At 44.3% G+C, this 272,255-nt stretch overlaps 1 protein-coding gene across 4 annotated transcripts; it reads left to right on the top strand.

Moving 5' to 3' along the window:
* The first annotated feature begins 28,823 nt into the window (after positions 1 to 28,823).
* Positions 28,824 to 156,194, top strand: SNX13 (sorting nexin 13). Of its 4 annotated transcripts, none has more exons than XM_021000127.2 (26): positions 28,824 to 28,944; positions 61,828 to 61,940; positions 71,393 to 71,495; positions 74,647 to 74,736; positions 77,293 to 77,414; positions 84,750 to 84,871; positions 84,967 to 85,068; positions 88,185 to 88,273; positions 95,005 to 95,088; positions 98,156 to 98,294; positions 104,334 to 104,422; positions 107,432 to 107,531; positions 108,371 to 108,564; positions 110,555 to 110,659; positions 112,213 to 112,345; positions 119,926 to 119,963; positions 124,262 to 124,331; positions 131,245 to 131,417; positions 136,141 to 136,248; positions 137,667 to 137,777; positions 143,951 to 144,112; positions 145,419 to 145,490; positions 147,725 to 147,870; positions 148,063 to 148,131; positions 150,641 to 150,753; positions 152,589 to 156,194. In XM_021000127.2, the coding sequence occupies exons 1-26, from the start codon at positions 28,933 to 28,935 to the stop codon at positions 152,834 to 152,836; spliced, it is 2,907 nt and encodes a 968-aa protein (XP_020855786.1). In that variant the 5' UTR covers positions 28,824 to 28,932; the 3' UTR covers positions 152,837 to 156,194. The 4 variants fall into 4 exon arrangements, with proteins under 4 accessions (XP_020855786.1, XP_078006853.1, XP_020855784.2 ...); XM_021000125.2 differs by lacking the exon at positions 28,824 to 28,944 and adding an exon at positions 52,219 to 52,239; XM_078150716.1 differs by lacking the exon at positions 28,824 to 28,944 and adding an exon at positions 52,220 to 52,239 and having other exon boundaries at positions 131,278 to 131,417.
* The last annotated feature ends 116,061 nt before the right edge of the window (positions 156,195 to 272,255 follow it).

The following is a 272,255-nucleotide window of genomic DNA, read 5'->3' as shown; positions in this document are numbered from 1 at the left end:
TTCCCCAATTGATAAATGGTCACCAGGATATGAACAGACAGTTCTCAGATGAAGAAATTAAAGCCATCTATAGTCATCTGAAAAAATGCTGTAAATCATTACTGATTAGAGAAATGCAAATCAAAACAACTCTGAGGTACCACATCACACCTATCAGATTGGCCAACATGGCAAAACAGGAAAATGATAAATGTTGGAGAAGATGTGGGGAAATTGGAATGCTAATACATTGTTGGTGGAGTTGTGAAATGATCCAACCATTTTGGAGAACAATTTGGAACTATGCCCAAAGGGCTACAAAAATGTGCATACCCTTTGATCCAGCAATAGCACTTCTAGGGCTATATCCCAAAGAGATCAAACAAATGGGAAAAGGATGCACATGTACAAAAATATTCATAGCTGCTCTTTTTGTGGTGGCCAAGAATTGGAAATTGAGAGGATGCCCCTCAATTGGGGAATGGCTGAGCAAGTTGTGGTATGTGAATGTAATGGAATACTATTGTGCTATAAGAAATGATGAACAGGCTGACTTCAGAAAAACCTGGAAAGACTTGTATGGACTGATGCTGAGTGAAGTGAGCAGAACCAAGAGGACTTTGTACACAGTAACAGCCACGTTATGCAATGACTAAGATTGTTAAACTGAACCCTTCTCAGCATTATGAGGATCTAAGACATCTCCAGAGGCCTCGGGACAGAAAATGCTGTCCACATCCAAAGAAAGAACTGTGGAAGTCGAATCGCTATCACTTATTTTTACCTTCTGTTGAGTTTTATTTCATCTTGGTGATGGTTCCTCCTATTGGTTTTAATTTTTACTTACAACTTCACTAATGTGAAAATATGTTTAATGGGAATGTAAATGTAAAGCCTGTATCAGATTGTGCCGCATCTTGGGGAGGGTAGGGGAGAGGAAGGGGGAGAAAAATTTTCAACTCAAAAGCATATGGAAATGGTTGTTGACAAATCAAAATAAATTAATTTAAAAAAAGAAGACACCCTATGTAAAACACTTTGGAAACGTCAAAGCCCAACATGAATGTAAGCTATTACTGTTCTTGTTGTTGTTGTCATTATCGTTTTAATTGTATGTTCTTATGCCTCTTTCCCAAGCTTCTTGAAGGAGTGGCATGTCAGAGATCTGTCCTAATGCGGATTCTGTCACTGTGTGGCCTTGGACACCTTACTTGTCTCCTGTAAGCCTCAGTTTACTCATTTCTGAGATGAAAGTTAAGGAGATAACATCTCCCATTTTTAAAGCCCTGGGAAGTTTACAAAGCACTTCAGTTACGTTCCCTATAGCACATGTACTATGAATACCATTGTCCTTATTTTACAGATGAAGAAACTGAGGCTTAGAGAGGTGACCAGTTTTGCTCTTGGTCTCATGGCCAAGTATGCAGTGAAACAAGGATTTAAGGGCAGATCTAACTCCAAGTCCAGTATCCTCTCTTCTCCTCTGGCTCTTCAAGGTGTTGCCCAGATCTGAATGTCTATGAGCCCATGATGCTTACCTCTTTACCCTGCCTCTCCCATTTTGCCCACATACTAGTTTCTTCTGTCTCCTCCTTGTTTCTTGAAACCTACTGACTCAGTCCCCTAAACCCACTGGTGTCTTCTTCCTGTTCTTCACTCAGCAATGGACCACTTGTTTCTGTAAGGGTGAGGATTCCTTTCTTGTACTCTGGGACTCAATCCCCCAGCCCCACTGCCACTGAAGGGTCAGGTACCCTGAGTGTAATAGCAACATCTTCCCTCAGGGATCCTAATGCTATATAGCTCACAAGCCCCTACTGGTGTGTTTCCTCCTGTGATGAACAGTTAACATAAATTACTCAGAGTGAGAGTTAGTTTTTAGAAAGAAATATTTACTAAGGTGGGAAAGTAAATATAGTTCATAGAAAGCATCCTCCCTAGAGTGACACCGTCTCCCCTCAGAACATGTAGAGTCCAGGGCAAAGCTGGTTCAAATGTAGAGAGGACATGTGACAAAGTAAGAGCATGGGTCCTTTTCTCCCCTTCATGAAGTAGCCATAAAGTTCCCCCTTGGAATGTTCTGGCTTGATGCTAAGCTCCTTGGAGAGTTTCAGTGTTTCTGCTTTGTCCTCAGCTACCTATTGAGACATTGCAACAGCGCTTTGGAGGACGCTGCTAGATGAGTATACAACATGATTCCTTCTTAAGGGCTGGGCCAGAATGGCTCCCACCACTGAGCTGCCAAAGCCTCCAATCTCAGCTTCTGCACTAGTCTGCTATTTTCTAAAAGACACACAGGGCATGATCAAGCCTCCTTGGTTAATACCAATGCGCTTCCTATGGAGTATCACTCCATTGCATCCACTAGTGGGCTTTCAAGAACTTCTCACATCTAGCCTAAAGCCTTCACTTGATTGATTGACTCAGTAATGTTGTTCTGGCCTTGTTCACACCTAGTTCGTTTAAATAAGGTGAGGGGGACTGAGTGATTCAGTGGAGATTTCTTCACCTGATTAAGGTACAAGAGTTAAATGGGATGGGGCAAATGAACGACTCAATCAACTTCCATATTTATATGGGTTGGACTAGGGTCCAATGAGGCCCCTGCGCCCTCTCAAATTCTGTGATTCTTTCATTGTAATGCCTCTTCCTGAAACCTTAGACCCACCAAGACCCTTCCCCCTCCTCCCATTTTCTCCCGTTACTATCTCTCCCACTGGGGCTCAGTGGAGTCTGTATTCTACTCATTCCTCCTGAGGGAAAGCTTATTTTTAGCCTAATTCTGTTTTTCACCTCTTCCTCCCATCTCCCCACCTTAGCTGAAATCTGACATTTCTTGGATGTTACCACACTCTCAGAGCTTTCACAGAATTGCAGAATCCCAGAGCCAGAAGAAATCTCAGAGACTACCTAGTACAACCAAAGCCTGAACAAGAATCTTCTCTGTGATCTATATGAAAGCGATTATTCCAGTCTTCAATGATGTGACTCCCCCCCCCCACCAAGGCAGCCCATTCATGTTTTCTTCCCAACAGTCCTAATGTTGTCTCTTTGCAACTTAGAGCCATTGCTCCTCTAGGGACAAGCAAACAAATCCATTTCCTCTTCCTGGTAACTTCAGTCCTCCCTCATTGGGCCCTTCTTCTTCAAACTCAGTGGTACAGGTAAAGCTCCCCCCCAAAATCTCCTTAACTCCTTAATACCCTTTCTGGTTCACAAATTAAACTTTCACTTGCCCTTCTTCATTTGAAATTTGTACCAAAACCACAGGCTTGTATCAGGTTTTGGCTGAGCATAAGGGCACACTTAGTTCTTTCTTCTCTCCCTCAGATGCCAGTGATAATGCTCCCCCAAGGGTATGAGGTGAAACTCAGACCCAGGGCTCCTCATGCCTGCCCACCAAACACATTATCTTTCCCATTACTCCTACATTCTGTGGCTCCATGGTTGCTCCATGGAGCCCATCAGCACCTCGGTCAGCTCTTATTTCCACTGCATTTGCCACCATGGACTCAGGGAAGTTCCAAATCAATATTAGATACATCAGGAACCTTGGTTTTATGGTACATTAACTGTGTGCCACCATAGTCCCATCACAGACCACATTAACACTGATACTGCTTCTTCCTGCTCAGAGATCAACAACTCAGAGCTTCCTCTTTTAGGCTACTGACGTATGCTATGAAGTGTCCTAGAGGCAGTGGTCTCTCCTGTTTGACGCTGCTCTTTATAACTTTGTATATCTTATGTTGGAGAAGGAAATGGCAAAGAAAACTCCAAATGGGGTCACGGAGAGCTGTACATGACTGAAATCACTCAACAACAACGTATATTTTATATAGACTTAGGATGACAGAATCATTGGCCTAAAACCGGAAGCGTTCCCACAGACTCTCTAGGCCATCGTCTTCATTTATAGATGAGAACCTTGCGGCCCTGAAAGGCACATGACTCAGCTGTGAAGCAGCATCGCCTGGCAAATGGCAGACTCCTACTAAACGCTTACTAATTGATGGATTGCAAGTGAATCATTGTTACACATTTGCATCAATACCTATATGGGAGTCCACAAATAGATTCAATCAGGGCCAATAAGATGCAAAACGTGGAAGAGGCATGATAGATTCTGAGGGTCTTGAACCCTTTTTCTTGGCCCTCCCTTTTTGCTCATGGTGCCCTACTCCACTCAGAAGCGCCCAGGGCCTTCATCGTGCCACACTAGGATTGTCCAGTGTCCCATGCTACATCTCTTCCATTGTAACTTAAGGCTACTTCTCCCTACAAAATGACTCCATTGGACGTCCTGTCTTCTCCCCTTCCTATTCAATAACTCTGGATCTCTTAGGCAACAGGCAGTAGTGCTCCTGAATAACTGAATACAAAAAAAAGAATATTTTTATTTGAGAGAGAGGAAAAAATTAAGGAGCCCTTCCAAGCACTTGAAATTTCAGGTAAATGACAATCTCTGTAAAAATATACACACTCATCAAAAATCACTTCTGGAAATTGAAGTCAGAGATTTAATTGCCTAGGTCACTGAGAAGTAAAGTGATTTGCCCAGGATCACACAGCTAGGATGGGAGAGAGGAAAGGCTTGAACCCAGGTCTATCTATCTCTGAAGCCGGCTGTCTCCTCCATTACCCCACACTGCCTCTCTAAGAATAGAGGTCACAGAGAAAGGGCTGACCTGTCTTGGTAATAAAATTTCTCATAAGGATCTCCCTACCCTGAGAAATCACAGATCTTTTTTTTTAATGAGGATTTGATTCTTAATAGTACTCATAAATGAGTATTCCTGCAAAGAGCATGGAAACAGATCGCTCAATGATACCATTCCTAGACTCAAAGGAGTCTGCCATGTAGCCACAGGAAGAGATGCAAAAAGAGGAAGAACAGAGCTGTGGCATACTGAGCTCCAGGAAAGAGATAAAAGGAGACAAGAGGGTTACTCAGAAGACCTGGGCCTCTTTTAAGTCCTGCCCACAGCTTCTGCTCTAGTCAGGCCATATGCAATTAACCTCCCTCTCGCTAAAGCCCCGGTAGCTAGAGCCTCAATGTCCCTCAAGGGCTGGAGACAGCCTCAAAGGGATCTGCATCCCAAGCTTTGAGCCAGATCTGAGAGCCAATGGCTCCCTCTGAGGAGGGAGAAGTCAGTTCTAAACTAAGGAGGTCCAACTTTACTGAAAGCAGAAAGCTGCCCCCTTGATCCAGCTCTAGGACTCATTGTCCTTTCCAGAGCCCAAGGATTCAAGCAGTAGCATCAGTGAAGTGGGAGAAGGGTGAGTTATAATGCCCCTCCCTGGTTCCAAACTGAAGAAAACTCTGTGACCATAGATAATGACAATATAGCCACTGATGACTAAGAAGGCACTTACCTATCCAGTTGCTCCCTGTCCCTGGCGCTTTAAAAGTAGCTTGCCAGCTATTCCAATAAACTAATTAGGAAGGCTATTATTCCTTAATGTGTAACGAAGAAAACATGCACATGTTAGCAGTGCTCTTCCATTTTCAACCTCAAAACATGAATAACATGAGAACTTCAGGCACCTTGGCAGATTCAATGCAGAGAGAGTTCAGGGGCAAAGGGTCACCCCAAGTAGCAAGTAGCAAGAGGATGCAGTAGAGAGATCATTGACCCTGCAGATGGAAGACCTCAGTTGTCCAAATCTGGACTCTACCCTTTAAGCCCTTGTGACTCAGGGTCAATAGTCTCTCTGAGTCTGACTCCTAATTTGTAAAACAAGTGGTTAAGACTAGGTGAAAATAATAGCTAAGGCTGACTTCAAACTTTCAAGTTTTCAAGTAACTGAATTTATTGCCCTAATTTCACAGATGAAGAAACTAAGTCCAACTCGTACCTTAAAGGAATCCCCACCGTGGCATCGTTAACAAGTGTCATCTACTCTCTGCTTAAAACCCTCCAAGAAGGTGGAACCCATTGCCTCTCTGGCAGTCTATTTGCTTTAGGACAAATCTAATCATTTGGATGTTTTTCCTGATATCAACCCTAAATTTGACTCTAAATTTGATTTCCATCCACTGCTCTAGTTCTGCCCTCTAGGCCCAAATAGCATGCATCCACTATAATGCGTCCCCTTGGTTTTGCCTACTCTAGGGTAACCGTCCATGGTTCTTTTGGCCAACACTCTGGGCATTCACTAGTTTATCAATGTCCTTCCTAAAACCTGGTTCTCAAAAATGAACACAAAACTCCAGATGAGGTCTGATTCTCACCTCCCTATTCCTGCAGCCTGAGATGATAGGAGCTTTTTTTGTACTCTCCATTACACTAATGACTCAGTGAGCCTTCAGTCCCCTAATACCCCAAATTTTGTCCATAACGGCCACTATCTCTCCATGTGCCCCTCATCTTACACTTGTGATATTGACTTGTTGAGCCTATGGCAAGCACTCTCTGACCTCAGTCTCCCAGGCAAAGATGGCTACATCTCCCCAAAAGGATTTTAGGATGCCCTCGAGGGATTGTTCAAGCCACCATTCTGGTGCAGTCTTCTCTCTGTTAACCACCAGTAGCTAGCCAACATTTCATTCAACACTAATTTTATAAAGAATATTTAAAGACATAACAAAAACAGGAATACAAATGCCCCCAACATCCCTGAGACACACTCCTCCCTACTACTTCAACCTCTGGGTAGGGTGGGCTCACACTGTATGCAGCGGCTATATAGCACAACCTCAGTTCCCAGCTAGGTTCTGAACATCTGGACCACACATCTCTCTCTGCTCAGGCAACCAATTCTGGGCTGGCTACAAAATCTGGCATGGACTTAACTCCTGGACTCCTGGACCTCAGGGTCGGGACCTCCTGACCATTTGAAATTCAAGTATGCCCTAGCCTCCACATTAATCTCCATTTAAGATGAAAGAACAAGGGGCAGCTAGGTGGCGCAGTGGATAGAGCACCAGCCCTGGATTCAGGAGGACCTGAGTTCAAATCCGGCCTCAGACACATAATACTTCCTAGCTGTGTGACTCTGGGCAAGTCACTTAACCCCAATTGCCTCACTAGGAAAAAAGAAAGATGAAAGAACAAATGGAGAGAGAAAGAACCAAGAGCAGAATTCACCAGCCACATGTTGGTCTCAGAGGCAGAGAGCCCAAGGGCTCTCCTCTTACCACCTGGCCTCTCAGTGGACAAAGAGGCCAAGACTAGCCTTCTGAATGCATCCCCAATCAAAAACATTTCTCCACACCACTTGGGTAGTGGCTCCAGAATGCCTATATGGGTTCCAAAGTCTTTCCAAGACATTTCCATTCTTTATCATAATGATTCTTCCACAGGCAGGCTCCCCATCCTCTTCCATGTGAGGAACTGCCTCAGTGGCCCTCGGCATATGCTCATGTGGCCTGGGCTTGGTGGCCAGTGAGCTGGTTCACATCCAAGCACAAGTCTTGGCATTTATGCAGACCTTGCTCCAACCTAGACGATTCAGGCCACCGTCCTGACCTGTCAAGATACTTTTGGACGTGTGCTAACAACTCCTCTGGTCCTCGAGCAATCTGCAAATCTGACCAAATCCTGACTTTGATGCTAACTTGGAGCATGACAGCAGGCAAGTCATTTACTTCTCTGAGACTCAGTTTCCTCATCTGTCAAATGAGGACAATAACATCTGCAGAGCCTACCTAGAAGGGGTCTTGGGAGGCCCAAATGAGATTACAAAAGGAAAGGCCTTCGAAAATTTTGAGAAATGTTCCACCAATGCTAGTTGTTGAGGGTCTTTCCCCTCCCTTGGTGCTCCTACCTAGGACTGCGTGTTTATATTATTCTATAGAATTAGTTCCATGTGGCTTGTTGGAGTTGTGATACTAAGGTTGAAGACAGTGACAGAAAGAAAAGGTTCCTGAGCACCTATGAATGGCATCAGAATGCCCTGAGTCACAGGAAAGCAGAATGTTTCATGTTGGGCAAAACTTTAAAGGGTGAAATGGGCCATGTGAATTTCAATTCAGCTACCAGTTATTAAACACCTGCTGTATGCAAGGCCTTGTGATGAATGTTGGGGATACAAAGACAAAATCAAGGCATAGTTGCTGCCTATGTCACTTAATCCTTTTGCCTCAGTTTCCTCATCTGTAAAATGAGCTGGAGAAAGAAATGGCAAACCACCCCTGTATCTCTGCCAAAAAAAACCCAAACCCAATACAATCACAGAAAATCAGACGTGACTGAAGTGACTGAGAAGCGACAATGAAATTAAGGAGCTTCTCTTCTACTAGAGAATGCAACTGGAAAAGAGAGAGATAAATACAGAATCATCTGAGGAGGGAGTCGTGACACCTGGAGGAAATCAGGGAGAGCTTCCTACAGGAGGTGTCACTTGAGAGGAGCCTCGAAGGAGCCAACAGTCTAATACATAAGATAAGAAGAACTGATATTTATAAGGAACATTAAGGCTTGCAAAAGTGTTTTCTCCATATTATTTCATATCAATGATGCCTGCTAGCAAAAGTAACCCTGCAAGGCAGGTGGCATTATTAGCTTTGATTTTACAAACAAGGAAACTGAGGTTGAGGAGTGTTAAGTACCTACTCATTAAGTGAGAGTTAACAGGTAGCATTGCGGCCATGTCTTCCTGATCTGTGTTCATTGCCCTGGCCTTTGCAGTACACTAACTTCTTCTCTAAGGGGCAGAAGGGAGGCAAGAGTGCACGCCACAGACGTAGAGGCCAGGCTGGACAAAGACGAGGATGGGGGAAATGGACTGCTGAGTCAAGGCATACCTGCTAGTCCAGTAGGGCTGAAATGGGGAGTGTGTGAAGGGAATGATGTGACATACAGCTAAAAGGAAGGCGGGGCACAGATTGTCAAGGACTTTAAATGCCAAGATAAAGAGCTGGCCTTCTACCATCTGGCCCGTAGGGAGTCCTGGCAGGATTTTGAGGAGGTCAATGACATGGTCAGTCCTGTGCTTTATTTAGGAGGGTTATCTGGCAGCTGTGTGGAGAATAGGTTGCCTCCCTGTCCCAGGAAGGCCTATCTTCGGTCCCCACCTGCTCTGAGAAGGCAATCTAACCTGATCCTGTATCTCCCATGTGGTAGCTGAATAATGCCAAGCATAGAATTTTGCCATTTTCTTTGGATGAGAATCATCACAATAAGAGAGATGAAAATTGGGCAAAGTGTCATAACACCAGGATACCTCAAACCCAGCTAACTGCAGTATGGGGATGACTTTTGGGCTAGGTGCTCCTATAATTATTCCAACCCAATGATTAAAAATTGGGGCTGCCTATAGCTAAACTTCCAAGGAGCTTATAATAACAACCCTTCCCACTGGACGAGTGCTTGGTATTTCCAAAGGACTTTCAAATTACTAATTAACTTAACCCAGCCCACATTCCTAGGACCCAAGCTGGTGACTTTGTTTTTAAGACCACAAGATGAGAAATTATAATTCGTTGAAGGCCCTACTGCAACATCATCTAAATTAACTTCCTAACCATTGCTAGTCTGTCTTTAGTCAAAGAGGCCAAGCTAATTTCATTAAAGCATCAAATTAGAAGATTATATAGTCAGTTAAGATGTTGTATACTTAACACAAGGCTGAAAATAATGAGTTGAAACTGACATCTCTGAATACATTTGCCATCATCTATTCTAAACAAAAAGTTTGCTGCTTTTAAAAAAAAATAAATATTTAAAAACTTCCACTAGAGATAAAAGGGTAGTTTATCAATCTGGGACCAATATTACGCACACCAGCCTGGCAGGGTTCCATTAGAAAACACTGACTCTATTCTTCTCTACAAAAGTTCCTTTTTAAAAAACTCCAAATTGACCTTCATTCAAAGGTTACACACTGAAAGTCTTTCTTTCCTGCAGAAGCTTTTAGTTTCCTGCTTTCAGCTCCAGTATCTTACAGATAAAAAGGCCTTGAATTGCAAATAAATTCTTGCCACTATACAGATATTGGCAGGCAATTTACCTCAGCCTATAATCTTTGTTAGGGTTCCCCCCCCCTCACTCATTCTTATACCACTAACCATATATCACAGAGATGTCAGATAAAGCTGTATAAGAAATGTTTCTAAATCTCAAAGCAGTTTGCTGAAGTATTACCAAAAAGTGTCCAGGGTCACAAAATCCCAAGAACAGACTTATTGACTCTCAGACTGGATATGGACCTCAGAGACCATAACTCGGTAAGATTATTCTGTGCGAGGTCCTCCTGTCTTTACTCTAAGGCCCACAGGGAGAGGCAATCCATTTTCTTTTTCTTCTCCATTTTTGTATGTTCTTCTAGCTAGAAGGTTGGCCTTCGCATCAGACCTGCCTCTGTAACTTCTACCCATGAGCAGCAGCTCCTAGGTCTGCCCTCTGGGCCTTCTCAGAGCAAGGCTGATTCCTCTCTTCTGTGAAGGTCCATCCCCTACTTGAAGAAACATTAGCAGGTCTCCATCCAAGGATTCTCCTCTTTAAACTAACCATCCCCCATTTCTTTAGCTTGAGGACCCTCAAATGGGATAGTACATGTCTTGTTTCCCTGCCTTTGCCTAGGCCATCCCTCATGTCTGGGGGCATTTGCTCCTCACCTCTGATTCTCAGAGTCCTTAGCTTCTTTGAGGTCCTTCTCAAAGGAAGGCCTTCTCTGCTTTCCCCTATTGGCAGTACCTCCGCTCTAGAAATTACTAAACTGCATTAACTCTATATACATTTTGTGTTGACTTCTACAGCTTCTGACACTCATGGAATACAAGCTCCTTGAGAGCAGAGACTGTTTGACTTTTGTCTCTGTCACCCCAGCCGTTGCTAACGCAGCGTTTGGCACATGGGAGTTACTTAATTCTGTAAATGCTTTCTTAGCTTGGTTTGAAGAAAAAGCCATGAACTCCCCTCTGGGTGGCCTTGGGCAAGGGCTTTGACTCTCTGGCTAGTTTCCTTCTACATAAAAAGAGGGAGTAGGAACTGGAAGAACTCCCTGGTCCCTTCCAGCCCCAGACTGATGATTCCGTTTCCATGTCCAGGAAAATAAACCAGAATCCTTTTTCTCAATAAGCATCCACTAGGCACCAGGAACAGGAAGGGAAGCCGAAATATTACCCTGCCCTCAGGGAGTTTAGGATAAATTGAGTCCTGATTCTGGCAGCCAGTAGGCAGAAACCTCTAATATGCTGTGACCTACATTCTCCTTTTGTGAAGTGGGAATGCTTGCTGAGACTGTCCTAAGAGCATCGTAAAAAATAGTGCATCAAACATCCTTAGAGTGCTGCAGATGGAAGGCCACCTAAGTTTGGAGCACCTGGTATAGAGTACCTGAAGTCCCTGCCTGTACCTTTTTGGAAGTACCTTATTTATATTATCTCATATTATCCCTTCAACAACGCAGTTTAGTTGGTGAATGTGGTTGTTGGCCAAGAGAAGGCCTGGAGATGTCTTGAATTAGTAAAGCCTCTACACAGTGGATCTTTGCCTGTTTTGTGGACCGGACCTGGGATTTTGTGAGTGTAAGGAGCTGTAGGAGAAATCAGTCAATCAAATGTTTGAGAGGCGCCTGGGACAATGAGAAAGCAGGTTACTTGCTCAGGGGCGCAGAGCCAGCACAGGTGAGGGGCAGTTCTGGGACTCCACGGCCCACTCTCTACCCACAATGCCAAATGACCCCTCATCTTCCCAATGATATCTGAGTTTCCCTTTCCTCAGCCAAGTTTTATAATGCTGCCATGACAACCCTTCCTTGGGTACCAGTTATTAAAAGTCCATTCAATATAGTGGTACTGTCAGTGGTGGGCATCCCAGCCGATCACAGATGGAAGAACTTGCAGGGGAGGAAGGACTCTCTTGTCAGTGTGGTGGACAGCATCTGCCCAGCCTTCAGTGACAAGCCCAGCCAAGCAAGAAATTGTTTTCTTTGGCAGAATTCACCCTCCCGAAATTGCTAGAATCTCTTTCGAAATCATGATATGGAAAATCTACTGCTGGAAAAAGCATTTCATCATTTATTTTTAACCAACTACAATTATTTCTCACTAACTGACATTAAAAAGAACAAGTCAATAGTTTGTTGCATTTTGCTGCTTTGTCAGTTATATGTTCCAGCTTTTATTTATTCATAAAGGTCTCCTTTTCTATGAATCTGTACCACTTAATTTAGTACCCAGCTTAACCCAGGGGTAGCTTTGGAAAGGGGTCAACAGGTAGTCATGAATTCTCAGAAAAACATTCGTTAATTTACAATGTTTATGCTTGAAGAAAAAAAAACTTGATAAAATGACAGAAGTAAAAAAAAAAGATTTCTTTTTACTTCTTAATTAGTAAACTTAAAGAATATTCTGGTTTTTACCAGATTTCTCATCTTGGGGATCTTACCTTTAGTTAAATAAATAACAGGTATCTTATACTTCATTCTCTCTCCTGTGAAACTTGCTAACAATGTCACACCCATCCAAATAGTTGAGTGTGTGAGTGCATGTGAGGAAAAAACCCTCAGGAAGAAAAGGAACCAAGTGAGTTCATACCTCTGGAATGTGAATTCTCAGGCAACCTGGAGATCTGCTTAAAACCTTAGGGCAAGGAGGGTCAGAGCCAGACTCAGTGGCATGAAACATTTGGAGCTATGTCCTTCACAAACAGATTTCTCAGGACTGAATGCCCATGCACTCTCCTCATTCCTTTACCCCGTGTAACCCACATTTAGAGGTTTCCATATTAGCAGTTCTGAAACTCTCAGTTTCCTCTGGAATAAGACTCCCCAATTTAACATGTAAGCCCTTTATAACTAACTTATTAATCAGGAGGTAATTTTAAGTGCCGACAGTGGGTCAGGCACTATGCTGGGCACTGCTGTTGTTTCTCCTTCATTTCTGAAGAGGACCAATGACGACACAGGGCCTTCAAGACACAATTCTAATGAACTGGATTTAAGTGAGGCAGATTTACAAAAAATCATCAGCCTCACTCTCCTTCCCAGAGTCACTGAAGTCCAGTGGCAGGACAAAAGTCAAGACAATTGGCACTGGCTGAGTGCAGAGATGGCATTGGTGTCTTCGATGTCTGACCAAGCTCTAAGCGCCTGCTTCATGAAGCCGCCTTCGTGACTGTTGAAACGAGTTCTTATCTGCCCATTCTGCCAGGAGAAGTCTTCACATGTTCCGGGTAGACACCCCCCCCCCCCGACCTCCGTGATGGGTTTGTGGCCTGTGGGTTACATCAATCTGGTTTAGCCTGTTGCAGAGACAGTTTACTGGGATGTAGCTGCTGTGCAGGCTACAGTTTCTTGGAGCCACAGTTGAGAGCTGGGTGACAGGTGGACCCCAAAGGTGGGTGAGCAGCCCTGACAAGGGCTTGTCAAGCCCTCTAACCAGAGGCGCTGGTCTTCCGTGAACACCCATACACCCCACTGTGCTAGGCACTGGAGATACAAAGACAAAGTAAAACAAACAGCCCTTACCCTCAAAGAGCTTACATTCTATTGGGAGAGATAACAGATACAAATATACGTATGTACAAAATGTCTTCAAGAAGCTTATATTGAGGGAAGGGTGGATTGGTTTTTGTCCTTCTATTCCCAGCGTACAGTGCAGTGTCTGACACATGGTAGGTACTTAAAAATACGTGTTGTATGGATAAATCTAGAACCCACAGCAGCAGCAGCCCATGAAATAGTCAGGGAAGCTCATATCCCAATCTTTATCTTAAACCCCCAACAAGTCACATCCCACATCATTCAGTGTGAGAATGAGCAAAGAAATCAAGCTAACCAAAAGATGTGTGATATGATGCCAAGGAGGGGATTGTCCGAGAAGGAACATGGAGGCTGGCGTAATGAAAAAAGAAATAGGTAGGGTAAATACCCCCAGTCACAGAAATTGGAGGCAATGACTAATGAACTTTCATGAGGAATTCCTGTTGTGAGGGAGCATTGGACGCAGCTGTAACTCAAGCTGAAACACACTCAACGAGTCATCTTGTTCAGCCCAGAAAGATTATGTGACTGGCAACGAGGTAACTTGATAGCAGGGCTGAAGTTGAAGCCCAGGTATGCTGACCTGGAACTCGGGGCTCTTTCCACCATACCACACTCACTGCCTTTGAGAAGTGTGTGTGTGTGTGTGTGTGTGTGTGTGTGTGTGTGTGTGTGTGTGTGTGTGTGTGTGAGAGAGAGAGAGAGAGAGAGAGAGACAGAGACAGAGAGAGACAGAGAGACAGAGAGAGACAGAGAGAGACAGAGAGACAGAGACAGAGACAGAGAGACAGAGACAGAGACAGAGACAGACAGACAGACAGAGAATGGGTTGGGCAAGGAATCTTCACGAGCCTTCTCTGGTAGCTCCCTGGTTGTGGGAGTTTGGGGATTCAAACATGACTGCCACATTTCTATAGTACAAACACCATTAGAAGCTATTTCACACTCCAGTGACTTTCTAAAGAAGAAAGAGCAAAACAGACATTTATTCAACAAAGTCAGATGGTGAATACTTGGCACGTGTGATCTCCAGTGTGTCCATTTCTTTTCATGGGCATTAAATGTCTCTGAGACCAGTAGAACTTGAACATTGGAGGGCACGGGGAGAAGACAAGAGGGAACCCAAAGAATCAACAGGAAGAAGTGCTTTCTACAGATGCTTATTTTGGTACTTTCATTGTGACTTAAACCTTTAAGTGATAAAAGGAATGCGTAAGCGTGGATAATTGCTGAGTTAAATTAAGGTGGAAACTGGATAATAATCGGGTCATTCAGTAATTATTTTGTCTCTGACTGATGCTATGTTGAGCGCAGACTTTTTGCTGCTTTAAAATACTGCACAGTTGTACCACCTTTCACAGCATGTTTTTTGTCTTTGTGCGTCTTTAGTTCTTACGCAAGCAAAGCAAAGAACCTCTATGCCATCAGAGGTGATTGCGCATATCAGACATATTTCACGGAATTTTTTGGTTAAAAAGAATGGAGATGATACAACTGAAAAAGACGTGACAAGAGAGGGAAATGATCGGAAAATGCCTGATGCTTTTATACTAATGATGAAGACCGTGTCGCCTCTGCACGTGGAGGCTCTGATCAAACAGCTTCCATATGAAGGCTATACTTATCCCCTCAGATTCTGCAGCCTGTCCTCCAAAGCTACCACGTACTTATCTTGTGTGTACCTGTGTACCTTCCTGTCCTTATGTCCCAGGCCACCCATGGCACATTTGGTTGGTGAAGGTAGCCATGGACTTTTCTCTTCTTCAACCAGCCATCCTGTTCAGTTCCCACCAGACACAGAATACCAAATCTCAGCTGGGTGCGAAGCTCCCATCTCTGGAGGGATGTCACAGCCCCATTCCACCCTAACCCTGGACTCATTATCCTCTTGGTAGGGGACCATCCAATGGTCTTGCCATCTACCTTGCTGCTTCCCTGTATAAGTACAACCCACCTTTACATCTGCCAAGGAGGGAACTTGAATGTCAGCCTTCCTTTATATGGTGATTCCCCTGACTGGAGTGTGAGTTCCTTGAGAGCCCAGACTGTATCGAATTTCTATTTTTATCTCCAGTTCTTGGCACAGAGTGTGTATACTACCTCTTCCTATTAGAATGTAAGCTTCTTCAAAGAAAGGGACTGCTCCTGCTTTTCCTTTCTGTCTTCAGCACTCAAAGTAATGCCTAGTGCAGAGCAAAGGCTTGTTAATTCATTGACTGGTTAACTACTTGCGTATGGTCTGCTTTGCATCACCCGAAGTGCCTCATGCTTTCCCACTCCCACAGTTTGTTTGTTTGTTTCCCCCACTGCTTCCTATGCCCTTTCTCCTTTTCATCTGGGATTCCTGCCCATCCTTTAAAGCCCAATTTATAGAATCACGTATTTGAGAGTTAGGCTGGGGCCTTAAAGACTATCTTGTCCAATTCCCCCACATTTGATATATGAGAAAACCAAGGCATGGTTTTAAGTTAAGTGTCATCGTCCAGGCTCACATGGCTAGTATGTGTCTAAAGTAGGATTTGGATTCAGATTTTTCTGACTGCAAATCCAGTGCCCTATCCAACTAGCTTCCTCCCAAATGTCATTTCCTATAGAAAGTCTTCCCTGAATGCTCACCCCTCTCAGGAATAACTCTCCCTTCTGTCCACCTCATAGGGTGCTTTATTTTGTACCTCTCCAACATACTTGTGTCATATTGAGTATTGTGGTCATCTCCAGGAGTTTCTGAGCCCCTGCTGATCTGCGTGCCTCACAAGAGGAAGGACTTTGTACTTATCCGAACTTCATTTATCATCAAGGCCCTCAGACAGTACTTTATACAGAGTGAAGACTTCATGTTTGCTGAACTATGTCCTTAAGTTGATATTAAGATGCTATCAACACTGTATCAGTCGACATGTGCTTTGAGCTGATAAGGTATTATTGGTGATTCTAGGTCAACCAGACCCTCTGGTCCAAAGGGCTGGGGATGTAGTCAGTTACCATGGAACAGATTCCCCAATGATTGGAGGGAAACTGGACCTGAAAAACAAATCACAACTTACTTTTGAAAGCATGCCGTTTGGAACAGGACAAATATCTGGGGGAAAAGATTAGTCTAGCTCCATTTTTTAAAAAGAGTTTCACAGTAACCAAAATCCCCAGGCATAAAAGTATAAGCATGGAATATAAACACAGCATCTCAGAACTGACTTTTATTTGCATTTCCCAGAGGATTGGACACTGCTTCAACCAAATGAAGGCATCAGCATCAAAAATTCAAAGTCAGTGAGGTTGTGCCTCAGCCCAGCCATTAGTTATGATGATATTGATACACTACTCAGTTTCTTCTCAAATTTTTCATTAATCCCGTGATTCCTGTCCCAAGACTAATGATATCATAACAGGCACAATGTTTATCATATCCACTGTTTTATGGTGAGTTTTTTTAAGTTTCAGTATTAGATGTAAATAGCTCATTAGCTATTTATATTATGTAGTGCACAGAAAAGGGCCATGGTAGCAAAAAAAAAAATGCACATACCTAAAGCATGCCACCATCTCTGCCACAAAACTATATATAGATCTTTTGTGGAAATCCTTCCAGAAGAACTTGCTGTCCGGTGTCATTTTCCTAATCCCCCGGTGCTACATGGAGTCCATAGTGAGATGATGGTGATGGTGGTAAGGAGAACTTTGAGGTCTGTAAAGCACTTTACAAATATTAGCTCATTTAATCCTCACAACAACCCTGGGAGATAGGTGTCATTATGATTACCTGCATTTTACAGATGAGGAGACTGAGGCAGACATAAGTTAAGGGCCTTGCTCAAAGCCGCACAACCAGCAAGCATCTGGGGCTGGATTGGAACCCAGGTTTTCCTGACTCTGAGGCCAACATTGCATCTGCTGGGTCACCAAGTCAGTGGCATGGCCCACACTTTCTTGGATGGAAGAATGAACAGGAGCACAAGATGGTAGCTGTCTCCATCACAAAACTAGGGCCTTTGAGGTCCTAGTTCTCCATCATGTTTGACCTCCTTATGTTACAGGTAAGGAAACTAAGTCAAAGGGAAGTAAAGGGACTTGCCCAGGGTCACACAGCTAGTAAGCCTCAGAAGTGGACTTTGAAAGGACTAGCCATTCTCCTCCTTTCTTCCAGGCAGGAATGTAACAAGAAATTTCAGGCAGAACAGTAAGTATCTAATAAGAGATTTTCTGCCATTCTGGCCATTTGAACACCAATGGCTGTCTTTCACACAAGTCTTCATTCAGTTATTTAGCCAGCACTTTCTAAGCCCCAGCTGGATCCGTGGCACTGTGCTAGGCACTGGGGACACAAAGACTGGGCCAATAAGACATCTCCACGGAGAATTCAGTACAAAGCCTGGGCAAAGCCAAATGCCTGGCTGGGTTGGGGGACAGTATGTTGAGCATTCTCCTTATCAATAGATGCTCTGTTTGGGAACAAAGCTCCACTGGGCTGAGGAAATCCTCTCTCCTCGGTTCTGGGCCCCACTCCTGCTGCTCAAAGCCCACCTTTGGGAACAGTTGGGCCCCTTCATTCATTGCTTTGCCACACCCACAAAAACAAAAATGCTTCTAGTTCAAAGAGGAACATTTAGCTTTCTGTTACTAACCGAAAGAACACTTCCCCAGCAACAGGAAAAGCTGAAAAGGACATCTATTTTTAAAAACAAAACATGAAACGCTCAGCGTTTTGCTGCTTTGGTGACTCTGAAGGTGCATAAATCACAGCTGTCAACACAGGTGCCCACCCCACCTCAAACCATAGGTTTCAAGAATGCACAGCATGATTTCATTCTACTTTTTCATGGGGGTTCTTTGCCGTGACTGAAGTCAGAATCTTTTCTTGGGACTTTACTGCCTTTTAGGAGGCTCTGGACACCAGGAAGGGAGGGAGTGAGGAGGACAGAAGAATTCCTCTCCACAATGGGACATTCATTTGCAGAACCAGTCCCAGGTCAGAGGAAGAGCTTTTGATGACTACAATGAAATATGAGCATGATGGATGTGGGGAAGTGATTCAAGGACAAACAGCTATGGACATTTGAGTTTGCCTGGACCAGGGATTCTCAACCTTTTCTGGGTCATGGATCCCTTTGGCAGTCTGGGAAAGACAATGAACCTCCTCTCAGAATCCTGTTTCTGAGCGCACAAAATAAAATAAGTTACATTACAAAGGAAACCAATGATGAGTGAAAATAGAGATGTAATTTGTATTTATTCATTTATCTATCCATTTGTTCATTTACTAATTCATGAGGGAATGAATGTTTATTTATTGCCATCTGAGTTTGCAAAACCCCTAAATCTCTCCAGGTTATGAATCTGCTGTTTAATCCCATGTCCTGATTTAAAAGATTAAGAAACTGAGGTCCAGAGAAGTTAAGACATTTACTCACGGTTATGACATAATTGCCAATTAACCAGTCATCAGACAACTGTTGAAGGAATTGAAGCAATCCAGGATTAGCCGGGCAGGCCTTTGGATGGCAGGTTCAATGTGTTTCCCACTGGCCCTGCCAGAACCGCATTCCTGCCATCTTGCCTGTGTTACAGAGGGCTAACAATTTTCAAGCCCTGCCGGTTTCTGGGATTCCTCCCCACCCCCAACATCATCAGCTGAGGCAGATGAGTAGGCCAAGTTAATTTTGCCGGTGGCTACAACTCCCATTGGCTCAGCTCAGGAAAACAGGCTTTCCCAAGGCATTCTGCTTTATCTCAGGACGTGAGCAGGTCAGACAGGGACCAGGCAAGGGCAGCCTGGATCTCAAACTTCTCCTGGAAAAAAGGAGGAAACGATTTGAACGGGCCACTCACTTCCCTGTCTCCTAAGGAAGGTCTATAATGGGGAGAGTGCTTTTCAGTCCTGAAGCACCAGGCAAGCAGGCGGCATTCTGGTGGTGGCCAAGAAGACCCCATGCCAGAAGAAGGGGCCCAGCAGGCCCATCCAGTACTGTCTGGGCTTCCAGACCTCGCTCCTTCCTCCCGGCGAGAAGGAACTCCTCTAAAAAACCATCGAAGAGTGTCTAGCCTGGATTCCTCAATAGTTCATGCCCCTGGTTAAAACACCGAAAACAATTATTCCCAAATACTCACATTTGAGATCCGGGAGCTCACGGAGTGAGGATTCTTTCCAACAAGGCAGATCGCAGTCTCTCGCTGCCCATCCTGGGACTCCTGTCCCATATGGTCCCTGAAAGGGTCCACCCAACATGCTGGTTTTTAAAACAATAAATGATGGTGACAAAGAATGTCCTTAAGTAATGGACCGAAGGCCTATTGATGCATTATTACTTTTGCATTTAAAATCTGAAACTGAATCTGATGGTGCAGACGTAACAAACCAAGCCAAGTGAAGACAGTCCTTGGGGAGGGGTGTTTGGCTTCAGCAGTAGCTCACCCTGGCCCCTACTTCTCTTGCTCCTGCCTCTTCCAAGCTTCAGGCAGCCTGAGATCTTGGCCCAAAGAGTCATCCTACATCTGGGGGCTGTAAACCACTCGGTGCATCTGCTGCTGTGGTCTTCAGCAGCCCTGTTACCTGGGTTAGGGGAATTGGCTTTTCCTGCATACAGGAGTTAGCTGAGCCTCCCTGACTGTGGCCATGTGATGTGGTATCTAGTCTGGGCACAAGCCTCACTGACTACACCTGTATTACTTCCTGGTGGTCTCTGGGTCTCATTGGTGATCCAGTCTCATGCTGTCAGAGTCGCGTTGTTAAGAAATTAGAGGTGATGGGATGGTCCACTTAAGGAGCCATAATCAAAGACTGGATGACACGGCACTCCTTTGAGGACATTCAGTTTTGTTCGAAGGTGAAGGCATCTCTTTGAGTACCTGGTTTCCTTCAAAGCTCACCTCTGGCACCCCCTTCTACACTCAGCCTTTCCTAAATGCCCAGATATTTGCTCTCTTTGTCCCCCAAACAACCTGTGTTCACTCTACATAGAACAAGAGCTAGAGGTGATCTATTACTGTAAAGTTCTCGAAGCACTTTTACATATGGTATCTCATTTGGTCCTCACAATAACCCTTTGCAGTAGGTGTTATTATTATCCTCATTTTGCAGATTTGGAAACCTCAGGCCGATTTAACCAGGGTCACAATGCCAAGTAGAAGCCTGAGGCAGAATTCAAATTCGGGTCTTTTTAACTTCAAGGCCAAGCCTCTGTAGGTTGCACCGTTCAGCTGCCTCTATATATTCCACAGATACTTACTAATATATACATATAAGTCATTTCCTCATCAAAAGGTGAACTCCTTTACAGCAGAGCCTGTTTCTTTTCTGTACGTATGTAGCATGTAGCACAGAGCATGGCACACACTAAGTGCTTATTAAATGCTTCTTGATTGAGCTGATGGTTCTGTTTCTTTGTCCACTTAGTGGCATCCATCAAGCCAGAGCACCATGAGAGCTGGTAACTCTCTTCTCTTTATTTTCCACCCCCTCCATCCCACTCTAGGGCATGAGCAGCAGTCCTAGGTAGGAGGTACCTTCCCCTCCCTCCTGCGTTCTGGAGGCAAGGAAATACTCACGCTGCTCAGCTTATCCCTTTATGTTTGCCTCTTTTTTCCCCTTTTTCTGGAGACCTTTTTCAATGGCTCTGATGTAGGGTCCTAATACACCAGTTGTTAATGCCTCCTCTGCACTCTTAAATGACTTTGTATTGACTCTCTCTAAGATGGAGTTCCATTGATTATTCCATCCATTCTGGTCAGTCAATAAGCATTTATTAAGTACCTACTCCATGCGAGGCACGTGCTAAGAAAATTTTAAAGTAATTACCTTTCTGTCAAAGAATTGGAAACTGAGGGGATGCCCATCGATTGGGGAATGACCAAACAACTTGTAACCTATGATTATGATTGAATACTATTATACTATAATAAATGACAAAGGAAATTCTTTCAACTGATGCAGAGTGAAGTGAGCAGAACCAGGAAAACATTGGACGCAGTAACAGCAATACTGTGGTGACTGACTGTGAGGGACTTAGCTACTCTCATCAATATGATGATCCAAGACAGTTTCAAAGGACTCATGGTGAAAAGTGCTATCTACCCCTAGAGAGAGAACTGATGAATTCTGAATGCAGACTGAAGCAGATTTTTTTTTCACTTTCTTGTTTTGTTTTGTTTTGTTTTTCCTCAATGTGGCTAATGTGGAAGTATGTTTTACATGACTTCATATGTATAATGGGTACTGTATTTCTTGCCTTCTCAATGGGCGGGGGCAAGGGATGGAAGGAGTGAGAGAATTTGGAATTGAAAATAAGAACAAAAATAAAAGTAATTTCTTTTCTCAGTTGAGACAACTTTTTGACTGAATGGATCAGAAGAACCCAGTGTGAATAGGGGCCTTCACACCTCCTTGTGTCAAACAGAGCCATTGGGTGAGAGACTGGCCATGCCCTGAGGAATCTCTATAAAAGGGAGGAGCTATCTCAGAGATTGCTAGGGATTCTAAAGGTTGGAAGTGGAAAAGAAGTAGGTCCTACCTAGCAAAGCCAAGAACCAGCAGCCCTGACAAAGTCAGTGAAGACTGGAGAGGCGAGAGATAAAGGTGCAGAGGCAGAGAAACGTGCTCTCCAGGTACATCAAAGCAGAAGACCCAGGCTGATGCCGCCAGGTGTACCCACCTACTCATGCACAGGGGAAAAATCCAAGACAAAGCCTTCTGTTTCCCCAGCTTCCCCTTCCAGTGCCTGTCTAGCCACACATCCTATGAAATAATCTGTTATTTCATCCTCCAAATGTGTCTAGTAACCTGGACCACAAAGAGGCCAGGAATTAACTAGAGAAGATTAGGTAGAGAGCTCAGCTTCTGCCTAAATGTTAGATATTCTCCTGAGAGCTTGAAGCAATTGTGGTTGAACTCATAATTTTTTCTCTAAACTAAACTCCCTGAAGTTGCAAAGGAGAGACCCACGTATCTCTTAGGGAGTTATTATATTACCTACAGTCTTGAAGCAAACTAATGAGTGTAAGAGAGTGTTGCAAGGAAGGCCCTTCAAGCTTCAAGGGGTCCAGAGGATGTTCAATTTCCCATCATCCTGTGGGTGGCTTCAAGGTATCATCCGGGAGATCCTTCTATCAGCTGATGACAATGTCTCCACTGAGAGCCAAGGACAGACTGGGGAAACATTGACGGCTTCACCAGGAGCCCAGGAAAGAACCTACATCTTCTTTGAGGGGATCTTCTTGAGTATTTCACAAAAGAGAATGTCTGGCCACCTGGAGGTGTGAGTTACGGCTTTGCCATCTGCTCCTAAAGGTTTGAGCCCACCTTTCCCTGGGCTCTGTGTACCCTGGGAGAGCGTATTATAAACTTTTGGGCAGATGTTTTATACCAACCATTCTGTGTCACATTAGTAAATACCCCTTGACAAAAGCTGCTCAAGGCTAATTGATAAAGTGATGGCATCAGCAGCTCTCCCCCATCCCTTACCCCACCTTTGTTGGCTCGGGGGCTCCCTGAGCACCAAGGGGGGAAGAGATAGTCTGTTCTAGGGCCCAAGCTCACCCGCCAGATTGGGATTTGGGGTAAGGATACTCAGAGCTTTTATGGGTTACATTTATGTTTAATTATCTGTTTTCATGACATCTCCCTCTGATAGAATTCAAGCTTGGGAACAGGGAAGAGACTCTTAATTTTTTGTTTTTGTAGTACATGGTAGGCCTGAGTAAATGATTTGAATTGAACTGAATTGGTGGCCAGTTTGTAATTGAAGCTATTTGAACTACAGACTTTTCCCCAGATCTCCCTATGCCTCCTTTGAATCTCTTCACATTGTTTACTTGGCTTATGGTAACGATAAGCCTGACACACCCAGGCCTTACTGATCACCTGCTCTCCCAGAGTGCCTAGCACCTGAGCAACCAGGGCTGATTAGATGTTTGTCAGTTTCATGCCATGATCAGTCTTGGGATAACCTCAATGTCAGAGGCACGATGGTGCTCCTTCTTGGGCTCTGCCCATTTCTGGTCACTCTCCCTTGGGTCCACATTTGAGATATAAGAAAATCCTGAATAGGGAAAAACCCAGGAATTAAAGGCTCAAGCTAGACTCCCAGATGGCACAGCTTCAAGTCACTAGCCTGGCCTGTTAAATATTCATGCACCTCCTTCTCTGTTTTCTTTGTTTCTAGGTTGGAACAGTATCTTTTTCCAGGCTCCTGGTTGTCTCCAGTAACTCTTGCTTTTTTTTTTTTCCCCTTCCTATTCCAGTACTATTTCTGAAACTTCTCTCCTGAACATTACCTGGAAATGCATCCACATAGCTGGCCATCTTTGAGAACTTATCATTTGGCTCTGAGGAAACCTCCACAAACATCCTACAGTGGGGCTGAGGCAACACACTGAAATGGGAGGCAGAAGCAGGCCCGGGGTTGGAATCCTGCCTCTGCCATTCCTCTCTTCCGGATTGTGAGTTTGGGAAAGTCACTTAACCTCTCAGGGCCTAAGCTCCCTTCTCTGGAAAATGAGAGGGTGGTGCTAGGTGGCCTGGAAGAGACCACACCCTCGTTTTACAGGCTGGGGCTCAGGGAGACAGTGGCCTTTGGCACAGTGCTGGGCACTTAATAAATGCTAACTGACCAACTTGACCAAAGCGACCCAGGGTGCCAGCCCCAGAGACAGGACTGGGACCCAGATCCTTCGACTCCACTGGCAGGGTATCTTCCACTTTACCACACTGCTTCCTGTGTGTAGAGATGGGCTTGACCATCTCCTCAGCTTAGGGAGTCTTACCATGATATTTGTTGTAGATTTACTTGGACTTGATCTGAGGCCCATGGAAGGAATCAGAGCCATGAAAAGGGACATAATATGTACATAATGAGCCTAGTAGCTGTTAGATCATTGTTACTTTCTAACAGCAGGATAGAACCGGACCCAGGGAGGTTAAACAGCTGCCAGCTGCCTGAGGTGAAAAGCAGAGCTGGGAGTCGATCTTAGCCCTCCCGGCTTCAAACCCCGGGCTGGTTAAGCTTTGATAATGTCCTGTTTAATTTGGGTACTTACAAGGACTTCTGGCCAATTCTGCCCCTTTGGGCACAAAGAGTGCACGGCAGACATTTTATGCAGCACTGAGGAGGCTGCCTGTATATCAATACACAGAGAAAAATGGCTAAGAAAGACAGAGAGAGAAAGAGAAACAGGGAGAGAGAGAGACAGAGAAAGAGAGAAAAGAGAGAAGAGAAGAGAAGAGAAAGAAAAAGAGAGAGAGAGAGAGAAGAGAGAGAGAGAGAGAGAGAGAGAGAGAGAGAGAGAGAGAGAAGGAAGAAGAGAGTGAAGGGGAGGAGATGGAGAAAAGAGAGAGAAGGCTTTTGCTGGGAGCACAACAGACCCTCATTGTTTTACATTTGCTGAGTCCAAGGATCAAAGAAGCCAGTTTTGAGGAGAACCATTTCTGAGGGGATATGCATCTCAGTCTACACACTCTCTGTGGCCTGCTCACCTTGAGCCCTCAGGATGACAAACAGGGAAAGAAATGCCTGAGGGGATGTTCAGAGACCGCCTGGAACATCAGGGCTCCTAAGACGTCATCCTGTTCAGGCCTTGCACTTTTCAGGGGAATGTCCCTAGGCCCAGAGATGTTTTCTGAAGCCCCAGGTGAATGTGAAACCTCTCCCTCTTTGATAGCATAGAGCAGAGGCGGGGAGCCTGCAGCCTTGGGGCCACGTATGGCCTTCTAGGCCCTTGGGTGTGACCTCCTAACTGAGTCCAAGTTTTACAGAACAAACCCTTTGGTGAAGGGGATTTGTTCTGTGCAGTTTGGGTTTGGTCAAAGGGACACACTTGAGCACCTAGAGGGCCACATGTGGCCTTGGGGCCTCAGGTTCCCCACCCCTGGGCCACAGACCAGTGGGAAATGTTGGAAATGGAATCAGGAGAGACCAGCATTGAAATCCACTATTAAGCCTAACTAACTTGGGGGCCTTGGACAAATATTGGTTCCTTTTGGAGGTTCCATTTCCTCCTCTGCAAAAGGTGAGACAGGTGGGCTTCTTATCGCGCCCCCCCCTTCCCGTCCCCCACCCCCGGGGGTCCTACATCTAGCACTGGGAGGAGCCTCAGAGGCAACCATATCCAAATTCTGGAGTTCTGGGGTTGGCTAGTCTAGAAGGTCCTCCTAAATCTGGATGCCTTAAAGCAAACCTCCTCATTTGTCTACTGGCTGTGTCTAGCATACCCCGCTAATTTTGTAGATGAGGAAATGGAGGTCCAGTGACATGCCCGAGGTCACAGAGGCAGCAAGCTTCAGATGTAGTATTTGAACCCAGAGCCTGGGATCCATAGCCAGTGATCTTTTCATTAGGTCACGCTGTCTCCCTTTGTGCTGTCTGCTTGGCTCCTGGGAAGCTTTCTTTGCTTTCTTCCTTTTCCCAGGAGTTCTTTGAATTATTGAAGTTATCAGACCAGTGAGTTGTAGGTGACTCAGAGGTTGCTGTGGAATGCTATGGGAACACTTTTTGTAAACCTTAAAGCATTAATACGTTGACGCTAATATGTTTACTCCTTCATGGGACCAGATGATTGTCCATGGGATAAGTCAATGGTTACCTCTGTAGCCGTTCCCCATAACCTGGGCACCACACATTCTTCCTCTTCGAATGACAGCCGGGTGGTGGAGTGGATAGAGTAGAGCCGGGAAGATCTGAGTTCAAATCCCAATGCCAACACTTACTATGACCCTGCACAAACCAGCCTCAGTTCCCTCATCTCTAAAATGGGATGAATAATAACACCTACCTTACAGGTTCCTGTGAGGACAAGATGTCATAGAAAGGATTTTGCAAACCTTAAACTGTCAAATGCCAGTTGTTATTATTGCTTGCCTAGTCTTCATTCATTTGTCTATCCATCCATCCATCCATTCATTTATTTATTTATCTATGTATTCATTCATTCATTTATTTATTTAAGGCACCCTGGATCTCATGGAGGTCGTCTGAGCACATCAACACTCCCTGCATCGAGGAAGATCCATTGCCTTGAGGCTGTGTCTAATAAAACCAAACTCCTGTTTGGCATTCAAAGCCTTTCACAATACGGCACCCTTTTTACTTTTCTGCTTCTCTTCCCCCTCCCCCTCCCCCTCCCCCCAATCACTCCTCTCCTACTTTGATTTTAGCGAATTGGATTCCTTGCTCCCTGCGATATATGACATGTACGGATGACACGTTCTCCTCCCTGTGCATGGTCTGCTCTGCCTCCGTGGCTGGAAAGTGCCCTCTCATTTCTCCCTCTGTTCCAGGCTCCTCAGTTTAGGTCTCCACCCTCCCTGAAGCGTTGTCTGACCCCCCCCCCCCCACCCCGACTCTTCCCTCCCACCCTCCAGATTACTTGTTTTCCACTTCCTTATTTTTACACATGCCACTAGCACGATGTGAAGTCCTTGAGACACCGTTGTCTTTGGGTCCTGGTGCCTTCTGCTTGGACAGACTGTGCTATTTGAGGCAGGTCTTGTGCGTTTATTGGCATAAGGGAAGTCTTAAAGAAGGAGCTTTCTCTGCCTATGAAGACTGGCAAATTGAAACTGCAGTTTGTAGCTCTGGAGAGCAGTAGGGGGCTTTTAGGGGAGAAGTGACTTCCCGAGGCCCAGACAGTCAGCATGTGCCTGGGATAAGATCTGAACACAGACCACCTGGATTTCCGTTTCTTACCTAGACCAAACGCTCAGTGTGTGTTGAGATGAATTGAAGTAACCTAGTCATGGGAGATACGTTGCTGAATGATCATCTCTGTTAAAATGGTTGGTGTCTCATTATTGCAGTTTTTTGTAGTTAAACAAAATTCACAGTAGGATTTTGCGGTCTCTGTCTCTCTAATAACTGAGGGAGTGGTGAAGCTATGCTTGTCTCCATCAGGGGGTCTGTGAAGGCCGCCTGCCTTCTTTTTGTCATCCCTATGTGCACAGCTTCCTCTCAAAGATTTGAAAGTGGGGACCGCAGGCCCATGGGGGGTGCCATGACTCTATTTATTGAGGAGGGTGGGAGCAATGATTGGCCACGCCCCCACCGATGCCCCCGACAGTACGGAGGTGGAGCTGGCCTCCAGAGTCTCCACCGGGGAGCCCAAGCTTCTTCCACCCGGGACAGGCCGAGAGGGGTTTATCGCTGACGGGCCGCAGAGGCTCTCAGCCTGAGCTGTGGGCTGCGGGGATACGAGGAGAACCACGGGCCGACATCGCGGGGTTCTGGCTCCCACTGGAATGCGAGCATCTCGCTCGGTCCCTCTAGGGAAGCTGGGTGCGCTCCTCAGCCGGTCAACGCTCATCATGTGCCTGCCGTGTGCCGGGCATTGGGCAAGCCCTGAGGCTGCCGAAGAGGAAGAAGGAAGCCCTGCCCGGGGGAGCTCACGGTCTGCGGAGGAGCTCTCAGCGTCATCTTTCTGGGCCGTCCAGAACTTTCCTTCCGTATCATCTTTCTAAGGTTCTAAGGCCCTATTTCAGGCCCAGTTAATAACGGACCTTTCCGGGCCTCAGCTTCCTCAGTCAGAAGCTCCCCTCTCGGATCCCTCTTCTAGCCGTAATGAAGACGCCACCAGAAAACTGTTGCATGTGTGAAGGTTACATATGATTATAAAGTTATTTACCTATAATTACTGTATAGTGAAGGCTGAAGACGAGCTCAAATGTGGCCTCGGACATGTACTAGCTGTGTGACCCTGGGCAGGTCACTTCACCATGTTTGCCTCAGTCGTTTCCTTTTACACACCTGGCATCCCAGTAGCACCTACCTCCCAGGGTTGTTGTATCAAATGAGAGAATCATTCTGAAGTGCTTAGCCTAGTGCCTGGTACATAGTGGGTGCTACACAAATGTTAGCTATTATTATTACTATTGTTACTAGTCAGGGATAGAGCAGAGATTTATGCCCAGTTCTTTTTTTTTTTGGCGAGGCCATCAGGGTTAAGTGACTTGCCCAGGGTCACACAACTAGTGTGTCAAGTGTCTGAGGTCACATTTGAACTCAGGTCTTCCTGAATCCAGAGCCCGAGCTCTAGCCACTGCTCCACCTAGCTGCCCCTATGCCCAATTGTAAGACTCTGGTTTGGGCTTGTCCCTGGGCCCGGCTCTCCTCTCTCCCTCCCTCCCTCCGCCCCATCCTTCTGCATACCTCTCTCCTCCTCTGCCTCTCCACCCCCTTTCCCCATCTCCCTCCCCTCCCTTCTCCCTCTTTCCTCCGCCCCTTCCTTCCCCTCCCCCTCCCCCCTCTCCTCGCCCCGCCCCTCTCCCCGCCCCTCTCAGCGCCGGCGCCATGGCGACCTGTCCCACGTGACGGCGGCGCCCCGGCCGGCCAATGGGCGCGCACGCCGCGCGGGGCCGCGGACGTCGCTCCCCAAGATGGCGGCGCGGCCGTGCCGAGGAGCCGGAGCGGGGGCCGCCCGCGGAGCCGAGTGAAGCCGCCGCCCGGGCCCGGGGCGCAGCGGGACGAGCGGCGGCGGCGGCGGCGGCGGCTCCGGCCGTGGCCATGCGGCGGGGCTAGGGGCGAGCGCGCTTCCCGGGGTTTAGTAATGTTAGCAGAGGTAAGCGGCGGCGGGGCCCGGCCCGCCCCTGCCCGCGGCCTCCACGGCCCCGCAGGGCCCCCGGCCGCCGGAGCTCCGGGGCCCGCAGCTGCCTCGCCGGCCCCGGGGCGCCCGGGCCCTGCCCTGGGCCCCTCCCGGGGGAGGAGGGCTCATCGCCGCCGCCGGCCGGCCCAGACCCCGCAGGGGGAGCCAGGGGAAACTGAGGCCCGCCTGGCCGGAGCGGGGGAGGGGACGCGACCGGCCCAAGGTCACGGAGGGGATTGGAACCCAGGCCCCGCGGGTCCCGCCCCGCTTCTCGGCACCCAGATATGGGGAGTGACCGGCCCAAGGTCACCCAGGTGACGGGCGTCCCTGGTAGAATTCGAACCCGGTCCCCTGGCCCGTCGCGCTGCTCAGCCTTTGCAGAGAGAGGCTGGGTTCGGACTGGGACCCAGCTCCGCGATCGCTGCCCGAGGCTGGTCATGCGGTCGGTGTCCGAGGTGGGAGAGCCACCTGTTACAGGCTGGTAAACTGAGGCTGGGGCCCCCCACCTCACTGTTGTCCCCCTTCCTAGCCCCGGGCCCTGCACAGAGATCTTTAATAAAGGCTTGAGCCTCTCTCTAGGTCTCGTGAGGAGGGGCGGGAGCCGCCTTGTTGCTGCCCCAGGGGCGTCCCGAGATTGTTTTGGGGGTGACATGTGCCCGGGTCACCCCTGGGCTGGGACCTGCGACCCTTCCGAGCCCCCCCCCCCGAGTCCGAGTCAGGGTCGGAGTTGAGGCATGTCAAGGTGGAGGGATGCACCTGGGTAAACTGAGGCCGGCCCCAAGGAGTCAGAATTCAAACCCAGGTCTGCGGCCCCAAAGTCAGCGCCCCGTGGTCCAGCGCAGTGCCTGGCGCCCAGCCCTTCCTTGGGAGGACTTTTCAGCCCTTGGCCAGTGTGTGTGTTTAGCCAAGCTTGCCCGGCCACTTTGGGATCTGCTTGGCCTGTCGTGTCATCCCCTCCCCCGCTCCCTGGGGGAAAAGAAGCCCGGGATTCGGGCACGGCGAAGGCCTTCGGGAGGCCGGGTCTTGGGGAGCAGGGGCTCCCTGCGGGGTTTAGGGTTGTCATGTCCGGGGGATGGGGACCCCGAGGCCCCAGCTGGAGCTGAGCTTCAACCGTTACCCATTTACCCCAGGTGTCCCATCAGAGGGCAGGGGACTGGTCGGTTGTGCAGGCTTGACTTTTCTAATCCTGACAGTCACCCCGAAGGGGAATGGGTTTTACACGCAAACACACAGGACAGACAGTGAGAGACCCCCTTCTAGGCTGGATAGAGCACACAGCTAGAGACGGGAACACCTGAATTCGAATTCCAAGGGGGAAGCGCTGGGCCCCTCTCTAATGTGTAAGTAATAGCATCAGTTGCTGATCTCCCAGGATTGTTCCAGTGAAGCGACATCTGTAAAGAAGTCTGCCGCCCCGAGTTAGGATTTTTCACTGGCGGGGCGGTCACAGGGTCCTTCCCATAGCAGATTCTGTGAGTGTACATGGATTGTGAAAAGAAGTGTGGTTTGCTAAATTGTGCAGAGGACTAGTCTGTCCCCAGCAGTGGCTTGAGCCAAGGGCCACCCCTATTCCTATGATAAGGGCAGCCGGTGGTGTTGCCTTTGCCACAGCAGGAAGCCTGTTGGTAGAAGCAGTTCAGCACAGGAGCCTTGAGAGGAAGGAGAAGGATGGTGGAGGCCGTGTTTGTTACTAGCTAAACTGAGTGTGGATGGAAAGTATGTTTTGTGGAACTGCACACAGTGATATTGATGTTTCTAGGTTACTTTGAAGTTTGCAAAGAGGGTTCAGCTCCTTTTCTTGTCCCATGCCAGAGCCCTAAGAGCCATGTGTATTACAGGCGTTATTATCCCCATTTTACAGAAAGCATGGCTCAGGGAGGTTAAGGGGCTAGTTCAAAGTCATACAGCTGGCTGCACTTGGAGGCCCGTATGTGGAAATGTTTGTAGGTTGTTGTTTGGCATTGTGTGAAAAGACATGTTGAAGAACTTGGCTGGCATCTTTTCCTCTGGATTTTAAGTCTTTCTGGGCAATGACATTACCTCTGTGTGTCTGTCTCTCTCTCTGTCATTAACATCCTAGACACATCTCTTTGGACTCTTCCTTTCTTTGACTTCTCCATGACTGACGAGATGACCAGTCTTCTTTGATGATAAAAGCCTCTTGGACTTTTTTCAGCTTGTCAGCCTTTCTCAGTGTGTAGATAGACCCTCATTGGGCCCACAGAGGAAGCTTTCATGCTGCCTGTCCTTGGGAGGATGATGGGAAGAAAAGCCTCAGCTTATGTTGTGAATAGAAAGCTGTTTGCTGTTGACCGCTTGTGAAGCTTTGGAATAAGTGGGCTTTTAGCAGCAGATGTGCAAGGTGTAGCGTTTAATGAAATTAATTTGAGTGTGACAGTGCTTGTTTCAGGCTAGTACTTCCATATTATAGAGTTAACACATGCATATAATAATATATGACTATCTGCCAGTGAAGCTTGGAATCCCCAACATTTCTAACTATCTAGCAACCTCTTGCTGTTTGATTACTTGGCAGCATTCTTCTTTTGAGCTTTTCAAAGGTTGCCTTCACTTTACTTGGTTCTGTTTTGAAGCCTGCTATTCCATCATTACTTTCTAAAAATGTAACTGCATTATAATTGTTATAATGAAATTTCAGTTCAAGTGAGTTGCCACTTGTGTTGCATTGGCCAGAAAGACCTTTGATACAATCTGGAAAAATCCTCATCACATTTAAAAACGTAATTTATGGGCAGATTTTCCCAAATTGTCAACTGGGAATGAATTTTAGGGTAGATGATAGCTATCATTGATTGCATAGGTTCCCTTCTCCACTTTATGTTAGGCTTTGGACAGGAAGGATTTGACCTGTGATGCTTGAAAATATGTAGTAATGAGACTGGTATCACAAGGCTCCGCTCTTTTTTACATCAGACATATTGTTCTATGTATGTCTCTTTCTTGCCCTTGCTTATCACTGGTACAGGATGTTTGTTATTTGTGGTTGCTTTTGTGCCAAGGTGAGGAGGCCAGGAGCATTGATGCATTATATTATCTGTAGTGAGAGAATTAGATAAAGCTGCCTTGTCCTTGGTCGCCACAAATGTAGAAGCTCCAGCCTTGGGCAGACATGAACAAAGCTTAATAGGGACTATGTGAAGTCAGACTGAAAGGGGAAATTTCTTAGCTAAGGAAACCAATATACTGAACTTAGCAACTATGAAAATGAGATAGGAACGTGAGACTCTTTCAGATATGTCATTTATAGGATTAAAAAAAAAGGCTTTTTATTGACATTTTCATTTCTTATTGTTTTCTTACAGAAATGACATGTGCATGTATGTATCCTTAGATTAGGTTTTCTGGCTTCAATCCTTAGAATTATTTTTATTCCGACTAGTTGATATTTAGATATTTTAAAAAATATATTCCTTTGGTAGTTAATGCATTTTTATATCTTTCTCTTCGCAAGGGTAAGAGAGAACTTTACCTTCAGCTTTTATTTCATCTCTATTAATTTTCCTTTTTTTTCCCCTTCTTGTAATGTTGGGTAAATTTTTTTGGGGGGGAAACATTGTTAATAGGTTACTTGAAAATACTCTGTAAAATGCCCTTTTTAGTAAGCTTATATTTTATGCAGAGTGATTCAGGAATGGGATAGTCTGGTCAATTTAGTATTCTTATAGACTTGTGGATCTTTAGAGCTAGAGAAAATCCTAGAAATCATATTCTTACCCTTTTTCAGGTGAAGAATCATGGTTCTCAGAGGTTAAGAGATGTGTTCAGGACGACACAGCTATATTGAAAAAATAATAGCTAGCATTTCTGTAGTACTTTAAGCTATGCAAAGAACTTTATAAATATTATTCCATTTGGTCCTCACAACAATCCTGGCAGGTGGGTGGTGTTTTTGCCCCCATTTTACATTTTACAGATGAGGAAACTGAGACAGAGAGAGGTTAAGTGATTTGCCCAGGGTCACAAGCTAGAAAGTATCAGAGGTTTAATTTGAGCTCTGACCTTTGTGACTCCAAGTCCATCACTCTGTCTACTTTACTACCTAACTGCCATATTAAGAGAACGATAAATAGACTTCAGGTCTGTTGGTTTCTAAATCAAGCAGCAGGTATTGATTAAGCACCTACTACATGTGAGGCACTGTAATGAGTCCTAGAGCTATAAATACCAAGAATGAAACCGTTCCTTCTGCTTTGCAAAAATTGCCAGCTAGCCCCCGTCTTCAAGATCGCTCATGTGCCACCCATTGCATGAACATGCGGGTAGCTTACCTGTGCTCCTGGGCCAAGATCTTATTGAATCCCTTTTTACAAATACTATTTAAAAATGTTTTATTTGTACTTCCTTTTTATAACTATCTTGTTGCCCAGTATCTTTCCTTTCCCAGTAGAAGCATTCCTTGTAACAAAGTATAGTGAAGCCCAGCAGACTGACCCATGCTTGCTCTGGGGGATGATGTGGGCCTTTGCACCTGGAGCCTGCCACGCCTTGGGAAAGTGGAGGAAGCTAGGCTTCCCTTTGAACTCAGGGCTGGCTGTTGTGTTAAGAAGCCGTGCCGTGTCTTCTTTCTGTTACCTTTTCCTGATTCTGTAGGGTACATCGCTCTCTTGGTTCTTCTTCCTTTGCCCAGAATCCGTTTGTCTAAAGTCTTCCCAAGTTTCTTTAAATTTTTAATATTTGTTTTCTCCTGTGGCAGAAGACTGTCGTGCTGCCCCTTCACCACAGTTTGTTGGGTGCTTCCCTAAGGAGGGCCACCAGCTTTGGTTCTAGTTCTTCCCCGATAGGAAAAGTCCTTCTAGGAAGAGTTTCAATTAGCTGGCACTTGGCCTACTGTGTTGGGCCTCTTCAGAAGTGTACACAGCAGCAGTGTGGCGGACCTTGAGTCAAGCCAACAGTTGTCCTGTGCTGAATGCTGAAGGGCAGGGCCAGTTTCATGCCTTCTCTGGAGAATTGTCAGTGGCTTCTCAGCTCAGTTGGACTGATCCAGGGACTTAGGTCATTAGCATTCTTCTCTCCTCAAAGTTCACCCCAAAGTTTGTAAGGGGGTCTGTATAGATTCTCCTATTAGAAACTAATCAGAACTAAATCAGAAAATTTCTAGGTAAATCCACCAGTGAACCTGCTTAATTTATGTTATTGTAATGTAATACTCAAAATACTCTTCTTGTAAAATAAAACAAACTATACTGATTGCTAGTAAATAAAACAAAAAAAGCAAGAGTTTACCAGGTATTTTCCATGAAGGTGCTTGTCAAAAGGCAGGTCCGATAAGAAGGAGAATGAGGAAGTAGACTTGGTACGGATTTAAGGAGGGCATTTCTGCCTCCTGTCAAGTGGTTTAGGTTCTTATCTTGAATTTCACCTAACATTTTTTCCTTGTTACTGGTACTTTTCTCTTCAAGTTTCCTATGGTAGCGATCATCTTGGTTAATTTTGGATCAAATGTGTAATAGAGAAGGAGGACTTTTTCAGAGGCACTTCTGGGCACAAGTTGGAAGGGAAGGGGACCGCAAAGGGACAGATGAGAAAGTATGAGAGTGAGTAAGGTCGGAGAGCTGGGAGAGCTGACCTGTAGCCCTAGACTCTCTCCAGAGCCTTCATTTCCACGTCACCAGTCTCTTCTTGGGCATTGAGAACTAAGTACCTCAGAGACATCGCAAACTCAGCATGTCCAAAAGGGAGCTTCTCATCTCCCTCTTCCTTCCAGTGGCTCCCAGTGCTTCCACATTATTCTTCTGATCTTCCAGGCTCACCTAGGAGTCATCCTTGACTCCTCACTTGCCCTCGTATTCCCACACATGCATTTGGCCATCGATTCTACCTCTACAACATCTCTCTCAGTGGACCCTTCTCTCCACTCACGCAGCCTCCATCTTAGGTCAGGTGCTTACGAATCCTGATATTGCAGTAGCTTCTGATTGGTCTTCCTGCCTCAGATCTCTCCCTACCCCAAACCATGCTCCATAGAGCTGCTAAAAGGATTTCCATGAGTGTAGACCTAAGCGTGTCAAGCCCATGTTGAGAGATATTACGAAGATGAAAATGACAGGCATTGACAGCTGATTGGATGTAGGGGAGGAGAGGCCCCCTCAACAGTCATCAGGAAGTCAGGAAGAGAGAAGATTTGGCCTTCTTTTAGTTTCTTTTATAAAATTTTGGAAATAGAAAAAGATTAAAAAATGATTTATGTACACATATCTCCTGAGGGGATTTGTTTGCATTGTGTTCAGCTCATTTGCAGCAGGCTAATGGCACTTGGCCTCAAAGTCACGTGCTTCATGTATAGAACATAAGAGATCTGTGACTGAGATGGAGGGATTGGGTTTTGTGGAGCCCAGCGAGGCTGCCATTCGAAGCTCTGGGGCTTTTTGACCCTGAAGAAACAATGTGGGGAGAGGTCAGAAGCTTAATAAGAATTCAGATCAAGTCACCAAAGGCTGGTTCTTCTCTCTTTAAGACCGGTAGTTAGACTTGTGAAACATTAGGTTGCAAGGAGAAGGAAGAGCAAATGAGCAGGAAGCCTTGGTCATTTCAGAGAGAGGCCCACACCTTGACCTCGACTTTCTGTGCTTTGGATTCAGATGTGCAGTGACAGCTAGAGAGGGCTGCAGAATGGTCATGTCGCATGGGCTCCTCAAAAGTTGTCTAGTGGGCCCGAGTCTCCAGAGATGTCTCCTCAATGATTGCTGCCAAAACATTAAAGAGGAGTGTGGTCTGAATGCCAAGGATGCCGTCCCTAGGCTCAGGACGGTGTGGGGGGTGGGGCCTTCTGTTCCCTGAACCTTCTTTTCTTCATCTGTAACATGGGGAGAATGGTTCTGATACCACCTGCCTTAATGGGCTTTTGTAAGCCTGGAAGCCAGATTTGGAAGTGCCAGATTACCCCCTGCCTCCCACAGGGCAGGTGCTTATCGGTTGTTGAACTGAATTCATTTGAAGGTAGGCCTTACAGACATGATAACTTGGGAATTGTAGACTGATACCTGCGTTAGACTAAATACACGTGGATGATTTGGTTTCTGGGTTGCCTTGTTTGAGAAGGCTTATTACTATTCCTATGTGGAATGAAGTCTGTGCCCACACACGCAGCGCATACGTACGTGGAGCCGGCTGTCGTGTCCTCCGTAGCCCTGCTTGTTGAAGCCTTTCCTGATCGCCCAGCTCCTGGTGCCTTGTCCATTTTTGTACGTACTTAAACGTCCGCGCTATCTCACCCGATAGAAGAGAAGCTGCTTGGGGGCAGGGACTGTTTATGTTTTGTCTTTATGCCCTAGTGCTTAGCATAGCCCCGGGTTTGCAGTAGGTGCATAATGAGTGCTTTCTGGCTGGGCGAGCTTTTCGCATCTACCAGGAGGGGATGACAAGACCCAAGGAGCCCTTGGGCTGCAGGTACCCCTCCTTTGTTAGGTCTCCCAATTGGATTGTAGTTTCTCCCAGTAAATATTCACTTTTTAGAAATCAAGTTTTATTGAAAATTTAATATTAAATATCAATACAACCACCTCAGTTTGTTAAGGAATCTTTTACAGTTAAAATGATTAATTTTGATGAATACAGTATTGACTTTTTTTCCACATCTAGATCTATCAGCTTACCTCTTCCTTCTAGAAACATCCTCATATTACAAATATGTACAGTCAGGCAAAACAAATCAACAGCTTGTCTAGTCTGGTTCTGTACGTCCAGTGCAGTGCTTCTCTGCAAGAGATGAAAGATGTTTTATTCACAGTGTTTTTGAAATCACGATTGGGTACTGCTTCAGAGTGCCCGGTCCTTCAGAGTTGTTGCCCCTTGCATTATTACAGTCATTGTATAAATTTCTCCCGCCTGCTGACTTTGCTCCATGTCATTTCAGCTAAGTCTCTCCATTTTTCTTAAATTCTCATGTTTTTATGGCACAATAAAATCTTGTTACATCCATATATCACAATTTGTTCAGCTGTTCTCCCTTTGATGGATCTCCCTTCTTTTCTCACTCTTGGCCACTGACACTGACCAAACCCACTTCTGCACCATGCTGTCCCCCCATCAGGTGTGGCCTCGTTTCCACCCTCGCCGGCTCCAGCCCTGTTACTGGGATCCCAGCTGGCGTGTCTCATCCGCCTTCTTCTGTTTGCCTCAGCCGTTCCAGCGAGCGCATCCAAGGGGAGTGTTAGCTTGGAGAAAAGAGGACTTGGTGGTGAGGGTGAGGAGAGCCTTTTGAGCTGTCTTCAGGGGTCTGATTGTCTAACCCCAGGGGGCTTGTGTCTAGAGACACTGGTTTAGGCCGGATTTCAGGGAAAAACAAACGAACCCAAAACCAAAAGCAACTTAACAGCAACGAGAGCTATCCCGCAGTGGACGCTGTGGACGCTGCGCTCACGAGAAGTCAGAAATCAAAGGTTGGTTGAACGCAGGCGTTCTTGTTTAGGCTTGTGCAGGCTTGCCTAGATGTTTTAGCATTGAGCTTCTCTGAGGCTGAAATTCCGTCTTTGGTCAGAGGTCATAGTTTTCTTCTCTCCCCCCCCCCCAGTTCAGAGTGAGTGAGTGGTTTATATTTTTATAAAGTACATTATATACTTGAGATGTAATTACTATAGGCCTGTGCTCAGGCCAAATACATTTAAAAAGAAAGTCCTTTTCTGCCCAGACCCTTAGTGAAATTCAGCTGTGCTCTTTGGTTTGGTCCAGGGCTGCTGGAAAACCCGTAAGGATTGTGCACTGTGAGCCTTGGTCAGAGTGATGTTGCCGAAGCATAGATCTGGCCACATCATGCCTCTGCCCAGTGACTCCAGTTTTTCTTGTTCAGCCATTCCCCAGTGGATAGGCATCCCCTCAATTTCCAATGCCTTGCCATCACAAAAAGAGCTGTTATAAGTATTTTTGTATACATAGGTCCTTTTTCTTTTATCTCTTTGGGGTACAGACCTAGTGTTGTTGGGTCAAAGGGTAATGCGCCGTTTTACCATCCTTTGGGCATAGTTCCTAATTGTCCTGTAGAATAGTTGGATTAGTTCACAACTCCACCAACAGTGCTTTAATGTCCCAGTTGCTCCCCATCCCCTTCAGCATTTGTCCTTTTCTTTTTCTGTCACCTTAGGCAATCTGATGGGTGTAATTTGCATTTCTCTAATCAGTAGTGATTTAGAACATTTTTTTCAGGCGACTGTAGATAGCTTTGCTTTCTTCTGAAAACTGGGTGTTCATGTCCTTTGAACCATTTATCCATGGGAAGATGGCTCATATTTGTATACATTTGACTCAGTTTCCTATATATTGGAGAAATCAGAGAAACTTGCTGTAAAGTTTTTCCCCCCCAGTTTCCTGCTTTCCTTCAAATTTTGACCTCATTGGTTTTGTTTGTGCTAGCTCTTTTTAATTTTATATACTGAAAATTACCCATTTTATTTCACCTGATCCTTTCTGTCTCTTCTTTGGTCATAAACTTTTCCCTCATTTGTACATCTGACAGGTAATTTTTTATAGGTTCCCCTCACTTGTCTATGGTATAGCCCTTTGTGTCTAAATCATTTAGGCAACCTACGCTCTGAGAGGTTGCACAGATGATGAGCCCCAGCTCCCCACCCAGCCGGCATCAGATGGGGACTGAACCTAGCTCAACCTTCCTCTAAGGCTTGCTTTCTGTCTGCAGGACTGAGCTGCCCAGCTCATGGCAGTGTTTGTTGACTGATTTATCTGGCCTGGCTTCTGAGATGGCAGATCAGCTGTGAGCTTGGCTCTGGTTTGTCACATGACCTGGAGTCACATCATTTTTGTTGTGTGCAGTTTTAAGTTCAGGGATGGAGTTGTATGAAGAAACCTTTACTCTGCAGGCTGTCTTCCTGTTAGAGTAGATCAGAAGCCTTTCCTTGTTTCCTCCATCTTAGTGCAGTTCCTGGAGTATAGTAAGGACTTAAAGGGGGGAAAAAGCCCTTTGCCTAATTGTGTAGAATGGCTTTGGCCATAATTCTAAACTCTAATGTGGCAAATTAAATCTTCTATTAAATTAAATAGATTAACATTAAATAGTTAAATGACTTAACCTTATGGTTTTTTAATGATAGTTAAGGATGCCACATCATTTCACTCAAGTGTGGTGTGTCTAGTAAATTCTGCTGATAGCTTGGGAGATGTGATTTTATGGCTTGACCTGGCAGTATTCTGTGTTTTTATGTAGTACCATGTTGGTAGTATGTGTTTTTGATCATTTTGTCATTGAGGTAGTGTATCGTTTCTCAGCAGCAGTCACTAAAAACTCTCACCTGCGTTTGCTACGAGGGTGGTACTCTTCACCTGCTGAAAGTATTCAGGAGAGGCATAATGAGGAGGTTAGGGGCAAGGCAGAGACAGAGGGGCAAGGAAAGGAAATTGTCCATTAAGGAAAAGCACGCCCAGTAACCTTTCTCTGCAGATAGTGTGCTGGTCAAGCACAGATAGCAGCACCGCCTGAGAAATAGCTAGAAGCTGAGGAGAGTCCCAGATGTGCTTTTCCTGACTCCAAAGGGCTGTAGAGGTTGCCTTTCTTAATATCCAAGTCTTCAAGTCTAATAAACAACATCGATGCAGTAAAAGTAATCTTTATATTTACATGCCATCTCTGTCCTGTCATATTTCATCAGATACCTTTATGAGCTGGAGAGTGCTTTTATTTGTATAACTTTTCTTTGTTATAAAGAATAAATTATTTTCAAAATTCAAACATTTTTGAGATTATTTTCCATGTCTGTTTCCTTGAATGAGTTTAAAACATGTTGTAGCCCTAGTTCATGCATGTGATACTCTCTTCTTTTCTTCTTTCTCACTCTGAATCTTGACTGCTTTACATACATGTTTGCCTTCAAAGGGATTTCTGTGTTTAGCTTTAAATTTCAGATTGAAAGCCTGGATATAGACTGAAATTTAGAAGGCAGAGCAAGGGAAACCATAGGAAGACCACCTGGGGAAATTGATTGGATTCAAAGATTTGCAAGGGAAGTTTTGGGAAATTGGCACCACCTCTTGGGTCAACCTATTTAACCATCAAGCTTTGACTGCAGAAGGAAGAAAAGGGCCGGCTGTGCTCAGGCCCTCCTGTTGCCTGTTGGGAGATGCTGTGGGATGGTACATCCTGAAGAGTGATTTCTTCCCTTTCCAGTGTGAGAAAGTTGGATGTAAAGTGAAGAATCCTTTTATGATCTCTCTAAGCTGTTCTGCTAAATTGTATTCGGCCTGGAGGGGGACAGACAGAAAAGTTGTTACTGGTCCTCTTTATGGCTTCTTTGCCTAATAGAGCAGGGCAGTGGAAGGGCTTGTGGAGAAGGAGAGGCAGGGAGTCACCCAGGAAAACGAAATATGTTTTGAAGATGCTGTGTGGAGGAAACTCTCTCCATCGTTGGAAATTGGCTGCTCCTCGAGATCTGCTGAGAGATTAAGGAACTCCTTGGCCATGGTCACCTAGATCCTCACAGCTGCTGTGAAGGTCTCGAATTTCTCATCTTCCCAACTCCAAGGTTGCTTCTCTGTCCATGACCACATGACTGCCTGGGATGCCACATTGGGGAAATCTGACATGCAGATTTCCTCCTCCTGTTCTGAACTGTCCGCTAGAATTCTGAACTTCAATAAGATGTTTGGACAGTTTCCCCAAAAGGAACAGTGTTATTATAAGTGGTAGTTTGCTTTCCAGGCCAACCCCAAATGATTTAATCCATGATTTTCAAAATATTGTACATTTCTAATAGGACTCTAAAACCTGACCAGTTTGTTCTGTAGCATTTCAGTTCATCAAGTGTTTATTTAGTCTCCACTGTGTACTAGCTAGGTACCGTGCTGGGTGCTGGGGGGTCGGACAGAAGTGAAGTGGTGCCTGCCTTCAAGGAACTGATTTACTGTTTGAGGGGGAGACATGATGTACCCATAAACATAAAAAATAAATATTCATATGCAGACAGACCTCATGTAGAGTAAATTCTATGATGAAGGCGCAGGTTGAGCATGGAGGATAGGTTGTTAACAGCAGAACTGGAGGTCCCAAGAGCTCAGTGACAAAGTAGGGACACAGGAGACACTGTTGTAGCTGGACTTGAGGGGGATGGCAGTGGAGGTCAGGGAGGGGACTGGTGGGTTGTTGTACTCTGTAGCAAAGGCAGTGTTGATTCTTAGACCCTAAGGAGGACAGTGAGAAATGGGTAGGGAGTGGATATTCAGGCCACTTGTCCACGCCCTGGCCTGATTGACCAAACTGGTCAGAGAGGAGTGAGACCGAGAGTTGTTTGAGATCTCTCTTCTCCAGTCCAGGCCAGCTCTGCCCCAGGACTCACTCCAGTGATGGGGAGAATGGAGAGGGCAGGAGGGTCTTCGTTTCTGGAGTAGGAGGCACAGCTGGGCCAATGTCTAGTCCCAAGCAAGGGTCAGTGGAGTCCTGGGGCCTAGCTCTTTACAGAAGGGACTGGTCAGCTCCATCTGTTTGCCTGGAGAAGAGCTCCCCATGAAAGGCGGTGTGTTGGAGGCCCCAGCAGGGAGGGAGGAGGGGCTGGGTGGTGATGAGGAAGCTTGTAGAGGTTGGTCAGTGGAAAGAGCCCTGGATTCGCCATCAGAGGACCTGGGACAGGACAGTTCAGTCAGTCAATTAAAAAAGCACTTATTTAGTACCTCCTGTATGCAGAAAAGCAGGTGGAGTCTATGAGCAGGCAGTAACATTAGAAACAAGCAATTAGGAAGGAAGAGCAGCAGTCCTGGGAACATCTTCTAAGGAAGGAGGAGGTGTGGCTGCGGAGTCAGAGGCCTGCTTCTGGTCCTCGCCCTGCCTTCTCTGCCTGGGTGACTTTGGGTGAGCCTCTTCTCTCTCTGTAAAAGACCTGTTTGGTCTCCAAGGCCTGTAATGCTCCTCTGAGCTCCAAATGAATGGCCATGTGTTGAGAATGAGGGCTAGCCCAGGAGCCCCACTGGTGTCATAGATATCGGGAGAACACAAGCATTTATATAGCACCTACTGTGTGCTAGGCACTGGGCTAAGTACTTTACAGATGATATCTTGTTTGATGCTGTTATTATCCCCACAAGCAGTGGAATGGCATCTTGCCAATTCAGTGCTGGCAGGAACATTGAACAGCGGGGCATTGGTCCTATGTCCTTATTTGTCGGGAAGGAGTCGAGGCCTCAGCTTGATGTCGCTTCTCGTCGTGTGTTTCCTGGGAGGTGTCCATGTGGGGTTCCTACCCAAATAGTCTCTTCATATTTTTGCAGGCCTGATGGCAGATGTCAGAGCCTAGAATCTGTTTTCCCCGCTCTTTCTACTTCTTGGCTGAATGGTACAAGTCAGGTACTTTTCAGAACTTGAGACTTTGAACATTAGACATTCCCTATCAGAAGACCAATGACTTTGAATATTAGTAACTACTTAAAAATCTTTTATCAGTGTCATCATTATAGATCTCAAGAGCTGTTGAACAGGGGAACAGTAGGCATAGTAGAATGAGTAGCTTGATAATTAGTTTTTGTTTCAAAATATACATAATTTTTTTGAACTAATGTAAACTTGTAAATCTGATAATTTGCTGTCAGAATGAAAACTGGATTCTAAAAAACAAGCAACACTTTTGCATAATTATAGTATATTGATTTAATGAATAATTGAAACACATGTTCTTTCACCAAAGCAATAGATCTGTCATGATTAAAGCTTTTGTATTCTGTTTGATTTAGTTAAAAAAAAAATGGACCGCTCTAGATACAGTAGCTTATGCAGTAGGACAGTAGTGACTGTTTGAACTCATGAGATCCTTAACCGGATGGTCATGATAAATGGGGAGGATTCTTTTTGAGGACTGGGATTGGACATTGCTTCATTTGCCTGGCTCTGGGATGGCATGCCTAGAAGTGTTGTCTTTTCTAGGTATTCTAAGTAGAACAGTGTTCAGCACCGCAGAGAGATCACAAAAGGGTTGGAAAAAAGCCCAGTGAATTTGCCAAAGTCGAGTGACCTGGAAGAAAGTAGTTTCTGTCAAGTAGTGGAGATGGGAGCTGGGTGTCATGGGGGGCAAGTATGGTAAGAAGCATTCGGATGAATTTGGAGGGATAATAAAAAAGAGGCAGTCTAGTCACTGGAATGTATTATAGACCGCCTGGACAGAGAGGGGAAGTAGATGGTATGATCTGTCATCGTGATGGGCAGATCCAGTGAGCCAGATACCTGCTAGGGCTTGCTTTCTGCTGAAAGCAGAGAACCAAACCATTTAGGGACTTCCCTTAATGTTAAAATCCTTCCTTTAAAAGTGAGAATAGCCTGGAGAACAACTTTTTCTTGACCTGTTCTCACCAACAAGCTGTACAAACGCTAGCTTTACTACCGTCGTTACTACTGTTGGTAAATAAATACCTGTTGAATAGATGAATCCTTTTTTTTTCTTACGGCGAAGAGAGAGAGATGGACTAGACAGTCAGAGTGTTGGGTGAATTTGGAGACGACTGAATAGCTGGAACCGGCGAATATTTATTAGTAGTTCATTGTCAGCTCGTAAGGACGTCTCTTGGTTAGTGAAATGATAGACTTGTCCTTGGCTGGGCTCTGTTTTTAGCATTTTTTCTAAGTGAGTTGGGTAGTGGCCCAGTTAGTGTAGGTAACCGAATTGGTGATCCAGAGGCAGTGTGGGAGAGAGCGCTGTGCTCAGCGTCTGGAAGGCCTGCTTTCTAATTTGTCTTTTGACAGTGTAAGACTCGCTTTCCTCATCTGTAAATTGGGGATCATCTTGGCAGCATGAACCTTACAGGGTTATCATAAGGATTAAGTGAGATGTATTTAAAGTTGGCCAACTTTGAAGTGCCACATAAAACCAAAAACTCTGCTCTGTCTCTCTGCAGCAGCTTTTCTGGGTCTTGATTGCCATGCTTACCCCCCACCCCTCCCCAGATCCAGATCAAACATTCTTCATTCCTTTAGCCCATCCTTGCCTGGCTGACGGAAGGCCCTTTGCTTGCCCTCCTTTGGGCATTCCAGTTTGTCAGCATTCTTGACTCTTGACTTCCAGAGACAAATACAGATCTCCAGTGGAGGGGACCTAGTAGCTTTTTGGCTGCCACACCACACTGCTCACTCAAATTGGGCTGGCAGGCCACTGGACCCCCAGATCTCCTTCAGAAAAGTGGCTGGGATACAAAATGATCCAAGACAATCCCAAGGGCCTCATGATGAAGAATGCTATCCACCTCAGAGAAAGAATTGATGGAGTCTGAATGTGGCCTGAAGCATTTCCTACCCTCCTTCCTGCCTTCATCTTGTTTTCTTCCACAAAATGACTAATATGGAAATGTTTTACATGATTGCACATGTGTAACCTATGTCAATCGCTTACCATCTCAAGGGATGGAGAAGGGAGGGAGGGAGAGAATGTGGAACTCAAAATTTAAAAAAAAAAAGAATGTTGAAATTATTTTTACATATAATTGGGGAAAATAAAATACTATTAAAAAGAAGAGAAAAGTTGTTGGGTTTCCATACCTCTTTGACTCATAGGTGTGAAGTGGATTTTGTTTTTTTGTGCCCAAGCGCAAGACTTTACATTTATTACTATTACATTTTGTTTTGTTTGATTCAGTCCCGTGCCCTAGTCTGCCAAGATCCTTTTGGATGCTGACTCCATCATCCAGCCTGTTAGCTGTTTCTCCCAGTTTGGTGTCATTGACAAATGTAATAAGCATGCCCTCTCTGCCTTTATCCAAGTCCCTGATCAAAAAGATAAGCAGAAGAGGTCAAGCACAGACCTGGGCCCATCCTCTGGTGTCCTCCTTCCACGTTGACACTGATCCATCTAGTTGTGATTACTTTGAGTTTTGTCTGCTCTGCATCTCTCCATCTTCTCCATAAAAATGGTATGAGATGCTTTGTCAGAAACTTGACAGAAATCTGGGAGACTAGGTGACATTGCCTTTACCTACCAGTTTAGTTTGACGTGACCTGTTCTGGCTCTTTTCATCGTTTCCTTTTTAGATGTTTACCAGATGTCTCTTCGGTGGTCTGTTCCAGGATTCTCCCAGTAACTGAATCCCGTTCATACTTGTCCAGCAGCTGCTTTAAGATTTTGGGGATGAGTTTCTGTTCTAACCCCCCATTGCGTTTGGGCCTCCCTGTTTGCACTTGTCAGATGGCTGCTGTCCGAGGTGCTGGTCTCCTTGGTCTCCTTGTGGTGGCGCTTCATTTGTTGGTTAAACTTGGATAATGGTATAGTCAGTATTGGTGTCAGTTCTGTTGTCCACGTCCCGTTTTTTTATCTGCAGTTACTTGTTCAAATAATTCTGTTTTTAATCTTTTTGGTTCTACTCCATGAACCTTTCTCATTCTTCTTCTTGCAGTTTTTTATAAGTTCTGATTTTATTTATGACTAGTCTAATGATCCTAAATTTAGAGCCGGCAGGACCTTGGGGCTCATCTAATCCAAGCCTCCAGTATTACAGGTTAGGAAATGAAGTCCTTGAGAAGGGTAGTGACTGGCCCAAGGCCCCATGGCCCTGAGAGGCAGAGTTAGGACTGGGCCCAGCTCCATGGTTCTTCCCACTTGCCATAAAGGAATACCAGGATAGTGCTTCGACTGATAGCGCCTCTTTGGGTTGGCAAAAGTCAGTTCCCTTTTATACTCTCTGGGGCTTGGGGTTCTCGGTGCTCACTGCTATTCAGTTATTTTTCTAAAGGGTGTATTCATTTGAGAGCAGGAACTCTGAGTCTCCTTTTTGTGTTCTGAACCCTCTGTCTGGTGAGCCTCTAGCCCCCTTCTCAGAACTATGGGTTTAAAAAGCATAAGATAGAATGCATAGGATTACAAGGAAAACCAATCCTATTGTCAAAAGGCAAAAAACCCTCTGCAAACAAAGACCCCCGTTAATAGACCAGCCCTCGGGTTCAGACCATCGGATAGAGAATGTGGGACTTTTGTCTGATCTTCAGGTCTTTGACTTCTCTCATTTCTTTTTCCTGAACTACATATTTCTTACCATCTTTACTAGTCCCACCTTTCAGTCGGAGGGTTCGACCAAGTTCCTCGTGGAATTTGTAACCCTTTTGTCCTTAGCTGCGGTTTTGTTGGTGCTGTTTGTAAAGATGTCCCATTGATATTAGAGTGCTTGATGACCTCACACCCAGTGAAATACTTCTTCTTGAAGCTTCTGGCTGTACTTAAACCTGCTTTCCCAGCACTTTTCTTTGTCGTACCGAGGAGCATCTGGGAGACATTACTGGAAAAGTACCTGTTAATCAGTTGCCCTGTGACTGCAGTCCCATTGCCTCTGACTTCCCTGTCCAAAGCACTGCTCCTTGGCTACCATTTCCCTATAGCTTCTGCTCCTACCATTGGAATATCAGCTAGGCAGCGTGCTGAGTGCTCTACAAATGTTATTTCGTTTGATCCTCACAGCCACTCTGGGAGGTAGGTGCTGTCATCGTCCCTATTTTGCAGTTGAGAAAACTGAGGCAGTCACCGGTTAACTGACTTTTTAATAGTGTTGTACAGCTTCTTAGTGTCTGAGACTGGATTTGAACTTGGGTCTTCCTGACTTCTGATCCAGTGCTCTATCTATGGTGTCACCTGACTGCCTCAGTGCCAGCCGCAATGCAGAAGCAAAAGGCCTCTGGACAAGCCCGAGAACAATTTTGTATTTTTCGTTATTCTGTTTGTTCTTATTTTAGTTAGCACTTTTATTTTATTGAAGAGCTTGGAAATAGGTGATCTTACATTGTTTAAATGTTACTTCTGAAATAGCCTTTCTATTATCAATTCACTCATCAAGCCATTTCTTTGAAGATACTGCAAAGGTAGCTACATCCCCACTTATTTGTCTTGAATCACCCTGAGTCAGAAGCAATAGAAATAGTTAGTCAGCATTCAGTCAGTCAGCTGAAGTTACTAAGCAAGTCCTATGTGCCAGGCATTGTGCTTAGCATGGAGATACAAAAAGAGGCAAAAGACAGTCCCTGCCCTCAAGGGTGTCCTAGTCTAATTGAGGAGACAACATGAAAACCAATATCTAAGGTAGATTTTAGTTGGGACTTGAAGGAAGCCAGGAGGGGGAGATAGGGAGGGATTGTGTTGTAGGCATGGGCAACAGCCAGGTTAAAGGCCTGGTGTCTAGAGATGCAGTGTCTTAGTCTTGAGACAGCCAGGAGGCCAGTGTCACTGGATCGAAAAGGCTGTATTTATTGAGGAATAAGGTAAAAGAAGACTGAAAAGGAAATGATGAGACTGGGTTGGGAAGGGCTGAACAAGACTTTGTGTATGATTCTGGGGGCAAAAGGGAGCCCCTGGAGGTTACTGAGTAGGGGGTGACATGGTTAGACCTGCACCTTTATGAGAAAATGTTTCAAGTGTATTTTGGTCGTTGAACTTTAGGTTTTTTTTCCTTCAATATGTTTTCCTAATTCAAATCAGTTTTACTGTATAAAGCTTCTGTACTTTATAACAGTGCTCTTTCTCATAGACCTGAGAATGGACAGTTTTTAGGGATCTGTTGTCTCGGCAGCAAGTTGGTTAGGGATCTTATTGTCAGGTATGTAATGCCTGCTGCAAAGTAGAAGAAAAGTAAGTGGATCTTGGTTGATTTCTGAAACCTTGGCAGAGCAGTAATGCTCTTATCTTTTTTCTTACTGATTAACCTTCATTCTACACTCTAGTTTCACTGTAACCTAGTTCTTTTTTCCCTATTATGACTCTTAACTTCCTCTGTTTTATAGTTTCAGGAATCATGTGATAACTTTTTGTTTTGCAAGTTGATTATAGTTTTAAATGTCTTGAAATCATGCTGACTTGATAGAAACAAAATGAGCTCAAGGGCAGCTTTTTAAAAAGGGAGGCCTTGAAATAGCATAAACGTAATATTTCTATGTACTTTAACTTCAAATTAATTTTGGTAAGCTGATAAAGTATAGCTGCTTTATCTTTACATTAAACTTTCTGCATTGTATGATATAAGAATTTTGTTAAAGAAAATTACATTACATTAAGTACTACTCTGCTGCTGCTGCTAGCTGGCATTCTCACCTGATTCTCACCACGGCCCTGTCAGGTAGCTAGTACGGGTTAATAACTTGGCTGATCCCCATTTAAGAGGTAGATAAAAAGAGATTTGCACCTGGTAAGAAACTGGATTGAAATCCAGGTGCCTGCAAATTGCAGATCTAGCCCTCTTTCTACAATATCAAGACTGCTTTTCCATACAAAGTGAAATGAAAAAAATCTCCCAAGAGGAAAGAGGAATAACACAGTACTGTTGTATTTGCAAGGAGTTCTTTGTAGATGTTTAGGAACTTAACCATGGGGCAACTTTTGCCATCTTTATTTTCTGTAGATACAATCCTTCCAAAATGAAATTTTGTAGTCTTCTATGGCTTCTCTTGTGTTGATGGAAAATGCGATTTTCTTTGCCACAGGGTAGTTTTTTACTTCCCTGAGATGCTTACTGAAGCAGCAGCTACTGCTAGTTTGACAGACCCATTGCCAGGCAGTGCTTAACTGAGAGACTAATTTGTATGGTTCTAAAGTTTGCACATCATCTGGTGGGGTCTCTGAGGGCATTTCTTGGTGGAAACAATGACCCCTATGCTGGCTGGGCTTCTGCAGAAGCCAGTCAGTTAGCCTTTTCTATAACTGAGATGTACCTGGTGGGCTGGAGGTGAAGCAGGCAGGAGTTTGCATTAAGGATCTATAGGGGCATGAAGCCTCCTGTGTGTGTAAGTCTAAGATGGATCATAGGCATGCCCCAGGATTGGCTTTCCTGCTTTCCTTTCTATTGCTGCCACCTATCACTTCTGACCTGGAAATTTCTCCCTCCCTCTATTGCTGCAGAACAGAATGTGGAAACACTTTTAGGCCTCTAAGGAATCATCTAGTGTAACCTGTTCTGGACACTGAGGCTCGGAGACGTGCTGTGATGTGACCAGGGTCTTGTAAGCTTCAGAGCTGGGGTTCAGACTTAGGTGGTCTGATACTTAATCCAAAACATTTTTCACTGTTGGTCTTAACTCTGAAGCAAGTACATTGATAAACTTGTTGAGGTATTCTGAGCATTTTTCTGGCTAGTAAGAACGATTCATAGCAAAAAAGTTTCTTCTTCCTCTGGTTCCTCTTTTGCTAATTACACTGACTGGAGAGGACCATTATAGGCCACAATGGGAGGGTTCATCTGCTTCTTACAGAAGAATCAGGCTGATTCTTTGGAGACCTTGGCTGGAACCACTGAAACCCTTCCTGGGCTTAGGAATGTAGCCAGGTAGCATCTGGTGAGGGAAGGGGAAATTCCATGCTTTAGCAAGGGGGTGGGAAGGGAAGGGAAATTCCTCTGGTCACCAGGTCATCACTTTGGGGCAGCTGTTTCAAGGTGCATGGTCATTATTGTGACGTGGCTATTGTAGACTGAGATGATCTGCATCATTGAAAATGTTAGACTTTGTGGAAATAATGAGCTTAGGAGTGGTCTAGTTTTAGATTGGGTTCAGATCTGAAAGAGGATCTGCAGGGCAGTGCACTGGACTAGTTTTGCCCTGCTGGGTTCAGTTCCTGCATCCTGCATCCTGTCTGAGCGTCAGTTCCTGGTTCCTGCGTTTGCACCGTGAGGCTAGGCATACTCAGTATGCCGGACTATATAGCTGGGGGGAGCTGTGAGCGGGAACTGAGATAGAACACTTTGCAGGCTGTATTAGCACTGGATGGAGAATAGCACAGAATTTTGAGTCACTATCAGCTCTTAGTGAGTGATAAAACAATCTTTGCTAAAGAAAGAAAAAGAACATTACTGCTAGATATATAATATCAGCACTTCAGTGTTATCTGTCTACCACAGTGCTCTATTTTGGACTTTTCTTTTCAGAGGAATATGGGAGTGTGGGGGCATGGGGACAAGAGTTTGATGATAACAGAAGACAGTTTTGTTTTTAAAGATGTAGAACTACAGAATCATGGAATTTTAGAGCTAGGAGGAATCTTCTAAATTATCTAGAAAAACTCCCTTCATTATTACAGTTGAGAAAATTGAAGCTGCAAGATGAAGGATTTCTTCAGGTCTGTTAAAGCTAGGTAGTCATTGAGTTAGAGTGAGAATTTAGGTCTGTTGATTTCCAATACAGTGCTCTATATCTGGGAGACCCCAGTTCTTTAGCTGAATAAAGTGTCTCTACAAACTGCATGAAACACTTAATCCAAGTGAATATTTAGAACTAACTCAAAAATTGCTCGGTCTGAAGACTAACTTGAATTGCTCAAGTCTTTCTAAATCTCATTGTTAATGATCCTTTCATACTATGTTTTGCACAATCAGATAGATTGTTAATGTTGGCACAACAGAGAAGACAGAGACACTAGTCAGGGAGGTAGCAGTATCCTCTGGGAGAAAGAACCCTAGAGTCTGGGGGAGGAAGAAAGCAGGGCTGATGTGACCTTGTCATGGGGTGATTGGTAAAGAGGTTGGCTGGGGGTTCCTAAGGATGTCTCTCTTTTGTGTTTTTCTTAGTATATTTTTCTCTCACAAGTACTAAGGAGTGTTGGGGGTCTGTGTTTCCTGCCAAGTCATCCAGTTTTTCAACATGACAAAATCAGTGGAATTTGCCTGTGATGAATCTGTATCTCAAGATCAGCAGGAGCTATGTCCTTGGGATGTTTGGAGCTCTTCTTTCTTCCTTAGATTATTTCTGTTTTTGTCATTGAATGTGGGACCTGCTAGGGTGACCTGAGGCTGCTGAGTCCTGGAGTCTGAGGCAAATGTAGGCAGGAAGAGAAGCTGGGAGGAGCTTATAATGCCTGGCATGCCTGATTGTTGGTACTGCATTCCATGATTGGCATTGGCTTTAATCAGCAATCCTGCCACAAGTCTCCCTTCCCTGAAGTGACCTTTTCACTCCAAACTTTATCTCATCCCAGCATACCCTGGTGAGCCCCACCTAGCGCTCCTTGCTCTAGGCAGTGGCCAGTGAATGGTTCAGCATATCCCCGAGTGGAATGACGTATCACCAAATCAAAGGGCAAGTTAGAACTGAAAACCTTTTTCAAATGGTAAGTGTCCTGGTCCCTCATCTTGTGGCCCAACCTTGGGTTAAGGGAGCTACAGTGACTCAGGAGGAGACACAGGAAGCAATGTGAGCAAAGGCACAGAGATGGGAGACTGTGAGGAGGCCACTTTGGATCTCTGCTCTGTGGGAAGGGCAAGATCATGAGATATGTATGGTTGGGCAGGTAGATCAAGTGTACTTGCTGTCCTTTCCCCCTAGCCCAGCCCCTGGCATTGGGAGTTTGAAGGGTTCGAGTGCCATTGGCCATGATGGGATACTCAGGGAATTAATTCCTCCTCTTGGGAAGATGTGGTGAAACTTTGTAACAGTTGAAAACCCTGATATTTGGAGGCACATTTCTGAGCATTAGCATTAAGTAGCAACTGTTAACAGCATTGTATTGGTCTCTAAAGATGTGCATATAGTTAAAAGGATATTGGGCTGTAGAAATAAAACCTCTGCTTGACACTTACTAGCTAGCTGTGTGACCCTGGACAAGTCATTTAACCCTGATTGCCTCACCAAAAAGCCAAAAAAAAAGTAATAAAACCTCTGAATGCCTTTTTGTTTGAAGAAAAAGTCATAACTAAGTTTTATCCCATGCTTCAGAGTTTGCAGAGAGTTTAAGTTCAATTTTCTCCTTTGAGATTCACAGCAACCCTGTAGGTGTCATAACCCCCATTTTACAGGTGAGGAAATTGAGCCCCAGAGAGGCTCAGCGGCTTGGCCACGGTCACACAACCGGTAGATGTCAGAGGGTCTTCCTGGGCTGTTCTGCTTAGGTTAGCCTGATAGCTCTAGGAACTTTTTTCTCCAGTGTATTTCAGGCACTGCTTCCCCTGCCTCAGGTGGTCTGTGTCAAGGGAGCCCTTTGGATGCTTTCTCATTTGCAGACCGCTTGCTCTGAAATTCCTAGTAGAAGTACTGTTCTTATCACCTTCTGGGTGAGAAAATTGAGGTCCCCAGAGGCAGAGGACTTGATCCAAGTCCATCTCACTGGGAAGTGGCCAAGGAGCAGAGGAAGTTGTGAGCTTGCTATTCTGCTGTTGCATTTCCTTGACGTGTTTACATTTGTGTGCGTGTGGGGTAAAGAGCTCATACAGGAAGCTTCTTATTAAACTGGTGGGAAGACAAGGCTCTGGCTTGGAACTGACCTTTGCCCAAGTTAAGTTAAATAGAGTCTTTGTGTGAGTCCATGATGTGCGGGAGGAAAGAAGAAACTCTTCGTGGCCTTAATGAGACGCCACACAGAAGGGCCAAGTTTCCTTTACCAAGTAGGAAAACTTCCATTTTATTTGGAGAAATTTTCCATGAAAAGGAGAATTGGCCAGTTAACCTCAGTGCCACTTTCTTTTTTTTTGCGGGGGTGGGGTGGAGAGGGAGGCAGAGGGGTGCAGCATCTGCTTAGACTCATGCCCTGGATTGAGTAGCATCTTGATAACTCTTGGGTAGATGATTGGGGGTTGGGGTGGGAAGGGAAGGGGAGGAGCTCTTCTGTTTTATTGCTGTTCATCCCTTTTCTTACCCCTGCTCTGGATTGCATCCATCAACTTTCTGCTCTCATCTGTCTGGTGTGCTGCTAGAATAGTGAGGGAGGAAGACTTTCTTTAATGGGCCCTCTAATCTATGTATGCTGTCTGGTCTCAGCTGGGCCCCCACTGCTGCATGCCAATCCTTTTACTTTTTCTTTAATTCACTCATCCCTTATTTCCCCCAGTGTCTGTTCCAAACCTTCTTACCTGATGTCTCCTTTGCTGCCCTTTCTCCACTGCGGGAGAAGAGACCTCACCCATCAGCTAACTGCACAAATTGAAGTGATTCATCCTCAGCTCTCTTTACCTCCTCCATTCTCCACTGGGGAGGAAGGGGTGGCTTGGAGCTGCCCCTTTGACAAAGCGTTACTTTTCTTTTCATTTTCAACCTCAGCTTATCTACCAGTACCTTCACTACCACTTACATCCATGAACAGATCTCTTCCATCACTAAAGCTATTTCACTGGTTTCTGCCAGCCCCTCAGTCTGTCCTCCTCTGTTTTCTCACTCTTTCATATTTCATCACATTCATATAGCACAAGTTGTCAGCCATTGCCTAATTGATGGGCATTCCCTAAATTTCCAATTCTTTGCTACCACAAAAAGAGCTGATAGAAGTATTTTTGTATGTAAGGGTTCTTTTCTTCTTTCTTTGATTTCTAGTCTACTGTAGACCTAGTAGTGGTTTGCTAGGTTTGTTAGAATGCACATTTTAATAGCTCTTTGGGCATAGTTCCAGTTGCATTTCAGAATGGTTGGACCAGTTCACAACTCCACCAACAATACATTAGTGTACCTGTTTTCCTACGGCCCCTCCAGCACATCATTTTTCTTTTTTTTTATCATCTTGTTGAATTTGATGGGTGTGAAGTGGTACCTCAGAGTTGTTTTGATTTGCATTTTTTAACCAGTAGTGATTTAAAGCACTTTTTTTCACATGGCTATTGATAGCTTGGGTTTTTTCCTCTGAAAATTTAGGCAGCTTTTAAAAAACATCATCCTTTTATGTAGGGATAGTAAAGTTGCTGTTATAAGGTATAGTGAAGTCCATAGTTTGATAGATTTGGAAGTGGAAGTTACCTTAGAGTTCATCCAGTTGATCTCCCCCATTTTCTGTATTAAAAAACTCAGGCTCAGAGAAATGAAGTGATTTGCTCACGGTCACATGGGTGGGGTATCCCAGAATCACAGAATTTTACAGTTGGAAGGCCCAGCTCATATCTGAACAAAAGAATCTCCACTAAGCATACCGCAGGGCTTCTCCTGCCTGGCCATGAAGACACTTGGTGAGCTAGAGCCTCCGTCTCTGAAGGCAGCCTGTTCCGCTAATAATGAGGAATTATTTCCTGATGTTCATTCCAAATTTGACTCTTTGCAACTTTTATCCATTTTTCCTGGTTCTGCCTGTTTTGGTCAAACAGTGAGACTAATAATCCTTCTACAATCCAGTTCTGCGGATCCTCGAGGCCAGCTCTCAGGTCCTCTCTGTGTCTTTCTTCAGGCTAAACACCTTGGGTCCTTCCAGCAGGCATCATGTGACCCCGCCCTCATCTGGATGGCTCTCTTTCCTCCGTCTGTTATTCGTGTCCTTCCTAAATTGTCTCACCCAGAACTGAACATGGTATTCCACATGTGGAATGGTAGGACTGTGATTTCAGTCATCACACTAGAGCCTCAGTGTTTGTTGGGGACCTTGGAGGGGTGCTGGTCCAGCCCACACTCAGCCATCCGTCCCAGGACGGGCCATCAGCTGCATCACCCCATAGGCCGGCTCGTTTCACCTGTCACTTGCTGATGCAGTGTGGTGTTTGTGGAGAGCTCCAGTTGGTGAACAGGGAATCTAGGGGGTGCCATAGTGCCTCAAGCACCAGGCCTGGACTCAGGAAGACTCATGTTCCTGAGTTCAAATCCAGCCTCACACGCTTACTAGCTCAGATACTGAGCCTGGGCAAGTCATTTAGTCCTGTTTGCCTCAATTTCCTCATCTGTAAAATGGGCATAATAGTAGCACCTACCTGCCAGGGTTGTGGTAAGGATCAAAGGAGATAATAATTCAAAGTGCTTAGCTCTGAGCCTGGCACATAGTAAGCGCTATATAAATGTTAGCTCATTATTTAATTATTATTTGTGGCTAATGGTGAGCTACCTCGTCTTGCCATCTTGATGCATGGCTGAGGTGGAGTGAAAGAGGTGGTCATAGTATTTAAGGAAGCTGGGGAAAAGGGAGGGCCAGTAGTCTGAAGGAGTGTTCTTGTGGATATTAAAGCTCCTGGTCTGAGGGCAGGATTTGGAGTGGAAGAAGATGATGAGCCTGTGCCGAACTCATTGAGAAAAGGGGAAGAATTGGAGGATGGTGTACTGCAGTCATCACCCCCGGGACTGGGTAGAAAACTGTGGTTGACTGTAAGGGTTTCTGAGATGAAGATCCTGGAAGTGACTGTGAAGAACAAGGGGTGTCATGACTGTCCCCAAAGAGGATAATGGGGGATGCCTGATGCGTAGTGGGGGCCAGGCCTTAGAGTGGGCTTGTGGATGTTGTAGACGGTGTGGAAGCTCTGTTGGGAGGAGGAGCTTCAGACCTTAGCCAGGGGAGGATGGAGAGAAGGTCATTGGCCCCAGGGGCAAACCAAGTTGCTTAGTTCCTCTTTGCAGAAACAGGACCTTTGGGCTGGAACTGAGGGACAAACCTAAGAAGCTAGAGGTCAGCCAGATAAGTAAGCAGATAGGAAGAGCTCACCCAGAGGCCCGGGAAGATTTCTGGTGTCAGCAAGCAGCTGTTCAGTGTCCACCTGGACCAGGCTCTAGGCTGAGGCTGGGCTACAAAGAAAGGCCAGAAGCTGCCCCTGCTCTCCAGGGGAAATCCTTCCAGGGTGGGAAGGCCAGGGCTAGAGTGAACTCCCAGGTGAGGAGGCTGCTGTCACTTGGTAGGGAAAGACCTGAGAGGCCAGCGTTGGGCCTGGAAGAGGGATGGGGATATTAATATCCCTGTAAAACCTTATTGTATGAAAATAAAAATTTGGAAAGGTTGCATTTTCATGCACCATTATTAGTAGCTGAAGAAGTAAGGGTTTCATATATCTAAAGTGGATTGAGTTCCTTACTTAGAGTCACAAAGAGTTTGTGTTATGTATTCAGGTTGGTGCTCAAACCATTTAAATCTCCCTGAGCCTCAGTTTTCCATATCTATAAAATGGGAGTAATGACATCTTCCTCACTTTGTTGTTTTGAGGATCTAGTGAGTGTAATGGTTTTGAAAAGCTTAAAAAGCTACATAAATGTTAGTTATCGCTACTATTTCCTTTTGTTGTTTTGGTTTTCTTGGTAGAGGTAATAGTTTTCTGTTTCCTTCTTCAGCTCATTTTATAGATGAGGAGATGGAGGCAGACAGGGTGAAGTGACTTGCTGAGGGTCACACAGCTAATAAGTGTCTGAGGCCAGACTTGAAATCAGGAAAGGAAGGGAATGGCAGACCTGGGATTTGAACCCAGGTCCTCGGTCTCCAGAAGCAGCTCTGTCTCCGCCTCAGGCCTTTTCCTGTCCCTGTCCAGCCCCAGGGCCTCCCCAGATGATCTGTCACCTCCTCTGGGCCCATCTCCCCTGGCCCCCTCTCCTTCCCTCCCCTCTCCCATCTGTCGTCTGTCTACTCTCTCTCTCTCTCTCTCTCTCTCTCTCTCTCTCTCTCTCTCTCTCTCTCTCTCTCTCTCTGCCGTGTGCAGACACATCTGTCTCTGTTTTTGCATAGCTCGCTCCCTATCCTGTCCTGCCGGACATAGCCATTGGCCTCTCTGTCTCAGCTTGGCCTGGCCTGGCACGGCATGGCGCAGAGACAGTGAATGCTCCCTTCGTGCTTGTTAACCTGCCTGCTCGGCAACCCTGAATGGCGGTGGTTCATTGGTTTCAGTTCCGACTCTTCACTTCTGCCCCATCTCCAGCCCCTCAAACCAGTAAGCTCGGTACTTTCCCCAGCCGTGGGAGGGCCATTTTAGCTTCTTTTGACACTGATCTGAGCAGCAACAGCTAGCCCAGTGTTCAGCCCATAGTAGGTGCTTATCCCCTTCCCTGAAGCAGTTTATACCATGGAGTCAAAAATAGTTTGATGCTGGGGGGATGCCATAGGAAGAGAGGGAGTAGCCTGATGAAGCAGTCTGAGATGAATTTGAGCAGTCGGAGAACATTGTTTTGGGAGAGGAAGGGAGAAAATGGAGGATTAGAGAAGACTTCCTGGAGGAGGGGGCCTGCCCTGAGCACCACCTTGACAGGAAGCATTGGAGTAGCCAGAGAGGGAACCCCAGTGGAAGGAGGGGGAGCACAGCAGCAGGAGAGGGAGTAAAGGAAGAAAGGATCAGGCCGGGACCTCCCTGGCTGGGGGCAGGAAGGAGCCTAGTAGGAAATAAGATGGAGGGATGATTTGTGCAGGGCCCTCTGTCTGTTGGTGCCTGTGCAGCTCCTCCTCTCTTGGGAAAAACACTCTGTTCTGACTTGTATTCAGTGCCTACTGTGTGCTGCAAAGCTCTGGGCTTGAAGCTGGAGTTACTAATCCCCAAACTAAGGAGTCCCTGCCCTCCTGAAGTTTTTGGAGCCTAAGAGAGTGTAGACTCATAGAAAATGGGAGGACAGAAGAGAGAGAGGTGGAGACTGGGGGAGGAGGAGTGAGATGGAATGGGGAGAGACAAAGAGAGATGGGGAGAGAGACGGAGGGAGGGAGGGAGAGACAGGTGTGGGGGGAGAAGAGAAAAGAGGAGAAGAGAGAGAAAGGGTAGGGGTAAATCAGTATTGAGCTTCTCTGGGAGGGAGTCTGTGAGCCTGGCTGGCTTGTAGGTCACATAGAGAGGAGGCTCTTTTGTGTTTTATTCTTAGAGAGATTTAAACGCTGCCTGTTAAAATTGAGTAACATTTTTAAGACTGGTAGCTTGAGTTTTTGCAAAGCAATTGATTACTGATGTCAGGGTCAGGCACAAGTCGCTGCCTCAGACTGCCCCGCTCTGTGACCACCAAGAAAAGTAAGGTTTTAGGTTTGTTTTGGTTTGTTTGTTTGTTTCTGTGTCTGCAGGATTTCAGAGAGGAGAATTATGGATAAGTAAACTTATTTGCTTGTAGCGTGCACATAGAACTAGTATTTTCTGTGTCAAAATATTTTTCTAACTGAAAATTAGAAAAATTCCAGCTAAAAATCAGCTTTTTAAAGCTGACATCTAGAAGGAATATATTGTCCCCTCAGTGACTTTCCTTTGGATTAGAAAAGTTAGAAAAACAAACAAAAGCAGTTTTTTTAGGGAAAAAATATATGAAGTCGTGGTAAAATATCTTGTTGCTAAACAAAGGGTGTTATGTTTTAAAATGAAATTATTTTCCTGTGGCTATTTATATCCTCTCCTTACTTTCTCATGGAGATTGGTTAGGGGCCAAATAGGAGTGAGATACAATGATTTCTGAAGTGACTTTATTACCCTTTTAATTTCTAAAGTAACTTCTGACTGTAGATTTTATTCTCAGTAACGCTAATCTTGTTAAAAATCTTGTGAGGCATTTGTCCTAGGTCTGCTTAAGCAGACTTTACTGATCTATGTGTGCTAGTATTTCAGAAGTTTTGTATTCACTTTCCAAAGAATGCAAGATTTGAAATGAATTTACACTTAAATAGGACTATGTCCCCCATCTCCTTTTTCCCCCATATAAAGGCTAACATCTCTGTAGGCTTTTTAAAATTTTTATTAATTTATTTTGATTTATCAACAATTACTTCTATAAGCTTTTGAGTTTTAAAAATTTTCCCTCTTCCTACTCCTTCCCTACCCAAGACAGCGTGCAATCTGATGTATGCTGTACATGTACATTCCTGCTAAGCATATTTTCACATTAGTCATGTTTTAAGTAAGAATTACAACCAATAGGAGGAACCACCAGAAAGAGGAAACAAAACACAACAGAAGAAAAAAAAACAGCAAATAGTATGCTTCGATCTGCATTCACACTCCATAGTTCTTCCTTTGGATGTGGACAGCATTTTCCATCCTGAGACCTTTGGAGATGTCTTAGATCCTTGCATTGCTGAGAAGGGCTAAGTCTATCAAAGTCGGTCATCGCACAACATGGCAGTTATTGTGTACAAAGTCCTCTTGTTTCTGCTCACTTCACTCAGCATCAGACCATACAAGTCTTTCCAGGTTTTTCTGAAGTCTGCCTGCTCATCATTTCTTGTAGCACAATAGTATTCCATTACATTCATGTACCGCAACTTGCTCAGCCATTCCCCAGTTGATGGGCATCCTCTCAATTTCTAGCTCTTTGCCACCACACAAAGAGCTGCTATGAATATTTTTGTACATGTGGGTTCAAGTTCCTTTCATGTGCTTTATATGCATTATTATATCTTTTGAGGCTGTTAGGGGATGCTTAGGCTAGAGAGCCGGGGCTGGCATCAGGTCAGATACTGGCTGTATGACTTTGGCAAATTACTTAACCTTCTTGGCCTCAATTTTCCCACCTGTAAAATGGGGATAATAATTGCAGCCACATCCTCGGGTTGTGAGGATAACATGAGATAATAATTGTAAAGGGCTTTTCACAATGTCTGGCACATAAACGAGTAACTTATGCTTATTGTCATGCTGGCAGTTGTAGGCCTCAATGCAGCAGAGGCTTGTGGTAGGGTAGACCAGGGCTGGATTTGGGGTCCAGGGCCCCTGGCTGTCGGGTGTCTCGGCTTGGGGCAGAGTGGTACTGGAGAAAGAACTCCGGCCTGTGGAGTCAGAGGCCCTGGGCCCAGATCTCATCACTTACTGTCTGTGTGACCTTCAGCAAGTTACCTGACCTCTCTGGGCTTGTTTCCTCATCTACAAAATGATGGGCCTGTCTTAGCTGACTTTCAGCATCCCTTCCTGTTCTAAACATGAGGTTACAGCCTTCTCCCCCATGGCCTCATCTCCTTCCAGTTAGTTAGCTGCCATTTATTAAACACCTGCTGTGTGCCTGGCACTATGCTAAGCACTGGGGGCATGCGGAAAGCCCCTCAAAAATGTCCCTGTTCCCAAGGGGCTCACAGTCTAATGGAGGAAACAGCATGCAGCCAGCCATGTACCAGGAAGATATAGACAGGCTATATTGGAGCTCGTACTTCCAGTGTACGAGGATACACTGGAAATCATCAGCAGGGGTAACGCATGAGCATTAAGGAGATGCAGAAAGGGGGGGGGGTGAAGGGAGCCACGGAAGCTGGGAGGCAGAGACAGGGAAGGACAGCATTCCAGGCACAGGCAGCAGTCAGTGAAGATGACCGGAGTTGGGAGATGGCATGTTTTGTGTAGGGAGCAGCAGAGAGGCCACTGACACTGGATCACGGACAGCTTGTGAGGTGTACGCAGACTGGAAAGGAAGAAATATAGGAAAGGCTAGAAAGGGACTTCAAAGCAAGAGGCACTGGGGTGAATTGAATAAGAGTGTGTGTGACACAGATTGACCCTGGAGTGGGAAGAGCCTTGAATTCAGCCAGGAGAGCAGCCAGTGAACGGGTGCTAATCCAGGTGTAAAGTGGCGGAAGCAGGACTGGCAAAGTGATGAGGAGTCTGGGATGAGACCCAGGTGGTGAGTCTGCGCGGCTGAGAGGGCAGCGGTGCCCTCAACGGTGCTAAGAAAGTGAGGAGGAGGGAAGCGTTTGGGGAGAAAGCTCCTGGGTTGCCTTTTGGGCATGTGGGTACTTGGAGAATGTCTATGGAACATCCCATTCAGGATGTCCAGTGGGAAGTTAGAGATGAGGAGAGAAGGTAGGGCTGTATGCACTGATCTGAGAATCAGTAGCATAGAGGTGATAATTTAGTCCCTGGGAGTGATGTAGTATAGAGGGAGAAGAGAAAATCCCAGGAAGGAACCCTGGGGGACACTCTTGGTTAGTGGGCTTGACCTGGATGAAAATCCAGCAAGGACACTGTGGAGGAGGGCTCAGATAGGAAAGAGGAGAACCAGGAGAAAATCTAGAGAAAGGAGATTATCCAAGAGAGGAGGGTGATGGACTGTGTCAAGAAGGAAGAGATCAGAAAAAACTATTTGATCTGGTGATCATTGGTAACTTTGGAGAGACCAGTCGAATGACGAGGTTGGAAGCCAAACCGAGGCATCGTTGTAGATGGCCTTCTCCAGGAATTTAGCCGTGAAAGGCAGGAAAATTAGAGGGCAATGGCTATTGGACATACATGGGTCAAATGAGGGTTTTAAGGCTGTGGGAGACATAGGGATGTTGGTAGGCACTAAGGAAGCAGCAATAGACAGAGAAAGATTGAAGAGAAGTGGGGGGGGTGATTGAGGAAGCAGTCTGTCAGAGAAGAGGAAATGGAAGGGACACTTAATGCATGTAGAGGGACTGGCCTGGGCCTGGAGACGCACTGCCTCTTAGTGTGAGATGGGAGTGAAAGAGGAGACAGTGGGGGAGATGGAGGAATGAGGAGGGGAGAAGGAGGAGACTCTTGCTGCTCAATGTTTTTTAGGAGCCAAGATTCACAACTAAAAGAGTGTGCGTGTGGGGAGCGTTGGGAGGTTTGAGAAGGGGTGAAAAGGCTTTCCACAGCTGTTGTGATGAGAATTAGAGAGATCTTAAAAGCTCGCCTTGTTACAGTGAAGGCCCAGTTGAGATTGTGTCTGAGATAATTTTTGTAGCCTATGTTTATAGTGGACCCAGTCATCTTGGAGCTAAATCCAGGACACCAAAGGCACCTGGGAGGCTGCTGAGTGCAAACCCTTTCACTTTACAGATGTAAGGATGAGAGCTAAAAAGATGCCTTGTGTGACCTGGGTCACACAGGCATGAGATATTGGAAATGAGATAGGAATACGGGGGGCCTCAGTGCCGAGGTCAGTTCTCTTGCCACAGTGCTGCGGCTTTGCTCACCTCCCTAAGAGGCTTTTTTTTGTTGTTGTTTTAGTTGCTGAAGCACTTGGGGTTAAGTGACTTGCCCAAAGTCACACAGCTAGTGAGTGTTATATGTCTGAGTATGGATTTGAACTCAGGTCCTCTTGACTCCAGGGCTGGTGCTGTATCTACTGCACCACCTAGCTACCCCTCCGAATTGGCTTTTTAAGTGTCAGAATGATGAGATAGGAGGGACTGGCCTTCGACAGCCCAGGGACCCGGAGGGCCCCATGCTCCAAGAGTAAAATGTATTGGGAAGAAAGGAAAGTTCTTCCCCTTCCAGCAGCCCACTTCATATCTCTTCTATTCACAAACGAGTCTGGGAAGCACACCTGTTTTACTTTAGTTTCTCTACCTGTATTTGTCCCTAAGGTTTTACATGCAGTCATGCTGTTAAGTCATTCATGTTTTGCATTTTGTTTCATTTCAGGCCAGCCTTTCCATATGGGGATGGGGAAGCCTTGGCGTTGTGCTTTTCCTTGTAACGTTTGGACCCTTTGCTATCTTTTACTTTGCATTTTATATCCTCTGCTTTGTGGGCGGGTAAGTACATGTGTCTGCATTTTATCATTCACAATTAAGAATGTAGTTCATATTTCATAATTGACACTGAGAAATGATCATTTGTAATGTTTTGGTTGAAAAAAAGACATACTTTCCCAGAGGAAGGGAAGGACAATTAAGATGTCAAAAGTTAGAACAGAGAATCAGAGGATATTAGAATCATGAGGGATGTCTGAGCCTCTGTTGGTGACAGAAATGGGAGTCATGTTCCCCTTCACTTTGGGAACTGCCTGCCATTTTTTGAAGACTTAAGAATTTGCATTAGTAACAACAATCACCACATTATCTTGGAGTCAAATTGTTTTATTTTTTTAACTGTATTTTTTGCCTTGAAATGATAATAATTGTTTATAGAGCACTTTAAGGTTTGCAAAGCACTTTACAAATACCTTGCTTTATTCTCAGAACAGCTCTGGAAGGAAACTAAGGTCAAGTAACTTGCCCGGGGTCACACAGCCAGTTGGTGACTCAGAATTCAAAGTCTGGCCTCCCTGATTTCTGATCCTGCACTCACTCTTCCTTGAGCCACCTGGCTGCACAATTACTCAGTCCCATAACATTAAAATCAATGTGAGTTACATTGGACGGTTATCTTGGGTTTTCCTCATCTGTGTTACTTTGCCTTGGGCTAGTCACTTAACCTGTTGGGGCCTCAGGTGAGGGTACTGCTGCCCTCTTCTAAGAGTGACTCCCTGTCATTGGCCTTCCTTTTTCACTCCTCTGAGGAGCAAAGATTTCTTCACTGGTGAAGGTCCTAGTACACTCCGTTATTTGGTGAGAGGCTCCTCATGATATGCTGTGGCCTGGAAATCCCTGAAGAAGTAGCTGCTGGTCTCGTAGAGGTGCTGAGCCCTGAGCTGGGCTTGTTCTGGGGAGCTCAGTCTCAAGGTTGGGCCTTTCCAGGAAGTCTGTCTACCAGGACTTGGGCCCTGTTGGCTGAGCCTTCCAGAGCCCTTGGGGAGATCACCAGCTGACAGTTTTTGGTGCTTGTATTCCTGTGTTGCCTACTGCAGACTTTTAATGAGAATGTTTATTGTTCCAGTGTGGGTGTTCCCATTTCCTTGTGGAAAAGTAAATCTGAAAACACCTGCTTTTGTGGCTACCCCCGGGTACGTTAGAGGGGATTCCTTCTCAAGTGTGGATGGGTCCAGATTTTATTATTCTGGGATAATGTCTTTTGGCATTTCCATTAAGAACAGTATTCAAGTTATAGTTTAGCTTACAGATGGGGTAGTGGACTTGGGAGGCCACAGAACCTTGGTCTGAAACCTTGCCAAGCCACTCAGACTCTTGGTGGGAGCCCTTTTCTTCATTTTCAGATGGGGATAATGCCTATAGCTGCTTTGCTGGATTATCCTGAGGTTGTGAGGAGCTTGTGAATGTAAATCAGCGCTTGGCAAATCTTCAAGGGCCATTTTAGATGTCTTTGGTTGTCATCAGGAAAGAGAACACCTCGTATTGCCTCCCAAGCCCACCCTGGGAGAGGGAAGAAAACTTCTTTTTTGCCCTATACAGCTCCGTCCTTGCAGGAGTCCAGGTTGGCGCCTTCTGTCCAGTATTGCATTCATGTGGTTGTGATCGGGGCGAATGATGACCTCTGAAGTGGCCTGGGTGACGGTGGGCTCTCTAGCAGTGGCCATCGCTGCCCGAGGCTTAGTGTGACGTCTGGGGCGGGGGCTGGGGTTCGGGTTCGTTGTGTAGAGGTCTTCTGTAACTGCTCGGCTTTTCTGTGTCCCAGGATAACCCTGTGAATTGTGTCATCTGTCAAGTATTTTAAAACTTGGACAGCAGTTTGACTTTTTTGTGTGTCCTTTGAATCTCACATTCGTCGATTGGTGTTATCAAATCAACAATGTGACTGTAAAATCTGAGGGACATGGAAGGATTTTTCTTTTGGAAACAAGAGTATTTGTATTTCTCCTGTTTGCTGTTTATAAAAATGCCAGTGTCACTGGCTTGCCCATTCACCGTGGCTCATCTTTGTTCAAAGTGAATTGCTTTTCTCTTGGCATAAAGGATACTCTTGGAAAGAAAACCTATTTTCTTTCAATAGGTGACCTCAGTGCCGTTTAAAGGTTATGCCGTCTAGCATTGCCTGACTTTTGTTGTGTTCTTGGGCAGCACAGCTGCCCTGTAGTTTCAGTATTCTCAGAACAACTTAAATGTCAATGCACACAACTTAATTAGGTTCTTTTTAAGATCACTGTGTTCCCAAGATTTCCCCAGCTAGAGGTGTGTTTAATCGTTTTCAGTAGGATGATGCTTACTTAATTCAAGTTATATTAATGTGTGAATCTGCACATTAATATACTCCCCTAACCGGGTCAAACTAAAATACACAGCCAGTTCTTGATCATCCAAGTCAGTGAGGTCAGGCATAAATAACGTGGAGAGATGAACTCCACAGATAATCTCCAAATCTAATTTTAGGTGTTGCCTCAGTGGCTTCAACACCCAAAGCTTGTACCACAACTGCAGATGCTGCTTAGAAAAGTGAACCAAGATGGACTTAAGAGTACTGAAGTGTTTTCTGCACAGAACCTGCATCACTATCACCCCTCCCCAAAAAAAGGAGAAAGGCTGATTATCTTTGAATAATCGAAGCTGACCATATTCAGATGTCTTTTCTCCCTCTTTTCTTCTCTGTTCGCTCTTTCCTTAGCCTGAGAGCTCTGGAACACTTAGAATTCCTTTTTTTTTTTCCTGAACACTCCTGTGTTTGTAGGCACTCCTAAGTGCAAAGGAGAGCCAGGATTGAAAGTAATGTACGTGTGTGTGTGTGTGTGTGTGTGTGTGTGTGTGTGTGTGTGTGTATGTGCGCGCGCGCGCGTGTGCTGGAATGAATGGAGGTTGAATGAAGAGAAGTGAGAATGATTTAAATTGCTCTAGATTTTTTGTGGGACTAGTCCCACCTCTTTTCTTAACGCTATTAAGAAAATATTAATTAACAGAGGTAGCTGGTGACACAGTGGTTAGAGCACTGACATGGAGTCAGAAAGACCTGAGTTCAAATCCATCCTCAGTCATTCACTAGCTGTGTGACTCAGAGCCAAGTTACTTAACCTCTGCTTGCCTTAGTCTCCTCATCTGAAGAGTGGGGATAATAATAGCACCTACTTTGCAAAGTTTTTATGAGATTAGACGAGATCATATTTGTAAGATGCTTAGCACGATGCCTAGCATATAATAAGTTATTACTAGGTTAATAAACCAAACAGAAGGGACAGGTTGGCACTCTTTGAGGGGTGCAAGTGTAGTCTTTCTTTGGATTTTGTATCCTTGGCACTTGGCACAGTGTCGGGCACGGAGTTGGCAATTAATAAATGGTGTTTGATTGATTGTTGCTTCTGCAAAGAACAGTGACTTGAGCAAGCTTTCTTTAAATAGGTATCCTTTTTCATGAAATCCTAGATTTAAAGGTGTACCTCCCAGAGAATCTGGTTCATCCTCCTCATATTACATTTTGATGAAATCAAGGCCTCGGGGGACGAGAGATGGGGACTGACCTGGCCAAGGTCTCCCGGGGGTTTGCAGAGCGCTTCCTTTCAAGTCTTGTTGTCTCTTGATGTTGCTTTGATACATTTTAGAAAATGTCTACAGTTTGACAGAAATGCATTACTAAAATATTTTGAATACCCATTCTTAGAGCTCCAATTTTCCTTTATTTTGAACATTTTGTAGTCTTTGGAGGTACTTAACAGTCAATTTATTGAATGAGACCACTGATTTCTAAGGATGTTGGAAACGTTGACCTAGAGGGAAAATCTAAGAAGGGTCACAAGTGGGAATGTTGCAAAAATGAGGACTACACGTTTGTGCTGGAATCCTCCTTCCCCAGGGAGGAGCTGCCCTCAGAAAGTCCTCCATGTAGAGACTTTGCTCTGAGTTGCCTTGTGTAGTGGGAGGGGTAATTTCTGTTATTGCCGTTTTAAGAACCAGAGAGGATAAACTGAGGCTCAGAGAGGTCAGGACTTAGCGCCCTAAGGAGCTAGGGCTCTTCTTTTGCATCTTTAATTAGGATATTTTAAGGTACAGTTTGATTAAGTACCTACAGTTTAAGCCTTTGGAAATTACTCACTGATGTGAACTGCACAGCAGCATAGCTGAAAGGCTCTCTCTCTCTCTTATTCTCTCTATACAAAGAGGGAAATCATTAACTGTAAAGGGTGTGACATTGTATACCATGAAGTGGTTTGCAAATATTAGCTATGGTAATAAATCTCACCATATCCTAAATGTGACTTACGTTATTTTTATTTTATTTTATTTTGAACTTAAATACCAAAAAAAAAAATTTTTCACATCCACATCATGATTCTCCATTTCATACTTCTTTGCTTTTTAAAAAAGGTGTACAGTATATTTCACACATTGCTTTCAAAATAGTCCACTTGTCTGTGCTTCCTTCTGTTCTGGTCACTTAAAAATGTTTTTGTGGACCAAACAAGAGATAGAAAGCATTATGAGATGTAAAATGGATAATTTTGATTATATTAAATTTAAAAGTTTGTGCACAAACAAAACCAATTCAAACCACGTTATAAGGAAAGCAGAAAGTTGGGAAAAAATTTCATATAGCAAGTGTCTCTGATAAAGGCCTCATTTCTCAAATACATAGAGAATTGAATCAAATTTATAAGAATACAAGTCATTTCCCAATTGATAATGACCAAAGGATATGAACAGGCAGTTTTCAGATGAAGAAATCAAAGCTATCTGTATTCATGTGAAAAAAATGCTCTAAATCACTGTCAACTAGAGAAATACAAATTAAAACAACTCAAGTATCACCTCACACCCATCGGATTGGCTAATATGACAGAAAAAGAAAATGGTAAATGTTGGAGGGGATGTGGGGAAATTGGAACACTTAACACATTGTTTTGGGCAGTTAGGTGGTTCATTGGACAGGATGCAGGGCCTGGAGTCAGGAGATCCTGAGTTCAGATTCAGCCTTAGACACTTAGTAGCTGTGTGATATTGGGCAAGTCAGTTAACCCTGTTTGCCTCAGTTTCCTCATATGGAAAATTATCTGGAGAAGGAAATGGCAAACCGCTCCCATGTCTCTCCCAAGGAAATGCCAAACGGGATCACAAAGAGTCAGATACGATTGAAAAATGATTCATCAACAACAACGGAGCAGCTAGGTGGCGCAGTGGATGGAGTATTGGCCCTGGATTCAGGAGGACCTGAGTTCAAATCTGGCCTCAGACACATTACACTTAGTAGCTGTGTGACCCTGGGCAATTCACTTAACCCCATTGCCTCCAAAAAAAAACCCCCCAAAACAAACAAACGAAAAGAAATGCAGTGTTAGTGGAGTGGTGACTGACCCAGCCATTCTGGAGAGCAATTTGGAACTATGGCCAAATGGTTATAAAAGTGTGCATACCCTTTGATCCAGCAATATCACTACTTGATCTATATCCCAAAGAGATTAAAAAAGGAAAAAGGACCTATCTGTACAAAAACACTTATAGCAGCTCTTTGTGGTCCCAAAGAATTGGAAACTCAGGGGATGCCCATCAGTTGGGGAATGGCTGAACAAGTGACATATGACTGATGGAATTATGATTGTGCTCTAAGAAAAGGCAAGCAGGGTGATTCCAGAAAAACCTGGAAGGACACCTGAACTGATGCAAAGTGAAGTGAGCAGAACCAGGAGAACACTCTTCATAGTAACAGCCACACTGTGCGATAGACTTAGCTCTTCTGAGCAGTGCAGTGACCCAAGACAGCTCAGAAGGACTCAAGAGGAAAAATGCTGTCTGCTTCCAAAGGAAGAACTTACGGAGGCAGGATGCACAGCAAAGCATACTATTTTCTACTGTATTTTTTTCATGTTTATTTTCTTCCTGTTTGGTCTGTGTTTTCTTTCACAACATGACTAATATGGAAATATGATTTACAGATTGCACAAGTATAATAACCTCAGTCAAATTGCTTATCATCTCAAAGAGGGGGGAGAAAGAGAATTTGGAACTTAAAATTTAAAAAAAAATCAGTGTTCAAATTGTTTTTAATCACTTAATTAAAAATTATTTAAAAATGTTTTTGTGGGCCTCAGTTTATTGGTGTCACTATACTAGCCTCCTTCTCCCTCTATTAGCCCCCTCCCCTCTCCATTTAAAAACATAAATGAATAGAGGTAGTTAAGCAGCCCAAGTCCATCCTCTGCCTGTGCCTTCCTACTGGCCCTTGAGATGTCCAGGGCTTTGGAGACCTGTACCAGAGAGACTGGGGCAGGCCCAGAGACAGACCATGGGTTAACCCCACCCCCCTGCCACCCCGGCTGGCTGCAGGGAGACCCCGCGCTGCTCCCAAGGAACAGGCGGCTGCGCATCTCTCTGTGGGTGAATGACTGCAGTTGTGGGTGATAGTTTTTTAATCCATGTTTCTGGCTAGTCCCTTGTCTTTAAATGCAGTGGGATTCAGCAGTTATTTAGCGAGTGGCTCCCTTCCAAAATGGTCAAAGAGGGAAGCGACAAATGTGGGAGGGGATGTGGAAAAACTGGGACACTAATTCATTGTTGGTAAAATTGTGAACTGATCCAACCATTTTGGAGAGCAATCTGAAATTATGCCCGAGAGTTATTAAACTGCCTATATACCCTTTGACCCAGAAATACCATTCCTGGGTCTGTTTCCAAAGATGATTACGGAAAAAAGAAAAGAACCTATATGCTCTAAAATATTTATAGCAGCTCTCTTTGTGGTGGCAAAGAACTGAAAATTGCAGGGATGCCCATCAATTGGGAAATGGCTGAACAAGTTGTGATATATGATTATGTTGGAATACTACTGTGCTATAAGAAATGATGAGCTCAGTGATCTTAGGAAAACAGGGAAAGACGTGCAAGAAATAATGAAGAGTGAAATGAGCCGAACCAAGAACATGTTGTATACAGTAACAGCAAATTGTTTTAAGAATGACTTTGAGTGAATAAGTTATTTGACTCTTATAATTACCCAGATTAACTGTAAAGGACATACTAAGAAAGATGCTGTCTGCATCCAGAGAAAGAACTGATAAGATGAAGTATGTTTAGAATAGTTTTACATATCTCTCTGTCTGTCTGTCTATCTATCTATCTTTCTGTCTATCTCTGTGTCTAATGGTAGCCATCTCCACAGTGGCAGGGAGGGAGGAAAGAATAAAAAGGAACAGAAAAGACATTTACATGATAACTTTGTTGTATATTTGAAAACAAGAGCAAGTTGTGCATAGTGGGTTTACTTTTATGTGCAATCATCTTTTTTATTATACTGTTAGTGAAATGCTTGTTTTATTCCATAAATTAAAAATAAAATAAATGTGGAAAAAAAAAGTAAATGGCTCACTTGTGCCTGGTATTGTGCTGGGGATACAGAGCCAGAAAGGGCAATTCCTCCGGAAGCCATTTTCTCCTTGAAAGAGGGGAGGCTCCTTGTACCCAGATCAGTCAAGAGAGAATATGTAAAGAGTAAATAAAGAGTAAGGTGATAGGAGATCTCTGAAAACGGATCTGGTCAGGGACGCCTTCATGGAGGAGGCAGCTGCCTGTGTGTGCTGAGCCTTGAGAGGAATTCCTCCAGGCAGGGCCTGTGTGGGGAGTGAGGAGGGATGCCAAGTACAGGGCCATGAGTCAGGGAGTGATGGAAAATCAATCCGAGGAACAAAGTGGGATCTTGGGGGGGGGTGAAAGTCTTGGGATACCACCCAGGGGGAGTTGTATTTTATCCTGGGCCCCTTTAACGGCTGTCAGGAAGCTGCTTTCCTTTTTATCTTTTCTCTCTTCTCTTGGCTTTGTTTAGCTGGTCAGATGTTAGGTCACCTAGCCCCTGGTGATCAGGTAGAAAAGTGGTCATATTTCCTGTAGCCACCACCTATTTCTGTTTAACACATAGGATCAAGTTGGAATGAGAACAGCCTTTTTTCCTACAAAACTTTTTTGCTTTTTTATTCGATTTGCCCACTTAAATTGCAAATCTCAAATGAGAAGCCTCCTTCACTCTGTTTTAAATAGAGCTTTAGCTTCTTAGCAACAAATGTCTGGATTATTTGGAGATTTTCTGAAATGGGAAAAAGAATTTGTAAATACTGTTGGGCTTGGATTTTCAGTGATGGCTAGTTTTAATTTTTTTTTTATGTTATTGTGATGGCTAGTTTTAGTGAAAGTAAAGGGAATTTGCCTTTTTATGCTTGGTATTTTTATGTAAACTTTTCTTGGATTGTTAACATAATTAATTTTAATTTTTTGAGCATTTCTAAAATCATAGTCATGAGGGCAGGCCATTAGGAATCCAGTCTGTTACCATTGGGAGATTTAGTGTTCTCTTGTCTATCGTTGTGATTTTAGGCAGATAAGTGGCTCAGTGGATGGAGTGCTGGGCCTGGAGTCAGGAAGAACTGAGGTCAAATTGAGCTTTAGACTGATGAGCTAGGTGACTCAGGGTAAGTCATTTAACCTCTGACTCAGTTTCCACATCTTTGAATTGGTGATGAGAATAGCACCTACTTCACTTAGGGTTGTTGAGGATAAAATGAGATAATATTTTGAAAGTGCTTTGCATACTTAAAAGTTCTGCATAAATGTTAGCTCTTGCTGTCATCATCATCATCACCATCACCTACCATTACCACCAGCTCATTGTATTAAAAAAAATTCTGGCCTTAAGAAAAACATAATTAAAGAATTGTTTTCATTGTTTTCATCATCTAAGAGCGTGCTAGGCAGCTATAAATTATGGCAGGAGATAGATAACATTAACTTCTTCTCTTCTAGGTTTTCTGAGCCATTGGCAGTGGTGGTGAAGTGTTTAGATATTTAGGGCCAGTTCCTCAAAGTACCTTGACTCTAAGTAAATTAATCTGCTTTTATACTTTGGTTTTTAACTCCTCCAAAATACTCAGCATTTGGGGAAGTATTGGCAAACTTCATTACAGATTGGGTGTATAGAGGAGGGAATAAATGTTTATGCAGCGCTTGCCCTGTGCCCTGCACTTGAGAAATACCATACAGAAATGTACCTACTGCTCTGGTAGAAAAGGGAGATTTATCTTATACCTCATGGATTACTTATTAATAACTCGAAGACTTAAGAAACAACAAGTTGATCTCCGGAGGGTTTTTTTTTAGTTCGTTGTTGTTTTACAGAACAACTTGGGGGATATTTTTTGCTTGTGAGAAATAAATTTGTCAGAATGGAATTCTGAAGCTCTAATACTTGTCATTTAAAATTCCACAGTAGTTTGGTGAGTATGTGTGGATGACATGCTTATTCAGTGTTAGGAAATACTTTCCAAATCCCTTTAGCTAACTGTTTTTGCTGTGTGTGTCTGGCCACTTGTCACCCCCCCCAGCCCCCCGATATACTTTATCACAGATATGCTTTTTGAACGATAGAGTTTGATTTATATAACTATAACTGGATACTTTTTCTCCTATAGGGGTTTTGTGGTCACTCTCTTGTTTGGAAAAACCAATTCTGAGAAATACCTGGAGCAGTGTGAGCACTCCTTCCTTCCTCCAACCTCCACAGGGATTCCTAAGGTAAGCCCCTTGAAGGGCTGTGTAGGGGGCATTCCTCTGTCCAGGGACAGGAGCTGCTCTTATGGTGGTGACAGTGATGGTGATGGTGATGGTGATGATGGTGATGATGGTGATGGTGATGATGGTGGTGATGATGATGGTGATGGTGGTGATGATGATGGTGATGGTGATGATGATGGTGATGATGGTGATGGTAATGATGTTGATGGTGATGGTGATGATGATGATGATGATGTGAGATACATGCCAAGCTCTGGTCGCTTTTCCTAGAATTAGCTACTTTCACTCATGTCTCGAGGCAAGGATTTCTAATCATTCTGTGGGAGTTAGTGAAGTACCATCCAGTTGACCTTACTATTCACACAATAATCATGGTGATGTAAAATCAGAGCAGTAGCAGAGAGACACTTTACTTGCAAGTTGGTCATCACTGGGAACTTCCAAACAGATTGTGCATTTTTGGTTGTAAAAGTGCTAATTCTTGGTTTTGAATGAAGTACTCTATTTTCAAGGAGTGGGAACATTGGTTCACAAGATTGTTGAGGATCAGATGGAGTTATGTCATGTTCTTAGCCAACTTGAAGTGCCAGATAAAGGCTGGTTGTTGTCAAGTGGAACTTTTTTAAAAAGTATAGCACCCCATCACATTTTCTCCAGCCTCTGCCTTGACCTGCCAGTGGCAGCCTTGCCCCCCTTTGGATCACTCCAGTCATCAGGGTGAAATCTACATCTCTTCAACTGAGATTGTTGTTCTTAGCTTGGGCATGGGCCTGAGCGGAGAAGTCTGCCTGACAGCCTTTCCAATAGATAAGACTGTTCTCACGTCTCCCTTCAGTCTTCACTTCTCCAGGATTGACATCCCCACTTCCTCCAATGAATTCTTCCACAGCTTGATCTCAGGGCCCTTTCCTGTTTCTACTTGGGCCCTCCCCTGGTTACTTGACTAACCTAAACTAGGACCTTCCACTTTATCCATGTTCTTCCAAAAATGCGGCCCTCGTAGCCGAATGTAATCTTCCTGGCTCTTGCAGTTATCTTTCTCTTGTCCTGCAAGGACCTTCTTCTGCTACCTCCTAAGAGACATTCTTGTTTTGGAAGCGGACACATAATAAACTTGAGGCCCCCAGGTCCTTAGGCCTTTTCCAGATGACCCAGGACGCGTGTCATCCTTGGTACTTCCTTCAGTCTGTCTTATCCCCAGGGCATAGCATGTAGAATTCAGTGCATTCTTTTTTCTTTCCTCCTTCTTTCACTCGCATCTCTCTGACTCTTCCTCTACAACACCTCTCCCTCTTGTGGCCTTCCTTTGGGTTAGCCCTGAATCGCCTCTCACCTGTACTGTGGCTTCCTCTTTGGCCTGCCTGCGTCCAGTGTCTCCGATCCATTCTCCCCACCATTGTCTAAGTGATAGTCCTCTCACACAGATCTGACCATGTAACCCTCCTGCTCCAGAAGCTGCTACTGGGCTCCCATGCAGACGTGTTAGGTGTCATAGTCTACTTGCTATCTCACAGACCTGTGTACTCCTCGTCCTTCCAGGCAGTTGTACCCAGGATTCTTCACATTTGGCATGCTTACCCTCCCCCCTGGAACCAAGAGCCCCTTCCTTCACGCCGCCTTTCCTGATTACACCCAGGAGTCACCAGGGTCTAACTCCCCCTCCACATTAGTTTGCATTTATTTTACATTAGCTTCTCTTGGTTTGGGTTATTTCCCTCCCAGCAGAATGCAAGAGTCTTGATGGCGGGCCTTGGTGGCAGGCGGTGGTTTCATTTTTGTCTCCACATCCTCAGCCTCCAGCAGAGAACCTGGCGCAGAACAGGCGTGGGAGAAAAGCCTGTCCACGTGGCTCGGTTTGAGCTCTTTCCAGCTTTACGTCTGCATCCCTACTAGGGGAGTTGTTGTTTTTAACCCAAGTGTAGGACTTTATATTTATCCCTGTGAAATTCTCTTTTTTTTTGACACGACCATATTTCCTAGCTTGTTGAGTGAGACCTTCTGGATCCTGCCTTTGTTCTTCCAACATCGTAATCATCTTTCTCCACCAGCCTGCCATTTCTGTCTTCATTCTTGTCCTTGATAGAAAGATTAAACCTGCAGGGCCAAAGGCAGATTCCTGTGACATTCAGCTGGGGTCCTCCTCCCTCAGAGTTTCTATTAGGTCATGACTTTCTGCCCCCTCATTTAGTCATTTCGGGTTTCACCTAATTGTCTGTGGCTCGCCATCAACTTGGTCAAGTATAAAGCTGTCCATGCTAGGGGGTGGTTCAAAGTAGACTGGTTGGTTAGGTTTGTCTTGAAATTGCCAAAAATGACAACAAAAGGAAAAATCCATTTATGTCACAAACTCAATTGAGTAGAGTGGAGTGAATGTCAGTGACAGCAGTTTGAAACTGAGATGCCAGGTGTACTTGGAATAGATGGAGTTGAATCCCCCCCTTTTTTCTTAAGTTCCTTGAGGAGAATAATCTGGTTTTAATCTGGTTTTTATAGACTAGTGATACAGTGCTTTCCTAGTCATTTGATTTTATGATATGATCATAATTAATGATTATTGTAATACAGTGCTGTGATCAGAATTTCATTCGCATTGTAGAGGTTCCCAAACTTATTTGGCTTACTGCTATCTTTAAAAAAAAAAATTACTCAGCGCCCCCCTAGAAATCTACTTTCTTTAACCCTTTAACATTTTTTTTAAAATTTGCATCATTTAAAACTACTACCTCCCCCTGGCTCGTTCCAGCACCCTGCAGGGGGTGATATTGCCCACTTGGGGAACCTGTGCATTAGGGCGGGGGTGGGGGGAAACCTGCAGCCTCAAGGTCACGTGTAGCCTTCTAGGTCCTTGGGTACGACCTCCTGACTGAGTCCAAGTTGTATAGAACAAATCTGTTTGTGAAGGAAATTTGTTCTGTGAAGTTTGGATTCAGTCAGAGGGCCAGACTTAAGGCCCTAGAGGGCCACATGTGGCCTTGAGGCATTAGAGCATAATAGAAATTTAATAGAATTTTTAGGAAACTATTGGCTTTCTATAAAATCCTCAATTTTTAAAAATTATGACTGAAGAAGATTGGGCCATGATAGGCCAAATGATAAGGATATTTATGTTGAATGAAGACTCTCTGGTAACGTGTGATGGCTTCTCTTTAAGTGCTTAGAAGAAATGAGACGGGAAGCTCGAATGATTAAGATTGATCGAAGATTGACGGGTGCCAATATCATTGATGAGCCTCTCCAGCAAGTAAGTGCCCAGAGTGAGCAGAGCACTTTGTACCTCGTGGGCTGGCTGGGCTTGTTGTCATGACCGCTGAAGAATGCTGTCATTATTGCCGTGATGTCACTGACTATTTGATAGGCCACTGGCCTGTGTTCAGTCCTTGGGCATAGCTACTGTGTAAGCATCAGGTGAGGGCCCTTCTGGGTGGCGGGGTGTGAGCCTGCTTGGCTGACTGCATCTGTGTCGGATGCTGCCAGGAGGGCCAGAGGAATAAATGAGGGAGCGAAAAAGACAGATCCAGTGTTTACTGTGTGCAGAAGCACTGTGCTGAGTGTTGGGAATACAAAAAAGGGAGCAGGGTTCAGCCACAGGCCTCCGAGAAAGGCTTTCCAGCGGCTCTTAGTCCTCAGTTCAGTGAGCCTGGTGAGGCCTAACTGCAGATGTGGAGCATGGGGGCTGTGGTCAAGCTGGGCAGTGTGGACAGTGCAAGGGTAGGGCTAGTGGCAGTGCCCAGGAGTCTAGAGGAGGCTACATGAGGGCAGAGAGTAAGGTCCAGACGACTGCCCTCAGAGGGGAAGGGTTTGAGTTGGTTATCTGAGGGGCAGGAATGGCCATGTCTGCTCCACAGCTGGTGAGGTTGGAGGATCCCAGATCAGTATTGGGAAGTGCCGCTGAGGGTCTTGGTAGAGCAGACCATTTGGGCTTCTGCCTAAAGGAGGGAGAGATGAGAGCACTGGACTCTGTCTAGGAGGGGGACAAAGAAGGGGATCATTGGCACAAAGGTTGGGAGGACGGGGAGATCCTGGCGGGGGGAGGTCCAGGCAGATCGTGAACTTGGAGTAAGGGGAAAGGCCCTCACAGCTTGTTCGGCTTCCCTTTCGCCACACTGCTGGGATTGGGGTTGGGGTGGGGAGGGAGAAGAGGACCTTGTTCCGTCAGGACCTGTGTGGTACTGAGCAAAGTGCATCATTATTTATGACAATTCAGAGTGTGCCTCTTTTGATGGGTGTAACAATTCAGTAGTCCTCTCTAGGACATAGGGTTAGTCAGAAATACTCTGGCTTTCTCCTTGGATTATGGGAAGGAGAACAAATATGACAAAAATACATTGACTCCCTTCCATCCTTCCTTCCTTCCTTCCTTCCTTCCTTCCTTCCTTCCTTCCTTCCTTCCTTCCTTCCTTCCTTCCTTCCTTCCTTCCTTCCTTCCTTCCTTCCTTCCTTCCTTCCTTCCTTCCTTCCTTCCTTCCTTCCTTCCTTCCCTCCCTCCCTCCCTCCTTCCGTCCTTCCTGTCTCCCTCTCCCTCCCTCTCCACTCTGCACTACCAAAGGCTGCCATTTCACACCTATTTATGTATGTGTATGTATGTACACACATACATATACACACACCTACATATGCATACATACAAATACATGTGTGTGCGTGCACACAAATGTACATGTGCACACAAAGCCATGCTGTCATACTTTTACTTATCAGGTCTTTCTCTGGAGATGGATAGCATCTTCCTTCATAGGTCCTTTGTAGTTGATTTGAATATCTGTAATACTTAGAATGGTTTAGTTGTTCACAGTTATTCTTTGAGCAATGTTGCTGTTACTGTATACAACATTCTCTTGGTTTGTTCATTTTGCTCTGCATTATTTCCTGCAAGTCTTTCCAGGTTTTTCTAAAGTCTGCCTGTTCATCATTTCTTATAGCACGGTGGTATTCCATCACAATCATATACCACAACTTGTTCAGCCATTCCCCAATTGATGGGCATCCTCTCAACTCCCAGTTCTTTGCCCCCACAAAGAGGGCTGCTATAAATAGTTCAGACTATGGGGTCCTTTTCCTTTTTGCCTCATCACCTTGGGAAACAGACCTAACAGTGGGATGGCTGTACACAATTTTCTAACTCTTTGGGCGTAGTTCCAGCTTGTTTTCCAATATTGACCTTTTCTAATGCAGACATCTAATGCCATTTAAAACCTTTTTGAAATTAGAAATTTGTTTTTTAAAAGCAAACCTCCTAAAGATTAACTTCAAGTTATAGCATTGTCTGAATGATCCAGTGTTGCATATTTTTCCTTGCATGTTTTAAGTAGGATTTGTGATTCTCTCTGTTTTAGAAGATCATAGGGGTGTTTTCATTGTTTGCTTTATACTGAATTTTGCCTGTGTGACAAATAGTGGCAGAGTGAGTTAGAGCTACCCCAGTCAGTGGAAGCTCAGGAAGCTGGCAGCTGCCGTTCTGATGGCCTCGGCTTTGCAGGGAGATCACCAGACCAGGGCACTGCCACCGGCAGCAAACTCCTTTCTCCTGGGAACCCTCCCCCTTTATCAGAGATCGGCCAGGGAGGGACCTGCTACCCCCTTTCAGAAGCAGTTCTGAGCTTGGGAGCAGTGGAGGGCTGAGTGGCACCCCGGGAATGAGTGCCCGTCAGGCCCATCTGCCAGCGCCAGCGGTGTGTCAGTGAGACTGGCCAGCCACTGACAACGCCAGGGCCTGGGCGTTTGGGTTTGGTTTTAGTTGGATGTGCCAGTCTTCTGATCCTAACAGGTGTTTGTGGTTTTTTCTCCCTGACATTTTCAGGTGATCCAGTTTTCTTTGAGGGATTACGTCCAGTATTGGTATTACACATTAAGCGATGATGAATCTTTTCTCCTCGAAATCAGGCAGACGCTCCAGAATGCGCTCATTCAGTTTTCTACCAGGTAAGGCCATGGCACTGTGCTGAGACAGCACAATTTAAGGATGGTGCATGTATGCATAGAAGGTTAACTTTGAAGTGCGGGGGAAAAAGAATTTTCTGACGAGGTAAATACACAGAGGCAGCTTGACCAGTGCCCAGAGTGCAGGGTCTGGAGGCAGATCTGGGCCCTCATCTTTCGCCTGCTTAGTGATCCTGGGCCTCAGTAGGGTTGGGGATGATAACAGCACCTGCCTACAGGGTTGTTGGTTATGGGGATCAAATATGGTAGGAATTGTATAGCACTTTGTAAACTTTAGAGCCCTGTACAAAGGCTGTACAAATGCTAATAATCCTTGTCATTGTCAGTGTGAGGTCAGTGCTAGAGGGGTGGAAGGGCACCTCCTGTGTGCTGAGCACTTTGCTCAGAACAGCCCTGGGTGGCAGGTGTTTTTATTATGTTCTCCATCTTAGAGTCTGGCTGGGCCAGGCCTTCTGCCTTCTCCTGGTTTGAATCAGGCTTTTCATGAATGTTGAGCTTTGGGGGAGAAAGGGGGCATGACCCAAGGCTCCCAAGAGAAGATGAACCTCGTGTCATTGAGGCGTTAAATCTCAGAACTGCAGGAGGCTGTCCTGAGCCATGGACCCCAGACTTCTCAAGATCCTTCTGTTGTTCGTGTGAATGCAGCTCCCTCCTTGTATTAATGGAAGTACTTCCAGGCAGCACAGCATGTGTCTTGGGGTGGTGGCAGCCACAGCATCGGGCCAGATCCGAGGGGTACTGCCTCCTCATTGACTAGCCTCTTATACCTCAGGCCTCCGGTTTGCAAAGCCACATCATCGCCTCAAGCCTTTAGCCTCTGCCTTCTAGGGAACAAAACTAGCATAGTTAGCATAGCAAATATTGTTCCTACCATACCTGGGGTCAGAAGGACACAGGGACAGGGTATGTGGGAAGGCTTAGAGGACCCTTGGAGGATGCAGAGGTAAATAGTTGGGCCTGCTGGTCCTCTGACTCACTCTGAGGATTATAGTTGGTTATACCCTCTCATCAGCCAGATCCACTGCAGGGTGAGGAACTGGGAGGGGCCTGGCACACCACCATTGTGAATTGGGAGTGAGTTCTGAGGGGTCCAACTTGTGGAGTGGGGTTGGTGGGTGGATGGGTGTGTCTTTCCACGATGGGGAAGTTTGAGTGATCAGATCAGCTACAGCTCAGCTGTGCTGAGGTGATCTCGGGTGCCTAGGTTGGGAACAGAGAAGGAAGGAGATTGGGGAGCCCTCACCTTCCATCTTGGAGTTGAGCAGGACTCTACCCCTTCACTTGCTTCTTGGATGTTCACACACACCTGGCATTGCCAACCGTTGGCACTTTGGGGGTGTCCTCAAGTTCCCTGCTGTCTCCTTCCCAGGATTCTTTTCCTCTCTCCTTCAGCAGCTGTGGGGAGGACACAGATGTCCCCACTGCCTTGGCCTTTCCCTCTCCCCACACCCCACGGAATGCCGTTTCCCAAAGAAACAGTGCTATAAACGATGGGAAGCTTCTGAGGGCAGCCCATGGAAGCCCATTGAATCCATCAGATAGGTGAAGTAGTCACGGTTAACATTTAGGTAGCGTCTTGTTTAAGGTTTGCAAAGTGCTTTAATTGGGTCCCCAGCAACCCTGTGAGGTAGGCACCGTTATTGTCCCATTTTGCAGATGAGGAAACAAGCTAAGAGAGTGGGTTAAGTAACTTGCCCAGGGTCACACAGTCAACAACATTCATTAGCAGGTCTCAGTCACCACGCCACGTGGTGCTGAGGATACAAAGAATGGTAAAAGAAAGGCGCTTCCATGCCAATAGGGGAGACACAGACAGGGAAATGGGAGCGAACCCACAGAGGGAAGGCATTAACCTTGGGGATCGGGGGGATTTTCGTGGGGACTTGAAGGAAGCCAGGAGCAGGGGAGTACAGGGGTTCAGGATGGCCAGAGAAGAGGCCCCATTTGGAGATGGGTTGTCCTGTGCCCGGAGTCCAGTTAGATGTCTCAGAGAGGATTCGAACTCAGGCCTTCTTGACTCCTAAATCTGGCTCAGTACCCACTGCATCAGCTGACCCACAGGTGCTGGACTTTGTCACGAAGATTGTTTTCTCCTACTGTTAGTGTCAGTTCAGGACCTTCTTTAAGACCGCCTCTTGGCTGCTCTAGGGGCAGACTTCCTGGCTGGCGATCAGGAGTTCTGGACTCTCCCTTCATTCTTGCAGGTGTTTGTCTTTGCTTTCCGTGGCTCTGGAGGTAGCGAGCCCCGCACTGAGGTCTGATAGGCTTGTTGAAGTGGTTTTGGCTTACGGGCTTTAATTATGACCTGATCCTTTAACAATTAGAGAGCCAATTAATGACTATCCTAATAATGATGAGCATTTTTACAGTGTTTGCTGTGTGCCAGCTGGTGTGCTAAGCACTGTACAGTTGTGAGGAAGGGGCTGTCATTGTCCCTGACTGACAGATGAGGAAACTGAGGGAGTTGAGTCCCTCGTGGACTTCTGAGGCCAGATTGGCACTGGGGCCTTCCTGCTTCTGGCTTGGCGCTTTATCCACTGCACTGTCTGGTGCTCGCCCTTGAACGGGGGCGGGGGGGGGGCGGGGGGGGGGGAGCTTTGAGAAGCCTCTGTGCTCTGCTGCTCTGGACTTAGGCGTCTCTGATGAGATTGTGCTGAATCTGGATTGTTTGTTTTCTGTGGTAAAATTCCCCACACATTTTGAATGTTCTACTTGACTTGTAATTATTTTTAACAGCTCTCAGGGAGTGTTAATTAGATCCAGATGACCTACCTTGGGATTAGAATGTTCTAAACTTGTTTTATATTCTGTTAGAGGGAGAATTGTCATTTGATTTAGGAAACTTATATAAGCCCTGAATTTCTAATTGTCTGGAATTACTTAATTTAATTCCAAAGAAAAGCATTCTCTTTTAGCTTTTTACATTGATTGGCTGGGCTTTATAAGAAAATTTCATTTTGCTTGATTAACCCAAACTAATACCTTGAACAGAGTAGATACCCAGAAAATATTTGTTGAGTGAGTGAATGAATGAATGAATGAATGAGTGAATGCATTTCAACCTTGACTCCATTTTTGACTGACCTCTGTTTGCTGGGAATCAGCATAGAGCTGCTGCCTCCTGAAAGCACTTGAATATGGGCCTTCCCAAGTACTAAGGAGAAGTGCAGAACAATTTTAAGATGCATATTTCATTTCTCATTAAGGTGCTGTGCATTTCTTAGACTCTTGTTTCTCACTGTGTGATTGAAGACCTCATTCCACTTCCAAGGACAGATTGCCTTTGAAGAGCTCTGACCAGAAGCTACAGTTTTTATTGATGTTCGAGAGAGGATTTTCTTCTTATCGCTGGCTCGAAACATTTATGGCCTGATCTTGTCACATCCCCCTGGCGTGACATTCTGCCTCCTCCACATAGTCCCCGATGGAGGCGCTGCAGGCAGACCCACATGTTATGGATGCGGTAACAGGCTCAGAGAACAAGCGACTTCTCTCCTTCACTTTGAGTGTCCCAGTACTAGAAGCCAAGTGCTTGCAGTCAGTAATTAGGCTGAGGAGGAAGGCTTGTGAGCCGTGACCAAGTGATCGTGTGCCTGACTCCATCAGTGTCAGTGACAGAAACACCCAATGGCCTACAGCCTGGGCAGTTGCTGCTCTGAGGGAGATGGCCGTCTGCATCATCAGGGGCAGACAAGAGGGATGGAGTATGGAACCTGAAGGCAAGAGGGAGCCACTGAGTAGTGGCAGGGGACATGGTTAGACCTGAGCTTTAGGAAGATCATTTCAGTGGAGGATGGACTCGAGTGGGGAGAGCCTTGGGGCCAGCAGACTCCAAAGCAGGCTACTGCAGTAGTCCATGCATGAGGTGCCGAGGGCCTGCACCAGGTGGGGGAAGGTGTCAGAGGAGAGAAGGCGGCATATTTGAGGGATGTGGTAGAGATGAAATCGACAGGCTTTGACAATGTCCTAGACGTGGGGGGTGATAGATAGTGAGGAGTCCAGGTTGACTTTTAGGTTGTGAGCCTGAGGGACCTGTAGGGAGGAAGGAAAGGGGAGGCTTCAGGGGGAAAGATAATGAGTTGTGTTTTGGGCACAGTGAGTTAAGATGTCTCTGGACAGTCACGAAAGGCAAGTGAAGATGGGAGCTTGGAGGTAAGCAGAGAGGTTGGGGCAGGACAGGTAGATTTGAGAATCTTCAGCATAGAGATGGTCATTAAGTCCATGGGAGCTGCCGAGCTCACCAAGGAGGTGGTACAGGGGGAGAGGAGGAGAGAAGAGAGCCCTGAGGGGCGCCTGGAGGGTCTGATCTTGAGCAGAGGAGCTGGCAGGAGAGGAGGAGAGAGAGGGCCGTCTACAGAGGTCAAGGGGAAGGAGGCTGGAGAAAAGGCCAGGAGCCATCAGTGGCTTTGGAGAGAATGACTTCAGGGGAATGGCAAGGTCCGGAGCTGGATTGTGAGGGATTGAGCACTCAGCCCCCCATCTCATCCGTGAGTCATCAGGCAGCTTTTGCCATGTCAACAGCTGCCCTCCAATCATGGCTTCACCATCTTGGGCCTGTGAAGAGGAGTTCATCCAGCTGGGGAACTCCCCACGTGGAACTTACCTTCATCCATGCAGATTGGCATCTCTCCTGCTATTGACATTGTAGAGAGCTACATGGGTCTTCTTGACTCCCCCTCTATCATGAAACTTAGATGAAGTTACAGGGATAGGTAGCTTCCCCCCCCCCCAAGTACTGCTAACAGAATATAAGACAACTGTATTTTGATGAGTAACATCAGAAGGTTGTTGGACAGACAGACTCTTATGATAAATATCTCTGAACAATAACTTGGGCCTCATGGTCTGCTGAAAACTGTACTCGTGTCTTAATATGGAGAACGCCTTTGGAAGTAGTCTCTGACTTTGTTCTTGAATCATTTCCCTGCTTTCGTGATTGTTGGACGTGGGCCCTTTGAATGGATGTGTGAAATGCCCCCTCTTCCCCAATCTCCCCATTGCAGGCATTTGTATAGAGTCAGCAGAAATGGCTTTTTTGGCAAATAATCTCCATTTTTAGTATAACCTTAATGCTTTTACATTTTCATTTGGTCATAAGTCCCTATGTAGTATTGACCTGTGCTTAACATATATTAAATTGAAGTTATCTGCATGGGCTTAAATATCAACAAATTAAATAAAATACTAGGGAGTGGAGAACAGATGGTACTTGATTCATGGTTTGGTATTCTCTCTCCAAAATCTGTTACAATAAACCTCCTTTCAAGGACTATAATAAACTATTTCTAAATAGTATACTTATTTTTATAAAACTGATAAATATGGACACATTTGAAAATCATTTGTATACTGATTACCAAAGAAGCTTCTGCTGGCTTCTGGCATGGAGGAGGCAGTTCATTATTTTCAAGTTGACGACCTGTGCTAAGGCTGGAGATTTTGAGAGGACTTCCTTGCACATATGTAAGTTGGGGGATGTTTTATTAGCCATAGGAGAGAAGGGCTTGTAGGTCTGGAGGATTGTTTTAAGAATTAGATAAGATTCTGTGTAGGGCAGGCCTTTTGCAGACCTTATAAGCACCATTAAAACATGTGGCCATGGAATGATCCACTTACCTGCTGCCTGATTGTGTCCTTTGGGGTTCCCTCTCAGCTTTTCCCATGATGTGTTAATATTTTACATTGATAACACTTCATTTTTACGTTCTAATTGACTTTAATAATGCCATGAGCCTTTGTTAAGTTTACTTATTTTTACTAATGCTAGCTTCTGGGTAAACTATAAATTGGGTTAGCTATAGCTTTTTTTTTTTTAAAGCCAGTGACAGCTAGAGTTCCCTGACCTCCTTCCAGTTAAGGATGTGGTGATTCCCATGTCTTTTTACATGTCTCTTCTTGCCATGATTTGCTGAGATAAGGCCAGACTCGGAGCCTCCTTGGGCTGGCTCTCAGTACCCTCTGTTGGAATCTGGTCACTCCCATTACTCCTTCCCCCCCTCCTGCTTAAGAATTCACACTTAAAGAAACGGCAGATGGCAGGAGCTGGCACCATAATTATTTAATTGTTGATTGCCCACTTGGCGGATTATACAGGAATCCTTTGTTGACCTCAGTTTCATAGGATCGTACTGGAAGAGACTTAGCTTCCAGTCCTACTCCAATTTTTCATATGAGAAAGCCACCCATGGTCCAGAGGTAGTAAGAACCCAAGCCCAAATGCAGAGCTGGGTCCCCGATGTTCAGTCCAGTGCAGTCCCTTTCCATGTGGTGCCCCTTTTCCTGCCACCCATCCATTCAATTGTCCAGTTATTGCCTTCTCATCAGTTATCTGTGTATCAGTATGTTTCTACTATTAAGTTTTTAATATTAATAAATTTCTATTGATTGACTTAATTTAAGCTAAATATTATTGAGAAAGTGATTCTATTTCATTGTCCTAGAATTAATTGCGGAGACAAATGCAAATTGTTCTTGGATCATGGACTAACTCTGGAGCATCTGTGACGACGCTTCTTTGATTTTGTCTAGCAGACGTTTGGCATTTTGCATTTTTTCCCCCTGAGTTCATTCCTCTGAGAGGCCATCGTAGGGTCTTTGGAATCACAGTGCCCCAGGTTTAAGTTTTGCTTCTGACCTTTCCTTGTGCGACCAGACAAGTCATTTGACCTTTGTTAGGTACCTCAGGCCTCTTGCAGGTACAGAGGCTTTTCCACATCATAGAGTTCCTCACACAGATTAAATTAAAAAAAACAAACAAACAAGCAAAAAAATGCCTATGACCAAACTGGTTCTTCCACAAACAAATGCAAATTCAGAGCAGACGATAAAGAAAGCTGTCACTTATTTTAACAGTCCCACACTTTCATTTTCATGTGATGCCTTGTATTGGAGAAGCCTGTATGTTATTTTGTTAGAGGACATAGTGAAGGAGTTTTGGCCTAGGAACCAGAGCTGGAAGGGTCCTAAGACATTTTCTAATGTCTTCCCACCACCTCCTTTACAAATGAGGAAAATGAGGCCCAGAGAGAATGGTTGACTTGCTCCTGTAGCTTCCAGAGGACTCATAAGAAATGTGTGAAAATAATAATTGCATTGGTCATGAATGATAACGCAATGTCAGTCTCAAAGAAACAGCTCCCCATCCCCATTGAAGCTCAGAAATGGCTCTCAGCATGAATGTATTTCACTCATCTTTCTCTAGGTCACAGTAGCCTCCCTTCCATCCACCATCTTTCAATTGCATTTCTGTTGCTTGATCCAAAGCGTGGTGTTGGTAATGCCTGCATTCTCTGCATTCTCTCGTGTGTTTGTTGTTAGGTCGAAAGAGATAGACTGGCAGCCGTATTTCACCACACGCATCGTGGATGATTTTGGTACCCATCTGCGAGTGTTCAGGAAAGCCCAGCAGAAGGTCACAGAAAAGGATGAGCAGGCGAAAGGTAGAGCTCGCCCTCCGTCCAGGGACGGGGATGGCCTTTGGCTATGGCTCTCCTCCTTCGGACTCCAGCTCTCCCACCCTGTTTCCTTTCTGCAGGTTCAGCCGAAGACCTCGTAGAGACCTTCTTTGAAGTTGAAGTCGAGATGGAGAAGGACACTTGTCGCGATCTAGTCTGCACCTCTTCCAAAGAAGAAGAAGGTTTCCTTTTCTCCTTGTTATAATCCTACTGAAGGTGGTGGCCTGAGGTTAAGTTGGGTAAAGAAGAGTTAGCTTGAAAGGTGAAAATACAGAATCCAGCAGTAGAACTGAAGGACCTTACGGGTCATCTAGTTTGAACCCTCCTTCTGAGGCCCAGCCCAAAGGAGCAGTGACTCACCTACGGTCACACAGCTCCCAAGTGGAAGAAACGGCTGGATTTTCACCTTTGGCTTGCAGTCAGCCTTCTGGCCATTGGCTCACCCTGAGGGTGTGTGCTTGATAAAGAACTCTTGCCTCAAGAAGGTGGCACAGAGGAGATAGATTGTTGACTAGATGTGTATTTTCATTTTATGCATTTTGTTGGAAAAGTGATTGAATCTCCCAGGAATCTCCTCTTTATTCCATAAACCTGGGGCAGGAGCGGTCTCTCTGGATAAGGGGGGGGGGGGAAGTAATCTTAAGAGCCTTGGTTCTGTGGCAGGGTCTGGGCCAGACTGGCTGTCCTCCTTCCCTGGGCTCGTTCCATGCTGGCGATGTTCCCTAGCGGTCAGCCACTGCTTCAGCAGTCGTGGTTTACTCCTGGTTGTTCAGGGCCCTAGGCTTGGGGTGGAGGGTCCCCAGGTCCTTTTCTCCCCTCTAGATGCCACCTTTTTTGCCCTTTGCCTCCTTGTTGGGATCCTGGCGGAGGAGACAAAAAGCCAGTGTCTGCAAGAGGACATGTGGATTTAGCAGCTTCAAACAGGATTGGAAATTGAGTTTAGAGATCACCCATGGGTTTGAAGTACTCTCGCTGTCCTGTAACTGCAACTGACCCATCTGGAAGAGGAAACAATACCATACTTTTTCTCTCTCAGATATTAGAATACTTGATGACTTTAGCCAGGATTGGAAGTAATATCTTTTTTTAATTTTATACACTTTGGGAAATGGTTAATACAATTTGCTTGCAAGATATGAGGTTAAACACCTGTAAGTTTCCTGCTAGGCAGCATGGCCCAGTGGGCGCAGAGCTGGACTTGTAAGCAGGCTTCAAACTCACCACTGACCCCATTAAGGGAATGTCTGTAGGCAAGTCATGAGCATTCTTGGGGGAGGCCTCAGTCGGACCTGCTGGTACCTGCCTCAGGTTGTTTTCCCACTCAAACGAGATTATGTAGAGAGCTTTACAGATTAGAAAGTATTACATAAATACTTTTAATGTCATTATTATTCTTGTCACTTTTTTTTTATTTTAGAAGTTTAAAACAAAATCTCATATAGTAGCTTAATAGCTTTAGTATTAACTGGGCTTTGCTTTAACTACAGATGTGGCTTCTTTTATGTAATCGACATTTCTTGAAAAGTGAAATATTTGACACATTTTAAGAAATTGAACTTTGACTAAATTGAACATTCGTGTAAAGTTCAGGTAGTTAGCTCTTGATTTGATTTTTTAGTATTATCAGTGTGTAAACTTTTAGTTTTAAGGCTTCTGCCCCATCCTTGCTGTCAGGAAATTCTAGCAGGAAGAGAAATTCAGACTACTCTTTAAAGGAAGGACATGTTTTGTACTGGCAAGAATAGTCATCCTTCACTTTCTTTCAGGACTGGGGGCCTTGGTGGTTTTCTTAAGGCGGTGCCTGTGTATATGGGCTGCATGTGGATTGATCACGTGGGGTGCCCTGAAATGGGGAGTTACATGTGTTAGACTTGAGCTGGTTGGAGAAGACTCAGAATGAGGTAGAGCCTGAGACACACATGAGGCCAAGTATTTTAGGAATTCTCTGGAATTAAGAGAATCCTAAAGGTGACAAGTTGGGGACACCTCCTGTGATGGATGCGTGATTCCTCTGTACTATATTCTTAATAAATAGGCATCTTTGGCCTGTCTAGCATATCATTCTAAAATGTAATTAACAACCACACTTCTCTAAGATTCCAGAATAGATTTTGGTGGGATGCTGCTCAGATTTCATTGTAAATAGCAAATTAAATTGATTGCCTTTTGGCTTTTTTTTGTAAATACATTTCTATTTAAATGGACCTTGGGTTGTAAAAATAGTTCTCGTGCCCAAACACACTGATTTAAAAGCAGAACTGAAAATACTGCTGAGACAACTTGAATCTTTTATTTTTTCCTAAAGGTTTTGACTAGAGTAGTTACAATGCAATACAGTTTGGATGTGGACACTTCAGACTATATGCTATTGCAAGTAAACTCTCCTAAAAACCTCTTTACTCTTCTTTTAACATATGAATCTTGATGTGGTGCTGCTCTTTCTGTTGCTGAACTGATAATGAAGGAGATTGGCCTTGGTGACGTTGTCATTCAGCTCTAAATCTGTGAGACGAAACTTTTATTGGCATCTTCCTCTGGCCCCATAATTAAGAAACTGACACCAGAGAGCAGCCCTGTTGTATAAAGTGCGTTCTTTTAAACACAGGAAAAGCACATGAATTGTAGTGTTTTCCTTTGCAGTTATTCACCAAGAGAAGGAGTAGAAAGAAATTGACTAAAACTTGTCCAGGATTTCTTTAGTATGTAGTTTGTAGCCTTTTCTCAAAATTTCCTCATAATCCTCCCCCATTGAAAAGACTAATATTTCTTTCTGCTCATTATATTATTAGAATGTGATACAGGAAGTCAGGTAGTCAAGGATGCGAACTCTCCTTTGGGAAAAAACAAAGTCTTTCATAATTTAAATTCTGCATAACATTCAGTGGATTTGTGGTTAAAACTAAAGAATTCAACTTGTCCCAGGATGATTAATGCCCAGTATCTTATCTGGAGAACAGTGGAGAAGTGTATACTTTGTGAATCTGTACTGGTATGTGCTTGTCACCAAAGTCACAAGCTGTTACAGTTAGAGAACTGGAGAGGTTTTCTTATGAGGCAAGATATTTCAGGAATGTTTAATACGTAAGGAGCACCCACAAAATTAATGTGTTAAGGGCAGGAAGACTCTGAAGCAATGATAAGTAGGAAAATGATCAGGAATAAGCCATTTAAATAGGCCTGGAGACATCCTCAGGGGAAAGTTTCCTGCCCTGGACTGTGCATTTTCCAGCAGTGAGAGCCGTGGGAGCCCTGTTGGCTTGTGCCTGGTGTGACTGACTGTTTTCTCTCTGCCTTCTAGGATTCCTTAGGGATCTGTGTGAGGTGTTACTGTATTTGTTGCTACCTCCTGGAGACTTCCAGAACAAGATCATGCGATACTTTGTCAGGGTAAGCAGCAACATCTCCTTTGGCAAAATGGGTCTGTGGAAGGAAGCTAGCTTTGTGTTCTCCCCCTGGCTTTGTAGGTAGCATAGGAAAGGATGGTAGTCATTACCTTTGCATGTCCCTATAGTCCCATGGTATTAACATAAAGCTTCCAGGCATATCATTCACTACATAAAAAGAGTCACAAAGTCATAGACCTCAGGATGTCAGAAGCCTTCTGGTCCATCCCCCAGGGAAGGAGTTTCCACTACTAGATAACTTACAAGTGAACGTCCAGCTTTCACTTGGAGATATCCAGAGAGGGCACACTGCCCATTGTGAGGCAGCCACTTCTGCTCTGGGACAGTTCTCATTGTGTGAAGGCCTGACATGGCATCAGATGTCACCTGGCCTCTTTTTTAACCCCCCTCCCCCTTCTCTCCATTTCTTTTGGTTCTGCCCTTGGCCACCGAACTGCACAGTCTCTCTTGGACCGGCTGGCCCTTCACATCCTTGAAGCCAGTGTTCCCTTCAGAGGCTTCTCTTCTCCAAGCTACGCAGCCCCCATTCCTTTAGGGCTGGTCATATGTCTTTGCCATCCTGGGGGCCCTCCCCTGACACTCAGGTGTGTTAATGTTCACCTGAGCACATTGTTCTGATCAGAGCCGAGTGAGGGAAGCCTGGGGTGGCCGTGGGGAGCCACGTAGCTAGGACTATGTCTTCCTCTTCTGCTGGGAGTCGTTGAGGCCAGTGGACAAGCTACTGATCATTGTTTCCCTGGAGACACAGCGTGTTGGCTGAAAACCAAGCTTCTGGCCATGCTGCTTGTGCTCACCCATCTCACTGACCGTTTCACCAGAACTTCCTTTAGTGTTGTGGTTTATGCCGAAATTTGCCTTTAAGTACGCTGTCAGGCTTCTTCCTCCATCAGAGATCCTGCAACAGAATCAGGTTCCCGGAGAAGACTTCTGTGTGTCTGCCCTTGGCTCTCAGATGCATTGCTTGGGCTCGGGTGTGTTTGCTGGGTGGAATTCCCCCAGCACCTTGTTAGGATCACTAGCTTTGCCCAACCCTGCCATCATCTGCTTCTCGCCAGTAGTTGTCTGTATGGACACACATGTACATATGTGTGTGTTGTATTTACTTAGTTGTCATCAGCATTCACATTACTATATCCTTCTGCTTTTAATTTAAAGTTATCCTCTACTTTATTGTATCAATTTATTTCCCACAGTTAGTACCTAGGTGTATGCCCTGGAGGGCATTTGAATGATTTCCAGTTTTTTGGTATAGACAATGCTACTGTGGAACATCTTTTCATCTTTTGTATCATTTCATTAGAATACATTCCCAAGGTTTGAATTAAAAATTATGAATATTTTTATGGCTTTTGTTACACACTTCTAAGTTACTCTCCACATTGGAGAATTTTCATTCGCTTCTAGAACCAGGTAACCTCCTTTCCTTCAGAAACACAGTTGTAAATCAGTAGAGCTTCTTGGGGTTCTTTAATGTTGGTATTTTAAGTTCCTGTTAAAGCTTTCCCGAGAGGAGATAAATACATTTGTTTCTCCACTTCCAGGTAAAATTCCATATTATCGTTATCATTGTCATTGTCATCATTGTTGCTAGTCTGTTGGGTGTGCCTTACGGTCCCACTTACAGAAGTGATACTGTGATGTTTAATTTACCTTTTTGAAACTGCTCTTGAGATTGTACCTTTTTACAAAAATGAGATGCTCTGAGCTCCATAATAGCATTCAGTTTTCTCATCCAGCTCAGTAGGCTCTCGTGAAATCTTGAAAATGACTTCAGAATACAAAGCGGAGCAATGAAGAGGGCTTTCCCTGGCCCTCTCTCCCCATACCAGCCCTGAGTCGATCTTCTTTTTACAGTTGTTTGTATCTTGTCTGATTGTTGGCTCCTTGAGGTCAGGGATGGTTTAGCACAGTTCCTGGCACAGGATGGGTTATGCTCAGGGCCTTCAGAATGAATGTTCATAGAACTGTCTAGTCATGTATCCGATCCTTTCTCTGTATTTCATACAGAGTTTTCTCCCTTTGAGGATCCATTTTTGAAGGAAAGCTGGCGTGCTAGTTACCTAGCTCCCGTGGAGTAGTCTCAGTGTCCTGTCGTGTCATAGTGAGTGAGCTTGTCTGCGTATGATGAGGACATTGAAGACTCTTTCTTAGAGTGTAAGGAGAAGAGAGCCATTGACGCCCAGGACCCAGATGGTTACCCAAGTCTGCCTCTTACTCCCCTTTCTCCTCTCCCACTAGAGAGTGAAAATATATGTAGTGGGGAATCAGGGGAAGATTAGGGGAGCAGAGTCCCTGCAAGAAGGTATTGGAAGACCCAGGCCCGTAAGCAGTGAGACTATGACTCAGCCTCTGCTTGTGAAGCTGAGGGGCCTCCAAGAAGTCTCTGGAGCCTCTGCCGCTGATGCTCAAGTTCTGGTGACTCCCCAAGGGGTAACTGGAGAGAGTGGTCAGCTTTGAGTCTGCAGGAAAGACAGCGGGGAGGTTCTCTTTGGCTGTGCCTGAAGGGAAAAATACGCGAGGCTTTTACTTCAGACAAACTTTGGAGTTGCTCCTGTTATCCGGTACATTTAGGAAATGAGCACATGGAACAGAAAAAAGACTGAGCCAAGGAATTTTGAGCCTACTTTCAGTCAGTCAATCAGTAAGCATTTATTAAGTGCCTACTATGTGCCTGGCACAGTGCTGGACCCTGGGAAAATCAAGACAAAAGGGGAGCCATCTCTGCCTTGGAGGGTGACACTCTAGCAGCCCAGCCCTTCAGACTGAAGCTCTAACCCTTAGATCTTCCCGACAAGGAATCCTCCAGCCTTTCCTTTTTAAAATCTTTCTTTACTAACATCTTCTGTCTTCACAGTCATTTCTTTGCTCTGTCTCTGATTAATGCTGCCACGTGAAAAAGAAACAATGGGAAAAGTGCATTGCAGAGCAGCATGTCAGCTGGGCTAGAGGGGCTCCCTATCACCAGCCCGTCGGCAGGCCCTTCTAGAGTTGGTAGCAGTTGGCTAGAGGGGGCACAGGGCATCCATCCCCCGCCATGGCAGCTCTGCCCAGCTGAGCACAAATGCCCTCATTGGGACGCTTTCCAAACAGCAGGCTGATGTCCCTGTCTCTGTCATTTTTGCCTGTTGTTTCCAGCTGTGCCCCTAAGAACAGGCAAAGATTCAGAGACAGTCTTCCCTAAGCTGCCTCCACCCATCGTTCTGTGGCCTGGCTGTCACCCTCTCACCCCGGTTCCTCTCTCTCCTTAGCACAGCTTTACTTTCACGGTGTTCTTTCTCAGACGGGACGTCCAGAGTGGAACCCAGCCCGTTTGTTTCCGTTGGTGCCAACGTTGTGGTATTCCTTACTTCTCCCTCACCCTGAGGACCAGGGTTTATGGGCTTGCATTGAGGTCCCCCAAGCTCTTCTCCTTTTGCCTTACTCTCATGTCCTAGGCATCCTGCTTTTCACAGAGAGCCCGCAGAAGCCTGTGAGGGCCTCCATCACCGTATGCTGCCTCTGTGCTGGAGCTGGGGCCTCTTTCCAAAACTTAGACAGGGGAAGAAGAGCCGAGGTCCGTTCTTGCCACTCCTTTCATTTACTCAGCAGACAGTAGCTGAAGCCTTGAGTCTGAGTGCTGGACACTTGTTGTTCTGGAGACACAGACGGAATGACGACACTGCCTCTGTTCTCCTGGAGCTTCCTGAGAAGTAGGAGAAGGCAGTAATGAGAGCAGCACATGGTTTGTATAGACCAGCACTTGGCAGAGGACCTCTTTGTACTTGAAAAAATTATGCCCTCACCCCGAAGAACTTTAGTTCATGGGAGTTTTATCTGCTGTACTCACTGTATTAAATATGAAAACATTGTAGCACTGCTTTGAAAAGTTTTGACCTCATGAGCTCACTAGAAGGGTCTTGGATCCTCGATGAGTCTCTGGATCACATTTTGAGGACCGTTGGTATAGACGGTAAGCGTTACTGGCAGGAGATAGTCAGGGAAGTCTTCCTGGGAGGCAGGGACTCCAAGCAGTGCTTCAGGCATCCAGATTGAGGGGCCACGTTTGCATTCAGGAGTTGGTGGGGAGCCATCAAAGCAAGATTGCCACTTGTAGAATCTATGCTAGTGTTTCTGAAATCCTTTCTTGCTCACTATTCGCAAGTTTTACCATGTTTGACCCTTCATGGAGCAGTTTTTGAGTTCTTGGCAGAATAAGAATTGTTAATAAATTTATCGTACACACCAAAACCAACAGAAACCACATGATCATCTCAATAGATGCAACGCCCATTCCTATTAAAAACACTAGAAAGCATAGGCATAAATGGAGTCTTCCTTAAAATAATAAGTAGCATTTATCTAAAACCTTCAGCAAGCATTATATGTAATGGGGACAGGCTAGAAGCATTTCCAATAAGATCAGGGGTGAAACAAGGATGTCCATTATCACCACTGTTATTCAGTATTGCACTGGAAACATTAGTTTTAGCAATAAGAGAAGAAAAAGAAATTGAAGGCATTAGAATAGGAAAGAAGAAACAAAGCTATCACTCTTTGCAGATGACATGATGATATACTTAGAGAATCCTAGAGAATCAAGTAAAAAACTACTTGAAATAATAAACAACTTTAGCAAAGTTGCAGGCTATAAAATAAACCCACATAAATCATCAGCATTTCTATATATTACCAACAAAGCCCAACAGCAAGAGATAGAAAGAGAAATCCCATTTAAACTTACTGTAGACATTATAAAATATTTAGGAGTCTACCTCCCAAAACAAACCCAGGAACTCTATGAACACAATTACAAAACACTTTTCACACAAATAAAATCAGTTGGAAAAACATCAGTTGCTCATGGGTAGGCCGAGCTAATATAATAAAAATGACAATCCTACCTAAGCTAATTTACTTATTCAGTGCCATACCAATCAAACTACCAAAAAATTATTTTATAGAGTTAGAAAAAATAATAACAAGATTCATTTGGAAAAACAAAAGGTCCAGAATATCAAAGGAACTAATGAAAAGAAATGCAGGGGAAGGTGGCCTAGCAATTCCAGATCTTAAATTGTATTATAAAGCAGCAATCATCAAAACTGCTTGGTACTGGCTAAGAAATAGGGAGGTGGATCAGTGGAATAGGTTAAATATGCAAGACACAGTAGTCAGTGACTATAGTAATCTATTATTTGGTAAACCCAAAGACCCCAGCTTCTGGGATAAGAGCCCACTCTTTGAAAAAAACTGCTGGGAAAACTGGAAAAGAGTATGGCAGAAACTAGGCATAGACCCAAATCTCACACCATATACCAAAATAAAGTCAAAATGGGTTCAGGACTTAGATATAAAGGCTGATACCATAAGTAAACTGGGAGAACAAGGAATAGTTTACCTGTCAGATCTATGGAGAACAGAAGAATTCATGACCAAACAGGAGATAGAGAACATTATGAAAAGCAAAATGGATAATTTTGATTACATTAAATTGAAAAGTTTTTGCACAAACAAAGCCAATGCAACTAAGATTAGAAGGAAGGTAGAAAATTGGGAAAGAATTTTTACAACCAGTCTCTCTGTTAAAGGCCTCCTTTCTAAAATATGTAGAGAATTAAGACAAATTTATAAGAACACAAGCCATTCTCCAATTGATAAATGGTCAAAGGATATGAACAGACAGTTCTCAGATGAAGAAATTAAAGCCATCTATAGTCATATGAAAAAATGCTCTAAATCATTATTGATTAGAGAAATGCAAATCAAAACAACTCTGAGGTACCACATCACACCTATCAGATTGGCCAACATGACAAAACAGGAAAATGATAAATGTTGGAGAGATGTGGGAAAATTGGAACACTAATACATTGTTGGTGGAGTTGTGAAATGATCCAACCATTTTGGAGAACAATTTGGAACTATGCCCAAAGGGCTACAAAAATGTGCATACCCTTTGATCCAGCAATAGCACTTCTAGGGCTATATTCCAAAGAGATCAAACAAATGGGAAAAGGACCCACATGTACAAAAATATTCATAGCAGCTCTTTTTGTGGTGGCAAAGAATTGGAAATTGAGAGGATGCCCATCAATTGGGGAATGGCTGAGCAAGTTGTGGTATATGAATGTAATGGAATACTATGTGCTATAAGAAATGATGAACAGGCTGACTTCAGAAAAACCTGGAAAGACTTATATGGTCTGATGCTGAGTGAAGTGAGCAGAACCAAGAGGACTTTGTACACAATAACAGCCACGTTATGCAATGACTAAGATTGTTAAACTGAACCCTTCTCAGCATTACGAGGATCTAAGACATCTCCAGAGGCCTCGGGACGGAAAATGCTGTCCACATCCAAAGAAAGAACTATGGAAGTCGAATTGCTCTCACGTATTTTTACCTTCTGTTGAGTTTTGTTTCATCTTGGTGATGGTTCCTCCTATTGGTTTTAATTTTTACTTACAACTTCACTAATGTGAAAATATGTGTAATGGGAATGTAAATGTAAAGCCTATATCAGATTGTATGCCGTCTTGGGGAGGGTGGGGAGGAAGGAAGGGGGAGAAAAATTTTCAACTCAAAAGCATATGGAAGTGGTTGTTGATAAATCAAAATAAATTAATAAAATTTTTTAAAAAGTCAACACTAAAAAAAATAAAATAAATTTATCATACAAATGAAAGGTAGGAGCGATTTACATGTTTGTTTGTTTGTTTGTTTGTTTGTTTTTAGGAAATCCTTGCACGTGGAGTTCTTCTTCCATTAATAAACCAACTCAGTGATCCTGATTATATTAATCAGTATGTCATATGGATGGTAAGGGCTTTAAATTTTTTTAAACTTCTACCCAGTATATTAAGAACATAATTTGAAATTTTGTGTTTGCTTATTAAAATAGTCATGGTTTAATTGTAACGAGTGAAATTGGAAGAAAATTGCCTTTATGAAGATGATAGGTCAGCCTTCCACATGACTGTGCTAAGATGTATGTATTTGGTGATGATTTTGTAGCACCTCCGCAGCGGGAGGGGCCTCCCAGCTCACACCATCTCACTCTTCCTGAACAGGGACTTTCTCTTCAGTTTTCCTAGCACGTCAGCTTGGTATCACTGGAGGCAAGTCTTTCCATGTTGGATCAGCTGTGATGATTAGGAAGACTTTCCTCCTAGATAGGGAGTATTGTGGGCCTTCAGTGTGTGTACTGCAGCTTGACCCCTCCTCATGGGCTCAGCAGATCACACTGAGGGTCTGCCCCAGACTTAGAATTCACTCGTTTGGGGCCCTTGCTCCTCTGGCACGGATTGCAGCCCCTTCTCTTCTGTTGGTGGCCTGCTTCTGAGAGCGGCTGAGGAAGTACTAAGGCAGCAACGCTGTAAAGAGAGGTTGTCTGACCCCTAGCCCTCACGCCCTATTTAATATTTGCGTGCACTGTGAGGGGAGGGGGCTCAGCATCTTTGGGAGAAACTGAACTTGGAGTTAGTGAATCCTGCCTGTCACTGGCATTGTGATCTTGGCCAGTCACTGAATGTCCATATTCTTCTTTTACTCCTTTCTAAAGTGGTGTGGTGGTATCAGGTTACCTTGGAAGGACCTTCCAGCAATAACACTTGATGCTTTTGTGATTCAAAGGTGGCTGTACCTCTACCATATTTAACCATATTTATTTCTCAATAATGGTAGCACCCAAATTGTCATGGAATTGAGCATTGTCATCTGGGTCATTGACATCTATATTGCATGCTGAAAACAGTTATTTGAAAGGACTAATAGTATATGCAGCTAAATAGTGTGCTTGCCATACCAGTGCTGCTCACTGCAGAATACACATAGTCTGTCATTGAACATTCTTGGTATGGTGACTATCCAAAGGGATGCCATTTTTTTCTGAGACTTCTATCCTAAAATCAGACCTGTTTTCCTAAGCAGAGAAGAACCCCAGCAAAAGTCCCCATAGATTGAATTGGAAGCATGTTTACCAACAGAAAGTGGGATATGCCGTGTCTTCCCTGGAGTGCTTTCCCATACTTTGGAAAGCCTCCCTCTTGCACCTGGCATTGTCTCTGCAGAGTTGGCTCCTCAGAAGGTCTGACGCCTTTGCCTAGGGCTCTGCCCTCCTGAGTCCACTCCCACTAACTAATGGCTCATGAAGCCTGGTTCTCTTTCATTTTTTGTCTGTTTGTGCTGGCTAGGAGGAGGGAGCTTGGCTTTGTTGGGCAGTGCCTTCTTTACCAGCAGGCATCTCTGGGATGAGCATTTCTCAGGCTGAGAGCTTTGGGGATAGTGAACACACAGCTGGGCACACTGTCATTCACAGACTAGCAAGGCTACTGAGACGCCAAGGATCCTTGTTGAGGTTGTGTGGAATGGGTACTTCTCCAGAGTTTGTCCGGGTTCGTATTCAGACTGGATGAGGGTGCTGTGCCCTCTCTGACGCTCTTTTCTTAGGTTTTCATGACATTCCTATTATCTGTTTTAACTGACTCTGCCTTCTTCCCCTAAGAAACAAACAAACAAAACTCCCCAACAATGCTGAGTTTGTCATGGTATGACTTACTCTGTTAGTATACGTAAGTAACAGTGGAAAATTATAATGTTGTCTAAAATATTTGGAAAGAAGCTCACCAGAGGGGCTTCCAACAGTTGTCACTGAAAACTTTTTTAAACAGGTTAGCAATTTAAGGAGAAAGTGTGTAGTTGTACTTACCACAGAATCACTGTGTTTGGACTAATAAGTAATCTGAACAAGCTTGGCCCACCCATGTTTCATTAGCTCTACCCACCACGGAGGAGATAAGAGTGATTTTGTGTTGTTTGACTCTCCCCAAGTATATTCAATAAATAAGCACAGAGCTGCTCATTCCTCTCCTTATCCACATTAGAAGGGCTGGCCATTCAAAGAATCCAAGCTGGAATGGGCTTGAAGAGAACATTGTTCGAAGGTGCTTTAAACATGTTTTCTGCATTCTTGTTTACACTCAAAAACCTGTGTTTCTACCTTTACTTCACGTATAATAGTGGTCACTGCCTCCCATCCCTACCCACCATCCCCCTCACACAATATCCAGTGAAACTGTCTTCTTGGGTTTGGTGTGGCCCTTTACAGACATGGCCTGGGGCTTGAGGGTTGTCTGATTTTTCAGGTGGTCCCCTGGGTAGAGGGTGCATTGTTTTCCTCATCCTCCCTTGGGCCTGGCCATTTGTGCCCATTTGTGAGAGGGGACCCCAAGGAGGCATGGTTCTGACCACCCAACGTCCCACGCAGGGTCCTGGCCTCTTCCAGTAAGCCAGCCACTGCTGCCTTGCATAGCCTTAATCACTGTCCTTGCCGAATCTTACTGGTTTGGGATTTTGGTGAGGCCAATAGAATGTGCATTCTGAGAGGGCTGGGGCTCATTTGGCCTTGGAGCTCAGGGAGTGGTGCCAGACTACCATAAGGTGGGTTTGTCTGTGAATCCCCACTGCTGCTATTGTTATCACAGGAACAGTCCTGGTGAACTCATGCAGGCTCTCGTGGGATTCTCACGTCAACCCTGGGAGATGTGTCCTGGGAGTGGAGGAAACAGAAGCAGGCAGAGACGATGTGACTTAGCCAGGATTCCCCAGTGAGGGAGGGGCTCCTTCAGCTTTTGAACTTGGGTCTGTCTGACTCCAACTCCAGCATTCTGTCCACTGTACTCCCTAGCCACCCTTGCCAGACTCTTTTTTCTTTTTTTTTTTGTTTAGTGCATTTCAATTGATTTTAAAGTCCTTTGTGACAGATCAAGGTATATTCAAAATGAACTTTAGTCCATTTGGAGAAGAATGGATTATGCATTTGTGTAGAGACACAATTTTTCTTAACTAATGAACTGGCCTCCTAAATTTTCAGATTTTTGTCCCGTAGATTCGTGATTCCAATTGCAACTATGAGGCCTTTATGAACATTATTAAATTAAGCGACAACGTGGGTGAGCTCGAAGCAGTCAGGGATAAGGCTGTTGAAGAGTTGCAGTATCTTCGATCCCTGGATACTGCGGGTGATGGTAAGTCTGGGGAGGCTAGTTAATTGCCTGAATCTTAGACTTTGGGATTCCCACATCATTCTTGTCTTTAAAGCCAAACATGGAATTGTACTTCAGGAAGTGTCCTATACCAAGTGTGAGGTATGCTATCAGTCACAAGACTTCCATACTCACGTCTCTGTTTCTTTTTCTGTGAAAGTCAGTGGCACTTTCCCAGAACCTGTTCATTAATGAGCAGCAGTCCTTTGTATTTCCTGCTACAACCACAGTGTGTATGTACAGTGATGGAGGAGACAGCTTTGTTGTGATTATCTAATGAAACTCCTTGCCTGCATCAGATCGTGCTTTATCAAGCAAATGAACTAATCTGGAGAAGGAGGTTGGACTGGCTAGTGATAGAGTTTTTCTTTGGCTTTTGGAATGACCGTAAACACCCCAAGCCACAGTGGCTCTATATCTCTGTGTGACATGGGGGAACAGGGAAAGGCAGATATCAGGGGGCTTGGCTTCCCTTGGACCGTCAGGGAGCAGTAGCAGTCTGCTCAGGCACACAGGTGGAGGGAACAGAGAGACTATGGGCTCTGGCCACATTGGCTGCCTGAACAACTGCTGTTCACTCAGTTTCCATACTCCAGAAAGCTGCAGGCAATAGAAGGAGGGATAGCCTCCATGCACCCAACCTCCTACTGCGACCAGAAGACCAGAGATATATGTAGCCTGAAAATCTCTGTCTGAAGGTAGCAACAGCAGATAGCTCTCCCGAGAAAGCCCCAGGGACGTGTTAGAATTCCCCAGTGGCATCAGAAACCCATAGCGGAGGCTTTGAAAACCCAAAGGTATAGATGGCGGCAGCCTATGTGATGTTGGAGCAGTCAGCCTGGGGCAGCGGGAGTACGCAGGAGCTCTCTTGTGATTGGAGATGCCATAGAGGGTCCTGAAGCCCCATCTTTCTGAGTCTTAGAGATCCAAGGTGATATCACCTTGGAAGGTGGGCTGGCCTGTAGTCCCAGGACAAAGACCCATCCAGACTCATCACCTCCCCCAAAAGCACGACAGCTTTTGGCCCCAGCACAAAGCTCCAAATGGGGAATTACAGCTGTAGAAGGAATAAAGTGAAGAAGACACCAGCCACTGTAACAATTATTGTAGGCATCTAGATGGTTAAAAATACTTCCTAGGAGGAAGTGATTCCATAACAACTGCAATTGGACTCGCAAAGAAAAAAATCACTACATAGATACCCAGAAGAATTGAAGCCAAGAGAGTGAAAAAAAAATGATAGAAAAACTGTAGAGGAAAGATAATAAACAGTAAGAATCATTGGGCTCCCTGAAAACCATGATTAAAAAAAAAAGCTGGGAAACTATACATCAAGAAATCATAAATGAAAATGATGAAGACTCCAGAGCCCCAGCTTAGAAGAGTCAAAGTGCCGGTGGCCTCTAGTCAGGAAGCTTCTGCGATGAACAGGAGGAGGTCTTGGAATGCAGTTTTCCAAGAGGCAAAAGGGAGAGCTGATCACTAGGAAAATTTTACCCTGCAAAGCTGAGTCTAATCCTGCAGGAAAAACAATGATCTTTAATGGAATCGATAACAAGACCAGAGCAACAGGAAGTTGGAGATAGAAACAAAAGGGTCGAGAGAAACCTATAAAGGAACATTCATTCGAGAAAGAAACGTCTCTTGAGAAATACTTCCGAGGATAATGTCTTCCAGAGATACTGAGGGAGGTAAATAAGAAAAACAGACAAGCTAGGGTGGGAGGTGGAGGGGGAGGAATTGGTTCTTTTCTGAGACTTTAAAGAGGGGACGAAAGAAAGGAGTGTAAAAAGGAGTAATTAAAGTAGAAAGGAGGAAGAAGAGAGTGAAAGGCGACATTATTCATAATTGGGGTGCCTGAGAAGAAGACTATAGAAAGGTGGTGTGAGGATATCAGATGAACGTCACCCTCGTGCATAAATGAAAGACAATAGCCTACATTTGTAGTGGCTGCGGGCAGAAGTGTTCCATGGTTTTCTCCATCTCTTTTTGCAGTATTTGTGTAGGTGCAAAGATAATGAATGGCGGGAGTGATTCAAGCCTGAAGCGTAGCTGGACGTAGTTAGTGATATGATGAGAGGACTGGGAAATCAAGACAGGAGGACAGTGTAGAGCCGAAATGGAGAAGGTGGCAGGAAGACTGTGTCATTAAGGGAAGGCCAGGTTTCAGTAAGAGTTAATGGCTTGAAGGAGTAGAAGAAAGGATTTAAAGAGGAGGGAAATTTATTGCCTGTGGAACAGGCATTCCAGAGGGCACAGTGGATGGACTTTAGGGTGGGAGGGCTGAGGGGGGAGAGGAGGAGGAATTGGATGGTAGTGGATGTTGAGCGGAATTTGGGTGGTCTGCAGGGGTTCAGAGTCATTGGGGTGTGAAAGACTGTGCCCAGCTTTAGACATACTGAGTTTAAGATGTCTTTGGAGCAGTCTACTCAAGATGTCCAGTAGGAATTTGGAGATGAAAGTCAGTAGAGAGGTTAGGGCTGGGTAAGCAGATTTGAGAATTATCAGCATAGGAGAAAAACAACTGAATCCATAGAAATAAGATGAATCTCAGTCTTATGAAGGAATGAATGAATAAATGGCTAAGGATATTGGTGGCCAGAACTTCCTTTTTTGCGTCTTCGGTAGCTGTGGCTACAGCTCCTGTAGAAGCCATCAGTCTTTAGGCTGCCTCTCCCAGGGGTAGCTTCCTAGGATGATGGCTGAGGGTCCTGATCTGAAAGTTTTACTGTTGTCATCGCTCTTGGGCTCAGGGTCCTGGACTGTCTCCATCAGCATTTGAAGGGAGATGGTGGTCAGGGTAGCGGTGGGAGTTTGACCCTGGCACCTGCCACCTCCTGCGTTTCTCAAGGGGCCCTGCTGCTTTCGCTAGGCTGTTGTGGCTGCCTTGCAGGTGGCAGTTGGTTGACAGCTGGTGGAGATGGCTGCACAGGAATTGCTTCCATGATTAAAAAAAAATTTTCTTATCCGAAACAAAGAAGGGTTGGACACACATATACACACACACACACGTACACACATGCACATGCACACGCACTCACAGATAGATATATATGTGAATCAGACTCAACAGAGAAACAAGCGGGGATGGGCATAGAGGTGTTCAGAGGGAGAATAATGCTAAGAGGAAGTCATCGCAGGCAAAACAAACTTCCTGGTCTTGAAAAAAAGGACTAAGGGAAAAAAAAAGAAAAGCAAAGAACTAGAATTCCAAGGGTATCCCCCAGTGGGAAAAGGGCTGAATAAATTGTCCTGTGTCATTGTAATGGAATATTATTGTTCCCTAAGAAATAATACAATGACTTTCCAATCCTGTGGAATGTGAACTAATGCAAAAGGAAGCAAACGGAATGAAGAGAACAGCTTTTTCAAGAACAGCATAAAGAAAAACAATTTTAAAAGACTGCGGCTCTCTAATCAAATGCAAAGACCAGCTGTGTCTCCAGGGGACTTTGGGTGAAGCTTGTCATTCACCTCCTGGCAGTGGTGATGGACTCAAGTTCCTTAGGCTCTACATAACCACTCTGTGGATTCATTTTGACTTGCTTTAATTGGGGGGATTCCAGGGGGCTAGCCAACTCAACAGTGGCCATTAGATTGGAAAAGATCAGTTTATATCCCAGTCCTAAAGAAGGACGATGCCAAGGCATATTCAAATTACTGAACAGTTGTGTGCCTATTTCATACTCCAGCAAGGTTATACTTAAGATTCTGCAAACTAGGTAGGCTTCAGCAATATGTGATCCAAGAATTAGCAGAAGAGCCAGGTTGGTTTTTGAAGAGGCAGAGTTACTAGAGACCAGACTGTGCCAGTGTTCACTGGGTTATGGAGAAACCAAGGGAGTTCCAGAAAAAAAATATCTACTTCTGCTTCGTTGACTACACTAAAGCCTTTGCCTGTGGGAATCACAACAAAATCTGGCAAGACCTCAAAGAGATGGGAGTACCAGATCATCTTACTTGTCTCCTGAGGAACCTGTATGTGGGTCAAGAAGCAACAGTTAGAACCAAACATGAAACAACTGATTGGTTTAAGATTGGAAAAGGAGTAGGCAAGGCTGTATATTGTCACCTTATTTATTTAACTTATATGTAGGGTATATCATGTGAAATGCCAGGCTGGAGGAATCAAAAGCTAGAGGTTAAGGTTGCCGGAAGAAATATCAACAGTCTCAGGTATGCAGATGATACCACTCAGGTGGGAGAAAGTGAAAAGGAATTAAGAAGCCTCTTGATGAGAGTGAGAGAGGAGAGGGTAAATGCTGGCTTGAAGCTTAACATCAGGAAAATTAACATGGCTTCTGGTCTTATCACTTCCTGGCAAATAGAGGAAGAAGAAATGGAAGCAGTGTTAGATTTTATATTCTTAGGTTCAAATCACTGTAGATGATAACTGCAGCCATGAAATTAAAAGATTCTTGCTCTTTGGAAGGAAAGCTGTGGAAAATCTGGGCAGTATACTAAAAAGCAGAGACGTCACCTTGCTAACAAAGGTCTTTATAGTCAAAGCTGTAGTTTTTCCAGTGGCATTGCACGGCTGTGAGAATTGGACTCTGAGCAAAGCTGAACACCACAGAATCAGTGGTTTCAAATTGTAGTGCCAGAGAAGACTTTTGAGAGTCCCTTTTACCCCAAGGAGATCAAATCAATCAATACTTAAAGAAATTAATTCAGGCTATTCACTCAAAGTTGGATACTGAAGCTAAAATACTTTGTTCACACAATGAGAAGATGGGACTCACTGGAAAAGACCCCGATTTTGGGAAAGATTGAAGGCAAAAGGTAAAGGGGAGAGCAGAGGATGAGATGGATAGATGGTGTCATGGAAGCAATGAACATGAACTTGGAGAGACTTCTGGAGATAGTGGAGGATAGAAGGGCCTGGCATCTTCTGGTCCACGGGGTCACAAACAGTAGGACATAACAACAAACAAACACAAAAGGGGGCTAGCAGTTGTGATGCCAGAAGGTCATTGGAACATTTTTTTAAAATGCGCAGAAGAGAGCAGAAGGAAATTAAGAAAGAAACACAGGCAAGTTGGACAGCTTTGTTGAATGCAATCCATGGAATTTATTTTATACTTTTGAAAAAGCAAGGTGTATAAAATAGTAATTCATGGTTTCCTATAAAATTCTCTTTGGTATTTTTTTATTTGGAAAATGCCCTCTTTGGTGTTTAAATTCTGAATAAAAATAAAAGAAAGAGATCACTCATAGCTAGGGAATTTCTGGGGGCCTCATTAATAAAAATAGAAACATTAATGAAAGCAACAGCACATGCCTTGGACAAACACTAATTTCTTCTTAATCACCTCACCTAGATCATCATCTCTTTCAGGGAGAGGAGCCATCTGTGACTTCTCTGTTCATACAGCTTCCCTTTGGCCTGACTCAGTGCCTAACAGTCATTCATCAATTGAATGTATGTTCAGAGTGCAGATCGTCCACTCAGGTGCACATGTGTGGAGTCTGCTCAGTGGAGCAGTGGTCCCCTCCAACTAAATACTAACGCTGGCTGCTCTCTCCTTCCAAAGTGAAGTTCGTAAACGTGTTCCCCAAATGCTCAGCTCCCCAGGCTTGAGAGTGTTCATACGGCGATAAACATGACGGAAGCCAGACTTGGGTGGTATCCTTGTTCCCATCCCCATTCTTCTTCATCAATGAATCTTGGTCAATAAATGTCTCCATCAGTATATATATTATGTGCATCATATATTAGGTATGCATGGTATTTGTTGTGTCTTGGCCATGTATCATGATATATCATTTTATTTTCTGATAATAAGGAGATGAACTATTGGAATAGAAGAATATGATTTTCACTGTTAACCAACAAGAGTGATGATATCAGAACAAGTATAAATTTACTTAAATTGCCACATTATATTATTCAAATTTTACCTTTCATTGCAATAAAAAATTCTAAGATTTTTTTTGCTAAATTATAGTGTTTATATATCAAAATATTTGTAAATGGCATGTACTTAATCTCTAATATATGTTCATTGTGTTTGTTTTTAGATATCAACACTATCAAAAATCAAATTAATAGTTTATTATTTGTAAAGAAAGTATGTGACTCCAGAATACAGAGGTTGCAGTCAGGCAAAGTAAGTAATGTATTTTTGAATTAGTATTTAATTGTGAATAATTAGATTTAACTGAAGCATCAAGTAGATGACTGATTGTAAACCAGAAGGAGGAAAATTGAATTTGGTTTGATACTTTCCAAAAGACCTATAATTAGATAGATTTTCCCATATGTGCTTGCCCCTATGTAGGCAGAAATATCCAAATATGACATAATTACACTAAAGCACGTAGGGACTGTCATATACCAGCTGCACTCATTGTCAGTGGCTTAAGTTACTGTATTTGGCCTTTTGTCAGAAACAAGTGTTGTTTTTTTTTAACTTCATTTTTATTTTAGTTTGTCAGACTCTTAACATTTTAATACCAAAAGCGCATTTCTCTATTGCACTGAGTAGATAGATGGTCTGTGGAAGATTGCTGGGGGAACTTGGTGGAGAATTGTTCAGAAGATGTGATGGACTGCGTTTTGTGTCAGGAGAAGAAATATCTGCACCATTGACAGTTTGGCTCCCCCACAGTATCCTGCAGCTTTTTCTGTGGACCCCATGCCTGCGGCTCTTCAGTGGGGTCACGTGGCTCCTTATGGGCCAGAAAATCTTAGCTTCAAAATAGTTACTGTTGTATGGGACCCTGTGAAGTAGCTGGAGCCAAGGCCACTGCGGCTCCTGTATTAAATCTGTGAACACCAGAGTCAGGTCATCAGGCTCTTTCCAACTTTGCATCACTGTGATGTTCGGAATAGAGAGGAGGAGTAGCATGGCGGGCCTTCCTAACACCAGCCCTGGAAGTGTTGCCAGGATGGTTCTTGATGGGCTAGTGTGATAGCTGAGGGTCCTTAGCACTTACTTGTGGTTCAGAACATGGTGTGTTTAGTTGTGTTTTGTTTGTCCCTTTGAAAAGGACCTTAAAACTTAGGTTGGGGTGCATTTTTATAATCATGGGATTACGCTGTCAGCAAGCACTTACTGTCTGCCACGTTCCGAGCATTGTATTAAGCACTGGGGGAACAGAGAAAAGCAGTGAACAGCCCCTTCTCTTAAAGAGCTCACAGTCAGATCAGGGAGACAACATGCCATCAGGCTACAGGCAGGATAAATGGGAGAGAATGAGTGGAGGGAAAGCCCTGGTGCGAAGGGGGATCACGAAGGACTCTTTGTAGAAGGTGGGACCTTAGCTGAGACTCCACGGACCCCAGGAGGACGAGATGAGGATGGAGGAAAGTCCAGGCATGGGGGGCTGCCAGTGTCAGAAGACCAGTGTCTGCAGAGGGGGCAGGCGATGGAGGGCTTGAGAAACCAAGTAGAGGAAACCACTGGAGCCTACTGAGTGTGAGGGCGACGTGGCCGGACGTGAGTTTTCAGACCTGCTTGAGGGTGGAATGGAGGTTTGGCTTGGAGCGGGAAGGCAGGGAGGCCAGCTCACAGGCTGCTACTGCGGTGGTGCAGGTACAAGGACCATATGTACTCCTTAGGGAGCGACAGACTAGTTGGAACAAATATTTTGGTAGCGAGGGAACCGGATAGCAGAGTAACTTACAGGAGGGTCGGGTTTTGTAGGAGAAAAGTATGATTCCGAAACCCACGTATCAGAAACCTCATCATATTGAGTAAAGAACACACGGAGAAGCTGAGTGCTAGAAGTTTAAGACAACCATATCCGGATTGACCCTTTATTTCTTATTGCTCAGCCATTTCAGCTGTGTCTGACTCTTTGTGAGCCCATTTGGAGTTTTCTTGGCAAAGACACTGGAGTGGTTTGCTATTTCCTTTTCCAGTTTGTTTTACAGATAAGGAAACTGAGGTAAATAGGGTTAAGTGACTTGTCCAGGGTGGCACAACTAGGAAGTGTCTGAGGCTGGATTTGAACTCAGTTTTTTCTGATTCTAGGCTCAGTGCTCTTTCCACTGTGCCACTTAGCTGCCCTTTATTTCTAAGGGAAAGCTATCTGAGAACAAGAGGGGCCAACAAAGAAGGAGATGACCATGCCTTCAATCCAGTGTTTATGCATGAATTATATACTGACCTGATCTGGCAAAAGACTGAAGTGTGACAGGTGGAGAGGAGGAAATGGTGGAGGTTGTAGAGATGGTTCTCAGCATTGGCCATTTCTGTGATGGACTGTCTCCTTTTTCTTTTTCCATGGAAGAGAAAACAGGCACACAGAAAGACCAGCTGCATGGCTTTCTGTGCCCTGGGGGCCCAGCTCCTTTGTGCTTTGGTTTGTAGGTCCGGGAGTCAGGTGGCAAGCATTTCACAGTTTACCTAGCAGACTCATGGTGGCTTTATGTGTCTAAGTTTCATTGCTCTGCATCATTAGTCTTGTTACAGACTTGATTCTGTTACCTCTAAGGTATTCCTGATTTGTGGGCCATGGGGCATGGTAGCTTCCAGGGAGCCAAGTTCCCTCTGAATTGTCTTTTTTAAGAGGCCACATGGTGCAGCATAAACACTCCTGTTTCTGGAGTTAGAAGGCCCTGCCTGCAGTTCTTTCTGGTTGTGTGACCTTGGGCAAGGCATTTTATGCTCAGGTTTCTGATCTGTAAAATGGGAATGGGGACATAGATGATACCTAGGATTTCACTGGTACAGGGAACTTGTCAGTGAGGCCATTCCCCCCAGCAGCGAGGGCAGCCCTGGGCAGGAGAGTCACGCGGCTGGCCTGCAGTCCAAGTCTTCCCATCTTTGAGGACAGCTCTTTGTTCATTATTGTACACTTCCTCCAGTAACATTCTCGTTTAGAACAGTGGAATAATGAGGCTTCTGCTAGTGTGAGCGCTGCCGGGTGTGAGCTGTGGTGGGCAGCATGTGGTTCTTGTCCTTGTCTGGCCGCCCCCCAGCTGCTGCAGAGCCCAGTGGGATTCAGACTCATGGGTGGCATCTCCCTGAAGAGCCGCCTTTTATTTTAGTGGAGCAGCTGTGCCTTTCACGTATAAGGAGGGAAGCCTGCTTGAAGCTTTTATGTCAAGATAATCTTCAGATCAGAAGAGTATCGAGAGATAATGTTGTAACTTTCACTTGTCTTTTCAGGAAATAGATACTGTGAAACTGGCAGCGCACTTTGGGAAACTTTGCACAGTCCCCTTGGACAGCATTCTTGTAGACAATGTTGCACTACAATTTTTCATGGGTAAGTGCTTAAAGAAGCAGAAACTGCACCCCAGCTTCTTCATGTTGCCCGCAAAAACTCGTTGAGCTTGTCTCCCATTTTTCAGGATCAAATTCTCAAATCCTTGCTGATGTTGGAGCTCAGCACATTTATGAAATCATGTCAACCTTAGAGATGCTGCAAGTGCTCCGTTTCCATCGGTGTCAGGAGGTTCCTTGACCCAGTACAGATTGAGGACTTTCTTGCCACTCGAGGCACTCTGATGCAGCACTGGAAGCACAGTCTTCCTTCGTCCCAGGCTCACTTTCTGTCCACGTTGAGCATGGGATCTTCATGTTCAAAGCGTTAGGACTGTGGAGACAAGCTTCTCAACACCACTTTTAGCAATGCTATGTTGTGAAGATGTCAGATTTTAAAAACAAATAAAAATTACTTTATAGGTCTTAATTGAAATCCCAGTATTATACAGTGGCTGGTCCTTAAAGGACACCATCTCTCTTGATACCATATTCTCCTGAGCATTTCCTTACTGTTCCTGTAAATGCTGAGTTCTGCTGCATTAGTCATGAGGCAGCCAGTGGATGGTGTAGCCTGCCCGCTCCATTGGAGTGTGACCCTGAGGACAGTCTCATGCCCCCACATGGCAGGTAGGGGCCAGCATGTACATCTGTTCAAAGGGCCACCACCTCTGGGGGGTGGAGAAGAGGCCCTCATAGAGATTCTGAACAGATTCTTTTTTTTTAAGAGTCCTCTTATGTTCCTCCATTTTCAATTTCCTGTGGCTTTTGGTGGGACGATATGCCAAATAAATGATTTTACGTCACGTCAGAGTTAACGAGCCTGGGACTTTTGCCTGTTAGATTACATGCAGCAGACCGGAGGTCAGGCTCATCTCTTCTTCTGGATGACAGTGGAAGGGTACCGGGTCACAGCCCAGCAGCAGCTGGAGGTGCTTCTGAGCCGCCAGCGAGACGGGAGACAGCAGAGCAGCCAGACGAAAGGCCTCCTGAGAGCCGCTGCGGTTGGCATTTATGAGCAGTACCTGTCAGAAAAGGTAGAGACGAGCTCCAGCTTCATTGTTACTTTATTCTTTGCCACGAATGGAGAAGGCCAATCTTTCTCTTGTCATCAGGGACTGGCTAATTTCATTTGGGAGTAGTTCTAGGCAGTTGGAGTTTTCTTAAGAAAATATCATCAAAGAGATTTTAATTTATTCAGATTGGAATATTTGTTGATTCTTTAACACAGTATCGAAAACCTGTACTCTTAGTAAATACGGTGTTTGTACTCAAATGCTCTCCTCTTTTTGTCTATTCAAGGCTTGATTTTAGTGTTCAAAAGTATGTATTTTTAATTCATAATCTTTTAAAGAAATTCTTGAATTTTCTCAATTTCTGCAAATGTTGATTCAGCTGGAAACGTGAATGGTCTTAAGTTATGATATTTAGGAATGATTTTAATCAGAATTCCCATTCTCTTTTATAAGGGACTAATTTAGAGAGAAATAGAATAATGGACTGGTTTTTTTGTTTTGTTTTGTTTTTGTTTTTTTGCTTGAGCCAGTAGCAGTGAAAGTTTTTCCATAAAGGGAGAAATAACATGACTTCATTTCCTTAACTCCTCTTTCAAGTACTGTGTTTTCCATATCATTGAAGCCTTTTGACCTAAGTTTGAGGTTGCTGTGAAACTGGGTGTGGATCATTATCATAGCGCATGGCCCAGATGAGGGCCTGGGCCAGACCCCTGACCCAGTATGCATCTCTAAGGTGCGCTCAGGCTGAGGCTGACGATGTCCTCTCAGGATGGCCAGGTTTGCACTGTGTGGCCACGTCTTGCTGTCTCAGAACTCCACTGGTTATCCCTTATTCTTGAAAGGAGACTAGCCCAGCATTTTTCCTGCTCCTGTGTTTCTTTGGTGATATCTTTCCACCAGTGCTGCAGAATCCTTTCTTGTTTATCGTGTGTGGCAGTCTGCTCCCATACACCCACACACTGGGCAGCTTACCTTCATCTGAGGTCTTCAGGTACAGCCCGAGGAGAATTTTGGTATCAAAAACATGAGATACTGTTTCAAGTAAAAGTTTGGGGTCACAACAGTAACTTTACATGGTTTCCTGAAGGCGATCCATACTGCCCTCCTCCTGCCGTTCAGCTCCGGACCCAGCTTATAGCTACTCCAGATATATCGATTGATGGATGAACTTGACACATTGCCTGGCCACTTTTACGTGAGGGTGTAAACAGCAGCCTTTCTTTTGTCCAGCGCGTTGTGTCCAGAGCGGGTCCTGAGAGTGACTCAGGAGTTCCCACAGGGTCATCTAGGGGACCTCAACACCCCTTGGGATAATCCCCCTTTTGTTATTTTGTCCTCAGAACACCTTGTGCAGAGAGCTTTTGATGCTCTCAGCATGGCCCTCGTGGTCTTCTTCAGCTGCTCTCCTCAATTCTGTTGTTGCTGAAGCTTTCAGTTTCCTCAAGAGCCAAAGGCACGGCTGGTGATCAATCATAGCAGGAATGATAACAGTAATAATAATCGTAGCTGCTTTTATGTAGCACAGTTCATTCTTGGCTTAGAGCCCAATGTGGTGGTTTCACTGTCCTTAATGGTGAGAGAGACTTTGTGATAAAAACCTGGGTAGATCTTTTCTGTTTTTCTTCTGATGTCATCTGAAAATTGGTCCTTACATGGGAAGGACTGAGGGTTAAGATTACCTCCTAGGGCCAAGCTGCGCTGTTTCCTTTTTGGTCTATGAGGCACAGAAAATAAAGGTAGTAGCATGAAAATTTTTATTTTGAAGTAAAATCATAATCTTTTTGCATCAGTTGATTTTCCTGGTCTTTCTAGCGTTGAATGAGCTTGCCATAAGTGTTTGGGTTGTCGGTTTCTTGGGGAGGAGTAAGAACAGGGGCCTCTTTGGTTGTTGGCATGTGAACTTCAAGCAAAGCCACGTGGCCCCATCAGGGTACTTGGTTTAGATATCCTTGATGAGAACTCCCTTCCTGGGCCGTCCTGAGCTGTGGGCTGTCTGTTCTGTTTCCAACAGGCGTCGCCGAGAGTCCACATCGATGACTACTTGGTGGCCAAGTTAGCGGACACGCTGAACCACGAGGATCCGACGCCTGAGATTTTTGATGACATCCAAAAGAAGGTACTGCCGACCAACTGGAATCTTTTTGTGTAGAAGGGACAGGCATTTCATTTCTTTTGTTTGGCGTTCCTTGGCTTTTCTGGGGTTTCAACAGGAAAACAAGGCAGTTCAGTCCAGGGATTCCACGGCTTCTGAAAAGCTGCCTGTGGGATGTATTTAATTCATTATTTTCACTCTGGGACTGGGCAGGAGTGCTACATTGTGACATATCCTTGTGGTCAGCTTTCTGAGCCGTCTACTTCAGTGCTGCCTTTCAGTAAGGAATGTTGGTATCAAGTGCTTTGGCCTGTCTTTGGGGACAGAGACTGACTGGCTTGTTTGCTGCTGGGTTTTTTGGACTCATCAGTTAATAACATTCATTTCCTACCTCACTTTTCGCGACATGTGTGACGAGATTGATTTTTCAAATTTTCATTTGATTATTGAAAAACATTTCACTACTGGATCTTATGGAGAAAATTGTCTTATATGTTAGGCACTTCCATACAATAATTACTTGTTTTCCAGAAAGTGATTGAAACCTTCAGGAATTCTGAGTGTAAAAGAAAAGTTTCATAAATACATGGCAGCTACAAAATGAGACATCTCCCATCCCTCTTCTTTCTTCTTTTCTTCTTTTATGAATAGAATTCTGCACATTTTGAATGTTAAGATGAATGTATTCTTGTAGTAACGAGAGTGAATTAGCCTTGAGTGGGGCCAGCGTTCAGCCTTGCTCAGGCTGCAGCCTAGTGATGACTGGTGTCCAGGAGCAGAACGTCAGCCCGGGTCCCGGCCTTCTCGTTGGGATGTTGCACTTCCTGGTTTTTGCTTCTTGATGACACCACTGTCCTCATGTCATAACACAACCTGTTTCAAGCAGGACTTTGACGTCACGCAAGCAGTTTCATTACCAGAGTACCAGTCAGCAAGCACTTTTACTAAGCACCTGTGAGGTGCCAGGCAGGCACCATGTGTGCCCGGGTGCTGGGGCTTCCTTCCATTCCGTGAGGGTACGGCGTGTGCTTGGCTCCTACTCTCCAGAGGGTTTGGGAAAGGCCCATGGAGAGATGGTGCTTGGGTGGAGCCTTGAAGGAATTTCTGCCCTCTTAGGGGCCTGGTGAGGAGGGAGAGATGGCAAATGGAATGTCATGGTCAGCTACAACAGGAAGGCCAGTTTGGCTGGGTAGGGCAGTAATTAAAGGGCTTTACAAATGTTGTCTCATTCGGTCCTCACAACAGCCCCGGGGGGTGCTGATATTATCCTCATGTTACAGATGAGGAAACTCAGGCAAACAGAGGGAAAGAGATGTGCCCTGGGTCACCCAGCTAGTCATGTCTGAGACTGGATTTGAACTGGGGTCTTCCTGACTCCAGGCCCAGTGCTCTGTGAAGCGTGGTGCCCCCTAGCTTCATGGCCTGGAAGTGTCAGAATGGATTCCTTCTAACCTGGATAAAATAACATCTCACTTCAGACAGCCTGTCTTGTGGAACAGGAAGCTGCCTTTAGAGCAAGTAACCTTTCTCATCTCTTAGCGACGTTCACTAATGGTGCTGTTTCATCTTCCTCCAAGGTGTATGACCTGATGCTGAGAGATGAGAGATTTTACCCGTCCTTTAAGCAGAACGTTCTCTATGTGCGCATGCTGGCCGAGCTGGACATGTTAAAGGACCCTAGCTTCAGAGGCTCTGATGATGGGGATGGAGGTAAGGCATACCCATTCTCGTTACAATTACTAGTGAAAGTACAGCCTTTTAGACAATCCATTCTTTAAAACTGAAATAGGGCGACATATGTATGTATTACATTAAAATGTCAACATTTTGTAAACTGTTGGACCCTAGGAGCTCTTCAGGTGTGATCCTTGGGCTCTTGAAATGAGACTGTTTGGCATCATTGGGGTGGAATCTCCTCAGACATTTGACTTGCTGCATTTTTTTTTCTTGCCCCTGATAACAGATTTAGGAGTTAAATTAGATAGTCTCTAAGCTCCTTTGTAGCTTATAATTTTAAGTTATATTTTCAACTCATATCTAACTATACGCTCCAGTGCAGAGGTCCTCTAGTCTGTGTGCTCATTTTATAGATGAAGAAAGTAGGGCCCAGAGAGGACATAGAGCTGCTTTGGGGTACAGCCAAAGTGAGGTTCCAGGTCTCCCGACTCTCCTTTTTTCTAAATCTTTTTGGACATTTAATGATGATAACTATTGGCCCCATTGCAGCGTGGTGCACAAATTACCTGTGACGTCTGTTGGTAGGTTGACTTCCTGTGGAGGGCAGAATCTTTCCTGAAATGACAGGACTTCATTTAGTCTTCACTGTGGGGGAAAGGAAATGGCAGCGCTTCTTCCTCGAGCCGGGTGGGGAGGGCATAAGACATTTCCCCTGAGTAGAGTGCTGGAGTTGGACAAAGGTAGAAACCAGGGGAGGCCATTGGGTGGTGGCCCTTCTTAATGAACGTGGGAGAGAGCAGGGCTGAGGGTCTGGAAGTGAAGCCCCTTGGCTGGCTTGGTTCAGTCCCTCGATACAAGGCTCCAGGGGCTCCAGGATTCAGTGGAGATTTGGTAAGAAAGGGGAGCATTCCTCACCTTCCCGACATCCTCATCTGCCATTGACAGACCCCAGGTGCCAGGAGTTTCCGACCTGGGGATGACAGAGAAAGTCAAACCTTGGCCTTTGATTTCCAGGAGCCTTTCTGGATGAGCATGTGTGCACACATCAAGTGGGTGTCATCGTCTGATTAAGTGCCAACATCAACTGTGCAGAGAATAGGTGCTCTAGACATTCAGAAAAGGGATAAATGTCTGTGTTTGTCCTTGTGAAGCCTGCAGGACGCATTGGAGCTGGACTCTCTTGGTTCAGTTCAGTCAGCATTTGTTAAGCACTTACTATGTGCCAGTGCCTAGGGGTACTAATAAGAAGAAGAATGGCAGTCCCTGACGTCCAGGAGCTTACATCCTGATGGGAAAGACCGTATACTCAAGGAGGTGGAAGGGTAGGGTGGGGGTGGGACACTAAGGCATCACGTTCTGTGGAGTGGAAACCAAGCGGAGCCACTGATGGCTCTGGATGATGGAGAGCTTCTGAGCCCTCAGTAAAGAACGTTTGTTAAGCACCTACTGTGTGCCGCACACTGTGCTTTGCCAGCTCTGAGGCCCTTCTGGCGCCATTTTCGCAAGGACCCAGACTGGCTTTTCCTCAGTCACACGTCGACTGACTCTTGACTTCTCTTCCTTCTCCTTGTTCCTCTGCCCTATGGTAGCTAACCTCTCCCTGCACTCCGCCTTCTCTATAGGTGTTATCCTCCCCTGTTACGAGGTAGACTCCCTGAGGCTAAAGACTTGGTTGTTTATTTGTGTTTTCCCAGACCTTAGCACAGGGCCTGGCACATAACAAATGCTCACCCTTCCTTGCCTCTTCCCACTGTCTCTCCCGTCTATTTATCCATTTATCCATCCCGCTTCTTTCTATCCATCCAGAGACATGAGACCGGTACGCCCAGAGTATTATCTTAACAGATGACCCAGCGCGTGTCAAAGATGGCCGAATGCTTCCTGCATTGCTGGAGGCTCCTCACTCTGATAGATGAGGGAATTGGGCCTCAGAGAGACTGAGTGACTTGTCTGTAGTCATGCCATTAGTGATGTTAGAGTCAGGATTTGAATCTGTGTTTTCCTGACCCCCAGTCCAAAACGCTTTCCAGTCAGTACACCTTATTACCTCCATTTTTGGCCTAGAATCAGCGATGCCAGTGATTCAGGGGGGCAGGTGACAATGGTGGGCACCGAAAGGGAGGTTTAGGTGTGGGAAACATTTTCAGTTAGTGAGGACCTAAAATTAGAGAGAATTCAGCCTGAAAGACCATTGAGATTAATGCCCCCATTTTACAGATGGAGGAGCTGTGGCTCAGGAACTCTTGTTAGCCATCAGTCCAGCCGAGGGCTTCTTCCAGGCCAGGGTCATCTGCAGTGTCTGGTTACTGGTTGTAAACTAGAGTAGTGATGTTTCTTTCCAGGGAGTTAGATGAGGTACCTGGGAAAGGGAAAAGAGTGATGAGTTGGCGTGGTTTTCAGTGTTTTTTTAAGAGAGGCAGGTCTCCCTCGGTCGTGGAGAAAGGGCAGGAGGGTCTGTGCTACATCCTGGAAGGGCGTGTGGGCCTCGTGCAGCTCTGGAACACTGTTCTGGAGCTGTTGCTGACCTGTCGGCGTGGAGCTACTTTACACTGAATCCTCTACACAGATGCAATAATGGGTCTGGACCAAAAAAATTGATTAGCCCGGAGATCCAAGAGAAATAGTGTGAACAGCTGGAGATGAGGAACTCAGAACTTGGGTGGAAGAAGAGGGTGCCATCCATGAAGAAGTAGTCATTTGAAGTTGTAAGAAAGGTCTGAGAAAGAGCGAAGGGCATGTCTGGTTGTTAGGGGCTTGGGAGGCCTTTCTGAGGAGAGCCAGGGTGCAGTTGTGGACACAGAAGCCATGGCAGGGACGGTGTGGTCGTGGAACTGTAGACTTCAACTCTCATTTTGTCAATGAGAGAGGGTGCGAGGGGCTGAGACAGGTCTCCAGAATCCCTTGGCCCTGCCTTGACCCCTTGAGAAGGCACATCTGTAGGGCCACTCATTAGGGAAAAGGAACTTGAAAAGAAGTAGTGGACTTTTTTTTTTCCATACTATCTGTTACTTTGAAGATTCAGACATGTATATCACTCAATATTTTAAATCCAGAAAAGCTTAAAAGGAAAAAAACATTCAAATTATTAAAGATTTAGGATTTAAAATTGGAGGTGTTCAATATGCCTATTTTAGTTGCAGAAACCTCTATATCTGGTTCTTTTTTTCTGGCTAAATAAACATACTCTGTAATTTCCGCAAAGGTGATCAGAGCAAAGAATTTTCTTAAAAGTTGTCCAGCCCTGAGCCGCGAAGCTAGGATCATGCCAGTGACTGTCTGCCCCTGCTGGTGTCTGTGGCCTCCCCTTGGCGACCTGGCTATTGTGTGCCACACCAGATTTTTTCTCCTGACTTATCGTTCATCAGCAGTATTGTTGGAAATGGATTTTCTTGATCTAAAATTCACTTATTTTTAGAGTGCTTTTGAGTCCCAAATTAACATGACCCCCATTTTCCCAGTGTGAAAACAGCTTTGCCCTCATGCCAAGTGGTGCTGATGTGCTTGAGCTGGCATTTTCTTTGTGCTGTTTGAGGAGAGAATCAGCTTTACTGTCTGGAGAAGGAGGATCTTTATGGGGTAGGGGAACCGCAGTAAGCTTTGGGAAAGGAATCATTCCAGATATGGTTGGTAGTAAATCTACCCTGGTTGGAGTTCACCCTTTATTTAGTGCCCACAAAAGTGTATGGTCCTTGTTGGCTCAGGCTGCTTCTCATCTCCATGGAGGGACACTGAGAAGAGCCTTTCTGTCTGTCTGTCTGTCTGTCTGAGCACACGGCCCTGTGGCTGGCACCTGAAGGTGCTTCAGCAGGACTGATTGATCTTAAACCTTGAGCATCGGCACACTCTCACACACACACACACTCTCTCACACACTCACACACACACATACACACACTCACACTCACACACACGCTCACATACATACATAACTGTAACTGGGGTTTTCTACCTGATGCTCTAGACAACTTTCTTAAGGTTTCTGGTTTGGATTCTTCAGTCTCATGAATGAACCCCGAGCTTGGTCTTGCTAGGTTTCCATATTGCAAGGGGACGAATGAGCAGAGCACCTGCCCAGGGCTCACTGGCTCTAAGCTGGGAGCTGCCCGGCAGCACCTTTGATATTCGTCTTTGTTTTGGTTTTTGTGGTGCTCTTGTCAGGCCATTTCTCAAACAGTGAAATACCCTGCACAGTAGCCCATGTAATCCCACCACTGGTTGTATGGCCATGGGTCCATGTCTGTCTGGGAGAGCAGGACTCACCAGGCAGGGAGATGCACAGGGTACACGGGGCTAGAGAGAAAATGTTGGCTCTGCTGTAGGACATTCGCTTTAAAGGGAACACCCCAAGAATCTCATCGGCCTGGCCCTTCAGGAGGTGGGATAGACCCCTGGAAAGCCGCAGCTACATGATTTCTAAAACATTCTGTTATCGGGGCTTGTCTCTCCTTTATGAGGAGGGAAGAGGATATTCTGTTAATTTGTCTATCCGAGTAGACTTGAATTCTGATTTTGCCTTATCACTGATTTATTCTAAAGCTTTGGGCTTTTAATTGGCAGCTCAAATTCTGCCTTTCCTGGAGTACTTTTCATAAAGTTCTTGAAAAACACAATGTAAGGCTATGTGGAGTAGTGGGGAAACTCCTGGCCCCAGATCCAGGAAGCCTTGAACACCAGTGTCATCTCTGACACAGACTGGCAGATCTCTTCTCTCTGTGCTTGAGAGCGGAGAGGTCTAAGGTGCAGCCTGCAGCTCCCAAGGTTTAGCCTGGACCAGATCAGAATATCATTGGGAAACATTTAATGAAATAAATAAAAATGCAGTAAAACATAGATAATATTAAATTTTAAAACTGTCAGCGTGCATCCACAGGTATCTTTACCTATAGGTCAGTGGCCCCCCATTCCTGCCCCTGCCAGCTGTCTGACGCTTGCCATGGCACAGAAGGGGCCAGTCTGTGTCAGGAAGAGGAGTTTCCTTCTCTGAGCACTTCCTGTACGAGTGAGGTCACGGGTACCCTGTACTTGCACAGTGTAATTCAGAGTAGAGGATGTTTAAAATGCCCTTCCTGAGTTCCTGTGAAATCAAAATTTGAAGCCTTTCACCATTCGTATCTAACATTGGATATATTCGAGAAAATAAAATATTTGATGCCAGTTTTAAGAAAAGCGACTGTTAATTATTAGGAATCCAAGAAAGAATAAACATGATTGTTGGATCCCACAATAATCACAGTAGCTAGTGCTTTAAGGTTTTCAAAGTGTTTTACAAATATTATTTCATTAGATCCTCATAATAACCCTGGGAAATAAGTGCTGTTATTATCCCAGTTTTACAGGTGAGGACACTGAGGTAGGTAAAAGTTAAGTAACTTGGCCAGGGTCCCACAGCTAGTAAATGTCTAGGGCTGCAATTGAACTCAGGTTTTCCTGACTCCAGGCCCAGTACTCTAAGCACTGTGCTACCTTGCTGCCTCTATCTCATGAAGTTTAACCCTCCAGAATGCTTATTTTGATCCCACAATGGCATTTATTGATATATTTTTAGGTTAATATATAATTCTGATTGGAAAGGGGTAAAGCAGTCATATGCGAAATGGGAGTGGAGTTGAACTCTGAGGATGATGGCCAGAGGCGTAGCTGTTTACCCTCCAGCCAGTTGGCCTGCCTCTACCTAATAAAAGTAGTTTATGAGTCAAAGTCAACCACTTTAAACCAGGCATTACTTGAAATACGGAAGCCTATTGGTCATGGGTCTGGTTTCAAGGGAACTGTGACTACTTCTGCCATAGAGGCAGCAGTTGGGCCTTTCCGCCCAGGTCAGGGCCATTTGGGGCTGGCTAATCGAGGGCAGCTTAAGGTGTTTTCAGCTGTATGATTTCATAATTTTTGTCCTACGTTAAGCAGTTGAATGTGGCCCTTTGAAAACTGTGTGTGTCGTAAAAATCACGAAGGTACAAGAGTGTCACTGGTCACGTTGGCCCAAAGTTCTAGTCATTACCTCATCAGTCCATTGGCCTTGGGAGTGGGAGTCTGGCTGCTGGCCATTGCACAGGCTTGGGGGAGACTCTGAACTTTCTTTCTGTTGGCTTCTTTGCAATGGTCATTGTTGTACGCTTTGTAAGCTTATTTTTCAGGAATTTTACACTGGCCTTCCTAGCATCCTTTGTCCCTTGTTTTGCATGTAGATACTTTAAAAGATATGTTAAGCCAGTCTAGAAATCAGTGAGGAGGACAAAAAGCCTTCTGTATGAGAGGTGTGAAGCCCCACCCCCCCTTACATTCTCTGTCTGGACATGTGCCGTGCCCTCTGCCATCTGCTTCAGCTGAGGCGGTGAAATTAGGACTATTTGGGGTAGTCCCCAGTAATGGGGATTTTCCTTTTGGAGCCTCTTCTTTCGTCCTTGGGTCTGTCTGGTTGGAAAAGAGATGACTTGAAAGGGGTTTTGAGCTCCCTAAGTTTTCTTTCCCTTGGTTTCATTGAATTTTAGCTTTTTCTGTTCCTTCTTTCCACATGAAACAAGTCCCTTTTTGGCTTCATCTTGGTGGAGATTTAGCACCTTCTGGATTAACTTTGGACCAGTCTAGACACTGCTTGCATGAACACAAACTGTTTTTATTGTCCTTGGCTCTTATTTCTGGGGTTTGGGTCAGAAGCTTAATTTATACTTCATAGGCTTCTGAAGCAACCTGCAATAACTCTGCCTGCTCTTTTGAAAGTATTTTTTTTTTTAAAAACAAGGAGTCAAAACCACTTGAATCCTGAACTGTACAATTGCTTTGTGTTGGAAGCATTAAATGAACTAAGAAATGAGCTTCTCTGTTATGAGGCCCCAGGTGAAACTTTTTTGCATTGTTTTCACTAACAGAAATATTAGGAAGAGGAAACCATGAGGAGAAAGTCCCGAGGAAATGACCCAACCCCAAAGTTTAGGAGCTGTGGAGACAAGAAGGGGCTAGAGATTTGGGGTCTCTGCTACCTCTCTAGGAGGGAAGGAATCACTCTGATGACCTTTCTGTTTTGTGGAAATAGTGACCTTCCTACCTAAGGGAGAAGAAGAGAAAGGCTGGAGTGGGGAAAGGGATTTTAACTGTTAGGAGGGTGTTCCTCTGCTGGACACTTAGCAGGGCTTTTATGGGGAACGTGGGAATTGTGGGGATCTGGAAGGGCTTCATGTGGGAGGTGCAATCTTTCTGCCTTCTAGATTAGAGACCAGTCCCTGTTCTTGCCCAGTCACGGGGGTTATTGGTCATTTTTCTTAACCTGATGATGCCCCAGTGCCAGAATGTAGCAGCAATAGCCTTCCTTCAGCATGACCTTTCCCTCCTGCCTGCCCTCGACTGAGCCTCCATCACAGTCTGAGCACCGCCCAGACACCCTGCTCTTTGCTCTCTGCACTTGCACACACATTCTCTTTGAAATGTTGGGTCAGGAGGCCTCAGAAACCGAAAGATTTAGAGTTTGAGTGTTTGCCATAAATGCATTTTTCTTTAATATTGTGTCATATTTCAGCTGATGTGAATTTTATGCCTGACACATGAACTTTAGATGAAACCACTGTTTAGAAAGCATTGTCTGCATTCTAATTAGAGGCATATTTTTTTTTTCCCCACAGAATCTTTTAATAGGTCCCCTACAGGGAGCATAAATTTGGTAAGTGTGATGGGTCCTTTAAATATCATAGTAGCCTTAAAAGTTTTAATGAAAGTTTTAGAAAAATATATCATTTTGTTCTATGTGATCAAATGGTCTGCCTCAAATCCTTCTTTATTATATTAAATGATTATTAAATTTTTGAAAAATTTTAGTCTTTGTGAATTACAAATCAAAATGAGTGAGTGAATGAATGAATGAAAGAAAAAGAATTTCGTAAGTGCTTACTCAGTGCCAAATGCTGGGGGTACATATACAAAAAACAAAGTCTCTGCCTTCATAAACCTTAGATTCCAACGTAGGAGACACCAAACAACAGGGAATGGTGCCCAGGAGGGCATTTGATCTGGAGAGTTTAGGGAGAGTGATAGTAAGGCCAGACCTTACCTGGGATCAGTGGCAGAGTTGACTTGATCTTGGTTTATTGTTCCAGAATGACGGGAGGTGGAATGAGAGGAAGGGAAGAGAAAGGTCCTTGAGAGTGGGCAAAGTGGTTTGTGAGGCTAGCAAGGAGATGCTGAAAGAGGCAGTAGTGAAATGAAGCAGGGTGGGAGCTTTTACCATGAGCAGGATCTAATTTTGAATGGATGTCTCTAAAACCTGAGGGCATTGATTTGCTTTGTGTAAAGAATTCCAGTTTCTGTTCTTTTTGAGTGTGTTCTATCAAGCTTTCTCCATTCAGTCAGAGCACCAGACTGGGTGCTGAGGTCAGTGCTCTGCTGGGTGTGAATGCATGAGAATGATTTCCTAGGATTAGAGGATCTTTGATCTAGGGCTGGCAGGGGCCTCAGGGCCCAGCCAGGCCAACCCTTTATGTTAAGAGAGAAGGGACATGGCCATCTCGGCCAGCATCCATCCCCCAACTAGTAAGCATCAGGGTGGGTCTCGAGCCCTGCTCTTCTTTCTGTGTCCAGACTTACTGCTCTTTCACCATGGAAATGGATGCTGAGCTAAATTTGCTTTTGCATTAAAAGTGTTTTTTTTTCCTTTAAGAAAATGAGTTTGCTTTCATTGAAGGTACTTCCTTTCTGTCTCATAAAATATTTTAATCTTTAGTTCTTTTTCATAAGCAGTCATGGCCATTTTTACATGTTCATCTTCAAATGTGAAATCATGACTATTTAACTGCTCTGGGTGGTTTAGGGCTGTATGTAGCAAATGTTAAAGCCCCTCTCTACCAGGAACTAATTTTCTCAATAATACATTTTCTAGAAAAATGGCAGTTGGCAGTCAGTACCTCCTTGGTGTTCCTGCTCACGTTGCAGCCTTGTGTAGATGGTCTTGTCGGCACTGAGTCATTTCAGTAAAGAGACTGGTGCTCACCCTCTCCCTCTGTGCCCATCCTTCCCTTCTTTGGTTTCTGACTCAGCAGAACTAGCTGATATTACCACTTATTTTAGCTTTGTCTTATGCAGAGTTTAAGGTTCTCTCTTGGTGGAGGGGTTGATTTCTGCAACTTGCGTGGTGTTTTTCCTGACTTCTGGTATGTAGCCATCACCCTGATGCTCGTCACACTTCCAACCCTGCTTTTTAAAGGGGAATAACCCCCAATACATAGAAGTGTTTGAGAAGATAGGCAGGAGGCTAAGGAAAGGGTTTCCAAACCCAGAAGAATGTTTTGCACTGCCTCACTTCATCTTCTTTGCTCTTCCAGCTGGTCCTATGGGTGCAGGTGTTGGAGCTTTTTCTGGCTTTGCTCCAAGTCTGAAATAACTTTGTCCTCAAGTGATATAGCTCCTTCCAGACCCCGTTTATGCACAGCCCCACAGTCTACACATGGGAGCAAGGCCTCCGGTGGGGACTAGGCCTTAGGGACTTGGCGTGTTTGTGAGTCTTTTTAGTGGAACAGGCTCATGGCTTTGTGGTCCCTACTCTGGAATTTTAGTAGTTGTATATTCTTGCCCATAATTACAGTTTTCACCTTTGCTTATATATATTACATATGTTTCAAATGGAGAATGGTCCCATATGTCCAACAAAACAGATAAAAATCCCAACATTCCACGGCGTGTTTGTTGACCATTCAACAAAAGGCTGGCTAGCAGTCAATCTCACTGGATCTGAGCATTTGCCTGAGTGAAATTTTCCATTCCAAACTTGAATTTTTAGGTTTTTTGGCATAGTTGTAAAGAGACCTTTTATTTGGCAGCTGGGAATAGGAGAGCCTTCTTGAATTGTTATCTTAGTTGCCTAAAGGCAAAGAGAAAGAGATTTGTTGGGTGGGTCTCCCATCTGCATTGTCTGATTCCATTGTAATCCTACCAGTCATTTTATTGTGGCTTAATTGCAATATCTACAATTTAATGACCAGATATTTGCATGCAAATTTAAAAACCACTTTAAAACTTTCTATTGACATTTTGTTTTTGTATCCCCCAATTTTTTCCTATGGGCCTCCCAAAAGCCTCTTATAACAGAAAATTCTTAAAAAAAAAATAAAAAGAGAAGGGGGGGACAGTCATCAAAAACCCTACTTTTTATCATATTGTTGATTTAAGGAATATATAGAGCTTATGTTTAATATCCAGCATATTGCTTTAACAACTTCTTAGTACCATGGCCTAGGCTGTTAGACGTTATTGCTGAGAGGAAGGATGATCTTCAAGAGACATTTAAAATTTTCCTTTTTCCTTTGCTGGTAATTTATGGGATGGGAAGAGATGTATAGTAAAACATGATGTTAGTTCAGGGGAGGGCATTATTTTCCTTAAAGGTACTGCTTTTTGCATACAGATACTTTTTAAGACAGAAGTTATTTCTATCTTCATTATAGGTCACCTAGTTTGGCTACCTTACATTTATTTTCCATTTTATGCTTCTGAAAACCCTTCTCCCAATATCATAGTTCTGAAAGAGTGTTATGCCCATTTATAGATAGAGAAACTGAGACTTCTTCAGCATCACACAGGGAATCAGTTGTGTGACTTGAGCTAGTGCTAGGTCTTTGAACCCTAAGACTGTCTATTCTTTTCTCTTACTCCAGGAGTTCTTAGTAAGAGTCATGTAAAATTATTACATTTGGCTTTATAATAATCAGCCTTCATTAGATGTGTTTTTGCAAAAGATGCTTGTCTCAGAGTCACAGGGCCATTTTGTTTTTAACCCATGCTCTTAAGCTTGCCCAGGCCTGCATGTCAGGGACTAGAAGTCTCTCTCCTTCCAGTGATGCTGACAGTGCCATGTTAAATTTCTGACATGCTTTCACACTTTGGAGATTGAAAGTGGCCAAAATTGTGACTGTTTGTGTAATTTCTGCCAATACCTCTTTGTTTCTTCTCTGAATAAATAACCTCCAAAGCAGGTGGGGGAATTACTATTGCATTTTTAAAAATTGCCATTCTTTTCTCAAATTCTGTTCTCAAATTTTTCTCTGTCAAAAATCTTAATGAGAATTTCCCCGTTAAAGAGAATTTTATAGCTATTTCCATATTACAAACATAAGGCTATGCCCATTCGCAGGTCCTCTCTTTTTTTTCCCCTCACCTCTTCATTTTGAAGATTTTCTCATAATGTGTGGGACAGAGTTGAGAGGCAGTGTGCTCAGCTGTCCAGAGCCTGGAAGAAAGAGTTTGTAAGAATGTTAGAGCTCTGTCACCGGGAAGGTTCTGTGGCCTCGCAGGCCTGAAATGCTCTCCTCCTTTTCTCTTCTTCTTGGCCTCCCCAGCTTCTTTCATGGCATCTTCTGCAGCTCCTCCGAATTCCCTACCTTTCCTAGCCTAGAGAACTTCAGCTTAGACTCTATATGGAGCTTGTCTGCACATAGTTGTTTGCATGTTGTCTCTCCCATTCTGCTCCCTGAGGGCAGAGACTGTCTTCCCTTTGCTTGTATCCCCAACACTTAGCACGGTCCCTCTGGTGCATAGTAGGCACTTTATGAATGTCTGTTGACTGATTTTCCCTTCCCTTCTGAGGTACAGTATCAGAAATCTGCTAGCAAGGTGCTTCAGGTACCAGCATAGACATATTCAGAAGACAAGTAATTGGCAGGTGAGATGTTAGTGGGGACGTGAAGGAAGCCAGGAAGGCGGGGAGGCAGAGCTGAGGAGGAAGAGTGTTGCAGGGGTGGGGACAGTATTTTTATTTAGGCAGAATGCACATCATTAAAACCTATTGTAACTTTTCATGATTATTTTTCCATTTCTTTGAAATCAATGGACCAAAACACTGTTTTAAAAACAACTTATTTTCATTATAAAACTCATAAAGTACTTCAGTGTAATTGTAGCTATTAAACATGGACAGACATAGAGTTCCTGAGTTACACTTCTCAAATTAATTTTAAATTTCTTTTTCTGCAGTCTTTAGACGATCTTTCAAGTGTGTCTTCTGATGACTCGGTACAACTCCATGCTTACATTTCTGATACCGGTAAGAGCTTCTGTATTAGAAATGCCCTTCCCTCCTTCTTTCTCTTTTCCTTGGTATTTTGTATTGATTTTTAAATGATGCTGATTCATTATTCAGAGAATTATACACATACTCATTCTTTTCTTTCCCAAGCCATCAAATGTCTAGCCTTTTGTGTTCAGTATTGTTTTTGAAAGTTCTGCTTAATTCTGCACTCTGTCTTTTGAGAATATTATGCCTAGAAGGTGTGGGCACTTTCCTCAGCTTTCCAAACCTGTTTTTTCAGCATTTGAAGATTAAGTATTCAGACCATGCAGGATGTCCCATTTTTTACCGGTAGAACAAAATGCCATCTCATTTTTCTTCTCCTACCCTTAGTCCAGCAGGCTGTGCATGCATACTTTGAGAGGTCCCAGTCTAGATTGGAGATAAAGGGACCCCTTGTGCGCAGTGGATTGAGGCACTGGTGGGGAGAAGTGGGCATCTCTGCTGGTCAGGGGAGCCAGAGAGGCATGGGAGAGACCGGCAGAGCTATTCTTTGTTTCTTCCAGAGGCATGGGAGAGACCGGCAGAGCTATTCTTTGTTTCTTCCCTCGGCTTTCTAGAACAGCCATATTTTTCACATCACTTTGTGAGATCAAAAAATTTCTGTTCACGTTTTCTCTGAGGCTGTCACTTTAAAAAACATTTGCATGGCATGGCTTTTCCCTCCCAGGCCCTTGAAAGCTTGAAGGGACCTTAAGGAGATCACTCAACCCTTTCATTTCAAGATGAGCAAGCAGAGTCTGAGAAACAGGGTTACACGTGATCCGTGATTCAGGCTTTTGTTCCTTCATGAATGAGTGAAAAAACGTTAAGTGCTCGTTCTGTCCAAAGCCTTGTGCTCGGTGCTGGGGGTGCAGAGGGAGACATGCCCCCAGTGGTGCCTTGTGCATCTGGGGTAGCTGCAGCTACAGGTCACAAGGGAAGGGTCCCAGGGCCCTAGGCGACAGTAGCGCAGAGGTCATGCAGCCTCCTGAATGGCATCCCCACTTGTTTCTGCTGTGGAGCCATTTGACAGACCCAAGGACTTTGGGGCCAAGAAGGTCCTTTTTGGGTCTTCATTCACTGCCTTTGTGGAGGAGGCCCTGGGGCATCGGCACCTGCAAAAGCAGAGGCTGGGCTTCGCCTCCTGCGGCACGGTCAGGCCCTGTTTGGGCAGCTGAGCTAGAAGGAGGTAGCTCAGACTCAGGGAAGCCACACACTGTGCCCATCATGGCTTTCATGTGCTCAGCCCCCCTCCTCCGCGGTCTGTTCACGAGATTGTACTTTGACAGCCTCTTGACTCAGGGTCACTAACGCTGTCCTTATTGCTCAGTTAAGTGGCCAACTTTTAGTCCTTTCTGTCTTTTACCTTTTGGTAGTACTGGTGATACCATTGTCTCAATAGCAGTTTGCCCAGTGCCTGGCACGTAGTAGGTGCTTAATACATCTTTATTGACTGTTGCGCATCCTTTGGTCGCTCTGAGGTGAGCTCATGTCCAGGTTCTTCTCCTTCTCTTACAATCATCCTTCCTCTAGGATCTGAGATGAATCAGGAGCAGGCTCCGAGACTCGGGCCTTCACTTGGCCTTTCTGTCTCTTTGAGAATCTCAGTCAATCTCCTGCTTCGGGAATCTGGGCCCACAGAGGATTTCCAGCTCCGCAGTCCAGCCATGGCATTGTGCTCCAAGCCCACGGCTCCAGCTGCTTCTCCTTTTTAAAAATTTAAAATTTTTTTTTATTTTTAGGCAATTGGAGTTAAGTGACTTGCCCAGGTCACACAGCTAGTAAGTGTCAGGTGTTTGATCTGAGGCCGGATTTGAACTCAGGTACTCCTGACTTCTGGGCCGGTGCTCTATCCACTGCGCCACCTAGCTGCCTCCAACCAGCTGCTTCTCCTTTCTCAGATTTGCTACCCCCCTCAATTGGATACTTTCTCCCTGACTGTCTGGAATTTCTTTCAGGAACCATCGTTTTTTTGTAGTCCTTCGAGCCTTAGTGTTAACTTTTGCTGGCTTTGACGCCTGTCCTGTTTTCACTCCCTGAATCTTGTCATGGAGCCAAAGGTGTTCCTTTGAACTGGTGGCCTTCCCTTCCCTCCGCTTCTCATTGCTCACACCTCACTCCTCATTGCCTCCTTTCTGGACTTCTGCAATAGTGATGTAATTAATTTCCTTCCCTCACACATGCCAGGGGACTTATGGCATTCTGACCATGTCCGGGCTGTACTTGAGAACCCCTGGTGTTTACCTGTTGTTTGTGAGACAACGTCTAAATAGTGAAAGAACTGCAGTCTGCGGGAGGAGCACCCCTCGCTGCGGGACGGCCGCTCAGATCACTGTGCAAAAAGAAGAGACCTTCCGTGCTCTTCCCCGCTGGTCCCAGGCTCCCTTTACAGCTTCTGTTTCTAACACCAACTGTCTCCTTGGGGCGATTCATGCTCCCCTTAGCAGATGACCTGTTTGCTGCTTTCCTCATTCCTCTACAATGGGAGCTTCGAGGCTCAGCTGAAGTGCCCCCAGGCCCAGACTGGCCCAGACTTGCTCAGAACGCCCATAACACAGGGTCGCTGTTAATTCTCCAGCGCTGCGTTCCCATGCCTGGCTGTCGCCTTTGCCCAACTCAGTGTAAACCTTTTGGAGCCAGGTCAGTGATCTGCCATGCTGCTGCCCTGCTGTACGCGTTGTTTGTCCTACTCAGTAAATACGCATTAAGTGAAGAAAGATGCCTGTTGAAGACGGTTCGAGTTTTCTCTTCAGATCAGTCCTCATCTAATAAAGATGAATTTCTTACCAGCTTCTCTATTCTAGTGTAGGCTAATGTTCTCTTATCTATGTTGTGACAATTTTAACTGATTGTCATTCTCTGTGACAATCTGTGCCAGCCTTATCCTCTGCTTGCTAAATAATTTAAAGTCCTGAAGCCCGAATATTGTTTTCCAAATTTCTATACAGATATAATCCAGATATCAGAATGTTAGGTAAGGTCACTCTCGAACCTTAGGTCAGGTTTCCTTTGGTGGAAAGTTCAGTTGCATGTGATCTTCTAATGAGATGAAGACGTTTCTGGAAACATGTTTTCCTAGTGTTCTCCCTAAGTTCATTTCACAAATTGTTCTTTAATTGCAAAGTGATTTTCTTTTTCATTAATATTGTGGAATTTTTCTGCATTTGTTGATCAGTGGAATACTCCCAATTTTGTCATTCTGTTGTCTTGTGCGGAGTTTTGTTTTAGGGGTATGTTCTCCGGAACTTCTGATGTTTTCCACGATTGGTGGATGGTAAGCCATTGGCATAGCACATGAGGAGGCTGGGCACGAGTTCAAGTGCTGCCTCAGTGACCCTGGGCAAGTCACTTTACCTCTGTGTGCCTCAGTTTCCCCACACACAAAGTTTGGGTAATAATAGCACTTCCTCCCCAGGGTGGCTGCGAGGGTCAGATGAGCTTTGACATTACTGTATGGAGGGGGCCTTGAAGTCAGGAGTACCTGAATTCAGATCTGGCCTCAGACCAAACACTTGACACTTACTAGTGTGTGATCCTGGGCAAGTCACTTAACCCTAATTGCCTAAAAACAAAAAACAAACAAAAAAGACATTACTGTATGGACAAGATAAAGTCCCGGAGTGTGTCTGGCTGTGACTGAAATGGGACCCAGGTAGCCTGGTGCTGCTCACCCCGGCGTGGCCGCGGTAGTGGACGCACACAGGCCACCTTGCGGGACAGTGGAGGACCCAGCGACGTGCCGGCACATGTGTGAGGGGAGCGAGCATCTTCTGGCCACGACAGATGATGCCAGGATGGGGGCAGATCAGACCTGGGCAGCCGCAGAGTCTCATCTCCTGGCCCAGGTGATAGAAGGGAAACCAGAAGTGGGTGTGAGCCCGAGCTTTAACTGTGTGGAGATGGACTGGCCTTGGATTGATCAGAGTTTCCTTCATTCTCATGACTTCTTTTTCTGTATTTCTGTGATGAGAAAATTGGAACAAAGCAGAATTTGCAGATCTAAAATGTATCAGTTAATCAGAAGCTAAAATCTTCAGTGAGAAACTACTCTTGATCTTTTTTCTTTCCTTAGCTGCTGACTGTACCACGCTTCCTAACCCCCAAGTAGAGTCTGACTGTACCGTGGATTCTGGGTGGCCATTGCTGCAGTTACAGAGGCCTTAGTTGTTATGAAGAAACTTTAAGAGGGATGAAAGGATGGACCTGCTCAGACAAACAGACATTTTAAATAGATGGGGCCTGACAGGATTGTTTGTTTTTTGTGACACTCTGTGCTTTGGGCCTGGTACCGAACGCTGAAGAGCCACAGCGTAGAGGACAGAGGGCGTGAGGCGTAGAGCACAAGGGGCTCTTACCGGGTCTCCCAGGTGTGTTTGTTAGGGCTCTGTTCTTTCCTCCAGCCGAGAGCCCCTTTGGTCTGTTGGTAGCAGCCATCATCACTTTTAGGGAACATTTTGCGGTCATCACATTTTCTGCTAGGTAGTTACTGAAAGTATTATTGTCTATTCCCATGTTACAGATGAGGAAACTGAGGCCCTGAGTAACTCCAGTGGTCATATCAATGAGCACAGCTGATAAGTGTAGAGTTTATTGTATTTTTCCTTAATTTGAGCATTTTTCTTTACATCCTCTCACCTGCCCTCTCATCCCCCAGATACTCCACCCCCCCCAAAAAAAAAGTTTGGAATAGAATTCCAAAGTTTCAGACCTTTGATTAGTCATTAAGAGGAGGCAGTTTGGTATTTTAGGAGGAACATGGAATTCGGCATTAGGACGTGTTCCCATGTGGCCTTGAGCGTGTCACATAAGGCCTCAACTTCTTTTATATAAAAGGAAGGGGTTGGGCTAGATTCTCTCTGAGGTCCCTTCCAGCTGTGAACGCCGTGGTGACCGTTTGACACAAAGTCTGTAATGAATAATGTTCTTGTCTATTCAGATCACGTTGCCACATCAGGCACCCGTTTAACGTGGTTAGTTTGGGTGCATTTCCTTCTTTGCTTTTTGGAACCCTTGGGGTTTTGCTCTGTGACTGAAGCAATGCTCCCTGCTTTATTTCAGATAAAGTTGTCAGATTATTTGGTGTGAGTGTTGATGTTTCATGTTCAGATTATTCAAGTGGCTGACAAGTGTCACCACATTCAGTTCTCTTAGTTATAAAAACCGATTCAGAGCTCAGTGTACAAATCCAGGACCACGTGACTACTTTGGCTTTTCCAAATGACACATACTCTTGCGGTCCCTTCATGCTGATGCTTCGGTCCTGCTGTTTCCTGAGGCTGGGACTCACATTGAGTTTATGCAGTTCTGTACCAGATGGGTTTCGTCCACCTTACAATTTATAACCAATTTAATAAGCTTCCTGATAACACTTTATATGTGACCAAGTAACATATAATGTTTCTAAGTGTCCCTTTACCTTTTCTACTTGAAAAAAAAATGCAGTCCTGTCTCTTCCTTTTATAATTTTCTTTAGAGTCTCACTCCCTTTTCCTTACCTGTTGATTTCTGTCACAAAACATCTGGCCCTTGATAGCAAGCAGATTTTGAAATTTATCCCACCAGACTTCTCCCCTGCCCCATTGTTCCCATCCCAGGTCTTGCTATAGGAAATCCTGTTTCACAAAACAAGTGATAGGGGGCAGCTAGGTGGCACAGTGGATAGAGCACCAGCCCTAAAATCAGGAGGACCTGAGTTCAAATCCAGCCTCAGACCAAACACTTGACACTTACTAGCTGTGTGACCCTGGGCAAGTCACTTAACCCCATTTGCCTAAAACAAAAAAAAAACAAGTGATAGATGAAATGTGACTTTTCTTGATGGAAAACTTAAAATTATTTAATGTTTTGAAAAATTTAGGATTAGGGTTTAAGATTAAGGGTTGCTAAAAGTTAGAATTATAGCCTCATGTGCTGGAAACCATTTTTATAAGAATTGTTTGACCTTTCTTTAAACTGAGGTGTATAATCATAATAAGAAAAAGCCTTATATTTGAATATAAAGGGTGTGCTATTTAGGTGAAATTTATTGAGAGTGTTTTGGTCACCATAGTCCCTATTTAGTTGTGAAGAGCACAGGTGCTGATGAGCGACATGACTTCATGGGCTGTCCTCCCCCATGGGGGGTGAGATTGTATCAGCTAAATGCAAAGCGTTGTCTTCACCTACTCAGGGTCGTTGTATATCTATAACATTTATAAGTGACAGAATTTTCCAATTTGAAATGTCTTGTGTGCCCAGCACTATGATGAGAATGCAAGTGTGTAGGGAGGCACCCTTAGATAAATAGTTACTCTTAGCCATCATTTAACAGGGTTACTGAAAAAAAAAAAACACACTCAGCCCCGACGACCTACCTGCGCCTCGACGCGCCCCTCCTCTCCAACCCCCCGCCCCGAGCAGGGGCTGCTTCCTCCTGTAGGGTAGGGCAGCGGTCCACCCTGTTGAGTTCCACAGTCATCTGTTGAGGCCGCCTGGTGTTCAGGGATATCCGCAGCATTTTCAGAGGGTTGGGTAGAGCATTTTACGTCTTTGGTTGTCCTCCTTTTGGCTGAAGAGATTGTGTTTGAAAAGCAGTTGGCCGAGCATCTGAGATCCCTTGCGCTAGTGAGTGTAGGACCCCGGAACTTCACAATGATGACGTTTCCTCGGGGTCTCTTAAGGCCATTTCAGTCAGAATCGTGAGCTGGCCGGACGGGCTCCCGGGTCAGCCCTCCTCCTGCAGACAGTAGCCATCGGATGGTAGTTGCTGTCCCGTGAGGAGGTTTGGGCATTCTTTTGATCCTTCACTGACTTCCGTTTGTGTCTCAGTCTCTCATTTCAGACTCTTCCTCATTTCATGTTGTCTTTTTTTGTCCTTTCGTTTTCCTCTTTCGTGTGTTTTGTTTCTCCTTTTGTTCTAAATGACTAGTCTGTGCTGACTGTGACCCCTATGCTGTGGCAGGCGTGTGTAATGACCATGGCAAGACGTACGCCTTGTACGCCATCACTGTGCACCGGCGCGGCCCCAACAGTGACGAGATCTGGAAGACCTATCGCCGTTACAGCGACTTCCATGACTTCCACATGCGGATCACGGAGCAGGTACGGAGTCGTGTTTGTGTGTCTGTTTATTATTCTTGACGGCAGTGAGTACTGGTTCCTTGGGAGCGAGTGTCCGTGTGTGTGTGTGTGTGTGTGTGTGTGTGTGTGTGTGCGTGCATGTGCTGGAGGACAGTGGTGGCCAAAGTGGATGCCACCCATGTGACCAGGCCGGTCAGCCTCTCAGGCCTTGTCTTCTCCATCTCTGAGTGAGGGGTTTGCATGGCCCTGTCTCTGAGGTCGTTGTCTGAGAGCCTCTGAGCAAGCCCTTTTAACTCTCAGAGCACTCAGCCTCAAATGATCTAGGTCTCTGCATTTTTAACAAGGAACTTTTTAATGATAATTAACAGACAGGCTGGTATCATACATGTGTCAATTAGAAAAAAATTCCCAGAATTTGGTTCCACATGCCTTTTAGATTATCTGTACAAACCAGTAACATTCAAATGTTATGGGAATACTTTCATTTGGCAATTTAAACATTCTATTATTTCTAAATACGAGCAACTCAAGCTGGCAGCAGACTCGTTTAGACCCTCATTTGATACTCCCCACGTAGAAATGTCATTTCTTTGCACCCAGCACTAAATAATTGCTGTGAAATTGATATAGGGTAATAAGCTTTTGAATTGGCTTTGTACAAACTAGTTCAGTTGTTTAGCCATTGTCTTTCCCTCCATAGAGCGGTCTGCAGAAGTCTGGTCAGCAGAAGGGATTGAGTTTACTTGTTGAATTGGTCACAGAGCTGAAGAAATAAAAACTGAGCTTGAGAAAGGAGGAATTCAGTTGAAGTACAGGACCTGTGTGGTCAAAGGCTTAGCCAGCTGCTGACTGTGCTTGATACTCTTAGACAGCCTACCTTTGATTGCCTGCCCTGCACTCACATGCTCTTAACCCCCATGAAATAATAGAAGGAAAAATGTCAGAACCTGTGATCTTGCCAGGGGTACAAAGTAGAACCTGTTGACATAAGTGTTAGCTTCCTAGAGCTCTGACGGCAGCAAAATCCCTTTGAAGGTACCACAGTTGGATGGAGTTACTTGGCTACATAAAAACTTTCATTTTAAAAGTATGTGAACTATATAGTGTGCGAATCAGGGAGAAGTTATTGACTATGTATGGAAGTAGCAGATGAAAAGTTTTATCAATAAACTAAAAGAGTTATTTGAAAGAGCGAATTTAGTCAAATTTAGCCTGGATTGTACAAACTTAGCATAAGTTGCTTGTGATATGTGTATTATGAGTGTAGCAACATGAGAACTTGAGATTGGGGGGATGTTAGCAGCCACCCAGTCCAGTCCAGTCCCTGCTCAAGAGCATTGCTCACGGTGAAGTACCTGACAGGCGATTGTGTAGCCTCTGTGGGAAGACCTCCAAGGAAAGGGAACCGGCCAATTCCACAGAATTGGCCAATTCTGCAGACGTGGCGGCCATTCCACGTTTCAGTAGCCCAAGCCCTAGGGAACTTTGTTCTGGCATCACGTCTACAGTTGATACTGATTCTGGCCTCTGGGGCTTAGCAGACGTCTCTGCCCTCTCCCCTGACAGCCTTTCAAATTACTTTGAAGACAGCTCTCAGTGCCCCCAAATCTTTATTTCTACTTGCCTATCCCTGGTCCTTCTGGGATGTGGATTTGGGCCCCTTGCTGTGTCCCTGTGGCCTTCCTGAATGAACACAAGCCTCTAGGCATGCTCTGACCAGGCAGAGTACAGCAGGACTTTCGTCTTGTCATTCCTGGAAGTTTTGCCCCTTTTAAAAAGTAGCTGGGATGCCACTGGCTTTTTGGGCAGCCTCTCCACACTGCCTGCTCCATGAAGTATGCTGCCCTCATCTTGTTTAGGTGAGGTGGAGCTTCTGAACCTAAGTGTAAAAAAGACCACTGTGTAAGTATTCCCATTGCAGTTCACCTAGGAATGGTGTCTGTCAAGATCACTGGGGTCCTGGCAAATATGGTGACTGTTTGGGGGTTTTTTATGGTAGAATTTGAGATTTCATTAAAGCAACTTGGGGAGGCATATGAATTGAGTCCGCATCGAAACAGTGAAAGTCTCTTAGAAAAATGTCTTCATAGAAATGTTTTCCTTCATTGTTCAACTGGGCATGACTTGACTTCTTTATATTTTCACTGTTGAGAGGTCGAGTCTTTGAGAGGCCTAAGGAAGGACACAAATAGACTTAGGCCTTGTGAAATATTAATGGGTTTCTGTTTCTTCTTAAATGAAATTATTGTTGCATGGCATGCATATTTATAACTGAATGGAGAATCTTAGAAAACCAGCTAGTCAGTATTTCACAAATATTAAGGATTTATCATTTTCATTTGAGTACTCTACATTTGCATTATTTTGATAAAGCCTCTTATTTTCTAAGCATAAACTGCTGGATTACAAACGTTTATCCGTGTAATTACATCTCCACATGTAGTTCATTTTTAAGGTTCATTTTTATGTGTGGTGATTCTTCATGGAGTCCCCAAGTATGTCTGAGATTCAAGACAACTACATTAGAGAAAACTATTAATAATATTACTTTCGGGTTTTGAGATAAAAAAATACTATTAAAATCTAGGTTGTTTCTCTTTAAGAAGTGATATTTTACTATCAGTGTTATAGCTGTTCCTTTAAAGTGTTAAAGATATGTTCTGTTTTCTTTAACATTACTTATTTCAGAATGTCTGAAATGAATTGATTTTATAATGGACAAACTACTCCATGAAATTAAATAAATTCATTCATATTACTTGCATGAAAAGCCATTCATAAAATTAGTAAGTGGAGCCCAGGCACTGTGAAGACGTCTTGGCCTTAGTCCTTTCCCTTGTTTCTTCGCTCGTCCCACTGTGCCTCCCATCCCTGAGATAGCATTTGCTCACAGTGAGATCAGATCCATATTTAGGTGTAATTGAATCACAGAATCTCCAGCTGGAAGGGACCTCATCTCGACCCTGAACAGACTCCCCTGTGTCACCTGCAGGCAGTCACCTGGCCTTTGCTTGATGACCAGTGTTGTGGGGGGCACCTGCAACCTCTCAGGGTAGTACTGATTGTTAGGATCCTCAGCCTCATGGCACCAGTTGCCTGTTAGACATCGATCTCTGCTCAGAAAGCCACTACCTCAATTCAGTGTCTAATCACCTTTCGCCTAAACTATTGCAGTGGCCTGCCTCCCTGCCCCAAGTCTTATTCCAGTCCGTCTTCCATACTCCTCCCCCAGTGGTTTTTCTTCAGTTCCGTTCTGGTTGTGTGGCTCAATAAACTCCATGGGCTCCCTGTTGCCTTCCCAGTCTGGCCCCAGCCTGTCTTTCTAGCCTCGTGGTGCCTTACTTCCTCCCTGCACCCTAGGGTCTGCCAAACTGGCCTTCTTGGGTTCCCTCCCACATTGCGTTGATTTCCCATTTTAGCTCCTTCACACTGGGTGGGCCCTGACCCAGAATATCTCCCCTCACACAGTCCTTCTCTTCCTCTGAGATGCCGCTGGCCAGGGCCTCTTTCTGCACGAATCCTGATCTCCCTCATTGCTTATTGACTGACTTCCTGATGACCTTCCATTTGTTTGTATTTGTTCTGTGGATGTTGAGTATGTGTGAACTTGGACATGGGCTCCTCTCTCCCCTGTAGAGCGCTGTAAGTGCCACATAAATGCTTGATGATTTGATGTTCCAATAATGGCTGTTGTTTAGCTCCGACTGTTCAGTCAGTTCTGAATTAGTGTAATGATTTCTCGTCTGGCCCACAGCTCTCCGTCTTTTTGACAAGAGCAGCACAAAAAACCTTCTCAGGTACTTTCGTAAGATCTCCGGAAACTACGTGCACAGTGTCCCCCTCTTTCCAGGTGTTTAGTGATGATGTTGGTGTGGCAGGGCCTGTTCTAGTTGAATCCAGGCAGGTTCTTTGGAACCACTTCCTCCTTTTCTAGATGTTCATAACCCCGCTCTCCCCCTGCCACTAGTGATATTTTGCAGAATTTTTCAAGGAGTTAAAGTCAAGCTCTTTGGCCTATGTTTGCGAAAATGAGTATCTCTCCTGTTTGCCACAGTCTTTCAGGGCTCACTGCCCTTGTACTCAGCAGTCCCGCTGGTCTGCTTTGGGTCCTCTAGGATGTGGTCGAGTGGGGTCATCACAGCCGGGTAACTTGGCTCTTCAAGGGTGCTTGACTAGGTCATCAACTCTCAGTCATTTTGGTCTTTTCTAGTCCCAAGACAGTTGGTCTTGGTGAGGCAATAACAACATAATGGGACTTGAGCATCTCTTACTTCTTTCTTTCTTGTTACATTATCCTTGGTCTACCCTCCTGGAAGTGTTCACGGCCCTTCCGATGCATTTTGTTTTAAAGAACTGTGCCATGTTTTTTTATTCCCCGTGTCTTACCCACCCTTGCTTCCATGATTTATAAAAATCTTGTAAAAGTCCAAGTCACTGCTGTAAAAACCTGTCCTTCTGCTATTTTAGAAGTTATTTGTGTAAATTGTTATTCATGTGAAGGATATTTATTTCCAAGTCACAAGGTAATATAAAATTCACTTAATTATTGTGGTATATGACATCACAATCACCTGTCTTCAGAATAGATCCGCGGTTTTGTCTCAGCATTGTCCCCTAGGTCCAGGAGAGTGTTTCTTTAGAGAAGTTGGTTCTTTGTTGCAATGTCTAAAATTCTTATCTACTTTTGTGTATAGCAAAGTAATGAATTTTAAGGGATAAATATTGAATATATTTTGTATCCTAGTTTGAGAATCTGTCAAGCATTTTGAAGCTCCCTGGTAAAAAAACATTTAACAACATGGACCGAGATTTTTTAGAAAAGCGAAAAAAGGACCTAAATGCATATTTACAGGTAAGAGTATTGACCTTATCTTGTTATTTAAATCATAACAAAAATATATAGGAAGCTTCTTTTTTCTTGAAAAGCTTGGTTAGAACGTCCATTTATAGGAACCTTCCTGCAGGTTTGATTTTAAGACTTCCTTCCTCAAATGTCAAATGAAAAATTAGAGGATTGGACAGAATGATCCATGAGGGCCGTGGCAGTTCTGGAGCTTTTTGAATTGGTAAAGCCACATTCCTCCTCAGTACTGTAACATGTAGATATGTTAGAGTAAGCTAAAAAGTGTCCACAGCTTGTGACCCACCCTTTTGGTGACTCTCCATAGGATGTGAAAAGAGATGGGCGTCTTCCGTTCTAGAAATGTCAGTACTCCATCCTTTGAGCTGAGTGTCTCAGTCTGTAGTCTAGAACTTGTCATCGGACTCCAGGCTCAAAGATTGTAGGCCAGTTTGGTCTTTTATTCCTTTTCTCTAAGATCTCCTCAAAATGATAAGCGTGGGACTGACTCCCTGTAGGGTATGTCAGCACTCTCTTTGGATTTTCTTGGAAGTGTCCTGCCTCTTGGGGGGCACCCAAGGACTAACTCTGATTCCTTGGAGGACTGTGATATAGCATGGGTATCTGCTGCTTCATAAGACAAGCTGTCCTGAGGATGTCACAGATGTTCCCAGCTCTGGGCAGGTGTGATCCCTCCAGTGCCTGGCATCTGCTCTACCACCATGCCCCTACAGCCTGGCAGAGATCAGAACCTACCCAATATTACATAGCTGACTTCCTATTCTAATTTATAAGATTGAAGAGTCTTTCAAATTCATATATTCTAAAACTAGGTAGAATTGTCTATTCCAGTGAGGTGAGTGGATTCTTAAGTAATTTGTAATTTTGAAATGACTACTTTTTACATTTTTTATCTCACAGCATTATTTAATAAATTCATTAGTGTATTCATTTCCTAAGTCATTCATTATATTAAAGGAGCAAGATCAATGAGAAGTGTAAAATGAAAATGTTAATTCTAGAACTCTAGGAATCCTAAGAACAGTGTATTCATTTTCATCTTGGTCATGTAATTTGTTTTCAGATTGATGATTTTTTTTTCCTTTTCACATGACAAATCCATTTGTGATTATCCTGTCTACTTATGATATTATCTTCTATGTAACTTTATGGAAAAGAACTTAAGACATGCATTCTTCACTGATCCTTGTCTAACTAGAATTGATTAAACTTAGAAAGGGGCAATATTTTGAAAAATGAATGTAGCTGTAGAAATTCTCCCCTAAGTGTTTTGCGAATAAAAGTAACTGTCACCACTTAAAATGGGTTCTTTTAGAGGACACTATAAAAAGTACATCTGGTTGTGCTATCAAATTTGTAAAAATGTTATGAGCTCCATTTTTGTTTAAAGTGACATTTTGCTTTTTTAGTTATTGTTGACACCTGAAATGATGAAAGCTTCCCCAGCCCTGGCGCCCTATGTGTGTGACTTTCTGGAGAACAAAGCCTACAGCAAAGGAAAAGGGGATTTTGCTCGCAAGGTGAGAAGCCGTTGGGACGCTGTGGGCTGGAAGTGTGACATATTCTTCTGTACAGAAATGGGGGACTTTCAAGGAGGCATTTATTGTTGAGGTTCTGTTTTTAAAAGTAACTAGTGGTTGTTGTAGGTCAGTCTTTATTTCAGCAGGACCTCAACTTACCTAATTTGCTTCATGGGATCTCCTGTTGACGTCAGTGTTATCTTCATGTGCTCTTGCTTGGTGTCTCCCTGCTAAACGGAGCTCCGTGTGGGAGAATGTGTATGAACCTATAAGAATGTGTGTGTGTGTGTGTGTGTGTGTGTGTGTGTGTGTGTGTGTGTGTTCCTCTCTCCATCTGAATCCCCCTCTTTGATGCTGCTGCCATTCAAAGGGAAGTCCCTCCAAAGACGTTGTTCAGACACTAGAGGTCTTCTTCCCTCCTTCTTGCCCCCCCCCCCGTCCACACAGTGTCATGTAGGTCACCTGCGTATTTCTTCAAGTGGGTCTGTAATCTCATGTGGACGAGGCCCCACATCCAGGAGATGACACATCCATCCACTGGGCAGGATCCACGTAGGACTGACCTCCAGGACTCAGAAGGAGGGATTACGTGGACGGTGAAATTAATACAGAAGGAAGATCTCAGAACAAAATGGGGCTTTCCCTTGCCTGAGGAGAGTGAAGATGCACCAGTTCTGTCTTTTGTTCTGATACCCTGCGATAGGTGACTTTTATCGTGGGCTTTACGGTTGACCACTGGCTTGTGGGCAGCTGTCATTTGACTTTCACAACAACCCTAAGGAAGGTGCCATGAGAGATTTTACAGCTGAGGAAACTGAGGCTATCGAGTGACTTAGCCAGTGTCACCCAGTAAAAACTGCATCTGGGTCTTCTTGGCTCCCAGTCTGTTACCATCTCTTCTCTACCAGTGAGGTCAGACCCTGTGGGCCCCGTATTGGCTCAGAAAGCCATGTGTTACCCTTCTTTGCATTCAGTTGTGTCTTTGTTTATGTTTTAAGCATTTCCCAATTGTTTTTTAATCTGGGAGGTTTTGTGAGTGCATGTGTGCTACCTCTGTTCTATTTCCCTCATCCTCTCAGTAAAAACTGTGAGCCAAAGGACTGTGTTCCTTCACACAGCTGTGATTTCATCAGCGTGATCACGGCCTTCAGCAGCTCAGATTGTCGCCACTCTGCAGGTCAGTAGACGGTCTTCAGGAGTCGAGGCAGCTGAAAAGTGTACCACCATCACCCCACCCACCCCCCAGCCAACCTAGTCAGTGGATAGTAAACATTTATGAAGCACCTACTGTGTGTTGGGCATTGTGTGAAGCGGGGGGGGGGTACAAATACGAAAAGAGAAAGGGAGAGCAGAGGTGGGAAGGAGCCCGAGGGGGGCTAGGGAGAGCAGTCAGCCAGAGACCAGATGTGTCATCAGTCTCTCTATCCAAAAGCCTTTTGAGTTTAGTCCAACTTAGTGCAGCTTGCATGTAGGGTCATCTAACGCCATGAAGCATAGGATAGGACTGGAGTGAAAATCAGTCTGAACAGAACAGTATAGTCATTTCTGACTAGGTTAGGACTCAGGCAAGGAGCAAAGAAAAATGGTGGGAGGAGCCCAGGGTTCTAGGTGAGCCCAGCTAAGGCCCCCCAGGCGTGATCAGCTGGACACAGAGGCCAGTGAAGTCAGCGGCACGGCCCCAGGTTCCAGGGGCTCCTGGCCAGCTGCACCGGAGCGAAGCAGAAACGTCCCCAGACATCGTCGAGGCCCACGGGGGAGACCAAAGCAATGGCAATTAACACTGCCCTCAGACTTTTGGGACACCCTGTATGGAATAGACCCATATGTAGTAAGAATGCCAGTGTTCAAAACTGTTTGATATTTAAACACTACCAACACAGTAAGGCCAAGCACAGTTGAAATAAAGTGTGGTGTCTTTCAGGCTTTGGCTAGCCCTAACATCATCAACATCTTTTCTGAATAGAACTGCATATGGCTTCCGAGTCATGGGGGAACCATCCCAGAGTAGCTTCTCAATGACTGGGAGTCTCAAGAGTGACAAGTGCGGGGCTCTCCATCACCTTCATTCCTCAGTGATGGAATGTTTAAAGTAAAACTCCATCCTAGTGGGCGATCTTTGGGACTTATGGGCAGGCTGGCTGCCCGTTCAGCCACAGAATCTCAGGCACATGTGGGACCTCAGAGGATACACCTCCATGGGTCAGTGACAAGTGCTGACCCAGCCTTGTTTGGTTTGGCTAAAAAGCAAAACAAGCCAAAAAACGACACATGAAACCACTTTGTGATTTCCGTGAAAGCTCTCCAGGGACCTTCAGGATGTCGTTTGAACTTGATAAGAACATAATCCGGGGAACAGGAAAGACTGATGTCTTTGAGTTTGAATCAAGAAGCTCAATAGAGCCTTTGGAAAAAGATGGTGCTCATAAATCTGAACTTCTCCACACAAGATGCACCGACCACAGAATTGACAAGGAGGCAGTCATGGCCGCGGGTGTCGAGGGACTTGATGGCATCCTGAACTCAAAGTGCGGCAGGAGGAAGGTATTTAGAGCCATGGCGACTTCTGCAGTGGCTACTTAATTAAATGTGATGGAAGGCAGCTGAGGGGACAAGTAACCAAACCGACTTCTGAAGCCCACCGCCCCAAGGCATCTGTGGAAGAAAGAATGTTTCTTTTTCAGAAGGGAGGAAGAAGACTGATTAAAGATAAGTTAAAATTTACAAAAATGCCTGGCCTGCATAGGTTCCAGCGGTGGCAGCAGCATGGGAAGGCAGCAGTCAGGGGGCTGTGAAGGCTTTTGTTGGGGGCGGCTCCAAGGAGGACGGAGTGAGTGGGGAGAGAGTGGACCTACACGTCAGTGGATACTGGCTCTGAGCTCGCAGGGCATGGGAAACATTCCCTTCTGGATGTCCCCGTGTCTGAAGGTGACCTCGTTGTCTTCCCCCCAGACCCATCTTTCTATTCATTGTACCTGCCTTTCTTTCAGTCATCTGGGTTCACAGTCTTCTAAGTCATCCTTCATTGTCTCCCCTCTTTGCCCATTTTCATTCTGTGGTCAGATCTTATTGGTTCCCTTGCCACACAATCCATCATGGCCTGGGGAGTGAGCAGATGCCATAGGGTCTGGAATGTTAGCCCATGTCATCAGCAGCCAGAGCCCTCCTGCACTGCTGAAGCTTCAGTTCTGAGGGGGCCGGCCAAATTCAGTCTGCGCCCTTCTCAGACGGTTTCAAGGTCCCAGCCCCTCACTGGGTCTGTAGAAGGAAAGGCGGCTTTCTGCTGCCCCAGCACCGGAACACTGAGTCCCGGCCCCACCAGGTCTACGTCTCCTGCCTCCCTGGAGTCTGAAGCCCGGTGGCAAAGGAAGAATGAGGTCCCTGTGTTCATCAGTTGGGACCCCCATCAGAACTTGAAGAGAGGATTAGCGTGGCTCCTTCCGTCAGTTCCTTCCGCTGACCCCCCTGCGGCTTGATTTCCAGCCTGTCATCGTCCTGTCACCTTCCCTGGAAGCCGTCCGGATCAGTAAAGCCCTTCCTGAGAGGTGCTACCCAGAACTGACCGCGTCCGGCCTGCCTGTGGTGGCATTACTTTAGTCGCAGATAGGAGGTCACTCTTGATGTGACCAGAGATGGTACCAGCTTTGGGATTTCTGCGTCACACTTTTTTTTAAAAAGTAAGCTTTTATATGTCTTTTGGCTTTGTCCTGGGATTACTCAAATTTTGCCCCTCCCAGATAACTATTTCATATAACAAATTATCATTATTTAAAGCAAAAGATGAAAAGTAAAAAAAACATTACGTTGGAAAAGTCTGAGAAACCTGCAGTGTTGGACACAGGAATGCCTCCCACATATGCAGGGAAATGGGTGCAGGGTGATCTTTTCCTGTTGCTTCCATGAGGCCAGGCTTGTTCTTTATCAGGTTGTAGCATTCCCTGCTGATTGTCGGGGGCTGCTTCTTTCTGCCTCCATTATCAGGGGTTGTGCTGACTTCCCTCTGCATCAGTTCATGTAGACTGTACCATGTGTCTCTGAATTTATCAGTCACATTTATCGATCATTCCCTGATGTTCATGGACCACAGTCTGTCTGATCCTTCCCAGTTAATGGGCTTCTCCTTTGTTTCTGATTCTTTGCTCCCACAGACATTTTGGTGTTTGCTGGCCTCCATGCAGTCATCATAATGATAGCAGTAATGTCGTGTCAGTTAGCATTTGTGCAGCTCTTTGAGGTTGTTGCAGAAACCTCATTTGATCCTCACAACAATCCTGGGACGTAGGTGCTATTCTTCTTATCTCTATCTTACAGATGAGGAAACTGAGACAGACAGAGGTTAATGACTTGCCCAGCTTCACACAGCTTGTAAGTGTATGAGGTTGTGTTTAAACTCCCAACTCCAGGTCTAGCACTGTGCCACCAGGAGCCTTTTTGGAACTTGAATATAAAACTATTTAGGAATGGGGACCCGACCTTTGATTTCCTTGGTATAGAGCAGGGCTTCTTAAACTTTTTCTGCCTGCAACCTCTTTCAGGACTTACAGTACTTGGCATTGCGTGACCTGAAGGCATGCTCAGTGCAAAGTGCGTGTGCTGTGTGTTCAGAGCCAAAGCTGCAGTGGAGTCGCGGATGCAGGATGGGCAGGCGCTGCTAGGAACACCTTGGATTCATTACGTGTTTGATTGTGAATTAATTTTTGGTCGTTGTGCATTCTTTACTGTTGCCAGATTTTTCATGATCCCTACATTCAGTTATGTGACCTCATATAGAGACCTTGGCCCTTCATCCTTGACGTCTTTCCCACTGATAATGTCCTATCAGTGCCTGGTGTTGAATCATCTGACAGGGCCGAGGACGCCAGTGGCCAGAGAGAGCCTTCTTTCTTGGGTCTTCAGTAGCTGTGGCTGCTGCCCCCACGGGGGCGTCAGTCCTCACCTATAGCTCCGCAGCAGTCCATGACAGGGAGTGAAGGCCCTGGGTTGGAAACTTGGCCATTCCGAAGGCTTCTGGGCTCGGTCTCAGGGGACATGGGGCTCAGGGTGGGCGTGGTGATGGAGGAGGGGGGTGTGGAGGCAGTTTGACCTGCCAGGCATGTGCTGCTTCCTGCTTGTCCCTCAGGTGAGGGCCCTGCTTCTTCAGCTCTTGCCAGCGCTCCTGGGCATCTCTGTAACATGGGGGGCTCCCAAGCTTTAGTACCCTTTAAGCTTTCATACCTTAAATGTCTTTAAAAGCTAAGACTTTGGAACGCCCTTTCTGTGTAAAAGTATGGAATGTGATATATTTATGAGTAATTATGTGTAATATGTAATAATTGATCACATAATGTCTGTAAAGTACTCTGTAAACTTTAAAGTGTATCAGTGTGATTACTAGTTGGAAGCTTCTTGCTGCTTCCTCATCCATTCTTAGCGACTGGTTCCAGTTTAGGCTGCACGGATTCTCCTTTTTATCTGCTTCACTTTCTGAAAAATGAAGGTGTCAGTCTAGGATAAGAGCTGCCCAAGGGGAAGAGTGGACATGAATCCAGACTGACTTTGTGCCATGGCCTTCAGGTTGTTTATTTTTATAATAAATTCCCGATCTTGACTAGTTTCCAAAGCCATTCTTTGTGTTGTCTCATTAAAGTAAAGCACAGGGAAGTCCCTTTTTGTAACCTTCAGTTTCAGTTTCAGAATAATGCATACTTACTGTATTTGTGCACTATGCATCCTATTTGTTCCATTTTTCATTGTGTCACCAGGGTGAATGTTAATTTCATCATCATTTTCAGTTATAATTTCCAAGTCTTCTTCCAGGAAGTGATGGAGAATAAGTTGCACATTGAATTTTCTTTTGTGAAAATAATTCCAGAATTTTTAGCCTTATAAATATGTGATAGTCTCTTTGATTAAGTAGTCAAAGCTTGGTATTATGCAAAATGGTCCACACTATACCATTATTATTAGCAAAATATATACCGAAGACCAAGTCAAGATAATTGTTCCCCATTTAAAATGTGTTTACCCTGCATATGTTTATAGTGGGAAGCTCCTTTCCAGCTCGTACAACACAGGAGTCTTGGAGCAGAAGTATGGGAAGTTAATTGGTGGCTATAATGTACATTTCCAGGCTGCTTAGTTCGAATTGAAAATGCAGTAGAAAGGAAAGTCACTCTGTGCTCTTCCTTCCCCTGCAGATGGACACTTTTGTAAATCCACTTCGCAATTCTATGAGGAACGTTTCAAATGCGGTTAAATCTCTTCCTGATAGCTTGGCAGAGGGCATGACCAAAATGTCAGACAACATGGGCAAAATGTCAGAGAGATTGGGACAAGACATAAAACAATCATTTTTCAAGGTAAGAGTACTTTTTGGGACAGTTTTTCTAAAAGTTGTCTATTCTCAAATCAGTATTTTTGGATAACCTTCATGCAAGATACTTGTATCGTTTCCTTATTTACTCTTTAATTTCTTCCATGAACAAGCAAGATAATATGTTAATACATTTTTTATGCAGACCTGTGACTTTGTCAATGTGGACATAAGGAAACCTCTGCTGGGGGAGACCAGCAGCAATTCTGTTTACTTAGCATAGGGGTGACGTGATTTCTTGGGAGGGGTAGATAGCTGGTGCTCAAACTCAGCTCTTTGGAGTTTTGAGGCCGGCGTCTAGACTCTGGCGCCACTGTGATGGTCTACATTCATCTTGTTATCAGGAGAATATTTATAAATGGCAAAATTCACTGCTTCAATCCATTCTGCTATTACCAGAATTAATTGCACAGTAATTAAGTGCTGTGATGACAGTTAAGTTATAGTCTTCATTCAGATCATATTAATCCCAGTAAATTCTCATATTTTAGGTTGCAGTTCATCTGGCCTTTTGACAAAAGAGCCTTTCTCTACCATCAGTCTTGGTAGTGCTGTGTTCTTACTATAAATGGCATTTCAGAGTTTGTCAGTCCCATGAAACTCTGAGCACACCATCAGTCTGGGTTCATGAAAGGAGTTGTCTTAATATATTTCCAGTTTCCACTTTTGAATTTGAATTTATTATTAATAAATTATTGTTAAAAATGTTTGCCTTCACAAATTCCTCCTCTGCTGCCTTATCAGGGTGTGAAGGCGATGCTGAACTCGCCAAGTTCTGCTGGCAGAATGCCAGCCTTGGTGGGTTCTACCAGCTTGGATAGGTTTCAGGTGTGAAACTGTACTAGGCAGTCTTCAAAGGTCCCTTCCAACTTTAAATTCTGTGAACCTGTAAGGCAAATAAAATGTGTGATTCTGGAAATGGATCCTTGGGAAAGGTATTTAGCCAGTCAGGTAGCTAAAGGGTATTAAGTCAGCAGCCTTGAAAGCTTCACTGGTACCCACAGGATGTGAAAACACCAGGATGAAGGGTTGGTCCTCTCTGAAAGGTTTAGGGAAGACTGTGGACAAGAAGCTGAGAAGGTGGGAATGAGTGACTCACTGTGTTGTTGGGAGGAATGGGTGTTCAGCAGCCAGCTGTTGGAGGAGGAGATGAACAGAGACAGGAAGAAATTTCTGTTCTACCCATGTGACATTCTTTAATTCTTTGTTGTTTTCGTGTTGTATTCTTTCTCTTTGTTTTTTGTTACATTGTGCTCTTCAGTATATTTATTGATTTTTAATGTTCCTCTTAGGTACCTCCTTTAATTCAGAAGACAGATTCTGATCCCGAACATTGTCGCGTCTCCGCCCAGCTTGATGACAATGTAAGTGATTTCTTCCTCCCAGTGTTTTTAGTTAATGACTTGAAAAATAATTTGCAAATGAGTTTTGCTGACTTCATGCTTATAATTAAATTTCTCTTTTCTTATAAATTTTTTAATGATAAATACTATTAGCCTTTAAAAGGGAGTCAAGAAACCTTATTAAGTGCTTACTATGTTCCAGGCACTGTGCTAAGCATGGGAATACAGAGAAAAGCAAAAACTGTCCATTAGAAGTTCCCAGCCTCATTAGAGAGACACCATGTCAGTGACTGGGCACACACAAAGCACAGACAGGGAGAGAGGCATTTGTAGTTAAACTCTGATGGCTGCAAGGACGTCATGTGCATTCAGTGTATTAGAACAGAGCAGAGCCTGCTTGGCCTAATTAGCAGAAAACTTGGTGGTCGGAGGGGCCAGTCAGTGTGGAGATGCAGTTTGTGTCAAAAAAGTGAAAGAGAGAACAAGATTCTGAGCAAGGCACTGAAACTCCTTCAGCCTTCATTATCTCGTGAATCCTGTTTCCACGGTGTTTAGATTGTAACATTGATGCACTGGAGAGAAGGGCTGAGATCTTTTCTCCTTGAGGGTAACAGAAGGAATCTAAAGTTATTCCTAGTGGACACAGTGAGTCTGAGTTCTCCTGTCCCTCACATCTGTTTGTCACAGCCCCCTTTCCAAGGCTTATTAATAGGACTGCAACTGGACCTTGGGAAAAGCCCTTTTCTGTGTAATTGGTCATTTAATGTCTGTTTTCTACAGGTTTGGCTGAATCACTTCTAATTTTCCTACATTTAAAAATTTGTAAACTGAAAGATAATCTTACCAAGACTAATTTTGGTTAGTCCTTATTTTTTACTTTTTATTTATTTATTTATTTTTAGGCAGTTGAGGTTAAATGACTTGCCCAAGGTCACACAGCTAGTACGTGTCAATCAAGTGTTTGGTCTGAGGCTGGATTTGAACTCGGGTCCTCCGGACTCCAGGGCTGGTGCTCTATCCACTGTGCCACCCAGCTGCCCCTAGTTTTAGTTAGTCTTTGTGGTTTGTCTTAGAGCTACTGGCCTTATTTGCTCTCATGAAAGGAATTTATTTTCTTTGTTCACGAATCATGACTCTGAATTATGAAGTTGGGGCCCATGTTCCCATTTGCTTTATGCAGTGGTTACCAGTGCCCCTGAAAGACTGGTTGAAGGCTTGTCAATGCCTAAACATCTTTGTTTCTTCAGAAGAGGTCAGAACCTCTGCACTTCAGGTTGTGCATTTTCTTAGGGTAGATTTATGGAATTAACTATACAATTAAAAATAAGTGGGTAATTTTCAATTTACAACATAATGTGAGTTTCCACTTGGGAGAAGTTAACAGTAATAACAATGGGAATGACAGTTGACATTTATGTAGTGTTTTAAGATTTACAAAGCACTTTCCTTCCAGCCGCCTTGTGTGGTCAATAGTGTAAGTACCATTGTCCCATTTTATTTATGAGGAAGCAGGCTGTGGCGTGAGTTCACTTGCCTGTGGGCAGTCTAACGTGTCTTTGTTGTTGTTAAGTCATTAGTCGTGTCTAACTCTTAGTGACGCCGTGGATCACCCGGTACACCAGACCCTTCTATCGTCCACTGTCTTTCAGAGTCTGTCTAGCTCATGCTCATTTGCTTCCATGGCACTATGCATCCATCTCATCCTCTGCTGTCTCCTTCTCAATTTTCTCCTTCAATTTTTCTCAACTTTAGGGTGTTTTCCAGTGAGTCCCGTCTTCTCATTATGTGGCCAGAGTATCTAAGCTTCACTATCTGACCTTGAGTGAACAGCCTGAATTTCTTTAAATGTTGACTGATTTGATCTCCTTGCTGTCCGAGGGACTCTCAAGTCTTTTGCAGCACCACAGTTGAAAAGTGTCAGTTCTGTTGTGCTCAGCTTTCCTCATAGTCTAACTCTCACAGCCATGCATTTCTTCTGGAAAAACCGTAGCTTTGACTCTACAGACCTTTGTCGGCAGGGTGGTGTCTCTGCTTTTTAGTCTGCTGTCGAGGTTTGCCCTAGCTTTTCTTCCAAGGAGCAAGCTTCTTTTCCTTCCATGGCTGCGGTCACCGTCTGCAGTGATCTCTGGGCCCCAGAATACAAAGTCTGCCGCAGCCCTTGCTCGGGAGCGGCTCTGTCAGACACAGAGGTCCCGGAAGCGTTGGGAGTGTTTGAGTCCGAGTAACAATTGCGTTTCTTTTCTTTCTTTTGCCAGGTGGATGATAACATTCCTCTTCGGGTCATGCTGCTCCTCATGGATGAAGTCTTTGACTTAAAGGAGAGAAATCAGTGGCTGAGAAGAAACATCAAAAACCTGCTGCAGCAGCTCATCAGAGCCACCTACGGAGACACCATCAACAGGTAGTGCTCTTGGCGGCCAGGAAGCCCCGCCGGCCAGGTCTGTGGGGTAGCTCCCCTGCCGTCCCGTCCCGGGAAGATGCTGATATTTCTGACTTCAAGTTTTTTCCTCATAGAAGAATCACTTGTTTCTTCTGCTGTTGCTTGGTGTCTTTCTGGTCATGGGATTGCTCACGTAAATGTCTTTAATTTCAGAAAAATAGTTGACCATGTTGATTGGATGACTTCACCTGAGCAAGTTGCTGATTCAGTCAAACGTTTCAGGTATCGTTAAGATGACTCTTGTGGCGTTAACAGTGCAGCGTGATCATGAGTAGAGCTCATGTTTCTCATGCGTTTTGCAACGTAAAGAATGCCTTCCATTATGACAGCCTGGTGAATTAGGGAGTTCAAGTTGTTATTTTCCCCATTTTGCAGATGAGGAAACTGATTCTCAGAGAGGGGGAAAAAGGCAGCGACTTGCCCATGGTCACACAGCTAGTAAGTGTCAGGGCTGGGACTTCTGTCCACGTCCTCTGACTCCATGTCTAGTGGTGCGCTTTCCTCTAAGAGGAACTCTTTTCAGGGGCTTTATTTTTCAGTATCAGGGACAGCAAGTTGAGGTTTGCTTTGGGTTTGGGGGGGGCGGGTTCTTGGTTTTTTTTGGCAGAAGAGGGGAGTGAGTGTCATTTCAGTTTAATGAGTAACTTCCAATGCTGGTCTTTCTGTGAAATTAGTCATAAGAATTCTAAGACTTAACACTGAAACATTCATTTCTCTTTAGTGCATCCCTGATGTAAAAACTGATAGGAAGAGTGTACAGATGCCACTCGATTAACGTTGTGGAAACATTGGCCCGCTGATGTTGAAGGGTTATGGGGGCCTCTTGGGTCTTTGGTTTGCTTCACATGCTCAGGGATTCTTTTGCTTATTTACAGTCATGGAGGCGGGGCACAGATAATCCCAAGTGGGAGAGCCAATAAATCTTTGCTTTGTTGGGAATGCTGTTTTGAATTTATATTTGTGCCTGTCTGTTTAATTCATTGGAACTCTCAAAGCCTCAAGTGTCGCCATGCCCTTTCTTAGAGGGTGTTGAAAATTTCCTGATTTTGAATTTGGGAGTTTGAAAAATTCTCTGAGTCTCACTTCTCATTTCCCATTCCCCATTCCCCGGTCCATTCTGAGAAAGGATGGTATCTTCCTTCAGGTAGCCCACAGAAATTGCCTACTCATCATTATGCTGCCCCCTCATACTACCTTTTCTGTCTGTCTCTGCAATTTCCAGTTTGCTTAGCCGGAGCAGAAAGCATCCGTAGCACAGGATGGGGCCATGTCAGGGTGGGCTCAGCCACACAGCTTCCTGTCCCTGGTCAACAAGTCTTGATTAAGCCCAAGGGCTAGGCAAGGTGCTCGGGATTACAAAATGGCGTTCAAATTCTGTTCTCAGGGTTGGTTGTGCAGGAGGCATGAGATGCGGATGGAGTCAGTGTGTGAGACAATTTAAAATGTGATGAATGTCTAAGAAGGCTTAGAAGGGCCTGAGACATTCGTGAGTCTTTCTAACGGAGAAGATGAAGAAGGGCTGCATGTAGAGGAAGATGGAAGGCTGTCAGTAGGGGGAGATTTCTTAGTGGGAAGGCCACGGTCAAGGAAAGGGGGAATGGTTTATAAAGGCCCAGAGGTAGGAAGCTTCTGGAACAGTGAGTTGTCTGGTTTGACTGGGCATCAAGTCCACAGAAAGGATTATTAAAGTGGAATACACTATCAAGGGGCGTTAGGGCCCCACCGGGGGAGGCCTTGAATTTTAGGCACAGGAGACAGTCTCTGGCTTCTCTCTGAAGGTGGCCCACAGGAACCACTGTCCTGAGGTTTGGCTGCCTCTGAAGGAAGGACTGAAGAGCCCTCCCTTGATCATCCCGCAGAAGCCAGGATAAAGTGTTGGAAGTGAAGCCAAAGGGCCTGGTTCCAGTCCTTAGCTATGCCACCTACTATAGAGCTCTATGACCTTGAACAAATCACTTGAATTTCCCAGGCCTCAGCTTTCTCATCTGTGACACTAGGAATTTGGATCAGGTGGTCCCTTTATGTTGATGATCTGCAGTTCTGGGCTCCATATACTTGGGGAGGAGGGGAGGAGAGAGAGGATCTCCCGTGGTGCATTTTACAGCTGTGCTCTGTGAAGATCAGGGGTGAGGAGAAGGACACTCATCCCCAGGGTTGGGATGCATTTAGCCCCATTGGAAGAGAGATTTTGTGGTGTGATGTTTGGCCATTGCAGAAGCGCACGGCAGCTTCAGATTCCATCTCCTGTCAGCACCTGTAGAGTCCGTGCCCAGGGGCACCAGACCGTTTGTTCACATTGTCACGTAGCGACTCTGTGGGAATGACACCACAGGTTCACTTCCTGAACCCCTCTTTTGGCACTTGGCCGTGAGTGCATTCAAGCTCAGGTGCGTGGATAGACAAGGGAGCACACCCCGCCACGTTCCCTGCTGGCTTGTCTGTAAGTCTCTTGAGGGCAGGGATGCTCTGGGCCTTCTCTGCCTTCCCAGGCTGTTTTCTCTAAGAGTCTGGTAGGAACACAAGAAACATTGAAATGCGTGCTCTCGCACACACACACATACACACACACACACACACACACACACACACACATGCACACTCACAGATGGCAATGGATTGTCTCTCCTTGTGTGGCTTTTTGTCTTTGTATTTTATAAGGAGGCTTAGGATACTTTTGGGGGGAACCAGGGATGTTCTTAGACATTCATTTTTATTCCCTTGTTTTGAATAGGGATGCCTTTTGGCCAAATGGCATTTTAGCAGAGACTGTGCCATGTAGAGACAAGGCTATCAGGATGCGAACCCGAGTCGCGGGAAAAACAAAGCTTCTCGAGATAATGCCTGGTGAGTATCCAGTTGCCTGGGCACCTTTAGGACTGCTGGGTGGGGTGGGGTGCCCTTGTACCTTCCTACTTTGGATCTCGCTGTTCCAGAACTTTACTCTGCAGGCCAGTTTGGTGGGGGCAGCGATGGGCCACGAGCTGCAGCTTTGAAGGGAGTGGTCGGTGACATCATTGACCAGCTGGTCTCGCCCTTCCATGGGAGTTCTGGAGTTGCTCTTGGGATAAGACTTAGGCTTTAGTCAGTGCTTGTAACTGGCAGGGAAGAAGGGCCCACCAACCAAGAAGGGGGAGGAAGATTTGAAGAGTTCATTCGAGCTTCCTCCTCCTCCAATTAAAAACAAACTTTCAGGCACCTCAAAGAGGTCCCTGTACATGGAAGTACTTGACTAGCAAATCATTTGTGAATCTGCCCATGAACGACTCGGCAGGCCTTTGTCAGTCAGCTTCCTTTCTTACTGTCTGCACCGGAAACCAGAGAGACTGCAGCTTCAAATAACGTGTCATCATTCAGACAAGACTTTAGTTCAGAATGATGAAGTTTTCTGCAGTCACCCCTTGAGCGTTTGCTTTAGCCCCTGGTCATTTATCAGTGTCTCCAGCAGGTCCTGGAAGAGTCTCATCTGAATTGTTCCCTGTGATTTTTCCTGATAGAAATTAGAATGAAAAGACTATTTAGTATGTAACAGCCACAGATGATTATATGTTTCTAAGTAAGATTTTAAAGTTTTTACCATAATGTGTTGAGTTACACCTTTGTATGAGATGTAATTTTCCCAATGTGCTTTTAAAAAGAATGATCAAATAGATAGTATCACCGCCCTTATTTTTTATTGTGTGTTTCGAACCAAAAATGAATCATAGGAGTTAGGAGTTATTCATTCATTCATTCCCATGGCATGGTGATTATGGTGAAGCAGACAGTCGAGAGGACAAAGTCAGGGGACCTTGAGGCCAAGAGGCAGCTGATGGCCTCCCACATGTCACAGGGAGAATTGTACCTCAACAGAGTGGTGCGAAACCTCTTCATCTTCCATTTAACTTTGGAAACTGCCTCCTCCTTTCTTTCCTCCTTCTCTCCCTCCCTCCCTCCTTCCTTCCCTCCCTCTTCAGGACTCACTATATTGGTGGCTGGCTGGACTACTTTGTCCCTTTTCAGATATCCTAGGGCCTTCCCTCCCCCCCACCTCCCGCCCCCTTGAACAGTCACTGTTTTTGGTGGTGGGCTCCCTGTGAATGCCCAGGCGGTTGCCTTTGGCTCTTCTGCCAAGAGCAGAGCATTCCCGAGCCTCCCTGTGAGCAGCCTCCACCATGCCCTGGTCCTGCTGTGAGTTCCTATCTTAGGAGACGGCACCTCAGCCTCCTCCAAAGTGCCGCTTTGTCACTCCCTCACTCAAAAACCTTTCGTGGCTCCTCGTTGCCTTTCATATCCAGCACAGATGCCCAGGGCTTTGTTCAGGCCTCTCCCCTGTCTGGTCCTAGTGTCCTTTTCAGGCTCGTTGCTGCTTCAGTAAGCTGGCACTGTACTAGGTGGGATTGGCCATGCATCTCCCCGGTCAGACTCACACCTCCTCCATGAAGCCTTCTACACCCCCCCAGAAGGAGATGGTTCCTCCTTCCTCCCACCTTCTGTGGCCCCACCTCGGGTCTTCTTCTAGCACTCTGGTGAGGGTGTTTGGTTGCTCGAGGCCGTGCACGTCCTGAGGGCCAGGCTCAGAAAGTTCTCCTGTGTGGTGAATCCCTGAATGCATGCAGTGTCCATGCTTAGCTAGTAGGGAGTAGCTTGGAAAGGAGGTTCATGTCTGTGATTTTTAAAAGTGAATCTGCCTTCTTCTTCAGATGAGCTGAAGCACATCATAGGCGCTGAGACCACACGGAAGGGCATTCTCCGCGTTTTTGAGATGTTTCAGCACAACCAGTTGAATAAAAGGATGGTCTACGTCTTCTTGGAGGGCTTCCTAGAAACCTTATTTCCCCAGTATAAATTCCACGATCTCTTCAACAAACTGCATTCACGGTCCAAGCAGATGAGAAAGTACAAGCAGAGACTACAGACAGGCCAGCCACCCTCTGTGCAGAAGAGGTGACCCTGCAGGTAGAAGCCAGGGTTTGCTTGTCTGGGATGGACGCTGGGCAGGGCCTCCGGGGCGTCCCTCCCGGCCGTGGGGTCTGCTCCAGTCTTGTAGTGTCACGCGTTAGCCCATTAGTACGTCCATGAGACCTGGGGTTCTGCTCATCTTCACCCATTGTCCCGCCGGGACCGCCGCAGACAGATGGGCTCAGCGTGTCTAAGTGCCCCTTTCTGACTGAGGAAGCCTCTTCCAGCCGTGGGCGCCAGAGAGTGCGTATGGGAGGGGCTCACCACGAGCAGCGGGCTCTCGTCTGGGCACTGGGAGATTGTGCAGCGGGCGCCTTGGGGGGAGGGTGCTCTGTTCTGCATTAGGACTATCGAGGTCTAGGCCAGCATTCCTGCATAGGAGGCATTGCTACAGAACACAGTGCTCCCCAAAGCATGGACTGACGGTTAAGACATCTGATTCTTTCACCCTGATTAACTATACTCTTGTGATATGAAGAAATAAAACTGGGTAACATTAGAATCCGGTCGTATCTGTTATTCAGTGGAATAAGCAGTGTCCCTTTTATGTGTAGGATGTGCTGTAAGGGTCCTCGTTAGCTCTGGAGGCCCAACGGACTGGTCCTGTTGGGATGGAGAAGGAAGCGTGCTCAGATCCCGGCTTTTTGGGAAAGGGCTGCAGGCCCTCTGTCTCCAGCAGGCCAGTGGGGGTGCCCAAAGGGCCACCTGCCCCAGGGGACACAGCAGTGTAGCTTGTTGGAAGAAGCACCATGCAGATTTTGTCCTCAAAACAGAAACATAAAAACCCTCACTTGGCAAAAAAAAGTTGTCCTCTTCTCATTTTAATTGATTGGAGTTTCACTTACCACAGTTAGATTGCTAGGTTTGCTACTCACCAAAAAAGATTTTTAATGAACGTCATTTGTCATATGCAAATATACAAATTCCTAAATCCACCACAGTGTATATATGTGAAAATAAAGAATGAAAACACAACTATAATATTTTTTTAAATATTTTTTTTTATTTTTTGTGTAATGCAAAGTTTAAAAAAACCCTCCAGAAATCCCTCGGTCTGTCCCTTTAATTCCCTGAAATAATTCTATACTATGAAGAAGCAAATGTGTACTTTCACTCTTTGGGGGCCTCTGAATAGTTCAGAGTTTTCTTCTGCTCCACTTTCTCCACTGGAATTCTTCATCTCTGCCATGAGGGTTGCTCCTGCACAAGTATCCATGTTCCTATTAACTGAGAATGGGGGAGGGGGAAAAGTTCTCTTTATGTCTTTCTTTTAAAAATATTTAACACTACGAGCTTAAGAGCATGAAGCTACTTACCAGATCACTGAGCCAAGATCCTGGTGGCGATCGAGCCCCCAGGTGACAGCAATATATATATCTATGTATGTATGTGTATATATATATACATGTAGATGTATGTGTGTATATATGTATGTATGTGTGTATGTGTATATCTCCAGCTAAGAGAGGGTCTAGGCATCCAAGGCCCAGTTATTTGAGAGCTTTAAGGGTGAGAAAACACCCCATGGCAATTTTTTTTTCTCTCTTGGAATCTTCTTTAAGCCTATTAACACAGTGAAGCCTTTCTTTAAATATTTGTCATAATGATCATGTTTACTGCTGATGTCATCATGCATACTTGCAGTATATGGGAATTCACGTATGTTGCATGTCTTCAAAACTACATAAATGAAATACCCTGAAAGAGAGAAATCCTGAGGACTTGTGGTAGATTGTCTTGTCCTAAGATAAGTGGGTTTTCTCCCCAGGCTTTAAAATAATGATTGGAGAAATGTGCCCATCCATAGGAAGGATCACCTTGGCCACTAGAAAAATGACTTTCATGCCCCCTCCTTCCCATTGTCATTGTGACTATTTTGAAAATAGAAGAGTGAGTTTAGTTCTGCACAAGTGAAAGACTGTTCAGAATAGCCGTGTGTGTGTGTGTGTGTTTAAAGATGAACTCTATATGTGAGAGATAGGCCATAAACCATAGAAAGATGGTGTCCAAAAATGCAGAAAGTCAGTATAGAGCGCCCCCTGTTCCCTGAAAGGAACCTGGCTACTCTCTCGCCAAAAGGTTTTTTCTGAATAAATTGTTTGAGTCACTTTTTACTAAAGAATTTATAGGCAAGATTTTCAGAGCAAGAATATTAGATAATGGTTGAGCTAAAGCAGGTGTACCTTATCTAAAGGGGCCTGTGTTCTGGAATGTAGAAAAAACCACGGCCATGCTAAATTAATGCTGGAGATCTTCAGGTATCTCGTGTTAACATCTTTAGTCCAAAATCAAGGACGGTGTACCCACGTTCATAAAGGCATTGCATTAGTGCATCTAGAAACATATACATATATACATATACCAGAAGATTGGTGTGTTCTGACATTTAATTTCCTAACGCGGTTTTCAAAGTCAGTGGTGCCTTTGGGCAGGAGCTACTGAAAATGATCTCTCCGAGAGCCCTGACTTTGTCCTTTGTTGTTGCTGTTCTGTTTTGTCTTTAAGATTATACAAGATTGAACATAGAGAAAAGTCTTCCCTGCCAACTTCTGTGTTCTCTTACCCTGGGAAAAAAATGTAGAGGGACAACACAGCACTTAGACAGGCGTAGTCTAGGATTTGGGTGTTCTGAATAGTTGCTGAAATGATTGTGCCATTGACCAAAAAGCACACTTGGTCGGCCTTAACTTTCTTCTGAAGGAATATTAGAGCTTTTAAAATGCTCCAGTTGGTTTGTTCTCAAGCTTGTGCTGCTGGTGTTTGCTATAATTAAACAGGTAATTGTAAGTGCTACCAGAATGTGTACCAACTTTTTAAAAAGTTAACTATTTAAATCCCACAATCTAAAATTTAATTTTGTGCAATATTTTCATTAACGCATGTGAATTTGAATAATTGTAAAATAAATGAATTTTTAATGTTTTGAGACATAGGTTAAACTGTCTTCTTAACCCAATAACTTGCATTCTGTTGTTGCTGCATCTGTTTATTTAAAGACTTGTTTTAAAAGTCTTGTATGTCGGATTCCTTGTAAAATTCTCTTGCCTTGGTGAATTTCGCTTGGGGGAGAGTGGTCGCCGTGTTCCAAGGGCAGACTCTGCTGAGCACATCTTAGGGATAGAGCTGGTAAAGATGCCTTGTGCGCATATCTGTACAGTCACTGTCAACTGTGTGCCTCATTGTTCTGTCACTACTTTCTCCCCTTCAGCAAAGAACAAATTTCAGTCAAAATGTCAGTCATTTATTGAACTGGAAAAAAGAAAGAGTAAAATTTTTATTTGGGTTTGCATTATGTTCTGTCCATTAGGAAAGCTGAAAAATATTACACTAATAAAGTATTAACGATTTTTTTTGGGTTGAGTGTATGTGATAATTGCTAATGTATTGACAACTTAAACATGTCCAGCCTAATGTTATTAATAATTCCCTGAAAACACATAGGAGCAGGTGGGAAGCTTCGGTGTCCCCCAAACGCTTTCATGCTAACACTGCTATGTTTTCATTTCTCATATAGCAAGCGTCGATAGATGTGATGCGCATCAACAAAAGGCTCTTTGGAGGGGGCACCTTAATGTTCACAAGTGTAGAGGGGGCTCTTATCACCAAAAGTGGAGAATTTGGGGGGCAGACGTGCACTGTACAGGACCATACTTCTTTACAGATAAATACAATAGAGATATGGATAAAATTAACACCTAGTGATTGGGGGAAGGAAGCGGTAACTACTGGAGGGATCCAGAATCCACCACAGTTCTGGCTGGCCGAGGTCCTCCAATACCACGCTAAAGCGTTAGCTCGGGCAGGGGATCCCTCCTGGCTGGGCAGGAATCAACAAGTTCTGCCTCCCTCCCCCTCAGTACAGGCTTCCTTTCTTGGACTGAAGCCAGCACTGTATTCTGGCCCTCCCCAGTGCCCTTATCACGAACATAGTCCTGTAGTTATCCAAGTCTGCCTAAATCCAGCCAGCCAACACCTGTGAAACACCATCGTGTGCTGGCCACCAGGGTGGAGGGTGGGCAAGCAGGAATGGGTCGCCGTCTGTTCCATGAGATCACAGCCATCAAAGGTAAAACGTCACATGGGAGAATGTAGCTCATTTTCCCATCCAGTGTAGGCTGGTGTGGGCATGAGGCCAAAAAAGTGTCCAAAGGTGATCTAAAGCAGTAAGTTTGTTAATAATTAGAAAGCAGAAGTTCTCAATATGTTTGCTAAAGAATGTGAACCTCGTTCAGAACGCCATCATCTATTGTCACTGTCCAGATCGGGTCCCCAGATGAAGCGGAGGGGAGGGGAGCTGGTGAGGATGTGTCAGAGATGAGGCCTGAACCCAGGTTTTCCTGACCAAAGTTGTCTTCTTTCCCACTAAATCACACTGCCTCTGCTCGAGAAAGTTGTCCCTCCTCTCTTATAACTGTTGATCATGATAAAAATAGTCTTTATTTGGTTGTTGTGATATCAAGAAGCTGGTTCCTTAGGCCAAGGTGGGTGGCCATTCTACAGAGCCCCCTCCTAAAGGAGTTAGGTGTGGTGAGAACTGATGGTCCAGTTTGCCAAGAGCACAGGAGACCAGAAGGGGAGCAAGGTGAAATACGCTTGGAAAGGTAGGCTGGGTGGAGGTGATGGAAGGAAGTGGATTGGCATTGATCCTGTTGGCGATGGGAAGCCATTGAAGACTTGGGAGCATTGGAGTGACGCGGTTATCCCTGTGCATGAGGAAGATGGTCCGGAAGATGTGGGGTGGACAGCTTCGAGACAGACCAGTTAGGTGGTGACCACGGTAGTCTGGGGAGCGGAAGAGAAGGGTCTGAGCTAGGCTGTTGGCTGTGTAACTGGAGAGGAGTCAGTCAGAAGCCCCAAGTTCAAATTCCACTTCTGAGGCTCACTGCCTCTGTGACCATGAGCAGATTGGTTCATCTACCTGGGCCTCGGTTTGCTCATCTGTAAAATCAAGGTTCTCAGACAAAGTGGCTGCTGAGGTCTGTTCCGTCTCTAAATCCTTGACCCTATGAAAATGACTTGAGCTGGGACACCATTGCAACAGCAGCTCAGAAAGGACTGGGGCGGGGGGGGGGTTTGGAAGGTGATTTGAGTCTCTTCTATATATTTAAAATAAGTCTTGATCTGTGGTAGGAAGGCAGAAGGTGACAGAAAATATTGATGATGCAGGAAACATCCCCATTTATGGCAAGCATATTTTCCTTTTAGAATTCCTGCCAAATTCCTCAGAAAAAAGAAATTAAATTAGTGAAAACACCACAAAACCAATTTTCTTAAAGATTTCATGGTTTCACATCCTCAAATGGTCTATCTGGATTATGAGCATTTTCTGTTTCCTCCCCACCATTGGTGCTAAAAGTCTTCAAAGTAATGGGGTTTCACTGGGGGCCACATTTAGAGTTCCGTGTTACATATGCTGATGAGAATGGTTGGGTCCCATTTTTCTGAACCTTAAAAATCAGGCAGTGATCTTCAAAGCCATCAGGACCTGGCTTTTAAAGTTTGGATTTTTTTCAGTCATTTTTCATTCGTGTCTGACTGTTCATGATCCCATTTGGAGTTTTCTTGGCAGAGATACTGGAGTGGTTTGCCATCTTTCATGTTACATCTCTCTGGAGAATTTGGTATAGGTGTGACTGGTGCTGCCATTGAGTGAGAGAGGCTCTACTTCTCATCTTCCCATAGCACTTTTCAAGTAAAGCCCTTCCTTCATAACTCGCCTGTGAGATAGTGCAAGTAGTAATATTCCCATTTTACAGATGAGGAAATAGCTTCATCAGTCACCAAGTATTTGTTAAGCACCTACTGTGTACCTCATTTGGTAGGTGCAGGGGATATGCCAATACAAGTGAGACAGGTCATGGTCTCAGGGAGCTTCTGTTCTGTTGAGGGGTAGACAACAGGTACTTCTATAAAGATATAGACAATTTACATGTTGGGGGATTAAGAAAGAATTTAGGTAAAAGGTGACAGACAAGAGGTACATTCCAGGTATTGGTTCCAGCTAGGGCAAAGGCAGAAATGGGAGATGAAATGTCTCTCTGCCTCTGATACGAAGGTGGAGCCATGAACTCGGCAACCTCCATTGAGGGAAGGAGCCTGGCTCAGAACATCTCTGAGACATCTCTGACTTTTCTACCGTGCCCCCATAGTGGGTATTGCTCCTTACAGCTCCTTTTCTGTGTCCCCCTCATCAGATTGTATTTTTTTTTTGTATTTGTATCCCAGCACTTCATACAGTCCCTGGCATATCATAGTCTCTTGAAAAGCATTTAGTGACCATGACCAACTATCATGGATGAGGTATAACAGGAGTTTGAGGTTGGTTGGCTCATAAATCATGAGAAGGGAAGTCACGCATACAAAGTTTGGAAAGGCAGGTCAGGGCCAGGTTGTTAAGAACTTTGAGTGCTAACAAGGAGTTTATCTTTGATCGTAGAGTTAACAGGAAGCATTGAAGTTTGTCGACCAGGGACGGTAGGTGGTCAGACCTGTGCTTTAGGAAAATCCCTTGGGAAAGACCTTCTGCAATGGAAACACTCAAGGCAGGGAAAGTAATTACAAGAGGTAATGATGGCTTGGATGAAGGTTGTGGCTGTGGAAGTAGACAAAGGGATGATGAGCAAGGAATGTGGATGCGGGAACGAGATTCGGTGACTGAGTGAATGTCGAGGGGTAGAGGGGGTGAGTGAAGAGGCAGAGATGGCGCCACGATCATGTAAGCCGAGTGATTAGGATCTAGTTCTCCTGGTCATCTCATCTATGACTTTCATTTTATAGATGAGGTGCAGTGACTTATCCAGCAGGGGACGAGTGTCAATGACGGGATAAAACCTAAATCCGTTGTTCTTTCCCTGTGTGCCAGAAGCTAGAAGGGGCCTTGGAGATCAGCTCAGAGATGGCGCCTTTCATTTCCTAGATGATCATTTGCGTTTCTATCACATTTCCAGTTTCCAAAGTACTTTCCTCACGACCACCCTGTGAGATAGGAAGGGTGCTGTTACCCCCCACTTTACAGGCGAGGAAATGGAGGCTCAGGGTTGATGTGACCTCCCTGGGATCACCCCAGGAGTCAGCAGGAGAGCTTCCTTTAGCCCTGTTGAGAATGAGGCAGCTCGAAGAGCCCTCTGTGTAGGCACGGTGTCTGATCTGCTCCTCTCTTCCTGGCTGTCTTCCACCCCCACCCCCAGACCTGACCCCTTTGACCCCCACCTCCAGACCTGACCCCTTTGAGATCTGAGGATTAGAAATCAATGTCTAGTTAAAAGCTAGGTGCTGCTCCTCCAGGATGGTTAACGCTGTGGCTCTTCCCTCCTTTGTTCTATTCTTGTCCTTCCTCTTCTCTGTTTGACTGGGCCATGTTGTGCCTTGGGAGGTCAGCAGTGATCAGGGTAAGGACCAGTGAACTGCAGCTGTGAAGAGGTGTCTGGGAAGCTTGTCACGAGACTGTGGTTAACTCTTAACATTGTCCAGCTACTGGCCTCCAGGAATTCAGTTTTCCTGCAATAGTTAACCACTATTGATACTGAATGTCCCTGAGGCTGGGGAGCAAGTGGGCTTGGTATGTGTCACCTAGTGGCAATTCCTGCCTGCCAAGGACTTCAGGTTGGCTCCATCATTCTTGTCATCATGGTTTCCCTCTACTGGCCCTACAGTGTAAAGGGCAGCCTCTCTGGAGTGTGCCCCATTGGCACGTTAGCTCGGACACCCAAACGATTTCATTTCTGTATCTAGATGTTGCCCGTGATTTGGGAGTGTTGCTGGAGCAAAAGTGAACCTTCAAAGGCGCTTTCAAGAGCTCTTTTGGAATCAATGAGCACCCACAAGGTTTTATGTTATTTCTTAATTAACCTGGATAATGCAGTCCACTGAACAAGTTGCTTTGGGCTTTTTTTGGGAGCATTTTTGCTTTTTGTTTAAAGAGACATTGCTTTTGTACTTGCATAATTAATTAATTAATTAATTAATTAATTAACACTTGCTGAGTATATCTAAGTTGGTACTCATAAACTGAAAATTTTGGAAAAAAAATAAAATTCTGTGCAGGAATTCTCCATGGTGAGTCCTGGCCTTGTCTGATATCCCAGGCAAAAAGCCACCTTGGCCCTCAATAGTATGGGAGTTCAGCCTACAGATAAGATGATAAAGAACTTTAGCTATTCCATAATATGTATAATGCTGACTGAGTAAATTCACAGAGAACTGGAAGGTTTGCCAAGCTCTTGCTAATCTCTTAATGCATTCGAGCTTTACAACCACACCATGACTTAAAATACTGCAGGTATTGCTGTCCTTATTTGGAAGATGAGGAAACTGAGACCTCGAGAGGGGAAGTGATGTTCCCAGGGTTGAACAGGTAGTTGATTTCACAGAGAGAATGTGAGCACAGCTATGTCCTGACTCTAAGTCTGGCACTGTTTCTGCATCACTTGAGTTAGTTAGAGGCTATTCAGTCATGTTGAACCTCTGACCTGACCCCAAATGTCATGTTGGACTTCACTGTCTGTACTAGGAATCAAGATATGGAGGTGAATTTGGGATCTGCATTACTCTATGACCTTGGGTATCAACCATTCTGTGCCTCTTCACTCTGCTTATTTCTAAAATGAGAATAAGATGCCTGTTCCTTATTCCATCTCAAGGGGAGCCCAGGACATCTGCTACCATACTGGTCTGAACTTCCAGGGCTGGAATTGAGAACTTTGCCATGATGCCCTCTTGCGTATGGGGCAAGGGGTAGACACCAGGACTGTGGTGCCATGACTACTAGGACAAGAAAAGCTTTCAGATTTTCATGAAATTAGTTGGAAGTACCCAGTCAAAGGGGCATTCACTAGGTGATTTGTTCTGACATTTTGTATAGATGCAATGAAAAGGGCTGCTGGTCTAGGAGTCAGAAGGACTCTCCCCTTTCTAATTCATCCTACACAAAACTGTCCCAAAATCTTCCTAAGAGGCCTGGCCTAACCATGTAACTCCTTTACTCAGAGATCTTCTGTGATAGAATAAAATACCAGCTCAGATTGGCACAAAAAACCCTTGACAGCGTGCTCCAGCCAAGCTCCCAGATGTCTGAGTTCATCGTTAGACGTCACCAGCTATTTGTTGTTCCCTGGATTTGACTTTTCATCTGCCTTTTCTGTGGCATTGTCTCCAGTGTCTGGAATCTCCAGCTCTTGGACTCTTCAGCTGAGGTGCCACATCCTGTAAGGAGTCTTTCCCTATACCCCATGCTGTTGGTGGTTTCCACATCCTCCAATTATTCTGTTTTTATTGATCTGTTTATAACCCTACCTTGTATCTCAATGGAACATAAGCTCCTTGAGAGCAGAGGCTGGTTTTCACTTCTGTTTTCATGTCCCCAGCACCTTACACAGTGTCTTGTGCCATGGTGGCTCTTTAAAAATGTTTATTGAATTTAATGTTATCTTTCTGGGACTGTGTTGCCTCATCTATGAAATGGAGATAATACTTCGACTACCCATTCCAGAGAAAATGTTTTCTAAACCTTAAAGAACTATAGAAAGAGTTTACCACATGGAACCCTCCTCACATGTAGATTCCCTGAATACTACCCTAAGTTGAAGGAATATTGTGGATATGGATCAATGTCCACTGAAAATGGGGGCTTATGAGCCCCCATCAACATGTTTCTTCTATCAGTCAACGAAAGAATACATAGTTCAAGGTTAAATAAATTTTTAAATTTAATTTGAAATACTACATCAGGACAAAAGAAAAGAAAGATTTCACCTCCAAACATAATGGTACATACATTCTCCCATCACAAGTAGGTGATGGGGACACAGGCATGGACACATGAAGTTTGGTGACAACTCACACCTTCAACAGATTTTTCAAAAATACGTTTTTATTGATATCTTCTGGTTTTATATCACTAAATTTCCCAAAGTGTTTCTCAAATTTAAAACATCAAAAATCATAACATAGAATAGAAGAAAAAAATTTAGCAAAACTAACCAAACAAAAAAAAAATCTGGCATTATCTGTAGCATTCTACACCCCATTTACTCTTACCTCTGAGAACAAGGGAGAGAGAGGCCTTCTCATATCTCTTCTTTAGGGATAAGCTTGATCATTATAATTTCATAACATTCGATTATTTATTGTTCTTCCAATTTATAATGTCATGAATTTTACGTATTATTTCTTGTTTAATCCACATCTTCCCATGCTTCTCTGACTTCATTAGTGTCATTTATTAAACATTTATTAAATGCCCACTATATGCCAGGCCCTGTGCTTTATCATATGTATCTTTTATTACAGTACAGGAAATTCTGTTCTGTTAATGGATTAAAATTGTGTAGTCCTTCTCCAATTGATGGATGTCTTTTTTATCTTCAGTTTTTTTTGGCTACACAAAGAATAGTTATAAATACTTTCCATATGTAGTCTTCTTTTTATCATTTCCTTCCTCAGGGTAGATGCCCAGCAATAAAATCTCTGGGTCAAAGAATATAGACATTTTAATTAATTTCTTTTCATAATCCCAAGTTGCTTTTCAGAGTGACATAACCAATTCATATTTCTATCAGGAGTTAATTAATGTGTAATTAAACTGTAATTAAAAGTGTAATGTGTTTATCGATACAAGCATTTAAATACATAAAATTTCCCCTAAGTTATGCTTTGGCTCCATCCCACAACTTTTGCCATGTTGTCTCATTGTTGTCATTATTTTTAATGATATTATTGATTGTTTCTTTGTTTTGTTCTTTGACCTACTCATTCTTTAGGATAAGATTAGTTTACAATTAATATTTACTTAGGCTTCTAAGACTCTTAATTTAATGTATTTTTTTTATTGCATTATGGCCCAAAAAAGGATGCATTTAATATTTCTGCTTTACTGTGTTTGTGAGATTTTTTTAACCTAATACATATTAATTTTTGTGAAAGTGCTATATACAGCTGAGGAAAAAGGTATAATCCTTTCTATTCCATTTAGTTTTGTCCAGAGGTCTATCATATCTAACTCTTCTAAAATTCTATTCATCTCCTTAACTTATTTCTTAGTTATTTTATGGTTAAATTTATCTACTTCTGAGAGAGGAAAATACATGTGCTCTGCTAGTATAATTTTACCACATATTTCCTCTTGTAGCTCATTTAATTTTTCTTTTAAGAATCTCAATGGAGTCAGGAGGACCTGAGTTCAAATCTGGCCTCAGACACAATCACTAACTGAGTGACTAACAAACATTAGCTGTGTGACTCTGGACAAGTCAGTTAACCACAATTGCCTCACCAAAAAAAGAAAAAAAAATCAATGTTATTCCATTTGGTGCGTATCTCTTTAGTATCTATATTACTTCATTTAGTATCTATATTACTTCATTGTCTATGGTACCTTTTAGCAAAATGTAATTTCCCTGCTCATCTCTTTTTTAATTAGATCTATTTTTGTTTTTGCTTTGTTTGAGAACATGATTACTACTCCTGTTAGAGCATAATAGATTATGCTCCAGTCTCTTATTTTAACTCTATGAGTGTCTAAAACAACATATTGTTGGATTCTGGTTTCTAATTCATTCTGTTATCCATTTCCATTTTATATGTGAGTTCACCCCTTTCACATTCACAGTTATGATGACTGTGTGCTTCCCTCCATCCTATCTTCTTCTCTCCCTCTCTCTTTTTTTTTCCTGACCCTTCTCAAAAGTCTGTTTTTCTTCTAGTCACTGCTTAGCTTGATCTTGCCTCCCCTTATCACCACTCCCCAACTTATTCTTAGCCACTTCCCTTCCTGTATTCCTGTTGGATTAGATAACTATACCCACACTACACACACACACACACACACACACACACACACACACACACACACACACACACCATTCTTTCCTCTTTGAACCAGTTCAGAAGAGAGTTCAAGCATTGCCTGTTCCTCCACTCTTGCACCTCTACTATAAAAGTTCTTCCTTGCATGCCTCTTTTTTTGTGAGATAATTTTCCCTATTCTTTTCCCTTCCCCCTTCTTACCCCTCGTGTGTGTGTGTGTGTGTGTGTGTGTGTGTGTATATGTATGTGTGTGTGTGTATATATGTGTGTATATATATATATGGATATGTATCATTTCAACATAATCACCTTCACCCACACCCTCTGTCTATGTAAATTCTTTCTAACTACCATAATAATGATGAAGTTCTTAGGAGTTACATGTATCATCTTCCCATACAAGAATGTAAACACTTTAACCTTATTATGTCTCTTGATTTCTCTTTCATGTTTACCTTTTTATGCTTCTCTTGAGTTTTGTATTTGAAAGTCAGATTTTCTATTCAGTTCTGGCCTTTTCATCAAGAATACTTGAAAGTCCTTTATTTCATTAAATATCCATTTTTCCACTGAAAGATTGTACTCAGTTTTACTGGGTAGGTTAATCTTGGTTGTAATCCTAGCTCCTTTGCCTTCTGGAATATCATATTCTCAGCCCTCTGTTCCTTTACCATGGTAGCTGCTAAATCTTATGTGATCCTGCTTTCTGGTTGCTTTCAGTATTTTGTCCTTGACTTGGGAGTTTTGGGATTTGAGAGTTTTCTGAGAGTTAACATTTTGGGATCTCTTTCAGGGGGTGATCAGCAGATTTTTTTCAATGTCTATTTTACCCTCTAGTTTTAAGATATCAGGGTTGTTTTTCTTTTTTAATTTCTTGAAATATGGTGTTAGGCTTTTTTTTTTTTTGATAATGGCTTTCAGGTAGTTCAATAATTCCTAAATTTTATCTTCTTGATCTATTTTCCAGGTCAGTTGTTTTCCTGATGAGATATTTCACATTTTCTCCTATTTTAAATTTTTGTCTAGATTATTTTGTTGTTTCTTAATATCTTGAGTTATTAATTTTTAAGGAATTATTTCCTCCAGTGAGCTTTTGAACTTCTTTTTCCATTTGGCCAGTTTTGCTTTTCAGGGAGTTATTTTCATCAGTGATGGTTTGTACTTTTTTTTTTCCCCCCACCATTTGGACAAATTTTTTTAAGGTGTTATTTTCTTTGGTATTTTTTTTTTGGGTGCCTGTTTTACCAAGCTCTTAATTGTCTTTTCATAATTTCCTTGAATCACTCTAATTTCTTTCCCTAATTTTTAATCTATCATTTTTATTTGGTTTTTAAAATAATTTTTTGCTCTTTCTTTAGCTCTTCCAGGAATCCTTTTTCCCTGCTTTGAGGCTTTGCTTGTAGCTGTTTTCGTGTCATTGTCTTCCTTTGAGTCCGCATCTTGATCTTCCCTGTTTCCATAGTAGCTTTTTATGGTCAGGTACATTTCTTCTTCTTTGATAATTTTTTCTATCTTTTTCTTGACCTTGAACTTTATCCTAGTGTTGGGCTCTGCTCACCTAGGGGTGTCCAAAGATTCAGATTTTTTTTCCCCCACTGCTATTTTTAGAGCTATTTCTGGAGGTCTGTAAATTTTTTGTGCTTTTAAGGTAGAAGGTGAATTATATCTCCTATCTGAGTTATGATCAGCGAGTTCATTTTAATTCCTATCAGAGCCTTCATCTGTACAACTCATTCTCAGAGGGATCAAGAGAATCCAACAGACAGGTCAGAACAGAAAAAAACATTTCATAAATAAAGAGGGATTTGTGTGGAACAAGGAGAGAGGTTGTCCCCCATGGGTGAAAGTTGGTTGGACTGTATGTTTGTATGTCTGTCCATTCACCAGCTAGTGAAGCTAATGCCTTTTCTCCCTTCTTACTGATTTCCCTGACCCACTCTCCAAAGCCAAGAGTGAGAAGTGCCCCAGATATTTACCTGGGGCCCAATTTTCCATGCTTCAAAGGAAGCTCATTTGAGATGTTGGCCATCTTGTTGCTTGGCAGACAGAGATAATGAATTTTTTGGGAATGTTTATTTAAAAGCTGCTTTTTTTTTTTCTATCACCATGAAGGACTCATGGGAGTCATTCTTTGGAATTGACCAAGCTCCCTCTAGCTCCTTTTATAGTGTGATTTCACACTGTCGGGGAAGGTGTCTTTTTGTGTGAGGTTCACACATTCCGTGGCAAAACTATTACATGAAAACTTTTCTGTTTTCTAGTTAATGAACTTTCTGCTTCAAATGTAATTTACACAGTTTTAAAACTTCTTTCTACTGGGCTACCTGAGATGGAGAAAACAGAATGTATTCACAACAACATACAGTAAGTTATCACTGTCCTTTTCTCAGTGAGGGATGTAGCTAGCTCTTGGTGCTTAGAAATCCTCTTAACTTTGACTCTTCAGTGGGCACTACCCACAGTCATCCTATTTCTGTCTGCCCATCCTGTGTAACTCTTGTCCACAGCATCCCCTAAATTCTCCTTGGGGACTTAACCCAGTGTGCTGAGTGAGGGCTTTCCTTTCAATCAGGAAGCAAGGGGGCTGTCCCTCAGGCGTCCCTCATTCTTTCTGTGTGTCTGGTCCATCTTTTTTTTTTTTTAATTTCCCTATTTTCCTAGAATGAGATTTTTTTATGCCATTTTTTTTGTAAAATTCCTTGCCTGTGGTTCAGGCCACTCACTGCCCCTGCCCTCTTCTGGGCCTTTTCACTGGCCCTCACCTTCAGCTTATTAAAGATTCTGTGAATCACATCCATCTGGTATCAATGGGAGAATATTGGAATTGAGAAGAACAAGTGGGGCCCAGCCAGCTGCAAAGCTGTGGTCTCAGGAAGCCTCAGGCTGAGACAAGATCTAGACAAGCTTTGGCCTTAAAGCTGAAGTCTGTTGCTATCAGGGGCTGCATGCGTGGTCTTCTCCTGTGGGGCTTTAGGGGACCTGGTTTCTAGAAGGCATGCCTTCGTACTCCCAGACAGCTTTCCAAAGCCAAGCCGGAAGCCTGGCCTGGGCCTCCCCTAGAAACCTACCAGCTGCAGGTGTTTCCTTTTTTCTTCAGAAGGCTTCAGAAAGGTCAGGGAAGCATGAAATCCACCCTAATTCGGCTTAGCTGGGAATCACGAAGAAAGAAATGAGAGTATGACTGAGTATTCTGGCTATGTCCCTGGGCACCTGTTTTGACCATCTCAATTTGTTTTTCTTCACACAACATTTTACACCTCTTAATTCAATTTGTGACCATTCCAATTTCCCTAGCAGCTGTCCCAGGGTCTAGGGCTGACACATTCCACACTCAGGTTCTCAGGGGCTTACCGTGGCCCAAGGGCTGGGCCAAGAGCATCAGTAGAGTCCCACACAGACCTGGGGCCCAGCACTTTGGCAGCCTGATCACCGGTAACCCAAGGAAGCTCTGAAGTGCCATCAAGGGATTTCATGTATGAACCAGGAAGTCATTCCCATCTCAGCAGTGATGTTTGGAACAGAGGAGCTGCAATGGGATGGGAAAGGGCCGGTTGGTTTGGTTTGATCTCCTCTGGGTGCTCCCATGGTCTGAGCAGTGCTTTGTGGTACGTCGTCACCCTGGCACCGCAAAAAGCCAGGGGCCTGAAGGAATGAAACTCATATTCTAAAAAATGCCCCAGAGGATCTGTGAGGGAGGTGATGTGGTACATGGAAAGAGAACTGGCCCTGGAGTCAGAGAACCTGTGTTCAGATCTCACTTCTGACCCTGGGCAAGTTTCCTCTATAGCGGTCTGTCTGTGTCCATCAATCCATCCAGATAACTGTTTATCTGTTTGTCTGTGTCTGTCTATCTGCCATGCACTCGTCTTCCATGTTGGAACATATGTTCCTTAGCGGTAGAGATTGTTTTATTTTTTGAACTCATGTCCCTAGTGCCTAAGCACAGTGCCTGGCTTGTACCTAATGAATGCTCATTGACTAATTATAAAAGGGGGTTAGACACAATGTCCTTTGAGCTCCTTTCTAGCTTTAAATCTGTGATCCCATCATTCCAAGGTTGGGGTTGGAGGAGAAGAGAGTGCATTCAGGCTGCTGTCTGGCAGCCCTTCCGACTCTTATTCTGCACTCTTAAGAACTCGTCAATGTGGACACTCACCTCGGTGATACCTCTCTTAGCCCATCCATGCCGATCCATCATGGGCAATCTAGTCTATGTTTCCCCCAGTACAAATATGGACCTGGCATGAGAGAGCAGACCCGTCTGAGGATTAGCCTAGCCAAGCAGAGAGACGCTCATTACCAACGGACTGGCCACTGGGGATAATCCTGCATTGATGAGAGCAACATGTGGAGAAATAAATCATAAGCCTTGACTCTCCCAGGTAGAGCTGAAGCCGTCCTGAGGAGCCACGCCCTGAAGATTGCATTTTTAGGCATCCTGTTTGTCTGTTAACTCTTCAATTCATCCTTGGTGAGATAGATACAGAGCTCTCTAGAGAAAAGAGCAGAAGGAAAGATGGTGGGTCACGAGTCTGCAGGTCAGCACTGATGGGCCGGATCATAGAGATAGGTCAGTGTTAGTGAGTCCAGCCCTGTCAGGTGAGCAAACGGAGGCCAGAGAGACCGTTGCCCCCAAATCCACAGGTAGCAAGTGGCAGAGTCAGGATTTGAACCCTGGCTTTCTGACTCCACAGCATTTTTCCCACTTTTTCCATACTGCCTCTGGGTGGGGAAGGAACTGGAGCTTAATTCCCATTTCTAACAGCTGAGAGCTGTGTGAGCACAAATAAATCACTTGCCGGCTCAACTTCAGACAAGGGTTCTTCACCTCTTGTCATCTCCTGAACCCCTGTAGCTACAGTCTGAGGAGGCCAATGGACCTCTTCTCAGAATCCTGTTTTAAAATGCATAAAGCAGAAGACAGCAAAGGAAACCAATTACAGGGAAATTTAATTATCAAAATATTTTGTTAAAAAATACGTTCAAACTCCAGCGCCACCCCCAGGTGAAGGACCCTTGCTCTAAGACTGGTTTACAAAGGAATGGCAGTCTGCCTGATTGGAAAGAGGTTACACACTGAAGAAATCCCTGGTCCTTGGGGCAGTAGCCTTGACTTACTAAATGCCCCAACCAGCAAGGAGGCATGGAGAACAAAAATCCAAAGATTAAGTTGTTAGGTTCCTAAATAAACAGCTGGTAGCAGAGTGAGCTTGCTTGGAAGGAAGTTCTATCATAGCCTTCTAGTTACCTGCTAAATGACAAACTCTGAAGGAAAAGTCCCGCCTAAACAATTTTGTTGCGTTCAGTCGTTTTCAGTCATGTCTGACTCTTTGTGACCCCATTTTGGATTTTCTTGGTAAAGATCCTACAGCAGTTTGCATTTCCTTCTCCAGCTCATTTGACAGATGAGAAAACTGAGGCACACAGGGCTAAGTGCCAGGGTCACACAGCTAGTAATTGTCTGAGGCTAGATTTAAACTCAGGTCTTCCTGATTCCAGGCCCGGTGCTCTATTTACTGTGCCACCTAGTGGTCCTCCAGTCTAAACTATAGTCCCTTCAATTTTATGATGCCTCCAGTCAGTGCACATGCCCAGGGAGAGTTTGGAAAGCCTTTACAGATGCTGCTGCTAATTTTCCCCAAAGTTAATGTCGGGTTTATGTCACCGCATACCTTCCTTCCTCTGGGGGAGAAAAGATTCAAAGAATTGTTTGTCTTCAGGGGAAGTGCTCACTGAGTTGGCATGAGACTAGAGTTCTTGTTTCCAATTAAAAGCAAGGGAAAAGTCTATCCTGCAAACCAGTTAAATGAAAGAAAATAGGATGGAAGCAAGGTATTTTTAATTTCTCATGACATGTCAGCTTCTTACAAAAAAAAGCAATTGCTTCTGCAGAAATACTAAACTGTACCCCCAGAAAGGCAGATAAGGAGGAGATTGTCTTTTAGGTATGGGAAAGCCAGTCAGTGTTCATGGACTGAATTGGGAGGGGGCTCAGAGGCCAGGTAGCCCCTCTCCTCTGTGACATCGCCAGTAAGTGATCCTCCAGCCTTTGTTATGCTTCAGAATCCTTCAAAGGTCAGGGATGGGGGCTGAGCCCACTGCAAATGATCTGTAGCATCCCCCTACTCACTTCATCTTGGAAATAAATGCTTTGTTGGTCATTTCTCATTCTCTTTTCCAGTCCCAAGAGGATTCTTTTTGGCAGTTTAGGATAAAACACACATTCCTCAGCCTGGCATTTAAAGCCATTGACAACTGGCTTTTGCCATAGTCCATTAGCCACCAACAAGCATTTATTAACATGCCAGGTGCTGTGTTTGGCACTGAAGATACAAAGACAAGAGAAACAGCCCCCATCATCAGGGGGCTTGCACAACATCCGGGGAGATACCTTATTTTCACATTGCTCCCTTCCATGCTCCGTGTCTTTCCCATCAAGCCAGCCCATTCACTGTTTGCCAACGTGGGCTTTCCATTCCCTATCCTCTAGGCTACAAATGGGAAGGCAAGCGATGGAATGTGGAACTCACAAGGTCATGGTGGCATCCTTCCTGTTACCTAAAACAGAGGCTGAGGCTCAAGGCCAGGAGGGGAGAAGGCCCCAAGAACCCTTCCAGCATCCATCAGCCATCACTGGCGTCTTCCACTCGCCAGACTCAGCCTCAGACCTTTCTGACAATGCCCCGAGTTGGGCCAGTGGAAAAGGCCTCACTCAGCCCCGTGGCCAGAGATGGGAACCAGGTGCACAGTGTCCCCTCGGGCTCTGGTCCCTCCGAGGCACTCCTTATCTCCAGCAGGCTTCTTAACGTTCTGGAGTAGGGAGACATCGTTAGGATCCCTCTGCGTGGACGCCAGACCGTGGCCACCAGACCGTGGCCATATCACAACTGTTCAGGCAGTAAAGGAGGGGAGGCAGGCGGAAGCTCCGGACATGACTTGGGCCTTGTGAGCCTGAACCCATGGGAAGGCACACATCTGACCCTCCTCTGCTGTTTACTTTGTGAGATCGAGAGGCCCCTGGGAACCCATCTCTCTGATGAGGATAATCCTCCTGTGTCATCCATAAATAGGGCAGCCCAAGCCTCTGCTCACTGCTCTTTTCACACCTACATTTCTTTCCAGTTGGCACCCCCTGCCCTGGGCGTCTGACACCTGGAACAAGTGAAAATTGAACTGGCTCAAAAAAGCCCCACAAATCTGGATTGCTTATTACAATCTCCCTTTGACGGTCCCTGGCGGGTGCCTCCTTCAGTCCATGGTCCTGCTCACAGTGATGGGAAGTGAGGGGGCAGGCAGAATGCCCAGTACTGGAGGTCTGACCTTGGGAACTCTCTCAATGGTTTCTTCCTGTGGCTCTGAGCAATCCAAGCTGTCGGATAACCAATTATCACATCCACGCAAGTCATTTCAGAGGGCAGAAATTTGTGTGTGTGTGTGTGTATGTGTGTGCATGGCAAAACTGAAAAATAAATATAGGTCACACTCTTCGTTCCCATGACTCAGAGCTGGTCAGTAAGTTGGAGTCCCAGAATCTCAGCATTAGAAAGGGTCACAGAAATGCCACTCCTTACTAAGCCAAAGGCTCTCCTACAATATCCCACTCACAGCCTTTGGTCGCCATCACCACTTCCTTATTAATTTCAGTTTGGAACAGTGGGGAAAATGGGCTCGGGAGTCAGCACCTGGTTTCAAATTCTGACTCTAATGCTGACCATCAATCAGTTGAACTTCCCCCACCTCAGTTTCTTCATTTGTAAAGTGGGGGCTTGGCCTAGCCAGCCTGAGGTCCCTTCTGCCTCTAGATGGAGGACAATGTTTTTCAATCAGCTGCTAATTGTGTTCCTTCCAAGAGCTTCCAGCCTGCATTTACCAGCACATCTCATTTGACTGAATTAGTTCAGGGAAAAAAACCCAGCGTTTTAGTCTTTTTTTTTTTTTGGTGAGGCAATCAGGGTTAAGTGACTTGCCCAGGGCCACACGACTACTAAGTGTCAAATGTCTGAGGCTAGATTTGAACTCAGCTCCTCCTGACTCTAGGGCCAGTGCTCTATCCACTGTGCCACCTAGCTGCCCTAGTATTTTAGTCTTAAAGCAACACCACACCTGATTGTTTTCGTGGTTAAGTAGGTATGGTGATGTCATGGGTTGGGAATGACAAAAGTGTCTTCACAAAAAGTTATTTACCCCCCTGAGAAGGGCCTGTTGTTGTCATGTGAAGGAAAGAACCAGGCTCACAGAGGGCTGAATGAATTGCTGGAGCCAGAGTTAATTAGTAATGAAGTTCAGATTAGAATTCAAGGCTCTTGGAAAATCCGGGTGAGGAGGTTAGAAACGAAACAAACCAAGCCCATGTGTGTGCGCACGTGTGAGCACGAGTGTGTATATTTGTGTGGGTGGGTGTGTGCAGGGTGTGTACATGTGTATATGTGTGTGTGTGTGTATAATGTGTGTTTATATGGTATGTATGTGTGGTATATGTGTGAAGTACGTTTATGTGTATGTATGTGTGTAAATGTAGTGTATGTGCATGTTAAAGATTACCAAGATAACTGGTTTTGAGCTGGAGACTTTCTTGACCAACAGCACAAGTATGAGCTGAGACATAAGCCACGTGTGGAGGTCTCCGTCCCCTGGGAGGGCTCCCAGGGAACTGCATTTTGACTAGAAAGAAGCAGTGTGATCAAAGAGATGGTGAGGGAGACACCTTCAGAGAGATGAAGCCACTGGGTGCTGGGCACGTTGTGGATTCTAGAGCTCAGACCAGAGCATGATGGATTCACACACAGAATCCTTTTCAGCAAATCCATTCAGAGGGGGTGAGATGAGAAGACATCAGCCTGTCTCCTAACTGCAAGCCTCTTGCCTCAAGCCTCTCTGATTTTGGCCAGACTGGTCCTCGGAGGACAGACCCTGAACCTTGGGCAGGCCATCAAGGCTAATGCCTTTATTTCACAAATGAGAAGAACCTGAATTTTTGCCGGGAAGTGAGGGGACTGGCCCAAAGTCACCAGGTGCTGTGCAGTGAAGCCGCCTTCATTCTGGGGCAGGAGTTTAAGCTGAGCTGGATAACTTGTCTGGGGATGGTAGAGAGGCTTCCTGCTCAGGGACAGATTGGGCCAGGCAGCCCCAGAGGCCCTGATGGACTCCCACCTCAGAGACTTCTTTGGTGCATAACACACTGAGGTGGTCCTCTGTTTCCTACTTTGTAAAATGTCAGACTCAATGACCCCTGGTTCCTTCCAGCACGGCGTCTGCAATCCCACGAGAACCAGTTTGGTGCCAGACCTGGAGTCTCTGATGCCTCTGATGATTAAAAACCGTATGACCCTGCACAAGTTAGTTAATATCTGTGAGCCTCAGTTTCACCATCTGTCCAGTGGGGACAAAAATGCTCATAGCCTTCACCTTTCTGGGTTATTATGATCTACAGAGGACAGAATGTGTGTAATGTACCTTGCATATGCAAACATGCTGCATAAATGGCAGACCCCAAAGCCTCCAGAAACCAGGGCCCTTCTTTTTATTAGGACCTTCTATTTCCCTTGTGCCGTTTCAATGTCAGGAGAAAGTTTGGAAGGACTCCAACATATTGAGTGGACCCCCTCTGGTGAAATCATGGGAGGGCATTGGCCAGAGGTGCAGAAGGCAGTGAGCAAAGCTGACCATCAACCTCCATCGTTGGAGAGAATCCCCATGTAGATATCGTCACTGAGCCCTGGGTGCATTGGACTAGAAATGTCAGTTATTCTTTGGGGGTCTCCATCCTCCAGCAGAGCAGGTCCCCTCCTGTCCAGGCATTAGCAGAGGGCTGTGGGGGAGGCTTTTAGCTGTCCAGTTGCAGGTTGCCAAAATAGCATTCAGGAAACTCTATCTAAGCCTGCACAGAGATAGAGCCTCTTCTCACTCCCAAGAAGAGAGCGTTAAGTGCTTACGTGGCCGTGTGTCAGGATTGGACGCCACTTCTGATGAAAAATTGATAAATGGCCCCATTCTAAGAGCAATGGCTTGCCCTTGAGAGAGCAGGCTGGGGACGTGCTCTTCTCCCACCTGTACAGCTGCTCTGGGGTCCAAGTCCTGGCCATTGAAGGCTTTCCTTGTCTGGACACCCCCTCTCCCCAAGGCATTTAACCCATTTAATCTTGAGGCAACGTAAGACACAGGCCAGCAGACTCTGAAGGGCTTGGGAAGATCCCTTGGCTTTCCTGGCTGAAATGTACTGGGCCACCCCCCTCCCTGCCCCGCTGGGGTCAGCCTTGTCTGAGCAGAGGCTCTGGGAAGCATTCAACATCCAGGCATCCTTTCACGCATCTGACAGCCTCTTTGAGGGGCTCCGGTGGGAGATGGGACCTGGACTTACTGGCTTGTCTTTGATCTGCCTGCTCCAGTGCGTTCCAGCCCAGCACCTGCTCCAGCACCTTTCCACTCCTTTGATGTGAAAGGATCCACTTTCACACGGGCCCCTGTGGGTCAAGGACCCTGTAGATGTGGCCCAAGGACAAAGTTCTCCAATCTAAGAGCCAAGGGACCTGCTTGGGCCAAGTGGCAGCCCTGTGCTCCCCCAAACAAAGGGGAGGGCAACCCAAGGAGTCTTCACTGCTTTGTGGGTGCACCCAGTGCAGGAGACAGTGAAGGAAAGGAAAAGGTCCTTCCTCTGCCCCTTCACTGGGGAAGCTGGGTTTTGCAATAGACAGATTCTGTGTGACGGAGTGCAGAGACCTCCCTGGGGTGTGTGACCTCACGGTACAGCATGTGTGCAATGAGTGTTCACCCACCCGGGCTTCCCAGCTTATTTTCACCATCTGGCACAAATTCAGCGTGGCCAGCCTGTGATTAGGCAGCCCGGAGGTGGTGGTGGTGATGATGATGATGATGATGATACCAGTGACAATATTACTTTCCCCTAGTACTTTAAGGTTTGCAAAGCCCTTTGCATACATTATCCCATTCAACCTTTCACCTAACCCTGTGTGATGAATGGGAATATTCTCATTTAACAGGTGAGTAAACTGAGGCTCAAAGTGGTACATTAGCTTGCCCAGGTCCCCACCTTGTAACTGTCTGAGGTGAAGCCGGAAGAAACTCTGCACCTCGGACCTTGAGGGGTGGGAGGAAATAGTGAAGGAATGGCCTCCTTCCTTGGCTGTGGAAGTATTAGGGAGGTTTGGGGGATGACAGGATATTTACCTGCTTTTTTTTCTGGATGGGTTGTGGCTTTTTTTTTTTTGGTGGAGGATAGGAGTAGAAGAAGAAGGGAACACCGTTTGTTTGAGTCCTTTCTTCCCTGCTCATGGCTCAAACACCTATTTACAACATTCTGGGGGAGGGGAGAGTCGAGCGGTCCCCTAGATTTCCATCCTGCCCCAGGATGGAAGCTGAAGGGCTGTGTTGCGTTCTTCAGAAGCCTTTCTTACCTCAACATTCTAAGGGCCCATGACATGGCGGGCACGGGCCTCTCACCCCAAGAGCTAGCTTGTTGCCCTCTGTGTCTTTCTTGATGGTTTACGTGAGCTACTGTGGCCACAGGGCTCATCACTCTGGGACCAACTGGTTATTGAGTCCCCCCCAAGCTCGCTAAGTTCTCAGGTCACCCACGGAAGGTGCGTCACTGGCTCCATGCCTGGAGCCTTTTGGATTTGCAGAACCAACAACGATTTGTGCTTCCTAGGCATGGCCCTTGAGACCCCCGTTCTCGACACAGCACACGCAATGAGGCATCAGAGGAGACTGTGAGCACATAGGTTCTTTCATACTCCTTCATTTGGAGCTTTCATCTCATTCATGTGGGACTTCCCACCGGTGGTGTAAACCAGGATTCATCCATGTCTTCTCCCTTCTCAGAGCTTTGCTCTTATAAATTCAGTGTATATTCATGCCTGGTGTATACAGTGGGTGCTCAACAAATGTCTGTTGGTTGATAATCTCTTGTGCTCATCATGTGTCTTCCTATTGCCAGTTGGGTTGTCCGCCACGTTGATTCCTTGAGATCCTAGGGTTCAGGATGTGGAGCCGTTTCACATCATCCGTAAGATCCAGGAGCTGATCAAGAAGGGATTCAGTGCCTTCCTTCCTCGTAGAAAGTCCTATGGACCCAAAGCTTCCTTTCATCCCTCCCTCATCAGGCCACCAGAACTCGAGCATCCTTTTAACTTGGATCTCCTCACTCAGGGCTCAGAAAGTAGAAGTTGCCAAGAGGATTTAATTGGATCCCCGGCTGAGCAGAGATTCATTCTCTGCCCGGTTTCCAGCCTGTACCAGGAAGTGCATCATTGGAATTCTCACAAGCCAGCCCTGTTGTTTCCCAGTGGAGGATGTGAGGGACCTATCCCTTGCTGCTCCTGACTTCTGATGCTTCTTTTCTATGGCAATAGGACATAGAGAGAAGGAGAGGGGGATAGTGGATAGAAGGCTGACCTCAGAGTCAGGGAGACCTGGGTTCAGTTCCCGTACCTGCCACCTCCTTGTGCCATGGCCCTGAGTAAATTGCCTCATCTGGGGCCTCCAGGCCCTCTACTGTAGAAAATCTGCATTGGTCAAGGCGTTTCTTCACCAGGAGATCCTTATACCATTGAAATCACAGGTCCAGACCCAAAACAGATCCCTGATCCATCAGCCCAGAGGAAGCCTCAGAATTTTCTGACTCACAATGTGTCTCTGTGTGTATTCTCTGCCTGCCTGGATGAAGGTTGGATGGTGGGCAGCTGGCGCTTTATTTTCCTCCGAAATGAGCCATTGTCAGATCTTCAGAACCCACTTAAATGCTTTGCTCTACCTCTAGCCAGGGATTCTTACCTTTTTTCATGCCACAGCCCCCTTTAAAGTAGTCTGGATCCCTTCTCAGTGTGGTGTTTGTAAATAACTGAAGGAAATACTAAATTTCAGTTGGAGACTAGTATAAAGATGTTGCTTTTCCCACCCAACTTTGTGGACCCCCTGAACTCTATCCACAGATCCTGGGGGGGGGCAGAGACCCCCACATTGAGCCCTCAGCTCCCACTGCTTACTCCAGGTCCTTGACTCGTCTCCCTGCCTGGCACCCCTGCCCAGCTCCAGTGTGATCTCAGTACCCACCAGGCAGCAGGCCAAACCAGTGCTTGGCAGGGAGGTTAGAGTCAGACCCCTTAAAGGCACAGAAGGATTCAGTGTGGTCTAAAGTCATTCTTCCCAGGATATCTGTGAGGAAGTGCTGGATTTGGAATCAGAGAACGGGGTTCAAATCCTGGCTCCACCGTGTGACATCAGGCAAGTCCCTTTTTCTCTCTAGGCCTCAGTTTCCTTATCTGTAAAATGAGAGCATTGAACTCCATGACTCTCAAGTCCCTTCCAACTCTAAGTCCATGATTTGTGGTATACAAAGAAAAAAATGAATTTCTTTCCGTTAGAGGGATGTTGACAACCAAAGAATTCATCCTGTCTGGGTCGAACGATGATCTGTTCTAACTGGTTTGTTGACATCGCTGAGATACTGTGGGCCTCAAAGAAGAGGAGAATCATCTCAGGTCAAGCCCACACTTTCCATCAGGGCCCCCGAGGCACCCCCACTGAACCTTTTCCAGGTCAGATGTTCTGGGCCTTTCTGGTTTTCTGCGTGGAAGCTGTCCTCTGCCCTGGTGATTTATGTCTGCCTCCATGGGACGATCAAAAGTCACCCCCAGTAATTCTGTTACAGCTGTCTTACGCAGCCTTGAGGGGAATATTTATGCCCTTTGCTCTTTTGGCCTTTGGTCCTTTATTTTATAATTAGCAGAGGCTGCCCCTGAGGGAGCTAATGCCTTTCCTGGCTTTTGAATGTAATTCACCAACCGTTTCCTCTGGCTTAGCCTCTGGGGATCAGGCCCCTGTGCAGGGATCCCCAGGAGAGCCTCTTGGGCAAGGACCCAGGACGAGAGTGCAGGGGCAGCCTCCTTGCTGGACCGAAGTCACATCTGGCCGCAGACCCAACTCTCCGTGGTGTGGTTGTTCGAAGTGAGGTTTCTGAGCTGCCTGTTCAGCCTGGCGGCGAGGGCTGGGAAGAGAGACTGGGACATGGGGAGCTGTGTGAGGGGCGTCCGCTACAGAACCCTCTCCCTTCCTCCCGCCTCTTACAGAAGAGCTCCCCTTTAAAACACGGCTGCTACATTCAGTTTAGTTCGATAAGCATTTATTGTTTGTTTACGGTGTGGTAGCTAGAAGGCTGGCCTCCAAGTCAGGGAGACCCGAGTTCAAGTGCTGCCTCTGTCACACCCTGGCTTTGCCACCCAGGGCTAATCACCTCTCAGGGCTCTGGGCAACTCTTCAAGACTGTAAGTGGCAGAAAGGGCTTCGTTGATGGAGGGTGTTTCTATTACAGACAGTTCCCTCTATCAGTAAAATCAGAGATCTCGTCTCTGTGGACAAGATTTTATTAAGTGCCTTTGGTGTGCCAGGCTCTGTACTAGGCAGTATGCCCTCTATGTGCAGCTGTTTGCATACTCTCTCTCCATTAGATCACGAGGTTCTTAAGGGAGGAGCTATTTTTGTCTTTGTATGTGTCCCCAGCACTTAGCGCAGTGACTGGCATACAGTAGGCACTTAATAAAAGTTGATCTAACTTTCAAAAAGGCAAAAATGCCTTTACAGGAAAACATATAACATCTGGGAGCATGACACAGTGGATGGGGCACTGGACCAGGAATCCAGAAGACCTGAGTTCAAATCCCATTTTAAACACACCATGGCTCTGGGCAAGCCACCTCTGAGCTCTCTGAACCTCGGTTTCCTACTCTGCAGGAGCAGGATTTGATGGCCTCTGGTGCTGTTGAACTCCAAACCACAGCCCGGGATGGGAAGGCCAAAGGACAAGGTGTAGCTATCCCTGCACATCTATTGCCACTCATTCGGAGTCCACTGGGCATTTCCCCAGGACTGCTTCTTCAGCAGACATCCCCATAGTATAAGACAGGGCACCCAGGCTTCAAGGCTGAGGTTCAAAGACTTGGGTTTGATCATCTGGGTGACCAAGGGTCACTCATTTACCCCCTGGGACACTTGGTTTCTTCATCTGTAAAGTCGGATTAAGACCTGGGGTACCTCCTTAAGGGTACAGATTCCGGAAGGAAATAACATTCAGATTTCATTACTAAGGAAAGTATGTCCCAGCCAGGACCTGAGGCCATGGACAAGGCTTTGAAGCATCCTGGCTTCTCCTGGGGGAGGCTCCCACCTCCCAAGGGCTTGGGTTCCCTTGGTATCTGAGGGCCCTCCTAGCTTCAGAGAGCATCTCTCTTCAGCCTGGGACACCCAAGCACCCAGTCTGCCGAGGGCTTCCCAGAGCTCACCCGCAGGTCTAAGGAAATGGGTGGCTGTTCCTCTTCTCTGCCACAGATGTCCAGGTGGAGAAATTCAAGGCCACGGACCCAGTTTGTTTGAGCCCAGACATGTGGATCCCAGCATCGGGGCAGTGGAAAGAGTTTGGGAAAGAGCGCCTGCTCCTTGTTGCCTGTGCGACCTCCCTGGGCCTCAGTTTCCCTAGCTCTACAGGGAAGGGGTTGGACTGTGAATGGCCCTTCCAGCTTTCGATCAATAACCCTGGTGCTTCAGAGGCTTGCCCCAAATTTGCCTCTTTGCAATGACCATCTGTTGGTGTTCGTCCGTCGTCCTTGAAGAAGACCGTGACGTCAGGAAAGCGATGTCTGGACTTGCAAGTGAATTGGATTGAAGCGAGGCAGGGTTGTGCAAAGCCGCCAGCCTCACTCTCTCCTCCAGAGCCATCTGGGTCCAGTGGCGAGATATAGACCAGGACAACTGGAGACAGTCCCTGGATGCAGTGGGAGCCCTGGAGCCCCGAGCGTTATGCAACACTGACACCTTGTGGGGAAACTAGAACCAGCGGCCCATCTCTGCTGGCCCCTGGGCTCCCTCTCCAGACATTCTACCGGATGGATGGAGAAAAGTGGACCGGAAATGTGTACGAAAGAAGTACCAAATGAAAGGGCTCTTAGCACAGCGCCTGGCATGCAGCAGGTGCTTACTAAGTGATTACTGAGGTGGCACATAGATGCAGTGCCAGGCCTGGAGTCAGGAAGACCTGAGTTCAAATCTGGTCTCAGACACACACTAGTGTATCATCCTGGGCAAGTCACTATACCCCCTGTTACCTCAGTTTCCTTATCTGTAAAATGAAGATAATAATAGCACCTCCCTCCGAGGGCTGTTGTGAGGATGAGATGAGATAATAATTGTGAAGCACTTAGCATGATGCTGGGCACATAGTACATGCTATCTGCATGTTATTTAGTAGTAGTGCTGGGGGTGATGGTGGATGGGCTGTGGCGGACCAGACTGGGGGCGAGGTAGAGCACACGAGTCAGTCTTGGCTGGGATCATCCACCCATCGGCAGCAAAGCCTGGTACCTTGAGCAGTCCAGTATTCGAGGCTTGGAACTCGATCCTGGGTCTGCTTTTGCCGACCAGCACAATTTGATCTTAAAGATGAAGCATGAAAGTTCCTCTCCAGATGAAATTTCTCTGGGCTGTCGGAAAGCCACCCAGCCACACTGACTAAGGATGGAGGATGCATTCTAATTTCATTGTTATCGAGGGCTTATATTTTAAACACTGAGAAATGACCTCACCTTTCCTTTGAATAATGGAAGTTTCTTTCTGGTAAAGTCATCTCAATTTCCCAGAAAGGCCAGACACTGGGCATTGTAGGGGAGCCAAGTGTGGTGGGCTGCACTCGGGGTCTGTGCTCGGCATACCTTAGACAATGCTTCTTTATAGACTGAGCCCACACCTCGTTCTGCCCAGCACCCCAGAATGAGACCTTTCTAAAGTGGTATCCAATTCTATGTTAATAAACCTTCCAGGGAAAGTGACTTGTTTATGAAAGGGAGCCTTTGAAAAGGAGAACATGTTTCCCCGAAGTCCCAGGCAGGGGGCAGGGCCACAAAGGGCTCTTTCAGACACTGAAAACAGAATAGAAGCTTTAGGAACCAGCCTGGGTGGTGGCTTTCCCAATGCAAAATCCTACCTTTTGTTCAACATTTACCTTGCTCTAAAGACCTGGACAGAGACTGTAAAGGCATGCTCACAGTCCTTCTGACTTCCAGCTTCAGCTCTCAGGCTGATAAAAGGGAACAGATCTTAAATGCACTTTGCGAATCAGAAAACTGAAGCAGCAAGAAATTATCAATTTTGTGAATTCATCATATCAAAGGTGTTTGGATCTCGGCTTTGTTCCACCTACTAGACTCTCTTGGTAACCTAGTTATTATCTCTGCATCAGTTAGTCACAGGTCTCTAGATCCAGCCCTAACCTCTCTCTAGAATTTCAATACTGCATTATCTGTGTGACATTTCAAATGACATGTCCCACAGGCATCCCAAAGTCAGTATGTTGAAAATAGAAGCCATTACTTTTTTGCCCAAATTCCACCCACCCTGCTTCTGAACTTTCCTGTTTCTCTTGAAGACATTGATACACACTCTACCAGGTCCATAAGCTCAGGGTCGTCTTTGGCTCCTGACTCTGCCTAATCCCATGTATCCAATCAGCTTCCAAGTTGTATTGATTTTGCTTCCATAACATCTCTCCCATCATTCTTCTTTGTACTCATATAGCTAGTAACCACCCTAGTTGAGACCTTCATCACATCTTAGCTGGGCTGTTGCACAATCTTCTAAGCAATTTCCTGTGTCAAGTTTTTCCTCATGCCAATCCAGACTGCCATGCCATCCATCCCTGCCAAATGTTTGTCCTAAGTACACGTTACTGCCCTACTCAACAAACTCCCCTAGCTCCCTATTGCCTCTAGAATCAAACTCAGTCCTTCTATTTGGCATTTAAAGACCTTCCTAGCATGGCTACCATCTACCTTTTTGAGCCTTACTATACATTATTTCCTTTCACACATTCTACAGTCCGGCCAAACAGGCCTTCTTACTGTCTCTGATACATGACACTCCATTTCCCACCGCCATGTTTTTGCCTTCCTAGAGTGTACTCCATGCTCACCTGAGACTCTTAGAATCCCTAGCTTCCTTCAGGGTTCAGCTGAAATACAGTCTTGTACATGGCTTTTCCTCATCCTCCCATTACCCCACCCCACCCCCAGCCAAGCTAGTAATGAGGTCCCTAATAAGGTCACCAGACTAGATCAAGCTGATGTTCTCAATATAATTTGGCTAGATTTTAGCAAAAGATTTCCTAAAGAGGCTCAAGTCCATCTTATCAATGAGATGGAGAGGTGGGGACAAGACACTTAAGTCCAGTGGAAGGGAAAGCTTAACAAGCAGACTGGTAGATTGGGCTGCCTTGGAGAGCTGCCAATGATGAAGCTCTTCCCAGAGGCCTTCAGGCCAAGGCTAGCTGGATGACCAATTGCTGATAGGGTTCTGTCTCAAGCTCAGATTAGACCGGATGACTTCTTTGTTCCTTTCCAACTCTGGGCATCTGCTCTTCTGTAAAGTGGGCAACCCTACAATAGGTCATTCGCATTTTGCAGAGTCTTAGAGAGGCTGTGGTGACTTGCCCATGGTTACCCAGCTAGTCAATGCCGGAGCTGAGATTTGAATCCAGGGCTCCCCTGATCAAATCAAACACTCTATGTTCTTCTGTTGGAGAGCTCTTTTTGTCATCCTGAGGGGGTGTGAAAGAAAAGGGTGAGGGGATTTGCAGTCCTCTGTACAGCACCAAGAGGCTGAGAGGAGTGGGTGTAATGGGGCAGTAAGGAGGCAGGCTTGGCTTCACCTCACTTCGCTAGCAGCTCTTTCATTTTCTCAGAATCCAAGGGTGCAGTTCAGTGCGGGGAGATGAGAGCATCTGATGGGGGAATGACATTCCTCCCTCGTTTCCTTTTCCCAGCCTCATCACTCGTCTGCTCTTGGCCGGAGAGAGAGAGTGGATCAAGGCCAGTCGGGGTCCTGGAAGACTGATAACTCTGAACTTTTTTGTGGTCTTTGACATGGAAGGTTTGGGTGAGTGCCAGGTCGTTAGCGTACATCAACCACTTTGTTTTCCCATTGACTTATTGCCCTTCTGGGAGCAATTAGAAAGCCCAGCTATGAGCTCGGTCACCTTCTCCGGCTCTGACTTCACATCAGACATGGATGTGAGAAATGTGCTGGGAAATACACTCTCCTGTATGAAGGGGGAAGTGGTGGATGTTGGGGTCACCGAGCCACACCTGTTCCTAGAATGAAGAAATATTTTAATCACCCTAAAACAAAAATCCCTGGTTACTGTATGCTGGACAGGAAATAATACGTAATAATAACTTTTTTATTGCACTATGCAAATAGTAATCTCATTTTATCCTCATAACAATCCTGGGAGGTAGGTGCTGTTATTATCCTGTCTTACAGATGAGGAGTCTAAAACAGGCAGCAGTAAGCTGGCTTGCCCAGTCTCAGGGCTAGTGAATATCTGAGGTTGGATTTGAACTAGGTCTTCCTGACTTCAGGTCCAGCTCATTATCTAATGAGCGACCTGGCTGCCTGGGCTGATAATGTACCTGGTAGGGTGAAGGCATGCTAATAGGGGCTTGTTGTCCGTGCCTAGAATCCCAGCATTTCAGATCTGGAAGGGCCTGAGGGGACCACCTGGTCCAGGATCCCCTGCTAACAATTGATCACTTGATCTTGAGGATTTCCAGGGAGGGGGCACTCTGCTCTGAGCATTCAAGTTTTCCCAGAAATCAAGTCTAATCTGCTCCTTTGTAACTCCCCCCACCACACTCCCAGCTCTGCCCTCAGAGGTCAAGAACAATATGCTTGTTGCCCCAAAATAACTTTGTAAGTCTTCTTTAAGCTAAATGTGCTCAGTTCCTCCCCCTGTCTTTATACGGTGTGGTTCTGAAGTCCTCGCCAACCTGGATGCCCTCATGTGGATGCTTTCCTCCCTGTCAATGCCACCATCCCTCCAACAAGGGCAGAGGACAACATGATGGCCATTATCTCTTCTTTATTCCTGGAATCATTCTGTATTTGCTGCCTTTGATTCATGGCTGTGCTGGGGCAAGGAGGGTCTCACCAGGCTCAGCTGCCAATAAACTCTTGCATGAACTCTTGTTTCTCAACTTGTAGGGTAATTTGGACCTTTAGACACTCACAAGGTCAGAACCTCACTGGTTATGTCTCCAGAACTCCTTCACCTAAGGCAGGGGAAAATAGAACATAGAAAGTCAGAAGCATCAGAAGGGCCATGCACCAAGGGCTCCATGTCAACTCAGGTGGCAATACTGGTCCCCTGACGCTCTCTGCACCTACTGGTTTAAGACAGTCACAGCCTCCTCTCTCCGAAGTAGCCAGACAGGAAAGAGAACCTGCATCTGCTGGTGGGGGCCCTTTGGAGTGAATGCTCAGTTCCAGCACAGGAACTACTCCTGGCATGCCTGGTGTCCATGGAGGAGACTGATGTGGCTGAGCGCTCTGCACATGCATAAAGATGAGTCATTTTGGAGTAGAAGCGGCAGGGAACCAGAGCAGACCCAGGATAGGGAGGAGTCTTTGAGTGGACTCTTGAAGGGAACTAGGTAGGGGTTCCCAGGAAGTGGAGGTGACAGCTGTGGGCATTCACAATGTGCCCTCATTTCTCAAAGGCTGCAGCTGTCTTTGAGGGTGCTGGCCTCTTACTGGCTCCAAAGAGCATCGTTTGGCTTTGCCACTTGTTTCTTTCTTTTTCTTCTTTTCTTTCTCTCTTTCTGAACAAATGTTTTCCTCCAAAGCAAGCATGGTGAAAACACAATGACTGCTGTGTTGGTGATTTGGGACCCTGCCCAATTCTTCTCTCTAAGTTGGATTCCATTCCAGTCTGGGTGTTTTATTTGTAGACCTTTCTGTATTTATGTTCTCAGCTGTAAGAGGTAAGTAAATGGAGAGTGTTAAATGACTCTCCATTTAAGCTCCAATAAGACATCTCCCTAAGTGAATTCAGGGTTGACGGATGGTCCTCCTGTGGAGACCAAAGTCTTTGAGATTCCCTGTGGAACTTTTAGTCATCCTGCGTCTCAACCATATTTCACGTGAATTTAGAGCCTAAGAATTTAAGGTCAGATGTAGGATCTCAGGGCCATGTGGGGTTCCAGCACCTCCGCCACATGGACGGTCATAACAACAGATGATGTTGGCAGAGTGTTTTAGAGTTTAGGCAGTTCTAGGAAGAGACATGCGCCATCTTACTGAATCCTCACAATGGAAAACAAGAGTAGATTTGCCTGGTTCTGACTTTGCTTCTTTTTCCTCTACCAAAGACAATGATGTTAAACTGGAAAGATGTTAAACGAGTCAATCAGCCATCAAGAATTTATTAAGCACCTCCTATGTGCCAGGCACTGTGCTAACACTGAGGATAACAAGAAAGGCAAAAACAAGAAACAAAAACAAACCATGTCCCTTGACCCTCAGGAGCTCACATATACAATATATATGCACCCTGCATATATATATACACACATACATACATACATATGTGTGTGTGTATACATTCATGCACACACACACACACACACACATATATATATGTGCACATGTGTGTGCACATGTATATGTCAGGAAGATTTACGAGACCCTTATGGTATGGCTCCCTCTGATCTTTAAGGGGGCCCTCCTCTGCACATGATTAGTATTTGATTCCACTAAACCTTTTCTCCCACAATGAAGCTAATAACACTAGGACATTTTCCTTTCTCCTTTTTCTTCCCTGAAGAGGAGGGACCTCCGTAATGACAGAGAAGGCCATATCACAAGGGTCCTGTCAGCCTCCTGACCAATTTTGAGCCTGCAGGAGGTCTGGTAGTTCCATCAGTCTAGGAACATGCATCTCCTTCACCTTGTCTTTCCCCTTTCCTACCCTCTGGATATTGACCAACACCTGTAGATCCCCTGCTTCCATCCTCCTGTTTGGCCCGTCTACTCCAGCTCCTTTCTTTTCTTTTCATGTGGCAGACTTCTCACTTCCTAAGATAGCTACTCTCAGGAGTCTACCTTTCTCCCAGATCCACCCTCTCATAACCAGGAAGTATGGCTCTCATTTAGAAGGCTCTGCAGTCTCTGGTCCTATTCCTTACTTAATGCCAGTCATTCACAGACAGAATCGTAACTGACAGATCTGGGGCATGTAGCTCTACTTCCTTACTGTAATTCATGATGTGAAAATAACGCAGTAATTAAAATTATTGAGCTGGGCAGAAATAAACAGTAAGCAACAACAATAATTACAATATTCATATAGCACATTAAGGTTTACAAAGCACTTTATATATATATATACACACACACACACACACACACACACACATATATATCTATATATATGTGTCTATCTATCTATCTATCTATATATCTTGTTTGATCCCCACAATAACCTTGTGGGGTAGGTGCTATAATTATCTCCATTTTGCAATTGGAGAAACTGAGGCTGGGTGAATGATGGGATTGCCCAGGTTTATGCAGCTCGTGAGTGTCTAAGGCAAGAATGAGTCTCAGGTCTTCTGGCCTCCAAGCACAGCGCTTTCTCCTCTTCACCCCTTTTCTACCTTCGGGAAAGATCCAAACCGTTTACCAGAGAAAGTCAAGGACAGCCCACCCTCAAGTGATGGCAGAAAGGAGGGAGCAGCAGGGAAGAGGCTAAGAGATGGCCTGCAGAAAGCCAAGAAGAGGAAGTGCACCCTCTGGTGGCTACCCGTTGGGATATTCTTTTTTCTTATTGAATGCTAAGCTCAGTTATCTCTAGGCTGCTCTAGCACATGATGTCAGTGCCCTTTAAATATCAGTGCTCCACAGAGAAGCACCATTCTCTCTGCCTTAGTTATGGCTTGGTTCACAGAGTAGAGTGAAGCCTTCACTTACTAAGAAGAATGGGGGGAAATGAAGCACGAGAATACTCCCACACTGCCCAGTTCAAGGCTGACTTAAAAAATGTTTTTTCCCCAGATAACAAGCATTTATTTTTTTCTCTTCTTTCAATATCTTCCCCCCTACTGGGGAAAATCAAACAAACAAATGAAAGCAAAACAAAATAAAACAAAATCCTTTTAACAAATATGTGTAGTCAAGCAAAATGATTTCCTACCTTGGCTATGTTGAAAAATCATCTCATCCTCACTTTTAATCCATCATCTCTCTGTCAGAGGAAAAGAATTCATATGTACCAAAGTATGTATAAATAGCTTTTTTTGTGGTATTAAAGTACTGGAAACGAAGGGGGTCCTTATCAGTTGGGAAAATAGTTGAACAAATTATGGTATAGGAATGGAATGGAATGTTATTGTGTTGTAAGAAATGATGAAAGGAGTGGTTTCAAAGTCTGCTTTTTAATTAAATTTTATTAAATAAATAAATTTATAAATTTACTTGTAAATAAATAAATAAATAAACGAATGAATAAATAAATGAATAAATAAATGAATGAATGAATGAATAAATTTAATTCAATAAATTCTGTTGGAGCTAGAAGAGCCCTAGCTTCAGAATGGAGCTGGTGCCATCTGTTCATAGATGAGCCTAGAGGGCTCAAGGGAGTCATCCCAGATACAGCCTTGAGCCTCCCATTCAGGGCTCTCACCATCTTGCTATCCATGGGACCACTTTGCAGGCTGGGAAAGGCTTAGGTTACTTAGGTTCATCCTTCATTTTTTCCACCTCTTTGGAAACTCAGGATTTTCCCTACTTGAGTTCTCATCAAGCTGGTGAAGATGGGAGGCAAGCATGCATTCTTGCCCGATGACTCCATGGGGCAGTGCCCCGGTTTGAGATACTCTCATCGTTTGTTCTCCCCTGAGTCTGCACCAAGGCTGTACAACAGCATCGAATCTTTGAGTTTCTCATGTCTTTTGAAGAGAATTTCAATTCCACTCAAAGGGAGGGTATGAAAAGTGAAGCCTTTTTCAAAATTATGAAAAGGAAACCAGAAAATAAACATGTCACCATACATCAAGAAAGAGATTTAATTACTTGGTGACCGAATATTCTATGAGGGGAAAAAAAATAAAAAAGAAATGTGTTTAATTGGCTGCTCTGATATTTTTGGGGGAACACGACCACCTAGTGGTCCAAGGACTCCAGCCGCAGGGATGTTGGAATCAGAGGCAAAGGGTCTGATAGACACCCTTAGTGTCTTTCCCACATCACAAGGTCTCACCTTGGGAAAGGATGTCTCAGTCTGGGGCGTGCACACCCGGCCTCCGCTTCGAGAAGACCTAGAGCGACCAGGAGCCCCTCACCACCCCAGGCAGCCCCGTCTACTTTGAGATTCCTCCGTCGTTAGGAGGTTTTTCTTAGTCCGAAGCTCAGATTCTCCTCTTTGCTACCACTGCTCATCGCTGCTGGTTCTGCCTTTCGCAGACAAACAGAATAAGTCTTTGGGAGGAGGCAGAGTGGTACATCTGGGAAGTGACAGAGCCAATATTCAGACCCAGAGTCCTTGACTCGAAATTCAGCATTTGTTTGTTTGTTTTTTCTTCTATAGCTCCATGAAATGGAAACAACCCCTTGGAGGTTCTTGAGCAAAGAATGGATGATTTTTTTGTCAGATATGTTATAATGGGGGTTCCTTTTGTGGATGGGTCAATTGTGTGCTTGAGAATAACTCTTTGAAATTCTCTTCAAGTGCCCAAAGGAATGTAGACTGATCTGGAAGAAACCTCAGAAGTCCTTCCAATTTGACAGATGAAGAAACTGAGGCTGTGGAGGTTGTTACTTGCCCGACGTCATACAGACAGTGAGCCTAAAAAATGGAATTTGACCCCAGGTCTTTTGACTCCAGAGCTAGGGTTCTTTCTACTGAGCTGTGCTGCTTCCTTCCCAATAATGTTATAGCTTTTGAGGGTTTGGCAGCTTAATTAATCAATTTAACCCCTTCATTTTACAGATAAGAAAGAACTCCAAGAGCAGTTAAGTGACCTGCTCAGTGGCATCCAGCTAATTGATGGCTGGGCCTCAGTGTTCTCACCACTATCCCAACATGTTTTTTGATTATTTAGTCAAAAATCAAGTCAAAAGTGTGGGAAGATCAGAGGGACACAAATCCTTTCCATGAAAGTTTGTGGTTGCTCTCGCATATTTTTCTTTGCTGTGGTTGTATATAATTCTTCCCTAATGGTTGATTCTTGCCAAAAAAGAAAAAAGAAAAAAATGCAATGCACTGATTGTTTTTCCCAGTGTTGGTAAGTTCCTAAAAGGTGGATACTGTATTTGATCTCTCAGCTTGAACACTGCCTAATGTACTGCGTACATTATCATTTCTCCACAAAAGGCTCCTGAGTCTGTCTAGCCAGCTCCAATCTCTCTCCTGGACTCTCTGGTCTAGCATCACCAACTGCCTTCTGGACATCTCTGAATGGGTGTCCTTGTAGGCATCTTGAATTCAGTATGTCCGGAATGGAGCACAGCCCATTTGCCCTCAGATCAACGCTTCTTCCAGTTTTTCTGTTGAAGGTGCCCACTGATGGTTTATATTTGTGATGTTCATCTTTGGCTCTCCCCTCTCCCCAAGCCCCTCCCACCCCACCACTGGTCATTTTCCAGATATTATTTACTCGTCCTCCACAATAGCTCTTGTGTCCTTCTCCTCTCTGTTCACCCACATGCAGCCTAGTTCAGGGTATAATTACCAATGGGTTAGACTATTGTCATGACCTCACAATTGATCTCTGGCTCCTTCTAATCCATCCTCCACAGCTGCCAAAGTGATTGGTTCACACCTCACCTCAATGAACTCCCTCCTTCTTGACTGTAGGATTGGGCATTCCTTCCCCAAAGACCAGTTCCTCACTTTTTTCAGGGGACAGAAAGAGGAGCAAGGTCTCTAAGATGTCTTCTAGTTTGAAGAATTGAATTTATTCTCTTTGATCACTGGGTAGGAACATTCATATCTCATAGGACTCTTAGCCCCACCTTCCCAATCCTTCCCACATCAACTCTTTGAAAGTGAAACAGTGTTCTCACTAGTTTTATTAATTCAACTGTATTGAATAAGCATTTATTAAATGCTTACTATGTGCCTGGCACTGTGCTAGATACTGGGGATACAGAGACAAAAAAAAGTCTCTGCCTTCAAGCAGCTTACATTCTCCTGGGGGATGGTGGTGGCAGTGAGCTCTCAAAATGTGTCTCCCTTGGCTGAGGGCCAATCTTAAATTCTCTTAAAAGGATTTGGGGACTGAGTGGTCAGAGCACACCATCAGTGCTCCATCTATTCAGGGTAATACTGTCTTCTTTGTCGATGGCATTCTTACAGGCTCTAGTGGCAACTTTAACATGAAAGTCATGTTCCTGGCTGGCTAGGCTTATGGAATAGAACTGCCACTAGATTTTCTTCACCTTTTCTGTGGGGAGGGAGAAGATAGAGGGTTGTGAAGGAGGAGGAAGCCAGGGAAGACTCAATAGCAGGTCTGAAGGATGCCTGGCTTCCGTCAAGCTCATCCTCCCAGAGCAGCTCTTTGGTGTTGCTAGCGAGATGCAGGGCTTTCTTTTCAGCCCTCTGCTTTCGGTGTGGAGATCACTTTACTTGGGAGAGACGCTAGTAGGGTACGCTGCTCCTCCTTAGCCTCTGCCCTAGCAGTGTAGCTGGAACACTTGGCCAAAAACAAAGGTTCTGTTACTTCTGCTCTGTGTACTTGCCTGAGTCTATCTGTCTGTTTGTGTCCATCTTATCTGTGTCTGACAAGGGTTCCTCTTGCCCTTCCAGAGTTGTAGGCATAATGGGCCACCACCCGGCTAGTGGTGGCAGTGCATATTACAGAGACACAGCCAGGGCACAGCTCTGGAAGATGGGAAGAGTTGGTAATAATCACAGGCCAAATGGGACCAAGGTAACATTACAGATTCTTCCTTTCTTTTCCAATCACCTGCCCAAAAGTCCTCTGCCACCTTTTAAAAAGTGGTTTTATTCCTATCCTTTGTTTTCCCATGACTGCACATTCTAATTTGGTCTTTTTGTGGGGGTCAATTTAATTCAATTCCACAAGCAGTCACTAAGAGCCTGTTATGTGCCCAGTTCTGGATTAGGTGCTGGAGATGATACAAAGGCAAAAAAGAATTTTCCTTTCCCTCAAGGGGCTTACATTCTACCAATGAGGGAAAAGTGTAGGGATTACAAACCATACTTGGGAAAGTGCCAAAAACTGGGTTCTCAGTTGAGGAGTTGGAGTAAGACATCTCCTGGCAGGTCAGAGGTGGTAGTGGAAAGACAGAAGAAAGTTTCCGTAGGTAGACAGCAGGGAGAGATGAGGGTTAGGAGAGGAGCTTGTGCTCTCCTGCCACATACTTAAGTCATTTCAGGAAGGACTGAAAGGGCCATCAGCACACTCTAAATTTGGTTACCCTGAACAAAGCCCTGGGCACCCGTCCTAATAACATTATGTTCATAAGAAAGGACATACTCTCCACTTTAATATAAAAATAAAATCAACTGTAGATTAGTAACCTAAGAGTTTTCTTTTAACTGATAAGGAAACTGAGGCCTGGAGACAATAAGGGACTTGTCCGAGGTTATACACTGTTAGTGGCCAAGCCAGGACTAGAAACCAGCTTCTAGGACCTGTCCTCTAGAGCCTTCATGGGGGCTGGCCTTGCCTGCCTTAAGCTAAGAACCTGGCAGAATTGGGGACAGTAGCCCTGGTCCATTTCCTGACCTTTTCTTGCTCATTAACGGGTCACTAGCATAGGAGATTTTAATATGAAGTGTGAAGGGAATTCCCCAGGCCTGGGCCATATTTATCACTACTTTCTCTGCAAGACTCTTTGGGATCATTTGTACCTTCTGTCCAAACCTCTCTTTTCTTGGGATCCCTATGGTGAATTCCCTTGTTGATAATATTGATTCTGTTTTGTCAGCTTTGCTTTCCTGACCTTGAACCCTGTTCTCCTGTGACTCTTGGCCTGGGAAGCCCTCTGGAGCTCCCTGGGCTTTGGTTCCAGATCCCAGGGAGGGAGAGTGGTCTCCAGCTGGTGGGCTTTCTTTCTGATGGTGAGGGATCAGGCAACCTTGCAAGTCAGCTGGGTTTTGTCCTCTCTAACTTAGATGGGAATCTTCTGTTCTTATGTCACTTGGGCCTCTTCATGAGCATTCACTGTCTCCTGGTGTCTGGTCTGTCCTTTGCCCTCTCTGCTGTGAGTTTCCTCTCCAGAGGCCTACTAGTCACAGTTGCTGCATGTCCTTCCTTTTTGAAGAGTACCAAGGCCATCATGGTGATGTCTTCACCTGTGTGTGAATTAGATTTAAGTGAGATGGAGTTGTGCAAAGTCATCAGCCTCATCTGTCCCAGAGTCATCACAGTCCAGTGTTAGGACAAAAGTCAAGATTACTGGCAAAGGCTCAGGATGCTGTGGATGACCTTGGTGTCTTTGATGTCTAACCAAGCTCTAAATGCTCTATAGCACCTGCTTCAGCTGCCTTCATAGCCACTGGAACAAATTTCTCACATTTCCCTATTCTCCCAGGGACATCTTCACATGCTTGGGGCAGACCCCCCCCCCCGCCCAATTCACTGCGGGTTTGAGATCTGTCAGGTACCCTCAACCTGGCTTAGCCTCTCTACCAGAATGGGTGATCAGGGTGTGGCTGCTGTGAATGCCAAGCTGTAGCTTCTTGGAGCCACAGATGAGAGTTGGGTGAGAGGTGGACACCAGAGGTGGAAAGCAGCCCTGAAAAGGGCTCAGCAGTCTTCCTGCCAGTGGTGCTAATCTTCCCTCAACACCCCATCTGCCCCAATTGTAAGATAATTTGAAGATCATAAATTTGGAACCACAGGGTGAGTTAGACCTCATCTAATCTAATGTTCTCCATCATTTTACAGATGAGGAAACTGAGACCCAAAAGTCAGTGGCACATGAGGAATTTGAACCCAGGTACTTTGAGTCCAAAGCCAATGTTCTTTTCATGGGGCAGGATGTCTCTAAGAAAGGGGAAGTGAACACAACAACAAGGGGGATTAAGGAAAGGAGTCCTAAATCCAATAGCGCCTGAGGTGAGGCTTGATTTGGGGAATGTGATGTAGAGGTAAGGGTGGTAGGGCATTCCAGGCCCATGTGCGGAAAGATATAGAGGCAGACGATGGGATCCCATGTTTAAGTAAGAGTAAATAGTTCAGTTTAGCTAGAATGGAGAGTGGAGGAAGGGAGGACGGTGGACTAAGTCTAGAAAGGTGATTAGGCACGGCGAGTGAAGGAGTTTGTATTTTATCCTAGAGATAACAGAGAGTGACTGAAGATTCTTGCTCTGAGAAATGGCTTGGTCAGACCCGTGCTTCAGGAAGACTATTTTGGCAGGTGTGTGGAGGAAGGGGAAGCTGGAAGCTGAAAGCCTTGTCGGTTAGGAAGCTATGTTAATACTACAGGTAAGAGGTGATTAGAACTTGAGCTAGGTTTGTGGCCATGTGAGCAGAGAGTTATTGTTGAGAGAAGATTTGACAACTGATCCCATATGGGGTAGGAGGCAGGAACAGGGAGGCTGAAGATTCAATGATCATCCCAAGGTTGTTAGCCTCAGGTATTTAGGATATTCTCATGAAAAAAATGTGAAGGTATGTGAGGTAGATAACTGGGGAAACAACCAGATGTACTTGAGCTCTTTGAATATCTGAACCCAAAGAGAAACCATTAATGACTGGATGTCAAGTCTAGTGGAGTGCCCCCAGGCACCTAGCTCAGCTCTGTGTTAGTGAACACATTTGTCAAATGCTTGGATAAATTTATAGATGGTGTACTTATCAAGTGTGCAAATGCGTGCCCTAAGACTTGAAAATGGCAGCTAGGTGATGCAGTGGATAGAGTGCCAGGCTTAGAGCCAGGAAGACTCCTCTTTCTGAATTCAAATCTGGCCTCAGACACTTACTAGCTGTGTTACCCTGGGCAAGTAACTCATTCTTGTTTGCCCCAGTTTCCTCATCTGTACAATGAGTTGGAGAAGGAAATGGCAAACCACCCCAGCATCTTTGCCAAGAATACTCAAAATTAGGTCACAACGAGTCAGACAGGACTGAAAATGACTGAATAACAATAGTAAAGACTGGGAAATAACCCACTCTAGGTGGTATTGTTGATATTCAAAAAGATCATAGAATTGGAAAGGGATCGAAGAGATCATCTATTAGTCTAACCCTTTCTTAAAAATGAATGCTATCTCCTCTATGGCATACCGGACCAGTGGTCATCCAGATCTACTTAAAGATCAAAAGTGAGGGGATAACTCACTACCTCCCCGGGGAGATCATTCAGCACGTGGACAGCTCCCATTTGAGACTTCCATCCATTATTTTTGACCCTGCTCTCCTGGCTCAAGTAAATAAACTCAATCCCTCTTCAAAAGCTCTTCATATACTTGAAGGGAATATCCTATATCCTCCAAGTCTTCTCTTTTCCATGTTAAATATCCCTACATACTTCAATTGATCCTCATATGGTACAAAGTGGTGGTGGTGGGGGCTTTAACATCCTTGTTGTTTTCCTCTGGTTGTTCTTCAACTTATTATATCCCTTCTGAAATGTGGTACCAGGAACTGAACACAATATTCCAGATGTGGTCTTGCTAGGGCAGAGGGCAGGGAGAAGAGCCATTACCCCTTCCTTACTCCTGGAAGCTGTAACTCCCTTAAAGCAGCCTAAGATTGTATTTTAAAAAAAGCAATCAGCAAGCTTTATTAAGAACCTACTATGTGCTAGGCACTATGCTAAGCACTGTATAGCATTGTAAGCAAAACATACGTGTGTGTGTGTGTGTGTGTGTATATATACATATATGTATATATATACACATATATACATACACATACATATTGTGTATACATATATACTATACAAAAGAATACAAAGAAATTTGGGAAGGAGATATGCTAGTAGACTGGGAAAGTCTTCCTGAGCAAACATTTGAAGGAAAGCAGGCTGCCATATTGTCCTATGTATTCATATTTCAAGAGGCCCAGGGTTTGTCCTATCTGTGCCTATTTCCTCTTCCATCACCCTCTAGGACTGTCTTCTTAATTCTCCTGAGGAACAGGATAGAGCTCAGTCTCCCATAAGTTCCACATCCTTTAGAGTTTTTTTTTGAGGGTTTTTATTTCCAACAACAAGAGGAAAATAGTCCAAACATGGAAACTAGCCCCTCCCAGATCCTACTCATTTTTAATTTTCATATAATCCCTGTAGGGAAATATAAAATCTCACACACAATCTAATAGATATGTATGTGTTTGTGTAGTAGGGGAACCCAAGAGATTTTCAAATGGGATCCTGGGAACCTTGACCCAGAAATAAAATGTACTTTTGATTTCAGAAGAAAATCAATGAGGGCACAACTATTTTTAGACCTCTTCTGCCCTGTGTTTGTGTTCTTGTTCACAGGCAGGAAACTGTAGGCTGGAAATTTTAATGAGAAGCTACCATGTAAGTTTCCATTTAAATAAATTGTTGGTTCTGATTAGTGATCAAAAGGGGGAAAAAAGCCTTATTTCTGGGGTGGCCTATGATTTCCATAGATATGAACTTTTTAAGAAGTACTGGATAGAGTAAAAGAAAATTAGTTTGAAGGTCAGGAAGGCCCTGGTCTTGAATCCTGACTGTTGTGTCATCCTGGGCAAGTTCCTTCACCTCGATCTGGAAAATGGGGGGGGGGGATTATTAGCACCTTTCTCACAGGGTTGTTGTATGTGAGAATTAAATAAGATAAAGTGATACTAATAACAGTTAACATTTATATAATGCTTTACAGTTTACTAAGAGTTCTATAAATATTATTTATCTTCACAAAAGCCCTGAGAAGTAGATGTTATTACTATTCTTGTTTTACAGATGAAGAGAACTGAGTCAAACAGAAGTGAAGTGATGTGCCCAAGGTCGCACAGTTAGTAAGTGCCCGAGGCCAGATTTGAACTCAGGTCTTCCTGATTCTAGGTCTAGCACCCTAGCCACTGCACCATCTGAAGTGGGCTATTTAAGTGTTCTGAAATGCCCAAGTGCTCTGTAAATGTGAGGTCTTATTATTGGTATTATTAGCATTAATCCTGGTGCATATGACTTCAGGCATTTGTGTTCCTTTCTCTGGGCCTCCATGTCTTCAGAGGCATGATGAGGGTTCAGGACAAGACCGTAGCCTGTAGCTAATTAACGTTTATCCCAGCCACACCCTTTCAGGTGAGGAGCAGAGGAGGAGAGCACTGAGCTGTGTGTTCTGTATGCTCCACAGAAAGAAGGCTGAGCATTCCCTGACCCTGAATATCTGCTTCCTTCACTTGTTTGCAGAGCACTTCAAAAGAAAAGCTTGGGGAAGCGATCAAGAGAAAGTCCCTTTGGACTGAGGGGCTGGAACCACAGGCCTGTGGTGGATACTGGCCCCATCATGTTCCTTGAATTCCAGGGATTGCTATTTGAAAGACTGCTGAAAGCATCCCTCTCCCGAGGGAAGATCATTTTCTCTCTCCTCGTTTGAGCTGAGATCTTATCTTGCAGCCAGCAGAAGTATTTATTTACTCTTTTATATTCTTTGGTATATTTAACTCTGCAGAACTTCTCTAGTTTCTGTTTACTAGTTTGCTTGGATAAATGAATTTACTTTGTATTTACCATTTGTGATGGTCTTATGTAACCAGGAGGCAAAATGGCAGGTGAAAGCTGCCTTCACCCTCAAAAGGGATCAGGAGAGCATCCTTCTTTCAGAACCCTTAAAATGATACCCCTAGACTAGAGATATTTGATACATGACATAGAGACATTAATTAGAGGCTGGTATTCCTGGTGAAGATACAAGTGATTGCAGAGACACTGATGGTCCTGGATTATCCCTGCCCCTCCCTCTTCCCTTCACCCCACCCCTCAAAGCTAGGTTGTTAGAAGTACAGGCACAGCCCTCCTCCTATTGGCCACAAAGGTGGGCCAGACCTCACATTATTCCTACCTAGGCCAACTGTGAGCTGTGTCTATATATACTTAGAAAACTTGTATGTCTCATGTAAACATCATCTTATTTTATTCTCACTGTTCTATTATGAAGAAGTTGCTATTATTATCCCCACTTTAATAATGAGCAAGCCAATGCATAGGTAGGTCAAGTGATTTGTCCAGGATCTTATAGGTAGCATATGTCAAAGGCAGGATTTGGGGTGGTCTTGTCTTCTAGGTTCTTGTCCTAGAATGGACTCATCCAATCAGTAATTTTCACCTTTTACCAATCTATAATGCACTCAATTTGCAGAGATGCTTTATCTCTCTCCTACTCGGTATGCAATTTTGTAGGAAGGTATGTGGGTTTAGAAAATTGTTTTAGAGACCATCAGCTTGTTTGCAAGCTCTGCAACGTCTTTCCTAGAAGGATTTACAACTGGCATCATTCTGAATTCTAGTCTTTGCTAGAATAATATCCTCAGCAAGGAGTAAAATAAAAAGCAGCAGAAATTAATTACGAAAGGAAATGCCTTAAGAAAACATCAACCTGAACTTTGGACCGGATTTCTTCAGGGAAGCCTTAGGCTGTCACTGGCTTCGCCTCTCAAGTTCAAGAGTTGCAGGAGCATTTTGGAGGGAACAGTATTTTGGACTTGTGCAAAAAAAAAAAAAGGATGACCTCCTTTATCAGGCTGTTAGAATGATGCTGTGACTGTCCATGTGGGTACATACTGAGTCTCTATCTCTGGGCCACCCATAACATGCTGGTTGCTTGACTAAGTGTGGATTGAGCATGGCTAATGTCAGAGGCCTGGAATGAAGAGAGCTGCAGATGTGGAGCTGGCTCACCGCTGGGCTACTTTCTCTTTAGCCATTGTTTGTCCCTGTCCTGACTAAGGCAGTCTTACAAGCACACTCACAAAGCTGACTGTTGTGATAGAGATAAGAACCATTACCTTGAGCACATTGACACAGAGTGCTTACATGTAGCATTTTAGGTTGAATTTGAAACCAGAGGACCTGGGTTCAAATTCCAACTCTACCAGATCCTATGCATGTGACTTTGGAAATCACAGTCTTTCTGGACCTCATCCATGAAGTGAAGGACAGGAACCCACAGGACGCTGAAGTTCATTCCATACTGTGACGTTGTGTTTGCTAATGTGGGGTATCAGGCAGCAGAATCCGTAGGTAACATTTGGGCTGCACACGTGTTCATGGCTGACAGCGAGGAGCGAGGTGCAAGTACAGAGAGGAAGACGGAAATTCTGGCTCGTCACTATATTTTGATAATTGTCTGTTTAATTTGTCATTCTAGGGTAAAGGACAATATTATTTGATTTCAAGGGTGTGGGTAAGCCCATGGTTACATATTCTAGCCCCAGAGTGCTTGGCACAAAGTAAGTGCTTAAGGAGTACTTGATTGCTTCCTTCCTTCCTCCCCTCCTTTTTTCTCCCTCTCTCCCTCCCTCCCTTCCTCCCTTCTTTCCTCTCTCCTTCCTTCCTTCCTGCCCCTCTCTCATCATCACCCATTAATTAATTAACTAATTAATTAATTAATTCGAGTCCCATTTTGGTTTGGTAGGTAGCCTTTGAGAATTGCCATGGCTCCTATTTCCTCTTGCTTCTGCCATCCTGGTGCTGAGTCTCTCTGGACTCAGATGACAATCATGCTGTCCACCATCAGGCCCGTATGTTAGGATCAGGTATGCTCTACAGTGAAGCATGAAAGGACTTCAGTGGAAGGCCGTTTCCAGCTCACCATCACAAAGGTGGGATTCAAACTCACATTTTCTGGGCTTCAAACCCAGTGCTCTACTCACTACACAAAACATGGGGAGAGAGATTGTCCCTGTGATTTCAGTGATATAAGGGACTCCCAGAGGAGGAAATGCCCTTTAGGAATACAGGTAGACACCTTCTTGCACTGCATAGTCTTAGAAAATTGCCTAGAGCAGAGTATCAATGCAGGCTCCAACATTTCTGAAGGCAGCCAACCAGATTCGTATGACATTGGAAAATATTTAACGAAATAAATAAAAACACAACAGGATGTAGGTAAGGTTAATGTGGCTCTCTAAGTCAATATGCTGCCCCAGGGATCCTAATGTTCGGCTCATGGTACTAGTTTCTATTTGAGTTTGGGAGCTCTGGGGGAGGACCTTTCCGCCGGGATGTGGGGGAGAGAGGACTTGAACCCAGATCTCCTGCCTTTCAGGTTAGCTCCTCATCCACTCTTCCACACTGCCTCTCACAAATGATGTAAGTATAAGTAAATAGAAAATGAGTTTTCTGCCTTTTGAAACCCAGAGAAACCCTTTAGAAGACCTTATATGTCCTACTTCCTTTTAAAAAAAATCGAGCTTTCAGTTTCATATAATAAATGAAACAATTTAAAAACATACATCAGTTCCATTTTATTGTCAAATGAGAAAGAGGGAAAGGGTGGAGAAAAATGAAGGTGGGAAAGAGGGGGAGATGTTTACAGAGAGAGACAAGTTGAGGATTTGAAGAAGAAAAAGGTTTACTAGAGCCCATTGGGGCATGGAAAGGGGGTGACCCTGGGTCTGCCCCCCCCCCACAGCAGGCTCTCTCAGAGTGCAGAGAGAAGGCCAGGGCATCACCAGAGCATCCCGAGGTCTCTGGTGATTTGCACACAGCCACCAAGTGTGTGTCACTTCTAACAGCAGGAAATTGGTACAGCCATCGGACAATGACAACTTGCCATGAGTCAGAAGCAAAGCCCTTTCCTCAGCAGTAAAATGGAAAGGCTGACAGCTGCAGCCCCTCCCTCAGAGGGTGGCTTGCGAGGCTCAAATGCAGTAATGTATGGAAGGGACCTTGCAAATTCTAAACCACCAAGTAATTGCCAGTTATGGCTGTTGTGTGTCTAAGAATGAGAAGAAGAACTATTAGGCTGCCTGTTCAGTTCCGTTTGGTTTCTGGTAGGTCAGAGACATAGGACATAACTAGGTTCTTGTCCAAGTGAACGTTCTGAAAATTTTCCCACCACCCCCAAGCCCATTGAGGTCTTCCGACCTCTAATGTGCTGCTACATCAGAGCCTTAGGGCTTTTCTGCTTTGGGTTGCCTCAAGTGCTTGGGGGGTCCCAGCTTTGGCTTCAAAGTGTGTGCGTGTGTGGGGGCAGGGTTTGCAGTTCTGGACAGAAGTTTTTCTTTTTTCTTGGGGGGGGGGCTAGACAAGGGGGTTAAGTGACTTGCCCAGGGTCACACAGCTAGTGTTATGTATCTGAGGCCAGATTTGAACCCAGGTCTTCCTGAATCCAAGGCCGTAGTTCTATCCACTGCACCATCTACCTGCCCCTGATTGATCTCTTAAGGCTCAGTTCTATTCTCGGGGTAAAGCATCCAGGGGCATTAACATCAAATCACCATGGATGTAGATCTGGAGCATCCCCATTTTACCGAGGAGAAGCTGAGGCCTAGAGTGGTTAATTGTCTCGTCTGAGGCCATGCTGGTAGAGAAGCATCACAACAGGGAATTGAAATTCAGTCCTCCTTTCACCACAACCTAGAGCAGCCAATCAGGGCTCGGCCTCAGGTAGCATGGAGCTAGTAATGATGGAGAGGTTTTTACTAAAAGAGCCCCAGGATTGGGGGGAAAGGAGCAGCCCAGTGTTCTGGCCCCATTAACCCCCCCCCGGGCGCCCCTGCCCACCAGCCCAGCTGGCCTGGAGGTCCAGCTTCCAGGCCCCTTTCACCTCAGGCATGTGGCAATGTGGTTTCTATACCCCAAAGGAGGCCTGGGGTGGGGGGAGAAGGATTAGCCATTTTCTTGTGACTGGCTGACTTTTACTATTGTTTTATCTCTTGAGACAACCTCGAGCAAAGCACCTCAGGGAAATCAGTGGGCTGTAGAAACTTGTGACTGTCTCTTATCTCCAAGGGTGCTGCAGGAGCCAGCATGAGAGGATCATCCCTGACACCCTGGTCTGAGCACGGCTAGCTATCCTTCACACAATCCCATGACTTCTGATCGCTAACTCAGGCTGTTTAAAACAGCCTGGCCTTAGAACTTCTAACAAAGGTGTGATTCAGAGAGCAGGGAAATTCTCAGAAGATAACACGGTTACTGCCAACTTTGTGACTCAGGGTCTTCTTGGCCGAAGCCTTCAGTGTGTGCCATGGGCAGGACCCCAGGCGGCTCATAGCACCGTCTGATACACAAGACTTCAAAAGGGCTGCGCGTGTGCGCGCGCGCGCGCACACACACACACACACACACACACACACACACACAAAGGAAAGGGAGAGAGAGACAAAGACACAGAGAGAGAGAGATGGAGAGAAAGGGAGAGAGACAGAGATAGAGAGGGATGGAGAGAGAGGGAGAGAGAGACACAGACACACACACACAGAGAGAGAGAGAGAGAGAGAGAGAGAGAGAGAGAGAGAAGAGAGAGAGATGTCTTGTCCAAAGGCTTCCTTCAGAGTCAGTGAGAAGCTGGTACCTTCCCTGAGGCTCTTAGTCACTGATGTCTTCCTGCCCCACAGGTCAATTGCTCTCTCTTCATTGTGGTAGAAATGTTCCTTTTCCCATTGTTCTAGGCCAATATCTGGACCTAGTACATAGCACCCCTATGGGCCAACATCATTACTCCCTGGATGCTGACTGCATCATAGTAGCATTGTCCAAGGGACGGCTGCAAAGATCCTCCTCTTCTCCTTAATTCCAGTTTACAGTCATAAGGATGTCCCCAGTTTTCAGCACATTTTCAGAATGGGGACTGAAAAATACTGAGCTTAAGGACTGATCTTGAATTTCCCAGCTCATGTTATGAGGTCTTCCTTCCTTCCTTCCTTCCTTCCTTCCTTCCTTCCTTCCTTCCTCCTCCTTCCTTCCTTCCTTCCTTCCTTCCTTCCTTCCTTCCTTCCTTCCTTCCTTCCTTCTTCCTTCCTCCCTCCTTTCTTCCCAATTACATGTAAAAAAAATTTGCAATCTTTTTTTTAAATTTTGAATTCCAAATTCTCTCCCTCCCTCCCATCCCTCTCCCTCCTTGAGAAGGCAAAAAAATTGATGTCAATTATACATGTGAAATCATGCAAAACATATTTTCCTATTATCCATGTTACAAATGAAAACACAGAAAAATAAGCCAAGAAAAATAAAGAAAATTAAAAAATGTACGCTTCAATTTGCACTCAGAGTTCATCATTTTTCTCTCTGGAGGTGGGTAGCATTTTTCATCATGGATCCCTTGGAACTGACTGAGATCATTGTCTTGATCAGAGTAGTCAGATCTTTTACAGTGGATCATCACTACAATGTTGCTGTTACCGTGTACAATGTTCTCTTGGTTCTGCTCATTTCATTTTGCATCAGTTCACATAAGTCTTCCCAGAATGTTCTGAAACCATCCTGCTCATCCTTTTTTTATAACACAATAGTATTCTATCACAATGATATACCACTATTTATCCAGTTGTTCCCCAGTTGATGGACATCCCCTTGATTTCCAATTCTTTGTCACCACAAAAACAGTTTCTATCAATATTTTCGTACAAATAGGTCCTTTTCCTTTTTCTTTGATCTCTTTGGGATACAGATCTAGTAGTGGTATTGCTAGATGAAAGGGTATGCACAGTTTAATGGCCTTTTGAATACAGCTCCAAATTATTCTCCAGAATGGTTGAATCAGTTCACAACTCTAACAACAGTGAATTAGTGTCTCTATTTTTCCATATCCCTTCCAGCATTTGACATTTACCTTTTCTGTCATGTTAGCCAATCAATCTTATAGGTATGAGGTGGTATCTCAGAGTAGTTTTAATTTTCATATCTCTAATCATTAGTGATTTAGAGCATTATTTAAAATGTGACTATTGATAGCTTTTATCTCTTCTTCTGAAAACTGCCTGTTCATATTATTTGACCATTTGTCAACTGGAAAATGGCTTTTATTTTTATAATTTTGGCTCCGTTCCCTATATATTTGAGGAATGAGGCCTTTATCAGAGAAACTTGCTGTAAAATTTCCCTCCAGTTTCCTCTTTTTCTTCTAATTTTGGCTGCATTAATTTTGTTTGTGTAAAAGCCTTTTTAATTTTTATGTAATCAAGATTATTCATTTTATTTCCTGTGATCCTGTCTGTCTCTTGTGTGCTTGTAAACTCTTTCTTTATCCATGGAGCTGACAGGTACGTTTTCCCATGCTTCCATAATTTACTTTCACTATCACCCTTTATGTCTAAATCATTTATCTATTTTGACCTTATCTTGGTATGTAGTGTGAGATCTTGGTCTATGCCAGTTTCTTCCAAACTGCTTTCCAGTTTCCCCAGCAATTTTTCTCAAATGTTGAGCTCTTACCCCCCAAGTTTGGATCTTTGCATTTACTATGATCATTTAAAACTCTGTGTTGTGTACCTACTCTATTCCACTGATTCATCACTTTACTTTCTAGTCAGTACCAGATTGTTTTGATGATTATTGCTTTGCAATGTAGTTTGAAATCTGGAATTGCTAGGCTGCCTTCCTTCACATTTCCCCCATTGATTCACTCGATATTCTCGACCTTTTGTTCTTCCAGATGAATTTGGCTACTTTTTTCCCTAGCTCTATGAGATAATACTATGAAATAGTTTGATGGATATGTTCTGCCTCTTTCTCCAGATTCTCTGGGGTGACATGATGCTTAGTGATCCTCCTAGGAGAAAAGGGTTTTTTTTTTCCCTTCAGAATCCCATCATTACAGTATCAACAATTCTTTAAACATGTGACAGTAATCTGCAACTTTCAGGAGCGGTCAGAGCAGGGTCATTTGCCTCGACACAAGACTTCAGGATCATAGCAGCTGATATTTTTATGGGGTTTTACAGTTTCCAAAGCACTTTGAACACATCATCTCATTTAATGCTCATCATAATCCCACAAAGAAGTGACTGCCGATATGATTCTTCTTATTTTATAGATCTGGAAACTGAACTCAGAGAGGTTATGTAACCAACCCATGGTCACACAGCTAATAAATGTAAGAATCAGGACTTGGAGCTAAGTCTGTCCTGGTTCTATGGTGAGTGATCTTTCTATATCACAAGAGGCCTTCAAATATTTGTGAAGAATGGGCTGGGGATCTAATATAACTTAAAATAATAATAACAACAGCAATAATAATAATAATGTAAGGGCAATTGCTCAGGGGAGTTCCTGTTCAAATTTAGGAGTTCCCCAATCAACCTGATGAAATTACTGGGTATAAGCCAGTGGATAGAGCGCTGGACCTGGAGTCAAGAATTCCTGAATTCAAATCTTGCCTTAAACACTCACTAGGTGTGTGACCCTGGGCAAGTCATTAATATCTGTCTGCCTCAATTTCCTTATTTGTAAAATGGAGATATTAATAGCACATCTCTCCAAAGACTGTTGTGACAATAAAATGAGGTAATATGTGTAAAGGGATTTGCAAGTCTTTTATATAAATGCTATGATGATGATGGTGGCGATAATGATGATGAGTCCTTGATAAAATTAAAGAGTCCAACAATCAAACGGATCATTTGTTCTTTGAGGATTCAAATCCTGAGGACTCCCCTTTTGTCTTTCCCCTTCTACATTTTCCAAAAGGTGGCAAGAAATCTCCTACTGTCCTTCCAAAAGCAGCAATAACAAGGCATAGTAGAAGACACGGCAGTGAGAGATTACTTCACTTATGCCTTGAGAAGGATGTTAAGGACCTTGTCCTTGAACCCCAACTTCCTATGTAAAAGGAAGTGAAAAATGGCAAATCCATAAGTGGTAGGACCTCAGAATCTAGCCTTCTAGGGAGAAAACAGTGGTTTCCAGGCCACATCAGCCTTGAGAGCTGCCTTACCTCTCCAACTCCAAATTCAGCAATTCCACAGTCAAGAGTTTGGGCATTTTCAAGTTCAGGCCCTGGCCCTTCCAGAGGAGGAGTTTCCATCCAGGGCAGTCTACGCCACAGCTCTGAGGCTTGAGAAGACTCTCTAGAAAGGGGGACTTGCCAGAATGATAGAAGGCTGCTCCAGGTGTGGCCCCAAACAAGCTCCCGTGGAGGGAGGGCTGGGATTCTGGGCTTCCACCCCTCAATATTCTGGGCAAATATTCATAGCTACCAGAGTCCTGACTGATCAGACAACAAACATGTAGCTCTTAGCATCATATGCATTTTCTATGGGTTAAATAAAAGCTTCCCCTTCTCCAAGAGTTCTATTAAATCTTGAGTGCCGCTATGGGATTTGGAGAACAGCCCCTTCCATTTGAGCACACCCTGAATGGCAGTTACAGCTTCCTGCACCAATCCAAGGGGCAGAAGGGCAGTGAGGGGGAAAGGATGGGGGGGGATGGTGGAAGAGGAGCTAGCGGTCCTTTGGGGCTAAGGCTCCAGGGCGAGACCCAGGCTCTACGAGTCCAGAGCTTTGGGACGCCCTCAGCCACGGCTCACAGCAGCTTGAGCAGTGGGAGGGATATCCAGAGAGCATTCTGAGTTCTGCAAAGCACTTGACAATCATTAATTCATTTACATCCCCTAATCTGCAAATGCTTCATGTTACTTTTCTGTACCAGGACTTTAAATACATTTAAGCAAGTCCTATAAATTGCTACGTATGAAAAAATGTTCTCAATGTTCTCATGCAGCTATTAAACTTTGGGAAGGGCCTAGGGTAAGAACCCCTGACAAGGGGGGGTGTGTGGGTGTGTGTGGAGAAAGAGAGAGAGAGAGAGAGACAGATAGACAGAGACAGAGAGACACAGAGAGAGAGAGACAGAGAGAAAAAGAGGGAGTGATGGGGGGGGCAGGGAGAGAGAGAGACAGAGACAGAGAGACAGCAGAGAGAGACAGAGAAAGACAGAATTTGCGGTTCTGCCCATGGAGGGCTGGGGTGGTGGCAGGTGAAGGAGGTATCAGATATCAGAAGTGACTCCTGTCCCTTTGGAGGGTTGCTGAAGCTTTGTTACCATCACCACCACCCCATCGACAGCCCAGGTACTGGCCCTTTGCCCACCAGGTGACAGGCAGCTCACTTTGTGGCCTGAGGCACTGATGGTGATAAAGGAGAGGCCTTCCACCCCAAGGAAATCTTTACCCGAAAAAGAATGGGGTGGAGGTGGGGGGGCAGACAAAGGAGGCCTGTCTTTGTAGCAGGGGCTCAGCAGGCTGGGTCCTGTTTCTGTTACCAGAACTTGTCTTGAGATCAAGGTGTAAGTTAGGCATGTAAAAACTGAACAGTGGGACACTGTAATTGCCCCACATTCTACTTTCTGCTCAGGGTGAAGGTGAAAAGAGGTTAAACCCTGCCCTCTGCCCCCTGTTATCCCCCCCCCATCCCTGCAAAGGAAGTACATTTTAAAAAATGTTTATTTTTAATTTGGGGGAACATAAAATTTATAGGCACCAGCAGGAGCAAAGACTCCCACAAGGCCCAAATGGACGAGCTGATGCCCAGGTCACCTGGGTGAGAAGTAGGGCTGTACTTAGCCTTTTAAACCCACAGCTGAGCAAGTTAGGCAAGGAAAGAAAGAAAGAAAGAAAATGACTTTGTGAAAGATGTAGAAGAGTTTCATCTTCAAGCCACCTCTTGCCCACCTGGAGCAGTATGGAAGGAGGGAATGTCATGGAGGTGGCCTCCATCACTCATTTCAACTAAATGAACATATATTGAGCACCTATTATGTACAAGGCCCTAGGAAACACAAGGAAAATCCCTCAGTCCTTCAGGAAGGCGGGGGGGGGTATTCAAAGACTTCTTAGATGTAGGTGGGAGCCCACCAGCCCCTGCTGTGAGTGTGAATGAGGAGGGGACCACTCTTAGTGTGGGCTGTTTTTGGTTACTGTGGCTATGCAAACACAGCTCAGGTCCATGTTCAGGGCACTATGTACAAATGGAATAGGCTGGCACCATGAATCAACTTGTTGTTTACCTGTTTTCAATTGTGTCTGACTCGCTGTGATCCCATTTGGGGTGTTCTTAACAGAGATACCACAGTGGTTGGCCATTTCCTTCTCCAGCTCATTTTACAGATGAGGAAACTGAGGCACACAGGTTAAGAGACTTCACAGGTCACATAGCTAGTTAAGTGTCTGAGCCAGATTTAAACTCAGCTTTTCCTGACTTCAAACTCTGCTCTATCTGCTGTGCCACCTAGCTGCCCCTGAACCAAATCACAAAGCATTTAAAAATGGGACAAAATCACTAAGTAAATGACACAGAATCATTTCCAATCTTCCAAACTCGAGGGGATACTTTGTATGGAATCCCATGTCAGTGGGGAAGGAGGTTAGGAAACACTCTCTGAACAACTGATCCTCCAAGGTGGCCTGGCCATCATCTCATTTCATGGTCTCCTGGAATCCTGCTGTGCCCGAATGCTTCTTATGGCTCCCATTGGTGGGGGCCCAGGGCCGCACTTGCTGCTACTGTCCTCTCCACTCTGTCCCTGGATGTGTGTTTGAGTTGAAGTTATTTTTGCCTTAGAGAAGAGGGTTGCAATGATCTGCCTGCAGAAATCAGGTTTTTGGCCATAATTATGACTGGCGGGTAAGAGGCTGTGTATGGGTCACCATTCGTTTCAGTCTGCTCCGGGTCTCCTTTGACTGCTCTAGAGGGATTTCCTATTAAGTTTGCAGGTGTCCAAGCTCAGGCACATCAGGCAGTTGTTCTGAACTGGTGAACTGTATTTACATTAAACTACTGGTTGAACCAGCAGAACCTGGTGGAATCAAGTGAGATAACCTGAGTTCTTTAAAGAGCCCCCCCCCCCCCCCCCCCCGAGGGAGAGGTATACAATGGGAAAAACCAAGGGGTTTGGAGTCAGATATTTCTGATGGAACTGAGCTCAAGTCTCAGCTTTGTTGTATGTGAGACCCTGGGCAAATCCCTTCACCTTTCTGTGCCTCAGCTTTCTCCTCTGTCAAATGAGAGGTTTGGGCTACATGGACCTCGAAGATCTTTTCCATCTCAAATTCTGTGAGACTATGGAATCTACAAAGTAAGAGATAGTAACAAATTATTAACAATATATTTGTTATTTTGTCAATGTGTTATTGTTATTATTTTTAGACTTCCACTAAAGTCCTCTCTGATTTCACATTAAAAGTTTCTTAAAAAGTTCTTAAAGTTTCAGTCAATGGAGTTCAGGTTCAAGGACATCTTTACAAAGCTGGACCCAGCAGAAACTAGCATTTGTTATTCAAGGCTTGTGCCATCGCCCTCCAAGATGCTCTCACTGCCCCTGCTAGGTCTACAGAGGCTCTTCACCACCTTCCTCCCTTCAGCTTCCTTTAGGGTGATGTCTTCCTCCTTTAGATTGTAAGCTCCCTTAGGGCAGGAGGCTTTTTGTGTCTGTATCTCCAGTGCTTACCATGGTGCCTGGCACACATTCATTAATGTTCATTGGCTGACTGGGTCAAAGACAAAGTCCAATCACATGTATGTGGTTTTGAATGGAAGCCCAAAGATGGCAGGTGGTGAGTTTGGGCATGAATAGAGAGAGTCTGGTCAACATGTGTGCTGAGGCCTTCCTCTACCGCAAGAGAGCTCCTGTGAGAAGATGCTTCAGGGCCTTTTCAGAAAACACTCTTCATATTTGTTGCCCTTCACTTTCTCCCACTTGGGGCATGTTTCTCCTGAACATACAGGTACAAGGAGGCTGGCCTCAGAGTCAGGAAACTTTGGTGCAAAACCCACCTCAGATACGACCTGAATGACTGGGGAAATAACTTTATCTCTCTAAGCCTCAGTTTCTTCATCTGTAAAACTGGGGAAATAACATGAGTACTATGTATATTTCAGAGTTGTTGTGATAACAACCCTCAGTAAGCCTTAGAATATTATACCAATAATAATAATAATAATAATAATAATAATAATTATTATTATTATTATTATTATCATACCACATTCTTAGTGTAGGTCTTAATTTTTTGACTTTAGAGCAACTAATGGTTGGTCTTTTGGATCTCTGTGCATCGTGCTAAGGTGATGTCCTTTTCCCCAAGCTTCTTGACTTCCTCTTCAATCCTTAATCACCCAATAACTTTATTATAATAGTTTACTGTAGACTTCCAGTTTCCTAGAGTATATGTATATGGTTGAGGCAAGAGGGGGAATAGGGACATGATAATCTAGCAGAGTAGAAGAACAGGTCAAGACAGGAACCAGGGCCCAGTGGGTTTAGACAGTCAGATTAGCATGATCTCTGGGAAATGGGCATGAGTCCTGAGTGACGGATGCTTGGTAGGATTCAGAGTTGGGACATCAGTAAGATTCCAAAAGTCAAAGCCAGTAACAGCATCAATGGGAGCTCCCATAGGCTCTATCTGTCTCTGTTTCTCCTCCTTCTCCTGTCCTGCCTCTGTCTCAAGCCTTTTATCAAGTAGCTCAGAATGACCTGGTGGACCTAGCCCTGAAGAGCAGAACTCTATCTCTCAGCAGGTCTTAACAGGGTACAGTCACCTCAGCCCTCTTTGCCCACACAGAAGACTTTGGTATCTATGTCTGAAGACAGAGCTCTGATCTCCAAGGAGATAAGAGATTCAGTTTGGTGTGCCCAAGGTCTTATGAATTTTGTTCATAACGTGGAAGCTTGCTACCTCTCTAATCATCCCATGTCCTCCTCCCCTATACACTTTGCCCAAGACGCCCCATCTCCTGACTCCATTAATTTCCTCTGGCTGTCCCCATGTCTGGAGCTCTCCTCATCCTCTCCATCTCCTAGCTTCTCTGGCTTCCTTTAAGTCTCAGCCAAAGCCCCATTTTCTGAGGGAAAAAGCCTTTTCTGGCTCTGCTCAATTTTAACGCCTTCCCTCTGAAAGTGTCTCAATTTCTCCTGTCTATAGCTTTCATATACATGGTTGTTTGCATGTTTTTTTCCTCCCTTAGACTGGAAGCTCCTTGAGAGCAGAAACTGTTTTTTTTGCCTTTCTCTGTCTCCAGTGCCTATCCGTGATGAGCCTCTATTAAGCCTAGTGGTGGTGGGGGTGTCGGTAGCGAGAGAATCTTGGCGGGAGAAGGAGCATGCCTAGAATAACAGCAATAGCCCACGCTGGCACCAGCCTTGTAGGACCTCCTTGAATTTGAATTTTGCTGACTTAAACTTCAAAACTCTGGGGTCATGTCAGTTTCCACAACTGTAAAATGGGGATAATATGATCACCAATCTCACAGGGTTGTTGCGAGGACCAAATGAGATACTATTTGTAAAGCCTTTTGCAAACTTTAAAGTGCCATAGATATGCACAGTTGTTATTATTGTTATGGTTTTATTGTCATCACTATTATTGTTATGATGTAAAACGGATCCCAGAATCCAGTCTTCTGATTTTACAGATGAGCAAGCAGAGGATCTGAGGTCCCATGGCTGGTCAGTTACAGAGAGCCCAGATCTTAGTGATCCAGTGCCCCAACATCACCTGACACTTACCAAACAGGATGTGTTTCTGTTGGGACACTGAGGGTGAGATAGCTGGACCTGGAATCAGGAAGACCTGAGTTCAAATCCCGCCTTGGTCACTTATTATCTGTATGACCCTAGGCAAATCACTTACCTTCTCTCAGCCTTAATTTCTTCTTCACTTGTAAAAAGGGAATGATAACAGTGCCTACCTCCCAGAGTTGTTGTGAGGATAGAATGAAGTTAACATATGTAAAGTGCTTTGCCAACCTTAGAACACCATGTAAATAGTAGCTATTATTATGATTGCTTCTATTCCTACCATCATCGCCATTGTCATCATCATCATTATTATGATTATGATTGTTATTACTTATTTTACTTCCAAGGGGAATTAGGAAGCTGATGGCAGACTTGGTAGATTTGCTCCTTTTGAGGCTGATCTTCACTATTTTACAGGCTACTTCTTGGCTACTTTGGTCCAAAGCGTCCATAATCAACCACCAGCTGATGAGCAGGTCCAAGAAAGCTAATATAATGTGGGCTATGAGTAAAGAAACATGGAGTCCAGGACTGGGTCCCCCTGAACCCTGCTAGGCACATCACATCTGGGAGTTGGTGTTCTGTCCTGGGCACTGCAGTTTCGGGAGGACGCCAATGAGTGTGGAGAGTCCAGAGAAGGTCTGGGATGAAGGAGGCCTTCAGGCCCATTCTATTTGAGGATCAGTTGATGGAAATGGATATGTTTAGCCTGGAGTAGAGAAGATTTCCTGGATGGGTGTCTTATCCGTCCTTCAGTATTTGAAGGGCTGTCACACATGGAAGGGACAATAGGCTGGTTTGGTTGGTCCCAGAGAGCTGAGGCAGCAGCGTTGGGTGGAAGTTGGAAGCAGTAAGATTTAGAAGAGATGGACTGGAAGTTCTGGGTAGAGCTGCCCTAAAGCACCATGGGTTGCCTCAGGAGGTAGTAGCATTCCTCTAGCTGGAATTCTTCAAACAAAGGCAGGATGACCGCTTGCTGAGGCAGCCAGAGAGAAGAATCTTGTTCAGAGATGGGCCAGACTTTTTATCTGAAGCCCCTTCCAACTCTCAGATTCTGAGATTCTGGGTTTCTTTACCAAAGCTCCTCATTAGGCTGATCTTCACAGTTAAGTGGGTAGGTCATTGTTACAGGCCAATGTGGACTTCCATGGATATATTAAAAATGAAAGAAATTATTGCTTCCCCCCATTCTAAGGGGAACATAGAGAAAATCCATCATTGGGAGAATGGGACGAATGTAAAAAGGGGCAGGACCCAAAGTATCCTGGAAGCAGACTTAAATGACCTCATACTTCTAGAATGAACTTAGGGCATAAGATTAGAATTGACTTTGGAATGGGAGAAGGGATGTGATGTAGCTTGTTGGATTCAAATGGGAAGTTGTTTTGGGGTGTTGGAATAACATAGAAGAAAAATCACATTTAAAATCCAGCCAAGCTTTGCTGTTGGCCAAATGTAACTTGACCATGCAACTGGAGATAGTCCTGTGTATTTAATGGGCCCCCATTGCCTGAGCTGAACACTCATGAAATCGGAGATTCTTTTAATCAGCCTTGAAAAATGGAATATGCTCTTGAATTGTATGAGTGATAGTAGATTTAAAAAAATGAAAGCCACAATTCCCTGTACGGTCTTCTGTTTTACAATGAAAATTACATTGGAGTTAAGATGGAAAGGATTTTAATGTCTTAAGGAATGAGGTTCAAAGTTGACTTCCCAAATATGAGACCTTATTAATGGTAGGAATAAGATATCTCTAGAGACTCACAAAGAGATGCTTGAGTACATTGAAGGACCCTGAACCCATCAGGAACCAATTAAAATGCAAGCCATTCCCACTTCTCTGCCATAAATGCCACTGCTTTTCTTGACTTGATTAAACCAATTCCCAGGCTATGAGGAGTTAAGCCAAAGAAGTTTTCATTCAATTTTCCTTCTCCCTGAAGACTTTCTGCCTGCTGAATTAAGCAAGATAGATACCCCCAGTGAGCCCAAGAGTTTTTAAGATGTTTCTCCTTTGGGAGAATGTGGTTGGCCAAAGTTCCAGGCCCCCAAATGTCAAAAGTTACTCATCCCTTCTTTGGCTGTTGTGAACGGGCATGCATTTAAAAAGTGATTAAGAATGTTTGCTTCCCCTGCTGGTTCCAATAGCTTTGGCTTATTGTTGGCAAACCAACTCTGGTATGTGTGAGAGGGTGATTCACCTCCCTTACTGGAATCCCACTGTTTTCATCAAATCCCTGGTTTCCATTTGAGTTTTAAGTTAGGGACAACATACCAGCTGGTGAAGGCAGTATTGTTGTCATTGTTGTGTGTTATGCATTGTTGGTATAAATCAAAATGGTCGTTGTATTGGAGGTATCACAATCATTTCTGCCACCAGAAGAAATCCATATGATTTCATGACATTTATGATGCAAGTGCCCACTAGTTGGCTTTGAATGTTTTTTGACTCCAGAAGGGTATTTATGGTCAATCTAGCTTTCTGGATTGCAATAATATGGTCTGAAACAAGAGAATTGTGCACTCATAGAATGGGAATTGTAATCAATCAATCAACCAAAAAGCATTTATCAAGAATTTACTACGTGCCAAGTATTATGCTAAGTATTGGGGATGTAGATACATAAGTGGATAACCTCTGCCCTCAAGGAATTTCACTTTAATAGGGAGACAATATAATACATACACCTGTGTAAAATTTACAACGTGAATGAAAGTGAGTCTTGGGAGAGATGGAACCACTAGGTGGGGAATCAGGAAAGGCTTCATAGAAAAGGCAGCAATTGAGCTCAATCCTTTTTGTAAAAAATTGATTTATTTTAATTTATCGACACTTCCATAAGCTTTGGAGTTTTAAATTTTCCTCCCCCTCTTCCTTCCGCAAGACTGAGCACAATCTGATATAGGCTATACATATGTATTCCTATTAAACATATTTTCACACTGGGTGATGTTGTAAGTAAGAATTAGAGCCAATAGGAGGAACCACCAGAAAGAGGAAACAAAACTCAACAGAAGAGAAAAAAGTAGCAAATAGTATGGTTTAATCTGAATTGAGTGCAATCTTAAAGGAAACCAGTGATTCCAAGAGGTGGAGCTAAGGAGGAAGTGCATTCCAGATAGAAGAGGCAGCCAGTGTGAAGGCAGGGAGATGGCAGATGGAGGGATGTCGTGTGTGTGGAACAGGGAGTATGCCCCACATGACTGGATTGGAGAGTAGATTCATGAGTAAGAAGATGGAAGCTACAGGAAAGGATCTGCTTGTGAAGAGATTGAAATGCTAAACAGAGGAATTTCAATTTGGTCCTAGAGATAACCAAGAGCCACTGGAGTTCATTGAGTAAAGAGGCAATGTGATCAGACCTTCACTTTGGCCACTGGCTGCATAGAGGCTCATTGGTCATCCAGTCCAATCCAGACTTTAAGCACCCCTCCTATGGCATCCCTGACAAGGGATCCCCCATGCTTCATGTGAAGGCTTCCAGTCAGGGTGAGCCAGGATCGTGGAGTTGCAATTACTCTCTCTAAATCATCATTTTATCTCCGTGGGTATCAGTATCTCTGCATGTAAAATGAGGCCATTGGACCAGATGATTTTTAATTTTCCTTATAACTCTAAATCCTAGGATTACCCAAATATCACCGAGGGGAAGAAGGGAGAATTCTTATTCTGCTTAATCCCAGCATCTAGAACTGGGAACAATCTGTGGGAGATTTCAGTTCAAATTTAGTACAAATGTTCAAGTTGTTCAGTTATTTTCAGTCATGCCTGACTCCTGGTGACCCCATTTAGGGTTTTCTTGACAAAGATACTGGAGTGGTTTGCCATTTCCTTCTTCAGCTCATTTTTACAGATGAAGTAACTGAGGCAAATAGGGTTAAGTGACTTGCCCAGAATCACATGGCTAGTAAGTGTCTGAGGCTGAACTAATGAAGATGAGTCTTCCTGACTTCAAGCCTGCTGCTCTATCCACTGCACCACCTGGCTGTCCTTCAAGTTACTAGAGTTGTCTAAAAGTGACATGTGCTAGAAGTGCGCCATCAGTGGAGGTATCCAAGGGAAGACTGAGTAACTTCTTAGGGGATATCACAGGAGATTCTCATTCAGGAATGGATTCCACGGGATGACTTCAACATCCCTCCCAACTCTTAAGATTTTGCAGTTCTGCGAAGGGGATGGTGGAGATTCTGAAGGCAGATTCCTTCCTTTGCTATTTTACTTCAGACCAGCCCTGTTATGCAGGGAAAATGGAAGATCTGTGGACAGCAATGGTTCCCTTAAGCAATCCATGTATTCCATGAGTGCAGCTGAGTAGAAACTTTGATTCTCACTTTGTCCAATGGAGGCTTGAGGCAAGACAAGCTTCAACCCCCACAGAGGAGAAGCAGCATCTTTTATCCTCTCCAATGTGCGCCAGCAGCAAAATAAGCTCCTTTAATCACTTTAGTGTCAAGGGCATAAGGATGGTGGGACCAGACATAGAGGATACATTGGGTTGTGGAAAAATAATTCGGAAAGGGTTGGAGAAAAAGATGCCAATGAAACAGTGAACTAATTGTGAAAACCACCTCGATGGCATTTTTCTTGATAGAAAACAGAACCAACAAACGTTGCCCTGGAGGGTGGTAGTGATGGAGAGGGCAGATCATTTGTGGGACCAAAGATGACAAGGAGCCCTTGGACCAGTCCCAAAGGCAGCATTCTAACTGACAACGTTGGCATCCCAGTGCAAGGAGCACAGAATGTATCCTGAGGTCACTTTTGTATTTCATGATGTGAAAATAATACAAGAGGAAGTTAAGGTAAATTACATTGAGTAAGAAGAGGAATTAGTTACCATAGCAGAGTCTATGCTGCTGAAGGAGTACAAGTATGTATTTTTGTGCCATCTAAATTCTGATGTCCAGGAACAGAAGCCTGATTGCCCTGCCCTACTTGCAGCATATCTTGAAGAGACAATGAAGATAGAGAGACAAGATGAAAGATGTTACTAAGGGAAATCATATTAGATTAACTGTAGCAGATATTTGGGAAAAGATGTCTTGGAGAAACCTGGTAAAGAGGAAGTTACAGGCTGCAAGAAAGGATTTACCAGACTCCTTGGTCTTTGGGATGTGAACTATTGCCCTTCAGAGGCTCCATAGGGAGGAATGTTTATGGATATCTGCTGGACTAGTGATGAAAAGTGTGGGAATCTACTGAGAACTGTTTCATTTCAGAACCATTCCATTCTTCAACCCTAAGGAATCATGGTATAGTAGAAAGCATCCATTCAGATGATCCAGGTTTAAATACCACCTTCATCATTTATTCCCTATATGATCTCAAGGTCATATAGAGAAACTGACTTGATTTCTCTGGATTTCAGTTCCCTCATCTGTAAAATGAATGAGCTGTACATGATGGCTCCAGATGTGTCTTCAAACTTTAGAACAGGGGTTTTTAACTTGGGGTCAATGGATCCCCAGTGGATCCATGGGTAGATTTTAGGGGCCTTAATCTGGATGAGAAAAATACATATTTATTTCAATATCACTGGTTTCCTTTGTAACCTTATATATTTTATTTTATGCACTTAAAAACATTATCCTGAGAAAGCATCTACATGCTTTACTAGACTGCCAAAGAAGCTCAGGACACACAGAAAAAAGATTAGGAATGCCTGCTCTGGGGTCATGATCCTGTGAACCTGCCCCTGCCATCTGGCCTCCATAGATGGTGCAAGAAATCTACAATCTATTCCTGTTCCCACTGAGGCAGTCTCAATGCTTCCTTACAAATGGAGAAATTGAGATGGTTTTGAAGAATAGAAGATCCTTCAGAGCCAGGACCGTATGTCATGATATTGAGAGAATCAGTAGGCAAGAGATAGCATCTCGAGCCGAGTCAAAAGAAGTTTCTGTACTGCTACCTATAGCCCTGTGACTTTGGAAGACCTTGGACTGATCTGACTAGTGCAGAGAGGCACTAAAAGCCATCCACTCCCAACACTTCTGTGGGTCTGTGATCTGACCAGGAGACCCTGTCCCCTCACCCCCCGCCCAAAGTAAATCATAGCCATCTAGGCCCTCTCATCCAATGGGAGCCAAATACAGGTCATGCCATACATTGCTCCAGGAGATAAGAGCTGCCTCTTGGCTTCATCATGTGCCCAAGTTTGGTGCCATTTCTCCCTGGACTTTCAATGTAATTGAGACGGGGAGAGAGAGAGAGGAGAGAGAGAGAGAGAGAGAGAGAGAGAGAGAGAGAGAGAGAGAGAGAGAGAGAGAGAGAGAGAGGGAGAGAGAGAGAGGGAGAGAGAGAGAGAGAGAGAGAGAGAGAGAGTGTCTCTGTGTGTGTGTGTGTGTGTGTGTGTTGGAGGAAGTATTATACAAATAGTTCTTTTTTTTACCACTTTAAAAATGCCCATTTCAAAGGTGAATGAAATCTGGAGGGATGAGGGCTATTGACTGATAATCAATGGGGAAAGCACATCAGTGAAAGCTGGTGAGCCATAGAACTAAGAGAAATTAAGCCGTAACCACCTCTTGGAATTCCTTCAGTTAATCTGAAAGGAGTCATGTGCACCACACACATACAGACATCCTGTGGATGTGGTTCAGCAGTGTCGGACTCTCTGTGACCCCATTTAGGGTTTTCTGGCAAAGATACTGGAGTGGTTTGTCACTTCCTTCTCCAGCTCATTTTACAGATGAGGAAACTGAGGCAGACAGGGTTAAGTGACTTGCCCAAGGTCACACAGTTAATAAGTGTTTGAGGCTGGATTTGAACTCAGGTCTTCTTGATTTCGAGCCTGGCACTCTATCCACTCCACTGCCTAGCTGCCCCATTCATACACACACAAACAATTACATGCACAATACACACATGCACGTGTATATTCATAAATGAACATAGAGGTAGGGAAAGCAAAAGGAAGAAAGCGAGAGGGAGAGGAAGAGAGAGGGAAGTCATTTTTAACCTTCTTAGGTCTCAGTTTCCTCATCTGTGACATGAAGGCATTGTACTTGATGGCTTCCAAGGTCCTTTCTGCCTCTAAACCCGTGATCCTTTGGAGTCAGGTGAATGTAAGGAGACATCCTGCACTGGCCAGTTTCTTCCTTGATCCTCCCTCCATTCAGGGTTCTCCTGGGACAGAAGTGAGGCCAGAAGCCATCCCTAGAGAAGGGCAGTGGAGCTCTGCCTCAGGGTGCTTATTTCTTCTTGCCCTCTAGTGCTGGCTGCATGCTGAAGGCTACCCCTTGCCTGAGGTTCCCTTCTGCCCAAAGCTGAGGGATCCTCTTGCTTGCTCCCTTTTCCCCACTGCCTCCTTCCTGAAGATTGATGAGTTGGGGATTAGATCAACTGACTCCTCCTCTTCCTCCTTCTCCTCCTACACACACACACACACACACACACACACACACACACACACACACACTCTAGCCAAAATGACTAGTTTTGGTTTGGGATAGAGTTGAATATGTAGGATTGCCCTAGCAAAGTGGCAGGAGAAAGCCAGTGTTGTTTTTTTTCGCTCTGTCTGACCTTTCTTTCCATGAAGGCACAACCATTGGCAGGGTAGCCCATGAGTTAGAAGAGAGTTTTGGCTGTGATATAGCCAATATCTTGCTCCAGTTTTACAATCCATCATTGCAACCACAGAATGTCAGAGCAGAGAGAGAAACCTTTGAGATCAATTCATTCAGCCACTCATTACAAATGAGGAAACTGAGATCCAGAGAAGAGTGATTTCCCCAAGAACATTCGGCTAGCCTGGTGGCAGAATGGGTCTTGGATCTAGCTTTTTGGACTTAAGGTCTCTCTACTATGTCACAATGTGATATCAGCCTTTCCCCTACCCAGGAAGACTTAGGGCTTGCCCCTAACTTGCTTTGGTCCATGTGGCTACATGGGCTAACTCTTCCGGGCCTCAGTTTCTTCAACTATACAATGAAGAGGTTGGTTTAGATGACCTCTTTCTCCACCCTCCCTTCCCTACCCCATGATCTCAAATTCAATGATTCCAAATTCTAGGGCAATTTCTTTGATCTTCTTGAAAGGAAAGGATTTGTTCAAGATGCTTGGTGGACTCTGGAGGAGTATGTGAGAATCTGGGAATTGGGTCCTCCAGTTTATACTCTATTTTCTAGATTTTTTGGGAGGCAGGGGATTCTGAACCAATGATTACACTGACATAGAGCACTCCTGGTGAGCAGCTGTCCGTATTTACAATCTTACCACAATTTACCATAATACCAATACCCTAATTTATCAGCCCAGATAGTCTGGGGACTCTGAGTAGTTACCTGGCTTTCCTGGCTCCAAGGTCAGCCATGAAAAATCAGAGTGGGTGTTGGGTGCTTGGTGTATACCTTCCACAGCTGGTCCTCCACCCACTTTGCAGTGTGTGATTTCAGGTAACTTACACGTGATGTCTGAGCTCCATTCCACTTTCTTTTCTCTGCGATGCTTCTCCCAATCCCAGAAGTTCCCAGTAGATGTCCTTCTAAGGCAAGTCTATGCACAAGCCGGTAGCAAGTCCCATTTATGGTAATGGAGCTGGAGGAGTCCGGGCTAGCCTTACCTCTTCTCTCAGGGCAAGCACTCGTGTGTGGAGGCAAAGGGGGCGAGGGAATCCTCCTCTTGTAGACTCTGAGCGTCATATAAGTGGAGAACGGTGGACAGAAGACTGGGCAAGGAGGCTGATGATCTGGGTTTGAAACCTGCCTCAGATGCTTCCCGGCTGCGTAACGTCATTATCAGCTCTCTGTAAAATGGGGCTCTTTGTATTTCCTCCCTCATGAGGTCACTGTGAAGGAAGAGTTCTAGAAGGATGACTTATTCCCACTGTTCTCACTCTTCCCATTGGCTATGGACCCAGGGCATACCCTAGGCTGTGGAGCCCTTCGAGGAAGCTGTGGGCTGGTGGTTCCAGGGACACTGGTCCTCTGGAGCAGCAGGGTGTTTTTCAAAGCTGGGAAAGGCTGGATCGGCCACTATGAAGTGGAAATAATTGCTCTTTGCTTTGTCGAAAATCTTACATCGGCCCCTATGGCCCCCCAGGGTGCTACCCCTTGAAGGACCTGGAGTCCCCATTTTAAAGGTGAAGAAAGCTGCCCAAAGTCACTCTGCTCATGATAGAATTTGAGCCTGTCTTCCTGACTCCAGGGGAGTCTGGACTCCCCCCTTCTTGTTGCAGAGAGAAGTAGTTTTGTGGTTAGTTGGATGACTAATTGATCACTTACTAAAAGCTCCTGTGTCTGTTTGAAACAGAGAGAATACTAGACTTGAAAACAAAACAAAACTAAAACCAGGGAGAACAGAATTTATCATAGAGGCATTTTTGCACTTCTCTTCTATCCACAGGACTTTCCAGGGTTCCTGACACACAGTAAATACTTAATGTTTGTTGACTAAATGGGAGCATTGTCAGGAGGCTCTAATGAGACATCTACAAAGCACTTTGCAAAAGCCTGAAAGGTCTAGAGAAATGTCTGCTATCATTCCTCCTAGCCAGGCTCAGGGAGAAAACCAATAGCTTTGTTTATGTCATTTAACTTTTCGAAGAAGCTATTGACATGATCTCATTGGAGCCTGTATAGCTTTGAGGCATGGATGCCACAGACATTATCATTCCCATTTCACAGAAGAGGAGGCTGAGGCTCAGGGGGTTAGAAGGACTTTCTCAGGGTCATGTATAATCATACAGTTTGGAGCTTCCCAGGATATTAGTGGCCATCTAGTTCTAATCTCCGTTATAACTTACCTGACAAGCTGCTTCTTGAATCCCTCTGGGGTGTGTGTGTGTGTGTGTGTGTGTGTGTGTGTGTGTGTGTGTGTGTGTGTAAGGGCCACTCACCAGCTCCCAAGGCAGGACCTTCCACATTTTGAAGGCTCTCATTACACACAGCTAGTACATATCAAAGGTGGGATGTCCTCATTTCAAATCTAGCATTCTCTCTGCTTCACCATAAGAATATAGCAAATAGATACAGAAGCTTTTAGTAAGTGATCAATTAGTCATTCAACAAACATTTATTAAGCACCTACTATGTGCCAGGCAGTGTGCCTAGGGTACCACAAAGCTACTTCCCCCTGTAACAAGGAAGGGGGAGAAATATGATGGGAGGGTTTCTTGCTCTCATAGATGCAGCCTTTCTAGCTTGCGTCTTTGTCAGTCTTGGCTGAAATAACGAATCCCCAGGTGGCCAACCCTGGGGTGCTTGGCTCTTAGCCACCCTCCACTTCAGTGTAAATGCAGTCTGGAATGGGATGGAGTAAAGGGATATGACAATTCTGATTTTCCAGTAAGTGTGACTCATGTCTGACCTCACACATTTCATTATGCCTCTGTCAAGTCAGGAAGATAAATTGATACCTAGGGAGGATTTTTATTGTTCACATTTCTATAATTCTGTGGAAAGGAAAGAACCTGACAGCTGATGCATCACCTCCCACTGTACTTTATCTGATTGTTTAGACTGGACCCTTGGGTGGGTGGGTGAGAGGTGGGGAGGGAGAGAAGCTCCTTTCAAGGGGCAGGGACCAAACTTCCTCCAATGCTGGGCTGAATTCATCCTTGGCAACTTGAGAATTCTCAGTAATGTCTCCTTTGTGAAACGACTCCCATAAGTGTGTGATTTCAGTTCTTGCTCTTCCAGTAGAAGGAAACTATTGTTCAACAGAGCAAAGGACAAGAGCTAGACCTATGATTTAATTGATGTAAGAAACTCCCAGATGAAGAAGAAGATGAACATTTCCCTTCAACTTATGCTTTTAGAGAGTTTCTTGGGGATCTGAGAAGTTAATGACTTGTCCAGTCCAGGGTCACATACCCAACATAGACACACATATGCATACATACATACAAATACATATATGTATATATACATATATGTATATAGTACGTTATGTACATCTATCTGTGTGTGTGTATCGAGACAAGACTTGAATCCAGGTCCAATTTGTAAAGAAATGTATGATCGAAGAACAAGATGAGCTGATTATATGGAATAGGAGAGGGATGGTGTAAGTAGCCCAAATGACAAAAGGAAGGTCCCTTGTATGGTGGCTAGACCCCTCCCCCCATAGGAGAACACCACTGAGACAGGTTCACCATTGAGCCAGGTTCAGAAGGCATGCATTGCTGGACAGAATAACCAGATAGAGGAGATCACAAAAAACATTTGAGGATTGAAATTTCCCCAACTCCAATATCTTGAATGCAGTAGTCACCTGATAAATGCTCATTGAATTGGACAGCAGGGAATGTAACTTCCTGTCAGTATGACTGAATTGAATAGATGTCTTTAAGAATAACTTTAAGAATAACATCTTTTGAGAATGGCTTCACATCACTTATGCTACTAGCTGACAAACACCAGTGGAATTCAGTCCATCCCCAGGGTTAGCCCTCTGTATTACTGAGAGTAGCAACAGACCATGAACACCACCCCCCTCCCCCACCATATTAGTGAACCACACCTGTGAATGCTGTTAAAGAAGTGATGTCTCCTGTAAGTTATTCTGCTGATGCTTATTTTCAGTGGAGACAATTCAGGAGAATTCAAGCTCTTTGAGAAAAGAGATTACCTCATTTTTGTCTTCATGTAATCAGGGTTTGAGAACTGACTGGTATCTTGGGCTTTGTAATTCAGAGGGGCGCACATCCTCTTTCAGCACAGAGGAAATCTGGGATCATCGCAGTCTTTAAGCCAGAAAGGATCTGACTCACATGTAGAAGTTCTTAGGGGGATGCAGGCAGTCTTTGAAAGATGGACTGAGTGGAAGAAATGGACTTTGAGAGCTGAGCAGAAGTAGGGAGCAGACAGTCTATCTGCTTCTGGCTCTCAGTTCATGTTTTCGATACTATGTGTATCCTTTTAAGAATTCCTGGGAGTGAGGGACAGCTAGGTGGCAGACTGGATAGAACACCGGCCCTGAAGTCAGGAGGACCTGAGTTCAAATACTGCCTCAGGCACATAACACTTACTAGCTGTGTGACCCTGGGCAAGTCACTGGACCCCATTGCCTAACCAGAAAAAAAAAAGAATTCCTGGGAGTGAGTCATCTGCCTTTGAGATCAAAGACCTCGATAGTCCCAAATCACTTTTGGAATGAGAAGGAAAGCTTGTCCCTTGGAATTACAAATCCTGGGAGACCAGTGAGTTCTCAGTTCCCTATTTTACTCCTATCTCTGAGCCTGGAGCATAGTACAAGCTTAAGAAACTGTTTGTTGAATGAATGAATGAACGAACCTGGTAAATGTAGTTAGCCAATTCTTTTTCCTTCCCTACGGGTTACTTTTAAATGTTTTCCCTATATGGAAGAAAAATATTATCAAATTCTCCACTCCTCAAATGGCCCTTTGTACTGAAATCCACTGAGCCCCAGGGCAGAGGGTATTTGATGATGAGTGAAGTGCATGTGCACCTTGGCCCAGCTTGTTTGGATGCCCTCCTTTACACCTCTCCTTCCTCCCTTCAGGCGGTACCAGAAGCTCCATCTCAAGGAACGGGGAAAAGGCTTCTGATTATCTTTGCCACAGCTGGTCTCTTGTTTATTTGTTTTGAAAAACAAATTGGGCTGTCACAAGATCCGTAGGGCTGGCATTACACACAGATGGGGCATTTGGTTGCTTAAAATGGGGTTGCTGAGGTCCAAATCCCAAAATATCTCCCCATGGTCTCTATAATTCTACCATTAGTGGTTCACTCCTTTTTATTAACCAGATAGAGACATCATTGAAAGGACAGAACAAAAATGAGGGTCCAAAGGGAATAAAAGACATGGTTTCCTTATTTCAAGAATGTTCTTGGCACCAGCCTTAATCAGCAGTATTTGCCTATGAACAGACAAATGTCTAGATTTTGCTAATTTGTAAGAAGTTGGTTAATTTTATTGAACTTGAAGTTTCTGTTTCTTCTGGAAAGAGTACCTAGATGTCTTGATCATAGATTTGAAGTCAGAAAGGATCTCAGAGATTAACTGGTGCATCCTCTCCAGTGAGGAGACCGAGATCCAGAAAGAAGGGAAGGGGCTTGATCCGAGCCACGTAAGTGGTAAGCAGAAAATCCAGGATTTGAACCCAGGTTCTCCAACTCTGAACCCAGCCAGCTTTCTACTCTACCATACTGCCTCTCCTTGGTCCCCCTCCTTTCCTTTGCCGATGTTGTTGACATGGCCTGGAGAAACCCTCAGATACTCTTTGTGCGGTGCTTAGCATAGTGCCTGACACATAGTAGGTGCTTAACAAATACTTGTTCTCTTTTCCTCTCAATTAATTCATAGACTATAAGCTCCATGAGGCCAGGGATGTTCGTTTAAGTCTCTCCTCCACTACCTAGTGTATGCTTGAGCTGAGCAGGTACCTGAGAATCATTGGATGAATTGAATCATGTACATCAAGATGACTGACGATTCAGGTTCTCAGAGGACCCTTCCCTTGCTCAGCCCAATCAATCTCTCTAGATCTCCCTATTGCTTTTTATTTCTTAGTTTTCCAATTATTTCTATGACATCATCTCCAGCTTCCTTTCAATTCCTTCCATTTATTCTTTGGGTTGTCTATAAAATGAATGATTTTGAAGAAACGTCAACCTTTATGCAGCCAAATGTGTACTCAAAGTAAAGAGCACTTGACGTTCTGAACTTCAGCCAATCAGGATCTGTAGAACTGAGCCCATTAATCAAGCTTCCTGAGTCAAAGGGAAGGGAGCAACGGGTGGATAGTGAGAGAGAGAGAGAGAACTTCTTGGAATCCAGTTTGGTCCAATTTGGTCCAACGATCGTGGCTTTGGGCCCCTGACATCAAAGGCACAGACTAACTTATGCAGCAGTTAAAGAGTTAAAATGGAGGGCTACAGAGGATTCCCAGGTCCTCTAGCCCAGCCCCCTCTTCTCCGGAGAAGGCAACACCTTCAGTAGGACTCGAGTCATCCTTTACGCAGGTGCCCCCCGGACATTCCCGACGTGAGGCTCTGAACGTGTTGCTCCCTTGCTCAACAAAAACGGTGATGAGGAGAGCTAACATTCTAACACTTTTAGGTTTACAAAGAACTTTACGTATGTTGACTCATCTGAGCCTCATGATGGTTGTAGGAGGTGGGTGTCATTATTATCCTCATCGTACAGATAATAGTACAGGGCTCTACAGCTGGTGAGTATCTGAGCTCTGGTGGCTTCCTCTTACTTCCAGGATCAAATGCAAATCTCTCAGCCCGACATTTAAAGTTCTTCATGATCTGGTTCCAGTCTGCCTTTCCAAATCGATTTCACATTTACTCTGCTACACACACTGCATCTTCTAGCCAAACCATTTTGCTTGTTTCATCCCATCTCTAGTCTACATGCCTTTGCCCAGACTGCCTGCCATGCCCGAAGTGCATGCCTTCCTTACCTTCATTGGGTGGAGTCTCTAGTTTCCTTCACATCACAGTGTAAGCCTCACATCCTACATGAAGCCTTTCTCAATCTCTCCAGTTGCCAGGACGTCACCTTTAAATTACATGGTATTTATGGTTTGTGTATTTTGTCATTATATTTATCTGTCCATGATGGTTCACTCAGATGGAACACTCTTTGAAATAAGGAGTCATTTCCTTTTTATCTCTCTATTCCCAGCACCTCTGATGGAGCCTGGCAAAGAACAAGTTCTTAATAATGGATTGCTTGCTTGCTGAATAAATGGATGGATGGATGAATAGATCAATGGACCAATGATGGATGGATAGATGGATGGATGTTGGAGAGATGGATAGATGCTGAATTTAGAGTCAGAGGAAGAGGTTGGATTAAAATCCTGTCTCTAGCCCTCTTTAGCTGGGTGATTCTGGGAAAATTACTTAACTTCTCTGGTTCTGGACTCTGTCTTCTATAAAATAAGAAAGTTGGACTCAGTGATTGCTGAAGTCCTTTCCAGCCTCATACCTATGAAATTAAGGGGATTAAGTTATCTATTTAAGGTCACACAATAAATTAAAAAAGACAGAGAGATTTACACGTAAGTCCTCCAATGCCAAATCCAACTTAATCCAATCCAGTATCTTACATTTTCCCTCAGCCTTTATCACCCAGAGTTTCTAAGAGATGCTCTTCCCACTCTACAAGAATATTTTTTCAATTATTTTGTTTTTCCATTCTTTTGGTTTCAGAAGTGGTAAAGGTTGCTATAATCATCCTAAGAACAATGAATCACCAAGCACTTAGTAGGTGACTGCTATATGCCAGGCACAGTCCTGGGTACTGATGACATAAAGACAGAAAAATAAACAGTCCTTGACTTCAGAGAGCTTATATTTTATCTTTTGTATCTCATTCGAAATAAAGTCAATAAACACTGTAAAACCATATTGCTACTGTCACTAGTTTTAAATTACTGAAGCAGAATTACAGTGGGTGTTCAAAATTCCTATTGTAGAAAACACCTCTGTCAGGGGTAGAGGCTTATTACTCGCATCAACTTAGTGGTTATTTTCCTTTGCTGAGTTTTACTTTTGAAATGTCTGGGTAGAAGAGGTCCCCAAGCAACTCTAGCTCATCAGAAATAGGGCTGATTCCTTGATTTCAGTGATGAGATGCCAGAACTTTGTCTTTGTCTCTTCTCTTTCTCAAGAAAATGTTTTTGGGGGCCTGAGCTAGAGTAACCTAACAACATATGACTTCATTTATTGTTCCTGGGTGATTCTACAGAGCAAGAAGTTTGACATTTATGAGCTGACTCCCCAGCCATCCAATAGGATAAGCTAAGAATGCCTGGGAATGAGAAAGAGAAATAACTTGATGTAGAAACAGTGTTGATTTGGGAGTCTGGAGACCAGGAAACTTGTTCTAGATCTGCTATTAAAGTGGGGCTGCCTTGGACAAGCCACTTCATTTCTACTGCCTCAGTTTCCTCATCTGTGAGAAATGTATTGGTTGATTTTCAATGATCTCTAAAGTATTTTTCTAGAGTCAAGGAAAAGAAAGGTAGAAAACAGTAATTCTTTCGCTTTCTCTTTCTCTGTCTCTCTCTCCGTCTCTCTGCCTCTGTCTCTCTCCCTCCCTTTCTCTTACTCTCTTTTGCTGTACTAAATTTCTTGAAGTTGCTTAAAGGGAAAAATTGCAGTTGAAATGTCTCTGGCTTTCACCTCATATGTTATTGTTCTGAGTATCTCTCTTTACCATTTCTGGAATTTTGCATTCCCTTATCACTCCCTTTCCTCTTTGTGCTTTGTTTTCTTCCTTTCCTCAGCTATTTGTAAAGCTTCATAGACAGCCATTTTGTTTTCTTGCTCTTTTTTTCTTCTTCTTCTTTTTTTTTTTTTTGTTTTGGTGCTGCCTCCAGTACAATATTGCAAACTTCTGTGCATAGTTCTTCAAGCATTCTGTCTACCAGATTCAATCATTAAATCTATTCATGACTTCTATTTCATATTCATAAGGGGTGTTATTTAGGTCATACCTATATGGTCTGATAGTTTTCTCTACTTTTTTCAATTTAAGTGTGAACTTTGCAGTAAGGAGCTCAGGATCTGAGCCATGGGCAGTTCCAGTCTCGTTTTAACCATATGTATAGAGCTTCTCCACCTTTGGCTGAAAATATAGAATCAATCTGATTTCTATATTGACCATCTGCTGATGTCCACATGTACAGTCATGTATTGGATTGTTGAAAAAAGTATCAGCAAGTTATCTTCACAAAACTCTACTAGTCTCTGCCCTGCTTCATTTAGTACTCCAAGACCAACATTATTCCAATTATCTTTTGATTTCCTACTTTAGCGTGCCAATCCCCTGTGATGAATGTGACACCTTTTTTTTTGGTGTTACTTCTAGATGTTGTAGGTCTTCATAGAACTGATCAACTTTGGCCTCTCTGGCATCAGTGGCTGGAGCCTAGACTTATATTACTTGATGGTGAACAGTTTGTCTTGAATTTGAACAGATATAACTCTGTCATTTTGAGATTCTACCCCAGCACACTTTTGTCACCCTTTTGTTGACTAGGAGGGCTACTCCATTTCTTCTCAGGGATTTTTGCACACAAGAAGTACATGTAATGAGCCCCTGAATTAAATTCACCCATTCCCATCCACTTAACTTCAATGACACCCATAATGTCAATGTTTAATCTTTCCATCCCCTGTTTGACCATATCTACCTTACCTTGGTCCATAGACCTGACATTCCAGATTCCTATTGATCTTTGCAGCATCAGACTTTCCTTTTGTCACCAGACACATCCACAGCTGCGCATCCTGTTGGCTTTGGTACAGCTTCTTCATTCTTTCTGGAGCTGCTTGTGGTTGTCATCCACTACTCCCAGTAGCATTCTGGACACCTTCCAACCCAAGGGGATCATCTCCCAGCATCATCTCTTATTATTTAAATACTGTCCATAGGGTTTTCTTGGCAAAGATCCTGGAGTGGTTCGCCACTCCCTTCTCCAGGGGATCACCTTTTGTCAGAACTCTCCGCCAATGCCTAGCCATGTTGAGTGACTCTGCGTGGCATAGCTCATAGTTTTATTGAGCTACAAAAGCCCCTCTGCCACAACAAGGCAGTGAGCTCAGAAAGCCATGTTAAACTACAAAGCAGAATGTTCAATTTCACCTCTCCCAGGAAAAGAGGAGAATACAGGCTCGAGTGTAAGAAAACCTTCCTCACCAGTTGAGCTATCCCAAAGTGTAATAGCCTTCTTCTAGAGACAGTGGGTTCTTCCTCACTGGAGGTCTTCAGATAGAGACTAGACATGTAGCAGTGGGGGGTTCCTTTTGTGTGGGGATTGAAATACATAGCAAATGAAGTCCCTTCCTACTCTCAAATCCTGCGGTTCTGTACCACACTGTGGACCAGCTATCCATAAGGAACTTAAATAAGTCAGGCCACTTAAGTCAGTGTGACCTGTTTTGTTTTGGATTATTGGATAATAGACTTTTCTCACTGTCATGTGTAGAATGCCTGTCTTTGCGAATTGACTTTTTCGACATGCCAGGGTGAAAATAATAAGGATTTTATTTTTAAAAGTCAGCATGATCTCACTGACATTTCTAGGCTGGTTTCACAATCCTATTAAGGGCTTAGAACACTGGAAAATTGAGGATAATTACTATCTAATTGGATAGGCATTGAAGTGGTGAAGTGAATAGAGCACAGGGCCTGGAGTCAGAAAGACTTAAGTTCAATTCCAGCCTGAGACACTAGCTGTGTGACTATGGGCCAGTCACTTAAGCTCTACTTGCTTCAGTTTTCTCATCTATTAAAAGGGAGTAATAATAACATCTACCCCCCAGAGTTGTCAGGAGATCAAATGAAATAATATTTGTAAGCATTTAGGGCAGTGCATGGCACATAGTAGGTGCTATATAAATGTTAGCTACTACTATCTGCACCTGAAATGATCAATCATACTGATATTGGGACACTTGGCTATATGTTTCCTTTCAAAGCCTCCTCTCTTCTCATGATGCTTTTGCTGCATAATTACTTTTGAAATGGGAATCCAGTTAAAATTAATTTTATTTTTTTTTTAGAATTTCCATGATTTCCTAGGGCTTCACAGAACCAATGCTAGAATCACTTGTTTGAAGTGGCTTTGGATGTCTATGTTTCTAATTATATTCTCTTGCATACTTTTCCATCCTTTTCCATCACACTGATGGCCCTCCAGAAGCCAGGGCTGTGGCGGGGGTGGGGAGGGTAAGTACATGCTAGTACCAATGGGTAGAAGGGAGAGATTACCTGATGTTCCTACCTCAATCTGCTGGAGCTTTCCAATTCCTGATAAACCAGTGCTGATTCATGAGCACCACCTTCCCTAGGGGCATGTGGAGTTGGACAATCTATAATTGTCATGGTAAAGGGTACTCATTTTAGTTTTTTTTTGTTTTTGGCTAGGCAATGGGGTTAAGTGACTTGCCCAAGGTCACACAGCTAGTAAATGTTCTGTGTCTGAGGCCGGATTTGAACTCAGGTCCTCCTGAATCTAGGGCTGGTGCTCTATCTGCTGCACCACCTAGCTGCCCCAAGGGTACTCATTTTAGGAAGGGTATTAATGAACCAGAGCATGATCTGAGGAGGGTGTCCAAGAAGGTGAGGGGATTGGAGACCAAGCCTTATGTTTACAAGAGGAGCTGTAGGTAGGATTTGATAACTGTCCTCAAGGATTTGAAGAACTATCATGAAAGAGGGATCCACCTTGCTCTGCTTGATCCCAGTGTGCAGAATGGGGAGGGCCAGAAGACAGGTGCAGAGAGGAGGGCTTCTGCTCCACACAGAAACAATTTCCCAACATTTGGAGCTGTCCAAATGTTAAAGGGGCTGCTGATTGAGATAGTGGGTTTGCCTGCCCTGCAGGTCTTTGAGCAGACTCGCTGACTGCTTGGCCAGAATATTGTATAGTGAAGGAGCTTCCTGAATATCTGGGGAATCAACTTCACCAAAAGAGAACTGATGATCTTCCCCACTCACTTCCTATTTCGATGTTAAGGACACTACCATCCTTCCAGCCAACTCAATTCCAGGCTGAGCAAACCATCCTTGGCTCCTCTTCCTCCCTACACCCTACAGTTATCAAGTCTTGTGCCTACACCATAGCTTGCACACCCATGTTCCTCTCTCCACTCACACAACCACCCACCACCCTAACTCTTACAATTCTCTCCTCTTAGCTTGGTAACTGCAATAATCTTTTAATTGGTCTCCCAACTTTCAGCCTGTTTCCTTTCCCAAATACATCCTCTGTGTATCCAACCATGTCATTCCTCAGCTTCAGAATCCTCAGTGGTTGCCTGTTGCCTCTAGGACACAATCCAAACTCTCCATTTTGGCTTCAAAGCCATCTACAGCCTACTTACAGTTTAGTTTTCCAGTCTTTTCTCATGTTATATCACTTCACAATCTCTTTTCCAAGAAAACTGGCCTGCTAGTTCCCCAGTTCATTCTCCTGTGTTTTCCTTCCTTGCCTCTTTATGGGCTATCTCCCAGACCCGGAATGCTCTCCCTTCTCACTCCCAGTTTTTAGAATCTCTGGCTTCCTTCATGGCTTAGCTCTTGTACTGCCTCTTACAGGAAGCCTTCCTTGACCAACCCTTCAGTCATTAGTGTGCTCTCTCCTCCCATTGCCGTCTACAGACTCATCTTTTTACAAATAGTGCATCCTCAGTTGACTGTAAGTTCCTGGAGAGCAGGGTCCTTTTACCATTTTGTCTTTCTATTCTTAGCACCAAGTATTGTGCCTTTGACATTGTAGACTCTTGACAAAAACTTGTTAGACAAAGTCACTAAGGTCAAGTGTTCATTGAATCTAAAAGGAACCTTATCATTTTACAGATGAATAAACTGAGACTGAGATACAAGAAGTGACTAGGGTCACTCATCTAGGAAGCATCTAGGCAGGATTTGAACTGAGCTCTTCTTGACCCAAATCTAGGTCTCTGTCCGCTGTATCATATAAGTGGATCTGATTAGAATCAGATATGGGTTGGAATAGATGAAGTCTGAGGGCCCTCTAGCCCTAAAATTTTGTCTAGTTTCATTGTACATTCAAAATATTGTTGATTCCATGTAAAACTATTCCCTTATATATCCAGAAGGCACCTTTAAATGATCTATTTAAACTATGCTAAATTTCTGCCCATCTGATAATAATCTATTAAGCTATGTCAGCCATAATGACAATAACTCACATTTCTGGGTATATTACTACCCTTGTTTTACAGATGAGGAAACTCAGCCTGTGACTTGCCTCTAGAGATGGAAGCCAGGATTTGTTAATCCAATCTAGTGCCCTTCCTACAGTGACATGTTTCCCCTTAACCATTTGGATGTATACTTTGGAAATACCCTTGCTTCTCTCTCTCTCTCTCTCTCTCTCTCTCTCTCTCTCTCTCTCTCTCTCTCTCTCTCTCTCTCTCTCTTTCTCTCCTAATTGACTTGACCTCATTGAGTAAAACTCTCCAAGAAAAATGATATTTCTTATTGAGCTGTCTTGGGAACAACAGGATTTCATGGTGTCATCTCAAATGAAACCACAGCTTTTGGGAAGGATTCTACTTTCATTCAAATTGAGTGTCAGGGTTTATGGATATGACCAAACATCCAAAGCAAATCACTTAACCCTGTTTACCTCAGTTTTATCATCTGTAAAATGAGCTGGAGAAAGAAATGGCAAACCACTCCAGTATCTTTGCCAAGAAAACACCAGAAAGGGGTCATGAAGAATTGGATGTACCTGAAAAAGAGCTAAACATGAACAAATATCCAAAGAACATATTAGGGACCTAAGAGAAGACCACAGGCCAGTGCTAAAAAGAGGACTTGGCTTCCTGGAGAGAGTGAAGAGTTTCAGTGATGTGAAAATGAAGTGATTCCCATAAAAATAAATCTGCACATCCCTGGACCATGCATGCAGCCAAGTAGCCATTTTTTCATGTGGCCAATGTGGGATTTTATTTGAAGTGATTACACAGATCTGTTAAAATAGTCTTTTTTTCCCCCATTTTTCTTTTTCAATCTGAGGGAAATGCAAATGAGAGAAAATAAATGCATAATTTAAAAAATTCAATATGAATAGCTCTGCACTGAAGTCAAAAAGCAAGGTTTGGAATCCTGGCTTGGTTACTTACTGTGTGATTTGAGGCAAGTCAATTCACTGAACTAGATTTTGGCAACCTTATTTGTAAAATGAAATGCTTGAGCTACTGATGATTTCTAAGGGCCCTATTATCTCTAAATAACATTTGGATCCTCCAAAATGTATGATGCCATAGTACATAAAATGGAATGCCAGGAGAAATAAAGCATGCTGCTTGCCTTCAAGGACTTATCGTCTCATTGAGGAGTAAGACATATACACAGTTACCTCTAATACAGAGCAAGATATGAAGGGGCTAATGTGATCCTGGATTGCATCAAGAAAGGTATAGTATCAAAATAGTGGGAGGTAGGGGCAGCTAGGTAGCACAATGGAGAGAGCACTGGCCCTGAAGTCAGGAAGACCTGAGTTCAAATGCAGCCTCAGAAACATAACACTTAATAGCTGTGTGACCCTGGGCAAGTCACTTAACCCCAATTGCCTCACCAAAAAAAAAAAATAGTGGGAGGTGATGGTGCTCTGTATGCTGCACAGATATGGCTATATCTGAAACAACACATTGAATCCCTGGTGCCACATTTAGAAGGAAATTGATAAGCTGATAGGTGATCATGATGGCGAAGGACTTTGATACCATGACATGTGAATCAGAGGATCTGAGAATGCTTAGCCAAGACAAAAGAAAATTGAAGAGTGGACACATGAAAATTGTCTCCATGTATTTGAAGGGCTGTTGTGTGAAGAAAGATTAGACCTTTTTCTACTTGGCCCCAGAGGAGATAACTAGAACCAATATTTGGAAGTTTCAGTGAGGCAGATGTAGGATTGGAATAAGGAAAAATGCCTTATCTTTTTTTTTTTTTTGGCAATTCGGCTTAAGTGACTTGCCCAGGGTCATGCAGCTAGTAAGTGTTAAGTATTTGGTCTGAGGCTGCATTTGAACTCAGTTCTGGTGCTCTATCCACTGCACCACCTAGCTGCCCCCAAAATGCCTTATCAATTAGAGTTTCTCAAAGCACATTGGCTTACTCTAGGGTTCTTTCATTAGAGGTCTGCAAGTAAGGACTGAATGAGCACTTGTTGGGTACATTGTTGGGGGAAGGATCTCTGCTGATGTACGGTTTGGACTAGACATTTTCTGAGGTCCTTTCCAGCTGGCCTGGTGAGTGCTCCAGGTTTATGGTGCTAAAATGTTTTGTAGCTACTACTTTCATAATACCATCTTAGTACATGCTACTGCTAAGAGCTGATTGTATCTCCTGGCTGATAACTATTGCAAAACAAATGGGTTGGGGGCCCATGGGCTACAGTGTTAGGAGCACAGACACACAGTATTATCCTTAGAACGCAAGGTAGAAGATGCCCTAATTTGAGGACTAGCCCAGAATGGATACTAAAGAAATATACAGTTTTTAACATAGTCTTCACTTTTACTGTAGGAACACTGTCCAAATGTAAGCAAAGGTCTTTCTTTTTTTACCTCTTTTTATTTTATTATATATTTTTTAAATTTTATTAATTTATTTTCATTTATCAACAATCACTTCCATATGCTTTTGAGTTGAAAATTTTTTCCCCCTTCCTCCCCCCCACCCTCCCCAACACAGGGCACAATCTGATATAGGCTTCATATTTACATACCCATTAAACATATTTTCACATTAGTGAAGTTGTAAGTAAAAATTAAAACCAATAGGAGGAACCATCACAAAGATGAAACAAAACTCAACAGCAGGTAAAAATAAGTGATAGTGATTCAACTTCCATAGTTCTTTCTTTGGATGTGGACAGCATTTTCCATCCGAGGCCTCTGGAGATGTCTTAGATCCTGTAATGCTGAGAAGGGTTCAGTTTAACAATATTAGTCATCACATAATGTGGCTGTTATTGTGTACAAAGTCCTCTTGGTACTGCCCACTTCACTCAGCATCAGACCATATAAGTCTTTCAGGTTTCTCTGAAGTCACCCCATTCATCATTTCTTATAGCACAATAGTATTCCATTACATTCATATACCACGACTTGCTCAGCCATTCCCCAATTGATGGGCATCCTCTCAATTTCCAATTCTTTGCCACCACAAAAAGAGCTGCTATGAATATTTTTGTACATGTGGGTCCTTTTCCCATTTGTTTGATCTCTTTGGGATATAGCCCTAGAAGTGCTATTGCTGGATCAAAGGGTATGCACATTTTTGTAGCCCTTTGGGCATAGTTCCAAATTGTTCTCCAAAATGGTTGGATCATTTCACAACTCCACCAACAATGTATTAGTGTTCCAATTTTCCCACATCTTCTCCAACATTTATCATTTTCCTGTTTTGTCATGTTGGCCAATCTGATAGGTGTGATGTGGTACCTCAGAGTTGTTTTGATTTGCATTTCTCTAATCAATAATGATTTAGAGCATTTTTTCATATGACTATAGATGGCTTTAATTTCTTCATCTGAGAACTGTCTGTTCATATCCTTTGACCATTTATCAATTGGGGAATGGCTTGTGTTCTTATAAATTTGTCTTAATTCTCTATATATTTTAGAAATGAGGCCTTTATCAGAGAGACTGGTTGTAAAAATTCTTTCCCAATTTTCTACCTTCCTTCTAATCTTAGTTGCATTGGCTTTGTTTGTGCAAAAACTTTTCAATTTAATGTAATCAAAATTATCCATTTTGCTTTTCATAATGTTCTCTATCTCCTGTTTGGTCATGAATTCTTCTGTTCTCCATAGATCTGATAGGTAAACTATTCCTTGTTCTCCCAGTTTACTTATGGTATCAGCCTTTATATCTAAGTCATGAACCCATTTTGACTTTATTTTGGTATATGGTGTGAGATTTGGGTCTATGCCTAGTTTCTGCCATACTCTTTTCCAGTTTTCCCAGCAGTTTTTTTCAAAGAGTGGGTTCTTATCCCAGAAGCTGGGGTCTTTGGGTTTATCAAATAATAGATTACTATAGTCATTGACTACTGTGTCTTGCATATTTAACCTATTCCACTGATCCACCTCCCTATTTCTTAGCCAGTACCAAGCAGTTTTGATGATTGCTGCTTTATAATACAATTTAAGATCTGGAATTGCTAGGCCACCTTCCCCTGCATTTCTTTTCATTAGTTCCTTTGATATTCTGGACCTTTTGTTTTCCAAATGAATCTTGTTATTATTTTTTCTAACTCTATAAAATAATTTTTGGTAGTTTGATTGGTATGGCACTGAATAAGTAAATTAGCTTAGGTAGGATTGTCATTTTTATTATATTAGCTCGGCCTACCCATGAGCAACTGATGTTTTTCCAATTATTTAGATCTGATTTTATTTGTGTGAAAAGTGTTTTGTAATTGTGTTCATAGAGTTCCTGGGTTTGTTTTGGGAGGTAGACTCCTAAATATTTTATAATGTCTACAGTAAGTTTAAATGGGATTTCTCTTTCTATCTCTTGCTGTTGGGCTTTGTTGGTAATATATAGAAATGCTGATGATTTATGTGGGTTTATTTTATAGCCTGCAACTTTGCTAAAGTTGTTTATTATTTCAAGTAGTTTTTTACTTGATTCTCTAGGATTCTCTAAGTATATCATCATGTCATCTGCAAAGAGTGATAGCTTTGTTTCTTCTTTGCCTACTCTAACACCTTCAATTTCTTTTTCTTCCCTTATTGCTAAAGCTAATGTTTCCAGTACAATATTGAATAACAGTGGTGACAATGGACATTCTTGTTTCACCCCCAATCTTATTGGAAATGCTTCTAGCCTGTCCCCATTACATACAATGCTTGCTGAAGGTTTTAGATATATGTTATTTATTATTTTAAGGAAGACTCCATTTATACCTATGCTTTCTAGTGTTTTTAATAGGAATGGTGTTGTATTTTATCAAAAGCTTTTTCTGCATCTATTGAGATGATCATGTGGTTTCTGTTGGTTTTGTTGTTGATATGCTCAATGATGCTGATAGTTTTCATAATATTGAACCAACCCTGCATTTCTGGTATAAATCCTACCTGGTCATAGCGTATTATTCTTGTGATAATCTACTTGCTAGTATTTTGTTTAAAATTTTTGCATCTATATTCATTAGAGAAATTGGTCTATAATTTTCTTTCTCTATTTTGACTCTTCCTGGTTTAGGTATCAACACCATATTTGTATCATAAAAAGAATTTGGTAAGACTCCTTCTTCACCTATTTTCCCAAATGGTCTCTATAGTACTGGAATTAATTGTTCTTTAAATGTTTGATAGAATTCACATGTAAATCCATCTGGCCCTGGAGATTTTCTCCTAGGGAGTCCATCAATGGCTTGTTCAACTTCTTTTTCTGAGATGGGGCTATTTAAGTATTTTCTTCCTCTTCGATTAATCTGGGCAATTTATATTTTTGTAAATATGTATCCATTTCACTAAGATTGTCAAATTTGTTGGCATATAGTTGGGCAAAATAATTCCTAATTATTGTTTTAATTTCCTCTTCCTTGGTGGTAGCTTCCCTTTTCATTCTTGATACTAGTAATTTGGTTTTCTTCTTTCTTTTTTTAATTAAATTAACCAAAGGCTTATCTATTTTATTGTTTTTTCATAAAACCAGCTCTTAGTTTTATTTATTAGTTCAATAGTTTTCTTAATTTCAATTTTATTAATTTTTCCTTTGGTTTTCAATATTTCTAATTTGGTGTTTAGTTGAGGATTTTTAATTTGTTCTTTTTCTAGTTTTTTTAGTTGTATGCCCAATTCATTAATCTCCTCTTTTTCTATTTTATTTATGTAAGCATTTAGAGATATAAAACTTCCCCTAAGAACTGCTTTCACTGCATCCCATAGGTTTTGGTATGTTGTCTCATTATTGTCATTCTCTTGAATGAAATTATTGATTGTTTCTATGATTTGTTGTTTGACCCAATCATTTTTTAGGATTAGATTATTTAGTTTCCAATTTTTTTTAGTCTATCTTTCCATGGCCCTTTATTACATATAATTTTTATTGTCATGATCTGAAAAGGATGCATTTAATATTTCTGCCTTTCTGCATTGGATTGTGAGGTTTTTATGCCCTAGTACATGGTCAATTTTTGTGTATGTGCCATGTACTGACAAGAAAAAAGTATATTCCTTTCTATCCCCATTCAGTTTTCTCCAGAGGTCTATCATACCTAACTTTTCTAATGTTCTATTCACCTCCTTAACTTCTTTCTTGTTTATTTTGTGGTTAGACTTATCTAGTGCTGAGAGGGGAGGTTCAGGTCCCCACTAGTATAGTTTTGCTGTCTATTTCTTCCTGTAACTCCCTGAACTTCTCCTGCAAGAATTTGGATGCTATACCATTTGGTGCATATATGTTTAGTAATGATATTACTTCATTGTCTATGGTGCCTTTTAGCAGGATGTAGTTTCCTTCCTTATCTCTTTTGATTAGATCTATTTTTGCTTTTGCTTTGTCTGAGATCAGGATTCCTATCCTCTTGCTTTTTTTACTTTAGCTAAAGCATAATATATTCTGCTCCAGCCTTTTACCTTTACCCTGTATGTGTCACTCTTTTTCAAATATGTTTCCTGTTAACAACGTATTGTAGGATTATGGTTTTTAATCCATTCTGCAATCCATTTCTGTTTTATGGGAGAGTTCATCCCATTCACATTCACAGTTATGATTGCTGTCTGTGTCTTTTTCTCCATCCTTTCCCTCCCCATTTATGCTTTTCTTCCTCCTTTTTCCTTTCCCCTCTTCACTAGCATTTTGCTTTTGACCACCACCTCCTTCAGTCCCCTCCCCCTTTTATTATCCATTTCCCTTTTCAAGGTGTAATAATAATACAGTTCTCAAGGGTTGCAAGTCTCATATTTCCTTGTAGGTGTTTAAACAGCCCCCCCCCCATTAACAGCATATTGTATCCTTCTGTCCCACTTACCTTTTTAAGTCCTTTTTGAGTCCTGTACTTGAAGATCATTTTTTTGTTGTTGTTGTTGAGCTCTGGTCTTTTTATCAGGAAAGTTTGGAAGTCTCCTATTTCGTTGAATATCCACCTCCTTCCTTGAAAAACGATGCTCATTTTTGCTGGGTAATTGATCCTTGGCTGCATTCCAAGCTCCTTTGCCTTATGGAATATCATGTTCCACACCCTGTGGTCTTTTAATGTAGGAGCTGCAAGGTCCTGTGTAATCCTGATTGTGGTTCCATGATATTTAAATTGTTTCTTTCTGGCTACTTGCAGCACCTTCTCTTTCATGTGGTAATTTTGGAATTTTGCTATTATATTCCTTGGCATTGTCAATTTGGGATCTCTTTCAGGTGGTGATCGGTGGATTCTTTCTATGGTTATTTTCCCTTCTGGTTCTAGGACATCAGGGCAGTTTTCCTTTATGATTTCCTGAAAGATACTGTCCAGTCTCTTTTTTTATCATGATTTTCAGGTAGTGCAATAATTTTAAATTGTCTCTCCTGAGTCGATTTTCCAGGTCAGTTGTTGTACTGATGAGGTATTTTACATTTTCATCTATTTTTCCATTTTTTTGTTTCTGTTTGACTGATTCTTGCTCTCTCATAGAGACATTAGTTTCCTTTTGTCCAGTTCTAGTTTTTAACAGATTGTTTTCTTATGTCAGTTTTTGTACTTTCTTCTTCAACTGGCCAATTGTGATTTTTAGGGACTTGTTCCCTTCAGTGTACTCTTCTGTTAGTTTTTGTACTTCCTTCTTCACTTGGCCAATTGTGTTTTTTAGGGACTTGATTTCTTCAGTGTATTTTTTTTCCAATTGGCCAATTGAATTTTTGAAGGACTCTTCTATCTCTGTCATTTGACTATTAAAATCCTTCTTGAGCTCTTCTAAGAAGGCTTTTTGGGCTTCAGACCAGTTCATATTCCCTTTTGTTGTTTCAGATGTGGGTTTGTTGACAATGTTGTCCTCTTCAGAATTTCTGTCTTGATCTTCACTCTTCTCATAATATGAATCTATAGTACATTTCTTTTTACTCATGGTGTTTCTTTATTCCCTGGCCTTTAAAGAGATTGAGCTCTCCTGCTGGGGAACAGAGGGCACTGAATCAAGCTTCTTGTGTTGGGAGCCTAGGTCTTGGTCACTGGCTTTGTGTGCTGGGGTTTCTTATGTTGACAATTGGAGGCTGTAGGTTTCTGGCAGCTTACCTCATGTTGGGCTGGGATCAGCAAGGCTGGAACTTTCAGGCAATTCTAGGTTGCCTGCTTTTCCTTTCCTTTAGCTTTCTTCAGCTCCTTTTAGATGGGTGCTGCAGGATGTTCATCTGCGTGGGGCCCCCTGCAATGTTGTCTCCCTTGTTTCTGCTAATGCACCGGGAGATTCCTTCGTGTGGTGGAATGCCGAGGCACCTGGTGGTTTTCTGAGCTGGTTTCCACTGGTTCCCTCTGCCCTCACTGAGGCTCTCAGAGGTCCAGGTGTTGGTGTTTGCCTGCTCTACTGCCTGGCTTCAGGATTTCTTCACAATTGGAGGCTGCAGGGCTCCGATAGCCCACCTGTTGTTGGGTTGGAATCAGCAAGGCCGGGGCTTTAGGAAGCCTTTAGCTTGTTTTCTTCACCTCCTTTCAGATGAATGCCACAGGGTACTTATCCCCCTGGAGCCCCTTGTAATTCTGCCTCCCTTATTTTTGCTGAGGCACTGGGAGACCTGTTTGCTGGGCTGCTGCACTGCTGCTTCCTGTCTTTCTTCTAGTTCAGCTGTTCCAGGGTTTTTTTTCTGGGGTGATATTTTCTGGGTTTTCACAGGTTGATAGGGGAGAGTGAGAGAGACTACCTTTTCACTCTGCCATTTTGGCTCCTGGAAGTAGAAGTCCAAAGGTCTTAATAAAGAGAATTATTTTGAATTTCAAAAAGAAGATGTCCTCTTCTCTGTGCTGTATCTTTGAGGTTTTTGGTGGAATCTAGAAATCTGGCTGCTTTGAAAATCCTGTCACATTATGTAACATTCTTTCAGTATATTTGATCTTCCATTTTACAGACTTCTTTGGTTACCGGTGTTAATAGCAGTGACTTAGTGGTGTCCTAGTGAAGTAAAAAGAGGAATGGGAATAATTTAAGACAAATTCAGTTTATTCTCTTACAGGAAAGGAGGATCAAGAGGAGGATACAAAGTAGCTTCAAAGGGATTCAGTAATTGACTAAAACATTTTGGAGCGCCATTAAAAATGAACAAATTGATCTTAATGGGTGTCATCTAATTTTTCTGGCAGGTGCTTCCTGGAGCCCTGAGGTCCTAAGGAATGGGTAGATTTACTTGGTAATCCTTTCCAAATGTCAACGGTCTGACATTTGTTGGGGCCACCTTCAATCTGAGTTCTGTGAGGCAAAAGCAGAGAAGGTCTAACACTTCCTTGGGGTCATTCTCAGTAGATACGGAAGTTCAATGGTAGATAAGCAGTAGATTGAAACCACTGAAGAGTTGGTATAGAGGTCGGAACAGGCTTTATAACTGATTTTTTGGAGCATTAAGGATGGGAATATTTGCCTTCAGACCAAATGGACCAGGACTGAAACTTTCAGTCTGTCCACTTGCCCAATGGCTTACACAATAGTGTACAAGATCGATATGCGTGAGTCCTGGCCTTTGGGCTTGGGCAATACAGTTGAGTTGATGGGAATGTAACAGGAAAAGTGCTGCAATTCTGTTCATGTATTTGCTTCATCCTGATTTTCCCCGTTGCTAGTGCATTGTCCTTCACCAAAGTTTGTTCTCTCTCTATTTTATATTTATTTATAGATACACATTTTTTTCTATGATATTTGCAAAGCACTTTGCAGATATTCACATACTACATAAATGTTAGCTGTTATCATCATTACTATTAATGATGATTAGTGTACCCTGTGGCCCCTCTCCTCTAGTGTTCCTTTCTTCAGGCTGATTTTCCCTAATGCCTTAATCTTGAGGCTTTTTATCTTTACAATTTCCTTTCTCTGGACATTCTTTAAGTTATCCAGATTCTTTCTAAAATAAGATGCTCAGAGCAGAACATGATGCTATAGATGTATAAGTTCATCAGGAGCCTAGAATGTTTAATTTTTTGTTTCTGTATACCCAGCATATAGCACAGTGCCTGGAACATACTAGATGCTTAATAAATGTTCATTGTTGACTGAAAAAAAGAAGTAAGTCCCCATCCCATATCTATTCACAGTCAGAGTCACCCTCTCAAATCCAAACAATCAAATTTTGCTTCTGCTTATTCAGCCTGATTCACTTTTAATGACAGTAGATAGTAGCCAAAGATCATATCATTATAAAGAATCTGTGTTGTCAAATGGATGAAATGTTGGCCTCAGGAAGACCTTGGATCAAATGCTGTCTCTGACAACTCTGTGACTCTAGCAGAATCACTTTGACACTTACAGCCTTCGTTTTCTCAATCACAAATTAGAGATCAAAATACTGTAGCATCTACTTTGCAGAGTTATTGTGAGGCTTGAATATGACCATGTCTATAAACTTTAAAGTGCTGCATCAATGCCAGTGATTATCCCTTTTTGAGTTGTAGGCCTTGGAAAGGACCTCGGTAGAGCCAAGATGGCAGAGTGAAAGCAGTGACTTGCTTGAGCTCTCCCCCAAACCCCTCCAAATCCCCATTAAAAAAAATGGCTCTAAACAAATTCTAAAGCAGCAGAATCCACAAAAAGATAGAGTGAAACAAATTTCCAGCCCAAGACAACCTGGATGGTGGATCAGAAAAGTATATCGCGCCAGGCTGGGAGAGGAACACAGTGTGGCGTGGGTGTGCAGGTTGCAGTGAACCTGGAGGAGGTCTCAGGGGGTGAATCAAGGGCAGCTGTGGCAGTTTCCAGACTTCTCAACCCATGAACACCAAAGACAACTTAGAAGGTCAGTGGGAAAAGTCTTTCTGTGGTGAGAGAAGCTCAGGGTCTCAGCCACATTCCCTAAGGAGCTTGGCCCCAGGGTGGTGGCTGCCTCCTGAGCTTCCAGCCCACAGACTGAGGGGGAATTGAGTGGCGGATCAGAGGGGGATAGCAGGGATCTCTGTGCCAGTGCTCAGGCAGGAATCTCTTGGTTTGCCCATGCTTGGATCTGGGTCACAGTTCTGGGTGGCGGTCCTAGGGTGAGGAGGAGCTCTGGTGTGGTGGAGCTTGTAGTAGCTAGGGAGAGAAAATTCTCCTCACAGTTCCAGGATAGAAAGGAGTGCTTGTGGTTGGTCATTCATAGACCAGAGCACAGGCCAGGAAAGAGAGTAAACACCTGACCCCTTATCATACCACCCTGGAAGAAATGAAAATTTACAGGTCCCTACAAGTATCACTGAAAACAGCTGTACAACCCCCCGAAGCTTGGGACAGTACATTCCCCACATTGGAAGCAGACTCTTACCTTAACAAAGAGTTTAAAACTCAAGTAGTTTGCTGGGATCATGAGCAAACCTTGAAAAAAGAGTCAGACTATATTATCTTACTTTGGTGACAAAGAAGATCAAAACATAAAACCAGAAGAAGACAACAAAGTCAAAGCTCCTACATCCAAAGCCTCCAAGAAAAATATGAATCAGTCCCAGGCCTTGGAAGAGCTCAAAAGGGATTTTGAGAAGCAAGTAAGAGAAGTAGAAGAAAAACTGGGAAGAGAAATGAGAGTGATGCAAGAAAATCATGAAAAACAAGTCAACAGCTTGCTAAAGAAGACCCCCAAAAATACTGAAGAAAATAACACCTTAAAAAATAGCCTAACCCAAATGGCAAAAGAGGTCCAAAAAGCCAATGAGGAGAAGAATGCCCTAAAAATAAAAATTGGCCAAATGGAAAAGGAAGTCTGAAAGATTACTGGAGAAAATACTTCTTTAAAAATTAGAATAGAGCAATTGGAAGCTAGTGACTTTATGAGAAATCAAGACACTGTAAAACAAATCCAAAAGAATAAAAAATTAGAAAAACAATGTGAAATATCTCATTGAAAAAACAACTGACCTGGAAAATAGGTCCAGGAGAGAGAATTTAAAAATTATTGGACTATCTGAAAGCCATGATCAAAAAAGAGCCTAGACATCATCTTTCAAGAAATTATCAAGAAAACTGCCCTGATATTTTAGAACCAGAGGCAAAAGAAATTGAAAGAATCCCAATCTCCTCCTGAAAGAGATCCCCAAAGGAAAACTCCTAGGAATATTGTAGCCAAATTCCAGAGTTCCCAGGTCAAGGAAAATATTGCAAGCAGCCAGAAAAACAATTCAAGTATTGTGGAAACACAATCAGAATAACACAAAATTTAGCAGCTTCTACATTAAGGGACTTCAGGTCATGGAATATAATTTTCTGGAGGGCAAAAGAGACAGGATTACAACCAAGAATTACCTACCCAGCAAAACTGAATATAATCCTTCAGGGGAAAAAGTATCATTCAGTGAAATAGAGGACTTTCAAGCATTCTTGATGAAAAGACCAGAGCTGAATAGAAAATTTGACTTTCAAATACAGGACTCAAGTGGAACATGAAGAGGTAATCAGGAAAGAGAAATCATGAGAGACTTATTAAGGTTGAACTACTTACATTCTTGCATGGAAAGACTATATTTATAACTCATGAGACCTTTGTCAGTATTGGGGTAGTTGGAGGGAAAAAAATTATCTATCTATTTATCTATCTATATGTGTATATATATATACATATTATATATATATATATTATATATATATATATATAATATGTGTATATATATATACATATTATATATATATATTATATATATATATAATATGTATATATAAATAGATATATGTATATATATATAATATATATGTATATATAGATAGATAGAGGGCATAGAGTAAGTTGAAGATGAAGGGATCATATCTGGAGAATAAAATTAAAGGATGAGAGAATTATACTAGGAGAAGGAGAAAGGGAGAAGTAGAATGGGATAAGGAGTAATGAGTGAATTTTATTCTCATCGGATTTGGCTTAAGGAGGGAATAACATACACACTCAATTGGGTATGGAAATCTGTCTTACCCTACAGGAAAATAGTGGGGGAGGGGGACAAGACAGCAGGGGGATGATAGAGAGGAGGGCAGATTGGGAAAGGGGGTAATCAGAAGTAAATAGTTCTGAGGAGGGACAGGGTCAAAAGAAAGAATAGAATAAAGGATTAAAGGAAATAGAGCTAGTTTTTCACGACATGTCTACTATGGAAGAGTTTTGCATAACTTTACATGTATGGCCTGTATTGAGTTGCTTGCCTTTTCAGTGAGGGTGGGTGGGGAGGGAGGAAGGGAGAAAATTTGGAACCCAAAGTTTTAAAAGCACATGTTTTTAAAAAAATGTTTTCATATGCAACTGGGAAATAAGAAATACAGGAAATGGGGTACAGAAGTCTATCCTGCCCCACAGGAAAATGGAAGGGGAAGGGGATAAGAGAAGGGGGAGAGAGATAGAAGAGAAGGTAGACTTGGGGAAGGGGTATTCAGAATGCATGCCATCTTGGGATGGGGGGAGGGTCTAGATGGAGTGAAAATTTGGAACTCAAAATCTTGTGGAAGTAAGTGTTGAAAACTAAAAGTAAATAAATCTATATTTTTTAAAAAAGGAAAGAATCTCAAGAGATCAGCCTCTAGCTCTAGGAAGGGTAATAGGGTCATAGATCTAGAGCGGGAAGGAATTTGAAAAGTGAAACGGTTTCTGCCCTTAATGATCTTATATTCTTCTTAAAATATTTATTTTGTTTTTTCAATTATTAAGTATTAAGTAATTTTGCTCTCTTGCACCTACCTCTCCCTGCTGAAAAAAGAAAAGAAAAGCAAAAGCAAAAGCCTTTAAGCAAAATAAATTCTTCCATTGACCATGTACAATAATTGTATGTCTCATTCTGCATCCTGAGTCCTCTCTGTCAGAAGATGGGCATCATGCTTCATTATAGTTCCTCTGGATTCATGTTTGGTCATTGCACTGAGCCATCCTAAGTCTTTCTAAGTTACATTTATTGTATCTACGTTGTATCTAAGTTGCTGTTATTGTATAAATTTCTCCTCAGTTCAGCTTACATCAGTTCAGCTGATGCAAGTCTTCCCAAGTTTTCTCTAAAAACACTCCCTTCATCATTTCTTGTGGCACAATAATATTCCATTATGCATAATTTATTCAACCATTTCCCCAGTTGATGTGCACCTTCATAGTTTCTAGTTCTTTGACACCTTAAAAAGAGCTTCTAGAAATATTTTTGTACATCAGGTTCTCATTTCTCATTCTTTGATCTCTTTAGGGTACAGACCTACTAATGGTATCACTCAGTCAAAGCGTATAAACTCTATTTAATAATGTTTTGGACACAGTTCTGAATTGCTTTCCAGGATAGCTGTACCAATTCACTGCTCCATCCTCAGTGCATTAACGTACCCATTTTCCTTCAATCCCTCCAATATTTAGCATTTTCCTTTTTTGTTAACTTTTTCAACCAGGTGGGTGTGAAATGGAATTTCAAAGTGGCTTTAAATTGCATTTCTCCAATCATTAATACTTTAGAGTGTGTTTTCATATGGCTGTTGATAACCTGGATTCCTTTCTTTGATAACTGCATATTTATATCCTTTAACCATTTGTCAACCAGGAAATTGTTCTTAATCCTATAATTTTTGTTCGAATTAGTTTCTTATATGTCTTGGAAATGAGAACTTTATCAGGGAAATTTGCAGCAAAAAATTATTCCCTTTTATTTCCTTTCTAATTTTAGCTGCATTGGTTTTGTTTGTGCAAATTTTTAAAAAATTTTGTGTGACGAAAATTGCCCATTTCATCTTCTGTGGTCTTGCATATCCTCTTTCCAGGTTATGAGTTCTTCTCCTATTTATTAATCTGAAAGGCAATTTATTCCTTATGAATATAAGTATATATACATACATATATATATATATATATATATATACTCATGTTAGATATATAAGCTTATGGGTTATCTAAAATGGGGATTGCTACAGGCATTGGAAAAAATGCCTGAAATCTAACCCACTTTCCCCCAAGGGAAATTGTGGTTCTTGCCTTAAGAAGAACAGGAGAAAGAGCTTACATTGTACTGGGAAATGGAAGGGAAGGGGAGACAAAGTATAATTTGTCTTTGTACCTTTTCCTGAATCCAAATCTTGATTTCCGAAGCTTTTTTTTTCTTACAGCAGATATCATTTGCCTAATGTCTCAGTGGACCAGAACTGGACCCAAAAAAGCACTTTGGGTATAATTAAGTTTGTGACAAGGCAATAGCAGAGGACCTGAGGCTGTTGTTTACATGTAGACTTCTGTGGCCACAAACCACAATGGAAAACAATGCAGGGCAGACGACGGAGTCCCTGGAGAATGTGGAGAAATTCAACATGGCAGAAACAATGTGAATGACTGTGAACAACCCAGGTGAGAATCACATGTGACATACAACGCTGTTCCTTGTTTGGTTCCCCAGCTCCTTCCAACATTTACTGGAAAAATATAGATGATCTCTTGGGTTCTCCATGGACAAATATGGTAAAAAGGTTGATATTCCCGTCTTTGGAATCCCAGTAGAGGACAATTTCGTGCATTCTCTGGATGTCGGTAAACAGTCATATTGCAAATTTCCAAAGTTACTTGCTTTAGGAAGAACAGGGTGCAAATCCTATCCCTGACACTTGCTAGCTGTGTGACCCTAAGCAAGTCAATCTATGTGCTGAGTTCCACACAACTCTCTAAACCTAAGTCACAAGGAATGCGACCTTCATCAGTGGAAAGGGTTCCATGCCTGTAGGCACTTGATGTAGTTTTCATCGTGCTAGCATGTTTCCGTGATAGCTCTGGAGCTGGTAAGCAAGGAGAGGGCTGGACACTATTCTGAGAGCTCACTTTGAAACCTGTCCAACTGCAAATGTATAAGAGAGATGGAGATTAAAATGAGAAATTAGGGGAAATAAAAAACATTATATAAACCTTCCCTTTCTGGCTTCCATGTAGGTTTGACCTCTACAATAGGGTGGGGTAACCTTGCAAATAGTTTGGAACTCAACATGTATATTCCATTAAGGTATCCACCCTGCCTCACCCATTCTGGGACCAATTCGTGCTCCAGACACATACCACTTCCTGCTGCTGCCCCCCATCCCCACCTACCCGTGGCATGATGGGTCTTATGAGTCATCCTAATGCATTGTTCCTTCCCTAGAGACCCCATGCTGCTGGAGAAAAGGCCTTGGATAAGGAGTCAGGAGATCTGGGTCATAAACCTAGCCCCACCACCAACTTAAAAATCAAAAATAAACCCACAAGATTGTACCAGGCACTGTGCTGAGCACTAGAGAGGCAAAGAGAACTCACTGGGTGGGCTTGGAAAATTTACAATCCCTCTCAGCCTCAGTTTCCTGATCTGTAAAATAGGGGGCTAGGACTAGGTGGTCTCTCAAGTACCTTCCAGCTGAGATGTTTTGATTTTATGTCAACAATTAAGAACAAAGAGCGAACAGTCCCAGGCTCAGGAGTTCTCACGGAATTGCCAGCAAAATGCTGGGTCCCAACCTTTCTTCCCTTTCCCAGCTCAGACCCCCTGAATGGGCAGGGTTTGAGTCCCTGCTTGCTTGGCAAGGATAGTGTGACCAGCTTTCCCTGGGGTCCTCTGAAGCCATCTGGCTCCACTCTGGGAAGATTTCATTTAGAAACTGCTGCCAAGTCACAGCTGGGAGACAAATTGATCTCAATTCCTGCTCCCTGGTGGGGAACTGGAACAGACAGGTTCTGTGTAAGCCCACTACATAATGGGTTACTGCAAGGGAGGATGTGAAATGCCAAGCATCAAGTCAGCCTGGAAAAGAAGCTGTTTGCTCTGAATGGAGCCTGGCACCTCGTCTTGGACACAAAAGTCCATTTTCCCATGGCAGCCAGTCTTGGGCCACTCGACCATATCAGATGTCCAGAGAGATTTGATGCTTCTCCTTAGCTGTATTGCAAACTGTGGGGTTTCTAAGATGTGGATGTTCTTAAAGACCCATGTATCTTTGTGCAGAGCACATCATGGGAACTCACTGTTTCAAAATTTCAATAACTGTTGGCATAAATCCTGTGATACCAAGAGGTACCACAGACTTTCAATTCTTTGGTTTCTGGAGTTCTGGTGGCCAAAAACATCAGGACTTTGGGGCCAACACTTTGCTGATGAGACTCTGAATGTAGCCAATTGGTTCTTGGGTCGTGGATCTTGGACATGTGTTTCCTTTGTGTCTGGCTGAAGACAAGGCCCTGTTCTCCTGGTAACAACATCCCCCAGAATCCTGCAGGAGAGTTCAGAAGGCAGTGACACCATCCAGGAAAATGAATGAAGATGGGCCATGGAGATCTCTGGAAGCATCTAAGTGAGAGAGAAAAGTGAAAGAGTTGGATGTGAGGGGAAAGAAAATGGTGTAGGACCTACCCAAGCTTCTGATTCACTGCCAGAGCCACCAAGACCCCAAGATCAAGCTCATGAGGCAGAAAAGTAATGGATTAAAGAGACCATAGAGGAAAGTGATGAGCAGGAGGTGGACCAGTCAGGGAGCTACAGAGAAGGCTACTGACAAGTAATGTTATACACAGTCACTGGCACAGCTCTGAATGAAAGAGTTGTTGATGGGTTATCTGCATCATTGCATGGATTACCTCTATCAATGAAACTATGAATCTGTTTACAAAATGAAGTGATCTCCTTTCAGCTCCAGATGCTGTCAACCTGTAATCTACAATAGAAACAGGCTTTAGTAGCCACCAAAACTGGTCCTCCCCTACTGCAATCACCTTCCCTCGGACACACCCTCTTTTCCCCCTTTATAGATAAGATCTTGTAGATGCACAGTTGTTGACATGGTATCTCCACCAAGAGAATGTAAAGCCCTCAAGGGCAGGAATTCTTTTTTTTTTCTTTTTGTATCATAAGTACTTAGCACTGTGCTTGACACATAGTAAGCCCTTAATAAATTCATGTAGATTAATAGAAAGCTAAGGAGCTAGCTAGAATGTTGGGAAACTAGGTAGACAACTAGAAAGGTATAAATACAGCTGGAAGGGCAGCCTTCTAGCTTGTTACAAATGGAGCTTGAAAATTATAATGAGGTCCCAATTAGTGCAAACAATGATACCTTCTCCCCTTCCCCCCCAGTGTGGTCACATTATTAAAATTTGCATAGCATATTTCCACTGGGCAGGAACTAAATGCCCTATTTTATATAATGATGGCTCTGAATACCCTGAATTAAAATCCACCTGCTCACTTCAGGGGACCTAACTGCCCAGATACACCGCATAAGCAATGACTTGATAATACTGGGAGAAAGATGGGATTCATCTTAAAAGTGGGGAAAATGCAATAATATTTGTAAAGCACCTTGGAAATCTTCATCTATCATGCAACTCTAGCTCTTCTCATCATTATTATGAACATTTTAATAATTATTATCATCCCTGCTGCCCCTTCTCCCCTGCTATCCCCTTCTTCAGACTGACTAAGTGCCTTCATCTCAAGCCCCTTTGCATTTCCCATTTCTTGTCTCTGAGCATTCTCTGAGTTCTCTAGGTCTTTCCTAAATGTGGCGCCCAGAGCAGAACATGATCTATCGTTGTCGTCTGACCAGAACAGAGTGGAAAAGAATGATTACTTCCCTAGTCCTGATATTTCCTACCAAAATATTGTGATATATAGTACTAAAATATTTCTATAGTGCTTTAAAGTTTAACAACAACAACAAAAACCTCTTTCATTAAAATGAATTTGTGAATCAGTATTATTTTCCAAATTTTGCAGATTAGGAAACTGAGACTCAAAGAGGTTAAAAGATTGCCCAGAGTCACACAGCTAGTTAAGTGTCTGAGGCTGAATTTGAACTCAGGTTTTCCTGACTCAAAGTCCAAAGCTCTTCCCACTATCACACGTAGCCACTCACTGGATGGCTGATCTTGGGGGCTTACCTTGGATACGCACCAGATCAAAAAGCACTGGCAAGCCACTGGTTGTCTCAGTGCCCCGAGGCACAATCCTCTAATTCTATCTGGGGGAGGGTAATGAGTTGTAAGCTGATATTTCTCAGAGCCTGTCAGCCCTCTCCTTAAGAAGTTTCAAGGCCTCTCTATTGCCTCTGGGGTAAAATACGACTCTTCTGTCTAGCCTTTAGCAACTTTCACAAAATGGCTATAACCTACCTTATTACACATTCCTTCCCTTTGTCGAGTTAAAAACCACAGCTCACATTTTAGAGTCTGGATCAAAGAAGGACTTGTTCGAAAACGTGTAGCTACGGGGGAGCTCAGAGGGAAGAATCCTCCTAAACCTAGCAGACTGAAGACTTTTCAACTCTGACAAAAACAAGGTGTTTTTGTCTTCCATTAGCCTTGCCCCAATGGAGCAGGCCAGTGTATTGAACCTAAGGATAAGGGGAAAACAGCTGACATGAGGACTCGTTCTTTATCTTCTGGTGGTCTTTGGAACGAGGAGGGAACAGGCAGAGTCAAAATTTGGAGAAGCTTATGTGATGGTTCAATTTGCCTCCGACTTTGACTTTCACCCTAAATTCTGACCCATGTGTCCATAAAGGGAGACACAAGGCCCTTCTCTTTGGGCCTCTATAACCTCACACACTGGATGTCCAGCTGGGCCACTAGCTGTTCCTCAAACAGGATCCCGCCTCCCTCCTCTGTGCCTCCCCAAAGCTGTCTGCCCTGCTAAGCCCCCATCCCTCCTCTTTTATGTCTCTTAGCTTCTTTCAACTGCCCCTGATTTGAGACTTAAGTGTGCTTTGCATTCCTTTGTATATGTCCTGTATTTGTTGGTGCGAGGACATGTATTTCACCCTAGTGGAATGCAAGCTCCTTGAAGGCAGAGAGAGTTTCATTTTTGTCAGGTATATTTTCACTGGGGCTCTTGTTTAGAGATGGGCTGAAGTTGAGGGTCTTTGAGGTCCTATCCAGTTCTGAGATTCTGGCACCAATCCTCCTGGTGACGATCATGGAACGACAGTCTCTACATGACCAGTCTTTGGAGTGAAGATAATTCAAAAGCTAGTGGTGGCCATGTAACACTTCCAATGTGGACTTGTGTGCAAGAAGTGGGCTAAATAATATAATCAACAATAGATATACCAGGAAAAGAAGGTGAGCCTGCAATGTAGAGAGTCAGACATCAAAGACACCAAGGTCATCCACTGCATCCTGGGTCATGGCCAGTTGTCCTGACTTTTGACTCGCCACTGGACTTTAATGACTCTGGAAGAGAATGAGGCTGGTGACTTTGTGCCACTGCCTCACTTAAATCCAATTCACAAGCAGGTCAAGACAGCACCTGTGACACCACTGGTCCTATTTGAAAACAATGGATGAACAACAACAACACTGAGAGCCTGTGTACCGTGCATGAACCCTCTGAAAGTTTAAAAAAGTAGAGGATGGCCTCCAATGCATTGGGTGGATCTTCCATGGAGGCCCGATGGGGAAACACAGATAAGAGACAGGAATGGTGAAAATCGATAGACCCTTGGGAGCTGTCCATCTCCTGACTCTGGGCTCTTTCTGCCACTGGTTGTCCTCCAAGCCTGGAGCATTCTCCCTGCGAAGCTCTTTGTGCTGGCTTCCTTCAAGTCCAAACTAACATCCCACCTTCTCAGGGAAACCTCTCCCAGTTCCCCTTAATTCTAATGCCTCCTCGCTGGTGATGATCTCCAAGGCGGGCTGGTGATGATCTCCAAGGCGTTCTGTCTATAGGCTGTTTGCACATAGTTGTTTGCATCTTGTTTCCTCCATTAGACCATGAGCTTCTTGAGAGAAAGAACTGTCATACCTTTCTTCGTATCCTTTGGTGTGGTGCCTGGCTTAATAAATGCTTGTCGATTGACTAACTGGAGTGAATTTCCATGTCAGTAAGATTATGAACCCATTGATGTCTAAGCATTGCAGGATCTCCAAAGCAAAGGAGCTCTGGAGCTATCTAACTCAAACTTGATATGAAGCACTATCCTGATTGCAACACAAGACCTCTAGGGAGGCAAAGCCCAATTCACAGCATACAGCCCCGTTCTGCTCCATTATTAACATAGAGCCTAAATCTGCCTGTTGGCAATTTCGACCCACTGTTCTTGGGCTTTTTCCCTTTGGAGCCAAGAGCAGAGACATGGAGCGAGTGGATTTGGGTGGCTTCCTGAGTCCCTATCACTCTTGGGTTCCAGTTTCCCCATCTGTTTAATTAGTGTATGTATTAGGTAACCTCTGGAATCTCTTGTAGCTTCAAGTCAAGGATGCCAGCTTCCTACATCTAATCCCTTTCACAAGAGAGGCATTCAATTAAATTCATGAAGCAGATACTAAGTGCCCCAGATCTGCACTAGATGTGGGGATGCAACAGCAAAAATGAGAACAGTTCCTGCCCTGGAGATTCTCCTGTTCTACTCCCTGAGGTCTCCTCTTGGGGACAACCATCTTCACAAGTCGAATCAAGTCAACCAGTATTGCCAAGCTCCAGTGTTAAGAGAGGCATGGTGTTAAGCTTTGGAGATACAAAGAAAGGCAAGTCAATCCCTGTCCTCAAGGAGCGCCCAGTCAAATGGGGGAGGGAACGCACAAACAGCTGTGGACAAACAAGATGCAGACTGTACAAAGAGGAAAGAGGCTCAGAGGGAAGGCGCTAGCATGGGGGGGAGAAGGCTTCTGATAGGAGGTGGGATTGAAGCTGGGACATCAGGAGAGGGGACAGCCTGAGAGGAAGCCTGGAGATGAGAGATGGAGGGGCTTGGTTAAGGAATGACCAGGAGGCCAGTGTCATCCGACTGCAGAGTGCCATGGAGGGGAGTAGGGCGGAAGGGAGAAAGGGGTCAGGTTAGGAAGGGCTTTGAAAGCCAAACAGAGGATTTTACATTTGACCCTGTAAGCAAGTGTGCTAGGAAGCAGTGTAGATCCCTGCCTTATGGGGCCTTCCACAGTAGTTAGGAAGACAAGATTTTCAGACAAGAATCAGTGCAAGGTCCAGACCGCAGGCGTTTTGCAGATTCTGAGGAAGGGGAGATCATGTGGGCTGGATTGGGAAACGTGGGGTGGCACTGAGCTGTGTCCTAAAAGGTTCAGGGAGGGTGTCCCTGGCAAGAGTATCATGAGCAGAAGTGTGGAGCCTGGGGCTGTCATCAAGAAGGGCAAAGACAGCCTAGCTGGGTTTCATTTTGGTGAACAGTACAAGGGAAGAGAGGCCACACACACCATTTTCTTTCCTGTTGTCGATAACGAGGAGCTACAGGAAATGAAAGGAGGGATCATTTTAGAGTAGAGCGCACTATTGCCTGGGGAGGGCAGGCTTGGAGGAGGTTTGCTGTGGGGCAGCCAAGGATGGCAGCAGAGGACTGACCACCCAAAGAGAGATCCCAGGAGGGGGAGGAAGAAAGGCTACATTGGCTTTTGGCCTCCTTGTCTCCAAGCATTTTAGAGCTATTTCTGGATTAAGTATAAGTGCTTTACTTTCCATCTTATCATGGCTTCTTGTTAATAAGGGAAAAACCATCCGGACAGTGCCTTCCTCCGTAGGTTCCAGAGAAGCTCTGGCCTTCCCAGTGAGCCTCATTTCCTAAACATCTATTATCAGCTTCCTGTCCTTCCAGGAGGCTCATGCCATAAATTTCTGATGCAAAGGATTCCAAAGAGCAAATGTTTAAGATGGAATTATTTTTAATGAGGAAAGAAGATTAGTATGCCCCACAATTTAAAAAGTGACTACATTATAGAATCTTTAAAGGACATTGTAAAAAAGAATTGTTTTAAAGATCCTTTGGTTCCTGGAAGATGAAATCCTATGTTGTTCTTTCAAATTTGGAAAAAGTGAAGAATCCAAGAGACCACAGGTTCAAGAACTTGTGTGTGTTTCCGTGTCTGTGTGTGTGTGTATTTACATGTAGGGGGCCAGGGTACAAGAACATATACATGTACATGCATGTCTGGCATGGCAGAGTAGATGCATGTGTGTGTACTATTACACGGCCCATTATAAACAATCTTAGAAACAATGATGCTTCTGATAAACTTAAGTCAAACATTCTCATCACAAGCTTGGGAGCCCCAGCGCCATCGGAATGAGGAGGCTGCGTAGCTGTAAACCTCTCATCTCTGACGTCTCTTTTATGTTTTAAGAGCTATCAGCAGGAAGGGACATCAGCGCCATGATGGTAATCTCCATTTATTTTCTTTATGATAAGTAGCCAAGGGGACAAGTGACCTTGAGTGATTTCTACAACAAAGACAGTGGGGTTCATAATTGGTCCTTAATATTTATTCATCCAGGGCATAATTTCATTCCAGTGATTATGTTTGCTCTGATGAGCCCAGATCCTGGTCTGCTAACATCTCACATCATGTCATAGCATTGCATGGCTTCGAACTCCCTACATAGAAAACATTCTCATCTCCTCTGGCAGATGGGGGTGCAGGGTCCAGGACAGTGGAGTGTGTCCTCTCCATCCACACACAGTGCAGCTATACAGTAAAAACTGCTGCTCTATTTTGATGAAAAAGATGGGCATCAATTAGATTCAATTCAATGACTATTCACATGCCTGCTATACAGCCAGCATCTACTGGGCGCCTGTGATGTTCCAGACGCTGCCCAGCACTGGGGATACCAGGACAAAAAGCAATCAGTCCTTGCCCTCAGGGAGCTTATGTTCTGCTTGAGGAGTACAGGCTCCTTAATGAACAATGACTACTGACAGCACAGTCACTCATTCAACCAGCATTTATAAAGCACCTACTATGTGCCAGCAGACCCTGAAGGTACAGACAAAAACAAAACAGTCCCTGCTCTTGAGGAGCTTACATTCAGTTGGAGTCTAAGAAAGTCCAGTCAAGAGAAAATGCGATCAGTTTGGGAGCTATAGACACAGAAACTCAGAGGAAGAAAGAGGCATCTGTATAGAATAAGGCATTTTGTGCCTTCTCCACTGAGTGAACAATGCTAATTCAGAAGCATCAGCTCCAGTTGACATCTGGATCAGCTTTTCAAAGAAGACAGTTAGAGACTCATGCCACATGACTGGGAAGCTCCTCCCCGCCCAGGTTAAGCATCTTCAAAGGCTCCCTATTGCCTGTAGGATACAAACTCTTCAGCCCAGCATTTACCATCCTCTACCCTGGCTCCGACCGACTTTTCTAGTCCTTTTCACTAGTTACTGAGCCTCACATCCTGCCTCACATCCTGCCTCACATGCTGCCTATTTTAGTCCCATGAATTATCTAGCCTCTGGACCTTTGCATAGGATGTGTGGAATGACTGCCTGCATCACCTTCAACTTAGGCAAAGCACAGTTTAGGTGCTGCCTCCTCCATGAAGCCCTTCTTGATTTCCCCATGCCCTTTACCCCTCGCTCAATTCTTTCTCCTTCTTGAAATTATCTTGTGAATACTTTATGTTTGTGTGGCATAGGTGCTTGCTTATCTGTGTAAATGTTTCATCTCCACAGTAGACTGTCATATCCTTGAGGGCAGCGATTGTTTTGTGTCCCGAGTACTGATCAAAGCACTGGGTGGTTGTTGTTGTTTTGACTTGGCCCATGACTTCTTTGGTTTAAGAAACCCCCAGTGAGAAGCCCCATCTAGCAATGCCCATTGGTTCCTGCACCACAACTTCTAGTACCCAGAGGGTTGCCTGGGGGTGCCCGGAGTTTCACTTCTTAGTACAGACCACAGAGCCAGCAAGCAGCCAAGGTGGGAACTGAATTCGTCTTCCTGGCCCCTATTCACTACAACATAAGGCCTCTCACTCATCACGCAATAGGTTCATAATGAATGTTTGTTGAATTGAATTGAATATTGGGCAAAAGAATTTAAGGATGAGCTATCTGGATATACGAGGTGGCATGGGAAAGTGTTGGGGCTGGCGTCAAGAAGACTCGCCTCTGACGCTTACTAGTTGTGTGTTACTGGGCAAGTCATCTTATTTCTTTGAGCTCCACTTTCTTCATCTGTGAAATGAGTATAATAATCTCTATAGAATCTACTTCACAGGATTGTGGTAAGGCTCTCATATGATAATGGCTGTGAAGCTCTGCGTGATCTTAAGAGCGCCATATACCCACCAGGTAATAATGATGATAACAATAATAACAATAATAATAACTACTGTTGACCCCGAATCTTTTGAATGACCTTATCAAGGCTCTCTACAACAGTTCACTGCTGTGCCCAGTTCACTGTCCACAGCAGTTCACTTAACAGCTGTGTGACTATGTGAGCTAATCGCTCGATCTCTCTTATCCTTAATTTCTTCATCTGTGAAATGGGAATCATAATAGCACTAACCTCACCAGGCTGTTGTGGAGATCAAATGAGGAAACATATGGAAAGTGCTTTGCAAACTTTAAATTGTTATATAAATGCAAGCTATTTTTTATTTATTTTCCTCATTCCTGTATCCATTTTCCCATCTGTTATCTGTCTATCTGACTGTCTTGTCTATGTATCTATCTATGTATCTATCTGTCTGTCTGTCTGTCTGTCTATATGTCTGTCTGTCTTATCTATCTATCTACTCATCATTTATTTATGCCTAGGATAGATAGGCTATCTATCCCTTCTTAGAATAGACCAGAATTATTTGGATCGCTCATGATTCCTCTGGATTTGTTTCCAGTACCTTGGGCTTCTGGAGACTAGAAGCTGAAGTAAATTGAAACCCTGTGGTCTTTAAGGAAGTGAATACAAGGCTTGCATCCTCACATACACACATATACATACTGTATGTATATATACATATATACACATACCCACATATATATGTTTATATACATATATACATCTATCTATCTCTATTTTGTTCTTGTATTCAATTCCTTAGGGACAGCAAGACTTCATTTCAGTCCAATTTCCAGTCTCTAGAAGCCCAAGGTGTTGGAAGCAAATACAAAGGAACCATGAGCGATCCATTGTATACATGTATTTGTGTGTGTGTGTGTGTGTGTGTGTGTGTGTGTGTGTGAGACAGACAGAGAGAGAGAGAGAGAGAGAGAGAGAGAGAGAGAGAGAGAGGGAGGGAGAGGGAGAAAGAGAGAGATCATACATTGGAGAGAATGAGGGTCAGACGCCCACTACATCAGAGCTCAGTGGTCACTGACAGACTATACCTCTGACCTCTTTTGATTCCATTTGTCAGGCCATCTAGGTATCTGGCTCTGGCCACTCTGAGCTCATCACTTTCCTGCCTTTCAGAGACAGCTCAGCGGGATTTCTAAGCCCCCCCCCCCAACCCCAGGCACTAACTTAGCCAAATCCAACCCTGAGGATTCTTCCTTCTTTATACCAAAGCCTGGAGTTGGTCCCATCAAGGCGTGTTCATGGAATGTCTTCATTTATGGCATGGGTTTGGCCAAATCTTTTCTGCTAGGCACGTTTTCCTTTAATTTCTGAACTAGTATGTATTGAATGCAATAGAATTCACATGTTTCTGATTAATTTACAATTAACTCATCAAAATGCTGTTTTGTAATAACATGCAGAGCCCCAGGGGTATTTTTAAAAAATATGGTCTAAGCCCCCTTTTGTCCTTGGAGAAAGTAAGGCACGTGACCAAGAGCCCACAGATATGAATAGGAAGACAGCTGGAGTTTGGCTTGGAGCACCTCAGCCAGGACAGCAGAGCAACTGTGGAATAGGAGAAGAAGTGTGGAAGAAGGACTGAACTGGAAACCAGAAGGAGGTTCTGATTTCAGCTCTTTTCCTAATTATTTCTGTGAGGAAAGAAACAGCTCTGGAATGCAGCATGGCAGACTGTGAAAAGAACCCTGGAATGGGCATCAAGTCAAGTCAACACGCATTTATGAAGCACCTACTACGTGCTGAGCACTATGTTGAGCATCAGAGAAAGTTTGTTAGAATCGTGACTCTGCCATTTAACTACTGGACCCATGTGATCTTGAGGATGTCAACCTTGTCTGGGCCTCATTTTCCTCTTCTCTAAGATGATGGATTGCATGAGATTGTCTCAAGGTCCCTTGCATCTCCCTCTAGATTTAGGAGCCCATAAAAGCTAAAATAATGGCGGTGAATCAGTGGCTCTGCTATTCTACATGTGGGTGACTGTTTCCTCCAGCGTAAGATGGAATGCCTTTTGGCCTGGTGATAGAGGACAGAAGCTTTGAAAAAGCAGTTTGAAAGAATTAGTAGTAATGCACTGTTCAAATGCCATATTGTTGTATTTACTTCAAGGGGTACGATGACCTTGGCACTGAAATCTTTTTCCACATCCTAAAATAAGCAGGAATGTGTTTCACAAGGCCTCCCGAAGCCCCTGTTTCCCAAACTTCACAAAGGGAATAGTGTGGTTTGGTGGAATAAACACAGGATTCTGAGTCAGAGCCTCACGAGTTTTAGACATGATTGTACTAGCTGTGTGTCCTGGAGCAAGTCACTCACCCTCTCTGTGCTGTCTGTCCTGATTTCTGCTTATATCTCTTTCAAGATATAAGAAGCAAATAGTGACAGATGAGTAAGTCCCTGGAATTGTGTTAAAGTGCTACTACACTATTAAATGTCCTTCATAATCATGGGATCATCAATCTGGGCTGAAAAGGGGCTGTGGTCAAATACCCATATATAAGCAAAGACCTATAAAGGCCAAATTTCATTTTGAGGTTTCCTTGGGGTTGGAGGTGGAAAAGAGCTGGTAGGAAATTTGCCTTCACCTAATTTTGTTTAATCAGAATTAAAGCTGCAGAAAACAGGAATCTTTTCTTTCCCAAAGAATCATTATTTGAGTGTAGGAAGCACCTTGACCATGCAATAACAGTGAGGTAGGCAGTCACACATCAATTCCCCCTCATTCTTCTGATTTAAAGACAACCTTGAGCACTGTGCCATATGCAAGAGAGCCCCTGGGTGTGCTAGAGAAATGCTGGATTTGGGGCCACACGGAGGGCTTCAGTCCTGCTTCTCTCTCAGCTGTAAAATGGGAATATGCACGCAGGCTTTGCCTCCCTGATGGCATTGCTGGCAAAGGCTAAATTGGGAAACATCAGCCCTCAACGTGCTTTCCAGATTCTAGAGGGCTGTGCAAGTCAGTGTTCACCACCATCCTCATCATAATCACCTGCTTCCTCCTTCTCCCTCTTTGTAGACAACTCAAAAAATCCCCTTGATGTCATAGCACTGGGCAAATTTCTAATAAAAAGGTAGAAGCTTGGAAGGGCTGGCATCACCACCACCCCACCCTTCACCATAGTCACTATGGCCAGACTGCAACATAGAAAAAAGAAGGAACCATGAAGACGAGCTAAGTAGAGGACGTCATCAGGACATCCTCCTCTACCCCCTCCATAGATCCTAGACTCTGCCCTTGGAACAGAGACCTGAGAGAGGAGTTTCCACTTTTGCCCAGAAGCAGATCTCCATGTCACTTTCTAGTCATTTCCAATCCATGCTGTCACACATGTTCTCCTCTTCTTCCATACATACTTTTTAGTTCACCTTTATGAATTGTTCCACGCCCCCCCCCGCCCCGCCATGTTGGAATGTAAAATCCTTGAGTGCAAAGATTGTCTTGATTGTTTTTAAATTCCCAAGGTTTAACATAGTGCCTGGCATAATCATTCGTTCATTCATCCATTCATCCATTCATTCATTCATTCATTCATTCATAGAATGCTTGTCACCCCTTCTCCACTAATTTAATTCCTATCCATCCATCCATCCATCCATCCATCCATCCATCCTTTACAGTGAAATTCAAGCCCCCTTCCTTTACCTCTCTGGCGTACAGTGGTCTCTCCTTTCTTCAAACTTCTCTAGAACTATATCACAGTAAGATACCATCTAATATTCCTCCCAACCCTAATCTACACACTTATTATAATGGAGGATGGGAAGGGATGGGGTTGGGAAGAATAGGACTGGCCATTGGGAAGGCTGGTCTTTAAAGCATATGAAGATGTTTCCCCACTTGTTTTCAGTCCAAGCAACTGTATGAACACTCTAGGGAGCTAATTTCTGGGTTCCATACTATGTGATGTTGAATATTGTCTAATTGGTTGTGTACCTGGAAGAGTGACTGGACTGGAATTCAGACTGCTTACAAAAAGGATGATGGCCAATTTCTTTATCTCTTTTCCTTGGGGACTTTAAACTAGGAGGACAGCTTTGATCTTCTGGGTGGGGGAGGGTCAGCTGGCCTCCCTTTGTCTTCAAGTGCATGGCACCTACTGTGTGTATTATTTCTTTAATTTAGGCAGGTGAAGGAGTGTTCTAAAATAAGAGTGCACAGGTGACACAAAAACTTATGGAGATTCAGAAGTCCCACCAGAGGTCCTATCAACTTCTTTTTTTTTTCCCTTAGGCATAGGGGTTAAGTGACTTGCCCAGGGTCACACAGCTACTAAGTGTTAAATGTTTGGTCTGAGACCGGATTTGAACTCAGGTCCTCCTGACTTCAGGGCTGGTGCTCTCTCCATTGTGCCACCTCGCTGCCCCTATTCTCTCAACTTCTAGTGTCTATAGAGAAGCCTACCAAAGGTGGTACAAGCAGCTAAAGAAACTGGGAGGTAAACACACCGACCTGGAAATGCATATGACCAGGAAGCAACCTTGTGGCATTGCAAGACCTAGAGATAGCATGGGGTGACAGCTGAGGGGCATAGTCTAGCAGCAGCCAAGCCTGGTGAGGGACCAATACAATAGCTGGGATATCGCTGACATTTTTACCTTCCCTGGTACTCTAAGAAATGAGAGGGGACGGTAGCAGGTCCAATGGAAAAGCAGCCTCAATCAATGTATGAGCAGCTGGTCCAGCAACAATAGAGAGGTCTGGCCCAACAGAGCAGCGTGCCCAGAAGGTACCTAAAAGAAAAAAGTTCACGAGGACTCCATGAAGAGAGAAGAACTTTCAAAGTCAGGGTCAGGAATGCACTCGTTTGCCACACATGTTCTCTAAATGTATGCCTCACAATCTTTCTACTTTAAATTCCAGCCCTCTCTATTCACAGTCTCCATATGTAATTATGAGAAAATGTATTCTTTGTTTTGTTTTGTTTTGTTTTGTTTTGTTTTGTTTTGTTTTTGAGGGAAGGGGGATTTGTACCAACTGTTCTCGCCATGCTGTCTCAGTAAATCTCTTTTCAAAAAGCTAATGTACTTCAAATAGTTGATTAATAATGGGGAACACACTGAAGGGGGCTCAGTGTCTACAATACTAGAAATCCCAACCCCTGATGAGAAGATTAATAACTATACCCTTAAGAGATCTTAACTTGTGTGTGAGTAACTACTGGGGGAAATGGCTCTAGAGGGGGAGTTCCATTGCTATCCCATTAACTACAACTCTCAGGCATTACTGTTCATGGACTTTTACATTGTAAGCTTATTTTGTGCACGAATTTTGCCTCTCCACACTAGCTTGTAAACTCATAGAGGACAGGGACTATGACTTCACAACACCTATGGCCATCCCCTGTACTAAGTGGGTGCTCCTTAATTTTTTTCGTTGCATAGAACGATCAATTGATTAATTGATTGACGTCACTAATAGGCAAGCTCTAGACAGGACTAAGCGCTAATTGAGGAGGCTTTCCCACTGCTTCTTTGCTCCAATATCTTCAGGGTCTGAGTCTGCTTCTGATGCTTTTCCAAACTCTATTTCCCCCTCCCCCATCTCCCACACAATCTTCTCGAGTCTTTGTCGTGCCCAGTAAGTTGTTTAGGTGCGTTTTTTTTTTCTGGTTTGAGAATTTGGAGAAATGACCATCTTCCTCCCCTTTCCATTTTCTACTTCTTTAACCATTGTGGCAGACTGTGGTTGAATGGTCTTTACACAGTTTTCTATAACAATTCATACTATGTGTATAAGGGATTTGTGTGTAGGATCCATTTTTTCACGATGCTTAGGGCTGAGAGCACCTCTCACAAGGGTGAGTGTGGCTTTACAGTGTGGTGACATCCCCACCCAGGACTGTGATTGGAGAGAGGGTTCTATAAAGTGGACGTTTTACAAACTGATACCGCAATAGCTACTTAGGTGCACTGAAAGACATTGGATTGCAGTCAGGGCAAGCCAAGAAAAGAATGGTTGAGTGGTGGTCTTGGTATCCTAAACTCTAGTGGTCCATTTAGACTGTGATGATGACCACAGATCTTGGTCATTCTCAAGCCTGCCCTGAAGGACTCCTAAGAAAGATTCCAAGAAGAGATTGGCACCATCCTCTAAGCTTCTACCACTTGGATTGTTTAGTTGCAGAGATACTGTGCCCTCCCACTAATTGTGCAGTTAGAAGGATTGAAAGGGAACTATCACTCCCCCAGAGGGGTAGGAAATTAGTACCCATTGTGTATGGGTGTCTCTCTTCCTTATTATTTACATTGTCTCATGTTTTAATTAAATACTTTGCTATTGGACTTCATTTAATCAGTTAATAATCATTTATTAAGCATCTACTATGTGCCAGGCACTATGCTAAGCGCTGGGGATACAAGGAAAGGTATAAAACTGTTCCTGTCTTCAATGAGCTTACAGTCTAGAGGGGGGAGATAACACACAAAAGGAAGCTGAGAAGGGTGGGGTGGGGGCAGAGGGTACCTGACCCATGGCTCAGCAGGATGACAACTTGCAGCCCAGGTAAGACATTATCTGAGGAAGTGTGAGCTATAGGGTTGATTTCGTCTTTCAGGATGAGAAGTTTCTGGGGATAATTATGAAGTTCAGGTGGGAAATTATCAGGCAAATGCTCTGGGCACCTTCCTCAAACCAAGGATCTGGTTGAAGCTCCCTAATATCCACTACCAGACTCTTCAACCAGAGAAGGGAGAGCCCCCAGGGGCAGAGTGCTGAGGACATAGGATTTTTGGAGCTGCTTTCATTTTGCAGAATGACAAGTTTCCGAAGATCATGAAGTCCAAGGGGGCAGCTGAGTGGGAAATGATGACACTTCCACGTTGCTGCTACACCTGGCCATAGAATGATATCGTGTCCTGGACGTTGGGCTAAATCATCTCCCATTTGGAAGCAGCCATTGCATATGACAGATATGTTTCATAAATGAGCAGGCTGGATGTTTTCAGTAGAACTCTACTGAAGGTTGCTACGAGCACAGTGGGCTTTCCAATTACTCTCAAATATGACCCCACACAAAGGAAGACTGAAAACTTCTTCAGTGGCTGGGGAGCAATTGTAGAGGACTTACTTAGCAAAGAAAAGTGGCCCTAGGTTCAAATCCTGATCTTGATCTTTTCTATGTCTGTGACCTCAGGCAAACCATTTACTTGATTTCTCCCTGCTTCCTTATCTACAAAATGGGGGGGGTGGTCTAGACAATCTCTAAAGTTTCTTCCAACTCTAACTCTAATCATTCTCTGCACCTATGACCTTGCATGACCTCGGACAGGCCACTGCTCCATCAGTTTCTGCAAAGGTAAAGATGAGGTGGTTGACATAGATTACTTCTAATGGCCTCTCCAGCTCCAAATCCCACGATCCCATGAATCACTTAGTTTTGTTTTTCTTCAGAAATCCTTTCCTTCAAATTTGCACTGGAACCCACCATAGCCAATTCCATAAGGAGGCCCTGACAAATGTGCAGAGTCAGGCTATATATTTCCTTGCCAAGTAAATGAGTTTTTGGGAGTGGATTTGAAAGGCTTTTAAAAAAATACCTTGAGACCTTGCAATGAAAAAATGTGTATATAATTTCAAAGCATATTTGTTCGGAGCAAAAGTAAGCAAGGGACCAAGTATTTATATTTTTGAATATTTAATTACTTTAAACACAAAACCAAGTTCTTTAAATGGCTACATTGGCACAAAGGAAGCAAACCTGAGCCTTTTTGGTCATCTAGTTACTGAAAAAGCATTGATTTTGGAAAGGAAAAGGAACTAGGACAAATTAAAGATGAGCCGTTCATCTGCATTGGTGGAGAGACTTACTACACTGACAATCCATCACAATGATGAAATTACAGGTTGGGAATCCCTCCAAAGAAATAAGATGGAGGTCATTTCATTTAATCAAGACAGGGCTCATTCACTAAATCCCTTTTCCAGTGCCTTATCGAAGCGTTGTGGTGGACTTGGCTTCCTGAAGGTTATGCTATGAAAAGCAGAAATTCACAGCTTGGAAGGGCCTGGACCCTTGGCCAGTTCTGGGCAGGAGTCCTGCTGTTTGAATACCAACCTAGTGAAAACAGGGAGAAGTCATCACAGTCCTTTGGCCATGGACTTCTTCAGCCTATGCGATGGATTCAACTACTAAGTGAGCAGAACCAGGGGAACAATTTATACGACAGTAAGAGCATTATACAGACCAACATCTTTGAAAGGCGCAAGAAATCTGATCAATGCAATGACCAATTGTTGCGGTGTGATTGGTTGAGAGGTTGTGACCCCTCAAAGACCGGAGTACAGGACGGGTCGACTGGAATGAATTCACAGACTCAAGCATTCTTTAATTCAAGGTGGCAAAGTTTATTGTCAATGCTTTTCAGCAGGCAAGGATTCTTAAAGGATCCTGCAAACTTAGAGAGGTACAGTTAAAGTTTATATAGGATAAAATACAATAAAACACGTGCCAAATATGCTAACTAGGGGATTCAGGGTGGGATTAGGGAGTGATTAAGGAGTGGTCAGTTCTTAAAAGAACATGCACTTCTTGTACCTACTGCGCAGGCATTTTACCCAGAGTTCATTAGGAAAAGCCCACAACGGGGGCTACATGGAGGTGTGGTTCTAGGCCTGCTAAGTCACTAAGTCAACTAGAGTTCAGGGTAACTGAGAGTTGTCCAGTCTGCCACCAATCAGTGTCTTGTTTGACAAGATAGATGTAGGGAGTATACATATGTCTTAAGTCTAGAATACAGTTAATGAGGAGCCCAGGATGGAGATAATGTGGTAGGGCGGTAGAATAGTATAGTAGTGGGTAAGAATGTCTTTATGACCCAGTGCAAAGCCAGTTTAAACTAATAAATCCTTCAGGTGCTGTTTGGAACTGCACCAGGGAGAGAGAGAAGGGTCTTGCTGGGGCCCTCTCATGAGTAATTGCTAAGCACAGGGTCCTTGGGCTGGGGAGAAACTGTCAGGGACAGTGTTTCTGAGGCTAGGGAGAAACTGGGGTCCAAGTACAAGCACCCCATCACAATCGCAATTCCAAAGGACTGATGATGAATCATGCTACCCACCTCCTGACAGGTGATGGACTCAAGATGTGGAATGAGACATATAGTTTCAGAGGTAGCCAATATGGGAATTGTTTTTTCTTGACCACACATTTTGATTACAAGGACTTTTTTTTCCCTCTCTCCTTTTTAGTTGGGTAGGGGAAGTGGGAAAGAGGGAGGAGATGAGGGCACCTACTTGGCACCCTCTGATTTCCAACCCTCAGAATACCAGCTCATTGAGTAGGCTGGAAAGCCCACTGGCAAGCAGCCACACTTCCACTGCAGTGCCCTGCGTCATTCTTGATCTCTCTCAGAGAAACGCTCAAGGTTTGGGTTCGAGTTCTGCATCTCTGAACTTGACCCTGCATTTCCCACCTTTTATAAGCTGCTCACGAGCCTAGAGAACTTCTGTTGCTTCTCAGAATCCTTGTCGTACTTCAATGCTTTGCTAAGTTGCCATCTCCCTAAACCTTCTGAGTGTTAGGGCTTATTCCCTTTTCAAACTACCTTGCATTTACTTGTCTGTGTGTATGGTAGCCAATCTCCTCTCACCCAAGTCAACTCCTTGAGGGCTTGGTTTATTTCAAGTTTGCCTTTGTATTCCTAGCTCTTGCAGAATATCTCACCCAGATGAAATCACCAATTCTTTAAATATAGAAACAAAGGCTAAAACTGATGCAATTTTCCAGGATTGGTTGCCAGCAATTACTAGATAAAACAGAAAATAAAGTTTTAAATTCTCCTTGTAAAGGATCAAATAGAAAATGTTCTGTTTGGCTTTCAAAGCCTTTCGCAACCTGGCTCCTTCCTACCTTTCCTGTCTTCTTACACCTTACTGCTCTCACTCTGTGAGCCAGTGACTCTGGGCCCCTTGCTCCTCTCCCCATGAGAAGCCTTATCTTGACCCTGGGAATTTTCACTGGCATTTTCACTCCCACGCATGTAGCTCTTCCCATCATCATCTCTGACTCCTGACTTCCTTCAAGTCCCAGAGAAATTTCCCATATTCTCCAATGGCTAAAATCTGCAAGATATCTTTCCTGATGCCGTAAATCTAGTGCCTTCCCTCTGCTAATTATCTCTCAATTATCCTGCATGTAGCTTCTCTGGAGTTAGCTGTATGCTATTGTCTACCCCCCCCCCCCCACATTAGACTGTGAGCTCTTTAAGGGCAGGGATTGTCTTCTGCATTTCTTTGTATTTCCAGAACCAAGCACAGTGCCTGATGGATAGTAGGTGATTCATGATAAATGTGTATCGACTGACTGATTCAGCCAAAGTGGCTCAGGTCAATGCAGCTCCTGTGTCTGTGTCTTCTATGGGCTGCCCCCCATGCCTGCAAGGCTCCCGCTCTCCCCTTTTGCCTCTTGACATCTCCAGCTCCCTCCAAAGCCCAGCCCAAGCCCCACCTATTCTGTGAAGCCTCTCCTAGTGTCCTCCCCTCACAATCACCTCTTGTGCTTATTTCTTACATACTCCTAAGTACACATGGTCTCACCTGATGGAATGTAAGCTTCCTGGGGGCAGGCATTTTTTTTTTGTCTTTGTGCCTCCAGCCCCAGGCACATGAAGAGCTCTTCAAAAATCTGTGTCAAGGACTTGATTTAAGTGCCCTCACAATTCTACAAGGTGGATTGGTTGGCCTCTTCTACAAGTGGTGACAGCAAATAGTTTTATCTGTGAACACTTGGAGCAAGGGTCTTCCTCAGCTCCTGACCGGCTGCCATGTGGTTCTTGCCATGGGCTGCACTGGTCAGTTTCCCCTGCAGCACTGGGGATCTCAGTTGTACTGGGCTCAGACTTGGGGGGAGGCGGCACAGAGACAGTTGTCAGTGAAGAGGTGGCTCTTGGTGAGGTTAGACACTCCTGGGGCTGTCTTGTTCATTTCAGGGAGCCCTGGAGAGCCAGGAGATTTGTTGAATTTTGTGAGATGCACTCAAAGATAGCCTAGAATGGCCATGGCTTAGAAGAGATGTGAAAATGCTTAGGTCTGCTCTTGGCAGCTGGTTCAGAAAGTGGGAGGGAGAAGGTGCATTCTTCTTCTATTATCATGGTGCCTCTTAGCCTGTCTGAGAGACCACTGGGTAACTCATGCCGAAGCACCAGATCGAGTTTTTATCACCAATGACTAAACCCCCCCAAAATCTGTTTTGTGCCAGGTGGTGATTGGACATCTCCAATATCATGATCCTCATCTCCACAGCCAGCTTTAGACAGAGCCAGGGCCAGGCCCTTGGCCTCTCTGGGAGCCAGACATTGGCATTTAGCAGCACTCTATTCTTTGTTGATCTGGTCACCAGGTCTCCCAGGGCTCCCTCCCTTGGCCCTTCACACTTCTCTGAATCTGGAAGTACTCACATTAAATAGGAAGATGTCTGTATTCCAGAATGCCTTGCATTTTATAAGGTCAGCGTCTTGGCAAAGAATGAAAAAAAAGTGCGCACAGGCACAGATACACACAGACACACATACAGACACACACACACACACACACACACACACACACACACACACACACACACACACACACATACCCCTCTTCCCTTTGCCTTTGGGAGAGAACCTTCCATCCATGAACAAGAGCATACTTGGGGGATGCTCATTAGCCACCTTCCCGAGCCCAGCCTGTTTTTCTGCCTGTCTGACCTCAGCACAGAGCAGACTCTTTCACTTCCCCCTTCTTCTAAGTGGATCGGCAGGGAGAGCCTTCAAGCTATTAGACCACTGGGTTTGTGGTCAGAAGACCTGCCTTGGCAGGTCTCCCAAATGCCACTTGTGTGATCTTGGACTTCACCTATGAACCTGTCTCCTCTACTTTAAAATGAGAGGTCTGACTTAGATAAATAACCTCTGCTGTCCCTTATAACACTAAACTTATGATGCAAAGTGCTTCTAAGGCTCTTGAAAGTCCCGGTTGAAGGTTAAACACTAATTAGGTGCTTTTGTGGGGCTGAGTACACTTTGTTCAAAGAACAGAAATTTCCTTTTTTGGAGATGAGTAAGCAGAGATAAGGTAAATTAAGCAACTTAGAGATTACCTGGGGTTACCAGGGCAAAGTCCAGAGTCAAGTTGGACATTCAAGGCGCTTCATTTCTTAGCCACCAGAGCTCAGTGAACAGTGGAGAAACAGTGAGGCACAGTAGAGAGGGCAACACATTTGCAGTCAGAAGACGTGGCTCTGAGCCACAGCCAACGGGGGTTTCCTGCCACCTTTGTGACTGCAGGCAGGTCACTTCTCTGTCTCTCAGATACCTCATTTGCATATTCTAAAAGGAGAGGTCTGAACGAGAGGGTCTCCAATGTAGCTCCGGCCCTCAATCACCTGGACACTAAAACCATCATCATGTGATGACCCCATGTTGATGACTTAGTCACCAGAGAATCACATGACTGACCAACCCACCCATGGGCCCTAGACCTCGAAGCTGGAAGGGCCGGAGAAATCCTCTAGACAAAGGCTTTTCAACCTGCTTGTTGTCATGGGCCCTATGGATGGGAGTCTGGGGAAGCCTATGGACCCCTGCTCAGAATGAGGTTTTTTAATGCATGAAATAAAATGTATGATTACAAAAAATAGAACTGTATTGAAATACAGTTATCAATTTTTTTTTTAAGTTTCCAAATGCCAGGTTAGGAATCCCTGCTCTAGTCCAATGTCTTGTTTTACAAGACAAGGAAAGATGACTCCAGAGACGTCAAGGCATATATGTAAGATTCAACCAGACACCTCCTTTCAGTGGACTTTGCCAATATAAAAGACTAATTTTGAAAGTCTCAGATCAATCTGGTGGGCGGAAATCCACCATGATTGTGGTCCCAAACTCATATCAGCGGAAAAGGGTATAGTGGGGAAGGAGGACCGTCTTAGGAGTCAGGGGGACTGAGTTCAAATTATGGCTTCTAGCTGGGTAACCTTGAGCAAGCCTCTCTCTGGGCTGCAGGTAGATGACCCAGGGGGTAAAGCAGCAGTCCTGGAGTCAGGAAGATCTGAGTTCAAGTCCGGTCTCAGATACTTACTTGCTATATGACCCTGTGCCAATTCTTTCATCTCTGTTTCCTCATCTGTAAAATGGGTATAATAAGCACACCTACCACTAAGGATTGTTGTGAGAATTTCTGGACTTCAAAATCACGTCTCTATTGCTGTCTCATGCTGGAACCTCCCTCAGCTCCCAGAGCCTCCACGTCTGGGATCATCTGGCTGCCCTGTGGCCAGCTCGCCTTAGAGTGTCCCTCTGCAAGGGTGAAGCTACCATTTTGTGAAGCGGCCCAGGCAGGCTAGTCTTCACTTTCCTTCCAACCCTGTTCTGATGCTCTGGATTTCAAAACCATCTTTTACCCTTACAAAAAGCTCCTTTTTGTATTCCCCAGTTAAAATGTAAGCTCGTGGAGGGCAAGAGCTTTCTTTTAGCAGGAGCTGAGCACACGGTAAGCAGTTCATGAATGTTTGCTTCCGCCTTGACCTCTCTGCAGCATCCTGCACAGATGGCAATGTCTCTGGACGCTCTCTCCTCTCTGGGGTCATGAGCCACTGTATGTCCTGAGACTTGGGCATGGGAGGGAGAGGACAATGCCAACAGCATTCTCGGGTCAGGTTGGATGCGCTGCATCCTTGAGAGTCACCTTTTCTTTGGGGTGGAACAACGACCTAGGAAGACCTTACCCTCCACAGCACACACCCAGGCAAGCTGCGCCCGGAGTTCTTTGTCCAATGTCCTATTTCCTCACTTCTCTCTGTGGTTAGAGGCATGGCCTCCAACCGTGCAGAGAACAATGCAGTGAAGTCATTCTGAAATTTAAGATGTGATTGCTGGGAAAGCTTCAGGAAACATTCTGAGGTTAATCTGTATTTCCAGGTGTCCCGGAACATTTCCTGAAATAGATGAAAACCTGCTTATTGGCAAATGCAGAAGTAGGTGAAAGAAGAGCGAGGGGCCAGGGCTGGCATCCCATCTTGTCCTCCTTGGCTGGAGCCTTGGGGATGGGATAATTGAAGTTCTTGTGCCTTGGCATTCTTGGGACTTTCCTTAAATGGAAGATCTAAAATTTCCGAGTTAGAAGGTGGGGGAGGGAGTTTCTGATGAGCCTGCAAGGCCTCAGCTTGTGTCATGAATCCACCTGGCAAATGCAAGAGCATTGTTTGCCTTTTAGAATGAGTGGGGAAGGGGAAAGGGAGGGCGGGAGAAGCAGCCAGCTGTGACAGAGCACCGGACTTGACCTCAGAACACCCCAGGCGGAATCCTGAAAAGATGACTTACTAATGCTATGACATCATGGACGATCCATTACCCTGGGTGGGCCTGTTAAACAAGGAGGTTGGACCAGGTGAACTCTAAGGTCACTTCCAGTTCCAGATCTTTTGATCATCTAATCTACTTATTACATAACTTGCCAATAGTCAGTCCACTGTACCTACAGGGGAAGGTTTCAAACAATGCCCAGATTATGTCAGGAGAGGTCAAAGCAAGCTCAGCGTGGATACTGTGCCCGCAGCCTCCCAAAGCCATGGGGCCCCTGTCCCTCCCAACAACTCCAGGCACCCAGTGTCCTGGTGTATTCTTATTCTAGATATGATATGATATCAGCTATTTATGCCTTAGGATGAACTTACATCCATGTGGCATTTGCATTTTAATGTCTAATTAAATTTCGTTATGTCTAATTGGAATGAAAGGCTGAGACAGAGGAGGCAAAGTGGCAGTGAAGGGGCGTACTTTGTTCAGCTAGATTGCTAGCTAGCAGGATGGAGAATGATAGAGATAGACAAGTGGGTTGTGGATAGAAATCAATGATGAATAGATGGACAGATGATAGCTAGGTGATCGAGACAAAATGCTATAGATAGTATTGATGATAGCTAGAGATAGAATGGTGCAGCTAGACACAGAACGATAGCTAGAGAGATGAGAGAAAAGAGCTAGACCCAACTTTTATTAACTGCTTACTTTGCAATAGTCACTGTGCTAAAGACGAGATAAAAATACAAGCAAGCGACAGGGTTCTTGCCCTCAAGGAGGCCTGAGTTCTACTGAAGGAGGCAATATGAACGCAATGAGCTTCTACATGCCAGAAGCCCACCATGGCAGCTGTACCTTCTCACCAAGTGGGGGCTTCCCAGAATGATTCTGCCTGGAGTAGTCTCTCTTGCCCCTCCCCCACCCCAGATTATGGTGCTCTCTTTGTCCTACTGCATTTAATTCATAATTATCAGCTTGCTTTAAAAATGTTACCGTAGACAGGGTCTGCACACCAGGAATTCTTATGCAGAAGACCAACCACCAGTCTTCTCTTGGCTCATTTGACTTCTGTATTCAGCCCAGGGTCCCTGGGCTCTAATAGACCAGGTTTTTGCCTTATCTGGCCCAGGTCTCAGGCCTTACTTCATTCTTCCTCTTCCCCTTTTGTGTCATGAAAAAAAAATGAAGGTATCAGGGCAGCTAAATGATGTAGTGCATAGAGTACCTGCAGTTAGTAGGACCTGAATTCAAATCCAGCCTTAGACATTTGAGACGTACTAGCTGTGTGACCCTGGGCAAGTCATTTAACCCTGATTGCCTGGCCAACAACAGCAAAAAACCAAGGTATTGATAAAAATCTAGTTTAATTTTATTTTTAAAGAAATGGTGCCTGAGAATGGGAGTTGGTCTGCCTAGACCATGATTTAAAATACACAAAAATGGATTTTGGCCAGGAATGGTGGGCATCTAATGAGGATAGTTAAAATAAATAT

The sequence above is a fragment of the Phascolarctos cinereus genome, unplaced genomic scaffold, assembly GCF_003287225.1.
Source record: "Phascolarctos cinereus isolate Bilbo 61053 unplaced genomic scaffold, phaCin_HiC Scaffold_1;HRSCAF=81, whole genome shotgun sequence".
NCBI lineage: Eukaryota > Metazoa > Chordata > Mammalia > Diprotodontia > Phascolarctidae > Phascolarctos > Phascolarctos cinereus.
The sequence above is the reverse complement of the archived record's forward strand: the minus strand, read 5'-3'. Positions and strand labels throughout refer to the sequence as shown.

What these genes read in the sequence shown, in the direction of transcription:
- SNX13 (XM_021000127.2), top strand. An exon ending in CTCATTCAGTTTTCTACCAG is followed by an intron (nt 77,415 to 84,749) that starts GTAAGGCCATGG and finishes GTTTGTTGTTAG; the next exon opens with GTCGAAAGAGATAGACTGGC. An exon ending in TGCACTACAATTTTTCATGG is followed by an intron (nt 107,532 to 108,370) that starts GTAAGTGCTTAA and finishes TTTGCCTGTTAG; the next exon opens with ATTACATGCAGCAGACCGGA.